Genomic DNA, 288,358 nt, shown 5'->3' on the forward strand with positions numbered 1-288,358 from the left:
TTTCAATCTTGTCATTTTGTGATCGATTTGTCATCGATCGTCGTCTTTCTCAATCATGTCAATTTGGATCAATTAGTCATTGTTCCTCATCAATCGGTGCATTTATCAATCAAATCACTTGTCAGCATTGGTCCTTTGTTAATCAGAATCATGATCGAATCGACATCAATTATCTTTTGTCAAGACCTAATTGTCATTCTTGCATTTCTAATTCATCTTCTAGGGTTTCATAATTTATTCATTTAATCTTGTTTGTCATTCTCCCTCTAGGTTAAATAATTTATTTATTTATCCTAAGTCTTCTTGTCACAATTAAATGTTTATTTAATTGGCTAACTAATTCCTCCCTCTTTGTGAATTAATTAATGAATGAAAAATTATTAATTAATTTACCTAATTTTCCAATTTCTCCTAATTCCTAATTTTCTAATTTTCATCAATTTCTAAATTCCTAATTTCTAAATCATCTAATTTCTCTTATTTCTCCTAATTTCATGGGAATGACATAGCAAATTTGTCATAATTTGTCATAATTGTCAATCAAGCAATTTTGACATAGCAATTTGTCATAATTATCAATCAATCAATCTTGCATAGAAAGTGTCAATTTGTCATAATTTGTCGTATTTGTCATTCTTGATTTGAAATTTCCTTTCAAATCTCTTCATGCTAATCTTGTCTTTTCTCCAATTTGTCTATAAATTGGATGAATTTCTTCAATCAAGGCCCCTGGTCGAATCAATCATGCTTCTAGTACCCTTATCTTGTCGTCTCGTCTTGCTTTCATATCATGCTTATGCACTAGTAGGTGAGATCCACAAACAAATCTATTTGAAGGAGAAGGAAGGACAATGGAGCCACATGAAGGAGACATCTGCATTTGGTTTGCTTAGATTTCATATTGAATGTCTTGTTTTCATGTTTTCATTTAATGTTTTTAGGATTGTTATCACTGCATTTGAGTTTTCGTGATTGAACTAGGCTAATGTTATATTTGCTTTGATGATTTCCACATTTCCTATCTACAGATATCAATGACAACATATGATTCTAATGAGTGTCAATTGCCAACAATCTCCCCCTTTGGCATTGATAGCAACACTCATGTGAAAAATGGATTCTATGTCGGTTCAACTAAAAAATGAATCATGCTCCCCCTGAGCTAATTGACCCTGTCAGCAATATACTTTGCCTATCCTCCCCTTAGGATTACATACATATTTTTCACATACATATACTCCCCCTTTAGCATCAATGCCAAAGACCGGTGAAAGAATTGAAAGAATAATTACAGATTACCAAAGCTTGAACAATCTCAAAATTTATGGGTAAGCCTTCTCTAGCAATTGTACATAGGTATCCCAGCCGATTTTCAATGTTTCGAATATGGATACAAGTCCACTCATTAAATGTGCTAGTGTTTCTTTCTCAGTAACTTCTATCAATGTGGGCTTTGCAAGCATATCCATACATTCCCTCTTATATACACCAAGTGAATCCAATCTTGGACTCACCAAACCTCTAAGACTCCTTGCTCTCTAAATGATCATGTCTCTTTCCTTTTCAAAAGAAAAAACTTGGTTCTCCAAAGTCAAAATTTATCCATCAATGGAAGTTGTAAGTGAAGTTAGTCCATCAGAAGAATTAGCAATATTAGCTATCTTTTCATGTTATTCCTTTAACCTCTGATCTAGATCAGCTGTAAGAATTTGTATATTACAACAGACCCTGTAGATGTTAGTACATTGTTTCAAAGAATTTTCAATGAGTGCAAGTTTATCTTTAACCTTCCTCTTCTCCATCTCAATAATCTAGTCAAAAGTTGCTTTCTTGGCCAGAGTAAATCTTTCAAGTGCTTTCTTGTCTAAAATCTGCTACAATGACTGAAAGTTTTTAGATGTGTGTTTTGTTAACACCTTAAGCTTGCCGGAAGGGCTTGCTTCATTTTCAATCATACAATCAGGAATCAATCTATGCAAAATTGTTATTGATTGATCTATTATTCTTTTGTCTGTAGATCCCTCCTTCATTAGCTCTATAGGACTCATCTCTGTAATTGATTTCTTCTCAACTTGAGAAGTGTCAATTGCCAAAGTTTTTGCAGGGGAATCAACTGTCAGTTCAATCTCCTTTTCCTTATCTTTGTTATCCTTTGTCGATGAATCTCTTTTCTCCTCCTCTAATGCACAGGTGGCTCCACCACTTCATGTGGTATCAATTACTATCAATGGAGTATTATCCACAATATTATCTATAACCTATACATTATCTATATTACCTTGCCCAGACTATACAAATGTAGTCTCTACTGGTTTAGTCTGTACACTCTCATCAGTTTTTGGTTTAACTGTCAGTTCACTCAAAATTTGAACTGAACTTTCCAAAATTCCTTTCCCTTTAGATTTGTCTAGAATGGTGGGAGTTGTTGCCTTAGAAAATTCTTCTTGAGAGGCGAGAAAATCAAGATCCTTTTGGAAGAATTTGGTCCAACCATCTCTGGTCTCATTTACTATCTCATTGACTCTACCCATCATTAGGCCTATTTGTCGGGTTTTGCTGCTAAAGACTGTTTTATTAGCAGCATCTATACATCTTTTCATTTCCTTATTATTTATAGAGCCACACATATTCAAAAGTTCAACTTCTTTGATCTGCATACCTACCAGTATGTCATGAGCCCAACACTTCTTTCCCAAACCCGATGGCTCATTCATGAAGTATAACATAAAGCAGACAATAAGATTGCCAAACCTAAAAGTTCCTTTCTTAACACCTTTAATCTTCCCAAGATTTATCATTAACTCACTTCTCAGCCATTCACACAAATCATACTTTTCATTATTCTTTATCATCTGATAAATAGCATGGATGCAAGAACTAGCAACAGAGTTTAATCGACTTGATTGAGTTACCTTGTAGTTGATGATCATGTTGGCAAATTTTACATCAGTGCCTTTGATGGTGCTGATCCTCATAGATCTTCCATCATGAGTTGTGTTGGTGAGCTTCTCAACCGCAATGGTGGAGATCTTCTTTCTTGGTTCCTGTCCAACTTTAGGTAAGTCGATGACCACTTGAATAGCTTCTTTGGTAATCATGTGGGGCCGGTCTAGCCAAATGAATTCATTATGGACCCTGCTCAGAACATATCTGATCACTTCATCCTTGAATTTTGGAATGTATAGGATTTTGGTTAACCCTAGATCTTCAATGATTTGATATTCCGGTTTGATAGTACTAAACCTACCTAGTATCATAGATTGATACATCCCCTTGATTTCCTTGATGCCTAAATCCTCCAAGGTGCAGTGAATATAGGCCCTAACATCTTCTACATAAACCATGCCATCGGGAACCCTTGAAAATGTGCCAATAGAGTCTTCCTTCATAGCAATTTGGGGAACTTCCTTGAAAACGGGCCTAAGCGTATCCTTGACCTCAACAACAATGGGATTTACAATAAAAATAGGAGCAGATGATGATCTGAATGTCATTTCAAAGAAATACCTGGATAATAGTCATTGGTTGAAGGGTTTTGATTACTTCTCAAATGACTGCTGGAAATTCTTTGGAATGCCTTTATTTGCTCTTGATTGCTTATGATTTGCTTTTGCTTCGCTCTAGTTTGATCGAGTGTTGGGTGAGTGAAAATGAGTCCATTTTCTCCTTTTATCAATGAGTAAACCTTAATTCATCACTATCATAAATGCTTAGTGATGTGCCCTACTAGATGTCGGTTTCACAGTTTTATGTCAGATAAACTTCCATTAATGATTAATACCACTCTCCAGATCTCTTCTAGATCTCCTTCTAGGGAATATGCAAGATTTTCAATGAATTTTCCAACCCCTAAGGCATATGCCTCAGTTACTAGTTGAATTTCCACTCGGTGCAGGAATGCCCTAGTCTACTAGTGTAGTTACAGGTGCAGTTACCAGTGTAGTTGCATCTCCTTTTGGTTCTTCAGATTTTCTAACCCATCTCTTGGTGTGATCTTGTTGTATTTCATCTATCTTTTTCTTTCCTTTCTCATTTTCTTTATCATTGTTAATCAGTCTTGCTTCTGCAGTACTTAGCAATATGACCTATTTTGTTGCATGCATAACATGTAACATTGTTCTTTCAAATTGCTTTGATATATCTGGTGTCATTCCTTCACCTACATTGATTATCCAAATGACCAAACTATCCACATGCATGACATTTGACATTCATTCTGCAATCTTCTGACTAATGGCCATATTTCTTGCAATTTGTGCATTGACCGGGAACTGAATTGTAGTTTTGATTTGCTCTATTTCTACATTGTCTAGCCATATGCCCAAATTTATTACAAACAAAACATCTACCATTGAATTTTTAAGTATTAGATTGCCTTATTGATTTCCTCTGGTTTGATGAGTTCTGCATACTGGTTGTCTGATCTTCATTTGTAGAACCGGAGTTTTCACCTTGTACAAATCCAAGTCCTCTAGAATCTTCACTATGTCTTTGTCTTTTCAATAAATCATCTAACTATGCAGCACTAATCCTGAATATTTCTTTATACTCACTTGCAGTAGTCAGATCATCTCTCAGAGTAGTTATTTATCTTTCAAGCTCTTGTTCATTATTCTGGGAGTGTACTAAATCAATTCTCAACAAATTATTCTCATGAGTCAATCTGCCACATTCATCAAAATTGTTCTTCAGAGATATAACAAGATTTTCTTGCTTCTTCTTTTTGTCCTCGATATCTTTTGATAACCTCATAGTAAGCTCTTGCATTTTATTCTTCATGAGCATGTTTTCTTGACTTAGCTTCTGACATTGTTCCTTAAGTGCATTTTTCTCTTCATCATCCTGGTTTTGAAAAAGTTTCTTTCTCTTAGCTTGAGTTGATGATAACCTTTCTTGCACAATAAGAATGAATTCATTAGCAGAATTCAATTCATCTTGCAGTTTCAAGTTCTTCATCCTTTCAGCATCATAGTCCTCAAGTGTCATCTCAAGTTTCTTCTCCATAGCCATGTTCAATGATTCTGGTTTTAGGATCTTCCTCAAGTTGTTAAACTTCCTCTGAGGTACCAAGCTCTGATACCAATTGTTGGAATACAATGAACCCAAGAACACTCAAAGGGGGTGGTGAATCAGTGTTCTGTCGATCACACAAGATTTTAACCTTTTATAACATACACATATAAACCGGTAAATGAAGAAACATATAACATGAACCAAATAAACCAGCCACATGAATGAACACCATAACACAAATAATTTATACGTGGAAAACCTCAAAGAGGAAAAACCACGATGGGATTTGTGACCCATAATATCAATTCTCTAGCCATATGAAAGATATTACATAGCATGGGAGCCTGAACATGCAGGAAGGCACACTGCTCAACACAAAAGAGTCTCACTGACTACAAGCTTCTGCTAAAATAAAACAGTACTGGTGAACTCACAAAATGCATCTGCAATGTGAAAAAGAGTTTTGGTTAAAACTTTGTTTTGTACCAGTTCATAAACCCTGAACTTTCTACCGGTATCTCCTCTTCCTCCAATAATTCTTTGCAAACTATCTACTGATCATAGTATGATATTACATTCATATACAAAAGATCTACATACATATCCTTCACATCACACAGTTATGCTACCATGGCATACACCTTGTCCTATATCAAAATGACCTAACAGACTGACTTATATACCCTTTACAAACAATATGCCTTATGTCAGCTTACAATACAAAAGATACCGGCATTGAGTATTCAAGGTCATCACTGACATTGACACCAACATCCAGCATTTCAGATCAGACTGATGTCGACTTCATTGAAATGCTAGATGTCGGTGTCAATGCCAGTGATGACCCTGAATACTCAATGTCGATATCTGTCGATGTATGCCTCCAAATGTTGGTATATGCTGGTATATGCCTTCAATAGAATCTTGTTGCCATCAATGACAACATATGATTCCAATGAGTGTCAATTGCCAACATACACTTGGGCTATTATTGTCCAACTATGGAACGAGATTCTTTTTAGGTAGCTAAAACATGCAAACAATGTGAGATCCATGGAAATTAAATTCATGCACCATCACAAGAACTTCTAGCTTTGGCAACATTATGACCTTTCTACCAATAGGGTCTTGATCTAGTAGGAAAGATATATCCTCCTTCATCCAATGGTCACAAATTCATCCTTGTAGCTATAGAATATTTCACAAAATGGATTGAGGCAGTACCTCTAACGAATATCACAGGAAAACAAATTATTGCATTTATCTTGAACAACATCATATGTCGCTATGGCATACCTATGACCGTTATCATTGATAATGGGCGATCATTCAAGAATCAGGATTTACAAGAGCTATGTGAGAAATTCAAGATCCAACATAGATTCTCCACACCCTACTATCCCCAAGGGAATGGGCAAGAAGAAGCATCAAACAAAACTATTCTAAAAATCCTCAAAAAGATAGTGAATGATGTTGGCAAAGATTGGCATGTTCAATTGAACCCTGCTCTATGGGCCTACAGTACCAGCATCTGCACACCAACAAGGGCCACACCTTTCTCTCTTGTCTATGGATCAAAAGTAATACTGCTAATAGAAGTACAAATACCTTCTCTATGAGTATCATTAAAATGACTTATCCCAAATGAAGAACAATGAGTATCTAGACTACAAGAGTTAGAATTTATCCATGAACAAAGACAAAATGCCTTTGATCATTTAAAGATGTATCAACAAAAAATGTGTCAAAGTTACAATCACAAGGTCAAACCAAGAGATTTTCAAGTTGGAGAACTAGTACTAAAGGAAAATCCACAAAACCAGTCAGATCGATAAAAGAAAAGGAAGTTTGAACCAAACTGGTTAGGTTTGTTTATGGTCACGATAGTATTTGGGTTGGGAGCATATCAGTTATCAACACAGGATGGGAATCAGCTCAAGGAACCCATCAATAACAGGCATCTGAAGAAGTTTTATGTCTAAAAAATAGAAAAATCCAAAAAATCTGAAAAAAGCAGAAAAATAAAAAACAGTGAAAATAATAAAATACAAAAACAGCGAAAACAAAGCAAAAAAAAATCAAATATGAGAAAAAGTGCAATAAAAATAGATGGTGAAAGCCTGGAAATATGCGATATCTGTCAACTAGCTCTTCCATCTATTAGGTGATGGATCCTTCTGCTTTCATTACATTTTCCATCAGCGTTGTTCATATTCATAATAAATCCTGTGTACATACATAGGCATTGTGGGTGATTTATCACCATGGTTTGGATCATTGGGTATATCATAATAAATTTGTTTCTAGGCTTGGGGTAAAATCCTGCACCTAGCTAGGGGCAAAATTTTCCCTCATTTAGAGCTTCATCCAATATGTAGAACAACAGTTAGCCAACGCTTATCGAGCAAAAACTGAGACACATCCAACATTGAACATGGGATCAAATTATCAACCATCACACTATTGCATGTCAGTCTAAGCATTGTTAGATAGTTCAGATAACCGAAAGACAACTAAGAGGGGGGGGGGGTGAATCAGTTGTCACAGATTACTGGAACCATTAGCATTTAAAACTTTAATACGGAAACCCAAAGTATTAATACCAAAATTCTTTTACCAAATACTAAAATAACAGTTAAACCAGTTAAGCATAAACAATAATCACAGAATAAATACCATCCACATGACACCAAGATTTGTATGTGGAAAACCTGGTAAAGGGAAAAACCACGGTGGGAAGCCTACCCATAGTCAGATAATACTTATGCAGTAAGTATGTGAATTACAACTAAGGGGCCTACACTTGTAGGAAGGCCAATAGCCTAGACCGCATTGCTCATCACAAAATGAGCCTCACTGACTACTTAGAAATCCATTCTACAATCTGGAGAAGTGTTGAACTGCAAAAGATAGCATCTCCTATGCCTGAGTATAGTTTTGGTTAATATCAATACCGAAGGACTAAATCCTCTTACATAAACCCAATTCGATCTCCAATGATTGACCAAATCCTCTGCCTAAATGATATTACATTATTCGCACATTACATATCCATTTTCCATTTTCATATATTGAGCTACAATGAGATCTTACATCTATATATACAAACCCTTGACCATAAAAAATTAGGATGGCCACCCGATAATAAACCAATTACATAATTACAAAACATGTTAGCCTTAGACCAAACAAATAATATCCAACACATAAGACATCCTAGAAACATATCGTGAGGTCCAATCCACACGCTTCATTAAACAAGTCCATAACCTAGACCAATCAGGACCAAGTATAGGTCCACACACTACAACAATGATCTCCATCCGCTAAGTATCGAACATGATCACCATCAGCATCCTGAAACTCCACTTGAAGCTGCACCAACACCACTTATGCATATCATCAAAGATCTTCATCAAAAGCTCTACAGATGAAACCCTCTCCGGAACCAAAAACCAAGCTTCTAAGCAAACAGGATAGCATCTGATCACCAGACCAAAACCAACTTACTGAATATGAGCATGAGTATCATGAACAAGCAAATTCCATAACCAAACTATATCATAGCCTACCGGATCATGTCGGATCCAAATCAACCAGAAACCACTCAACCTATCGAGACCAGAAGGGTGTCGGTAAAGCATCCAAACAACTAGTGTTGGAATCAATGACAAAACATCAATGCAACACATAATAAATTCCACCAAATGTCCAACAATATCCCCCTTTGGCATTGATGACAACACTATATGTGAAAAACATCTAAGTACCAAGAAATGCCAAACAAAATCTCCCCCAATGGAAGACAGCCAACAATCTCCCACATATAGTGTTGGTATATGATGAAGCGGTGATAATGTATGTTGTCATTGATGTCATTAAGTGCTCAAGCAAGTGAACTGGTATGAAGATCAGAAGTGGTTATGGTTAATCAGGATGGAGTGGACTGGTGTCGGGGTTCACTAAGTGTGACTACCTGTTGGTAGTCTCAGTTCAACTCTAGGGTTACCAGTGTGGCTTGTGCGGTGCAACCGATGATGTTTTGTGACCAGTTAGTTAAGGAATAAGGATAAGGATAGAGATACCATGTCAGTTGTCTGCACGTGAAGGATTTCTTTGTGGTTCTTATGTGTGAATATTGAATGCATTGAATGCCTACCTTAGGAATAAGTGATTTTCATAGCGGTGTGTGAAGAGCGCGTGATGGGTTATTGATTTTCAAATGCGGTGAATATTGGGAGATGCAGAATGTCTTGAGATCTATTTTAGATCATTTCATTCTATTTAATGTGTTTGGATGGTTAGGATTGGACCACTTGTAAGTGTAAACTTGAAATATTTAGGGTTTAGGGTTTGTGCTACCGACCTAGTTGTTTTCTATAAGGTCGAATGAGTTTTGTTATAGTATTTAGCTGGCAAAAGTTGTGTTTGTGTCCGCATGTTGGAGATTTGATACTTGCCAAACCAGAGTGAGGAATATGTAGAGTGTGATTGCAGAAGAGAGGAACTGAAAAGGATTTGCCTTAGCAAGAAGTGTTGTTATCAGATCGGTGTTTTACCTGTTGTCTTCTAACCATTTCAATTGAAGGTAAATCCCTTGATTGGGTAGCTTTAACATGCTTTGTTGTAAATCCTCTAGCCAGGTTGCTCAAGGTTATTGAGTTATTTAAATCCTCTAGCGAGGTAACTCTTAACAGGGTTTCAACATTTAACAGGGTATATAGCCGGGCGATCCCTAATAGGATTGGTTCCTAACAGGACCTTTATTGTAAAGTGTTTAACCTGACTAGGCTCCTAACAGAGAAAACTTCAAAAGAGTTCACAAATAGCTTGTGGGTATTCATTCCCACCGTAGTTTTTCCCATTCGGGTTTCCACATGAAAAATCTATGTGTTATGGGTTGTGAGTTTTTATGTGATGATTGTGTGATTCTGATTAGGTTAGATATGCATGCAGTGTTAAATGGTTGTGGTATTATTGATACAACTCATGCATGATTATATCGATGAAGTAGTCATCAAGATTGGAGATCTGTTGAATGATGTCTGAAGTACTTTTGTTTAATTGGTTTAGCTGTCTGAAGTATTTATGTTATATGGTATTGCTATGGTTAAGTACAGTGGTGAAGGCAACCGGTTAGCTGTGTTTTAATATGATAAAGTGTTGAAGCAATTTTTTGTGTGTGTACTAATTCACCCCCCCCTCTCAGTAGCGATTAGGACCTTAGTAGTTCATCATTATTCATCAATTGGTATCAGAGCTCATCCAGGTCCTTGGTGCTATAAGCTTAACCGATTGAGGAAAAAGAACATGTTGTAATGATGAAGAGGGAAGGTCCTAAGTTCAATAGGGATAACTTTAAAATATGGAAGGACAAGATGAAGATATATATCAAGAGTTTGGGTGCACAACACTGGAACTATGTTGAGAATGCTTATGTAATCTCCTATGGCATTCTAACCGATGATTAGAAAAGAGAGATACAAGAAAATGGGCAAGTCATGAAAGCCCTTATTAGAAGCTTGTCCGATGTAGAGTTCATTGATGTACAAGATAAGGACAATCCAAAAGAAGTATGGGACAAACTGGAATCCATTTATGGTGGTGATGAACATGTTAAGCAAGCTAAGGAAGAAAGCCTTAGAGGAAAGTTTGAAGATATGAGGATGGTTGAAGGAGAGACCATTCAGTAGTATGGCATAAGAATCAAGACAATGGTTGGAGAGATCAAGAGCACTGGTGGAACAATTGATGATGCCACTATTGTCAGTAAAGTTCTGAGATCACATTTACCGGTCTATGCAATCAGGGTTGTCGTTATTCAAGATCTAAAGTCTATCGATAAAACCAAGGTATCTTTAGACTCTATTATTGCAAAGTTGACTGCATATGAATTGAATGGCTATGATGGTAGTGTTCAGAAGACTGAGTCAACCTTTAGAGTGTCTGCTTCCTCCATACCAACCAGGAAAGGAAAAGAGGTCAGTACTAGTTATGAATCTAGGCCAAGAAGAGATATGGATGATGAGGAGATTCTTATGGAGTTTGAAGCTCTTCTTGCCAAGAGACTTCTGAAAGGCACCAGAAAATACAAAGGTGAGCTTCCTCTGAAGTATTTTTCCTGCAATAAGATAGGACATATAGCTGTCAATTGTCCTAATAATGACAATAAGGATAAACCAAAGAGGTTTAGGAAGTATAAAGGAATAGGTAGGATAAATTGTCTTGTTGCAGTGGATGAAGGTGTTACCAGTGAGGAATCTGAGGATGAAGAGAATGAGGACATAGTGTTTGTGGTTGTCAAGGAAGAGTTGTCTGACCAGAAAGCCCTTGTTTCACATATTGACAACTCTAACGAGTGGATCATTGATAGCAGGTGTTCTCACCACATGACCGATGACCGGAGAAAGTTTCTGTCTCTTGAAGAATATGATGGTGGTGTTGTCTGGTTTGGCAATGATGCACCTTGCATGGTGAAAGGAAAAGGATCCATCTCACTAAATGGAAAGAGTAGTGCGGATGATGTCTACTGGGTGGAAGGCCTTAAGCATAATATTTTGAGTGTTGCTCAACTGAACGACAAACGACTCATACTAGAATTCAAAGGTGGAGTCTGTAGAATAATTGGAAAGAGTGGTGAACTTATTGCCACCAGTAAGCATACCAGAGGAAACCTGTTTTAGCTAAATGCCAAGATTAGTCAGTGCCTGATGGTGAAATTTGATGACAGTTGGATATGGCATAGGAGACTTTGTCATATAAATTTTGACAATATTGTAAAGGCTAGTAAGATCAAGGCAGTAAGAGGATTGCCTTTGCTGAACAAACCAGAGAATGCCTTGTGCAGAGAATGCCAACTTGGGAAGACGTCTTCCTCAACATTCAAAGGTAAGTCTTTTTCTGCAGAGAACTTACTTGATCTAGTGCACACCGATCTATGTGGTCCGATGAAAACTAGAAGCATTCAAGGAGATCGGTACTTCATGATTCTTACCAATGATTGCTCAAGAATGATGTGGGTCACATTCTTGAAAGACAAATCTAAGGCATTTGGAAAGTTCAAAGCCTTTAGGGCATTGGTGGAGAAGGAGAGTGGTAGAAGGATAAAATGCCTAAGGACCGATCAAGGAGGTGAATTCACTTCTGATGAATTCAATAAGTACTGTGAGGAGAACGGGATTAAGAGGCAATTGTCTGCCCCAAGGACACCACAACAGAATGACATAGTAGAAAGAAACAATAGGACTGTGGTTGAAGTGGCTAGAACTATGTTGATCCAAGGAAATGTCACTCACACATTTTGGACAGAAGTGGTGAGCACTATAGTCTATACCATGAACCGGGTACTCATTAAGAAAGGTAAAGATAAAACCCCCTATGAGTACTAGAATGGGAGAACTCCCAATGTGAGTTATTCAAAGTATTTCGGAGTAAATGCTATATCAGGAGAGGTGAGCACGTGAGTAAGTTTGATGCTAAGTGTGATGAAGGAATATTTTTGGGATATTCCATTAAAAGCAAAGCTCTCAAGTGCTACAACAGGAGGACTCATAAGATTGTTCAGAGTATCAATGTCAGGGTTGATGAATCCCCTAAGAAGCCTAAGGAAACTGGCAGCAAGCAAATGGAAGATGAATTGGGTTTAGCCTTCTGGGAATCGGTTAAGAAAGAAACAAGTGACAAACACTGCAAACACCTTAGTGTTTCTGTACCAGTAGAAGTTTCAGCAGGTGAAGAAGAAGATGAAGCAGCTACGGTCATTCATAGGTATGTAAGACTACATCATTATCCAAAGAAAATAATAGGAGACAAAGATGCAAGAATACTTACAAGGAGAAAGGTGAAAGAAAATTCTTGCATGATTTTAGAATTTGAGCCTAAGACCGCTAGAGAGGCATTTACCGATGAAGACTGGATAAAGGCAATGGAAGAGGAGTTGGACCAGATAGAGAAGAATACAACATGGTCCTTGGTACCCATACCGGAACACAAGAATGTCATAGGTACCAAATGGATCTTCAGGAATAAGTTGAATGAAGAAGACACAGTGGTAAGGAACAAGGCAAGACTTGTATGCAAGGGATATGCTCAGGAAGAAGGAGAAGACTATGGAGAAACCTTTTCCCCGATGGATAAACTGGAAGATATCTAAATGCTACTTGCATTTGCAGCATTCAAGAGATTTAAGGTATACCAAATGGATGTGAAGTCTGCCTTCTTGAATGGAATCCTGGAGGAAGAAGTATATATAGAGCAACCAGATGGGTTTGCTTTGTCAGAAGATAGTGACATGGTGTGCATATTACACAAGGCCCTTTATGGATTAAAATAGGCACCAAGGGCATGGTATGAACAGTTACACTCTCATCTTGTGAAGATAGGATTTCAGAGAACAAGTGAGGACAACAACATCTACCTAAAATCTAAAGGTGGTCAGATTCTGATATGTGAAGTATTTGTAGATGATATAATCTTTGATGGAGATGATGATACGTGTCATGCATTTGCAGATGAGATGAAAAAGGAGTTTGAGATGTCTCTGATTGGAGAGATAAAGTTTTTCATTGGTCTACAAATTCAACAGATGAAAGAGGGTATCTTCATTACCCAGTCCAAGTATATCAAGGAGGTATTGAAGACCTTTGGCATGGAGGAGAGCAAACCAGTTGGAACACTGATGGTGATCGGCTACAAACTAACAAAGGAGGATGATATAGTGTTGGTGGATGAAAAGGAGTACCGGTCAATGATCAGTAAGTTGCACTATGTGGTGCATAGCAGACTGGATATTGCTCATGCAGTGGGCATAGTGCTCCATTTTTAGAAGAGCCCAAGAGAATCCCACTTGGTTGAGGTAAAGAGGATTCTTAGATACCTAAAAGGGATAGTTGATTATGGATTGTGGTATCCATACAATGGTGACTTTGATCTCAAAGTGTTTATCGATGTAGATTGGGTAGGTAATGTGGATGACCGGAAGAGCACAACCGGTAGAGCATTCTTCCTTGGTGGAAGACTAGTCTCGTGTACGAGCAAGAAGCAGAATTGTATTTCCTAGTCTATAGCTGAAGTGGAGTATGTGACAACATTTATGAACTACACTCAGGAAATCTAGATGAATCATGTACTAAATGGATTCAATGTGATTATATCTGAACTGGTGAGTATATTTTGTGATAATACCAGTGCAATAAATATTTCCAAAAATTTGGTATTGCATGCTAGGACCAAGAATATTGAGCTTAAGTATCATTTCTTAAGAGAAAAGGTTCAGAATAAGGAGGTTGTGTTAGAAAATGTTTCCAATAAGGAGCAGCTAGCAGACATATTCACTAAGCCCTTACCGAAGACTACATTTACCTATTTGAGAGGTGCATTAGGGGTTCTGCCCCTTCATAAAGTAAACTAAAGATGTGTGCTCCACATCAGTCAGGTACTACCGTGTCAAATATTATAGGATTGATGTGTTGAAAGATGCTACTTCATGGGGGGGCAACACAGTGGAGACCGAAAGCTTGTGCCTCCACTTTGGCATTGTTGTCAAAGGGGGAGAAGATATCTGATGGTGAAGATATATGATGGAGAAGATATCTGATGATGAAGATATATGGGGGAGAAGATATATGTTTGAAGGACAATATGCAAGTGTAAGAAGTGATTGAGCAAAGTGCACACTGACCAGTCTAGGTGGTGGTGGTGATATTTTAAGTCAAACCGGTGTATGTTATTGAGAATGGTGCAGATACTGAGCAATGATACACTGAGTATTGCCATCAATGCCAAAGGGGAAGATTGTTGGCATATGATGAAACGGTGATAATAAATGTTGTCATTGATGTCAATAAGTGCTAAAGCGGGTGAACCAGTATGAAGATTAGAATCAGTTATGGTCAATCGAGATGGAGTGGATCGGTGTCGAGGTTCACTAAGTGTGACTACCGGTTGGTAGTCTCAGTTCATCTCTAGGGTTACCAGTGTGGCTTGTGCAGTACAACCGATGATGTTTTATGACTAGTTAGTTAAGGAATAAGGATAAGGATAGAGATACCACATCATTTGTGTGCATGTGAAGGATTTATTTGTGGTTCTTGCATGTGAAGATTGAATGCATTGAATTCCTACCTCGGGAATGAGCGATTTTCTTAGCGGTGTGTGAAGAGTGTGTGATGGGTTATTGATTTTCAAATGCAGTGAAGATTGGACAATGTAGAATGTCTTGAGATTTGTTTTAGATCATTTCATTCTATGTAATGTGTTTTGATGGTTAGGATTGGACCACTTGTAAGTGTAAACTTGAAATATTTAAGGTTTAGGGTTTGTGCTATTGACCTAGTTGTTTTCTATTAGGTCGATGAGTTTTGTTATTGTAGTTGGTTGGCAAAAGTTGTGTTTATGTCTGCATATTGGAGATTTGAACTTGCCAAACCAGATTGAGGAATCTGCAGTGTGATTGCAAGAGAGAGGAACTGAAAAGGATTTGCCTTAGCAAGAAGTGTCATTATTAGATCGATGTTTTACCTGTTGTTTTCTAACCATTTCAACAAAAGGTAAATCCCTTGATCGGATAGCTTAAACGAGCTTTGTTGTAAATCCTCTAACTAGGTGGCTCAAGGTTATTGCGTTATTTAAATCCTCTAGCGAGGTAACTCTTAACAAGGTTTCAACCTTTAATAGGGTATATAGCCATCCCTTAACCGAGTGATCCCTAACAGGATCGGTTCCTAACATGACCTTCATTGTAAAGTCTTTAACCGGACTAGGCTCCTAATATAGCGGACTTCAAAAGAGTTCACAAAACTTGTGGGTATTCATTCCCGCCGTGGTTTTTCCCATTCGGGTTTCCACATAACAAATATGTGTGTTATGGGTTGTTAGTTTTTATGTGATGATTGTGTGATTCTAATTAAGTTAGATATGCATGCAGTGTTAAATGGTTGTGGTATTATTGGTACAACTCATGCATGATTATATCGGTGAAGTAGTCATCAAGATTTGAGATTTGTTGAATGATGTCTAAAGTACTTTTGTTTAACCGGTTTAGCTGTCTGAAGTATTTCTATTTAACCGGTATTGCTATGGTTAATTACAGTGGTGAAGGCAATCGGTTAGCTGTGTTTTAATATGATAAAGTATTGAAGCAAAAAAAAATTGTGTACTAATTCACCCCCCTATGCCCAAACTCATGAGCAAAAAAAATAGGGCCACTATTCATCAATACAGTATTCATCAATACAGTATTGAAATAAAGACCAAACTCCCCCTATGAATGATATATCTCTAAAGCTCTAAATTATATATGTATCTCTCCCACTATCAATATCTCTCTCCTTTGATCTCACTTTCTTTTTCTTTTTCACATCAATATCTCTCTCCCTTTTACATCAATGCTAGAAGTCTGACAAAAATATCAAAGCAAAAACTTAAACCACTGAATCACAAAGCTGACTACTCCCCCTGAGTAGTAGCATCCCCACATCAGTGCCAGAATGAATAGTATCTTTGATAATGCATACCAGACTGATGCCAAACTGCATCAATCAGTTCTCTACTACAGGGGAAGAAACTCCCAATCTTTCTCTTAGGTACTCAAACAATTCCTTGGGAAAAGGTTTAGTGAAAATATCTACAATATGCTCTTTAGTGCTCACATAAACCAATCTAACTTCATTTGCTTCCACCTTTTCCTTCAAAATGTTATACTTGATAGATATGTGCTTTGTCTTAGAATGAAATACTAGATTCTTTGACATATCAATAGCAGTAGAGTTATCATAGTGAATAACTACCGGTCCATTACAATCCACTTTTATATGCTTCAACATTTGCTTCATCCATAAAACCTGTGTACAGTTAGTAGCAACAACAACATACTCGGCTTCAACAGTAGATAAAGAAGTACATGACTATTTTTTGTCGATCCATGAAACCAAATTCTTTCCAAGAAAGAAAGCTCCACTAGAAGTACTTTTCCAGTCATCAACATCTCTAGCCCAATCAACATCAATTTCTCCTTTGATATGAACTTTGTTGATTGTAAAAACTGTTGTGCTAACTGATGGGGAGGGGTTCTCAAAGAGAGTCACACCTGGATCACTAGGTAGTTGAATGATGTTTTAGTGGGTTCCTATCACTCTTCACTTGTCCTTTAACAAGTCAAACACTGAAACTCTCTTGGAGTGCTCCCTATCAATTTGTGCTCTTTAGTTGCTTCAAGCATGACTGAGATTCACAAGGGTAAATCCAACCATCAAAAACTAACCAACTCTCCAACATGTACTTGCAAGGGTTTTAGGGGGTGTTTTATAGGTGTTACAATTCCAATCAAATGATTCTTCAACTAGTTTTTTACCATTTCCTCATTGCTCCCTCTTTCTCCTATTTTCTAGGCCTAGTAGCCCCAGAGCCCCAATTAGCCCTACCTTACCAATTTTTGGGAAATTACTCAAAAATATCTCAAAGGACCTTCCAACACCTTTGGTGATCCGAGTACCCTTTTGGACAAACTTTTGAATCCACTAGGGTGGACAATCTGATCAGTTCGTACTAGTACGAATCCCAAAAATGACACTCTTGGGGGGTTTTGAGTTAGCAGACTTCTTCAAAAGGTTTTAATTCTTTCTGCACCCTATCACACCTCCACCTCTTTAATGAGACTGTATCCTACATCACACTTCCATTCCAAATACTTGGCACATTCACAACTCTTCATCCCTGCAAGCAATTACAAAGTTTTCAATCATTTTCCTAACCAAGCTATGACTGAGATTGCCTATGAAATGATGGAAAGTTTCTTCCAAACAACTTCCAAGCCATTACAAAACATATTTATACTTTACAAGGGTTCCATAACTTGAATCCCAAGGGTCATTGATCAAAACGCAAAGGATTTCAAGTTGGAGCCATGACTGGGCTCTTAAACCCTTGCTCAGGCCAAGAGCAATACAAATTTGTAAACATACTTCAAAATTGCACTAAGGAAAGACACAAACACCTCCTGAGCAATAAAATATCATACACAAAACCACCATGAAATAATGGTAGCAAGGTCAATCCATTATATACGGACTGTTGCTCCAAGAATTGAGAAAATACAAGGTAAAGTCTGGAAATTGTCTTCCAATTCTATTCAAATGTGCTCAAAGATATTCCAACCTATGTACAATAATTCTTATATAATTTAATATGTCATTTTGGTCATAACCAACTCTTCATCAGTTTCCTAACCATCAATTTACTCAAAAATGCAAAGTTGCTCAAAAAGTTGCAAAAAGTTGTCAAGCAACAATGACAATTTTTGCTCAAATGTGCATTCTTACATTTTATGCATTTCTACTCAAACTAAACCTCCTAGGATGACTCCCTAACATAAAAATTACATGAAAAATTTCTAATGAGTATTTACAAGACGTTTTACGTCATAATGCAAATTTGTGCCATTTTAGGCTTACAAGGGCTCATAGGCCAAAATTTGAGAAAACAAACAACCTAGGTGACAATCATCCTTCAAATGACTATAAAACACACATGTGGACCTATGAATAGTCCATTATTCAAACACCTATTCCAAAAATGGACCATCACACTAAAATCTGGAAAGTGCATCAACAAAAATTTTTAAAAGCTAGGTGCACATGCACCATACTCCCCCAATGAGAAAGAAGTCAAGTGACTCCTTCAGGCAACAAAGAAATGATAATTAAAAGATTATAAAAGTCTACTTCAAGTACCCAATTAGCCTTAGATGCTATAAGTTTCTGCCATTTGATCAAATGCTCCATATAAACGGTGTGCCTTGTCTTCTTGAGAATCCTAGAATCCAATACTTTCTCAGCTTGTGGCATGGTTGCAGGTGGTAAGGGCGGGTTTGAAAGTGCTTGAGAGACCTTTGAGACTTTGCTACATTCCTCTTGAAGTGTTCCCTTATACTGCACCAAATCTGCAACATTAAATATAGGAGATAAAGCCATGTCTCCGGGTAGGTCTAGTTTGTAGGCATTGTTTCTATACTTGGCCAAGACCTTACAAGGTCCAATCCTCCTCATCTGAAGTTTACTAGGGACACCTTTCTGGAGCCTTTCTTTGTTCAAATGAACCATGACCAAGTTCCCAATAACAAATTGTATATCCTTTCTCTTTTCATCTACTTTATCTTTGATCTTTTGAGAGGTGTCTAGTAGGGTTGTCCTAACCTGCTCATGATAATCCTGCATGGATTGAGACATGTCCATAGCATGTCCACTCTTTTGTCCCATCTTCCCAACATTTTTGAGCTCCAAAACAGCTCTGGCATGAAGGCCATACACTATCTCAAAAGGGCTCTTACCGATTGATCTATTCACACTGTCATTGTAGGCAAACTTGACTTGATGGATGATCTGATCCCAAGCTTATCCATGCTCCTTTGTCAAGCACATATGAAGGTTTCTAAGTGTTCTATTAACCACCTCTTTTTGGCCATCCATTTGGGGATGGTAGGCTAAACTGAAAGACAAGTTAGTACCCAATCTTTGCCATAAAGTCTTCCAAAAATGACCAATAAACTTTGCATCTCTATTTGATACTATGTTGATAGTTAAGCCATAAATCCTAATGACTTCCTTGAAAAATAAGTGAGCAATATGACTAGCATCATGAGTCACCTTACATGGAATAAAATGGGTCATTTTGCTAAATCCATCTACCACAACATAGATGCTATCAAATCTTGATTTGGTCTTGGGCAAACCAACAACAAAATCCATACTTACACACTCCCATGGTCGGTTAGGGATAGGTAAAGGCTGATAAATACCAGCATTAAAAGAAGTACCCTTGGCTCTTTGGCAAACCACACATTGCTCCACATATTTTTTGATATCCATTTGCATCTTAGGCCAATAATAGAATCTTTGGACAAGTTCCAAGTCTAATTCAATCCAAAGTGTCCACTTAAGCAACCATTATGCTTCTCTTGCATCAAATTTTCTCTCATGGACCCTCTAGGTACACAAAGTTGTCCTCCTTTAAACAAAAGACCATCTTGTAAGGTAAAATATGCATATTCACCATGAAAATGATTTCTAAACTCTTGACAAACCTTGTAGATGGCAGCAAAGTCTTCATCTTCTTGGTATAAGCCCTTGAAACTATCTACTCCAATGCTCTTGATTTGCACTTCTTGAACTATTAGCAACCTTCTACTTAATGCATCAACAACTCTATTGCATTGTCCTTTCTTATGCTTAATGGTAAAAGTATATGACTGCAAATACTCTACCCATTTGATATGCCTATGATTCAACTTTTCTTGTGAATTGAGAAAGCTAAGAGCTTGATTATCAGTATAAACCACAAATTCTTTAGGCAGCAAATAATGCCTCCATTTCCTAATTGATTGAAAAAGTGCATATAACTCCAAATCATAAGAAGAATACCTTTTCTTGGCATCATTGAGCTTCTCACTGAAAAATGCAACCGGTCTATTGTCTTGACTTAAGACTACTCCCACTGCTATATTGCTTGCATCACATTCAATGGTGAAGAGCTTGTCAAAGCTTGGAATAACTAGTACCAGTTGAGTATCCACCTTTATCTTCAAGAGGTCAAATCCTCTTTGTGCTTCTTGTGTCCATTGAAACTTAGTCTTCACACCTCCTTTGATTGTGTCAAGCATAGGTGCACATATCTCACTAAACCCTTTGATGAACTTCCTATAAAATTGTGCCAAGCCATGAAAACTCCTCACTTCACTTGTTTTCCTAGGTGTGGGCCAAATGATTATGGCTTCCACCTTAGAGGTATCCATCTTCAAATCACCACTTGAGATTACAAAGCCAATATATATCAACTCTTATTTCATGAACTCACATTTCTCTAAATTGATGGTTAGTTGTTCATCACATAATTTCTTCAATACAATCTCTATATGCTTAAAATGTTCATCTTTAAACTTGCTAAAAATCAAGATGTCATCTAAATAAACAAAAACAAATTTACCAATATAATCCTTGAGTACTTCATTCATGAGTCCCATGAATATGCTAGGGGCATTTGTGAGTGCAAATGGCATAACAAGCCATTCATAAAGTCCTTATGTGGTCTTTAATGTTGTCTTCCATTCATCTCCCTCCTTGATTCTGATTTGGTGGTAACCACTCTTGAGGTCTATCTTGGTGAAGTATTCAACACCTCCTAAACAATCCATCAAATCTTTAATTCTTGGAATGGGAAATCTATATCTGATTATAATCTGATTGATGGCTCTAGAATTGGTTCAAAGTCTCCAATTACCTCTCTTCTTTGGGGCCAAAACAGTGGGAACTGTACATGGGTTGATGCTCTTCCTTATCAGACCATTGTCCAAGAGTTCTTATATTTGCTTAGCTACCTCTTTATTTTGCTTCGGTGTCATTTTATAAGCTACCTTATTAGGCAATGAGGCTTCGGGTATGAAGTCAATTTGCTGACTTATGGAACGTTGAGGAGGCAAGGTTGTTGGTGTTCCATCACTGATAATGTCCTTAAACTGATTTATAATATGTTGCACTTCATTGGGAATGCATACTTTCTTCTCCTTGTTTTCTTCTTTTGGTTTTACTACAAGTGCAAACCCCACTCCTTCTCCTTCCTTGAGAGTGTTGATGAACTCCTTCTCACCAACCAATAGCATATTGGGACCCTTTGATCTACCCTCTTCTTGGTCTCCTATGGACTGAATTTTATAGGTGATCCCATCTTTTTCAAAAGTATAGGTATTTTTTTCCCCATGGTGTATTGCTTTTTTGTCAAATTGCCAAGGCCTACCTAGGAGTAAGTGGCAAGCATCCATTGGCAAGATGTCACATGAGATTTCATCCTTGTAGCCTCCTATAGTGAACTCCACCCAATTTTGTTCATTCACTAGAACATGTTGCCCCTTGTTGAGCCAAGTAACCCTATAAGGATCACTATGTGGGATTCTTTGTAGGTTGAGCTTACTCGCTGCTTCTTTTGACACTATGTTATTAGTGGATCTTGAATCCACCACCACTCTACATACTTTACCCATAATCTTGCATTTTATCCTAAACAAGGATCTTCTTTGGCTAGGTTCCTCCTTAACCGATTCTTTAATCAAGACTCTTCTTATCATGAGATTCTCTCCAACTTCAGAATCTAAACTCACTTCTGATGCCTTCATGTTTGGTGCATCTTCTTGAACATAACTTACTCTCCTCTCACCTCCTTGGGATGAAGAAGACTTCTTAGGACATATATAGGCTAGGTGTCCAAGTTGCTGGCAATTGTAGCACTTCATTGTGGTGAAATAGGACCCTCTTCCTGATTCACTAGACCTTCCTCTACTAGAGGTTCTAGATCCCCTTCCTCTATAGCTGCTCTTGCTATTGGAATCCCCACTTTTCTCTATCAACTTGGATACCCCTTGGGATCTTTGGTCTACACTTCTTCCACCATAACTACCTCTATGATCTTTGCCATCTCTTCCCCTACCTCTACCTCTGTTGCTTTGCTCTTGTTTCTTTTTACTCTTCTCTTCCACCTTGAGTGCCAATTGATATCACTTATGAACAGTACTAGGACACAACAAACTCAACTCTTCTTGAATATTACATCTCAAGCCATTCAAGTACCTGGCTACCTTGATGCTTTCATCTTCCACCACCTTAGATCTCAAACACAACTTCTGAAATTCCTCAGTGTACCTGCTCACATCTAGTTCTCTTTGTCTCAAGTTTTGTCTCCTCTTGTGTAATTGAATTTCATAATCTTCAAGGATATAGGCTTATTTCACCTTGGATAGCATTCCTTTCCAAGTGGCTATTGGGTTCTTACGCAAAACTTCCACCAAGTCAAGGCTGCTCCTCTCAATCTAGATTTGGCTACCTTCACCTTTTGTTCCTCACTAATCCCATCATATTCAAAGTGATTCTCTAATCCTTCAATCCATTCCATGATTACTTTTGGTTCCATTTTTCCACAAAAAAGTGGTACTCCTTTTAGGGATTTTCCTCCTAAGGATTTGATGGCTCCAAGGAAAGGTTCTTCAGGTCGAATAGGATCTAGTTCAAGTGTGATATCCTCTTCTACTACTTCCTTACCCTTCCCTTCATTGATTTGGATTGTTACTTTCTTGGTCTTGTCTTCAACTACGTCTAGTTTGCTCTCCAACTGTTGCAGTCTTACCCTCAGGAGTCTATTCTCTTCTTCTTGATCTTCTACTGTCTTGGCTAACTTTGCACTGGTCACCATCCTGAGGCTATTTTCTCCTATTGACTTAGTCTCTGACATGAACTGGCTTCTTCCCAAATCTTAGCTTGCTCTAATACCACTTTGATGGGGAGGGGTTCTCAAAGAGAGTCACAACTGGCTCAATAGGTAGTTGAATGATGTTTTATTGGGATCCTATCACTCTTCACTTGTCCTTTAACAAGTCAAACACTCAAACTCTCTTGGAGTGTTCCCTATCAATTTGTGCTCTTTAGTTGCTTCAGGTGTGATTGAGATTCACAAGCGTAAATCCAACCATCAAACTAACCAACTCTCCAACATGTACTTGTAGGGGTTTTAGGGGGTATTTTATAGGTGTTACAATTCCAATCAAATGATTTTTCAATTGGATTTTCACCATTTCCTCATCGCTCCCTCTTTCTCCTATTTTCTAGGCCTAGTAGCCCTAGAGCCCCAATTAGCCCTACCTTACCGGTTTTTGGGAAATTACTCAAAAATCTCTTAAAGGACCTTCCAACACCTTTGGTGATCTGATTACCCTTATGGACAAACTTTTGAATCCACTAGGGCAGACAATCTGATAAGTCTGTACTGGTACGGATCCCAAAAATGGCACTTTTGAGGGGTTTTGAGTTAACAGACTTCTTCAAAAGTTTTTAATGCTTTTTGCACCCTATTACAACTAAACCTCTTCAATGAGACTCTTTCATGTATCACACTTCCATGCCAAACACTTGGCACATTCACAACGCTTCATCCCTGCAAGCAATTACAAAGTTTTCAATCATTTTCCTAACTGAGCTATGACTGAGCTTGCTTAGGAAATGATGGCAAGTTGCTTCCAAACAACTTCCAGGCCATTAAAAAACATATTTACACTTTACAAGGGTTCCATAACTTGAATCCCAAGGGTCATTGAGCAAAACTCAAGGGATTTCAAGTTGGAACCATGGTTAGGCTCTTAAACCCTTGCTCAGGCCGAGAGCAATACAAATTTGTAAACACACTTCAAAATTGCACTAAGGAAGGACACAAACACATCTTGAGCAATAAAATATCATACACAAAAACACCATGAAATAACAGTAGCAAGGTCAATCCATTATATACGGACTACTGCTCCAAAAATTGAGAAAATACAAGGTAAAGTCTGGAAATTGTCTTCCAATTCTATTCAAACATGCTCAAAGATATTCCAACCCATGTACAATCATTCTCAAAGAATTTTATATGTCATTTTGTTCATAACAAACTCTTCATCGGTTTCCTAACCACCGATTTACTCAGCAATGCAAAGTTGCAAAAAGTTGGCAAGCAACAATGACAACTTTTGCTCAAATGTGCATTCTTGCATTTTATGCCTTTCTACTCAAACTAAACCTCCTAAGATGATTCCCTAACATAAAAAATGACATGAACAAATGCCTAATGAGACTTTACAAGACATTTTACATCATAATGCAAATTTGTGCCATTTTAGGCTTACAAGGGCCCATAGGCCAAATTTTGAGAAAACAAACAACCTAGGTGACAATCATCCTTCAAATGACTATCAAACACACATGTGGACCTCTAAGTAGTCCATTATTCAAACACCTATTCCAAAAATGGACCATCACACTAAAATTTGGAAAATGCATCAACAAAAATGGTTAAAAGCTAGGTGCTCCTACACCACTTACTGCTTCTCTCCAGTAGATATGAGGTAGACTATCTTCCATCATCATTGTTCTAGCAGCATCCAAGATAGTTTTATTCTTCCTTTCCATAACTCCATTCTACTAAGGTGTTCGGGGGGCAGAAAATTGTCTTCTTATGCCATGCATCTCACAAAAGTTATTAAACTCACCAGATGTGAATTCTCCACCATGATCTGACCTCAAACATTTAATCTTCAATCATGTCTCTATTTCCATTTTAGCCTTAAAGATTTTAAACTTTTCAAATGCCTCAGATTTTTCCTTCATAAAAGTAACCCACATCATTCTAGAATAATCATCAATGATTAGCATGAAATATCTATCATCTTGAAAACTTTTAATTCTAACAGAGCCACACAAATCAGTTTGAGTAAGATCAAGAACATCATTAGATTTATCTTATATACTCCTAAAAGAGGTTCTGACTTGTTTACCCATTTCAAATTCTTTGCATACCAGATTATAGGGCTTCATAATCTTAGGTATATCCCTAGCTGCCTTAGTTGAACTGATCTTCACAACGCAATCAAAATTCACATGACACAACCTTTTATGCCATAGCCAACTCTCATCAATTTGTGTAATCAAACATGTCTTCTCACTGGAGTTCAAATGAAATATATTACCTTTTGTCTGTGTACCAGTTTCAATCTCCAAACCAAATCTGTTAATGATTTTGCATTTTCCATCCTTAAATTGTAATTGAAATCCCTTATCCACTAATTATCCTACACTCAAAAGATTATGCCTTAAACCTTCAACATAATATGGTTCTTACCATCTAATGATATGGTTCCTTTTGCTTTGATCATACATGCTTTGTCATCTCCAAATCTAACTAGACCACCATCAAATTCTTACAAAGATAGAAACTTCCCTTTATCTCCAGTCATATGATGTGAACAACCGTTGTCAATTACCCATGCATCCTTGTCTTCAATTTTAGCAGCAAGTGCTTTTTCTTCAAGTACATTCTCTTCTAGTGTCAGATCATCTTCCTTGATAGATAGGAACACCCATTCCTTCCCATTACTGGAACCACTAGCAGAATCTTTTGTCGGTTCATCATCAAAATCAGTAATGCCTTCCTCATCCGCTATGTAGCATGATTTGTCTTTGTTTTTCTTGTACTTATACTTGTTCTAATATCTAGGGTTAGGCTTAAAAGATCTGTTAACTCTTTATTCAAATCTTGAATTCCTTTTAGGACATCTAGATGCAAAATGACCAATCTTACTACATGCAAAACATTTAAAAGGTGCTTTTCCTTCATACTTACTTCCTATCGGTCCTTTAGGTACTCTTCTAGCAAATAGTGCTTCAAGTTGCTCAAAATCATCATCTTCTCTCTTCATATCTTCCAATTCCTTTGCATATAAATCTTTCCAATCTTGCTTACCGGTTGCAAATGTAGATGCATGAAAAACAGGTTCAGTCTTGACAGCTCCAGAAGGTCCAAATTCTTCAAGCTCAAAAGTAGATAGTTTCCCAACCAAAGTATCTCCATTCACAGATGTATTAGCCATTGTTCTCAACTCATTAATAGGAGTAGCCTTCATTTTGTAAGCCGGTGGTAGGGCTCTCAAAACTTTAGAAACAATTTCATCTTCGCTCAGAGTTCCACCACAACATTGAATTCCCATAACAATCTCATTTACCATTTCTATGAATGCAGTAATCCTTTCATCTTCTTCCATCTTCAGGTTTCCATATCTCACCTAGTAACCATCAAGTTCAATAATCTTCACTATAGGTTCACCTTCATTAAGATTCTCCAGCTTATCCCATATAGCATTTACAGATGATTTATCGATTAATCCCATTATTTGCTGATCAGAAAGTGCACACAAGAGGGCTTCTCTTGCTCTACAGTCATTCTCAAGCTCCTTATCCAAGTTTGTCAGGGGAGGATTTTCAGATGCCAGATTATGAGGTGTGACACCATTCCGTGTGATCTCCCAAATTTCCTTACCAAGACATCTCAGATGACTCTCCATCTGAATCTTCCATACTGTGTAATTTGTTCCATCAAGCCTAGGAATATCTCTCTGAAAGATAGCTCCAGATGAACTGGATGAACTTGAACTATTAGTCACCATAGGATCTTCCTCAAGCGGTTAAGCTTTCTGTAGAGAGGACCAAAGCTTTGATACCAATTGTTAGATAGTTCAAATAACCAGAAGACAACTAAGAGGGGGGGGGGTGTTAATTATTTGTCATAGATTACCGAAACCATTAGCATTTAAAAGTTTAATATCGAAACCCAAAACATTAATACTGAAATGCTTAAACCAAATACCGGAATAGCAGTTAAACTAGTTGAGCATAAACAATAATCACAGAATAAATACCATCCATGTGACACCAAGATTTGTACGTGGAAAACCTGGTAAAGGGAAAAACCATGGTGGGAAGCCTACCCATAGTCAAATAATACTTCTGCAGTAAGTATGTGAATTACAAGTGAGGGGCTTGCACTTGCAGGAAGTCCAATAACCTAGAGTGCATTGCTCATCACAAAAGGAGCCTCACTGACTACATAGAAATCCAAATTACAATCCCAAGAAGTGTTGAACTGCAAAAGTTAGAATCTCATATGCCTCAGTACAGTTCTAGTTAAGCTCAATACCAAAGGATGAAATCCTCTTACAAAAACCCAATTTGATCTCCAATGATCGACCAAATCCTCTGCCTGAATGATATTACATTATTCTCACATTACATATCCATTTTCCATTTCCATATATTGATCTACAATGAGATCTTACATCTATATATACAAACCCTCGACCATAAACAATCAGGTTGGCCACCAGACAAAAAACCAATTACATAATGACAAAAAATGTCAGCCTTAGACCAAACAAATAGTAACTAACACATAAGACATCCCAGAAGTGTATCGAGAGGTCCAATCCACACGCTTCATTAAACTAATCCATAAACTAGACCAACTGGGACCCAGTATAGGTCCATACGCTACAACAATGATCTCCATCCACCAAGTCTCAAACATGATCACCATCAGCATCCTGAAACTCCATCAAAAGCTGCACCAACACCACTTATGCATATCATCAAAGATCTTCATCAAAAGCTCTATCGATGAAACCCTCGTCGGAACCAGAAACCAGGCTTCTAAGCAAATAGGATAGCATCTGATCACCATATCAAAACCAACTTACTGAATATGAGCATGAGTATCATGAACAAGCCAATTCCATGACCAAACTATACCAGATCCAAATCAACCAAAAACCACTAAACCTACCGGGACCAGAAGGGTGCTAGTAAAGCATCCAAAAAGCTAGTGTTGGCATCAATGACAAAACATCAATGCAACATATAATCAATTCCACTAAATGGCTAGCACATCACACACATATCAATGGATGGTATCTTTTGACTAATGATTTTAACACTTTGGTTCAACTTATCTATCTTGATTTTCGCTATCATGATTTTTGAGTGACTCTAAGATGTCTTTGACTAGAGGAACAAGGAAGGAACATGATATTTTTCTTGTTTGTTGTCTGTAAATTAATCATTAATATGTGCAAATTTGTCTTAGGACATGATCATTGGAGTATCATCAAAGACATTTCCGATTTTCATATAGAAATGGTTAATACTGCCTGTTTTACGCAAGCAACACTTAGGTCATCTTGGTTCAGTTATACCTCGATGCTTGTACTAACTTGCAATATCATCATGGTTCAATTATACCATCGATGTTTGCACTCACTTCCCATATTTTAAAAAGCTTAATGATGACATAAATTAATAACCTAGTGATTGGTCCGATCGTAGCTTTGCATTTGCATTTGCATTTAGCTTGTATTTCATTCTTGTATATGATCACAAAAAGCTCATCTTATCCAAGGCCAAATCTCTCGCAAGAATTATCAATGTAGCATAATAGGTGTGTACACAATCAAAATGATGACTTGTCTCTCTCTAGATGTTGTCAACCCAACATGAATCTTATGCTCCTCCCTCAAATATACCAACATCAACACATCTAAATCTTCTTGCAATAGGATATCAAGAAAATGCCAGTTCTTTACCCAATAATTCTTATCGATTCTATCAATCCATCTCATCTGGTCCATTCTATCATGTCTTATACAAGATGTATCTTTCCTAGAACCGGACATTTTGATCAAGTCTTATACAGGATATATCGTTCCTAAAATCAGATGCTTTGATCATCTCTGTCTTATACAGGAGGTGTCATTCCTGAAATCAGACTTGATCTCAATCTAAAAAATCTTATCAATTCAATCAAACTCTATCAATCATCACATCAAGAACCACATCACAATGATCGAAGAACTCTCACTTTCATCAATCAACGTTGCAGAAATCAAATCATTTATAATTGGGAAAACAATTTTGGAAAGATCTGAACACTCCAAAGGTCAATTATCTCAATTGATCTCCCGAGGGGGCATCATCGTATCGCAATTTATCAATCAATGTCTGGGGCATCCTATCAAACCAATATCACGTCAACATCATCAAATTGAGATTATTCTTTAAATCAACATGTCATCACACCTTGCTTCAAAGAGGGCAAAATGTATACACCTAAAAGAGATTTGAAGATAATTAATTAAATAAGCAATTATTTAATTAATCCCCCTTACCAATTTAATTAAATTCACTAGCAATTTGATTGAATTTACCCATTCACCTGATTATTAATAAATCTAAGGATTTATTTAATGAGTTCATTTCAATAGCCCCCTTTGATTAATTAATCTAAATGAATTAATCCTCCCCCCATTTAATTCATTTCTTCTAATCCCCTAATTAACTAAAACAAATCAATTTATCAGTTGTTGAAAGTTAATTAGCCTTTTCCTATTATTTCAATTTTTAAATTCAAATTTCCCACATGCCTCCTAACTTCTAACCACCTAACCTAACCACCCCCTAACCTAACCCATTCCACCTAATCCTTGGTTTAACTAACCCTATCCTCTTGCACATTGTAACATCCTTATCCTAACCTCCTATGGGTTGGATATTCTCCCCTTGAGACATGTGGCACTTTTTCCACATGTCTCTTCCCTTGGACACTTGTCCTCTTGTGAGCAAGATTCCTTGACACTTGTCACCACGAAGATGACAAGTTTCCCTCCCTCCAACCTCTTCTCCAACCTCCTCCAATTTGACCCTTGATATCTTCAGATTCAATCTTGACCGTTGATTCCTGCCACCTCACCCCTGGCCTTGGAAATCCTATAAATATCCCCCATTTTGGAGCGCAATGGATCCCATCTCAAGCATTGTTATTATAGGAATATCATTTCTAGCATTCTAGTTTAGCATTGTTATCATTTATTGCATCTTAGATCTAGCTTAATTTGATCATCTTCTAGCATAATTGTTTAATCATATAGCATACTTAATCTCTCATCTAGCTTAATTGCATATATCATTTAGTATAATCATGCATATCATTAGCATAATTATCTTCTTGAAGAAATCTAGCTTAATCATGCATTCATCTAGCTTGCACATCATAACATTTTAAATCCTTCGTCTTGGTGTAGTCAAGTCACTGGGAGTGCTCATCTATATCTAATAGCAAATCAACACTCGCATCTCTTAGGAGGCAATAGGTCGCTTTGCCATGGTTTATCTTTCATTTGATTTCAATTTGCTAACCATGCTTGTAATGATCGATTGAGTGTTTGTGTTGCAGTTGCATTACTCTACTTCACACTCATGATAGGATTTGTTGAAGAAGAATTGAATTCTATGGGTAACTCAATTGACTTTATGAGCGACAAAGATGGTGAGCAAAGGAAAAAGGTAAATTCCTTGCAGTCTGAGCTATTATCTTTGCAAAGGCAGAAGGAAGATTATGTGAGTATTTTTTGGAAAGTTAAGGAGAATGTTGAAGCTAAACTGGAACTTTTCTTAGTATTCCTTGGTGATACAATTGAGTATGAGCAGGATCTGACTGCTCCAGACAATTTTTCTCATGCTATTGATGTGTTAATGGAATGCAAAAGTTTATCTGTTAGCATTAAATTAGCAGTTTATTCTTGGAAGGTTCTCCTTATGGAGCTTAAGAGAAATACAAGCAAATATTTCAGAAGAAAATCAGTTAAGAATCATTTTTGGTTGAAATACGATTTTGACATTCTTTTTGTTATCGAATGCATTTCTTTTTCTTTCTTTTTCATCAAAGGTAAATAGAGATATGAGTCATATGAGTTAGGGGGAGTTATATGTATGCGGATATGTTTTTTAGATTATTCTTTTTGAGATGTTTTGCCATCAATGACAAAGGGGGAGATTGTTAGAATTGTGTGAATGTTGTCATTGGTGTCAAATCTGATAATCCAGTTAGGACCAGATGTATGTGAGTTGAGCAACAGTGGAAGATAGGTATGTATGTGATATGAAGCAGTAAGGTATGCATGATCCACTGGAATTATTTTTGGAAGATCCTCCTCTTCAGAATCTTGTGTTTTGATTATGTTATGGTATTTGTTGTATTGTTGAATGATTATATTGCATCATGATTTATGTTTCAGAATCTTTGACATCTGTATCTTGAAGTTGGAAGTTGTTGTGCTTGGAATTTATGCTTATGTATTTGTATCTATGGGTTTGGTAGACTTGTTTTGTCCCAGTAATTGAGGTGTATAATTGAAGCGTGTAGAAGATTGATGAAGGTCGACCTTTTTTTTTTTTTTTGGTCGAGGCATATTTTGGACAACATGTTGATCTGAGCAATGCATTATTGTGTAAATTGTTTGTGCTTGGCCAACATATTATCTCAATGTATGTGATTATCGGTATATATATATATATATATATATATATATATATATATATATATATATAGAGAGAGAGAGAGAGAGAGAGAGAGAGAGAGAGAGAGAGAGAGAGAGTATGTGTGTTTGTGGTATTCAGTGGAGTACGAATGTAGAATAGTAGAGTATGCATGTGTGTTGTGTAGCAAAGTAAGAATTATGCGAGTGATAAGAGTTGTGGACAAAAGAGTAGATGTAGTAAGAGAGTAGTATACAATGTGAGCAATGAAATATGATATATGAGCGAAGGTGCGTATGAAGAAAAGTTAGAGTGTAGATAGTGTTGGAATGATCTTTTATCGGATTAGCTGCAAGCAATTAGATTAGCAGAGTGCAATCATAGTGTTGCAATAATCCCTTATCAGATATGTTGCAGGTAGTTGTGGATAGTTTTGGAGTGATCCCTTATCGGATCAGTTATAAGTTGTTGTGTTTTGTTATCTGAGCTTACCTTGGAACTGACTTCATGTATTTGGAGATGCAATATTCCTCAGTTCACTTATTTTCTATTGCAGTGAGCATTCTGACAGTGAGTCATTTTTGTAATCTAGCAGTGAACCATCTGGCAGTGAGCCACCCCATTTTGTAAACACCATATAACTAGTTATATTATCTTGAAAGTTAACCCTCTTTGTGGTTTTTCCCATTTGGGTTTTCCATGTATAAAAATCCAATGTTCAATTTGTGGTTGTGTTATTTGCTTATTATGCATTTGTTGATTCATGTTGATGATATTAATTGCTAAGGTTAATATATTAGTAAAAGTTTTTATAAGCGTGGGAATACTGATTCACCCCCCCTCTCAGTATTCTAGTCCATTCAACCATTCCACATAATCATAATTTAGAATTTGCATTATCTTAGGATCAAGTCCAAATATTTTATTAAGAATTCATTAAGATCAAAAGCCCCTCATATCAACTATCAATCAAACTAGGTGCCCTTACTCATCAGTCTAGTATAGGGTATCATCTATCAAAATTTCAACCTGGGTCAACAACAAACCTTAATACTTTTTAGAAGTGGAAACCATTTGGTCCTTCAGTTTTGCATCCCATTAGTTGCATATTCATCTTAGGAATCATTCTTCATTTAGAAAGAGTCTCGGAGCATGCATGAAAATGGTATTGCTAAGTGACGATTTCTTCACGTTCTTGCAACCTAATCTAGGACTAAATGACGATCAAGAGGAAATCATTGGCGATCTTAATAACCTTGCTTGTAGGCTAAGAAGGAACACCCCCCAATATATAGGAGTCACATTTATCATAGAGGAAAAAATACGAAAAACTCATCGCATTGAGGCCAAAGTTGAAAGAGAAATCATTCAACAAAGACTTGAGAGACTCGGGATACACCAATAACAACAACAACAACCTCTTCTAATCCTCAATAGAGTGTCAAGATAAGCTAAACATACTTAGTCCAGTCTCACTTGCATACATATTTGAATTCAACATTTAGATCCTTAGAGCATCATAACCCATGTTAGATCCTACATCTAAAGTCATCTTAGAAGTCCACATGCCCATCACCAGATCGCAAAAGGCTAAGAACAACATGGATCCAAATAGCTACCCTTTGTTTAAGCCAACTAGCACTATGAATTGGTCGAACTATGTACATGGATAACCCTGAGGATGGGCAATCGTACCAACAAACTTGAACAACATGCCCTTGATAGAGGAAATCCAACACAATCTAACAACAAAAGAGCATGAGGCTACGCAACAAAACCCACAAGTCCTCATGGTCCTCAATGCTCTCCTAAATCATGATCAAGATAGGCATCTCTCCTTGCTATTACAAAATGATGCCAAGTTACCCCTAAACTTTTATATGACAACAATACTACTAGTGGGAGTAACTTTAAACCAAAATGTGAGTCAAGTACCAAATTCATCTCAAACACAAGTTGTGTCCTCAAGATCTACTCAAGGAGAAACTCAGGGCACACACGCATAATCTACCCAAGCTACCATAGCTTTAAACTAGGGTACACAATCTAGCGTGGTATCCTCAAATGTGAACATCTCATCCCAAACACATGCCAATGTTACATCACAAATAACCTCAAGTGTCTCGACACAAGGTCAAACAAATACTCCCCAGATTTTGATTCCAACTAGTACATCTCAACCATCAGTGATGATCTATGTGGGATCAACTTACAACAACCAAAGTCTGAACCAAGATCCAAATAATCTAATTGGTACAACTCAACCAAATGTCAACACATAGTTTACCTATTTTACTACACGTTGTTGAACTCATAGCTCACAAATTCACAATCAATCAACATTCCAACAAGCTCCTTTGTACACCAACACCAACCCTTTTGTGGGAAACACATATAAACCAAATGTGCCCATGGCTCAAACAAATTTTCTCCTCTAACAAGTCTAAAATCTATAGAGGCAAATGACCAATATGAAATCAAGGACTGAGAAGAAAAGTTAGACCATGGAAGATCTTCATCTGTATACATTTGATTGGACATTATACATGCCACCTTTTCTCCCACATTTTGAGATGCCAAAGTTTAACAAGTACAGAGGAAAAGGTGATCCAAGAGATCACATTAGCAAATTTTTTATGGCTTGCACTGAGATAGCTGAAGAAGATACATATTTAATGTGCCTATTCCCCAAGAGTCTTGACAATCAGGCATTGGAGTGGTTTTCTCACTTACCACCAAAGATAAGATCATGGGTGAATTAGCTAAGCAATTCATCACAAAATTTTCCCACAACATAGACAACCCTATAAATTTAATGTATCTATGTCCCGCCAGATAAAGAGCAGGTGAAACTTTTGCTTCATTCTTACAACGTTGGAGATCCCTTGCTTGCAAATGTCCGTGTCACATCCTTGAAGTTGAACAAGTAGATATTTTCACAAAAAATATTATTCCTCAAGTCAAATACCCACTACAAATGTAGTGTCTCGGCACTTTCAAATAAACCATAGAGAAAAGTTTAAAAGTGTGAGAAATATTTGGTTGAACAGAGTATAAGGAAAGTGGCTCAACCAGTAATACAAAGAATGACAAGTCAAAATTATGGTTCAAAAACAAAAATGTGACAAGTGATGGGGTTGTAGATGCTCGCATAGTAAACAGAGCTCAACTTGTGGTTTCACTACAAGGATCAGTCAGTTCTTTTGTGCCAAATAGAAATCAGCCTCAAGACAACAATGCAACATCAACAAATGTAAATGTAGTGCAATCTAGTAATTCTAGACCTCCAAGGACTCATACAGCAAGAAGAAACTATACACCACTTGGAGAACCAATTGAGTCAGCACTCAAGAAATTGATACAAATAAATATAATAACTCTACTTGAGATCAGGCCATATGAACCAGGTCCTTTTAAGCCAACCTAGCAAAACAATAATGATTTTTGCGATTACCATCGCACCAAAGGCCATAAGACATCAAGTTGCTACAAACTCGAGAACTTTATTGAAGACTTCATAGATCAAGGAGATATCATTGCAGATAACAATAAGAGCTCTACAAATATAGATCATCAAATTTTGAAAGAACTGTGTGACAAGCATGTCAAAGGGAAAGCTTCAAGCTCAGGTTCATGGGACAATCAGGTTGATTACACTAAGGTAGCGTATGATTATGCAATCAACACTATCGACACATGTGATGAATTAGTGGCTACAGTTACTATTATCCCAAGGAGTTGGGACTATACAATCATTACTCATAAGTCAAAAGTCACACTACAAGGAGTCCCTTCTAATCCTCCTCAGCCAACAGGGAACTACAATGTTGTTGACCAATTGAAGAAAACTCTAGCACAAAGTACAAATGTCACTCTTTGAGTTACTCTACATCACTCTGAGTCATAGAGAAATTTTTAGACAAAGCACTTCTTGAATCCGTTGTCACTAGAGACATAGATGAGAACACCTTCCAAGCCATGGATGGAAATCTCGCTACTGCTCCTCATGTGGCCTTGACAGAGCAAGATGTCCTGCCAAACAAACCTTTGCATAATGAACCACTACATCTAGAAGTTTTTGTCCATAACAGAAATGTTAGAAGAGTGTTGATAGATGGCAAAGTCAATCTAAACATATGCACTCTTAATTTAATTAAAGCATTGGGTTACTCACATCTTCACATTGATCCAACAAAAGGGATAAACATTAAAGTCTATGATGATGAGGAACACCTATCAAAAGGTGTGGTTACTCTACCTGTGCAAGTAGGACGTGCCACTACTGATGTCATATTCCAAGTGTTGGATAGAGAGTTAGGATACAACATGCTATTGGGTCACCCATGGATACATACAATGTAGGCTATGCTGTCAATTTTTCATCAATGCGTTAAGTTTCCATATAATGGCATTGAGATCACCATACAAAGTGACCCAAACCCATTTTAGCATTGCAACTACCTAAGATAATTAGGTTCCTATCAATCAAGTAGATCCTCTTACATCACAAGTAGAATCCTTGGAAAATGCAGATACACAAACCTCTTCATCTTATACACCCACTACACCACCTTTACAAATCAAAGAAGAAGGATGTGGTGAGCATTCCTATTTGGGGACATTATCCGTGGGGCAATTATCTCTCTCTCTGAGATATTTTGGGAGACCTCTACCCAATCTAGCTATTCAAAACAAAGGAAAGGAAGTGATACAATATTCCTCTTCTTTCTCCTTTATTAGATGGGGAGACTTAAATGAAGAATCCCTAGACGAGGATGTAAACAAATGGTTGTACAGAGATGAGGAAGATAATCCCTCTATCAAACTCCCTTTAGATAAGTATGGAAACAACTTTGGAATGTTGCAAAGGCATGGTTGCGATGGTACAATAGGCCTGGGGGCACAAAGGCAAGGGATCATAGAACCAATATTACCTTAAAAAAACCCAAGAAAGCAAGGCCTAGGATATGGAAATGTGAAACAAATATCAATACCTAGGCAAAACACCCCGGTTATACTAAATATGCCTACTCCAACAACACTCCATAATACCAGCATAATCACTGATTTAGAATCCTATAGTCAAAACAACATGTCAATGATTGTGTTTCCACCATCTTCACATGAAAATGTGGTAACAAAAAATATTATAGCACTAGCTGGTGATTTAAGTATGGGACTTGCACTGTCATCTCACGCCAATGTGGTAATAGAAACTAGTCTAGCACCAACAAATGACTCGGATATCAGAAGACTAGAACCTCTCATCCAAGAGATGAATGTTATATCAATAACAAAAGAAGGGTCAAGAAGTTATGGAAACATTCCACTAGTCATAAACAATGTTGGAACTCCTCTTTCTCCAATTGAAAAAATATATAAATATGGGTCAGATGTAGAGACATATATCAAAAATAAAATAGACTCTGATGAATATGAATGGTTATGTCTTCATAGCAACAACACATATGCAGTAGATCGAGCTTATGATCATCACCCACTTGTGGATGATGGTATTACTTACAAAGGTAAGGAGGTAGATCCAAACTCATGGAGACATCATTTTGATACATGAGCATGCATGATATCAACAACACCTCATTTTGATGAAGGAAAGGACTTATGCCTCATGTATCAACATTTGATAGACTGGGTGCAATAAAAACAACCAAATCTAGATTGGTTCAAAAATGATGAACCCATATCAAAATTCCTTGGTGCACGAGAGGGATTACCATATGGAGACCATAAGGCTAGCTTTTCAATTGACCTAGATAGAACTACATATTTTGGAGAGGAAAGTTCATCCTCCACTCTTGAAGCCCCTGAAGAAGATGAAGACACACACAAAGGTATATTGGATAATCTCCCAATTGATCAAGAAAGGTCGGCATTGTTGGTAGAGAAGACAGAAGAAGTCAACATTGAGAATGCTGAAACTGTGCATAAAATCCACTTAGCAAAATATCTAAACCCAAAAGAAAGAGAAAATTTTATCCAGTTCTTGATTAATCAGTGGTTTCCAAATTATACATAAAATCCACTAATGGGTGGGAAATATTATATTTAGTAACTAATGGTACCAAATATAGACTACTAGAACCAAAATGACACATGTTGGAGAGTTGGGAGGGAACAAAAGCACATAAATAAATATCAGGGATCGATCATACACAAGGCATTTGGGATTGAGTAGCAGGTATGAGAAGATGGAGAAGTCTAAAAAATACAATGGTGAGATAGGCAAGTGATAAAAAATATGATAGTATAGAGAAGTTAAAAAAATTGATAGGTAGCAAGGAAGAGAAGAGTTGTGAGGAAATATATACTTAAGAAAGGAAAACACACGAACAACAAAAATAGGGAAGACACAAGTAAAAGCCTGGTAAGTACAAACTTATATTAACTACAAATAGGACATTGGATGAGGTAAGTCAACTCCTTAGCATATAATCCTATCATTTTATAATTAATTCTAATAATTTGTAGAGGCCAAAGCAACACTACAAGTCTCAAAGAGTGTAAGCAATGGTGTTTGGAATGAAATTTTGGTTAAGTGGGACTCCAAATTGGTCATCAAATTTCTTAAAGGAAACAAATATATGAATTGCTTATTGGATACTATTCTCTCAAGAGCTAAGGAGGTGGCCAAGTATTTTGAGAGAAAAACATTTTAGCACTTTTTGAGATCAAGGAATGCAGTTCCTAATTGGGTTGCTAATATAAAAGTTAGCCTTAGGGATTTAGAGGGGTCAATGGGATTGATTAGGTTTAAGGTTTCTTGCTCCAAAGGTCTTGGGCCTTATTAGGTAGGATTTACTTTTCACCTAATAATAGGCATGGCAGGTGATTGGTTGGTGGCAATACCAATTTTTTGGTGGGTAGATGACCTATTGTATTTTTACTTTTTATATATTTACTTTCCTCGATGTTTGCTTAGGGGATAAGCCCTTTTATACAAATCTTGACTCATTTTTAAAAACTATGAAAACTATCTTAAAAATATAATTTATATGTATGTCTACATATAAAATATGTACCCTCCTTTTGTTTGAGTGACACAATATGCAATTACATGGGTGAATTATTATACATCTACCTACAATGTTCCTATGATATGTGCAAACATATAATGGGAGCACATATGCATCATATATAAAATTTATTACATTTGTATTGAAATATGTTCTTATATACATTCGATTTGAATGACTATGCATCTTATGAATGTTCATTCCTTTTGTAAATTGATTACATTATATTCCTAAGTATTCACTTATGATTACTACTCTTGATGGTTATATATGAAGACCATCTTTTACTGATTGTGTTAAGGTACCATTTAAACCCTAGTTGTTGTGATATTTTTTAAAGCATTTTAAATTTTATCTCTTGAACCTTTTGTATTCATCATATGATAGAGTTCAATAGTAAGAAATATTGGCCATTATGCTTACTTGATAAAGTAGAAGTTAATTGGGCCAATATGCATGGGATGATTAATATTATTGGTGTAAATAATTATTCATCATGGATATTATTACACATTACTTAAGTTTACTTAGGATAATGCATTTCATAGTAGTTTGGGTATGAGACACTTGGGTGTTTGTGCCACATTGGGATAGTGTGTGTAGGAGAATTTCCACCTTTTATGGTGTTGATCTTGTTATTACTCTATCATATCCACTTATTGTGGAGTGATAATTCCACCTTCGGTGGGTGATCCACCTCATGTGGAATATTTTATTGTTTCTCCTACCTACCACACCTATTTCCTACCTACCCTTGTTTCTTATTGAGCCACATGTCATATTTGTGTGCTCACATATCCATATAGCCTTGCCTATATATGTAGGCTCATATTCATTGTATGAACAATCTTTTTTATCTATTGATGAGAATACAGTTTATTCTTGTCCTATATTTTATCTCTATTTTGTACTTTTCAATGAGCTCTTGGTCTTGGGAAAATCCCACATGGTATCAGAGCCATTAGAGCATCATTGATTCATCCTTGAGAGACATTATTGCGACATCAAGAGGCAGATCTAAGGAGCAACATCTTTTGGAGGCGTCCTAGACCAAATTTGACCTCGCCATTACGTCCGGGTGGCCGTTTCCATAAAATTCGACTATAATGTCGGCCTATTTTGGTGAGAGAAAATTTTTCGCCAATTTTGCTATATTTGTATGGATTTTGAATTTTTTTTAAAATAAAATAAAATTAAAATTCTTTTCCGGAATTTTTTTTTGAAAATTTCGGAAAAAATAATTTATTTATTTTTTGGAAAAAAAGGCAAAGTTTTTTTTGGGTTCGTAGACCCCCCTTCCTGTGACCTTCGTTCTCTATAGATTTATCTGCAGGTCATACCTGTCGTGTAGTTCAACACCGTCCCGCCCTTGGTGTTTGCTCCCAGTCTTCCGGCAGCCTCCGCTGCATCTTCCATTGGCTCCTCCTTCTGATAGCCGACCTCCACCGGTTCTTCCTATTGTTGTTGTTGTTGTGTGTTCCGCTCTGGCGACACTTCACGAGCCCCCTAGCGTGCTCTGCTCCGGCGGTGTTTGCACTAGCCATTGCTACCCCTTCATTGTCAGCATCGACATCGGGCTACCTCCTTCTAACACTGTGCGGTCCTCGACCTCCTGCCGCCGACGAGCCCCGTCCTGACGACTGCTCCATTGCCAGCACCTACATCCCAACTGTCGACCATCGAATCTCACTGGGCCTCCAGCCCGTCAACACCTATGTGGATCCCACCGCCACGCAAAGAACCTTCACCTTGTCAGAAGATAGATCTGACACATCTACCCACATCAACGATTTGCACAGTCAGTCGTACAATCTTTTGTGACCTCTACAGTCCAGTTATCATCGCCACATCATCCATCCATACTGTACGGACGTCACGTAGGCAAAGTTTTTGCAACAACTAGACAACTGTCAAATTTAGGCTCGCATTTTACTGACGTCATCATTTTTTTCAAAATTTGGTAGGCCCCTCTCATTGAGCTTTTTGATTTTGCAGTTCAACTTCAAATGGCCATATCTTGCTTTTTTATGCTCCTTTTTTAGTGCTTTTTTTTTTGAAATGGGATATAATTTCATGTACATTCTCGTGATGACATTATTTTCTGATTTTTATAGACATATTTTTCATAAATATTAGTTTTTGGTGATTGTACCTGTCTAATCCTCATTTCTTCAACTTCCAGGACTTTGTTTGGGCTCATATGAACTCCTTTTCAGGTGCCATTTTTTTTGAAAGTGCATAATTTTTTGTCTAATATCATAATATGCTATCGGTTTGCAGCAATTTTGGGTAGAAACTATACTTTCAGGATATGGTATTTTTTGGCCAATTTGGCACTTGTATTGCATAGATCTATCTTGCTGGTCTTTTGCTTTGTAGTTCTCAGCCTATTGGGGCAGTTGTAAAACAAAATCGTAAGTCCATATTGCCATTGTTTGCAAGTGGCCTATTATACACGCACTACATATAAAATGCCAAAATTATCATTTTGGGGGAGGGGTACCTTGATTGATTGAATTTGGGGGGGGGGGTGTCTCTTGTGATTTTTTGCTCTTGTGGTCTTTCCTTTTTGTTGCTATGGGTTCTCCTAAGTTTCCTCTCTTAACTCCTCATAATTATGCTACTTGGAAAATTGATGCATGGAGTAAACTTATGGAAAAGGGACTAACTCATTATATTGATGGAACTATTGTTGCTCCCACTAATCCTGTTGGTCACTTGGATTGGCTCACTCAAAATATCATGGCAATTGGTACCTTAAGAAAGTATTCATCAAAGGATCTCATTTTTCATATTGAGAAATGTACTCTAATCAAGGATGCTTGGCAAAAGTTTCAAGACTTGTATGATAAAGTTTATGAGATTAGGGGATATCAGATTGATAGTGATCTCACCATGTTACATCCCAAGAACTTTGATACTATACAAGATTATGTCACTAAGGACAAAGAGTTAAGGGCACAACTCAAGGATTGTGGCATTGATAAGAAGGATACTCAATTGATCATCAATTTGATGGGAAAGCTTCCACAAGAATATGCAACATTTGTCTCTAGTTTCCAAACCCATAGGATGACAATGGGTTCAAGCTACACAATGCCTACATTTGATACTTTCACTGAAATGTTGATGATAGAACAAACTAAGTTGATAAGCATGGACATTCTTAAGACTTCTAAGTCTCAAGCATTAGTGGCAAATCAAGGGAACAAAGGAAATCAAGGAAAGGACAAGTCCAACAAGAAGAAATGGCAATCAAAGCTTAAGGACAAAGCATCACCTTCTCCACAACAAGGAGATTCATCCTCTTCCAAGAGGGAAAGTTCACCAAAGAGGGAGAGACCTACTTGTGCCTATTGTAAAAATTTTGGTCATGAGGAGCATCGTTGCCATTCTAAGAAGATTGATGAGCTCACACACATCCTCAAAAAGAATAACATTGATTTGCCTAATGTCTACAAGAAGGATGATTCATCAACTTCCACTTTCACACATTCAAAAGGAAAAGGGCAAGCATTCATGGCTTCTACAAGTGGGAAGACTCACTCTTTTGGAACAAGAAAAGGGAAAGCTCTTTGTACTACTACAAGTCATGATTCAGGGAGATGGCTTCTAGATTTAGGGGCTTCTCATCATATGGCATCTTCATAGTCTATTTTCTCTACATTTGAGCCTTGCACCATGCTGCAAATTTTGATGGGAAATCATACATAAATGGATGTGATTGGGAAAGGATCTATTGCCATTGGTGATAACTCCTTCAATGATGTGTTGTGTGTACCCCATTTGACAAACAATCTCCTTTCTATCTATCAAATCACACATGGCGCAACTAAGAGAATTGTGGATTTCACACTTGAGTCAGTTTTCATTAGAAACTTGGAGACTAGAGCTATCATTGCGACTGGGGTGGTTGATCATGCATCTCGGTTATATTCCTTTTCAGATTTTGTTGATGATGATGATTTCATATATGATGATTCTTCACATGATGATCACACTTCTTGTGATGTTTCAGATTTTGAGAACTTTGGGTACTTGAACTTGGGGATTCTCACATGTGACCCCATGCTTGAGCCTTGTGTTTCATCTCCTCCTATTGATATCACATCACCCAGTGCACCTGATGATGCAGATAGTGTGACAGTTTTGCCTTCTTGTGATTCAGTGCAACAGGATATTTCATGTCTTCCAGCTTCAGATTCTTGGGATGATTACTTGACAGACATTGCAGGTTTGTTTATGGAGTCCTACATTGCAGATTTGGGAGACATCATTGATGATATTCATCTTCTCTTTGATGAAGATGATCCTTCTTCGATTGTTGCAAGGGAACACTTTGACCCTCTTGTTCATTCTCTACATGATCATTCTTTCGAGGTTGATATGATTGTGGATACTTATGTACAACAGTTGGAGGAGGTCTCTTTATTTTTAGAGGAGACATGTGAGTCTTTGGGACTTGTTCTACATCCATCTCCACTAGATCTTGGATTACCTTTTTCATTAGTGTGGAGCATTTTACCACCTTCAGAGGGGGTAACCTTCAACATCGACATGGGGACACTTGAGCAGTTTTCAGAGATTTCATTCATCATGAGTTTTTTTCATACTTCCCTTCATGATTGGGGAGAATTCATGGATACACCTTTGGTTTTGTTTCTTCCTAAGGGGAGGAATGTTGTTCGACGTTCTTGGAGCAGTTTCTTCATTCTTTCTCGAGCTTCTATCATTGGTGCAGATTCTACATTGAGGGGGGGCTTCCTAGCTTCTCTTCTTCTCTCATATGGGGGGGACTTTTTCCTCACATGGGGTTTTGTTCCTCACATACTTCTATGAGAGTTCTCTTGTATAACTTTCATCTCTCTTTTGGGGGAGGGTCTTTTCCCATTGAGTTTTTCTCTCTTTTCCCTGCTTTGTGAGAAATTTCATTGCATTGGTTTGCATGCATTTGCATTTGTACATGGGTACCTAACATGGCCTCATAGTCAAGACTCATCTTGTATTGCTTAGTTGCATTGTAGACTTGAGTGCATTCCCCTAAGTTGCACTTAAGGGGGGGTGTTGGTGTAAATAATTATTCATCATGGATATTATTACACCTTACTTAGGATAATGCATTTCATAGTAGTTAGGGTATGAGACACTTGGGTGTTTGTGCCACATTGGGATAGTGTGTGTAGGAGAATTTCCACCTTTTATGGTGTTGATCTTGTTATTACTCTATCATATCCACTTATTGTGGAGTGATAATTCCATCTTTGGTGGGTGATCCACCTCATGTGGAATATTTTATTGTTTCTCCTACCTATCACACCTATTTCCTACCTACCCTTGTTTCTTATTGAGCCACATGTCATGTTTGTGTGCTCATATATCCATATAGCCTTGCCTATATATGTAGGCTCATATTCATTGTATGAACAATCTTTTTTTATCTTTTGATGAGAATACAGTTTATTCTTGTCCTATGTTTTGTCTCTATTTTGTACTTTTCATTGAGCTCTTGATATTGGCAAAATATCACAAATATAATTACTATTATGTACCTATATGGATCCTTCATATCTCACATGTATTATGTTGTAAGTATGACTTATTATTATGATGCATTCCATCTTTATGTTGTATAATATTATGAAATGAGATAGCTTATTTAAATTGATAGCACACATATGTGATTATTTTAACACACGTGGCAATTTTGTTGATCATGATAATCTATCACATTGTGGTATAACAAATCTCTAACACTCCATGCTCCTAATGGTTAAGATATCAACATTTGGATATAGATAATCCAACCCACCAACAAGTATGAGAATCGATATCGGAAACCATACTTGAATGACATAAGAGATATATTATAAGCACTAAACAATATATTTGTATTTTTTCTTCATGTATAATCTATTTTTTCACACATTATGATTTTGATTATAAAAGGGTGTATCCAATTTGATATAATTATACCTGTATATCCAATATTAATGAGATAAGATATATACTTCATGGATTTGTTTATAGTCAACATGGAAATTCTACTACACTTCATCAACACAAATTTTTTTCTATGCATACTTAAACTACACCTTTACACATGTGGATAATCAACCAATTCACACAACCACAATGCAATTAAGAACATGGAACATGAACAATTGTTAGGAACTTGTATTTGAAGCTAATGTTTTCATACTCACACTATTATATGTTAGAAAACTTACAAGTAAAAAGTATAGAATCAAGTAATAAAAGAAAAACCACATGAAAAGTGCATACTCAAGTGATTACCTCATGGAAAATTGAATTAGGATATAACTCTAACAAATAATCTCTGCAACTCTCCTGCCTATTTCACGTTTGAATCTGTGTTCCTGGATGACCGCCCCCTCTAGGGAGGTCCCCCCTTCCCTACTGGACCCAACACCCAATTCTACAGTCAGGGTGCATGCTGTTGTGTCGGTTGCGGGGTCCCCATGGTTTGCGGACCATACGAAAGAAAATGCCAGTCTTCACACCCCTTCCACTTCACCAATTTTGACTGATACTGGCCTGAAAGGGGAAGAAACAAATATACCTCAACCCAGATTGGAAACTTCTTCCGGTCAGGCGGATGTGGATCTTGTGAAGGAGAATCCCAAGTCTAACTGGAAGAATGCCCTCCTTGGGTCAACAAAGTCAACCCCTGAAGATGTTGTGGCCAGTTTCTCCCAAACAGAAGACGGAATGAAGATCAAACTCCTGGACAACCTGATGGACATAATTACCTCTTCCCTTCACTTGGCAATAGTTGGTCGTTTCTTCTCCTTCCGACCATCTATTGACATGGTCAGGCGATGGGCAAAATCTTGTTGGAAGCTTAAAGGAAGCCTGGAGGTTTCAGCTATGCCAAGGGGACTCTTTCTATTCAAGTTCAACATTGAAGAGGATCTGATCTATGTTCTATCAAGTTCTTGGGTGTATGGAAAACATTTCCTAACCATGGCTAAATGGAAGCCTGGTTTTGACCCCTCTGCAGAACTAAACTGTATGGCTCCAGTCTGGGTTAGGCTTTCTGGACTCCCTCTGGAGTTCTGGGATGAACAAATCTTCCGCTAGATAGGAAACTCATTTGGCAGCTTTGTCACAGTGGACTTGGTCACTCTCAACAAATCCAAGTTGGTGTATGCTCATTTTTGTGTTAATGTTACTATTAACAAGGCTCTCCCAAACTTTATCTCCCTAAAATCAAAATGGGGAAAATGGTCTCAGGCTAATGTGTACGAAAATGGCACCTTGTTTTGCCAGAAATGTAATAATTAGGGGCATTCCTATACTGAATGTAAATCTCCCATGGTTGCGGAACCCAAGATCAAAAATAAAGCCATCTGGGTCGAGCCCATCAACCCTGGTGACCCATCATCCTCAGCCCCCCTTGAGCTGACTACTATGAATGAAATATCTGAGGATTACTTGTACACAGACAAGATACTAGAGATCCTAAAATCCCCAGCAGACCCAGTCAAAAACTCATGCAGTCCCTTGGAAGAAGGGGAGATCCCACATGTGATAGCCCTTAACGTGTCCCCCAACCCCCACCCTTCTGCTTCCCCCACCCCCTGTCCTTCACACCCCCAGCTCGGTTTTGGTCAAGCCTCTTATGACTGAAAGTATCTTGCCCACCTCTTCAACCCCCCTCACCCCTGCAACGGGGGATGGAGAGGCACACCCTGGAAACTCCCTGGCAACTCCACTAAAAGTGTCCCCCCCTGAGTTCTCCTTGGATGGATAATGAAGAATGGATAACCCAGAAGAAGAAAGTCAAGGCCAAGAAAGTTGATGTAAGGGGAATCAAAAATAAAGTTGGTAGACCCTCAGAAAGAGTCCTGAGACACAAGGTTATGGCAAGGGACATTGCAAAGGGCAAACAACTGACCCTGGATGGACTTAACAAAAGTAAGAAATGAAGTTCCTCTCTTGGAACACAAGGGGTCTGAACAGCCCCCAGAAGCAGTTCGCCATAAAACAACTCATTTCGGAGATAAAAATTGACATTTGCCTCCTTCAGGAAGTCAAGATGCCCTTTCAAACCTTTGCGGCGGTTGCTGGTAAACTTTGGCCCGGAGTGGACTATCTGTATGTTGATGCTTTGGGTGCTTCTCGGGGTATTGCTACCCTTTGGGATCCCATTAAAATGAAAGGTAAGCTTTTTGCTAGCTCCCAAAATTTCCTAGCGGTTTCTCTTCATTATGGAGAAAATATTGGTAAATGTTCAATATCTATGCTCCCAACTCAAGGTTGGGGAGATGGCTCCTATGGGAGGAAATTTCTAATATCATTGTGACTAACCAGAAGGATCTGTTTATGCTTGCGGGAGATTTCAATTCCCCCCTCTACCCCTCCGAGAAGTGTGGTGTCCTGGAGGATTTCTCTGACAACATGGGCGACCTAATCAGTTTTATTAATACTACTAGCCTTATGGATATTGACCTATAGGGTGCCCCCTTCACCTGGTCGAATAATAGGAAAGGTAAACATCTTATTCAAGTCAGACTGGACAAATTCTTGATTTCCACCAATTGGGACATTAGACATAGCTCTTACCTGAAAACCCTCCCAAGGACTGTGTCTGACCACAACCCCCTTCTTCTCCACTGGAAAGATAGACCCTACCAAGCCCCCCCCCCCTTTCATTATGAGATCATGTGGGCCTCCCATCCGAACTTCAGGGAGCTGGTTAGATGCTTGTGGACCACCCCGATCCAAGGGACTGCCATGTTCAGGATTATGAAGAAACTAAAGTTAATTAGCAGGGAAGTCAAAGGTTGGAATAGGACCACCTTTGGAGACATCTTCAGAAAAAAAAGGACCTGGTGTCCAGATTGAAACAACTTTAGAATATTATGGCTACCGGTAATCCCCCGGACCCCATTTTGAAGGAGGAGAAAGACTGTCGTAAGAGCTGGAAAGATACCTTCGCCAAGGAAGAAGTGTACTGGAAGCAAAGATCCGAGATCCAGTGGTTGAAAGAAGGGGACAAAAATTCTGCTTTCTTCCATAGATCAGCTTGTATCCACAGGAGGAGGAACTATATCAAAAGTATTAAGGATGAAACTAGTCAGGAGATCTCTGAAGACTCTCTGCTTGGACAGAATGTGGTGGACTTTTTCACTAGAATGTATACAGATATTAGTGGAAGTGATTATTCACTCCAGGACTGCCTTGTTAGTAAGCTGTCGATGGCCATCAATGAGGACGACAACTGACAACTCATGGCCCCCATCTCTACTGATGAAGTTCACTGGGCTGTCTTTGCTATGGGGGCCTATAAGACACTGGGCCTAGATGGTTTCCCCCTGGCTTTCTTCCAGGATTTTTGGAACATTGTTGGCTATGATGTCATCAAAGTTGTTCAAGATTTCTTCAAGACAAGGAGATTGCTGAAAAAGATCAACAACACTTTCATTGTCCTCATCCCCAAGACCACGACTCCCAGCTGCTTGAAGGAGTATCGACCCATAAGCCTCTGCAATACCATTTATAAGATACTCCAAGGTCCTTGTGAATAGGATTAAACCCTTCCTGGAAAAATTTATCAGCCCGTCCTAGAAAGGCTTCGTCCCGGGACACCAAATTTTGGATGTTGCCATTGCCACTCATGAGATAATCCACTCCATGGATAGGAGAAAATTACTAGGTATGGCTTTTAAACTTGATATATCTAAAGCTTATGATAAGGTTAATTGGGAGTTTCTTTTCAAAGTGCTTCTAAAACTGGGATTTAACCAAAAAATGGTGAGTATGATCCAGGAGTGTGTTAGTACAATCCAATTCTCAGTGTTGATTAATGGGACTCCTAGGGGAAGTTTCAAAGATGGAAAAGGTATCAGGCAGGGTGACCCTTTGTCCCCTTATCTGTTTATCATGATAGCTGAAGTCTTAAACATAAATGTGACCCATCTGGTCACCAATGGTAGGCTCCAAGGGTTCAAAGCAGCTTCCACGCTCCCCCCTCTAATATTCAATAGTTCATGGATGACACCTTCCTATGTGGTAGGTCTTTTGTCATGGAGGCCAAAGGGTGGAAAATCCTACTTGCAGACTACGCCAAGGCATCGGGACAATGCATCAACTACGAGAAGAGTAATCTCTACTTCTTCAACACTCCAAATGACCTCCAACTTAGAATTCTCTCCATCCTCGGATGCAAAGTGGCAACTCTCCCGAGTACCTACCTGGGTCTCCCCCTCACGGTCAAGGAAGTCACCCCCACCTTATGGAACTCGATCTTGGAAAGAATGCAGAAAAAAATTGTAGTATGGAAAGGGAAATTCCTCAGTAGTGCAGCGAAGCTCCAGCTTCTCGCAGCCTCCCTACAAGGAATTCTGGTGTACTTCCTTTCCATGTTTAAAATATCAGGGACCATGGGGGAAAAACTTGAGAAAATCCAAAAAACTTTTTTATGGACTAGCTTGGAAGAGAAAAAACGCCTTGCTTTGGTCAATTGGGATACCATATGTTTACCCAAATCTCTGGGAGGCTTGGGCATAAGAAAGATTAATACCCTCAATAAGACGCTAATTGCCAAGATTGGATGGACTCTAGATAAAGGTGAGGCGGACTGGTGCAACATTATCAAAGCTAAGTACCTGGACTGGGAGCATTTCTATTATAATTTGAATACAACCAACCTCCCCCAAGGTTCCAAGTTGTGGAACAACATCCTGAAGAGTAGATTGATGGTTAGAGAAGGTTTGAAGTGGAAACTAGGAGACAGTAGAAAGGTGAGATTCTGGGAAGACTTTTGGATGGAGGACGAGCCTTTGGTCAACACTCGCTTCCATCAAATCATGAACCACCTTAAAGGTATCCTGGGGGTTTATGTTGTAGATTATTTGGATCCCGGAAGTGGTTGATGGAAGGACATTGTGCTCATCTATAGCAATACACCTAACTTGGTCCCCCTTGCTCAGGACCTGCAACTCATTTTGTCGAAAACTAGATCCCCCCTGGTCCCAAATGAAGATGACTTCATCTGGAAAGAGACCCAATCGGGCTATTTATCGATCAAATCTGCGTACAATCAGCTCCTTAAGCACCCTATGGACACTGAATGCTGGAAGAAAGTCTGGAACCCTCAGCTAATCCCTAAAATCAATTTCTTCTGGTGGTCCCTCATGCATGGTAAAACCCTCACGCTTAATAACTTGAAAAAGAGGGGATTCCATCTCCCCAACAGATGCAGTTTGTGTAAAGCTAATGAGGAATCTATTGACAACCTTTTTGTTCTCTATCCCTTTGCGGCTCATATTTGGTCTATTACTCTTCAGAAATGCGATCTCTGTTGGGTCTTCCAGAAGAATATTAAAAATGTTGCTTTTGATTGGACCCCCCCTCCCGTAATCCCCTCATCATCCAACTTTGGAAACAAATACCGCCACACATCTACTGGGCCTTGTGGAAAGAAAGAAACAACTGAATTTTTGAAGACACTGAGACCCCCCAAACACTGTGGCTCACATTTGCTTTAAGATGATCTTAGAAAATTTAGAAGTTACAAAATGGAAAATCCCCCCTTATCCTCCCAATGAGGCTGACAATAGGATCGTTGTTTTCTAGAAGCTCCCCCTGGTTTTGATCGCTTCAACAACAGTACCAAGAACAAGAGACTGATGACTAGATGGTCAACCCCCAAGCTTCACTAGTTTAAACTGAATTTTGATGGTTCTGCTTAAAGCAATTGTCAGGCGGGAGGTGGAGTCATCCAGGACCACCTAGGGAACATGGTTGCAGCCTACGCTGGCAACCTAAGGAATAATTCGGTCACTCAAGCTGAAGGAATGGCCCTCCTTTAGGGTCTGAAAAGTGGCTAACTCCATAGGAATAAAACATCTGGAAATTGAAGGAGACTCTCAAATCATTATTGACTCTGTCAAAGGGAACGCTTTGATGGGGTGGAGAGTGGAACCCATTCTGAGAGATATTAGGTACCTTCTGGTCATGATGGAGGACTTCATTATCCGCCACATCTTCAAAGAAGGAAACAGAGTTGTCGACTCCATGGTGACTGACGAAAGGCTATAGAATGGCTTATGATGCTGGAGGGACCACAGTCTCCTGCCGGTCACCACTAAGGAAATCTTGGAAAAGGAAAAAGCCTTTACCCAAGAAGGGATTGTCCCATCCACTTAATGATGAAGGTAACCTTTTTTCAATTTTCAAATTGACTCGGGGATCCCGCCAATTTCTACCCTAGATGACCACGTATCAAAGGCAGGCTGAGTCACCACTACCATATGGGATGGATTTATGATGAAAGTACAGACATTAGGAATGATTACTCCCTAATTATTGTTAAGGTTCCCACAGATACTGAGAGGGGGGGGAGTGAATCAGTATCTGACTGGTAATAAGATTTTCTTAAAATAAAACATGCAGAACATAAAGTAACAGTGTACCGGTATGCAAGAATTAATGTAATAAATAGAATAAAAAACATCCACATGAAAAGAACACCATAACACAAGATGTTTAACGAGGAAACTCGGTGTGGGAAAAACCTCGGTGGGATTTGTGACCCACGATATTCACTTACTGGCCAATAAGGGAATATTACTTACAATAGGGGCCTGCACATGTAGGAAGGCCAACTGCCTAGAGCACACTGCTCAGAAAGAAGTCACATTGACTTACAATGAGGATTATGCTAATCCAATATTCTATACCGTTTTTATAATAGCATCTTCAATGCCAGATTCAGTACCGGTTCTTACTCTGTTCTTTACATATACCCTTGACCTATAATTCGCACATTAGGTTTGTTTCATAATTTTCTTTATACTCCCTTACCTATCCCTACAAATGTCTATAATGATCTCTTTTATATACAAGAGTCATTTTACAATTTGCCAAGTCGTCTTACAATAATAAACAAAATGTTATATATCAAAAATCTTGTCGGCCTTTGTGTCGGTATACATCTTTTCTTCTGTGCCGGTGTCGGTGTAGAGTGGTCTTGTTGATGTCAGTGCACTATCTTGCTTGAATAATGCTTTGTCGGTAGAATGTCTTGCCGATGCCATAGGATTGCAAGGTTGCCATCAATGACAAAACCTTCAATCACACACAATGTCTCATTGGAGTGTCCATATGCCAACAATCTCCCCCTTTGGCATTGATGGCAACACTCATGAGAAATTTCAAAAAGATGTCCAAAAATGTGTAGACCAAAAATTTACCAAAAAAAATGAGTGACTCCCCTTGAGCATATTATTGCTGTGTTTTGAATTTTATCATCCTACTACTCCCCCTTTGGCATCAATGACAAAGGTTGTCAAGATGTTAGTAGAGTTTGTAGTTATACCGGTCCATGACCTCAACCTTGTAGTTGGATAGTTATTATCTGAAAAAGATCGCCCAAAATTAAGTTTATACTATCCATAAACTTTTTGTTGTCTTTTATTGCTGTTTCAATTCTCTTCACAGTGCTGGTGAGATGCTGCAATTGCTTTGTCGGTGTTTTACTTCCCAGTGTTAATGCCTTTGAGATTTCCTTCCATAGAGATGCTAGATAATCCAATCTTGGACTCAGTTTAGATCTCAAGTATTTTGCCTTATTTATTATTGTCTCTTTCTCTTTCTCTCGTTTAAGTAATTCTGCCTCAAAATTTGCTAACTTACCTTCAAAAATAGATAATGAATCCAGTGAGTTGACAAAATTGTCTGCAAGCTTGTTTATCTCTTCCTGTATCTTGCCTATCTTCTTGTCTATATCTATAGTCAAGAAGTTTGTTTTGCATGTGTCTTTGTACAGGTTTTTGTACTCTTTTAACAAACTACACAGTTCCGGTAGAAGTGTGTCAAAATCTCTGTTACACTTCTTAATTTCTTCCTCAAAGAATTTCTATTTCTCCTTTTCTACAATGTCCTTTACAGATTCTACCTTTGTTTGCTCAATATTTTCATAAATGTATTTACATAGTGTATCCAACTATCCTAAAGAATCTTTATTATCTATATTACAATTAGGAGCTATTGTTTTCAAAAATGGTATTGAATCATCTATTGCTTTGTAAGCTTGTGAGCTATAGTCAGTTATTTTCTTGATGGATTCAAGTAATACCTCAGTCACATTTGTTGACTTTGATGGAGACCCAACAAACTAAGTACTAGTGGAAGTGACCATGCTTGTATTGACCTCTAGCAGGTCAGTTTGTGTCTGCATTTCCTTTAGCACTGGTTTTCCTGTTTCATTTCTTATCGGTGGCATCTATTTTGGAGCCTTTAGCTCTGTCGGTTTCTCTGTTTGTGCTTCAGATTCCATCTTTTTCCCTATATCCGCTGCCTGTTGCTCTGTATTTCCTGTTACCGGAGGCTCTTTGGCTATATCTGATTTTTCACTTGGGTCTTTATCAACTGTTATGTTGATCTTTTGGGTATCAACATTTACAGTGAATAGGACTTCAGAATTTGTATTGCTATCCTCTGCATCCATGCTTTCAGTTGCCGGTTGGTTTTCAGGGATTGTAATTTTTATAGGTGGAGGTAGGTTATCTTTAATCTTTATGCTTGGAGGTCCACCAACTTTCCCTTTCCCTTTGTCCTTCTGATATACCTTAATAGGCTTGGGATTCCTATATTCTTCTTGTTTTTCTTTTTCAACCAAAAATATGTCCCAACCATCTTCTGTTTCCTCTGAAACCTTTGTAACTCTACCTGCCATCAGTGAAATTTGCTGGTGTGCAGTGGAAAAAACTGTCCGGTTAGCCTGAGCTATCAGATCATCAATTTCTTTTAGGGAGTTTACCGGATATACTGCAAGTAGTTTTTCTATTTTTATTTTCTTGTCCAGTTCAATTACTCCTTGCCTTCTGGCCTCAAGTCTTTTGTATAAGTCATCAGGAATTTCATTTAAGACTTGCATCAAAAACTTTTTAAACATGTCCATGTGTAATATTACACTCTCCTCAACTTGCCCTTTCTCATTAGCCGATATGGTGTCATAAATTTTCCCTATGTTCTTCAGTTTTCCTTCCTTTGTGATCTCATTTAACAAAATGTCTAGAGGTGCCAAGTCGGTTTTTGCCTTTTTCTTTTTCTTAGGGGTCAGCTTCTTTTTAGGTGTGACCTTTCTGACTGGAGATCTCACAGCTTGTTGTTTCTGCCTTGTCCTTCTAGGTGAAGGAGTGGTTACCGGTGAGGGATCTCTTTTCCTAACAACTCTTTTAAAAGTTGCTAGCATATCTCCTTCTGAGGAAGTACCTACCGGTGATAGATGAGCTTCAGGTTGTGGGGCTGCCAACTCATCTTCAGTTATGCCGGTATTCTTTAATACATCTTTCTTAATGGCTTTTGCTTGTTTGGATCCTTTTCTCACAAAATCTTCTACCTTCTTCACTCTTTTCTTGGACTGAATTTGGCTTTCTATGGTTTCAGCACTACCAAATATTTCTTCTTTAGGTTCATTGGGGGCTTCCAGAAGTGCTTTGGCATAAGTTTCAACTATGTGGTCATCTGTTTCATAGCCCATTTCTGTTACCCAGATTGTCCTGGGGATGACTGCTTCCATCCATATTTCATCCTTTTCGATAACAAAACATATATCATCTTTGTATTTGTCTACAATCTTCTGTGATAACCTTGTCCTTTTCTTCATTTTTGTCTTTAGTACTTGGAAAAAGTCATGAATGATGTTTTCCTTATTCTTGCCCATGGTATTGAACAATTCTATCAGTTGCCTTCCTACCGGTATGTCATATCCGAAATCTTTATATCCTATACCGGGAACTTGTTTTGTTATATGAAGCATTAGACACACTAACAGATTCCCAGATCTGAAGGTTCCTTTCTTATCCTTCTTTATCTTTCCAAGGTTGTCTATCAGTTCATCCTTTAGCCATTCACAGATGTCAATTTTTGCATTGTTGGTTATTATGTCATAAACACTCTTGATGCATAAACTTGAAACTGAGTTGAGTCTATTGGCATGAGTGGCTTTGTAACCTAATATCATGCTTATGAATCTCACATTTGTATCCTTTACATCATTAACCCTTAAAGATCTTTTAGCAGATGTTGCACCTGTTAGGTCAATGACTAAATCATTTGAAACTTTCTTGTTTTTATCTGGTCTTTTACCGGTGGCTGGTAACCTTATGACAGCCTTTACCGCTTGCTTGGTGATCTTATGAATTGTATCTAACCAGAAAAATTCTCCATGAACTCTGCTTAATACAATCTTAATCACATCCTTAGGAAATTCAGGAATACTAAGGATTTCTGTGAATCCTAGGGTTTCAATGATTTTGTGTTCAGCTTTGATATTGCCAGTATCATCACATATCTCGGTTTTGTACATGGTTTTAATTTCCTCGTCTCCTAGTTCTTCAATATTATAGTGAATATACATTCTAGGGTCTTCAACATATGCAACACCTTTAGGGATTTGAGAGAATGCACCTAAGGTATCATCTTTCTTTGCTATTTTGGGGACCAACTGAAATACGGCCCTAGGTCTTTTAATTACTTCCACAATAGTAGGGTTCGCTATGTATTCAATTGCAGAGGTGGATGCCATGATAAATACCTTTTTCTGTCTTGGATGAATGATTGCTTGGAGTGTGTTTGCTTCTTGCTTGAAATGCCTTAGCTCGGAAATCTTCGTGCTCTCTGAAAGTTTGAAATCACGATGAAATGAAATGGAGCCAAAACCTTATTTTATAGAGTCTTTTTCACTGCCTACCACATTAATTGCTTGCCGGTAATGTATTCACTTACCTTTATTTTCCGGTAATGAGTGATTTTCAACTTCTTTTCTCTAACCGAGGGAATAATAGAACATGTGTCGTTAGATTGCCAAACCCTCAAGATAATTTTCTTCAATTAGATGAAGAGCTTCCTGCCGGTGGAGCACTACATTGTCCTATCGGTGGAGCATTTGTTGATTCTACCGGTGGAGGAGTATTCCCAATATTTAGATCAACTTTTCTAATCCATTGCTTTGAGAATTCTTGCTCAACCTCTTCAACCTTTTCTTTACCTTTCAAGCTAGTATTTTTGTTGTCTACCAGTGTGCCTTTACTTCTACAAAATTTAGCAATATGACCAATCTTGTTACATGCATAACAAGTTACATTATTTTTCTGAATAGCTTTCCCATAACCTATGCTGGTTTGTGTTCTGCATTGATTTGATAAATGTTCAAATCTTCCACAAACATAACATCATACATTCATTATGTAGTTTTCAAAGTTATGACCAACTTTTTTGCATTTGGAGCATTGACCGGTGGGAGGATTGATATTCTGATGATTCCTAGATCTACATTCGTTTGCCCTATGACCATATTTATTACAGTTAAAGCATTTTCCATTGAATTTATAAGTATTAAGAGGTCTTACCGGTTTGCTGTGATCCTGAGTATTTGCAGTACTGGAGCTTTCTCCAACTTCAAATCCAATTCTAGAAGTGTCACCTTTGGGTTTTTGATTCTTCAATAAGGTACCAAGTTCTTCTGAGCTTTTCTTGAATTTTTCTCTATGTTGATTTGCAGTTTCCAATTCCCTTTCCAAGATTTCTTTTTGTCTCATTAGTTCATTCGAGTCATTCTGAGTATGCATCAGACTATCTTCAACATGTCATTTTCATAGCTAAGTCTGGTGTTCTCATTTGCTGCATCACTTAGTCTTCTGGTCAATTCTTCTTCATTCTTCTTTCTGTCCTCAATCTCTTTGCAAAATCTCATAGTCATATCCTGCATTTCATTTTTTGTTGTCATGATCTCTTGTTTCAACTTGCTTATCATATCATTAAGTGATTCCTTTTCATCATTCTCATTTTGCAATTTTTCACAAAGTTCTCTTCTCTTATTTCTTGTAACAGTAAGATTTTCTTGAAGTGCTTGAATGATATCCTGAGCTGCTTTTAAATCAATTTTTCAACTTCTCTGCATCATAGTCAGTAAGAGCTCCTTCAAGTTGCTTCATCAAATTTTCCATTTTTACCAGTGTTAAGATCTTCCTCAAGCTGTTAGGCTTCTAAAAATAGAGGACCAAGCTCTGATACCAATTGTTAGGGTTCCCACAGATACTGAGAGGGGGGGGGGGGGGTGAATCAATATCTGACCGGTAATAAGATTTTCTTAAAATAAAACATGCAGAACATAAAGTAACAGTGTATCGGTATGCAAGAATTAATGTAATAAACAGAATAAAAAACATCCACATGAAAAGAACACCATAACACAAGATGTTTAATGAGGAAACCTGGTGTGGGAAAAACCTCGGTGGGATTTGTGACCCACAATATTCACTTACTGGCCAATAAGAGAATATTACTTACAATAGGGGCCTGCACATGCAGGAAGGCCAACTGCCTAGAGCACACTGCTCAGAAAGAAGTCACACTGACTTACAATGAGGATTATGCTAATCCAATATTCTGTACTACTTTATAATAGCATCTTCAATGCTAGATTCAGTACCGGTTCTTGCTTTGTTCTTTACATATACCCTTGACCTATAATTTGCACATTAGGTCTGTCTCATAATTTTCTTTATACTCCCTTACCTATCCCTACAAATGTCTATAATGATCTCTTTTATATACAAGAGTCATTTTACAATTTGCCAAGTCGGCTTACAATAATAAACAAAATATTACATATCAAAAATCCTGTCAGCCTCTGTGTCGATATACATCTTTTCTTCTGTGTCGGTGCCAGTGCCGGTGTAGAGTGGTCTTGTTGATGCCGGTGCACTGTCTTGCTTGAATAATGCTTTGCCGGTAGAATGTCTTGCCGGTGCCATAGGATTACAAGGTTGCCATCAATGACAAAACCTTCAATCACACACAATGTCTCATTGGAGTGTCCATATGCCAACAATTATTACCTGGACGAAGCCAACTGGTGACGATAAAGGCGGCGTTGGGGATCTGTCAACTCATATTGGCCCGAGTGAAGGCTTGCATGTTCCGAGTAGATCTATGGCTTTCGATATCTACTGGATCTTAAGGGATAATAATCACTCTGATTATTATGACCGTTTATTTCAAGTTTGACACAACTATCTTAACTATTTTGCCTTAAGTTTGCTTCGGCTCTGCATTGTGGCTGTTAGTCATTCTCAATCTGTTAAACTGGAGGATTCAAGAATTGGGGGGGGGACAGGCTCATACTATAACCCAATAAAGTGGATGAGTTCAAAGCTAAACCGACAACCTGGTTTGTGTGCACTGAAGGCAGTATTGACAAATTCATGGAAAGTATGAAGGGTAATGATGAAAGACTTTCCAAAAAATTCGTGACTTCCTGGGAGGACAAAAGGGTGACCATAGGGGGAATCTCTTTTGAAATCAATGAAGAGGTTATAGCTTAGGTGATGGGCCTTTCAATGGAGGGTAGAAAATGGAAAAAGCAGTCGCATTGCGGATTCTACTAGCCTTAACTAGTTCTTCCGCCATGGCGAGAACCCTATCAAGAGGGCTAGAGGATTCAATAGGGAGGAGCTCCCTCACCCGTGGGACAAGGTCTGCTACATCGTCATGAAGTATTTTACGCTGGAAGGCATGTATGGCATTTTTTACTACTACCATCTCCCGTTCCTGAACCACTTGAGGAACAAAGACCTCATTTCCATTCCGTTCTTTTTAATGCATTCAATGGATGCTAATATTAAAGATATAGCCGAAGCCAAGAAGAAAGGGAAAGACTTTCCCATCCTACATCAGGGCCTTATTCTCTGTTTGTATAACTTTCACCTCACCCTCTGCCCGCCCCACTCCACTTCTGTGCAGAATGTCGACCCCTTGACCCAACCTCCGACCATTAATGATTCAAGCCCTCGGTGCCCGAAATTTGGCTCCTCCAACAAGAAAACCAAGAACCACTCCCCAGAGGAAGTCAAAACCCCCAAAAGAGTCAAAATCCAAGAGATTGACTCTGATTTGGATATTACTGAAGAAGCCAACACCCCCTATCGCTCTAGCAGATTGGCCTCTAAACCCTCAGATAAATCCCTGAGAGACCCCTCCTCCTTGCACGACACAGGTAACTCCATTCCGACTGTTAAAATGCCCCTGGCCCAGCACAATCAAACCCCTCATTTTGTGAGCTCCACCCAGATTTCTGAAAGCCCTGCTTCCTCCAAGAGTTCAGAGCCAGCCAATTTCCCCTCCCTGACCTTCAGGATTAAAAAATATTGGTTGTTGAAGAGGCTAGCAGCGTGAAGGAAGAGGATTCCAACCTGGCTGAGCTTGAGAAAAAAATAGAGGCCCTCTTTGACAATGTGCAGGTGATCACCAACAGACTGGAGGCGATGGAGTCCAAGATGCACGATGTGTCCAAGTTTGCCCTGAACGTTATGAGATGCTCAGCTACTACGCTGTGCCTATTGCAGGAAAGCACGACCAAAGGGAAAGGCAAGGAGGACGACAACTACAAAGTCCTGTTCAAGTTCCTCACTAAGGAATGGGATAGAAAATTGCTCCCTAAGAAGAGCCAAGCAAAAAATAAATAACTTTTTGCATGTGGAGGAGTTTTTTGTCGATGTTATGTAGTTTTTGGTTGGATAAGTATAGTTTAGATTGTTGCTTATATTTTGTTGTTTAGGGCCCTACGTGGCTTATGAATTATACTCTGACTAGTAGTATTTTATCGTTGTTAAACTCTCGTAGTACGGTTTTTGTTTTTGATGGAGTTAAAAGGCTGTTTCTTTGCTGATTTTATACGGACAATGGTTCTGCCACTGTTCTCTTAATTGTACCTATGGGTTAGCCCCCTCATTTTTGGCTGCTTTTATTATCAAAAACAAATAATCTATTATCATCAATTTACTTCTAAGATCCCCTCCAAGAAGAAAGTCCAGACACCTTACAAAATTCAAATGTGTCTTCACTTCTCCAAGTAATTTTGTCTTACTTGTAACATAGTGTGCTGGAGTGATTTGGCTATTTATCTAATTATTTATTGATTAGACCCTTCAATTACTTTTTCACTTAAGCTAAACTGAGGTGTTTTTTGTTATTTAGAGTTTGCTTTTCTAACTTTAGTTCTAATTGTAGTTGAGCTTAATTTAGCTCCTACTTTGCATTGCTTTAGTTCTCCTAATTTTAGTATTAGGGTTTTGCACCTAGGGTTTCATTTATCCTTTTTGAGGATCCATTCATTCATTGTAATTGTATATCCATCAATTGTGTGTGCAGTAATACAAAATTTCTAGGTTGTTATTGAGCATAATATTTGTTTGATATCTTTTGTGTGATAGGTGTTTTGCTTGCAGATAAATTTTGGCTCTTGTGGTTGTATCATCAACTTATACACAATGAATTACTAAAATTATGAGTTCATTCCATTCTCAAGGATCATTATGAACACCTCAAGGCACCCTACCACTTATATAGAAGGTTGATGACATATATCACTAAAAAAATATAGTAATGGATTAAATAACTCCACAATGCCACCCATGAGATAATACATACCTAGTGGATGCATTTAGGCTTGAGGATTAACACATGAGTTGCCAAGAGATGTTGAAACATCTCCCATATGAAGAGACAAAAGAAGTAATTTAACCTATTTAGTGTGAGTCCACTCTATATATTTGTAATATGTGAGATACACATGTCTATTGTCTAAATCACATATAGTGTCTTGTACTATCATTTGGTTTTCCTTTCTAGAAAAAAATGCAAGATATTTTTGATCAATATGTTGTCCCATGACTTGTAGAGGTCACAAATTTCATTTATGGAATTAAAATGAGGTGACATTTCATGAGTATAAAATTAAAAAAATATCTATGCAAAATTTCCCAGGTTTAGGCATCTCTTATGTTATTTTATCCATAAAATAAACCATATTATATAATTTACACTTATATTTAAGAGTCACAAATGAAAAATATTTAAGAGTCACTTACAAAAGAAAAACAATTGGTTAAAACGTTGTGTGGTTTTCATAACACTACAATTGAAATTTTACACATTGAGATTGCTTTACCTAAGGACCCTTCTCCTTAATTATAAAGAAACAACATTGCATGTTGTAAATGTGACTAAGGAGGGCTTTCCATTATTTGTTGGAAGGATTTTATAGTCCATTACTATTGAGTGTTTAGATGCACAAAAAATTTACCACCTTCAGCTAAGAGCTAAGGATTATGAGGTATCCATTCCTCCAATTTCATCAAGGGGACATCACAATTTCTTCCCTTTTAAAATATTAAAGACCTTTGTACTTAAAAATATTTGCTCCTTGATAGTCTCTTTACGAATCACTTAACTTCACTATCAAACTAAAGTTTGTTTAACACAATTCATGGTGAAAGATAATTGTGCATTGTAAAGAAAAAAAGTTGGATATGTTCATAACATTTGGAGGACAATTCATTTAGAAAACCTTAGACTTACTACTTAAAAAATTCACACTTCCTAAATGCATTGATTTTGTAATGTTTTGTGCATGCCTATCAAGAGGGCTAACAAAACATAATGCCCTTTCTTTTACTTTCAACAATTCCTTTTATTGATGGCAAAGAAGAAGAACTAATATCAATTATATTTATGACTGAATTGATCCTCAAAGATTTATATAAATTATTTATTTTTGATTGTTTGCTAGCATGCTATCTAAATTGAATATTTAGAGATCCATATTCTTATTGACATAACAGATACATAATAAATTTCTAATACAAAATTATGTCTAAAATTTATATCAATATTTCGCATCACACTTTATAATATTTCTTTAAAATTGATTAAAAATCAAACACAATTTTCTAACACAATCTCATTCTACAATTACAATGAGATGTTAAATATGTATCTTTAAATGAATAAACTCCGTTAATTCTTCATACGCTAGAATTCGAATTTCCCCAAAAAAAAACATCATGACTAAAAATTTCGATTTCTTCTCCCAATGCTAGCGAAACAAAAAGTAACAGGAAAATTATTACAACAATACACGAAATCTTTTACAGCCCATTCCGATGATTTCCTTCGAATATTTTCATCCATATTTTTTGCGAGAAGACGAAAGCAGCACCAGAGCAGCTCCCATTCTCAGACACAGATCTGCTAATTGATCTCCAATCCGATCCGTTTTTCGTATTGTAGAACATAAAAACTATTTTTTCCGCCCAATCTTTTGACGCTCCAGTTTCAGTTCCTCGTTGATTTTGTACGGTCTTTTTCTTCTTCTTTCTGCAGATCAGTGGATGATATCGCTATTTTGGCGTCGATCCATTCAATTAAGGTGCTCGCTTATTTACAAAACGATTTCGACAGATCCGCAATAGACATGGATTACTGAGGGCTTCGCATTTGCTGCACAGCTTATTAAATCCAATTTCTGAGAGTTGAACATTTCGAATCGGAAATTTGAACTCATGAACGCCTTCACAATGGGGACCCGATTGAGGTAAGTAAAATAGGCCGCATCCCACTGAGTTTGTTTGTTTATGTTTGATGATTATTAATTTTATAATTTCGAGGATCCAATTGGTGACCTTAGACATGGAAGATCTGAATATGCAATGTTAAATGGAAAACAAAACCTGAAATTCCAAAAGACCCGAAGTCCAGAACTATAGTGTAAAAAATGACATGATCTAGGGTTTATTGTCGTTGCAAAGTGGACGAATTTGACGCGACATTGGGTTTATTAAAGCGGAAAACAGAACAAATAGAGAGCCGAGGGATTGTTTTTGGGAAAATGAAAGAGTTTGGGTTTTTCGTTAGATTTTTCTTTAGTTGAAAATTAAAGTATTTTATCAAGTCGAGGTAGGTTGAAGAGCTGGGCAACTTCTCGTTTTAGTGAAAAGGTCGACATAGTGAAGGCTCTACTTTAGTGAAAATTATAAGACCATGGCACGAGCTACTGTTCATTAGAGGAAATTATACTATAATTGCATTTTCTACTGTTCGTTTTACATTGCCAGGTTCTTTCCATTGTAGTCGACAGAGAATTCAAGTCAGTTCTGCTGTTGGCTTCATTTGCTGGTGGGTGAACTTCTGTGGAGTCACAAGGAGATAAATTATGAATTACAACTCTGCATATATCTTTAGATTTTACAGTATCTATATCAGAAGTTGAATTCGGCAAGAATCAATGTTGAAGATCTTGGTCTGGATTTTCAGTCAACTGTGGATTAAACATTTTCTATTTTAAAGATTTCAAGCTTCTGCAATCCATAATTTTTAAGAAAAAAATTTCCAGTTGTGACACAAATGGATTACAGGATTGATGCTTGTGACTACCCTGTATGGTCCATCATCAGGATGAATGACTTTTTTACATTCAATGGTTACTTTTTTAACTTTCTTTGGTCTTCCAGAGATTAATCATTTCGGAACTTGGCATAGTGTATCTGCAGTAAGTTGTGGATGAATTCATTACACTTCTGCAGATTTTGTGATTTATACCCATCTTTTCTTCTTACATTTTGTCCCTATGGCCGTGGCAGCTTTTTTACCATCATATGAAGAGAATATGTTTGGTCTAGTGTTTCAGCAGTAACTATTGCATGGACTCAATTTGCCATTTTTACTGTTGCAGATTTTCTTTACACCGTTGTATGAGCACGTAGGGAAATATTCCATATTGTATTTTGAGAGAGACGACTGGGATATATGGTAGTCATAACATGGTCTGCCATACTTTTGTGTGCATCTGTGCTATTCACGCCCTCCATTATAGGCAACAGAATGAAGCACCAGCAAGCAAAACTGTTTTTTCTTGAGAATCATAATTTTATAGAGCATGGCCATTTAATAAGTGCGTACTTGCCCTATTTTCACAAGAAGGATAATTTGCATAATGATTATAAACTAGGTTGCCGGTTCGAGTTCGGGCACCGGTTCAGGTTCGAAGAACCGGTATGGTAAAATTTTGAAAAGGGGTTTGGGTTCGTTAGTACAAAAAATGTAATATATATATATATGCAGCCTATAAGCATGAATTAAGATTAGCATGCCATATAGCATCATATAAACAACAAAACCAACATAAAGTTGTAATCATAGCATTATGATCATACCATAACAGCATCATACACATCAAGTTTAATATCAAAATGATAAAATATTCAAGTATCATTGTTTCAACTTTCAACAATTTAAAGTTTGATCATCAAATGGATTCTCTAATTCATCATCCTCATTCTCCTCCTCCTCATCGACATTGACATTAGATGAATCAATGCCAATGCCAATGCCAATGCGAGGTACACTTGCACTTGCGCTTTAAGTTTGCTCGCTATCTGAGTCATCAAATGCAACAAGCTGAGAAGTGAAAGCATCCAAATCAATATGCTCTGGCTCTATATCCCACATCTTCGTTTCCCCTTGCTTGTAGTCATGTTGCTTGTGTGAAATGAGCCGAGTTAATGTTTTAAAACTCACTTTTAGGGTTATAACTTATATTTTAATTTTTTATGTGGTGGAATTCACAAAAGGTTAAATTTTGCAAAAAAAAACAAACCATTTTTGGGCTGTCGGACCCCTGGGTTTGACCTGGGTCCTCTTGGGTTCGACCCGGTCCAAACTAGGCCTGTGAATCATGGACCCTGTCCAGACCTGACCAGGACCGTACCGGACCAGTACCAGGGGTCTAGGGGGCCAAACCCGGTAACCTAGATTATAAAATGTAAATTGAAGCTGCAGAGCTAGTTGATCCTGGTTAATATCATTAACATTTAGCCCTGCACTGGTTCCTATGTGCAAATTTGGAAAATTTATTTATAGGAAAAGTAAAATCAGCATTAATTAGTAAAAATCCATGTACACAATTAGCTAATTGAGTGTTCCACGGGGATGTGTCCATGGCTCTCAAATCCTCATCCTTGTCCCCAATGGCATTTTGGGTATGGTGGAATGGCAGGGGACATCTTCCGGCCATCCCCAAATGTCTTCAAATCTTTGAAACTGTAATGTCCCTTTCTAGAACATTTCTTATTTTTGCCGTAAAACAATATTTCTATTTTTAAAATGATAATTGCATTTATATTTATAAATATAACTTAAATCAAAATCATGAATTTTATTATCAGGTTTTTCACTCTGACATAATTCTGATAATAACCTTATCTTGATTTTCTGCTTTGTTTCTTCTTCCAATTTCTTGCTTTGCAGCTATTTTTCCTTAAATGTTTGGCCTTGATATCTAGACAAGTTAGGAGATTTCGTCCAATAACTTGATAGGATAAATTAAGGGTTTTTGGTTCTTAAATCTCTTAGCTTTCCTTTGAAGGGTTTGAGTTCTCTTTGGTTGTAATATTTTATTTGCAAGTTACATAATATTTTCTTCAATTGATTCATGTCTTCTTCTCATGGAATGATCACCTATATATATCTTATTTTTGGAAGAGTCACAACCTTTCTCACACTACTGTTAATTTTAATTTAATTCTTCTTTATTCTCCATCGCTAGTATGAAACTAGAGTCACTTTTTTCTCAAGTATTATTTCCATAGACTTATATGATAGTGGCGCCTCTTCAAGTGATTTCCTTATTTGTTAATCTAGGCATATTATCATTGTCTAATGCTGGGGAAGCAATCTTGGACACCAGCAGTCTTTGTCTTATTTGTGAAGTGTGATTCATTTTGTAATTCCAAGCCATAAAGCTGCTGCTTTCAAGCATTAGAGAATGGGATTTATTTCTACCGAGTCATCCAAACCATCCCAAAGCTACCACAAGGATTGCAATGTTGCCTCCTTGAATGCATTGATTATGATGCAGATGGGAATTGCCAAGTATAGGAGTATTAAATGGTATTTTGTTTGAAAACGGGTTATTACAGAAACGTGTTGCAGAAATAGCAAATGCTGTGGGGATGTTTATGTAATGTTCCCTTTGGGGATATTACTATATTTTGCCCTAAAACCACAAGTTCAATTAAAATAAGAAATGTAATGCAGTTAAGAGTATAAATTTACCAATTGAAATGTCTTTTTAACAAGATAAATCCTTGTTTAGGTCCTGCAATCATGTTAATCAATATTTGAATTGTAATCCACAAGGCCAACTATTTTCATAGGGGTTAGGAATCTAATAACATATAAATGCATATATAATCAATAGGATTAATAATCATCCAAAGCATATTCCTATAATAATCATATTAGGAAGTAGATAGAAACTTTGCAAACTGCAATCTCAAGGATAGTTATCCTTTTATTGCGAGAGCATGGGTGGAAAATGGTCCACTCCATCCCTCAGTCCACCTTGGAGGTGCTCCATTCTCCTCGATCAAGTCTAGGAGCACCAATCAGCCTCCCAGCCCACAAGGCTTAACCCCTGATGGAGACTACCTCCCTCTACCAAGCCCAGGAGTGCACATTTGCCTCCCGACCCATGAGGCTTAACCCCCTATGGATGGCATACTTGATGGTGGGTATGTCGGGTTTTTGCCTCTCGTGAACTTGAAAGGTTGATTGTAATGTCCCTTACTAGGACGCTACTTGTTTCCCAATAGTTACATACATCATTTAACATCATTATGTCTTAAATTAGGTTATTGAGATTAGAAGTATATATAATGCAATAAATAACTACTTAAATTTAGGGTTCACCCTCACTTCTTCCCTAACCCTACGAAATATGGTGGAATTACTGTGCTAGGGCGTTTTGAAACAGTCCACGAGCGGGCTCCCTCAAGATTTCTTAGGAACATATGTTTCTGCCATCTCAGGATTCTCCCTCAAGGCTTCAGAAATATATATCCTTACCCATCTTGGGATTTACCCATCTAGTGACTGAATTACTCCACCTTTCCCTACACAAACCTCTTATCCCAGCATAGGCATTAGCAGAAAAGCAAGGATTAGACTATGAGTATACTAACTTCTCATATATTATGAATATATATGAAATTAAGTTTGACTGTCACACATATTGCAGTCTATATTAATATTACTATTAAATTCTGCATAATAACATTATCAAGCTTCATATATTAAGCATATCCCCATGCATACACTATTAAGAACAAGGATGTTACTGCCTGTAACTTAATAACAGTTCTGATCTGATCTGATTGATGGTGATGTCACTAGAGGCTTTTGATTCCTTTCCTTTATATCTCTCAATGTGAGGGAGAGGTCACACCTCTTCATCATGTATGCCCTTTGGCAAGAGACACACCCTTTCACCATTAAGAGTGCAACTCTTCATTATTTCTGCCTTTTGAAAGGGACACAACCTTTCACAATCAGATCTGCACTTCTGATTCCCCAATTATCCCCCCTCAAATGAGGTTCTCTTCTCCCTTTTATATCTCATGTTTGAGGGAGTCACAACTTTTCATTTCATGTCTTTTGACCATTCATTAACTTAATTAAATTTTAGTTATATTTAATTATATTCTTTTATATTTTAATTTAATCTTTAATATTTTAATTTTATTATTATAAAAAATTATATTCTTTTATATTTTAATTTAATCTTTAATATTTTAATTTTATTATTATAAAAAATTATATTCTTTTATATTTTAATTTAATCTTTAATATTTTAATTTTATTATTATTAAAACCTATTTCAAAGTGGGGACATTACATTGATCAGCTTTCCTGTTTTGCAACCATTTCTACCCAATTCAAAATAGATTAACTATATGAATATGTCATCACATATTTATCAAATATAAATGCAACTAATTTTACTTAAATTGAAAAACAATACTCAATTTGGAAACAATGCAATTACTTACAATTATCCCTATATAATTTTAGCAAAGAATAAATATTGCATTCATAAATTCATACCACACTTCTGCACATAGATTCACTTATTCTAGGCTGATAACAATAAGTCAGATTTCTGCTCTTAATCTAGACTGGATTACTTATTTATTGCTTTCCTTGTTTCTCCTTTGATCGTTTCCTTTTGATCCTTCATGGATGCGTCATCAAATGAATTGTTCTCCTATTTGTATCTTTCAATGAAAGGAGTCACAACTCTTCACTCACAGTGGGTGCAACTCTTCATTCAGTGCTGTTTGTTAATTAATTGCTGGTAACTACTTACTTGGTCAGCCTTTTGCTAGTTATTACTATATTTAACCCTTGTCGGCCCTTTGTCACCTCGCTTGGGCTTATTTATAAGGTCTGCGATTTGTATTTGTAAAGGCATAACAAGGCTGCAACCTCTTTTAGATTGGTGGGGGCATGACAGTCCGCCCCTTCCCAAAATTGTTTGTCCTCAAGCAATGGCGGTTTTCATTTCTCAAACTGAATCATGAAGGTCCCAAACCAACCTTTGGAGATTCGTAATCTTTAGATCCTCCTAACCAATGGCACTCTAAAAGCTTTGATACCATGTAAGATTTGGCTATGAAGGTAGCCACCCAAGATCTAGAGGCCTAATGGAAAGCACAAGAACAAGAGAGAAATAAAATGACAAGAGTAAACTATATTCCGATCAATAATGCAATAGAATCCATCAATGGAATTGAATGAGAGTACAAAGGAGACCCCTTGGTTAAATAGGCCAAGGTGAGACATAGGATTGCATAAGACTATGGCATTTGTCTTAATATTATGACATGATACATAATGTGATAAATTATCACCCTCCTAAGGTGGAAAAGTGATAGTGTGATATGTCCACTAGAGATGGATCACCCACCTAAGGTGGAAAGTGATAACAAAATCCACTAATGGTGGAAATGTTCTATGTGATGCCTAAGTAAGCTCAAGGGAAAGCTGTAATTAGAACATAGGTAAAGAACTAACAAGGTAAAACACCTTAATTACACCAACAACTTGTAGCATCATAATGATCATTTATTATGGTTTCATTACTACTTAATAGCATTTGTAGGGTGCTGTAGCAAGCTTGGACCTCATAGTGAGATTTCTCGGAGAGATTCCTTCCTTAAGAAATAGTCTTTCTTGTAACCCTACTTTAAGGGTATTTCTATTTCAAGTTTATTGAACATTAGAGCACATTTACCAAACATACATCTTGTGTTGTGCATTTGGTATTTTTATATATCAGATTTTTTTAATTATAATTTCTTAAATTCTCCAACACGAAGCTTGTTGAAATTGTGGTGCTTAAAGCTTATAACATGTTATCATATAAATTTGACATGTATTAATATTTCTTCAAAAAAGTTTTTCTAGGCTCCAACGCATTTTTCTATTGAGTTAATTATATTGTTGTTAACTTGTTATATATATGGAAATCTATGTTCTTTGTTTGATGTTGTAAAGAGGGAAATCTTTTTTCATGATTTTTCACATTCCATTCAGTTAGTTAAAGTAGTTGATAATATCAAATTCCTTACCTCAATTTTTTGTGCAAATCCAACAGGGTTATGATGATTGTGTATGATCTTTGGATATCTGTTGATGTGATGGCTTTTATGATGCATGGCTTTTTCCTCTTATATAAAACTCAACTTTGTATTTATATGCTATCCTTTTCTCTTTCCGAAATTTTGTTATATTTATTTTGAGGTTGGTCCTTGGCCTATTCATTAAAATGGTTACATCCCACTCTAAAGTTTTAGAAACTATCAGCTTAAAAATATCGTACAAATCTCTATTCAGAAATCAATTAGCAAACCAAATTGCACTCATACATGTCAAAACGAGGTAACTGTCACTTCATAAGTTGCCGATTTATGCTTTTAGTATTGAGTTCGGAATGCTTGTAAGCATCGATTCCCCCAACACTGACAACAATAACATGTCAAATTTGCAAGTACTGAAGTGTGATATGGAGTACCACTAGGACATTACCAAATCTTTAGAAAAAGTAAAGATAATGATAATATTTTAAGTCTCAGCCTAGTCGACACATGAACTTGGTGTATGAGATCTTGTTTTTGGGAGCAATGGCGTTTTTTCGTTTCACCTTATGATTAGGTGAAGGAATTTATTGGGCCTCACAAATCCACCTCTGCGTGGAAAGTACACGGAATTAAACAAATGAGTTGATCAATGCCATTCTGAAAAGGAAAATCAAAAAGATGTGTGGAGCTATATTTGCTGAGGTTCCTTGTACCTCAGATTTGCAAGATAAATGTACTCTATTATTTGTTTCTTATTTTGTACTTAGATAAGAAATTATGAACATTTCTGTGTTTGGAAAGCATTTTTGAAATACAATGTGAAGCCGAGGAAACCTCTTTGAAGATGATTACATTAACCAGGAATCCTCTACGAACCAGAATGAGAGCCATTGTGTTGATGAATAGAGAAGGAATAAAATATTTTGGCTTAAGCAAGGCCTCTACAGTCTACAAAATTCATATCACAGGATCAAACATGTCAAAGCTGCTAAAACTGCATATTATCTTGAGAGCTGTCAATGGACATATCTCGTATATTGTTTCCACAACGTCCTCTACTGTTCAATAGGAAGGAATGGGAGTGCCATGATGTTCATGTAATCAGGAGTCAATTATAAGCATCTTCTAATGATAATCCATTTTGGGTTGCTTCAGTTTTGTCAAAATTTTCTAAAAATATATTATTTACTTTTGTTTGCAAGTTACTTTCCCTTTTTTTTCTGGCCAAATAAGTTGATTGAACTTGGTCTGTAACACGAAGTTGTATAGGTTATTTGCAGTGTTACATGGGTGTGTTCCCCCCAAAACCCTGTTGGAATAATATTTCTTTACTGTTAATGATTAGTAATGTAATTAGTTAGCTGGCATATTAGATGTCTACAGTTGTAGGTAGTTAGAAGTAGGTGACTTTATTAATATCTACAGTGTTTGGTAATTTCTATAAATTATAATCTTTTCTAAGTTAATAACTAAGAATTACCAGTTCTTTCCTGAACTGGTATCAGAGTAGGCAAATTTTTTCAAAAAAACTATCTAGGGTTTTCAGTGCCTGCTAGTTCAAGGGTTTTAACGCGATTCTTTTCGCATTTTTTTTTTCAAAACCCTCGTCGCGTTTTCTCTCCCCGCGAGTGTTTTCCGTTTCTGCACCCGCACGATTTCTGTCTATCGCAATCTGCATTTCGTGATTTTTTGCGCCCAAAACTTGTGTGCGATTTGTGTGTTTGTTGCGACCTCCCGCGCGATCTCGTGCAGTTTTCTTTGCGCGATTTTTAATTGCGTTGTGTTTTATTTCTTCCGGCGATCCTTATTCACGCGATTTTTCGCGCTTTTCTGTAGATCGTGGTGTGTTTATTCTATTTTTCACGATTTCGTGAGCATTTTTTCTTCCGTGGGTTTTCTCACATTTTGTGTCGTGATTCGCGATTTTTTGTTGACAAAATTTTGCGACCCTAGTTTCTATGACATTTTGTTTGATCTGCTCCTGCCGTGTTTTTTTTATTCTGGATTTTTGAAGAGGCTTTTTTTTTTCTGTAACAGACCTAGTCCGCAGCTAGGGTTTCTGGGCAGCGCCTAGGGTTTATATTGAACCCTCAGTTCTTTTTCTGAGCTTTAATGGCCGCCTAGGTTTTTGCAAACTCGCCTAGGGTTTTGACCCTCTATTTCAAGGCGATTTTGTTTTCGATTGCAGATTTTTGGTGGATTTTTTTGAAACCTCAATTGGGTTGCTGTCAGAATTTTTTGGGTCTTCCAAAAAATTTCTGCCTCGAAAATCGTGCTAGGGTTTTAGTTTCTGCCTTAGAATCTGACTTGTAATTTTTTTTAAACCCTTTGTTTTCATCTGCTGGTTTTCGTGCATTGAAATTCGTGCCTTCATCAGTTTGACCTTGGGGTACGTGGTGGCATCTTTGACAAACATTATGCTCGAAAGTAGCCAGAAATTCAACGGCTGTAACTACAACACCTGGAAGCAGCGCATGTTGACAATTTTTGAGTATCGATGTCTTGATGCAGTTGTTCTGGGCACGTCTTCATGTCCAACTACTGCTGGAAAAGATCAGGACAAATGAGATGAGCGCAACCGGGAAGTAGTCATGCTCATTAAACTTTTCGTCACCAATGAGCAGCTACCTCAGGTACCATATGGAAAAACTGCGAAGGAGATATGGGATCATTTGAAGAGTCTCCATGAAACCTCTGACAAGGGCATAGCATTCTTTTTGAAGAACATGCTCTTTTCGATTATGATGGACGAGAGGACACCTTTGCAGGATCATTTGACAAAGATCAAGGGCATCCGTGATTAACTCGAGGCGATTGGTCGCACAATGGAGGAAGAGGACATGGCCGTCATCACTTTGAAGAGTTTTCCAAAATCTTATGAACATTTCATTGAAACGCTAATATCACTTCCACTATGTCGATTTGAAGTTTCCCGATCTTTGTAACAAGCTTTTACAGCAAGATTGGTGGCGGCAACAGTTTGGAAGTAGTACCAGTTCCACCTCCACCGAGCAAGTGTTCTCTACCAAATCTTTTGCTAAGAACAAAGGGAAGGCTCAATCTTCTCAGCCGAAAGGCTCTAGTTCTTCTTAGGACAACAAGAAGAAGAAGAACGTTTAGTGCAATTATTGTCATATGTTTGGTCACATGAAGGCTAAGTGTTGAATTCGATTGGCTTCTGAACAAAAGAAGCAGGGTCTCAACAAAAGACAAATGTCGCAGAGCACTCTGAGCAGAAAGAATCTGCATTCTATTCTTTTATGGCCAAGAGAACAACAGATCCAGTACACTCTTTTGCCTGGTATATTGATTCGGGGGCTTTGTGACATTTTACTCATCGTCGGATTGGTTCACGAAATTTGAACCATTCTCGGATTTAGTAATCTTTGGAGGAGGAGAAGAGTACATAGTTGTTGGTAAGGGCACTGTCCAGATTCACTCAGGAGGTAGAAATTTAATTTTTCTTGATGTCTATTATGTTCTAGGTATGGAACATAATCTCCTCCCGGTCAGCTAGATCATGAGGCATTCTCCTCAATTATATGTTGTCTTCAATTCGTCCACCTGCAACATTGTTGATAGGGAACTTGTACTACAATCGCTATGGGACTTGAGGATCATGGTTTGTATAGACTTGCTGATTCCGACAATTCTTAGGAGCACGCTTTGGCTGCTAGGAGTACATCCATCAGAACACTTTGGCATCAACGTTATGGGCACTTAAATGTGCACTATCTCTCTCAATTATCTTGGGAGGGTTTGGTTGCTGGTCTACCTGAGATCCAACCTCAAAATCATGGAGTATGTGGAGCCTGTCAAGCTGGGAAGCAGCATCAGACACCATTCTTTGATGGCAATTCTTGGCGAGCCTCCAAGGTCCTTCAATTGGTTCACGTTGATGTATGTGGGCCAATGAACACTCCATCTGTTATTGGGTCCAGATACTTATATTTGTTAACGATTTCAGTTGGAAAATATGGGTGTATTTTCTGAAAAAAAAAATCAGATGCGTTCAGTACATTTCAGTAGTTTAAGGCCTTAGTTGAGAAAGAATTCTGTTCTCAGATTGTCTCTCTAAGGTCAGATAATGGGGGGAGTTTTGCTCCAAAGACTTCTCTACATTTTGTGCTACACATGGCATTAAGCTCCAACTCACCACACCATACACCGCTCAACAGAATGGTGTCGTTGAACATAGAAATCGCACCATTACTGAAATGGCTGGTTCTATGATAGAGCATATAAATGTTCCTAAGAAATATTGGGTTGAAGCAGTTTACAAGTCTACCTCCTGAATTGGTCACCTACACATGCCGTTATGAAGATGACTCTGGAAGAAGCCTGGTCAGGACGCAAGCCTAAAGTGGGCCATTTGAAAGTCTTTGGTTCTACCACTCATGTGCGGATTCCAAACGCCAAGCGTGCTATGCTGGATTTAAAGAGCCAAACACTTATGTTTACTGGTTACAATGACAACCACAAGGCCTACAGGTTGATTGATGTGGAGATAGATCGTCTCATTTTCAGTTGTGATGTTGTGGTTGATGAGACTACTGGTCCATTTATGCCTTCTACTACTCGTAGTCCTGTGACTCAGTCTGTGAAGACTTCTGATGTTGGTGTTCGTCTTCCTCTTGGTTCCCATGATGGGAGGGCTTCAGAGCATTTTGACTTTGAAGATGAGGAATCTACCGATCCAGCACCACCTATTTTTTCACAGGATTCACATCCAGAGGACTTTGTTCCAGAAACTCCAGTGGATGTTGTTTCTCCAATGCTAGATGTTGGTACTTCTACCCTCCAGCCTAAATGGTGGGCCAAGACAATAGGAGATCTTCATGATGATGAGCTTCTTGAGGATAGATCAGTTTGCCGAAAGAGAAAGCAGCAGAATACAATCAACTTTGCACTTATGGCCAACATCCACAACATCCATGAGCCCCAAACATATTCCGAGGCTAAAGGTATTCTTGAGTGGGAAAAAGGCTATGGAGGCAGAATACCATAGTCTTTTGAAGAATAACACTTGGGTTCTTTCTGATTTGCCTCCTAGGAAGAAACCTATGAGCTATAAATGGGTTTACAAAGTCAAATATCATGCAAATGGTACTTTGGATAAGTACAAGGCCAGATTGGTTGCTCGAGGGTTTACACAATGGGAGGGTATTGACTATGATGAGACTTTTGCTCCTACTGCCAAGATGAGCACAATTCGTCTTCTTCTCGCCATTGTAGCTCAGTTTGGATGGAACTTCACCAGATGGATGTTAAGAGTGCATTCCTCAACGGTGAGTTGCAAGAAGAAGTTTATATGACTCAACCTCCTGGCTTCAAGGTTCCTAGTAAGGAACATCAGGTTTGCAGATTGGTAAAAGCCCTCTATGGCCTGAAGCAAGCTCCTCGGGCTTGGTACTTCAAGATTGATCAGTATTTGGCTGAACACGGTTTTCAGCGCACTTCTTCTGACACTAATCTGTATGTCAAACTCTCCGGTGATGATATCCTTTTTCTTGTTGTCTATGTGGATGACTTGATCATTATTGGCAATTCAGCGCATTTGATTACAGCCATCAAACAAAACTTGTACCAAGCTTTTGACATGACAGATTTGGGGCTTCTCCATTATTGCTTAGGTGTTGAAGTGTGGCAGATTGATGACAGTATCTTTATTTCACAGTCCAAGTATGCCCGCAGTTTGCTTTAGAATAATATTTCTTTTTCATTAATGGTCAAAAATGTAATTAGTTAGTTGGCATATTAGATGTCTACAGTTGTAGGTAGTTAGAAGTAGGTGACTTTATTAATATCTACAGTGTTTTGTAATTTCTATAAACTGTAATCTTTTCTAAGTTAATAACTAAGAATTACCAGTTCTTTCTTGAACAAACCCTGGCATTTGTGGGATGGGAAATCCCATGGAGGAGACCAAAGATCCCTCTGCCGGCCCCAAGTGCTGCCTGGAAGGGGGGATGTCCCTGCGACATTCCTGCAGAGCAGGGGACATGCTGGGGATGTTCCCGCCTGCAGGGGATGCTGTGGGGATTCCTTGCTGGCCCCCAGATGGCCAGGGGATGTGGATAGCTGGGAGCCCCCCCCCCCCCCACACCAACAAGCTACTAAATCATTTTCAAAAAAAGCAAAGAAGTCTTTAATTAGAAATTAGATGATTTTGGGGGCCATTTTTCTCCCCCAATTGAGCAGATCTTTTCATCTCTCTTATATGTTACTTGTTTTTTTTGCCTCTTCTGATGTATTATCACTTCCTTGACACTCAAAACTTTTGTCACAAACATTGACATAAACTATGCTGTCTTCACCATTAATGACATTCATTCAGCACTATGTGCCCTTTAATAGCTACAGAGAGACATATGACAAATTTACAACAATTATAAATAGCAGCAATAGAATGATGATTCGACTTCAAATTGGTGTGACCTCTGATGATATCTTTTCAAAATAATATATTAATATTTAACTTCAAAATATGTTCAGCAAACTAATGAACTTTAGTTTACTTGGTGCAGAACTATATGGTAAGAGTACCTAAGTACCTTCGAAGCTGCCTATACATGATGTCAATAGATACTATTGTACAGTAATATATTTCAATTACTTTAATATTTCATATTTTAATTTGCAATTTCTTATACATTTTTTATAATTAATTTATCAAATACCACATTATATTTGCACTGCCTGAAGTCCCCAAAACCAGTCCTTTCCCCCCATCGTCCTGTTCTGGAACACCATAAAACATAGGTTGTCTGAGAGATTGGGGGAGTGGTTGGCCAACCAATTTATTCTAATAATCCTTTTACAGAAGCATAAATTGAAATTTTCTTTTTTTTTTGATATTTTAATTTTTAAGAAATTTTAACCTGTTTTACTGGATGACATTTTATATTTGCATGGCATTGCATTCAAAATTTGTATCTATCTAATGCTCCTTCTACAGGGACATGATTCGGGCCATCCGTGCCTGCAAAACTGCTGCTGAGGAGCGTGCTGTTGTCAGAAAGGAGTGTGCAGCGATACGCACTTCAATTAGTGAAAATGATCCAGATTATAGGCATCGTAATCTGGCAAAGCTCATGTTCATTCATATGCTTGGCTACCCCACACATTTTGGGCAAATGGAATGCCTGAAGTTGATTGCATCTGCAGGCTTTCCTGAGAAACGTATAGGATATCTTGGCCTCATGTTGCTTCTAGATGAAAGGCAGGAAGTACTTATGCTGGTTACAAATTCTCTCAAACAGTATCCTGCTACATAAAGAATGTCTTGAGAAGCTACTTTTATGCAAGCAATTTGTTCCTATATCATTCATCTTTTTATCAATTATTGTTCGGTGCATCTATTTTTGGAAGGTCTAAGGACCCTCTTATGTTTTTCAAACATAGCATAGCCCAAGATTGTAACATTCTTAAACGTACTTATTTGATAACTGAGTTTTCATCATGATTACTTTTGCAAATTTCTTGACATTTATTAGGGACTTGAATCATATGAACCAGTACATAGTTGGGCTTGCGCTTTGTGCACTTGGAAACATATGCTCAGCTGAAATGGCTCGTGACCTTGCCCCAGAAGTTGAGAAACTTCTTCAAAATAGCAATGCCAACATCCGCAAAAAGGTAATGTTGGGCTATAGTTGTGACTATAAGAGATGTTTTAACATTTGTTTGGTATCCATGTTTGTTGGTGCCGATTCTGTTGTGATGTTCAGTTAATAGATAAAGTAATACATGATTGCCTGATTGGTAATATATGTGATCATTTTAATGCCAGTTAACTTTAATGCCGCATTTTTGAAAATGATAAGAAATATATATTGTGCTAATGTGAATAATTATCTGGTCAATATTTGGATAACTTTTATTTTACTTTTCAAGCACTGACTTCAATAGTTGATAGATTCTAATACACTTTCATGGTTGAAAATTTATGAATTTGCTATAAGTTTTGCCTCTTGTGTTCATCAGGTTTATGATATTCATATGTAGTTGACACATTTACGATATTTTGTGATGCTGTCTTTGCTGTGTATGTGTTGTAGGCAGCTTTATGTTCTGTACGAATAATACGCAAAGTACCAGATCTTGCAGAGAATTTCATGAAACCTGCTAGTGCTTTGCTGAGTGAAAAACATCACGGAGTTCTAATTGCTGGCATTCAGCTTTGCACAGAGCTCTGCAAAGCAAGTACTGAGGCCCTTGATTATATAAGGAAGGTAAAATGAAGATTCATTGATTTTTATTTCTATGTTTGGAAATTGGTCGCTACAATTGACATGCCAGTTGTTTTCAGGACTTCTTTTGTTCCCTTTTCTATTTTCAGGCCAGCACTAGAGTTAGTTTTGGATGAAAACTTTTACCATGCAAATGTCTTTCATAAACAATTGAGTATCTATGACATCTAAGTTTCAGTTTTCATCCATTCTACAAACTTAAGTATATTCTTTATCCAAATATTGTTTACCGATTTTCAAACTGTCTTTGCAGTCTGATCAATTGTTATTGCATGTTTTTAGTCCTTAAGAATGCTAGTGCTTTCCATTGAATTGTCTTAATTCCCAATTCTGTTGTTTGGAAACTTAATTTATTAAGTGTTAAATCAACAAAATCGTCTGAAGTCATGAATTCTGAACTATAATTGGCTTTGGGTTCAAGCTGCACTAGCTAATGTTGCCTTGTCTAATTAAGTTTTCTGTTGTGTTTTATATCCAAATTATGGTTTATAGATTTTCTAAATTGTCTTTCAAATCTGGTTCATTGTTGTTGCACCGTTTTTAGTCCTTAAGAATGTTTAAGTTTTTATGTAAAAGTGTCTTAAGTCTCAATCCTGATGTTCAGAAGTTTTGTTTTGTTGTGTGTAAAATCGACCCAGTCATCAGAAGTCACAAATATCAAAAGTATTTGAAATTCATTCAGTCCATTTAGATGCTTAGTCCACAGAAGCCCTGTCTGGGAAAGAACTTCCGTTAACCACATGACATGTGGGCTGTGCCATCCAGCTGAATGTTCTTTTTAGTCAAAAATGAAACTGCCAAAAAATCACTGTTTATTTAATTTTTTGAAAAAGCACAAATGAAAAATTGTCTTAGGTTGTGTCGGATGAACAAGCAGCATTTCTTACACTCAAGACTTAAGATGTAAAGGGTAACTCCACTTGATCAAGATTTTTATACTTAACGAGAATTTAAGAGTAATTGACAACATTGAATCTATATTTATGTCTTTGGTCTGAACTTTACTTCTCTTTCTAGACAATATAATTTTTATGAAATTACAATAGATGTCTTTTTTGCCTATATTTTTATCAGTATTTTAGCATTTTTAGTTTGCTGCGATTTTTCCACGATTTTCCCATTTTAAACCCAAGTAATTGAAGGTGCTGAGGTCGCTATATTATCTGACCCCTCAATTTTGGAAGTTGTATGTTGGCTAAGATCAATGTTTGGCGTTTTGGCCAAAGAATTAGTTTCAATAGAGTTTTCCATGTCCCATGTGTGTTGATTATTTACCTTGAAGTAGCTAAAATTTCCAAAATATGATAAACCCAAGATTAATTAGAAGAATATGGTGAAATGGCATATATTAGCTGTCAAGCTTTCCCTCGTTAGATCCATTATAATGTTTAAATTTGCTATTGAGATACGCAAATACATTTAGGTATGTCAGATAAATTAATTTTTTTATAGCTTATCTGCCTGGAATGAGTTCATGCATGACAGTATGCTGGCTATTATGGATGGCGGCTAATGCTAAGTTTTATTTCTTGTAAAAAATGGGATCTTTTAGTTTGTGAAACTCTGCTGGAACAAAGAGATTTTGTTATTAGCCGGTGAATATAAACAGTCATTATCCATGTTTTTATATTATCATACATTTCTCAGTGAATCAGGAAGATAGTATTGTTTTAATATATGTAATGAAGTTTGTTCATTTTCACAAACTTATAATTGCAACAGTGAATTCACAAGTTCATACTCATGTTTGGAAATCTTTATGCATATGAAGACCCCTATAAATATGCCAGAGGTTATGGTTATTACCCTTTCATACCCTGCCAACTGCCGTTTACACGAATCCATGTAACATTGCTTATTACGATATGCATGAGAGTACAACAATGATGAATATAGCGACCTTTGGGCAAAATTTCTTCTGTAAGATCTATCAATGTGTAGCTAGCTAGATGCAATGTTTTTTTTGTGGTTAAGTCTGAAAATTTCCCAAGCATTGTGTGATTCTCTTGGTTTAAGGTTCTTATTTACTAGTTTAAAATTACAGATGTCTGTGTGATTAAGCCTAATCTAAGTAGAGGGTGGAAGATATGTTATACAGCAGTTTGTAAGTTACTGAGATTCGATTTCTTATTTTACTATTAAATTGCAGTACACAAAGGATTTAGTTCGTATTTTGAAGAATATGATCACAAGTGGATATGCACCTGAGTATGATGTTGGTGGAATTACGGATCCTTTTCTGCAAATAAGAGTACTTAGGCTCCTTCGTATTTTAGGAAAGGGGGATGCAGATTCAAGTGACATTATGAGTGACATTCTTGCTCAAGTAAGCACATATCTTGTTTATGCATTGTTTGTTTCATTCTAAAACAACTTGGGTCATGTAATCTTTACAGAATATCATACTTGCATGTAATGTTTTAAAATCCCATACTAATGTAAGAAATCAAGAAAATGATGCTTGGTTCAATGAAATACTTAACTGTCATTTCATTCCCAAAATAGACTTTGCTTTGGATTTTGATCTTTTTTGAACTTCCTGATTTTCTTAATTGAATCTTGGTGCTTCTTTGTTGGGAATATGGGTTAATTTTTACATAGTATGTATTGGCATCTCTTGGAGATAGTTCACCATGCTGTCAGAGTTAACACTTAATATGCTTACAATTTTTTTTTTGAATTGTAATCATGAACTAAATAAAATAGACTCTGTTTTGAATGTTCAAGTCATCATGCAAAAATCTACTCGATGTTTCTTCTAGGTGGCCACCAATACAGAGTCCAACAAGAATGCTGGGAATGCAATACTTTATGAGTGTGTACAAACTATAATGGCAATTGAAGCCATAGGTGGACTCCGTGTGCTTGCTATCAACATTCTTGGTCGTTTTTTGTCAAATCGAGACAACAACATCAGGTAAACAATTACAAAAGATTCGCGTTTTGGTTAAACTTTTTTATAATTTCTGTTGTTACATGAGCACTGATCAACATAAGAATAACTTGAGAATTTATTTTGAAAACAGATCCAAACATAGATTTATTTGTATTTATAGTTCCAATGTAATTATTTTTGTGGTGCAATTAATCACAGTTTTTTGTGTAGTTATGCAATTAATTTTTTGTTTCACTTAGTTTCATCAGAGTTCTGTATGACATCTAACTGTTCTGATAAATAACTGAGAGTATGACAGGGTTGCACAGTAAATGATTTTATGCTTTTAAGCATCCATCTGTCTGATTGCATCTGCCTATTCTTTCGTTGAGGTTTTAAAATTGACTGATTTCATAAATACAATTAAGTTTGCCATGTTTGGTAAATATAGTAACTGCCTAATTTCATTTCTTAAAGAAAATACAAACACTAATTATGAAAATTGTTGTGAAAAAAGAGAAAGCCATGCAGGGTGAAACAGAATGCATTTCATATTTACAATGGTCGCTGTGGGACTGCTTTGTGGAAACTCTGAAATTCAGCATAGTCAAGAGCTTGTCTAGTGTGTGATTACACATGGTTGATAAAATTCCCTGAACCAGAGAAACATGCTTGCTTGTGCTTAAAGGAGTTCCATTTGAGATTCAAAGCTTCTGCTAAGTGTTTGCGGGATCAATTCCCTCTGATTGAAGTTTCAAAAATGAGGCAATTAGACATATTGTATGATTATCTGCAGACTAGCATGCATGCCTGTTGTTATATACCTAATTAAACATGATTTATTATCAAGAATGGATATGGAGAGTTGCTCCCAATCACTTTATATGGAAAAAGCATGCCCCTTAACTTGTATCTATAACCTATCAAACATTTACACTATTCATATCTCATCGTATATTTGTATTTATGTGTTATGTATATTCAACTATTATGTATTCTTTAGGCTATTTTAAGTGAGTATCTATTGGTCCTCCACCTTTCATTAATCAATGTAAAAACTGTTGGAGTGCCTACAGAATCAGCTTCACTATGGAACAGAATAGCTAAAAGAGTCAAGCGCACAAGGTCTAGCATTAAAGACAACCAAAATAATTACGATATAAAACGTTGCATACTAGTCATCATAAAACATTGCATACTATTGTGCAAGTGCTATATGAATATTCCATGGTAGATATAAGTCTTCAACCCAATACAATTGACAACCGATTTAATAAAATATTTATTTTTTAGACGACTCCGTTATAATGTCAACGTTCACACCAAATAATAAATCTTCTACAGAACCTATGTTATTCTGAATAGAATATCTTTTATTTTCAGATAGATACAAAATACCTTATAACTGCAAATATCTTTTTACTGCAAATTTGTCTCCAGCGGAGACTTTACAAATTTGGCACAAATGTATATTCTGTCATGTATCCACCCCTCTTGAAGTACTAGGTTTTTGTCCAGCCCTTTGGTCGAACTCCTGAAGGTTTTTGTCTACAGAAATCATAAAACATTTATCAATTCCAAAAGCATGCTTTACTTCCTCCATCCAGCCTCTTTATAAAGAACTCCAAGATGCATCTAGAATATTAGGTCAACTTGGCCGACTTTAATATTAGTCATATTTGGAGAACTTTATATAATATAGTGATATTTAATAATATTTAATTGTTTTGTTATTATTTAATTGAATTAATTAATATTAAGTCATCATTTGAATATTTCATTTATTTTTTGACAACTTAGTAAAAATCAATTTATTAATTGTCAATTCAAAAATTGGAAACATTACAGTGCTCTCGGCCCAAACATTGCTTGTCCTCAAGCAATACTCTGCTGCACCATCAGGATCCCAAACCAGCCATATGAAGAACACTATATCACTCAGCTGCTCCACTCTGATGCAATCATCATTATTGAAACCTGTAACTCTGTCATGCGAAAGTATTCCTAGCATTATGCTTATCCACTCTCCTTCCAACAATGTCTCACCATAATCACAGCACTCCATACTCATGGTGTAGACTGAAATTTGATTTTCAACTTGCTGCATACTCATGAGTGTTTGTATACTCATCCATTCTACATACTCCAATCTGCCCACCATAGATGCATAATAGATCGGAAGCTCATCATAAAATGGCATACCTAAAAACTCTCTTGTATCAACATCATATCTACTCTTGGGAAAATCAACTGTTAAGGCTGTACCCTCATTCACTTTGTGATTATTCATTGCTGTGATAATCCTTGTCGCTGCTACCTGTGGTGCTTCATCCACCAATTCCTTGAGTATTATCTTCTTTCCATCCACCATAAACTCCAACTCCATCTGCTGGAAGTCCTGAATGTATCGTCCAAGATAATGCAACATTGCAACCATTGGATTCCTAATATGATATCAGAATCAACAATACCAATCATAAAGAAATCATCGATAATAGTGTAGTTATCTAATTCAATGTTCATTTGTGGTACTCTCTTGTTGCATTTCCTCTTAAACCCATCAACCATCATGCCTCAAAATCCTGAAAATTCTTCTAATGGCAATCCTCCTCTTCCTACTAAGTTATCACTCACAAAATTGTGAGTTGCACCAATATCCACTAAACATGTCACTTGCTATCCATTAACCACACCTATTACTCTAAATGACTGACACATAGAAGAACTTGAAAGTAAAGCTGTCACACCATGTGCTAAGGCTATGGTACCTTACTCCTCATTGACACTTTCTGAAGTATCGTCAATAGCATCATCAACATCAGGTGTAACTTTGATATAATGCAATTGACCCTTGCCACAACATCTATGACTGGGCACCCGTGGCTCCTTATAAGTGAAGCATAACTTAATCCTACGCAGCTCATTCCTGATCTCAAAATCCAGCTTCTTATTATCTTCCTTACTTGGCTTAGGTGGGACTTTGGACTCCTCTTGAGATAAATTCTTGTGCCTGGCACTAGTATCCTCATGATTGTGTTTTCCCTTGGAGGTAAAGTTGTTTTTAGTCATGAAATCCTCCAAATTAAGGGCTCTTGTGATGGCCTCTTGTAGTGTGATTGGATTGAAGGCCTTAAGTAACCCTTTTAGGGGTTCAACTAATCCCTCAATGAAGAGCACTATGAGTCTCTTTTCTGTCACATCAGGCACCATTACAGTGAGTCTTTGAAACTCTTCTACATATTCCTCCACCTTACTCTCTTGTTTCAATTGTGCTAGATGCTTGAAATGGATCTTTGGGTCTGTCCTATCAAATCTCTCGATCAATGTTTGACTGAATTCTTCTATAGTGGTGATAGAATCATGCCCTTGGGTTACTATACCGTGGTACCACCATTCATGAGCTACTCCCTCCAAATATAAGGTGGCTAATTTCATAGCTTCCTCTTTGGGCATGAGAATCAAGGAGAAGTACGTATCAAGTTTTTGTAGCCATGATCTTGCTAAAGTACTGCTTTACCCATCAAAATTGAGAATTGTGATCTTCCCCAAACATGCTGGATATCCTTTCTTTCTTCATACCCCTTCCTCCTATGCTCTTCAATTGGGAATTGTGATCTTCCCCAAACGATGCTGGACATCCTTTCTTTTATCATACCGCTTCCTCCTATGCCTCTTGTTTTCAGTCCACAATATTCAGTGAAAGTCATATCATTACGGGCTGCTTCACACAAGGCATTGTATTCAGCATGAAGTCGGTCCATCTCATTAACTGGATCAAGTTTACTTTCAACCATATCCTCTTTTGACAAGAACTTGGAATTGAAAGGCTCCTCCCCATTAGAGTTGGACCATTTCCTTCATAGTTTCGGACATGTTAATATGAAACTCCTTAGACCTCTTGAAGGCAGCCTTAGCAGCATCTTCGTCTCTGTCACCCATATCGGTACCTTTGTTCTTCTCTCTTTGTTGGTACCTTTGTTTCTTTTCGCTCATCAAGGACCTGTTGACGTGTATTTTTGTACACCATCAAACACAGAATAAAATACCCAAGGGTACCTTATCCTCTCTTGAGTAAAGCCTCTGAATGCTGAAGATATTGCAAAAAGGATCAATCAGGGTGACTTCAAGGTTCTTCGCTATAGGATCTCTACGTGTGGATAAGCACCAGTGGTCGTTGTGAATGCTGTTTCTTCAAGGGGTCTTACGCACTTTGAAAGCTGGTTTGCGTTACTCTTACTTGACTGTAGGAACAAGAATTTTCCTAATACTAACAAATTCTCAAAAAAGATCAAAAGATAGGGTTTTCAAGAGATGAATTCTAATCTAATCCTAAGAATGACTCAATGTAGGCTAGACTTGGTAAGATTCTACCAATTTCAGTATTGCCAAGGAATTACAACTCTATTGGAATTGATGTGATCTTCTAAGGTGATTAGTGATTTTCAAATCATCAAGAATTATAGATACTACCATAAAGATACATATCAATATTTCAATAACGATTGAAGGTTCAAGCAATCTCAATATCTCCAGTTGACCACGCAAGGCGTCCTTACAATCAGTAAGAAGCTAGTGGTTTGGAACGTGAATCTCACCAAAGATCAAGCACAACACTTAGTCCTTCAAACTTAAATACTATTTCGATTGAGAATGATTCAAGAAAGTAAACAACCATGAAGATAGCCACAAGAATTGCAATAAAACACCATAACTTCAATATTTTATTGATCTCAAAGCCAAAATAGACAACAATTGTTCGAAATTCTTTCTTCACTACTCAATCTTGCTACAAAATAACTTTCTTCTCTCCAAAGCTCTAACTATTATCTATCTCCTTAATATCTAATAACAAAATGAAAATGAGTGAGGGTATATATAGCATCCTCAATTACAATGAACGGCCCAGATCGAAAGAAGATCAATGGCTGAGATTCTGACACCTAAACCCTAATTAGGGTTTGTTACAAAAAGTTCCCTTTTTAGATGAACATTATTAAATGCATAGCCAAATATTTAATTGGCACAAAAATCGAGGAAACATAGACCAATGATAATTAAGATGCCACATCATCCTATAACAACCGTTCTTCTAGAACCTTGTTCCCTTTCCAATGCTCTTTCTTAGCATATGCAATGAATTTGGACACAATTCCTTCAATCTCAGCAATAGGAAACTCGGGAAGATTCTTCATTCGTTCCTCCAAGTGGATAACCTGATCAAAGGCAGTGAGAAGAGCTATTTCCCATCCAGGTTCGAGTTCTTTGATCTTCTCAATCAGGAGAATAGTAGTGAACATTAGATCCCGTTGCTCATCTGTGATGACATTCTCATCTTTGCAAAAGATGACCTTGACTCTCTCCTCCAACTCTTGGAAATCCACATCCGTCTCAACTTCGATCCTCCTGCCAAGAATGGTACACAACACTTCAAACACCTTATCCTGAATTGGATGGATGACACCTTCAACTTGATTGCATTTGGTGCTGATGTCTTCGAAAAGAACCTCTTTCATCTGGAGTAGAGTTGACCACTGAAGTAGGTTATGAGCTCCTCTATCCATATCTTTTCTTGTGCTAGGATCTTCCTTGGTGTTTGCCTGATTACTTGCAGAATAGGAATGATAACATCTCTAGTGTGAGCGAAAGCGGCTACAGTTATCATTAGATTGTGGACGATCTCAAGGACCTGGATAGCTCGGTGGATTGTCTTCATCATTCTTGTTGTAAATTCAACGGCTACCGTGTGGGATTTGTCAATCCAAGAGCTCATAAGCTAAACCAAGCTTTTGACTCTTTCTGCCTCGCCAACTGATTCAGGGGGAAGTGCTTGCACAGGAGATACTGCTGGATCCTGACGTCTTAAGGGCTGATTGAGATGACTAAAGTAGCCTCTTCAAGCATCGACCTCTCTCTCAAGCTTTCTATTATTTTCCATTTCTTCTTTAAGTTTGCCCTTAAGTGCTTCAAATGAATCGATTGCCTCATCCATTGCCTGTTCAGTAGTGAGTGGACCCAGCTCAAATGTTTCTACATCATACTCATCTGCAAGAATTTCACCTTCATACTTGTCCACTACTGGTGTAGCTATCTGCAATTTCCTGGATCCTATCTCATCTCTGATCACCTTGGACATCTTGGTGGCCGCCTTCTTCTCCGTTACCTCTTGAGAATTTCCTATAAGGCTCTCTAAGTCAATTACATCTTCTTCATCTTCAATCTCAATCACCCTTGTCAGTCTCTCTTTCAACCAATCTGGAATGGCAGATCTTGTCTCTCTAACTTGTATTTCTTTTGGTAATGGTTCAACTTCTTGGAGAGGAGATGTCGCTTCATCATCATTTCCCTGATCCTCTTGTAGCTCATCAATTTGTAGAGGTTGACTTGATGAATGTTGAGGTGCTTGTCCCTTCTCTGGTTTATCATTCTGTACCATGGATTCCATAGATTCATCAATCTCAGGTACCATCTTCTCTTGACCTTCCGCTTGACTTGCCTTCTTTCCATGTCGAGAAGATGTGCCTGATGAGCGATTTTGATTGGACTCTTGCTTCTTCTTGGAGGGTTCTGTTTTCTCAGGTCTTTCTTTCCTCTTTGCGCCTCTAGGATGAGAATTGTCTTCACTTACGCTCGCTCCTCCTTCTTCTGGTCTTTCCTCCAAAGTAAAAGTCATTGGTATGTTCTGCTCTCTTAACTTCTTTGTCATAGGATGACTGGAGATGTCTGCCACTATCTTGAGCTTGATCGGCTACTCTGTAAACTTTGCATTTCCTGATGAAATCTAAAGGTAATCTGGAATGCATATTTCTTTTCACTTCTAAATCACTTGAGAGATTCATCCAAAAGTCTTCTACCTGAAACTCATGTCCGTACTTCCTAGCAACTGTCTCCTCCATATAACCATAAGGATCAAAATTCTCCTGTGGGGCAAAGAAGGTGAATGAATACAAGGCTAATTCCTTCTCTGCATCCTCCGAAGCTTGAGTATTAGGACATACCTCAATTGAATTCCCCAATATGATAGGTATGAGAATTCCATTTCCATGCTTGAGTTTGGATACCCTTGCACAAGCTGCCAATTGTTTGGTTACCTCAAGTAGCACTATTCTATTTGTCGGATATCTCGGCAACATGTAGGGAGGTGAAGGACACCCCTGAACTCTGATATATGTAAACTTTTGAAACTGGATGAACCATGCACCATACCTCTTCACAAGCTCTTGGGCATCCAGAGATAGTTGATTGTGAATCCCGCCTTGCAATATCCTAGTGATGTTCATCGTGAAGGTATCATTGACTAACTTGTAGTCACTTCCAGGTGGATGATGCAAATGAACATAAGAGTAACAAACTCTCACTTCTTCGGGTCCTCTTCCGATCACTCCTCTGTGAGGTAGCCCTGCATACTCAAAACTCCTGATCAAGGCATATATGACATATGAGCTCATGTGGAACGACTTGGTAGGCCGTAGTCTTCTCAACTGCACATCTAGGCTATTGCTAATAATCCTGCCCCAATGAATCGTTCCTTCCCCTTGGACAATCACTTGAATGAAGTAGAACATCCATTTCTCGAAGTAGAAGGCTTGAGGAGCCCCTGTAATTCGATTGAGCAAAGTTATCAAATCTCTGTACTCCTCTTGGAAATCAATCTTATGTGGTGTATTAGGAATCTTGTTCAGGTGAGGACGACTTTTGAGCAACCAATTCTTGTTGATGAGATTCAGGCAAGTGTTGGGATTATCTTCATACATCGACCTGGCTCCTTCTAGGCTTTTGTAAATCATATCTTTATGCTTTGGAAGATGGAAAGCCTCACTTATAGCCTCCTCTGAAAGGTAAGCCAAAGTGTTTCCTTCCTTGGATACGATCGATCTTGATTGTGAGTCATAATGGCGGGCACACTCGATCATCAGCTCATGACAGTGGACTATTGGGGGGAAACCGGCCACCTTGATGATGCCACTTTCAATTATCTTCTTCGCAATAGGTGATGGCTTGCCAATGTAGGGGAACTCTCGAAATTTCTTCACACTGAAGTTTCCCAAGTTGTTATCTCCGATATTACTCCATTTGGACACGATCCTGGTCTCCAATTCTTCGTTCTTCTGATCTTCTTTCATGAGAGCCGGGCGACTAGTAGATGCTCCTGTCTTTGGAGTCGCCATCTTGACACCTACACAACATTTCACAATTAGTAATATATCTTGAAGCATAGAAATATAGAGTAGAAAGGAAGATTTAAGATTTTAATTAGGAAACTTCATGATAAATCTTGAGTTATCATTTCCTAATTAATTATGCCAAACTTGGATTTTCAAAACAAAAGTTCAAAATTCAAATCTTCAACAATGGTGTCAAGATGATTTCGCCATACCTCCTCTTGAATATTAGACTCTAAGAAATGATGCAAAAATAGATGAATTTCGCTAGGCAAAATGTAGATCAAAGTTCTCCCTTGAATAAAATGCACCTCCTTTAGCCTTCACAAGAATCAACTCCACTTCCTTCTAGCCTCCAACACTTGAAAGAAAATCGCTCCAAGCAAACCAGATTTCGCACCTTCAATTAGCCTTCCAAATTCGCACTTGAAGCAATGATTGAATGATTTGAATTGTGAAAAAACACCTCCAATATATAGAGCGCTCACCACTTTGCTCCCTTTAGGCCGACTTGGCAAAAAGAGGTTTAAAAATAAATAAAATTCCAAAAAAGGGGGGCCGACTTGGCAAAATAAATGAAAATAAGGCCTTAAGCGCTTAATATTTAATTTTAATTTAATAAAAATTAATTTTAAATGCCTCCAAGATAGAAGTTCAATTTTTTAAGGCTTAAAATTAATTTATTAAATGCCAAAATGTCTTTTATTTAATGCCAATTTAATTTTAATTTTTCAAATGCCTCAAAATTAGCAATTTTGGCAATCTAATGCAATTTGGAGAATATTAATTTTTTAAAACAAGGCTTAATGAGGTTTCATGAGGATTTCGCCTTGGACCCTCTCTGAGGGTCAGGAGCGACTTTTGATTTTTAGCCTTGAATATTCCACATTTCAGCTTGAAAATCTCCTGGAGGGTAAATTGATATCCCGTTAACGTGTTGCACTTCAAATTTGACATTTTTTATGAGGAAAAATAGGTGAAAATGCAAATTTCACTATGGGCCCTCTCTGAGGGTTAGGAGCGATTTTTCATTTTTTGCTCAAGTTTATCACTTTTCCACCTCCAAAATTTCTTCAAGACATTTCAACTAGGTCCTTTCACTGAATTGAAAACTTAGCTCAATCCAATTTTGGAGAAAAGGCGTGATTTTGAAGTTTCTCGCTGTGGGCCCTCTCTGAGGGTCCGTAGCGATTTTTGCAATTTAGGCTTGATTCTTCATCATTTTTCATTCAAACTTCATTCATCATTTGGCAATGCCTTCCCTTAATCCACTCCAACCAAATTCGCTTTGTTGTTGCAAGGTAAAATGAGGATTTTCAACAATATCGCTATGGGCCCTCTCTGAGGGTCCGGAGCGATTTTTCGCTGTGGGCCTTCACTGAGGGTCCGTAGCGATTTTTCATTTTTTGACCAAAATCATCAAGTTTTAAATGCAAAATAATATTCATCATGCCCTTGGAGGTCTCCTCACCTTATCCTAACCTTGCCTTAGCACCATTTTGAAGAAAACATACATTTTTTGAAAATCTCGCTGTGGGCCCTCTCTGAGGGTCTGTAGCAATTTTTTGGTTCTAGGCAAATTTCTTCATCTTTTAATCTTCAAATCTTCTCCAAGGCATGACACATCACGTTCTTCTCCTGTCCAAGCAAGATTTTATCTTAATTCTTCAAACCAAGGAGAGAAAACTAGAAAATCGCTATGGGCCCTCTCTGATGGTCCGGAGCGATTTTTGTAATTGCCTTCAAAATATTGATTCTCAACGATTTCTTTTCAATTCAAGGCTTTTCAAACATTGTTTCTAACCCATGCCTAACCTTAGCTTTCCTCAAACTTGGATGAAAACTTCCCATTTTAGGTTTCTTGCTGTGGGCCTTGAGTGAGGGTCTGTAGCGATTTCTCGCTGTGGGCCTTCAGTGAGGGTTCGTAGCGATTTTTCATTTTGGGTTGATTTCCTCTTGTGTTGATCCTCCAAATTATATTCAACGGATAGACCTTGCCTTCCTTCATCCCTTCCAATCATGAAATCATTTTGATCTTGCAAGAATAATGCATATTTGAAAATCTCGCTGTGGGCCCTCTCTGAGGGTCCGTAGCGATTTTTGCTACCTAGACCAAAATGCTTCACTTTTCGTCTAAAAATCACTTTGCCAAGGGAGATATCATCTTGTTCTTTGTTATGAATAAAAATTCATGTCCAAGAAAGGTCCAAAAATGTGCACACAAAGAAAATCGCTATGGGCCCTCTCCGAGGGTCCGTAGTGATTTTTCCTTTCCTGGGCAAAACTCCTTCAATTCATCATCTTTGATCAAGTCTGGATACTTCATTATGTTCATTCTATCCTTCGTCATGCTCTTGACCTCTCAAATCGACCAAATAAAGCTTGCAATGATCCTTATAAGATTTCTCGCTGTGGGCCCTCTCTGAGGGTCCGTAGCGATTTTTCTGTTTTCAACAAGGTCCTTCATCATTTCTAGCCAAAACTTCCTCAGGTGAGCGGAGAAAGTCATTTATTTTCCATTTATGATCAAAACTTGGTCTCTTTTCATTGCAAAATGAAGGAAATCAAAATCTTGCTGTGGGCCCTCTCTGAGGGTCCATAGCAATTTCTTCCTTAGCTTCCAAAATTCACCATCTTTCACGTCTTCAAACCTTCCAAAGCATTAAGTCGTGTTCAATCATCCTTCTAGGAGACCCTGCACAAAGTAATTTAGAAAAGTCAGTGACAAATATGTCTTAAACAACATTTTCGCCCTGGGCCCTCTCTGAGGGTCAGGAGCGATTTTACCCTCTTAGGCCAAACTGCTTCAAATTTAAGTCCCAAACTGCTTCACAAGGCAAAGTTAGGTCATTTTCAAGGTCAGGAACCAGTTAGCAAGCTCATCAAAAACAAGAAATTGCACTTGGGATAAATTTCGCCCTGGGCCCTTAGCAAGGGTCAGGAGCGATTTGTCTGCTTCAGGCATCATCTTGCTTCAAAAAATTTGATCAAAACTCACCTAGGCAAGAACACAATTTCACCTTAAAAAATGCTAACACTTAGTCAAAATTGGATTTTACCCTAAAAACCTTTATTAGACCTAACCTGAGACCTATTTGACTCTCCTGAAAGACCTACCTTATTTCAATCACCTCAATTCTTCGGGATGACGCTTAACAACTTTCAAAATTTGACTGGACTCAACTTGAATAACATCAAAAGGAAACCCTAAGGTGTAGCCCTAGCCTAGACAGACAACTCACTCACTCAAAACTCTAAAAGGAGAGAGAGGAACAAGCAAAACAAAAGCGAAAAAGAGGGGGTCCCCATTCCAGTGGGGCGATGTGTGAAATGGTCACAACAGGACCCCACAGGTTGGCAGGACTAAAGCTTTGATACCACTGAAAGATACTTATATTGATTTTTCCCTAGTCTTGCAACATGTTTCTCAAAGTTTTACATGCAATTTGCATTAGCAGTTTAGGAAGTAAAGATTGCCAATATCAACAAACCAAGATAAGAGAATAATCAAATCTGCAACCAAGATTTTATAAATAATCATAGTACCACATAAACAACTAAAATCCTGACCTTGTACAGTTGTCACCAGCTTTTGAATTAGTTCTCTGTTGAAAGTTTACAGTGATATATCCTTGGCATTGGAAGTCACCAAGCTAGGAAAACCTTTTTTAAGAGAAACAACAATATCTGAAAACATTCCTGTTTGGAGTCCAAACCTCATCAATAGTCTTGTTGCTGTAAGTGGGAATATGCGATGCACAAAAATCTTTTATAGTTGTGAGCCTGAGTGGTTCCAGTCAGTTCGTCACAGGTATCTCCACAGCTGACAAAAAACTTCTTTCTGATGCCTCTGAAGCTCCCCCCTGCAAATCTCTGTGTAGCCACAAATGACTCCTACGCTATGTTGATAAGTGTGTTGAAATGTTGATAAGTGTATTAACTTCAACAGGAGTCATATTTCTCCAGAAATAACATTGGTGAATTAAATCACCAAACCTTAGGTTAGCCGCATGGCATGAGAACTTAGCATGCCGGATAAGGAAAATACTTATATGTTTTCCAATATGGTAAAGTCAGCTCCAATACAATATTCACGGTTGAATAACAATAGCCCACGATCTAATACTTCCCTTTATCGAATCAGCTCAAATAATAAGATATAAACCTTTGAAAGCTTCAGGAGAATCAGCAAATATAAATCTTTTTCATCCTTGATTATACAAACATTCAAATGAACATTCACCTTATTATATCGGCTTATATTAAGCAAGCTATGATTATTGATTACACAATATAAAGCGCTGCTTATTATTCCACAAGTGATTCATGAATATTCCGCAGTAGATATAAATCTTCAACCCAATACAATCAACAACCAATTTAATAAAAATATTTCTTTTGAGATGACTCTGTTATAATGTCAAGATTCACACCAAATAATAAATCTTCCACTGAACCTATATTATTCTGAATAGAATATCCTTTATTCTTAGACAGATAAAAAATACCTTATACCGACTAATATCTTATTACTGCAAATTTGTCTTTTGCGAAGACTTTACAAATTTGGCACAGATGTAGACTCCGTTGTGAGTCCGCCCCTTTGGAAGAACTAGGTTTTCGTCCAACCCTTTTGTCAAACTCTTGAAGGTTTTTGTCCCAAGAAATAATAAAATGTTTATCAATTCCAAAAGTATGCTGTACTTCCTCCATCCAACCTCCTTATAAAGAACTCCAAGAAGCATCTAGAATATTAGGCCGACTTGGCCGACTTTAATATTAATCGTATTTGGAGAACTTTATTTAATAAAGTGAAATTTAATAGTATTTTATTATTTTGTTATATTTTAATTAAATTAACTAATATTAAGTCATCATTTGAATATTTCAATTATTTTTTGACAACTTAATAAAAATCAATTCAATTAATTGTTACTTTAAAAATTGGGCACATTACATACTAGTAGTTGTTAAGACTGCTGCATTGTCTTAAGGAATCACACCTTATCAACCTTTTAATAAATCACACTTTGTGTATTAATTATTGTTTCTTCTTTATGAATTGGTCTACCATTCTTCTTCTCATACATTACGATTGCTATCCTTGGTTTCCAGATTGCTGCTCATATTAATCTTGATTCTTGACTTTCTCTAGCATGCTTATGGATTGCTACATGCATAATCATCAATGACAACATTTCAACTTGTCCATGGCTGAATCAAACCATGGCAGGGATCATTATTGGCATTTTGATGCCATGGTGTGAAAATAATTAAATAAAAGTTTGGATCCTCTTGGTAGGATGGCTTGGATTCTCATGTTCTTTCACAAATATCCCCCAAAATCCAAAATTGCAAAAGATTGATTCAATCATGAACCTGGTGGTGTATATAACGTGTCCCTTAAAACCTGAATGCTACAATCTGTAGGTATGTTTGCCGTTGTGCCAAAAGATCGAGCTATCAATGCCCGCTACAAATGCTAGACTTACCCAGATCCACTGGAGCCGGTTAAGCCATGTCACGAACCCCGAAGGAGGTGCTGACCACCAAGTCAACAATCTCCCCCTCAACAACAACTGAGGGTTCAACACTGACTGAGGGTTCCGCACCGATGGAATGAAGGAGACCTCTCAGGATTTGAACCTGTGACCCAACGCTCTAATACCAATTGTAGGTATGCTTGTCGTTGCACCAAAAGCTCGAGCTATCAACACCCGCTACAAACGCTAGACTTACCCAAATCCATGGGAGGCGGTTAAGCCATGTCGCAAACCCCAAAGGAGGTGCTGACCACCAAGTCAACACAATCAGCATAACAACTCTATACAACACTATGGATCTTGTCTAGCAAACGTTAACCAAGTCATAAATACTACTAAGTTGGTTAATGGTTTGCAACCGCTATTGCCTAGGAATTCCATTTTCGGTACACATGTACCCTAATAATGTACATAGAAAAACAAACCATTTATTATCATATAGAAAAATAAAATCAATTTCCTAGGGTATTACCATGTTTAAAAGTTTAAGACCTAGGACATGAATTTCATGCTATATCTTAACAAAAACATGATCAAAGACCAATTTTGTACCAAATTCAAAACTTAATCCTCCATAACTATGCTAGTAGGTTTTGCAGGGTGACCCCCTAGGTCCTGGTCCAGTCTCCCTGAGTTCGGCTCACAGCTTGTGGGTTCGGCCCTAAAAACCTAGGGAAGAATTTTGACGTTTTTGAAGGGACCCATGAAGAATTTGACTGAAATGTTAATTTTTTTGACTTTTTAAAAGTGTTTTTATTTGTCAAAAAGGCAACTCTGACACCCCCCCCCCTGCCCTACCACTCCCCCCAACCTTAATTTGACCTCTTAAAACACCAAAAGGATAAAACCTATTTAATTTTTGCACAATAGAATGAAAAACAAAACTTCTTTGCTCCATTGCTGAACTTTGTTTTTTGCTTGCCATAAATTGAAAAGATAGGGAAGTGTAGAGAAATTTTGACAAGGGAATTATAGCATTTGTTGTGAATTCCATGTGAATTGATTTGACATGTTTTCAACCTTTCCTCTCAGTTGGTTTGGAGTGGTAATTCTGAAATGACTGGCATGTAGCAGACGTTTTCAAGTCTTTGTGGATTTAAAAATTAAAATGCAATAGTGAGATTAAAGAAGTCTTTCATTTGGATGAATTATTAGTGTCCATTTAGTGCTGAAAGCCTGAAACATAGTTGTCCTATTCACAAATTTATGTGATTATTTCTAATTATTTAATATTGATCCTTTGGTTTATATTATAGCCATTTAATTCTAAGTTTATAGTTCAAGTTGGGGTATGGGGTTTCAAAGGGGTATGCCAATATACCAAAAAACAATTGGGAGTTCGGTATGTTTTGACCATAGTTGAAAAATGTGGACTCAACAATGACTTGGCTGGCCCAAAATTTTCAAAAACTCGGGACTTGCCAAAGAACTTGAAATTTTTTTGGCAATAACTCGGCAAATTTATCCAACATTTGAAAACATAGGAATAATATATATATAAAAAATTAAATATGTTAATTAAAATTAATATGTATTAAAAATTTAATATACATATAATAAATTAATAAAAGTTAAGTATATTTATTTTTAAAAATAAGTAAAGTTAAATATAAATAAAATTGTATATAGTATATACCAAAGAAGCAATGATCGCCAAAAAATCGCGTCTAATCACGATTAATTGCGGATCGGCAGCTCACTAAAAATTGGTCAATGATTTTTTTGGGGGTTTTCAACGATTTTTAAAGCGAATAATCGCGAAATAAATTCTTAGTGGATCGGGAAAAAAAACGACACCAAAAAAATGACGGGAAACCCTAAAATGCAGTGAAAACACGCGAAATCTATTGTAAGAAAGGTCACGACGTCCTTATATAACTATTGGACGGGTCTTCACAACTTTAATCTTCACAAATTATCTATTGTTAGCCGTAGATTGTTAGCCAGTTTGAGCAGCGCTACCACTGCAGATTTCACGACATGGACCTGAATTACCAAGTATTAGACTTAATAGCATTTAGGTTTCTTTGGAGTTTGGATAGTTATTGCACAACATTTAAAAATTTGTGTCAAAATGGTATAACATTTGTATTTCTTTATTGGACAGATTATAAATAATAATGTTTGTAATTTTATATAAAACTTTTGTATATATTTATGATTTATTTTAACTATTGATAAATATTTACCAGTTTTGTACAATTTTTTAAATTTTTTGTAAAAACAATAAAGAATTTTATTAAAATTAGTTAATATTTGTATTTTATTTAAGTTGATTTGGTGAAACATTATTAAATCAAACCTATTTGGTCTAATATTTACAAATATACATAATTTTAATTTATTAATATAATTATTATAATATACATAATTTAATTTATAATATTTAATAAATGTTTAAAATACATTGTAATAGATTAATAGTTTAACATTTTATATTTTATAATTTAAATTATAATAAATATAGATGTTTAATAATATATGATTAATAATACATGATTATTATATATGTTTTGAATAGATTTTATTTATAGTATAATAACTAATAATTAATATTATATTGTTAATTCAAAATATATTAATATTATATAATATATAATATTTTAATTTATATTTATTATTCTTATTATATACATAATTTTAATTTATTAATATAATTATTATAATATACATAATTTAATTTATAATATTTAATAAATGTTTAAAATACATTGTAATAGATTAATAGTTTAACATTTTATATTTTATAATTTAAATTATAATAAATATAAATGTTTAATAATATATGGTTATTATATATGTTTTGAATAGATTTTATTTATAGTATAATAACTAATTATTAATATTATATTGTTAATTACCCGTTCATGGGTTCCCTAGGGTTAATCCAGCTAACGACCGTCTAGATAGAGAGACGATTAAATGGTCAAAACCAGAGAAGGGAGAAGGGGTGGGTGAAAATAAATTTTGACGGAGCTTCAAAAGGTAATCCAGGAATCTCAGGAGCGGGATGTGTGGCTTGTGATGAAGAAGGAAAGGTCTTGTGTAAAGGGACTAGAAGACTTCAAGACGACACGAATAACGATGCGGAAATCCAGGCAGCTTTATTTGCAGTTGATTTAGCAGCTAATTTGAAGGTGTTGAATTTACATTTAGAAGGTGATTCCCAAATTGTGGTCTAGGCTTTGGTTAAAGGACACACCCCGTGCTGGAAATTAGACAAGTATATAAAGACAATAAGTGAAAAAATCAAACTGCTTAAGAATTATTGCATCTCACACTTGAAAAGAGAGGGAAACACTCTTGCAGATGAGCTGTCAAATGAAGCGTGTGGCCTCGAGCCAGGGGAGGTGAGGTGGCGGAACGACAGAAACGAAATTGTTGAACGGAGTTAAGACGCACTGCCAAGTTGGTACGACATTAAATTCAAATCCCTTGTCAGAAGCTGGTTTTTTCCTACGCAAGTATGTGTTAATGAACATTTATTGCGATATGCTCTGAAATGGCGGCGATGGTGGAGAGATATGCATTCAATGCCAATTTTGTAATGCGCGCACGGATTATGAATAGACCTGGCAAGTTGATGAAACCAGTTTTGAATCTGGTTTTAGCAGAAACCTCTGCTTGTTTTTTCCTGCAAGCTTAGATATGGAAGCTAATTTCACCTTGGAGTCTTCCAAACTAATGCCGACATTTCGTGGTCCTGTTCCGCCAAAGAAACTTGAGAGGATGTTTCTCGCTAACGATTTGCTGCTTATAAAAGCGGTTCAGTTGGTTTTAGGTGAAGAGGTGGCTCTCATTGGTCATCGCTACAGATTCAGAGTGGACATCTATTCGTTGCTCTTGGCATGGGGGTTAGAGTTGGGACACACGGTGGATGAGGTGCGAAAGGTGATGCAGAGACTAATCCCAGGGGAATATCTGTTAAACCCGGAGACTTTGCTGGAGTGGGCGATGTTGGGATGGGGATTTGATCTTGCAAAAGGTATCCCAGAGGCAAATGAGGAAATGAAGGCGCACCACTCATGCATTCAGTTTCTTCGACGGCGTGAGGAAGTTAAATTGCGGTTTAAGGATGACGCGCAGAGAGGGTGGGAAGGGCTTTTAATCTTCGTCCAGATCATGGACATAGAAGATGTGATCAGACAGGAGGGTGGCGGGAGAGCGACAGAGACTGTGAGCCCTATGAGGAGAATAACAAGGAGACTATCCGTAGAACAAGCTAAACAGGCGGGAGATTATGCAGATGATGGAGGGGATGGCGGGGTGGTTTCTCCGAGCCAACGAGGTGCAGCGAGCAAGAAGGCAGGAGGAAGAAGGAGGCGACAACATGTCAAAAGTGGAGACTCTCGCCGTAATTGGACGACTGGTGAATCGAGTGCTTCCGTTGTAAGAGGCGTCAAGGAGGAACCATGAATAGCTCACTACATGCACGATACCCATAGGTGCCGATTATCTCTGTTTTTTATCAGTTAATTTCACAATTGAACTTTAATTTTCAGTTTGAAATGCCTATTTTTAATAGGCAAGATGTAATAAGTTTTTTCGTACTATTAAGTTTGGGGAGGGGATGTATGGGTGCTGGTTACTGGTTTTGAATTCCAATTTTTGGGAGGGTGGTGATGGCAGTCTTGTCTTGTTTTGGGAGAATTTTGATAATTCATTATCTTTGAAGCTGTAATACTTTAAGTCTAATTAAATAAAAATATATATTTTACCGATCAAAAAAAAAAATATTATATTGTTAATTCAAAATATATTAATATTATATAATATATAATATTTTAATTTATATTTATTATTTCTTATTATATACATAATTTTAATTTATTAATATAATTATTGTAATATACATAATTTAATTTATAATGTTTGATAAATGTTAAAATTAATAAATACACCTAGTAATGGATTAATAGTTTAACATTTTATATTTTATAATTTAAATTATAATAAATATAAATGTTTAATAATATATGATTATTATATATGTTCAAAATAGATTATATTTATAGTATAATAACTAATTATTGATATTATATTGTTAATTCAAATTAATATATATTAATAATATATAATATTTTAATTTATATTTATTATTTTTATTATATACATAATTTATTAAGTTATATTATAATTACACTTTTTTAATTCTTGTTTTAGGTTGTAAAAATGTATTTATTTATTATTTTTATCTGTTTTTTTGTACCAATGTATACAAACTTAGTTTTATTTGCTTATAATATCTTTATACTATGAAAATGCCCTTAAATACCAAAAAAAAGTAGTTTTTGATTGTTTTTCTTCAATTTTTTTACATTTTTTGTAGATCTGATTTTTTCCGATTTTTTCCCCATTTAAAAAAAAAAATCTTATACTTTTGGTTTGCCGATTAATTCCCCAAACAATTAATGCTTCTTTGGACTTGTTGTGACCATTTCACACATCGCCCCATTAGAATGAGGACCCCCTCTTTTTGCTTTAGGTTTTGCTTTCTCTTTGCTTGTTTTTCTCTTTGCTTTTTAGGGTTTTGAGTGAGTGAGTGGTTTGCCTGGGCTGGTTAGATTAGGGCTAATCTTGGAAGCTCGTTTTAGGGTTTCTTTCAAGCTAAGTCTAGTCTTGTTTTGGGGAGTTGTTAGCCGTCTGCCTGAAACCTCAGGTTTACCAGAATGAAGCAGGCCTTTCAGGAGAGTCAAGTTGGTTAGATCAGGGGACAGGGTGAATTGGTCTCATGTCAGGTTAGGTCTAGTTTGAAGGTTTTCTTGTCAGAGTCATGTTTGTTTCCCGGTCTGAGTCAGTTGAGCAGAGTCAGTAATCAAAGGACGGTCGAAATGGTACATAATGATAAACAAGAGAAAGGGCAGACACCTCAGCATTCATCAAGTCAATCTCCCCAAGTTGGTGCTAATGAGCAACATGAAGAAAAGAATGATGATAAAGCAACATCTCCTTTCCGGGAAGATAGACCTCTATCTAAGGAAATACAAGTGAGGGAAACAAGATCTGCCATTCCTGATTGGCTGAAAGAGAGATTGACAAGGGTAGTTGTGGTTGAAGAAGAAGAAGATGTGTTTGACTTGGAAAGCCTTATAGGAAATTCTCATGAAGTAATAGAGAAGAAGAAGGCCACAAAGATGTCTAAGGTAATTAGAGATGAGACAGGATCCAGAAAAGTGCAGATAGCTACACCAGTGGTGGACAAATATGAGGATGAGATTCTAGCAGAAGAATATGACTTAGAAACATTTGAGCTTGGTCCACTTACCTCCGAGCAAGCAATGGAAGAAGCAACTGATTCATTTGAAGCACTTAAAGACAAACTTAAAGAAGAAATGGAAAAGAATAAGAAGCTTGAGAGAGAGGTCAGTGCTTGGAGGAACTATTTTAGTCATCTTAATCAGCCCTTGAGACGTCAGGATCCAATAGTATCTCCTTTACATGCACTCCCTCTTGAATCAGTAGGTGAGGAAGAAAGGGTGAAGAACTTGGTTCAACTTATGAGTTCTGGGATTGATGAATCTCACAAGGTAGCCGTTGAATTTGCAACAAGAATGATGAAGACAGTTCATCGAGCTATCCGGGTCCTTGAGATTATCCATAATCTAATGATAACTGTAGCTGCATTCACTCACACTAGAGATGTTATCATCCCAGCCTTACAAGTGATAAGAGAAACACCAAGACGGATTCTGACGCAGGAAAAGATAATGGATGGAGGAACCCATAGCCTCCTACAGTGGTCAGCTCTGCTCCAGATGAAGGAAGTCCTTTTTGAAGACGTTAACACCAGATGCAGCCGAGTGGAAGGCATCATTCATCCAATTCAAGATAAGGTGTTTGAGGTGTTGTGTACCATCCTTGACAGGCGAATCGAGATCGAGACTGATGTGGACATCCAAGAGTTGGAGGATAGAATCAAGGTCATCTTTTGCAAGAAGGAGAACATCATCACAGAAAAGCAACGAGATCAAATGTATACTACTATGTTCCTGATTGAGAAGACCAAAGAACTGGAACCTAGATGGGAGACGACTCTTCTCACCGCTTTTGATCAAGTACTCCACTTGGAAGAACGAATGAAGAATCTTCTTGAGATTCCCATTGCTGAGATTGAGGGAATTGTGTCCAGATTCATTGAATATGCTAAGAAAGAGCATAGGAAAGGGAACAAAATTCTAGATGAAAAGTTGTTATAGGATGATGTGGCAACTAAATTCCTATTGGTCTCTGTCTCCTCGGTATTTGTGCCAATTTTTTATTGGCTATGGATTAGTAATGTTTATCTAAATGGGGACTTTTTTGTAACAAACCCTAATTAGGGTTTAGGTGTCAGAATCTCAGCCATTGATCTTCTTTCGATCTGGGCCGTTCATTGTATTTGAGGATGCTATATAAGCCCTCACTCATTTCATTTAAGGGGTTAGAGAAAAGAGAGAGAGCTTAGAGAGAAAAAAGTTAGAAAGTTAGAGAGAAATTAGTCATTGTTTGTAGCAAGATTGAGTAGTGAAGAAAGAATTTTGAACAATTGTTGTCCATTTGGCTACGAGATCAATAAAATATTGAAGTTATGGTGTTTTATTGCAATACTTGTGGCTATCTTCATGATTGTTTATCTTCTTGAATCACTCTCAGTTGAAATAGCATTTAAATTTTAAGTTTGAAGGACGAATTGTTGTGCTTGATCTTGATAAGATTCACATTCCAAACCACTAGCTTCTTACTGATTGTGAGGACGCCTTGTGTGGTCAACTTGAAACTTTAAGATTGATTAAGAATTCAATCATTATTGGAAGTATTGATATGTATCTCCTTGATAGTATCTATATCCTTGATGATTTGAAAGTTATTGAATCCCCTTAGAAGATCGCATCAATTCCAGTAGAGTTGTAATTTCTTGGCGATACTGAAATTGGTAGAATCTTATCAAGTCTAGTCTTCATTGAGTCATTCTTAGGATTAGTTCAAGTATTCCTTCCTTGAAACCCTTATCTTTTGACATTTTTTGAAATCTGTTAGTGTTAGGAAAATCCTGTTCCTTCGTTTGGAAAGAAAGTAACACGGACAAGCTTTCTCTGAAAGTACGTAAGGCCCCTTGAAGAAACAGCATACACAACGACCACTGGTGCTTATCCACACGTAGAGATCCTACAAAAAAGAACCTTGAAGTCATCCCGATTGATCCTTTTCGCGACATCTTCAGCATTCGGAGACTTTAATCAAGAGAGGATAAGATACCTCTGGGTATTTTATTCTGTGTTTGGTCGTGTACAAAATACACATCAACAGGACTATATACAATAATAATTATATTGTTTTTTTTAAAGAAAATTGCTACCTTTTGGGTAGCGTCCATTTCCATTAAACCACAAAAAAGATACATGAGAGTTAGCAGAGAGTGAAGACTAGGATACGTATGGCCTCTATGACCTCGTTGGCTCTCTCAATCTACCTTGGGGTAAACAAATCCCCATTTACATTGATCATATGTACATAAGTCTCCATGTTGTTCCTACATAGACAATCACGTAAACTGCAATAGTGTCAAACATATCCCCATTCTTGAGGATCTCCTTGATGCTGTAGGCATCTGTGACATATCCAATAAAGGCCTTGGTTGGTAGGTCTCGAGGGCCTTGACTGCAAGTTCAGTCAACTCTGCACATACCATTCGATGAACAACCCTCTCCTTTATGTTGTGATCCCTAGTCATCCTGGCGATAGTATACACAAACTTCTCCAAAAGCTTTGCATTGTGAGAATGGGGTATAATTATATTGTTATGTTAATAAATAATAATAAATATATTATAAATGATAATAAATTATAAATTTATAGTTTCATATGGTTTCAACATTATTTAAAATCCTAAATCCAATAACTAAAAATAAACAAGAATACATTTAAAATACAAAGAAAATAAATAAATAAAAGATCGAAATAGCTTTCAAACTTATATTTTTTCTTAACAAAATTTTTAAGAACATTCGATGGTGGAAATCGGCGACTCAGTTTTTTATCTGTTGTGTCTGACCCATCCCGCCACGTTTAATTCGCATCTTGGCCGCGTCCAACCTGCGATGAAATGGCTTCTATTTGCAGTCAACCGCAACAAAAGGTAGTGAAAAAACTAAAAAGAAAGGAAATGAATCTGTTAGGGTTTTTATTGTTTCCTTTTCAATTGAAAATGTGAGAAAAACACTTCGAACTGGCTATTTTAACCAATCTTTACTGCGATTTTTGGTGATTTTTACCAGTTAAAATCGCAGCGAGTAAACAATAGACTCGTTCGTGAGTTTTGGGGCGAGTGACTCGTGGCCATGTCTGGCTTGCGAGTACTCGTGCTTCGTGCAATTATCCTGTGAGTTTTTCAACTATGGTTTTGACCATTTGAACTAAAACTTTAATATACATCATGACAGTTGAGTTTTGACTATTAATAGGGTGGTGTATTTTGCTATTAGCATAGTGGTGTATTTTGAACTTAACTATTGCTGCATATATGTATACATTTTTAATTTTATATTTTTTGTATTAATGATCCAAAAACCCCAAAACAAATTTTGACTGAACCCGTGAACCCAAACCTGAGCTTGAACCGGGATTGGCAACTTAGTTCCAATGGTCATTTCCTCTCAAGCTCCACTAGAAAATCTGATTTCAAGAAAATACTCTCCTGGACATTTTTGTATTTATTTAGACATTGTTGGGAAAGTCTTAGTTAGAATGTGTTGGACTATATCATTTAATTTAGGCTTGAACCTTAATAGTGATTTTGGTTATAAATTATTACTCCTGGCTTAAAATTTCTAGCATTTGTTGAATATTTTTGAAGATTCTATTGGTCATACGTTTACAGTCTACTTAATAGTTGAGAAAGAAGGTGGAATTTGCATTTAATGTTTACAGTTTATGATAGTTCCAGCTTAAACATTCTTTGGATATGCTGTATGTTATTTAGTTATTTGAAATTTTCATTTAGCATAGTTATTCTTCAAATGATTAGGTAGCTCATCCACTTGATAAACAGATTCTGTTTAAAATTTTGTGTAGCATGAGTTTGTGATTTTGCTATTTATTCATCAAGCATATGATGTTCTAAAAATATCAGCAATTTATTAATTCTTCTTTTTAGCAACTTTTATCTGGATAACAAAGGGCAGAAACATGTTACAATCTCTGTTGATTCTTTTCAATCAATAGCAACTAACAGTTTGACATGGTTTTTATTTTACGTTCAGATATGTTGCCCTTAATATGCTCATGAAGTCAGTTTCTGTGGATTTTCAAGCAGTACAAAGGCATCGAGCTACCATACTAGAATGTGTTAAGGTGATTGGTTATAACTTTTAACCAATGCATTTTCTTATTTCATTTTCAATTTTTATGAATGGAGCCTATTGTATTTATCGCTGGCATGATATATCCCAAGCAAGATACGATTTACATACAATACGTTCAGGAAGCTAGCTTGTTTTCCTTACCTTCCAAAGTAATCTCCTTTTAAGGGGTCTTAGTGAATCTACACTGCAAGAATCATAATTCGTTGCACGTTTACCCTGTTATTGGGCGGGGCAGAGAATAAGGAAATAGTTTGCTTCTGGTCTTGTTTTAGTGACATTTTATCTTTTTTTTTTAATGTTTGAACTTTGAAGTAGTTAGCACCATTGTTGAAGAAATTATGGAACTCATGGGTACTCACTTAATTACTTCATCTCTCAGTTTTTGACTAAAACTTGCTGGCATCTCATAAAAAAATAATTAAAAATTCAGAAAAAAATAATGCCCCCTTTTAAATTAATTTAATAATCTAATGAATGTTGCAGCAAGGGATATCATGTGGAATTAATTTCTCTTTTCAAACCTTTGAAATTAACTTATCCAAGTAAAATTGAAATTTAATCTTGCAAACAACATGAATCAGGTAGACTGGCTAACAGGAAAGACTTTGAAATTCACCCAAACTTCAAGAAACTTCTTGAAAATGATATTAAATGATTATTTCAGATTTATTTCAAGAAAAATACATTGATTTGCTGTCAAAAACAACACATTACATCTGCTGCAAATCTGATACAAAATTTGGAAGCAAAAATGAAAGCAAACTCATTGCAAACTTCATCAAACTTCAAGCCAACTTAATTAATGACTAAATATCATGAAAATATACAAAATAACATCAATTCCACAGCCTCAAGGCTTCCACAAATTTCTGCAACACTCAGCACACTCAGAAACACTTTGCAGCTTCAAACCCTTGCCTGCAACCTGCAACACAAAATACTGAAAAATGTCGACACTGCCAAATCTTTCAGCACAATAATAATCTCTAAATGAGATTATTCTATGGTATTCCTTTACTCTCATCCTCAAAGCATTTGGTAATCCTCCGACTCCCATCCTTAGATCACCTGGAAACTTTGGAACTCCCGTTCTATAGTCTCCTTCTCCACAGGTTTATCAGCCATTGAAGAAACAAGCAAAAGCTTAACAAAATCTAAAATCTGAATAATGAAACTTGGAGCCAAAATCGAGCATATCTGCAACCAATTTCAAAACTCAAATTTGACGCCAAAATCCAACTCCCAAGGAAAGGAAACTTTCGTTTTGTCTAGTGTTACCATACTTCCAGAACTTCCAAAGAAACTTGCCATTTCTCAAAACTGCCATAAAAACCATTAATTTCCAGAAAGATAAGTCAAGTGAAGTTTCCCAAATCCTGACGCCAAAAAGAGGGAAAGTATTTAAATTTAGATATATTTTTTATTTGAATAATCACTCAAATCTCAACCACATCACCAAATTTAATTTAATTTTCAAGTCTGTCAACTGCTCCTGATTTGCTATTTTGGGACCGTAGACATACAATTTTTAGTCAATTGTTATTTTTAGAAGATTTTGAAAAAGGGACATGAAAAAAAACTCACACCTGTGATTAAAATTTTTGCCTGCAGCTCCATAAGTGCTTTCTGCTTTAAACCATTGTCATTTTGCATCACTTTTAACTGTTTTTTTAGCAATGGTGTTGGAGAAGTGGTAAATGAGTTTGCAGCCGTTACGGAACAACAAATTGGTTCATATCAGCTCTTATTTGGCTCTTTCTCAGCAGCATTTCAAAGTTATGTAATTGCAACACATTTCTAGTTTTCATTTTTGTGTCTTCATTCTAAATGTTTTGTGCTAGGCTGCCAGGGTTTTTGATTTGTTTTATTTTTTTATGTTAGGCGTAGTAACTAATAAAAAAAATTACTAGGGTTTGTTCAATTTTGTTTTCAGCAACATTTCAAAGCTATGTAATTGTAACACATTTCTAGTTTTCATTTTTGTGTCTTCATTCTAAATTTTTTATGCTAGGCTGGCAGGGTTTTTGATTTGTTTTATTTTTTATTTATTGTTAGGGTTAGTACCTATTTAAAAAAAAATTACTAGGGTTTTGTTTAATCTTGTTTTTGATTTTGTTGGGGTTAATTTCCATTTTCCAAAAGAAAATGCCATCTGAAGTAAGATAGGTGACGACAAGCCTAGGAACTCTGATTGGAAACATGGGACAGCAGTTGTAGAGCTAGAAACTGTAATTTGCATCTATTGCGAGATGCAGGCTTGCAAAACTCGGCGAGCAATTCAAAAAATCGCGAGTAATCGCGATCCATAATGCCGCGCGAGTTAATCGCGGAAATACTCGGGCCGATTTTTTTATATACTCGCCGCGATTTTTTTGGCAAATAATCGCCGTTAATGGCCAAAACCCGCTCGAAACGCGGCACAAAATGCGAGAAAAACGCGACTTAAGTCGCAGGCAAAAAAAAAACCGAAGTCTTTATTCCATTTCGCGGCTCGCACGACTCCGGAAGGCAAAAAATGCCACGCGATTTGCATAGGGTTTGCATTTGCACGCACGACCAGGTATCTTTTTGTATTGTTTTATTTCGAATACACAGTCATTTTGACTGTGTAATACACAGTCATTTGAAATGACTGTGTATTACACAGTCAAAATGACTGTATTGTTTGCATTTGCACGCACGACCAGGTATCTTTTTGTATTGTTTTATTTCGAATACACAGTCATTTTGATTGTGTAATACACAGTCATTTGAAATGACTGTATTGTTTGCATTTGCACGCACGACCAGGTATCTTTTTGTATTGTTTTATTTCGAATGACTAAGACTGTGTAATACACAGTCATTTGAAAATGACTGTGTATTACACAGTCTTAGTCATTTCAAATGACTGTGTATTACACAGTCACAGTCATTTCAAATGACTGTGTAATACACAATCATTAGTAATTACAATTTACAGTCATTTCAAATGACTGTGTATTACACAGTCATCAGTCATTTGAAATGACTGTGTAATACACAGTCATTTGAAAATGACTGTGTAATACACAGTCATTTGAAAATGACTGTGTATTACACAGTCACAGTCATTTCAAAATGACTGTGTAATACACAGTCATTTCAAAATGACTGTGTATTACACAGTCACAGTCATTTCAAATGACTGTGTAATACATAGTCATTTCAAATTTTCAAATGACTGTGTATTACACAGTCATCATTACACAATCACAGTCATTTCAATTTTCAAATGACTGTGTAATACACAGTCATTTCAAATTTTCAAATGACTGTGTATTACACAGTCATCATTACACAGTCACAGTCATTTCAAATGACTATGTATTACACAGTCACAGTCATTTCAATTTTCAAATGACTGTGTAATACACAGTCATTTCAAATTTTCAAATGACTGTGTATTACACAGTCATCATTACACAGTCACAGTCATTTCAAATGACTGTGTATTACACAGTCATCATTACACAGTCACAGTCATTTCAAATGACTGTGTAATACACATTCATTTTCAAATGACTGTGTATTACACAGTCATCAGTCATTTGAAATGACTGTGTAATACACAGTCATTACAGTCATTTCAAATGAGAAATGACTGTGTATTACACAGTCATTTTCAAATGACTGTGTAATACACAGTCATTACAGTCATTTGAAAATGACTATGTATTACACAGTCATTTCAAAATTTCAAATGACTGATGACTGTGTAATACACAGTCATTTTCAAATGACTGATGATTGTGTAATACAGAGTCATTTTCAAATTTTGAAATGACTGTGTAATACATAGTCATTTTCAAATGACTGATGACTGTGTAATACATTAATCATTAATGTACATTGTAATTAATGACTGTGTATTACACAGTCAATTGTGAAATACTCATAGTCATTTGAAATGACTGTCAACTGTGTAATGTCAATGTGTATTAAAGTATTTCATTTAAATTTAAATTTGAAGTTAAAAACTTAAAAAAATACACAACCAATTAAAAATTTTAATTTTAGAGAGTCATCTATTAATAGATGACTGTAAATAAAATACAGTTATACAGTCATTGTAATTTTTGGATGTTTGTGATTTTTTTTGGTAACAATGTTATTTATCTCTAAATGTTGCCTCTCTTTTGCTAGGTTCTTTTCCACATCTTTTTGAAAGAAAATGGATTCAGCTTCTACAGTTAAAGTTGGTGGCAAAAAGAGAGACCCTTGTTGGAAACATGGGAGACCAGGTCCAAAACGAGGAGATGTTTTTTGCAACCATTGCAAAAAAATTGTAAAAGGTGGCATTAATAGGTTCAAATATCACCTTGCAAAAATTCAATTCCGAGATACCACAAGCTGTATGGAATGTACTGAAGAGGCTACGAGAGATGCAATAGCAACGCTTGAAGCATATGATCAAAGGAAGGCAACAAAAAAGAGAACAGCAGAGGCAATGGCAGCCCCAAGGGCAGATTTGAGTTCCATGAGGTCACATACAGATGTGGGGACATCTGGTTCTTCCCTTGGGCCACGGATACGAGCAAAGGGAACTTTGGACAGCAACATGGAAAACTTCTTTATTCCACGTAACACTCCTGGTGCACAACCTGGATTGCTTGGCATTGCATGGAATAAAGAGGCTCACCAACAAGCCAAGGTGGCGTGTGCTAGATTTTTTATCTACAACGATGTTCCGTTCAATGCTATTTCTAGTCCATCTTGGGACCAATTGGTCACCGCGTTGACTGTGGTAGGTAAGGGGTTCAAATCCCCAAGCCGTTACGAGGTAAGTGGACCGTTATTGCAGGATGAGGTCCAAAACACTCATGCATTAGTGGAAGAGCAAAGGACTATTTGGGAAAAGAATGGCTGCACCATTCTTTCTGATGGATGGACAGATGGTAGGAACAGGACACTCATCAACTTTCTAGTTGCTTCAGGAGGACAGTTAGTATTTTTAAAATCAATTGATGCCTCCAATGAAGTGAAGAATGCGGAGACCTTGTGCAACATGTTGGATGAAGTGGTGATGGATGTGGGAGTGCAGAATGTCATCCAAGTTGTGACTGATAATGCAGCTGCATATGTGGCAGCCGGCAAACTTCTAATGGCTAGACATCCGACATTATTTTGGAGCCCTTGTGCTGCCCATTGTCTTGACTTGCTCCTTGAGGACATAGGGAAACTAAGTTGGGTAAAGAAAGTGGTTGAAGATGGAAGGAATATCACCAAATACATCTACAATCACACATGGGTCCTGAATCTTATGAGAGAGCACACTGAAGGTAAGGATCTTGTGCGGTCGGGGGTCACATGCTTTGCTACCAATTTCCTCACCTTGCAGAGCATACTTGCTACATTGCCCAACCTGAAGCGGATGTTCGTGAGTGAAAGATGGTTGGGGAGTCCTTATGCTACAAAGCCTGAAGCAGAGAAGGTTGTGATTGCCATTTTTGATACTAATTTTGCCAAGATAGTGGAGGAGATCATCAATGTAAGTTTTGAAACTTTAATTGATGATTTATTATTTAATTTTCTAATATTTCAATCTGCTGATTTTGTTAGATTTTTTATATCTAGGTGTCGGAACCGTTGGTGAGGGTGCTACGAATGGTGGATGGGGATCATAACTCCATGGGGTATCTATATGAGGCCATGGATAAGGCCAAAGAGGTGATTCAACACTTGTATGGGTCAAACAAGACCAAGTATGAACCCATATGGCGCATAATTGATCGAAGGTGGAACCATCAACTCCACCAACATATTCATGCTGCTGCCTACTTCTTGAATCCCAAGTTTTTTTACTCTCCGAGTTTCAGAGCAGATGCAGAGGTTAGAATTGGCCTTGACACATGCATTCGGAGATTAGTTGATGATGAGATCCTTCGAGACCTGATACTTGATGAGTTGCAGAGTTATAAGAAGGCCTTAGGAGAATTGTTTTCTTCACCTGATTGCAAACGTAGGAGAGCCACCTTACGGCCAGGTAAAAAAAAACATATGTTTAATTTTTACCATTTATTTCTCTCTTTAAGATTATTGAAATCTTTACAAGTTATAAATCACATTTTGTATCCTTGCAGATTTGTGGTGGGAAGATTATGGTGCCACAACGCCTAATCTTCAAAAGCTTGCCATCCGCATATTATCACAGCCTTGTAGTGCTTCTGGTTGTGAGCGCAACTGGAGTGTTTTTGAGAACATCCACACAAAAAAGCGCAATAGGTTGACTCAACAACGCTTGAATGATCTTGTCTATGTGCGGTACAACATTCGATTACATGAGAAGAAGGTGCTAGGGCAAGATTCACATGAAGCACTTGACTTGGATGACATTGATCCATATGCAGCAGAATGGGTTGCTTCTCCTGATGATGTTGATAATGATTTGGATCCATTCCTTACTAATGAGCAGCTGAGTGAGTTGGAGAGGGCAGGAGAGGAATGGGATGCGGAAGTGGCAGCACGTGAGGAGGAGCAGGAGGTTGATCATGCAGCAGAGGCACCTGTTAGTGTTGAGGATGTTGCCACTACTTCAGCACCACCCATCCAACGGCCACAATCTCTTTTGAGCTTTAGTCGTAGACGCAATTTATGATTTCTTATTTTCATTGATACCAAACTTTGAACTTGATATGTAATCAGAATTTCAGAGGTTCTTGTTTTGTGGTCTATGACTCTATAACTCTATGAGACTATCACTATGATACGTTGATATGTATTGAACTCTTATACATATGTTGCACTTGGTTTTTGGTTTATGCTATGATACTTGCATTTGTTGCTATGTATTACCAAAAAAATTTGATTTATATATCATGGAAATCATATATGTTATACAAATTTGGTGTAAATGTGTGTTTTTGAATTATATATAAAAAAAAAATGTATTTTCAAATGTTCGATAAAGTTGCCGAGTTTTGCCGAGTTTTGGTGAGTCCCGAGTTTTTAAAATTTTTTGGCCTTGCCGAGTTATTGCAAAATCCGAGTTTTTCATCTATGGCGAGATGGATATGAGAGGACTCATAAATTGCCTTAAATATCACCTTGCATGGATCACTTCCTAAGATGTCGTGCCATGTACACAAGTGGTTTAAGAGGTTAAGTGTGAAGTGAAAGCTTGGCTTGCATCTTATGATTAGAAGAATGTAGAGAAAAAGTGGACAATAGAAGCATTGATAACTATTAGTGTTAGTTATTAGGGTTAGGGGGAGATATAGGGGCCTTTGCTTCTTCCATTGGGCCAAAGAAATGGAGATTAGGCATTGCAGGCAGTTGTAGTTTCAATTTTTTGCTTATCACAATACTCTTGGAGTGCAATCTTGCGTGGGATAGGGAATTGCAGCATGAGGCCAAGTTCACATGTATCAAATTTCGATACAACATTCTATTTGATGTTGTGATTAGTCCGTATTGGGAGCAATTTGTCACCACATTGACCATGACAGTTACAGGTTTAAGACGTTGAGTTGTTATGAGTTAAATGGGCCACTATTGTAGGATGCAGTCAACAAAACAAATATTCTAGTAGATGAACAAAAGTAATTTGATAAAATAAGGGCTGCAAATTTTATTCGACTAGTGGATAGATGGTAGGAATCACACCTTAATCAACTTCCTCATTGGTTTAGTAGGATAGTGTTCTTGAAGCTGGCTGATGTTTTCATTCAAGTAAAAACTAACGAGACTGTGTGCAACTTGTTGGATGAGACAGTAATGGAGGTGGGGGTTGAGAATGTTGTACAAGTAGTGATGGAAAATACAATTATTTCTATGTTAGCTTGTCACATACTAGAGGAGAGACACCCTACATTGTTTTTCAGTCCTTGTTTTGTCCATTACATTGATGGGTGAAGCTTTGTTCGGTGAAGAATGTGGTCGATGATGAGAGGAATATCAGAAAATGCATCTTACTAACACAAATGGTTTTGGAATCTCATGTAGGTGCACATCGATATCTTTCATCACCTTGTAGAGTATTATAACCACAGATTGCCTAACCTTACGCGCATGTTTATGAGCAAAAGGTGGTTGTAGAGTGCTTATTGTAGGAATCCTGAAGTGGAGAGGGTTGTGGAGACCATTCTTTTGTGATATATTTTCCAAGAATGTAGAGGAGACCCTCAAGGTAAGTTTTCAATCATGTTTTTTTGTTTTTTTAATAGATTTAATAATGTTACATTTTGCTGATTTCCAATATTTAATTTATTAATTTTAATTTTTTTGGAATTTTTTCGATTTCATTTTTAAGCACTCTCTTGTTTTAGGTGTTAGAATTTTTTTTAGGGTTTTACACATGGTGGATGGAGATTAAATCCCTATAGAGTATTGTTGTGACCTTTTCACACATCGTCCCATTGCTAACGGGGACCCCCTCTTTGTTGGCTTTCTGCATTGTTAGGTTAGGGTTTTGGCTGCTTAGTGGGCAATTTTGCGTTTCCCGTGCCTGAGTCTCAGAGTTTTGATCATGCCTATTGCCGTCTAGGGTTTTTGAAGTTACAGGATCAAGTTGTAAAACGTTGATATTTTAATGATCCTAAGTTTTGTCCAAGTGTAGATCTATTGAACGTTAACGTATTTTTAAACACGTGCATTAGTGATTTTAAAGTGCCAAGGTATTCACAGACCTTTTGGAGTTGTTTGTCACTCCTAAGGTATTATTTAAATTGATTTCGCACTTTATTCCAATATTTTCCTAGCGTTTCGCTCATATTTTTGGAAAATTTGCCTAAGTCCAGTCTAAATTTAATGTTTCTAAGTGATTTTGAGTGGTTAAAATGATAAAATCCTAAGGGAAATCCTTATTCCAAGGGTTAAAGGGTCAAATTCCATGCTAGAGGTGCTTTTCCCCTCACATTCTAGACTACCCAACCCATTCCCCCACTCAAAATCCACACTACACATGGGTTTCCCCTAAAATTCATACTGGCTACTATTTTCCCCCATTGTTTATCCATATACCCATATCGATTTTCCCCTGGAAGTGCCAAAATTTGGCTAAGTGTCAGGGTTTATCCAAACTGCCATCGATTTTCCACCAGGAGTGCGGACTGGAGAGTGGACTGTAGTGCAGACAACGTTGAGGATGATTCCATGCCTGGGTCGATTTTCCACCAGGATTTTTTGAGAACATTAAGTGAGGATTTTTGTCCGGATTTTCATCTAGAGAGGGATCGATTTTCCACTGGGAATATTATGAAGAGTTTTGAGTCCGGATTTTCATCCAGACTGAGGTCGAAATTCCACCAGGGAGGTTTTTTCCAAGTTAAGTGAGTTTGGAGTGTGGAATTTTCAATCCAGACTGCCATCGAATTTCCCCTGGGGGTGATTTTTTGCAAGTAGTGTATTTTTGTCCAAGCTCATATCGATTTTCCCTTGGGAGGTTTTTGTGTGCAATTTTGATGAATTTATGCATGGATTTTGTCCAAGCTAGGGTCGAATTTCCCTTATGGGGCAAATTTTGACACTGATTTTTAAAGAGATTTTTTCAATCCCAACCCAAGTCGATTTTCCCTTGGAGGCTTATTTTGGATTTAATTTGCAATATTTTAATAAATAAGCCCCATTTTTAATTGCTTTTAAATGATTATTAATGATTATTTAAAATTTAAAAGCAAAATTTAATAACTTGCAATAATCATTTAATATTTGAACCTTCTAGAAGCAAGTTAGGTTTTCACCAAGCAAGTATTTATACAAGTGTTTTATCCCACATTGCTTGTGTGGTGAAAGTGAGAGGTGAAAGCAAGTATAAGAGAGGAGACTTAGCATTATTTTATTATTATTTCTGCCAGGTGTCTCCATGAAAACGATTTTTCTCCAAGTTGGGTGATTTTTAGCAAGGCGTTTTTGGTGAAGTGTGGGATTGAAGATTTATTTTCCTCCATTTTTTCCAGCTTGTTGATCTATTCCTCTTGGCTGCCATTAAAGACTAGTTTCAAAATTTCGATTTTTGCTAAATTTGGCGATTTTTCCAAATTAGGCATTTTTTGGTGAAAGTTGGCAATTTTATGTTTGGAGACTTGGGCGATATTTTCCTCCATCATTTGCTTGCTGTCCAGACCTCCATTGCTGCAGATCAAGGCTGCCATTAATAACATTTTTCAGAATTTCACATTGGCACCATAGCTGGAAAAATTCGATTTTTGCTAAGGAAGGCAATTTTTTGTGTTTGGGGTATCCAATCCCAACTTGGGTGATTTTCCAGATTTCTGCCATCCTTGCCACTGCAGATCTAGGCTGCCATTGACAACATTTTCAGATTTTCAGTTTGACGCCATAGTTGGGAAAATATCGATTTTGCTTTGGGAGTGATTTGATGCCACATTTTGGTGGTTTTCATTCATGTTTGGTGGCTGCCATCATTTCCAGCTTGCTGATTCGCTTCAGATTTGAGGTTTGAAAACTCCATTGTTAGGCAGTTGTCTTCAGAAATTTTCATTTCCAGCCACCTAACCATTTTGGCGATTTTGCTTGGAGATGATTCCTTAGCCTTTTTTCATCATTTTCAGGGATTTTTAACCACTTTTCAAGGTGCTGATTGTTGACCTCCATTGTTGACTATGGAAGGTGTCTTCCAACATTCATTATGTGAAAACACAACCTTTCACACCTTTCGTTAGTCATCATTTATTAGGTGCGATGTCAAAGTCGGGATATAAGGAAAGGAAAGAACTATTGAAGATGATGGAGACTGGATTTTATCTAGAACTTAAGATTTCATCCAGATGGAAGGAAATCACTGATACAAACATACATTTCCTAGACTTCAACGAGATGCAGCATCGGATGTTCGGAGACAAAGATCAAGTTCCTTCCCCAGCATATGCGAATATTATGAAGAGTGGCATTTTCCATGCCGGTGGATTTCCACAGTCCATACAGTGCAATGAGCTTATCTTGGAATGTGCACGATGTTACGATCCACTTAGAAGAATGATTAAGACTCCTAAGGGCATTGTCATCGCCTACCTTGCTGAGGATGCTATTGCAGAGGTATTCAGAATTCCACGCGAAATAGACATGAAAGATGTGACCAAGGAGGATTATGCAGAAAGATACATGAAGAAGATGGGTGTATGCAAGAATTTAATTAACAAAGAGTGGATGATTGAGCCTAGGTCTCATCATTCCAAGGCTCCCAAGACACTCATGTGCATAGATTTTAAGGAGGAATATAGTGATTTGATATTCCTACTCAACAGAGTGGTGGGGATGCCGCAGGGAACAATATTTGATGGATGGATGTTCTACTTCATCCAGGATTGTCTTAGAGGAACGTAGTGAATTGGTCCAAGATTATAAGTGACAATCTGGATTTTCAGTTGAGGAATGTACAACGGTTCAAGTCATTCGCCATGACTTCTTACCTGGTGTACCTGCTTGCACGGTTTGTTTATACAGAGGATTAATATGCAAAGGTGAAGTCGGGAATGGGCAAGGACAATTCAAGAGTCATGAATGCTACCCCCAGCTAAGCATGCATAGAATTGAAGACTATATTTGAGTGAATGATGCACTCACTATGTACATCACACAGATGTTGCAAGGTGGAATCCATAGAAGATTGTCCAAGGAGGCAACAGAGTTAATAGAAAAGTATGGATCGTGGTATATACAGTTTCCCACTTTCACATACCTCAGGATTCATGGGTTTCAATCTGAACCCTACAGACTTCCTAGGTATCCAACCGACAAAATGATATTGTTGGAAGTGGTAAGACAACTTCTAGAGTTCGATGTTATCCAGAGAGAGAAACACAGGACAGACATGACATTCCCTATTTCAGTTGGGAAGACTTCAGAGGTTTGCAAGTCCGCCATAACTGCTAGCACTTCGAGTGAGGAGCTTGCATTCTATCTATTTGCTACATACAAGAAAAGAGAAAGATTTGATCCAGACAAGAAGGTCGGAAGGATCAGGGGAGAGAAGTTCAGTCACAAAATTGACATAGAAGATTATTGTGCTAACCTGATGGACGAGCAAGCAGTAAAGAGAAGAATGTGGTCCAGAATGTCAATGGATTTCATGAGGAAGTGTGGACTTTTCCTCATTCCTGATCAGGTATTAGATGATAGAGATCATACACATCCACAGTATGAGAGTGAAATGAAGAAGGCAATCCTATTGCCAAATTGGTCAGAGTCAGAAGAGATCGACCTGAATACATTGATGAGAGAGGTCTTGAATTTCTCCCACCTATGGGTGGATGTACAGATCAATAAGTTAGTTGACATGGGTGTTCCCTTCACTTATGAAAGGATGTCTGATCAGTGATGTCAGGATTCATGCAGATGAGGAGAGTCAAGCTCCCAAGAGAAGGAAGAACACGGCAGGAGAAGTCAAGGCCAAAGGGAAGAAGATTGAGGAGGTGAAGAAGAAACAGAAAACTATCATTCCTCCACTTATCATTCCTTCACCCCCTCCCAGTGTCTCATCAATCGAAGTGATTGAAGTAACAAAACAGAATAAGGAGACTCAACAGTGTTCAAACACAGTGATACTACCAGAGAATATTCAGGAGTTCCATGCCACAGCGACATCTGCACCTCCTGATGAGAATAATGATCAGCCGGATTCCCCTACTGTCCTTTTGGAAGTTAGCTTGGGAAATGAAGTATATGATTGGACCAGGAATAATCTTGATGATAATGATGATGTTATCTCGGCATTGAAAGGACTTGATCGAGAAATATGTCTCGATGATGGTATGGAGATGGCCGCTATTCCTGAATGGCTGATGAGAAGTATGGAAAAAAGTAAACAAATGATAGAGGTGCAGCCTATTGATGATATTGATGACTACCTAGCTAGGAGTGCTAAGGAAAAGGAGCCCAAGAGAGCGGAGATTTTGTCGCACATAGCTAGAGATGAGACAGGAATGCGGATTGCGCAGATTGCTATTCCTATTGTAGGCATGACAACGAACATTGCTACTCCTATGGATTTCTAGATCACTAAAGTCGCCCTTGGTCGTACATCCAGAAAGCAGGAATTCCAGGAGATTGGTGAAAACCTCCAGGCAATCGATGCGAGGTTAGGCAGAGCGATTGCAGAGAAAGAAAGGTACATAGAAGAGAATATCAGACTTAGAGAGTCTATTGCAGGGACAAGGCGTGAAAATCCCACCCTTATTTCCCCTATTGCAGTTGACCATGGAATACATTCACATTGCGAGGTAGCGAGAGGTACACACTTGGAGGTGGAAAAGTGGATTGAGAGCACAAGAAAGCAGGCAGATGATTTCCTTACTCAGTTTGTCCATGCATATGATAGGACAACAGGGCTTGTGTTCAAAATCCAGTAATTGGAGGGAGTTTGGGAAGAATTCCGGCCTATCCAAGAGATGACTATTCCACACCTCCAGGCTTTGAAGAAGATTCCTGATTCCACCTTGGTCAGCGAGAACATCGTGCACAGTGGAGACAGATACGATTTCCATGGCTGGTATTGTTCACTAGCCGTGAAGAAATCAACTTATGAGAACGCCCAGTTGAGTTGTATGGAGATGGAAGGATTAATTTAGGGCATTCAGATGAAGATCTTTGCCTCGATTGAGGAATTATTGGGTGTTGATGTTAGTGATGCTAGTGGTTTACACTTAGCCGAATTAAGAGACAAGATGAAATTTATGTATTTTTGCCAGTTGGACTCTTTGAAGAAGAGTCAGATAGATGACTTGGTCTCTTTGTTGATTCATGTTCATAGTTTGCAGAAGCTCATGCCAGAATGGGAGAACACTTTGAATGCTTGCTCGGACTCGCTGGACGTGATTGATTTACAATAGGATACCTTGCCTAACATTTCCATGGAGGAGTTGGATTCAGTATTGGCTAGATTCTTGGAGTATGCTAGGAGAGAGAGAAATGCAGGGAGGAATCATCTAGAAGATTCCCTATTTGATGACTAGGTATCTTTTCATAGGGCCATATGTTGGTGGCACCATTTTTGATGTAACCCTAATTAGGGAAATTCTAGGGTTTTGTTGGCATGATCTCGACCGTTGATCTTAGATCAATCTGGGCCATCCATTTTGTAAGAGACTCTATATATGCCTCCTTGTCTCTCATTTGTAAGGGAGAGTTTTTGTAGAACTGTTGGTATATGCTTACAGCTATTTGAATCCTAATCATTGTTCAATTGTTGGTGATTTTGCTCTTCAAGTGTTGTATTTGCATTCATGATTCTCAGTTACTCCAAGTTAGATTAGAATTTATTTTCATGTATGTTAGATTGAGTGGAAGATTTGTTGAATTTATTTGTGTGGAATCTTTAGTCCTGTTGTAATGTATTCACACATCGCCCCATTGCAAATGGGGACCCCTGCTTTTTGCTTTTTGGGGTTTGCTTTCTAGGTGTTTAGGTTTTGTCTATTAGCCTTTGCATTTTGAGTGTTGCCAGGGGATCGTTGGATTACAGGCTTTGCTTGAGCCAGGGTGAGTCCATAGGGCCCCAGAATTAGGGTTTCTTTGAGAGTCTTCCTTAGGGCCTGGTTTTGCTCTTGTTGTTAATTGTGTCTTGCTTGGTGAGCGAGTATCATTCGTGGAGGTCCGAGCTAGGTCAAGTTGGTGAGTGATGAAGTCTGGAATTTCCTGATCTTGAAATTTGGCTAAATCTGGAAAGTCCTGATCTTGAAATTTGGCTAAGTCTGGAATGTCCTGATCCTGAAATTTGACTAAGTTTGGAAAACTGAAGAATCCTCCAAAAACTAGATTTTGCAATATAACTCCTGGAGGTCTAAAACCACTTTCAAACATCTTGAAAGTATATATGGAATATAACTTAAAGTATAAGTGACCATTTCTTATACTTAAATGTTATATTCCATAAAATTATCCTGACGGAGAGTCTAAAAATGTCAAATTTCGCTCGACCCTTCTAGAGGGTCTAGAGCGAAATTCTCCATATGACATTCTAGTTTGACCCAAACTTAGAACCAACTCGTTCCCAGGCATTTTTTAGGGCAAAACACTTGTTTGGATGGAGAAATGAGAAAATGAAGTCAGGATTTTGGCCAAGATTAGGAATTTCGCTCCCGACCCTTCCAAAGGGTCCAGAGCGAAAATCCTTATACACCTCTATTTATCTCTTGTCAAGACCAAGTTCATAGTTTCTAAGGCATGCTTGGAGGTGTTTTTTGAATGTTCTAGCCTTGTAAAGATTGAAAGATGAGGAATTCTAGCCTAAAACATGAATTTCGCTCCTGACCCTTCCAAAGGGTCCAGAGCGAAAATCTTCTTAAAGCTCATTTTTTCCCCTAAGATTGACTAAATTTTGACTTGTAGGGTATCTTGGAAGGAAGATTGGACGTCCTTGTTGATTTGGAAGCATGAGTAAATGGAGAATTTTGGTTAAGAAAGGATTTTCGCTCCTGACCCTTCTAGAGAGTCCAGGGCGAAATTCCCAAAAGACTCTTATTTTGCAATGAAGAAGGTCAAGTTTTTGACATGAATGGAAGAAGAATAGCTTGTTTTTGCCTCCTGAAGAAGTTTCAACTTTGAAGAATGAAGGATTTTGCTTAAAACCTAATTTTTGCTCCTGACCCTTCCAAAGGGTCTAGAGCGAAAATCTCTATGAGGGATATTTCTTGCCTTGTTTGGTCAAATTGAGGAGTCTAAGGCATCATGAAATGAAGAATGAGCATATTCAAACCCCCAGGCATTGAAGCCAAGAGGGAAATTCGCTCTTGACCCTTCCAAAGGGTCCAGAGCGAAATTTCCAAATTCTCCCTTTTTCTTGCAAATTTAAGACAAGATTTTGCTATTCATGACTTGGATGGGAGTAAGACATGATATTCTATCACTTGGAAATGATTTGAAGATGAAGGGATGAACGAATTGCCCTAAAACCAAAAAATCGCTCCTGACCCTTCTAGAGGGTCCAGGGCGAAATTCACATTTTCACCTAATTCCTGCATGAAAAATGATATAAATTCGGAATGCAAGACTTGGAGTAGGCCAAAGCACACATGAACTCACCTTCCAAGAGATTTTGGAGTCAAGAAATGAGAAATTTAGGACCAAATTGAAAAAAATCGCTCCTAACCCTTCCAAAGGGTCCAGGGCGAAATCATCAAGAAGCTTCATTAAGCCTCAATCAAACCTCCATATTTCTAAAGTTTCACCAAATTTACCAAATTCAAGACATTTGGGAGGTTGAATTAAATTCACATGAATTAAAGCATTTGCAACTTAATTAATTAATTTTTAGGCCTTAAAATAATTGAAAAATCCACCTTGGAGGCATTAAAATTAATTTTAAAATTTAAAAAATAAAAGGTGAGCGCTCAAAATCATTATTATGCCTTTATAGGCAAGTCGGCCACCTTTTCAAGGAATTTTTATTTATTTTTACCCCTTATTTGCCAAGTTGGCCTTGAAGGGATTAGGGTGAGTGCCCTATATAAAGGGGGAGTGTTGCTTCAAATTTCAAATCATTCATTCATTCCTTCTAGGTACGATTTTGAGGAGCAAATTGAGTAGCGAAATCTAGCAGATTGGAGGAGAATTTTTGCTAAGTGTTGGAGGCTAAAGAAGGTGAAGCTCTTTTAAAGGCTAATGGAGGCATAATTCATCCAAAGGAAGACTATAATTTAACCCTTGTCCAGCAAAATCCGGTCTTCTTTCATCATTTTCCAAGGTTTTATAGTTAGGCTTTCAAAGGAGAAGGTATGAAGAATCATTTTGAAGTTCTTATTCAAGATTTATTTTGATTTCATTGCCATTAATTTGAAAAACTAGAATTCTGGATTTATCATGTCATTTTCAAATTAATATCTTAAATCATTCTCTTTTAAGGTCTTAGATCCTATGCTATAAGATATTATACTCAAAGACTAACTTTAATCCTTTGTGTAGGCATCAAATGGCGACCCCGAAGCTAGAGGATCAACTACTTGGTAGACTCTCATCAAAGAAGATCAAGCCAGGACAAGGACGACCTCCTCCAGTCCAGCATCAACAAGGATGACCTTCTCTAGTCCAGCATCATTAAGGATGACCTCCTCCAATCCAGTTTCATTAAGGATGACCTTCTCCATCTATCTTCTAGTCCAGCATTTGAAGGAAAGCATCACCAAATTGAGCATCAACCAAGTGTTAGACAAGGCGGCATCCTAGTCATCACTCCTCTAGTGGGGTTGGTCCACCTCAGCATGTCTAGATTCAATGTACCTGACTCATGGGAGATGGCACAAACTTCGATGTACCTACCTTGGCTATCCATTGGTCGAATATTCCAGAGAAGACATGTGTCCAAATAATACAATTATTTCATTGGTTAGAAGTAAGTTTGTTGTAACAAACCCTAATTAGGGTTTCATTGTAAAATCTTGGCCATTGATCTCAAATCGATCCAAGCCATTGAATGGTATTGAGGGCACTATAGAAGCCCTGACTCTTCATTTGTAAAGGGGAATAGAAAGCTAATAGTTAGTGAATAGGAGTCAACAATAGTTAGTTAGTAGTTAGAAGGTGAATAGTTTGCTAATAGTGGATAGTCAGTTGATAGAATAGCACTTAGAATAGAATAGAGAGAGAAGGCAAAGATCGTTGCCAAGATGTTGTAAAAGACTTGTAAAACTTCATTGAAGAAATGGTGAAATCTATGGGTCAATTCAACAATTTGCATGGTCTCTATACTTCTCAAATTTGATTTCATTTTATTAGATGAGTGGAAGAAATGTGTTTGATTGATGGTGAAATTCGTATATCCATACTACTAGCAGTTTGTTGATTGCAGACTTGCCTTGTGTAGTCATCTGGAATCATTCAGCTTAAGCTCAACTTCAATTGTCGCTTCTTCATTGATATGCATCAGCCTGATGGTGTCTATGCTTGTAGTGATGATCTGAACATCATAAAGCTTTCCTCCAAAGATCGCACTAACCTTGTGGAGATGGTCCTGGGATGTCAAAACAAGACTTAGTTAGAATTTCATCAAAAATCAATCATTGCTCCTACATTTCTTAGTATCAGAATTAGATCCTTTCCTCACCCTCGTCCTTTTTCCTTTCTTCAAAATCTAAGCCAGTGAAATCCTGTGATTCCAGCAAATCAGACGTTTAGGTCGTCAAGTGTAAGTCCCCTTGTGATTCCAACAAAATCACATCATACCACAAAGAGCTTATCCACACGTAGAGATCCTACATAACAGAACCTTGGAGTTACTCCGACTGATCCTTCAGCGAGATCTTCAATAGTTGGGAACTTTGTTCGAGAAAGGATAAGATACTTCGGTATTTTATTCTGTGTTCGCATGTGCATAAAAAACACATCAACAAGTCCATACCACTAGCCTCTTGCAGCTGGTAAGTGCGCCTTGTGTGGTCAACTGGAATTTGAGTAAGCTTAACTTCAGCTATTACACGTCCCTTGACAAGCATCAACTTGGATGGTGTCAACGTTTGATGGTGATAGCCTGAAAATCTTTAAGTATACCTTAGATGATTGCACTAAGCTTGTGTCAATATCTGATTGTGAGACCTTGCCTGGTTTGATTCCACTAGATCCATGCATCATTTCCTACATTCCTAGTTTTAGAATAAGCTTCCTAAACCCTATCTCTTTTGCCCATTTTTTAGTAAGAAGTAAATCCAGAGCCATATTGATAAATCTTAAGTTGTCAGCACACCTATTCCGCATCATTCATGATAATCCAAACATTTGCGTAAGCCCCCAAGTGAAACACAACAATTCACATCAACCACTGAACTTACCCACTCGTCAAGACCTGACATGTAGAAACCTTGGAATCATTTTAGTTGATCTCATTCTTAGCATCTGAGGTGATTTTGTTCAAGAGGTTAAATTATCTTGGTAATTTATTCTGTATTGTTATGTGCATAAAAAACACATCAACAAGTATCTATATGAGGCCATGGATAGGCCCAAAGAGGCAATTTAACTTGTATGGGTCCAATAGAAACAAATATGAACCCATTGCACACCTTAATGATAGGAGGTGGAATCTAGAACTCCACCAACATTCATGGTGCTGGTTACTATTTGAGGCCGAACTTTTTCTTCTTCTCTTTATTCATAGTAGATGAGGAGGTTAGGGATGGCCTCAACATGTGTATGAAGAGGATGGCCATCGATGAGAACCTTAGAGACAACATACTTGGTGATCTACAAATTTATAAGGGGGCAGAGGGGAGGTTGTTTTCTTCACCTCTTTGCATTAAAAAGAGAGCCATTTTATAACCAATAAAAAGCATGTGTTTAATTTTACTAATTCTTACAAAGTTATAAATTTTGTTCTTGTAGATTTTTGTTGAGCAGATTTTGGTGCAACAACACATAATCTTCAAAATCTCACTATTTACATTTATCCTTGCCTTGTAGTGCTTCTGGTTGTCAGCATTGAGCGTAATTGTAGTTTTTTTGAGGCCCTTCACCTAAAGAAACACAATAGTTCACTCAAAAGTACTTTAATGGCCTTGTCTTTGTGTAGTACAAGCTTTGGTTGCATATAAAAAGGTAGAGGGGTAGGAGGCACATCATGCGTTTGACCTCGATGATGTCAATTCATATTCATATTGGGTTCTAGAAGATGTGGATACTTTGTTGATTATTCATTGATGATGATCTGGCTATTTTAGGGAGGGAGCCAACAGAATGGGAAGCAGATGTGGCAGCATTTGATAGGGTAGAAGGTGAGGTTGTGAGTCATCAATGGGGGTTTGTCTCTCCCACCACATGATCTTGTGGCCAATTCTTTTGTTGAGGCTTCTTATGAGGATGATGCAACTATACAATCTCGTTTGAGGACATGTACAAAGCGCTGGCACACTTCTACGAGCTTTACTTGTAGAGGAAATTTATAATTTGTAATTTTTTAATTTATATTAAAACCTGAACATGATATATTTTAAACTCATTTTTAGTCCATGATATGTATTGAACTCTAATTTTGACCTATATTTAAAAAATTAAATGAGTAATATGTACTCTAAATTCAGTAATATGCATGTTATTCAATTATGGCTAGCACTAGTCACCTAGAGACATGGGATATTGTTATGGGGTTAGGGATAGGGTTGCTTTTAAAAATAGAGTATAAGAGTACATGTACAATGGTATGGCTGTATTACAATTATATACAGTCAGTAGGAGATGTTCATGTGGGTATGAGTACGGAGATGGTTTCTGGTACCTAAATCCAAGTTTTAGAATTTTCTTTGTAAAGAACACTACTTAAAAATTTGCTGAGTTTGAGTTTTTCATTGTTTCAACTATATGGTTAGAACAATAGTCACCTAGAGACATGGCATATGTTTATGGGGTTAGGGATAGGGTTGCTTTTTAAAAAGAGAGTATAGGAGTAAATGTACAAGGATATCGCTATATTGCAATCATATATTGCCACTAGGAGATGTGTTGATGTGTTTTTTATGTCTACGTCGAACACAGAATAAAGTTGCCTAACGGTCACTTCACTCTCTCTTGATCAAAGTGCGATTGCATGCTAATATTGCAAGAAGTTCAAACAATCGACTCCAAGGTTCCTTTATGCTACGGACGTGACTTAGTTGGCTGGTGTGATTGCTGGTAATCCAAGGGACCTTACGTTTTCATCGTTCTTTCACTTTTGTGTTGTGGCTGGAACTCCATCATCCAATATGGCAATTCTGCAATGCTTTTGCTTCGAATGGACTAAAATGAACTGAAAGTAAAGGGGAAAGGGTTAGAAGGATCTAAATCTACTCCTAAGGGCAGTGATAACAATGAATAGTGCTCTAGTGGACAAATTCCAAATAACCAAACTCTGCTTTGCCAAGATCAACTACAACTCCACAAGAACCGGTACAATCTTCTGAGGATGTTGAAGAATTTTCAAATCGAGAAAGTACATTTGAATACCCAAAAACGATGCAATCCAAACGACCATCTACAATCGAACTTAGCACAAATTTAGGGGGTTCAGGCTAACTTTACACTGCAACTTACAATCAGCAAGATGCAAAAAGTATGAACCATGGAAATTCATCAAACACCATTACATTATCCATTGAAATCAAAGCACTATACTACTTCTACTCTAAGTGAGGAAGGTGAAACCATGCAAGCTTTGAAAAAATAACTTAAGTGGACACCATCAGAGAACAATGCTTCAATGTTATTATCTCAAAACTTATCGCAACAATTTCATACAAAACTCCCTCCCTTTTACAAATGAGGGGGGTCGCCCCTTTATATAGGCCTTAGGCCATGATAACATGCAAAACCCTAATTAGGGTTTGCTCGAAACATTCTCCACTCAAGGTGCAACAAAGTGGGAATCGGTAATTAATAACCCATCATGCCCATATACAATTAATTACAATCCTGCCAGAAATGGCGCCCATAAAGCATTAATCAACCATTACATTCAAAAAGTGCCCACTATGCAATGAATGTGCCCTCATGCAAAAATTGCCCATGATGCCATAAATGCACCATCATCTCCTGAACGTGACGGCCGCATGCAGAAGGAATCTGCCATAATGCCATAAATGTGATGACTGCATGCAAAGAGATGCTTCATTAATTCAGCATCTGTTGACTCGGTTGCCACTTGGTGGAAAAAACCCTGGAGAGAGAAAAACTTCAAGAGGGAGAATCTCTGAAGCTGGAAGTATTTTCTTGAAGTTTTTGAACTTGCCTTGCTTTGGAAAAGATTTTCAATGAATTTTCAACATCTCCTATTTTTTAGGAATTTTGCACAAATTAGGGTTTCAAGTCCATGAGGAAGAGAATTCTCCTACGAATCCAAATCTGTAAAACTTTTGAAATTTGGATGTGATTTGATGCCCGCAATTGGATTTTTCAAATTTTTCCCTAGGGGGAAATTTCTTGTTTAGTTCATCCCTGATTCCTTCCTTGCCTTGGAAATTTTATCTTCAATTCATCCTTGGATGTGATTTCTTGTTGTGGAGGAATTCTCCTTTGGAAAGAAATTTGTTCCTTACCCTGAGGAAGGAAATTCTTCAAACCTTAGCCAATTTTCATGATTTCCAAGAACTATGTCCTGAAGGAAGAAATTTCAAACACTTAGTCAATTTTTCACCTTTCCTGGAATTTCTTCTTGGGTGCAATTCTTCCCCGATGAAGGAATTTATCTCTTTGTGCATTGTCCATGAGAAGATCATTTTAGCGCACTCCTGTGTTCCTAGGTGGCATTTTACACTTGGTGGGGAATTCTTTCAATTCCATGGATTCCTTGCATCCCTCTATCTGGCGCTCCTTCTCTCACTTGGGTGCTAAAATGCCTTGGTCAAGGACTCTTGCAATTTCCCTGTTTCTCCATGCACTCTTCATTCTGGCACCCTCGACAAGGCTGGGGTGGAAATTCCTCTTGAGGAAGGAATTCATTGTTTTGTGAATTGTCCATGTCTTCTTTTCAACATCCCCATTTTTTAGGGATCCTCCTAAAATTTAGGAGCTAGGTCCATTGGATGGAGAATTCTGCCACGATTCCGAATCTATAACAATTTCCTCATTTCGGCGAGATTTGGTGTCAAAAAATAGCAAATTCAAAAATTTGCTCGAGGGGAATTTTATTTTCTATTCCTCCTTCACCCCTTGGATTCCATGCCTTAGGCAAAATTTCAACTTTTTAGCTTGGGCATTGAATTCACTGTGCCTTGGAATTTTCACTTTTTTACACCTTCCGTGGAATGCCCATTTTGGCGCGCAGTCACTCCCTTGGGCGGAATTTTCACTGGAGGAAGGATTCATGGAATTGTCCTTCTCTCCTTGGGCATGCCACTTTGGCGCCTTCCCTCATGTCTGGGCGCAAATCATACTTGGCCAACGATTTTTTTCATTTGTCCATCCATCCTTGCCTTCTCCATTTTGGCACCCAAGTCCACATTTGGGCGGATTTTCTCATTGGCCAAGGATTCATGAAATTTTTCTGCTTATCCTTGCCTCCATTTTGGCGCCCAAGTCCACATCTTGAGCGGATTTTCTCATGGGCCAAGGATTCATGAAATTTGTCCGCTTATCCTTGCCTCCATTTTGGCGCCTAAGTCCACATTTGGGTGGATTTCCTCATGGGCCAAGGATTCATGAAATTTGTTCGCTTATCATTGCCTCCTCCATTTTGGCGCCCAAGTCCACATCTGGGTGGATTTTCTCATGGGCCAAGGATTCATGAAATTTGTCTGCTTATCCTTGCCTCCTTCATTTTGGCGCCCAAGTCCACATTTGGGTGGATTTTCCCATGGGCCAAGGATTCATGAAATTTTTCTAGTTCAACTTTTTAGACTTAGGATAATTTGACCCTTTTGCAATTTTGGAATTACTTTTTGAACCTTGGTGAATTTCTGAGCTTTCCATTTTAGGCATAGGCTTCCAGCACTTGACCAATTTCTGGCTTTCTCTGTCTGCGGTCTAATTCTCTGGAATTAGAAATATTTGCAAACGTCTGATCCTTGTCGCCTTGTTTGATTGACCCTGCCAGTACCGACTTTCCAAAAATAGAAACCTTCAAAGTGTCAACGTTAAACCCCTAGACAGGGTGCAAGAATGACTTACTATTAATAGAAACTAACTAAAAATAGAAATTACTAAAAATAGTAAGTTTGATTTTTGGCAAAATGACGACATTCTAGGACATGGAAAAATCCCTAAAAAATAGGGACTTTCTAAAAATAGAAAGTTGCTCCGTTTGGGCTCAAATTTTACTGGGAGGTTCTTTGAAGGGTTCTAATTCTAGTTGTATGTTCAGTTTCTTCAAAACCCTAACAAAAACCCCTAAAATCTAGGACAAAAGGCAAAAAGCCCTAAAATTCACAAAACGAGTCCTAGACTTAGCCGAATTCACTCAAACGAAAAGCAGATTTCATCAATATGACCCCCAAACACTTGCAAAGCAAAGAGATTGACGAGACTGCTGCAAAAAGACCAAAAAAACAAAGCCAAAAGACCGGAAGGGCCTAAAAAGTAGGGGGTCCCCATTTGCAATGGGGCGATGTGTGAAAACGTCACAACAAGATGTTCATGTGGGTATGCGTACGGTGATAGTTTCTGTTATCTGAATCCAAGTTTTAGAATTTCCCTTGTAAAGATATTGGAGATGTTGTTGATCTAAATCTGTTCTTTTTGTTATGGTTAATAATTTTGTTCTGGCATTTGAATCCCGTAAATTTAGTTAGTCCAGATCTGCCAGTTCAATGGCCCAGTAAGGCCATAATGCCCTCAAGCACAGCTGCCCAGTGTGGAATTGATCCAGGGTGTTGATTTAACGTAACCATTGCACCATGCCCTTAACGGTAAGAGATTACGCATTTTTATGATTGAGGATTATTGATGTTTTATCACTTGATATCCATGTTGTGGGTTGACAATTAATGACACTATACCATTTGGTCCCTATTGTGATGAGTTTTTAAAAATATTTACACTTTTGCATGATCAAATTATCAGAGTGGATTACTGTAGGATATGATGTTGTATTAATGAAGTATTTGCACTATATATTGTTTTGGCATTAGAAAGTAGCATGCAAACAAAATAAATGCATGAAATTTATGTCATTGATTTTCAAATGCCATGCAAGTTTTTATTTCTTAGTTAATTAGTGTAAGTTCTTCGTTCGACATATGCAAGAAATCATATGTATCTGTTAAATACTGTCTGTTAGAATTTACTTATCATTCTCATCTTCTTGAGACTCTTTTCAATTATCATAAGGGTTTGATCAAATGTTAATATCTGTTGGAAATTCATGAAGTTGTATGTTTTGTTTTGTACAGGACTCTGATACTTCAATCAGAAAAAGAGCTCTGGAGCTTATATTTGTTCTTGTCAATGACACTAATGTAAAACCGTTGACAAAAGAACTACTTGAGTACTTGGAAGTAAGCGATCCAGAATTCAAAGGTGATCTTACTGCCAAGATCTGCTCCATTGTTGAAAAGTAAGCCGGTTAACCTTTGTATAGAACCACATTTATTTTCCTTATTAATTTTGGAACTCTTAAAGAGATTTTATTTTCTTCCTATTTGTGAGGAGATTGAAAGTGTTATTTTGTTTAAACTTTACATCTATGACAATGTACTACGCTGTCAGAAATTTCTATTGTCCTTTCTCCTGTACCTTCTCAAATCTATTTTAGTCTGGAATCCTCAAGTAAGATTTTCCATTTTCTGTTTTCATCCCATTCAAATCCAATACGAATCTAGGTTATTTGCTCAAGTATAGGTTTATGCCTTGTTATTCTGCACATTGGCTGCTGTCCAGCAGCTAATATTTCTTCTATAGTGTGTTTGCCATTGCCCCTTGGTAATTTTCTTGTCATTTCATGGAGACTGGTTGTTGTCAGTCTTCTAAACATATCTAGGCTGTGGATGAATACATTGAAGCTTCTCTTCAAGACCAAGTGGTTCTTAGGGTATATTTTTCCAAAATATATTATATTGATCTCAAAGAACAGCTCTATCACCTCCATGCATTGCAATATTTCCACCCATGACAATCACTGCCTTAATTTGATGAAACTAAGTTCTTTAAAAATGAGGATATTTATGTTACCTGTAGAGGAATTAAGGACTTATTCAATGGCTCATAAGAGACAAAGGGTTTGAAGGAATGGGATAAAGAAAGATCAGCTAGCAATATCTGCTCACAACCTTCTTGTTTATAGTTTTGAATTCAGTGTTTTGGCATTCCTTTATATACCATGGCAAGAGCATTCTCCACCAGGCAACAGTGCATCAGACAAGGGTTTTTTCACTGTAAATCTAGCAAACAGAAATTTTTGTTTAACATATTAAGGTAGCTGTTTGTTGGAAGCTTGGTTTAATTTTCTTTTCTGCATGGTTATTTTGCAGGTTTGCCCCAACTAAACTGTGGTATATTGACCAGATGATCAAAGTTCTTGTTGAGGTTTGTATTACTGACAGTTCTAATAATTTCTTTCTTTGCTTCTTTCTCTGATGTGTGTAAGTGAATTCTTTAGTCTTTTGTATCAGAAGGAAAATAAAGCTCCAAGATGTAAGTTTTTTTTTTCACCTAATGATTCCATCTGGGGAAAATTTGAAATTTAGCTTGTCTGATGTGGTTAGTCTATAATAAATATTTACCATGCCCACTCAGTTTAGGTCATTCTCTTGTGGAATTATCAGATGATTTAGATCTTGTATAAGATTTGTTAGGTCCCAAAACTGCTTGTCCACAGTTCTAGAACGTGCTTGAAACACCTTTAGGGTCAGGGCTGTCTTTGGTGACATAGATGTTTGTATAGATTGAGGATGAGTAATGGATGATGAAGGGTACTCCCTTTACAAAACCAAACACAAAACAATAATAGAGAAATAAACAAAAAATGCAAGAAAGAAACACGTGCCTTATATTATCTCAAGGAAATGAATTACAACATTCAGAAAATAACATGCTTCAGCCACATAGGCTTTCTTATTACATAAATCTGCAACATAGAGCCACAATCTCCACTACTAGAACTGTGTTCTGTAACCCTCATTCACCCCTTTAGTTTGCACCAATAACCTCCTTAGAATGCTCTGGAAAGTGTAACTTTTCTTCTTTTTGGCGCCCAACAGTACATCAGTTCATTTTCTTGCCCAGATGGGGATTTTCATTGAAACTTGAGTTTTGGTGGCACAACTTCCGGAAACAATAAATTTTGACTTGGGTATCTGATTTGCTATCATAATATATTGTTAGAAAGCCTGTGAAGAGATCTACAATGCCAAATGAAGATCTATTTGTTTGGATTTCAAACCTTTATGGGGCTTCTAAGGCCCTCAATTTCAAATATTCATAGCATAACATTGTTAAAGCATTTGTCATAGACATTGTAGAAGCTTAATACATAACATTAGACTTGAATTGAGGTTTCACAAGCATTGACAAACAAATTAACAAAATTCAAATGCTTTCATTGTTAATGTGCATACATATTATAAAAGAATTATAACAAAATGTCCATAGGCTCCAAGTTTCAACTATAAAATGACAAAGACAGAAAATATATGGCTGTCCCTAATCTGCAGATGCAATTGGTAGGTCTGTATCAAAATCAGAGCTCAAGTTTGAGCCACTGGTAGTATAAGGGGCTGGCTCCATGGAACTGTTGACGTGTGTTTTGTACACAATCATACACAGAATAAAATACCTAAAGGCATCTTATCCTCTCTTGAGAAAATAGTCTCTAACTGCTGAAGATTCGCATAAAGGATCAGTTAGGTAGACTCCAAGGTTCTTTGATGTAGGGTCTCTACGTGTGGACAAGCTCCAGTGGTATGATGTGATTTGCTGGAATCACAAGGGGACTTACATTGAACTTCCGATCTGCTTTGCTGGACACAGGCTCTTACTAACTTAGATTTGAAAAAATGGAAAAAGGATAAGGGCGAAGAGAGGATCTAATCCTAATACTAAGAATGTAGGAGCAATGATTTGATTTTTGACAAAACTCTAACTAGATCTTGTTTTGACATCAATGGAACATCTACACAAGACTAGTGCAATCTTCTAGGGAAGCTTTATGATGTTCAAATCATCACCATAGGCATAGATACCATCCAAGTTGATGCATATCAATGAAGAGGCGACAATTTGAAATTGAGCTTAGGCTGAATGATCCAGTTGACTACGCAAGGCAAGTCTGCAATCAACAAACTGCTAGTAGTATGGATGTACGAATTCCACCATCAATCAATCACATTTCCTCCATTCATCTAATTATCTACCATCTAAGATTGAAGACTTCAACAAGAAACCATGCAAATTGCAAGAAAACGACATATTTCACCATTACTTCAATGAAAATGGAGTTTGTTTACAATCAATGGCAACAATTTCTTGCCTTGTCCTCCTATTCTACTCTAATTGCTATTCTATCAACTATATTCTAACTCTTCCAACTATTTACAACTCTCTCTAATCATCTAAAATTCATTCTTACAAAATGAAATGCCTGGGCTTATGTAGTGCCCACAATACAATTTGATGGCTTAGATCAATTCAAGATCAATGGCCAAGATTTTACAATGAAAAACCCTAATTAGGGTTTGTTACAACCATTACATAACATTTAATGTTTGACCAATGATAAAATTGTATTGCTTGGACACATGTCCCTTTTAGAAAAATTGACCAATGGATAACCAGGGTAGGTACATCGGAGTTTGTGCCACCTTCCATGAGTTAAGTACATTGAATCTGGTCATGCTGAGGTGGAACACACTGACTGGAGAAATGATGACTAGGACGCCACCTCATTTGACACTTGTAACTTGGTAGATATTCATCTTGATGTTGTTGAGAAACTTGCTTTAATTAATTCATCTGGATCTATTTTGCTTCTTCAACGAGCCCTTGTTCTAACTCCTTGCGTCCTTGATGTGCAGGAAGATGATGTACCTCGCCTTGGAACGCTGGATTGAAAGAGGTCGCCCATGTCCTGGCTAAGACCGTCCCGGCGAAGACCGTCCTGGCGAAGACCGTCCTGGATCCGGCTTGATTTTCCTTGAAGAGACCTCCATTTGATGCCTACACAACATTTCAAAATTAGTAACATGATTTTGCAATACATAACATAAATTAGAGAGCAAATTTTAGGAAACTTAATGATAAGTCCTTTATTAATCATTTCCTAAAAAAGACTGAGCTAAGGAAAAACAAAATTTCAAAATTAAGGCAATGACAATCAAAATTCGAAATTAAAACAAGAGATCTTGCCATACCTTACTTGAGAGCTTAACTCTAAAATGCAAAATGAATAAAATTCGCCTAGGCGAAATTGAGGTATAAATAGTCTTCAATGTTATCTCCTCAAAAGATCAATTTCACCACCTTTGGATTTCAACGTGATCTTCAAGTCTTGCCTCTTTGACAACTCGCTCAAATGGATCTTCAAGTTCGCCTTAACAAATCCTCCTAGTCTCGCACCTTTGACGTGGTCTTCAATCCTTGACAAATTCGCTCCAACGAAGTCTCCAAGATATCGCACCACCTTTATTAGTAAACTCCAAATCGCACTTCTCCCTTGTCTTCCTTAATTCGCATGTAGAAGGATAAAATGATGATGTGAAAATGAAATCTTCCACTCCCCATATATAGCGCTTGGATTGCATTTATCCCTTAGGCCGACTTGAGGATATAAAACAATTTTTTAAATGATTTTTAAATGATTTAGCAAGGCCGACCTCCCTTTGTAGCGCTTCAAATTCGATTTTTATTAATTAATTAATTAATTATTAATGCCTTACGTTTTTAATTTGCAAATTTCGATTTTTAATAAAGGCAAAATAATTAATAAAAGATCAACGCCACATTAAATGCCAAATTAAATAGGATTTTCAATTTTTTATCGAACTTAGCATTTAAGGAAAATTTGAATTGCTTATTTGGCGCCAAAACTATGAAAATGAGAGGGACGTACCTCATCGCCCTGGTCCCTTGGAGAGGGACAGGAGCGATCCATGATTTTGTCTTGATTTTTGCATTTTTCACGTTCAACTCCATCTCCACGTTCAACATTAATCATCATGATGAGCTCTTCGAATTTGATTGCCTTGCATGCGTTCATGAGTGTCTTTGGATGTTCATCGCCCTGGTCCTTGTCCAAAGGACAGGAGCGATCTTCAAATTTCCACGTTCAATATGCATCCTTTTATCTTCGATCTTCATTGTGATGTCCTCCAAACGTCGTCCCTTGCCTCGCTTAACCTCACCTTGCTTTGATCTTGAAGGAATATGAGTGCTCTTGATAGGATCGCCCTGGTCCTTGTCCAAAGGACAGGAGCGATGTGAGCTTTTTACCTTGATTAGCAATGTTTGGACGTTCAAAACTCTTGTATGTTATCTTCAAACGATGCCTTAGACCTTGCATTACCTTATGAAATCTTGTTCTTACGTAAATCTTGCACAAAATGACCAATGCATCTAACATCGCCCTGGTCCCTTGGAGAGGGACAGGAGCGATCTATGTCCTAGGATGCGAATTTCATCATTGTGACGACCTTTTAATGTTTGTGCTTGCTAAAGACGCCTTGAAATGTCCCTCGCCACCTTGTCTTGACTTGGATCGACTTTGAACTTGCATAGGAAGTAACATCACCATTGTATCGCCCTGGTCCCTTGGAGAGGGACAGGAGCGATCCTCCTTTTGTGGCCTTCCTTTTACTTTGTCACCTTCCAAATTTATATTCAATGGATTTGTCATGCTCCACTCCATTCATCCATGCCTTGACGTCATTTGTAACTTTGCAAGAAAAGCAATTATATCAAAAATCGCTCTGGTCCCTTCCTGAGGGACAGGAGCGAACTAGACATTTAGGACCTTTGTGGACGTCCAAAAAATCTTCATTTTGTATTCAATGCGTCCATCTCATGTTCTTCCTTGCTTTTGAACGTACACTTGTCTTGACATTTGCCTGGATTCTGTCTAATGAAGGAAATCGCTCTGGTCCCTGGGAGAGGGACGAGAGCTACAAGGTACCTCGCCCTGGTCCCTTGGAGAGGGACAGGAGCGATTTTGCTCTTGTGGGCCTCATTTCACTTCATCACCTTCGAAAATTATATTCAACGGATTCGCAATGCCTCCTTTCATTCATCTATGCCTTGAGATCGGTTGAAATTTGGCGAGAAAATCATCTACAACAAAAATCGCTCTGGTCCCTTCCTGAGGGACAGGAGCGAACTTAAGCATTTTGGTCCTTTGTTGACGTTTGATAATCTTCAATTTGTCTTCAACGGGTTCGATTGACCTCCTTTCTTGCCTTCGAACATAAAATTTGCTTGATCTTTGCCTAGATCGTACCTTATAAAGAATTTCGCTCTGGTCCTTCACCATGCCTTTGATGTCTCGATTCGTCCAAACAAGGTTAGGAATGGCCTAACTAAGCATTTTCGCCTTGGTCCCTTGGAGAGGGACAGGAGCGCATTTCGCTCTGGACCCTTGGAGAAGGACACGAGCGAAATTTGACTTTTCGCACTCTCGATCAGGACAATTTTAATGGAATATAACATTTAAGTATAAGTGACATTTCCTTCTATGTTTCTTCTTTCTTATACTTTAAGTTATATTCCATATATACTTTCAGGATGTTTGAGAGTGGTTTCAGACCTCCAGGAGTTATATTGCAAAATCTAGTTTTTGGAGGTTTTTTCAGTTTCCAGACTTAGTCAAATTCAGGATCAGGGCATTCCAGACTTAGCCAAATTTCAGGATCAGGACTTCACTCAAGCCGGACTTGCTATCCTATGTGATCCCCTGGGCGACGCTTCAAGTTATATTCATTTGATAAAATGCACCTCTTTGGACCTTTTCACATCGTCAAGACGTTAAAATCTTGCAAGGACAAAGCAAAATTGGATTTGTAGCTCCGGTCCTTCACTGAGGGACAGGAGCGATTTTTCCCCTGGAGGCATTTCTGTGTTCATGAAAATCTTCAATTTATATTCAATGGAAAGATCTCGCCTTTCTCCATCACTTCCAATTTGTAATTCATCTTGACCTTGCAAGAATAGTAAGATATTTGAAAACGAGCTCCCGTCCTTCACTGAGGGACAGGAGCGATTTTGCTCCTACAGGCCAAAATATCATGATTTTACACATTTTATCACTTCACAAGGCGAAAACAAATCATTTGAAATGCCTAGGATCAAAATTCAAAAAAGTCAAAATTTGGTCAAAAATATTCAATTGGACAAAAATTCACATTTCATCTTCAACACTTAGACAAATTTAAGCTCTGCCTCAACATTCCAATTGAAAATTAGACCATTCTGGCGAATTCATTTCATTCAAAATTTGCATTCTAGAAAAGGAAACTCAAAAGCCCTCAAAAACGACTGGATTTTGGTCCGAAAAGACGGTAATTAGAACCCTAAGGCTTGACCCTAAATCCAGACAACTAACAAACTAACAAAACCCTAAAAAAGCAAAGCGAAAACGAGCAAAACGAGCAAAAAAAAACATGGGTCCCCATTTGCAATGGGGCGATGTGTGAAAACGTCACAACAGGAACCCCCAGTCCCTGAAACATTTTGGGGTTGGGGATAGTGTTACCAAGGCAAGGTACAGATCCCCGTGGAACACAGGTCATAGAGTAATATACAACCATTAAGAGATCAAACAAAAAGTTGCAACGAACGTATGATATAATGAAAACATATCTACTTAATAATTCTTCATCAAACTCATAAACAATCATATGCAACAAAGAGAAGACCAATACAAATACCAACTTGCATGTTTTAAAGTGCTATAACATTTATCTAGTCTTTGTTACAATCACACTAGCAAATGTGGTGAAGAAAAAATCTCCAACCATGTAGAACCTATCATACCCAAGTTGGACAATGAGGAGAGAGAGACCAAGTTGGGTAAGTGCATGCGTAGGGGTGCTGATAGGCAAAAAATTGACTTGTTGACGAGTCCAACACAAGGAACGGAGCCAACTTGAAAGGAGTGGATGATTTAGAGAGAGGCAAACACTCTATGGAGGTGTAACATGTTGATATTCAAATTAGAGGGTATCTACAACTGTTAATTTTAGCAATCAGATTAACAATAAATAACAGAAAATCAGAATGCAATGAAGAACAAACACATAACACACAGATACCCTTGGAAAACCTCCCTCTTGGAGGAAAAACCCAGCATCAAATTTCAGATCTTATTATGCAATAATCAGAAGTATCTTTGCAATGTGCTTCAACACATTTAAAGCAATCAGCAAACTATGCATAGTAGTATAATGTCTTCAACCTAGGGCAAACATGCAATAATGAACTTATCTTTAAGGATCTGATGTTCGCTGTCACAAGAAGGGTTGCTGTCTTTGAGATGAAGTTCGCTGCACCTAGGGTGAAGTTCGCTCCGCCTTCAAGGATAATTTGCAGCCTTCAAAGACGTTTCACTGTCACTAAAGAATGTTTCGCTAAACCTTTAAAGAATTACATAAGCTTTCAACCGCTACACACGCTGGACCGCAGCCCAGGATTACAAAACAATCCTTACAACACAAATCTAAGATCTGCAGATCTTCTGTTCGACGAATAAGCCTGGACAGTAACAATCTGCACTATTCAACACTGATCTGGACCTTAGTCCCTTTGGACTTCGATCCCCCTGAACCAGAATCTCTCTGGAAACTACATCTTTGTTTGATCTCTTCTTCCTCCGACCTCTGTTCTCTACAATGAATCTCAAAACTTTCCCTTTATACCATCCGTAAGCAATAACAACTCGATCAATTCGGCCAAAGACCAATTGGTTCACGCGGTCTTGAGAGAACATCAGACAAGGCCCAAAACATCGCTCAACGATCTGCAATTTATGGAAACCACCTGCAACCCGATTCATCTTCGCTCCATACGCTGCAAAACCAACCGGTAAGAACACACCAATATCGGAATCGATGTCTCACTGGGATCAAATCCAAATGCCGGTTTGAACTACTCTGGTGCTCCTGCATCAGTTAGGGGCAATCAATCCCCTAATATTCCAAATGTTAAAATCTACGTTTCTCACCAAGGGAAGGTTTCTTTTGCTTAGATCTAAGTATGTATTTGTTAAAGCTACCCTATAGTCAATGTGTTTTGTATGGAGGAGGATATTCGCTGATCATAGATGTATTCGCTGTATGTGTTCCCTGAATGTGTTCGCCGTGTGTATGATGATTATACAATGATTGATGCCTTGTATATATAGTAGACTTAGCCTTTTAATTCTCCCAAGTCGGCTTGCATGAAGAACATATTTAAGTACAATTCAATGCTTTAAGGTTGGCTCCAAAACTGAAATAGCCCTCACGTTACAAGTGATCTTAATATAGGTCAGCCCCAACACGTTTTAATACAAGTTACATTCAATAGAGGTCTTGTCCTATCCACAAGTTACATTATATATAGGTCTTGCCCAATATTCATAGCAAGATAGAATTACAAGTTACATGTAATCCGAACTTAGCTATTATTTCAACACTCCCTCTTAGCTAGAGAGGATTCAGTCAGCTATAGTGTAATCATGCATCATGGACTACTTTATGAGATTCAACTTACATTGCCCGTAGAGGATGAATGTAACCCGCAAGAAAACAATCAAAACTTTCCATCTTGCATCTTGCATTGCCCGTAGAGGATGGATCCACCTTGCATTGCCCGTAGAGGGTGGAAGAGGTCTTTCACCTCAACCTTCTCCCAGAGAAGGATATACTGTCATAGCTGGATCCTCCACAATTCCAAGGCTATCTATGAAGTATTCAAACTTCACACGAGCAAGGGGCTTGGTGAGAATGTTTGCAACCTGCTCGTTAGTGCTGTTATATTTCAGCTGTAAGGCACCTCTTTGTACCATATCACGAACATAGTGATAGTGAGTTTCCACATGTTTTGCTCTGTCATGAAACACAAGATTAGCAGACATTTTAATACAACTTTGATTATCACAATGAATAACTGTGGGTTCCCAAGGTTGTCCAAACAACCCAGAAAGAAGCTTCTGAAGCCACATTGCTTCTCTTGAAGCAACACTTAATGCAATATACTCAGCTTCTGCAGTACTCAAGGCTACTGAGGATTGTTTTCTGCTGGCCTAGGAAATCACAACATAACCGAAACTAAAATAGATACCTGAAGTGCTCTTCCTATTTGTAACACTTCCTGCTCAATCAGAATCTGAGTAACCTTCCAAGGTAATGATAGTGTTGATTGGATACTTCAACCCATAGCCAACAGTTCCACGTAAGTATCTCAAAATATGTTTGGCTGCAACAAGGTGAACTTGCTTTGGCTTGTTCATAAACTGGTTGAGTGCACTCACTACATAACAAATGTCTGGTCTAGTGTTCACCAGGTACATCAAGGATCCAATCAATTGCTTGTACTCAGAAGGATCTGCAAAATTAGAGTTAGCTGCAGATAAACTCAATTTCTTCAAGTTAGTTTCCATAGGAGTAGACATAGGTTTGCAATCCAACTTTCCAAATCTAATCAAAATATCAACAGTATATTTTCCTTGACTTAGAATGATTTCATTAGGTCTTCGCCACACTTCTAACCTTAGAAAGTAATGCATTAGACCTAGATCCTTCATTTCAAATTCAGTAGCTAATTCTTTCTTACATCTAATGATGAGACTATCTTCACCAGTTAGAAATAAATCATCTACATATAAAACCAAAATTAACATTTCATTACCAAATACTTTAAAGTAAAGGTTAGGACTAGCATCATTCTTGCAGAATCCTAGACTTACTAAATACTTATCAATTCTTTCATGCCAAGCTCGAGGGGCTTGCTTGAGGTCATAAAGAGCTTTATTTAATCTGCACACGAGATTCTTTGCTATGAATCTCATAACCTTTTGATTGCTCAACATAAACTTCTTCCTCAATGACACCATTAAGGAAGGCTGTCTTTACATCCATCTGATACAACTTCCACCCTTTAGCTGCAACAATAGCTATAATAGTTCTAATAAAAGTATATCTAACAACAGGAGCAAATGTTTCCTCATAATCTATACCTTCCTTTTGAGAAAAACCATGAGCAACAAATCTAGCTTTATATTTCTCAATACTACCATCATCAGCATGTTTAATTTTAAACAACCATTTACAAGAAACAACAAACTTACCTTTAGGTCTAGGCGCAATATTCCAAACATCATTCTTGATAATGGATTGATACTCTTCGTCCATAGCTTGTTTCCATGTTTGCTTGTTCACAGCTTCTTCTATGCTTGATGGTTCAGTCTCAATTGTATTGCACATCATTGCAACATAGTTTGAGAATATCTGAGGTCTTCGACTCTCTCTAAATGATCTGTGGGGAGCTGCAAACTTTTCTACTTCTTGAATTGTGCTCGTAACCCAAAGTGGTCTTTTCTTGCTAACTGCAATATCTCTAGGTCCATTAGTTGGATCCAAGGGCTAAGAAGGATCACTACAATCAATGTGTTGAGGATGCTTAGTAGTCTCCCTCTGAATCTTAGGGGACTCTCTCTGAATCTCAGGGTTAGTATCAATATCCATATTTTGATTATCAACAATTTCCTTATCATTGTTAGCAAGATAACCTATAGATTTCTTAAAAGTAGTATTCTCTTCAAAAGTAACATCTCTACTTACCTCAATATACCTTTCTCTTGGAATGTAGATGCAGAAAGCTTTGGAGGTCTCACTGTTCTAGCTTAAGTATGCCTTTCTTCCCGGATTGTTCTAGCTTAGTTCTCTTTTCCTTTGGAACATGAACATAGACATGACTTCCAAAAATCCTTAGGTGACTGATGTTTGGTTTGACTCTAGTGAAGGCTTCTTCAGGAGTCATGTTCTTCAATACTTGATGATGACATCTATTTTGAATATATACTGCAATTTTGGAAGCCTCGGCCCATAAGAAGGTTTGAAGATCCTGATCATGAATCATGGGTTTAGCAACTTCAACAATGGACCTATTCTTCCTTTCAGCTACTCCATTTTGCTGAGGATTGTAGGGAACATAGAATTCCCTCTTAATTCTTGTCTCACACAAAAAACTTGAAAGCTACTTGAGATGTATTCACCTCCATTTTCAGATTTTAACACTTAAATTCTTTTACCGGACATATTCAGCTAAGGCTTTTAATTCTTTGAACCTACCTAGTACTTCATCAGATTCTTTTGTTTTCAGAAAATAAATCCAAGTCTTTCTAGAAAAATCATCCATGAATGTAACATAATATAGAAATCCGCTGGGAGAAGGAACAGTCATAGGTCCACATTGTTGTTTTGTAACTAGTTTGGAAAATATTTATAATGGATTTGAATTGCCAAAGGCAACATTCGAATCCATTAGGATTAAATAGGGTTGGGCCCTATCTCAATCTAATATGTAAAACAAATAGGGCTGGGCCCTACTTCCCTTATATTCCTAACATATAATGTTCAAAACACATGGACCTATTTACCAAACGTGTGGACCCATCCTCATTATGTGGCGTGTGAATTAAAGTGAGTTTAGGCACCAAAATGTATTGGGCTGACCCTATATGCATTCCCTCTACCTTGTATAAATACAGATTCATTTTGGAAGGAAACAATCCAAGCAAGTTCACAAAATCCCTCTGCTCCAAAAGTCCGATTCAGATCTACTCTAGGTGCGAAATCTCCAATTGTGCAAATTATCCTTGAAGGTCTGCAAACTCAGTTAGGAGTCAGCGAATTGTCATTGTATGGTGCGAATTACATCTGCTGGGTGAAATCCATCTGCTGTGTATCTATTGTATGAAGACAGTGAACATCATTGATGGGCAGCACAACATATCATCATAGAAGCACCGTGAACCATCATCGAAGGAAAGCGAATTCATTGTCTTGTGATTTCCTTGCATCCGAAGGACTGAGATAAGTCGGTTTCTATCTATTGTCATCTGCTGCTATTGTGCCTTAGCTGGGTCAGACTTGTAACCATAATTTCTGTCCATTATAATCAGATTTGAAGATCTCTTGTTGCTGGGTTTTTCCTCCAAGGGGGAGGTTTTCCCAGGGTAGTTTTGTGTTGTGTGCATCTCTATTTATGTGCTTTATTTCTGTTACTGTACATTATCTACTTCTGCACCTATATGTTAAGGGATTGCAAATCTGATTACTAAAATCTAACAACATAAGTCAAAATGGACAAGTGCTAATTTTTCCTTGACTCTACTTTCACTTTTATGAAATGGTCTTTTAGTGTTCTTACCTAATGCACAACCTTTGCAAGTATCATCATGAAAATGATTAAGTTTAGGCATACCTTTAACTATCTTTTCAAGTGAAGGAAGTGCCTGGAAGTGAAGGTGACCAATCCTTCTGTGCCATAGCTCGCTAGATTTGGGAGCCTCATGAATGAGTGCTTGAACAGGGTGAGCGGAAAGCTTATACAAACTATCATATCTATTTCCAATAACACGAGCAAATTTAGAACTAGATTTCTTAGGCCATGCAAGTACTCTACCCTCAGAAAATGCTACTTGATAACCTTTATCTTCTAGGGCAAAAATGGAGATTAAATTTCTTTTAATTCCAGGAACAAATAAAATATCACTAAGATGCAAGGAGATACCAGATTCTAAATTTAAAGAAGTATTACCAAAACCTCTTACCAAATACTGAGCATCATCACCAATTACCACATGAAGGTTGGACTCTTTCTCCATTAAGTGTGAGAGGTGCTCCTGGTACCCCGTGATATGCCTGGATGCACCACTGTCTATCAACCAAGTGTTGCTGTCAGTTAGCACATTGTTGGATAAGGCAAAAATGAAGAGGAAGTCTTCGTTATCCAGGTTTGCTTCTCCTTGCTTGGGCAGATTCTGACATTCCTTAGCATAGTGTCCAAACTTATCACATCTGAAGCAACAAACATGTGAAAGATCCATTGACTTCTTCTTTGAATCATGAGCAGCAGGAGGTCTGAAATCTCTATTTCTTTTGAAGTTGTTCTTCTTCCAATGATCACCCTTCCTTTTGACACATTGAGATGCAAGCATGTGATGGTCACCTCCATTAGTGCCCTTGAGCATTCCTCTTGCAGCTAAGCGTGATTCTTCTTGAATGCAATTAGATCGGAGGTGATCAAATGTGGGAAATTTAGATCTTCCGCTTATGCTTTGAATGAATGGATCCCAAGAATCAGGAAGTCCATTCAGTGCAATCATGACAATGTCCTTGTCCACAACTTCATTTCCAATGGAGCTGAGTTGATCCTTCAATTCTGAATTTTCATGAAGAAAGACATTACTGAATCTCCCTTACCCATCTTGACTTGAAGTAGTTGCTGCCTTAGGGTAAGTGCCCGACTGATGCTGTTGATCTCATACATTCCCTCTAAGTGTTTGAACATCTCGCTGGCTGAAGGTAGCTTGGAGATGATTGGGACAAGATGATCCTTTACAAAATCAATTAGGAACTTCTTGGCCTTAAGAGCATTCTTCTTGAACTGCTTTAACTCTTTTGGATTTGAGGGCTCAGGCAGATCCTTATCTTCTACAAACTGCAGTAGATCAATCTCCTCAAGGGCAAGGAGAACACGAACCTTCCAAGAGGTAAAATTAAGAGCCCCATCAAGTCTGTCTTCTACTTTCAGACTTGTCACCATCTTGAAACTAAAACAACAAACTGAAAGTGAAAGCTTACTGTTAATCTGATTACTTAGAATGAACCTAAAGCTTTGATACCATGTTAATTTTAGCAATCAGATTAACAATAAATAACAGAAAATCAGAATGCAATGAAGAACAAACACATAACACACAGATACCCTGAGAAAACCTCCCTCTTGGAGGAAAAACCCAACATCAAATTTTAGATCTTATTATGCAATAATCAGAAGTATCTTTACAATGTGCGTCAACACTTTTAAGGCAGTCAACAAACTATGCACAATAGTATAATGTCTTCAACCTAGGGCAAACATGGAATGATGAACTTATCTTTAAGGATCTGATGTTCGCTGTCACAAGAAGGGTTGCTGTCTCTGAGATGAAGTTCGCTACACCTAGGGTGAAGTTCACTCCGCCTTCAAGGATAATTTGCAGCCTTCAAAGATGTTTCACTGTCACTAAAGAATGTTTCGCTAAACCCTGTTGACGGAGGAGGATATTCGCTGATCATAGATGTATTCGTTGTATGTGTTCACTAAATGAGTTCGCTGTGTGTATGATGATTATACAATGATTGATGCCTTGTATATATAGTAGACTTAGCCTTTTAATTCTCCCAAGTCGGTTTGCATAAAGAACATATTTAATTACAATTCAATGCTTTAAGGTTGGCGCCAAAACTGAAATAGCCCTCACGTTACAAGCGATCTTAATATAGGTCAGCCCCAACATGTTTTAATACAAGTTACATTCAATACAGGTCTTGCCCTATCCACAAGTTACTTTATATATAGGTCTTGCCCAATATTCATAGCAAGATAGAATTACAAGTTACATGTAATCCGAACTTAGCTATTATTTCAACAACAACAACTCAATCACCACAATCATTCAATTAGAATTCCAATGAAAATTCAAAAAAACAAGAAAGGGTTTTGATAGAAGATATATAAAAGAAGAGATGTAGCAAAAATAAAAAGGCAAGGGGAAATATTTTTTTGGCGATTGCCTTTGTAGCAAGTTTTGCTAGACTCTTTGTTTCACCTAACTATGCCTCTTGGCCTCATGTAAAGTCATTTGAAAATCATAATGAATATGGAATCTATTGTCTTGTGCTAAATATTGTCTCCATTAAATATTTCCTTCACTTATATTATAATTATTAGCCTTTGTTTGAGTAATTTGATACTTTGATGATTTGAGTCTCATACATTGGGCTAAAGCTCTATAGGTATGTATATTGGCGCATTGCCTTACTACTAGATTTTATTTCAATGTTTCCTCTCTTTTAATCCCTTAAATAAATTAAAATTTCACTTATTGCATATCAAACAAAGAACTAATTTCTCAATCCTGGAGGTTATCTCATTGGTCACATCCCACACCATGAGATTGCCCATGTTTATATAGGTTTGCATGAAAGTCTAAATTTGATTATCAACACAACACACAAAGAGATGAAGTTGATGGTAGGCATGCAAGGAGAATTGGCTCAGATGGGGGTGGACTCAAAGGAGGATTGAGCATAAAAGGAAGGTGCAAAATCTTGAGGGAGGGATCCAATAGGTTGAATGGCAGCTGTGATGTGAGGTTAGAGAAAGCCACACAAACAGATCCAATGTGGACATTATGAGAGGGGTGCATGCTGTTGAAGATTTGTTGGCATAGGGTGTGGGTTGTGATCTAGGAGTGGCAAGACCTAACACAAGGAAACAACTGGTACCATGTGGTTAGGGTTGATGTGTTTTTTATGCACAATGTAACACAAAATGAAATACTAAGTATTTTATCCTCTCTTAAATAAAATCCTCACGAGTGGTAAACTATGTGATCAAATGGGATGACTCTAAGGTTCCGAATGTCATGTCTTGACATGCTCTTGGATAGAATCAGTTGTTTGATGTGATATTGCTGGAATCACAAGGAGGATTTACGTTGAATCTTGAATGTCTTTGGAACGTGGAAATTAACTTGATTAAAAAAAGTGGAAAAAGGATGAGGGTTGAGAAAGCTAATCTAATCCTAGGAATGCAAGAGCAATGAACAATCTCTGGTGAAACTCAACCAGACTTTGCTTTGCCATTCAAAGCAACATTTTCGCAAAGTTTAGTGCAATCTCCTAAGGTAAGCATTCGATGTTCAAATCACTACCACGAGCACAAACACCATCAAGACAATGCATATCAATGAAGAAGTAGCAATTGAAGTTAAGCTTGGCTAAGATGGATCCAGTTGACTACGTGTTGGTGTGTGTTTTACGCACATATGAACACATAATAAAATACCAAAGTATTTTACCCTCTCTTGAACAAAATCACTTCAGATGCTAAATATCTGATCAACTAAGACGATTCCAAGGTTTCTACGGTCAGTTATTGATATGTGGGTAACTCAATGGCTTGATATGATATGATGTTCTCACTTGGGGACTTACACAATTGTTTGGATCGACAAATCTTATCATGGATTTGGAATAGGTTATGCCAATGACTTAGGCTTTTGCAATATAGCTCTTGATCTAATCTAACAAAGATTTTTTTAAAAATGACAAAAGGAATAGGGTTTAGGAATTTCTATTCTAAAACCTAGAATGCAGGAGGCAATGAACAATTCAATGGAATCCTACTAGGCAAGGTCTCGCCAGCAATGAACAACTCGACACAAGCTTAGTGCAATCATTAAAGACAAATTTCATAGATGTTCAAATTATCACCATCAAACATAGAAACCATCAAGGCAATGCTTACCAATGGATGTGCAATAATTGAAGTAAAGTTCAATTTTAAATTTCAGTTGATCACGCAAGGCAAACTTACAATTAGCAAGAAGCTAGTGGTATGGATTAAATGGATTCCACACAAATGCATTCAATAACTCTTTCATTCAATCTTAAGAAACTTGAAACAAATTCTAATCTAACTCGGAGGCAATGAGAACCACAAAATGCATACAACACTTAAACACAATCACCAAACTTAAATGATTGTATTCAAATCTGCAACATATAGGTGACAATTCTAAAAAAAAATCTCTCTTACAAATGAGAGGCAATGGGCGTTATATAAAGTCTCAAAAGAACTGAATGGCCAAGATCATGCCAACACAACTCTAAATTTGCCCTAATTAGGGTTTACATAAAAAAGGAATCACCAACATATGATCCAATGGAATGATGTCTAGTCATTAAATAGGGAATCTCTTAGAAGATTCCGGTCTGCATTCCTCTCTCTAGCAACATATTCCAAGAATCTGGTCAAAATTGAATCTAGCTCCTCCATGGTGATGTTGGGCACAACCTCCTATTGCACATCCATTACATCCAATGCATCTGAACAAGCATCCAAAACACTCTCCCAATCTGGCATAAGCTTTTGCGAACTGTGGATGTGGATCAACAGTGAAACCAAATCATCAATTTGATTCTTCTTTAGAGATTCCATCTGGCTGAAGTACATGAACTTTATCTTTTCTCTCAACTCTTCTAAGTGTAGACCGCTGGAAGCATTGACATCTACCCCTAACAATTCTTCAATGGATGAAAGGATATTGGATTGAATCTCATGGATCGATCCTTCCATCTCTGCACAATCTTTCCTTGCATGCTCATAAGTAGACTTCTGCATGGCCAATGAACAATACCATCCCTTAAAAGTTATAAATATCTCCCTCGTGCACAACTCCCTCATGGATCAATGTGGGCATCGAAATTCTCTTCAACACCTTGAGGTGGGGAATGGTCTTCTCCTGTATTGACTGGAACTCATCCCAAACTCCTTCCAAACATTGTATCTTGAATGTGAGCATTGACGATCTGTCAAATGCCTGGACAAACTGAGTTAGGAAATCATCCGCCTACTTTGTCACATCTTGAATCCACTTCCTAAATTCTGTATGTGTATTCCTTGCTACCTCATGATCAAAGTGAAATCCACAATCAATTGCAATAGGCGAGACAAAAGTGGGGTCTTCATTCCTATGGGAACTCATACTTGCAATGTATTCCTTAAGTCTATGTTTTCATTATTTCTTTTCAATCTCCCTATCCAATTGCGTCTTGATTGCCTGGACCGTATCATTGAGTTACTGGAACTATTGCTTCTTTGTAGTTCATCGAAGGGCAATCGAAGTAATTTGATAATCCATGGGAGTGGCTACATCTTCTCCAAGTAAGTAGTTAGAATCTAAGTTCCAGCAACAACCAAACCTTCAAGCATTCAAGTATTCAATGTAAGTCACCTTGGATTACCAACAATCACACCAACCAATTGAGCTTATGCATGAGTCAAGACTTGACAGTAGAAACTGTGAGATTTTGCCAAGATCAAAAGCTCAATGAAAAGTACAAAATAGAGAGACAAAATATAGGACAAGAATAAATTGTATTCTCATCAATAGTTGTTCATACAATGAATATGAGCATGCTTATATAGGCAAGGCTATATGGATATGTGAGCACACAAACATGACATATCACTCAATAAGAAACAAGGGTAGGTACGAAATAGGTGTGGTAGGTAGGAGAAACAATAAAATATTCTACATGAGGTGGATCACCCACCGAAGATGGAATTATCACTCCACAATAAGTGGATATGATAAAGTAACAACAGAATCACAAAAGGTGGAAATTCTCCTACACAAACTATCCTAATGTGGCACAAACAACCAAGTGTCTCATACCCAAAATACTATGAAATGCATTTACTAAGTAAACTTAAGTAAGGTGTAATAATATCCAACATGAATAATTAATTACACCAACACCCCCCCTTAAGTGCAAGTCTACGATGCAACTAAGAAATGCAAGATGGGTCTCGGCTACGAGGCCATGTTAGGTACCCATGTACAATGCAAATGCAAAGCAAACCAATGCAATGAAATCTCTCACAAAGCGGGGAAAGAGAGAAAAACCCAATGGGAAAAAACCCTCCCCCAAAAGAGAGATGAAAACTATACAAGACTCTCATAGAAGTATGTGAGGAACAAAACTTCACGTGAGGAAAAAGTCCCCCCCATATGAGAGAAGAAGAAGAGCTAGGTAGGCCCCCCTCAACGTAGAATCTGCACCAATGATAAAAGCTCGAGAATGAATGAAGAAACTGCTCCATGAACGTCGAACAACATTCCTCCCCTTAGGAAGAAACAAAACCAAATGTGTATCCATGAAGTCTCCCCAATCATGAAGGGAAGATGTAGGAAAAAACTCATGATGAATGAAGTCTCTGAAAACTACTCAAGTGTCCCCATGTCGATGCTGAAAGATACCCCCTCCAAAGGTGGTGAATTGCTCCACACTGCCGAAAAAGGCACTCAAAGATCTAGTGGAGATGAATGTAGAACAATATCCAAAGACTCACATGTCGCCTCTAAGGATAAAGAGACCTCTTCCAACTGGTGTACATAAGTATCCACAATCATGTCAACCTCGATAGAATGATCATGTAGAGAATGAACAAGAGGGTTTGAGTGTGCCCTCACAACAATCGAAGAAGGATCATCTTCATCAAAGAGAAGATGAATATCATCAATGATGTCTCCCAAATCTGCAATGTAGAACTCCATAAACAAACCTGCAATGTCTGTCAAGTAGTCATCCCATGAAACTGAAGCTGGAAGACAAGATATATCCTGCTGCACTGAATCACAAGAAGACAAAACTGTCGCACTAGCCGCATCATCAGGTGCAATAGGTGATGTGATATCAATAGGAGGAGATGAAACACAAGGCTCAAGAACGGGGTCACATGTGAGAATACCCAAGTTCAAGTACCCAAAGTTTTCCTCAAAATCTGAACCATCACAAGAAGTGTGATCATCATGTGTAGAATCATCATATGTGAAATCATCGTCATCAACAAAATCTGAAAAGGAATATAACTGAGATGCATGATCCACCACCCCAATCACAGTGATAGCTATAGTCTCCAAGTCTCTAATGAAACCGACTCAGGTGTGAACTCCACAATTCTCTTAGTTGCCCCATGTGTGATTTGATAGATGGAAAGGAGATTGTTTGTCAAGTGGGGTACACACAACACATCATTGAAGGAGTTATCCCCAATGGCCATAGATCCTTTCCCAATCACATCCATGTATGTATGATTGCCCATCAAAATTTGCGGCATGGTGCAAGGCTCAAATGAAGAGAACATAGACTGCGAAGATACCATATGATGAGAAGCCCCTGAATCTAGAAGCCATCTCCGTGAATCATGACTTGTAGTAGCACAAAGAGCTTGTCTTTTTCTTGTCCCAAAAGAGTGAGTCTTCCCACTTGTAGAAGCCATGAATGCTTGCCCTTTCCCTTTTGATTGTGAGGAAGTAGAAGCTGATGAATCATCCTTCTTGTAGGCATTAGGCAAATCAATGTTGTGCTTTTTGAGGATATGTGTGAGCCCATCAATCTTCTTAGAATGGCAACGACGCTCCTCATGACCAAACTTTTTACAATAGGGACAAATAAGTCTCTCCCTCTTTTGTGAATAGTCCCTCTTGGAAGAGGATGGATCTCCTTGTTGTGGAGAAGGTGATGCTTTGTCCTTAGGCTTTGATTGCCATTTCTTCTTGTTTGAGTTGTTCTTTCCATGGTTTCCTTTGTTCCCTTGATTTGCCACTAATGCTTGAGACTTAGAAGTCTTAAGAATGCCCATGCATATCAACTTAGTTTGTTCCATCATCAACATTTTGGCGAAAGCATCAAATGTAGGCATTATGTAGCTTGAACCCATTGTCATCCTATGGGTTTGGAAATTAGAAACAAATGCTGCATATTCTTGTGGAAGTTTGCCTATCAAATTGAAGATCAATTGAGTATCCTTCTTATCAATGCCACAATCCTTGAGTTGTGCCCTCAACTCTTTTGCCTTAGTGACATAATCTTGTATAGTATCAAAGTTTTTGGGATCTTACATGGTGAGATCACTATCAATTTGATATCCCCTAATCTCATCAACTTGACCATACAAGTCTTGAAACTTTTGCCAAGCATCCTTGATTAGAGTACATTTCTCAATATGAAAAATGAGATCCTTTGATACATACTTTCTTAAGGTACCGATTGCCATGATATTTTTAGTGAGCCAATCCAAGTGACCAACAAGATCAGCCTTAGGATCAGCGGGAGCAACAATAGTTCCATCAATATAATGAGTTAGTCCTTTTTCCATAAGTTTACTCCATGCATCAATTTTCCAAGTAGCATAATTATGAGGAGTTAAGAGAGGAAACTTAGGAAAACCCATAGCAGCAAAAAGGAAAGAACACGAGCACAAAAGCACAAGAGACACCCCCCCAAATTCAATCAATCAAAGTACCCCCCCCAAAATGATGATTTTGACACTTTATATGTAGTGCGTGCACAATAGGCCACTTGCAAACAATGGCAAGGTGGACTTCTGATTTTGTTTTACAACTGCCCCAATAGGCTAAGAACTACAATGCAAAAGCCCAGCAAGATAGATCTATGCAGTACAAGTGCCAAATTGGCCAAAAAAGACCATATGCTGAAAATACAATTTCTACCCAAAATCGCTACAAACTAATAGCATATTATGAAAGTAGATGAAAAATTATGCACTTTAAAAAAAAAAGGCCCCTGAAAAGGAGTTCATATGAGCCCAAACGGAGTCCCAGAAGTTGCAGAAATGGGGATTGGATAGGAACAGTCACCAAAAACTGAGATATCTGAAAAATCTGTCCATCAAAATAAGAAAATAATGCCACCATGTGAAAGTACATGAAAAATTAGCCCATTTAAAAAAAATTGCACCCAAAAAGGAGCAAAAATGAGCACGATATGACCTTCGAAAGTTGAACTGCAAAATCGAAAAGCTCAATGGGATGGGGTTGATAAATTTTCAAAAAAATGATGACGTTAGCACACTGCGGGGTTAAATTTGACGGCTGTATGACCGTCGCGGAAAAATTCACTCTCCTACTGATTGTGCATTTGTACGGTAGGGACTGCTGATGTGTCAGAATATGGTTGCCTGAAAAAGATGACGTGGTAGTACGATCAATGATGTGGCTGTACGATCAATGATGTGGCTGTGATGACGTGTTAGACATACTGCTGAGTTAGCGGGCTGACGGGGCAATTGACTCGGCTACTGAGTGGACAGTCTGCATGGCTCATTGAGGTAGCGGCGTCGTCAGCTGGGCTGAGTGGCAGTGGGGCCGGCGGGAAGGAGGCCGGCTGGTGGGCAGGGCCAGTCACCGGCAGGTCGCCGACTGGGGAGGGATGCAGCGTCGCAGTGGAAGGTCGAGCAAGCGGTGGTCGGTGGGCTCCGGGGTTGATTGGGTGCCGGAGGGAAAACTGGAAAATGAAGACCGGTGACGAGATCGGGGGGGAGTCAGGGCCTAGAGAAGCTCGGGTCGCTGGAGGAAGATGCTAGCAGAGATCGCGGGCGGTGAGCCTGAGCCTTGTAGAAAGGAGTACGGTCAGTGACGGTTTGTGACAGCCCTGCAGAAAAAAAGACTGGGGTACGTGTCGGGGTGGGGTGAAATAAACCCCCCCCGTAATAATATATATTTTTTGATTTTTTGATTTTTTAAAAACTTTTTCAATAAGATTTCTGCGAAATGAAAAATTTGTAGAAAATAATTTTTTTTTTTTTTTTAAATTTCGAAAATCCACACCGTAGCCCAGATTGGGCAAAGATTTTCCTCCAAGCCCCAAATTTGACTTTCACCCAATATGGGCGAATTTATAGTCAAAATTCATGGAAACGACCACTTGGACGTGATGGTGAGGTCGGATCTGGTCTAGGATGCCTCCAAAAGATGCTGCTCCTCAAATTTGTCTCTTGACGTCGTAATAATGCCTCTCAAAGACGAATCAATGACACTCTAATGGCTCTTATACCATGTGAGATTTTGCCAAGATCAAGAGCTCAATGAAAAGTACAAAATAGAGACAAAATATAGGACAAGAATAAACTGAATTCTCATCAATAGATAAATGATCAATAGTTGTTCATACAATGAATATGAGCCTGCTTATATAGGCAAGGCTATATGGATATGTGAGAACACAAACATGACATGTGGCTCAATAAGAAACAAGGGTAGTGTTGACGTGTATTTTGTACACTGCCTAACACAGAATAAAATACCCAAGGGTACCTTATCCTCTCTTGAATAAAGCCTCTGATTGCTGAAGATATCGCGAAAAAGGATCAATCAGGATGACTCCAAGGTTCTTGTATGTAGGGTCTTGTTGTGACCATTTCACACATCGCCCCATCGCAAATGGGGACCCCCTCTTTTTGCTTGTTTTTGTTCGTTTTCGCTTTCGTTTTTAGGGTTTAGTTAGTTAGTTAATTGTCTGGATTTAGGGCCAAGCCTTAGGGTTTTAAATTTTGCCTTTTCAAGCCAAAATCCAGTCGCTTTTGAGAGCTTTTTGAGCTTCTTTCCTAGAAGCAAATTTTTGAATGCAATGAATTCGCCAAAATGGTCTAATTTTCAATTGGAATGTTCATGCAGAGCTTAAACTTGTCTAAAGGATGACCGTCAATGTGAATTTTTGTCTGATTGAATATTTTGACCAAATTTTGACTTTTTTGAAGTTTGATCCTGGGCATTGGAATTGATTTGTTTTCGCCTCGTGAAGTGTTAAAATGTGAAAAATCTTGTTATTTTGGCCCGTAGGAGCAAAATCGCTCCTGTCCCTCAGTGAAGGACGGGAGCTCAATTTCAAATATCTCATTGTCCTTGCAGAGCCCAGACAAATTTTACGTTTGAAGTGATGAAGAACGACGAGATCTTTTCATTGAATATAAATTGAAGATTTTCATGAGCACAGAAAGGTCTCCAGAAGGAAAATCGCTCCTGTCCCTCAGTGAAGGACCGGAGCTACAATTCAAATTTCGCCATGCCCATGCAAGATTTTGATAGCTCAGCAACTGGAGGACGTCCGAAGGAAGATACTTTGCCAAATGAATATAATTTGAGATGCAAAAAATGGAGAAAATGACCTATATTGACTAAATCGCTCCTGTCCCTCTCCAAGGGACCAGGGCGAGGTACCTAGTAGCTCTCGTCCCTCTCCCAGGGACCAGAGCGATTCCCTCCATTTTGCAAAAACCAGACAAGGGTCAAGACAAGTTTACGTTCAAAAACGAAGGAGAACATGGGATGAACGCATTGAATATAAATTGAAGATTTTTGGACGTCCATAACAGTGCTAAATGCCTAGTTCGCTCCTGTCCCTCAGGAAGGGACCAGAGCGATTTTTGATATAATTGCTCTTCTTGCAAAGTTATAAATGATGTCAAGGCATGAACGAATGGAGGGAAGAAGGACGAGTCCGTTGAATATAAACTTAGAGCATGGCAAAGTAAGATGAAAGCCACAGGGGAAAAATCGCTCCTGTCCCTCTCCAAGGGACCAGGGCGATACAAGGGTGAAGATACGTCCCTCTCAAGTTCAAGGTCGTCCCTCCAAGGTTCAAGACCGATCCAAGCCAGGACAAAAGGTGGCGAGGACATTTCAAGGCATTTCCACCAGGCGCAAACGTTACAAAGGTCATCACATGGAAGGATTTGTACTCTAAAGACCTAGATCGCTCCTGTCCTTTGGTAAGGGACCAGAGCGATATCTACGTAATGGCGTAGATTTCAAAAGGCGAACAAAGTTTCGAGCAACCAAGAAGGTCGAAAGGACGTCATTTCACGCAATGAAGTTGATTGCAAGTTGGTACAAACAAGAACAAGCATATAATGATGAACTTCGCTCCTGTCCCTCAGGAAGGGACCAGGGCGATGTTAGATGCATTGCCCATTTTATGCAAAATTTACGTAAGGACAAAACATTGCAATGTTCTGGAGGGTCCATGGTATGACAACAAGGTGATAAACAAGAGAGTTGAACGTCCAAACATCGCCAAATGGTGTAAAGGCCCCACATCGCTCCTGTCCTTTGGACAAGGACCAGGGCGATCCTATCAAAAGCGCTCATATTCCTCCAAAATCGAAACAAGGCGAGGTTAAGCAAGACAAAGGAAGGCGTTTGGAAAACATCACAATGAAGGATCGAAGGTCAAAATGCATGTTGAACGTGAAAAAATCAAGATCGCTCCTGTCCTTTGGACAAGGACCAAGGCGATGCTATTAAAACACTCCCGTCCCTTCAAAGATCAAAGCGAAGCAAGGTTAGGTAAGGTGAAGGACGACGTTTGAAGGACATTACCATGAAGATCGAAGTACAAAGTTGACAAGGCCAAGGAAAACATGTGGATCGCTCCTGTCCCTCTTCAAGGGACAAGGGCGATGATCCTTATAACATCGAAAGTACCTTGCAAAAGCAAGTGGAAATAAGCGCAAAGGACACAAGCAATGATATTTCGAAGGTCAAAGGACGCAAGGTGAATGCGAGATGGACATGAAAACAAGAAGATCGCTCCAGTCCTTTGGACAAGGACCAGGGCGATATGCACTTAAAGGACACCCATATGCGCACACAAGGCGATCAAATTCGAAGGACCATCAAGGTGATCGATTTTTAACGTGGAGATGAAGGAGTTGGACGTAAGAAATGCAAGAATCATGCCAAAGATAGTGAATCGCTCCTGTCCCTCTCCAAGGGACCAGAGCAATGAGGTACGTCCCTTTGTTTTCCAATTTTTGGCGCCAAACAAACAAATTTAAATTTCCTTAAATGCTAAATCGATTAAAAAATTGAAAATCCATTTTTATTTAGCATTTAATATGGCGTTATCTTTTATTAATTATATTTTGCCTTTATTAAAAATCGAAATTCTCATTTAAAAAAACGCAAGGCATTAATAATTAATTATTTAATTAATATAAAAATCGGTTTGAAGCGCCCAATTAGGCAAGTCGGCCTTGTTATTTTATTGCAAATCATTTAAAAAATGGTTTTATTTGTCAAAGTCGGCCTAAGAGGTGAAAGGGTATGAGCGCTATTTATAAGGGGAGTGAAACGTTCATTTTTACATAATCATTTTTACCTTCCTTCATGCGAATCAAGAAGAGGCGAATATAGTGCGAAGTGTGTTCAAAGGTGGTGCGATTTCAAACCAAAGGTGGCGCTAGTATCATCTTGTGTGGAGTGCGAATTGCGTTGAAGGCCAAAGGTGGTGCGAATTTCATTCATCCAAGGGTGGCGCGTAGTTATCAAAAGGTGGTGCGAATTTGAAGACCACACCAAGGGCGAACTTGGAGATCATTTAAGACCACGTCTAAGGCATTACTTGAAGATCACGTTCTCTCCAGAGGTGGCGAAGTCAATTTTGAGGGGATCATATTGAAGATTATCTTATACCTCAAATTTTGACTAGGCAAATTTTGTTTTTGCATTCTAGAGTTAGCTCTCTATCGAGGTATGGCGATTTAATTATTATTGTTTTATTCATTCATCGTCATATTTCAAATTTTGAAATTTTGATTCTTTAGATCTCTTAGCTCAATCGTTGTATTTTAGGAAATGATAACTCTAGGGACTTATCATGAGGTTTCCTAAAATCTATCTCTCTTATTTACGTTATTTATTGCAAAATCTATTTCTTATAGTGAAATGTTGTGTAGGTATGGCGACCCCAAAGGCGGGAGCATCCACCAGTCGCTCGGCCCTCATGAAAGAAGATCAGAAGACCGAAGAAGTGGAGACCAAGATCGTGTCCAAGTGGAGCAACATTGGAGATACAAACTTGGGGAACTTTAACACGAAGAAGTTCCGAGAGGTCCCTTACATCGGCAAGCCATCACCTGTCGCCCGGAGAATAATAGAAAGTGGCATCATTAAGGCGGCCGGTTTTCCTCCAGCCATTCAGTGTCACGAGTTGATGATCGAGTGTGCCCGTCATTACAATCCACAGTCCAGGACCATTGTGTCCAATGAGGGAAATATTTTGGCGTACCTTTCAGAGGAGGCCATCAGTGAAGCCTTCCATCTTCCAGAGCACAGGGACATGATATACAAGAGCATTGAAGGAGCCAGATCAGTGTACGATGATGATCCAGATGCTTGTCTAAGCATAATCAACAAGAACTGGCTACTCAAGAGTCGTCCCCGTCTGAGCAAAGTACCGAACACACCGCACAGGATTGATTTCCAAGAGGAGTATAGAGATTTGATCACCATGCTCAACAGAGTCACAGGAGCACCTCATGCCTTCTATTTTGAGAAATGGATGTTTTATTTCATCCAGGTGATTGTTCAAGGGAAGGGTACAATACATTGGGCTAGGATAATTAGCCATTGCTTAGACGTACAGTTGAGAAGACTCAGGGCCACTAAGTCCTTCCACATGAGTTCATATGTCATCTATGCCTTAATCAGGAGCGTTGAGTACGCAGGACTACCTCACAGAGGAGTGATTGGAAGAGGACCCGGTGAGGTCAGAGTTTGTGAATCCTATACCTACTTGCATCATCCACCAGGGAAGAACTACAAGTTAATCAATGATACTTTCACGATGAATATCACCAGGACGTTGCAAGGAGGGATTCACAACAGATTATCTCAGGATGCCCAGGAGTTAATCAAGAGGTACGGTGCTTGGTTCATTCAGTTTCCTAAGTTCACTTACATTAGAGTGTATGGATGTCCTTTACCTCCATACATGTTGCCAAGATACCCGACAGACAGGATTGTGTTACTTGAAGTAACAAGGCAGTTGGCAGCATATGTGAAGGCATTCAGACACAGACATCAGAATGGAGTTCAGATACCTATTATTTTGGGTAATTCGGTTGAGGTATGTCCCAGTGTCTCAGCCATGGATGATGCAGAGAGGGAATTAGCCTTGTATCCTTTTTCATCTTTTGCTTGGAGGAATAGTTTTGATCCTCATGGACATTTAGAGGAGACAGTCGGTAGAAGATTTAGACATGAGTACCAGATTGAAGATTTTATGATGAATCTCCTAGATGATCTCGAAGTGAAACGTAAGATACATTCTAGATTGCCTCTGGATTTCATCAGGAAATGTAAGATTTACAGAGTAGCCGACCAAGCTCAGGACAACGGCAGGCACATCCAATCTTCATATGATAGAGAAAGCAAGACAATAAGTTTGAATTGGAATGAGCCCGAGGCCGTGGATTTAGATGGATTGATGGCACCAGTCTTGTCTTGTACTCGCAGATGGGTAGATGTTCAGCACCAGAAGTTGAGAGAACAAGGCATAGCCATGTCTTTTACTTTGGAAGAGAAACCAGCCGAAGGTGGAGCCAGCGTTAGTGAAGGCAATCCTAATCCTAGGAATTCAGGTGAAGGTAACCTTCGATGTGCCAGTGAGGGCAATCTCCATTCGAGAGGTTCAAAGAGAAAGGAAAGATCAGAAAAGAAAGAACCTTCCAAGAAAAAGCAAGGTGCCAACAAAGATCAGACACCAGGTATTTCTTCCAGGCCAGAAGATAAAACAGTTCGAGTGGAAGAATCCATGGAATCGATGGTACAGAATGACAGGCAGGAGGAAGAACAGGCACAGCATGTTTCATCCGATGGATCTCTCCAAGACTATGATTTAGAAGAAGATAATGAAGTAACATCTCCTCCCAGACAAGAAGAAGTAGTACACAAAGAAATTCAAGTTCAAGAGACAAGATCAAATATCCCAGATTGGTTGAAGGAAAGATTGACTAAGGTGATCGTAATTGAGGACGAAGACAGTGCAATCGATCTAGAGAGCCTTGTTGGACGTTCACATATGACAACAGAGAAGAAGAAGGCTACAAAGATGTCCAAGATGATTCGAGATGAGACTGGATCTAGAAAACTGCAGGTAGCTACACCGGCAGCAGACAAATATGAGGGTGAGATCCTAGCGGAGGACTATCATATACAGACTATTGAGTTAGGACCATCCACAGCAGAGCAGACTTTAGATGATGCCACCGACACATTTGAGGCATTGAAGGACAAGTTCAGAGAAGAAGTAGAAAAGAATAGAAAGCTTGAGAAAGAGGTCGGTGCATGGAGAACATATTTCAGTCACATCAATGAACCTTTGGGACGTCAGGATCCAGTTAGATCACCATTGCAGGCATTGCCCCTTCAATCAATCAATGAAGCGGAAAGATTCAGGAATATGGTCCAGCGTACATGTAATTGGATGGATAGATCTCACACGGTGGCCATTGAGTTTATTACAAGGATGTCGAAGATCACCCACCAGGCTATCCAAGTCCTTGAGATAATCCACAGACTGATGGCAACAGTAGCTGCATTTGCCCACACCAAGGACGTTGTCATTCCTGTCTTGAAAGTTATAAGACATACATCCAGAAGAATTTTAGCACAAGAGAAGATCTTGGAAGGCGATTCTCACAGTTTGTTTCAGTGGTCAACCTTACTCCATATAAAGAGTGTTCTCTTTGAGGACATCAGTGTTAGATGTGGTCAAGTTGAGGAGGTGATCAATCCGATCCAGGACAGAGTATTTGAGGTACTTCGTACCATTCTTGGCAGAAGGATCGAGGTCGAGACAGATGTGGATTTACAAGAATTTGAAGATAGAATCAAGATCATCTTTCGCAAGGACGCAGATGTTACAGATGAGCAGTATGATCAGATGTATGCCACCATGCTCCTAATTGATAGAACTAAGGAACTTGAACCTACCTGGGACACAGCTCTTCTAGATGCATTTGATCAGGTTATCCACTTAGAAGAGAGTATCAAGAATCTTCCCGAGATTCCAAGCACAGAAATCGAAGGAATTGTGACAAAATTCATTGCATATGCTAAGAAAGAGAATTGGAAGGGGAATAAGATTCTAGATGAAAGGTTGTTACAGATGACATGACATCTTAATTCTCATTGGCTGATACCTCCTAGATTTTTTGTGCCAAATTTAATATTTGGCTATGTATTTAATGTTGTTCAGTAAAAAGGAGGTCATTTGTAACAAACCCTAATTAGGGTTTAGGTGTCATGATCTTGTCCATTGATTTACTTTCAATCTGGACCTTTCATTGTAACTGGGGATGCTATTTATACCCCCATTTTTCATTTCATTTGTATCAGAATAGTCAATAGAGAAATAGAGAATAGAGTTGTAAGCAATTTTTATGTTGTAGCAAGATTGAGTCTTGAAGAGAGAAGTTCAAGCAATTGTTGTATATGATGACTTGGAAATCAATAAAATATTGAAGTTATGGTGTTTTGTTGCAAGTTTCTTGAGTTATCTTCATGGTTGTTGGATGTACTTGAATCACGCTCAATCAAAGTAGTTTGTTTGAAAGACTAAGTGTGAGATTTGATATTTGGTAGGATTCGCAATCCAAACCACTAGCTTCTTGCTGATTGTAGGAACGCCTTGCGTGGTCGACTGGAAAACATTTTGAGTCCTTAACCTTCAAGCATTTTCGCATCTAGGATATGTACCTTCGTAGTAGTGTCCTTGACCTTTGATGCATTGAACACCATTATTACCTTAGAAGATCGCACTAATTTCAGTTGAGTTGTTATCTTATGGCAAAATTGAAATTGGTTGAGTCTTGCCAAATCTCATTCATGCTAAGTCGTTCATAGGGTTAGACTAGATTAGACCTCTCAAACCCTGTCCTTTTTCCTTTTTTTTGAAAGTTCCTTTTAGATTAGTAAAACCTTCGAACTATTGAATCCGTAAGAAGCCTTGAAGGAAACAGCAAATCACATCATACCACTAAAAAGCTTGTCCACACGTGGAGACCCCACTAAAAGAACCTTGGAGTCCACCTAACTGATCCTTTTTTGCAGATCTTCAGCAGTTAGAGACTATTTTCTCAAGAGAGGATAAGATGCCTAATGGTATTTTATTCTGTGTATGATTGTGTACAAAATACACGTCAACAGAATTGGCGCTAGAAGGAGGGCTTGATCGCGATCAATGTTTAACAGCCAGACTTCAAATTCTATCAATTTATGTTTGCGGGAGTGATCTTTAAGACTTTTTTCACCCTCCTCCCGCGCTCGTCAACAGAATTGGCGCTAGAAGGAGGGCTCTTTAGTTTCAAAGTTCGAAGTCCGAAAATTTTGAAAAGAGAAAAATATTGCAAACATGATCATGAAGTGCGATGGTGTTGCCAGATGAAGGACGGAATCAAGTGGTGCAACCCAATTTGCAAGTAGGCAATACCCAAGAAGACATCATTTCCCAATTGAATCAAGTAGCTTGGAACGCAAGGAGAAGCCAAGTCGAATATAACAGAGTCAGAATCATCTTAGAGCAAGAGGAAGATATAGCCGAAGAACATCAAAGGGTCATAGCTAGGAATCTTCGCAATCAAAGGAACGTACAATAATCCTTGCAAGACTTCACGCTGGATCGCATTGGTTCATTCTCGCCCGAGAAACATCAAAGGTTGTTGAGGTCCACACCAGGCATCAAAGATCTAAGTGAACTTCAGTTTACTTCCAAAGCAAAGCGAGCTAAGAGAGAGGACACCCCCAAAGAGTTCGAACTAAGATTGGAAGGATCTCCTGAGTCATCACAAGTTCTTCAAGAACAAGTCCAAGCGGCGATCCAATTTAGTATCCAAGCAATTTCACAAACAAAGAGCCAAGCTAGTTCATCAAGTTCAGTTTCAAGAAATACAATGGCTCATCGTGCTCCACCACCACCTCCTCCTCCTCATGTACTCAATGGTGCGACATGGCTAGTCAACAATCCATCACCGTTGGAATTTGCAGTTTATCATGATATGCCGAAGAATCCAGAACACTTTTGTTCCAAGTTCAATGTTAGTGATTTCCATCGCACAGCAGAAGATCACATCAAGATGTTCGAGGACCTTCTTCGTAACAGACAAATTGAATATGGAGATGTGGCATGTAGGCTTTTTCCCTACTCATTGGGAGAAGAGGCATACTTTTGGTTTATTCATTTACCTACAGGGTCCATCAGGACTTGGGACGCGATGAAAGACGCATTCATTGCTAAATTTGGCATCCCAACTACACCAGCAGAGTTATATAGACAGTTCGTTGAGGTTCGAAGGAGAGAGCATGAACCTATTACTTCCTTCAACGACAGATTTCACCGAGCATACACAATGCTACGTCCTCCTTATCTTATTGCAGATCCAAGGGAAATTTACTATGGAGCCTTAGATCATCTCACGGCCATGTTCGTAAGGACACATCCAACTCCGAATGATCTAAATGCGGCCTATACTAGAGCCATTGAAGTGAGTAAGCACATGGGACAAAACATCACTGGACCACTACTACACATGGGATCCGTCGCAGCACCTAACCAGATGCAGGCAGTTGGCACGGCTTTGGCCAACCAAACTCCAGTCATGAATCCAATTCCGCAAGCGACATATCCCAACGTACAGCCGGCGAATCAGTTGGTCCTCCACCCAGGAGCTCCAATTTCTCAAGCCCCACCCGCTCAACCTGTGTACCTGCAAAATGCTACAAATTCGTCAAGGACACAAGAAGAGAAAGATGAAATGAAAGAGCTGATTGAGCAAGTCAAGAAGTTATCAACTGAGGTCACCCATTTGAGGAACCAGAATAATCAACTCCAGAGCATGCAGAGGGCCAACCACGGCCAACACGCGAACAACCAGAATTTCCAAGGCAATAATAATCAAGGATTCAGAAACAATTATCAAGGAAATAACAATCAAGGTTTCCAAAGAAGACCATGGAACACGGCTCCAAACAATGGAAATGTGGTGACGCCTTTGGACAATCCACCAAATGCGCAAAGTCAAGAGAACCCCTCTTCGGGCAAAGTGTTTTTAGCCGAAGCAGCCTTGTCTAGTTGGTGCAGACTCCACAACACGAACCAACATTCCGAGTTGCAGTGTCCTGAGTTTAAAATTGCGGCCGATATTTTCCAACAAGAGATGCGCACCACCAATCCACCTGAAAATCCTCCCACCACAGGGTACGAAATTGTTCCAACCACGCAGTATGGTCAAGCCATGATCGTTGAAACCTGCAGATATTCACAAGAAGAAATTAGTCCAGTACAAAATGAGAGATTTCCTCCAGAATCGGCCAATGGACCAATGGTGCCACCAGGATCTCAGTTTCCGCCAGCATCTGCAAACGGACCTGTAGAGGATTCAGAATACTATTTCCCACCATTGAACGACAGTGTTTTAGTAGAAGGAATCAAGGAAGTATTCCACCAATCGTCAGGAGGTGCAAACCAAAGAGTTTATCACAGGAATCAGAGAAATCCCGAACCATTGACAACATCGATTCCTCCAAACAATTTTTCAACTCCACCAGATCCCCAAGCCAGCAACGTCCCTGAATATCCACAAAACACTCAAGAATACAGACAAAGAAGAAATATTTCACCTCCTGCGGGAAATGAAACGAAAAGATTGGCCGCCTTGGTGTTAGATGAACTCAAGAAAGTCAAGGTAAGTTTACCGCTCTACGAGTTGCTCAAAGTGTCTGAAATTAAAGAGGCAGTGATCAATAGTTTGAATGAACCTAGTGCAACGAGGTCAAATGTTCAAGCCAATATCAATGTGACTCAAGAGGAAGCCGATTTTCAAGAACAACCCGAGCAAAATGAGTGCATGGTCCAAACTATAACCTTCCCAGCTAAAAAGGAAGATATGTTGGAAGGAAAAGTATTACTCAAAAGAGGCGAAACCAAGAAAACTCAGCCTACAGTCAAAGAGAACCTCACCACTAACTTGGTTCTGCCCGAGAAAGAAGTTACAATCAAGAAAGATGTGGTTAAAAAAGGAAAATCTGCAAACCAGGCCAGTCACTCAAAAGAGGAGAGCCCAGCAAAGGAAGATCACTCAAAGATCAATCAAATTAAACATCAAGAACCAAGTGAAGAAAATTCAGTGCCTTCTCAAGGAAAGGACGAACCGGCCCCGTTCCTACTATCAGTCAGAATATTTGGAAAATTATTACACAATTGCCTTTATGATTCCGGAGCCTCAAGCAATGTCATGCCTTTAGCCGTTTGTCAAAGACTTGGAATAACTCCTGCACCTACCAAGAGAAAAGTCACTCAGCTTGACAAGACAGAAGTTCCAGTCATGGGAGAATTGAACAATATTCACATGCAATTGGCCGCAGACCCAAGAGTCCAGAATTTTATAGATATATCAGTAGTGGATATTCCAGATTCATATGGAATGCTCCTGAGTCGAGATTGGTCCCGAAAATTGAATGGATGTGTATCGACCGATTTCGCACACATGTGGCTACCATGGAGAGGAGTCCCGAACCAGATTAAAATTGATAGCACCCCAAGGTTGAGATTGATGATAACTGAATATGGAGAGGACAATGAAGTTCTATTTTTAGAGTCCGACCTAGGAACATATAAACCAAAAGTAGAGGAGATCTTAATGATACAAGATATACAAGATAAAAATACCCAACAAGAGGTCATGGAGTCAACCGAGATCGTCATTGAAAGCGATCAAGGATCCGACCAAGAAGACGAAGGGATGTTTGAAAACTTCAGAAGGTTCGTACAAAGAAACATCCAGCAAAGTGTACAACTTGGCAATATAGCATCCGTCCGAGATCTGCTTCTTCCGAATTGGTGTAGAATCCACAATGCCGTCCACTCAGAATTATCTTGTGCTTTATGCCAGACCGCACTGGAACAAGTATACAAAAGGGTCCCACAGACACCAACTATAGAAGAAATTCAGGATTCAGAGAATGAAAGCTTTACAGACACCGAAAGTTCTGTGGAAGACGAAGTCTCGTCCAATACATCAAATGAAAATCATGAAAGTCCAGAAACAGACAATCAAGAAAATCAAATATGGACCCTAAGGTTCGACGGATCTAAGTCCAAACAAGGATCCGGAGCTGGATATGAATTAATTAGTCCTAAGGGAGAAACATACCTTGCCGCTCACAGATTGCAGTTCCCTTGCACCAACAACGTAGCAGAGTATGAATCTTTAGTTCATGGATTACTGTTAGCCATCCAAAAAGGGGCAAAGATACTGCAAGTATACGGAGACTCAGAAATCGCAATAAGACAAATCAGGAAGCAATATGTCTGCCATGACAAAAGGCTAACTAAGTATAGAAATCGAGTCTGGGATCTAATTGAAAGTTTCGATGCTTTCAATATCAATTCAATTTATAGACATCAGAATCAAGTGGCCAATTCACTTGCACAGGCCGCGAGCTCATTGATTCCATTAGCAATGGAAGGATTAAAGAAGTTTACCATCGAGTTGATATCAGTTCCTTCAGTCCCAGATAACATCACCAATTTCCAGGTTTTCGAAGACGACAAGCACATTCTAGACTTCCTAACCAGCACGGACATCTTCTTAACGCAGATCATAGATGAAGACGAAGTGGGTGAAGCCGAGTTCGATGCCGAAGGAGTCCTGAACTTAAAAACAAACACTATTCCGAAAGGAATGGTCGAATTAGAAAGGATTTTTGATCCTGACAAGTTGAAAGAAAAGAAGAATCACAGTGTAGAAGGCAATATGTGCGACGCGATCAATCTAGGTGACGAGACACAAGTTAAAAATGTTTTCATTGGAAAGTCTTGCACAGCACTTGAAAAGGATGGAATCCTAAAGAACATGAGGGACTTCCCAGATGTCATTGCATGGAGCTATGAAGATCTCAAGACCTACGACACTGCGATTATCACTCACACAATCCCGTTGAAACCAGGAAGCAAGCCATTCAGGCAAAGACAAAGACCCGTCAATCCTTTGTTAGAACCGCTGATATACCAAGAAGTGAAGAAGTTACTCACTGCTAAAATCATCTTCCCAGTAAGACATTCGACGTGGGTCGCCAACCTGGTACCTGTTAGAAAGAAAAATGGAGAGATCAGATTGTGTGTTGATTTTAGAAATCTCAACAGAGCATCAGAGAAAGATAACTATCCGCTTCCATCATTAGATGAAGTACTGCAGATCGTCAATGGATCACAAATGATGTCCTTCCTAGACGGATATTCAGGATACAATCAAGTCCTAGTCGAACCTGAAGATCGAATAAAGACTGCTTTCACCACCAAATGGGGAACATTTGCCTATAAGAGAATGTCTTTTGGACTCATAAACGCCGGAGCTACATTCCAGAGAGCTATGGATATCGCTTTCAGAGATTTAATTGGTAAAAGCATTATTATATATATGGATGATATCACAGTTTTCTCTAGACAGAGAGAAGATCATGTGGAAGATTTGAGAAGAGTTTTCCAAAGATGTAGAAGATACGGTGTCTCCCTTAATCCGAAGAAATGCATATTTGGAGTCACAGAAGGAAAGCTTTTAGGACATGTAATTTCAGAGAAAGGAATATCTATTGATCCTGAAAGGGTGAAGGCCATATCTACTATCAATTTGCCAGCAAGTAAGAAAGAGCTCAAATCATTTTTTGGCAAAATCAACTTCGTCCGAAAATTCATTACCGGATTTGCCGAGATTGTCAGGCCATTGAATGAAATGTTAAAGAAAGATGCAAAGGTCGAGTGGACTCCACAAGCCAGAAGAGCGTTTGAAGAAATAAAGACCGCAATTATGGAGGCGCCAGTCTTGATTAGTCCTGATTATCTCAAACCATTTTATTTATATTCCTTCGCCTCCGAATACACTTGTGCCGCCATTCTCACCCAAAGAAGTGAAGAGAGGGATGAAAATCCCATTGCTTTCATGAGCACCCCGTTGAAAGATGCAGAATTGAGATATCCAAACATTGAGAAGCAAGCATACGCATTAGTAAAGGCAGTAAAGAAGTTCAGACATTACCTCCTGAGAGCCAAGATTTATGCAATAGTACCTGATGCGGCAGTCAAGACTCTTCTCATGCAAAATGAATTAGGAGAGAGAAGAGGAAAGTGGGTCGCCATTATCCAAGAATTTGATATTGAGATACAGCCCATGAAACTTGTCCGAGGACAAGCTTTGGCACAGACATTAGCGATAGATGGGCCAGGATTAGTCCAACAAATTTATGAATTAGAAGATGTCACACCTGATGAATGGTACAAAGACATTGTGACATATTTGCTTAATCACAGATGTCCTGTTCATATGACACCTACACGAAAGAGAGCATTAAGGTTAAAGTGTCAACATTACGTGCTTCAAGGATCTGTTCTATACCGGAAAAATTATGAAGGAGTATACCTGAGGTGTGTTGGCAAAGACGAAGCAAAGCAGATAATTGAACATTTCCATTCCAAGTTTGGAACCGGACATGGAGCCAACCTCGCCACAGCTCACCAGATCCTAAGAGCAGGATATTACTGGCCTACGCTTTTTAAAGATACGTTCAATCACATTAAGACTTGCCACACATGTCAAGTCGCAGCTATAAGAGAGAGAAATCCTGCCATGCCACTGAATCCCGTGATTGAAGCCAGACCATTTGCGAAATGGGGAATGGACTTTATTGGTGTCATCAACCCCGCATCCTCAGCACAACACAAGTACATCATTACAGCTACTGATTATTGTACCAGATGGTCAGAGGCACAGGCACTTAAGGTTTGTTCTACTGAAGTTGTAATCAAGTTTCTAGAAGAGAACATAATCACAAGGTTTGGATGTCCCTATGCGTTGGTTTGCGACAATGGATCGGCATTCACATCATTGAGATTCTCAAATTGGGCTTTTGAGTACGGGATAACCCTCAAGTTTTCATCAAATTATTATCCTCAGGGTAATGGATTAGCAGAATCTACAAACAAAAATTTGCTCAGTGTTATCAAGAAATTATTAGAGAGAAGCCCCAGAGAATGGCACACCCAGTTGAGATTTGCTTTATGGGCAGACAGAATCAGAACAAAGAACGCATTAGGCATTTCGCCTTATTTTCTAGTCTATGGTCAGGACCCAGTCTTCCCCATGCAACTCAGGATTCCAACCTTGAGATTCATTCAGGAGTACATAGAAGACACTGATGCAGTGCAGGCCAGGTTGACACAGTTGATGAACCTAGAAGAGAAAAGAGATCAAGCACTGGATAACTTTGCTAAACACCAAGGAGTGGTGAAGAGATGGTTTGATCGACAAGCAAGAGTCAAGGCGTTCCGAATTTCGGATCTCGTCCTGTATTGGGACAAAGCCCATGAGAAAAGAGGAGAACATGATAAGTTTGATAAGCTTTGGAAAGGTCCTTATCAAATTTCAGAGATATTGGGAGAAAATGCATTTAGGTTGCAGACTTTAACTGGAGAGGACATTCCGTTGCCTGTCAATGGGAGATATCTCAAACACTATTTCCAATCCTAAAATGCCGAGGCCTTCCCTTGTACATAGCTAGTTTAGTTTGCTTTCGTCGTTTTCCGTTTGTTTGTTTTTCTCGCGTTGGTTTGCCTTTTTTTTGTTTTTTCTTAGTTTAGGTGCTTTTGCTTTTAGGTTAGTTGTTTTGTCCTGAGGGGTATCCATTTGACATTGGGTGATTTTGTTATATTACGCTCTGACTTCCTGCTAGATTGTTGGATGCATTTGGAAAATCATGAGGTCTTTTGGAATTACTGAGGGAGTTTCTTTTAATGAAGCTTTGAGTCAGGACATATTTGCATTGAAGTAGATTAGCTTATTGAACTCACGTATTATTGTCCTCCAGTTATTATAGTTCACACACTTATAATCTCCGAGTCATTATGGTTTACAGGCGAAGCTGTGATCAGTGAAAAATCTAAAGTCTAGCTTCAGCGCCACCGCAATCCTCAAACCCTAGTGAGTTTCGTTACTCACAAGCCAAAGAATTGACAGAACTGAAAAGCAGTATCAAAAGAAAAGTTGAAAAGATGAGAAAAAATCAAAAGAAAAGAAATGAGCTAAAAGGAAATATCAAATTGGCTAAAGGGAATATGCGAGTAACTCCATCGGGGCTATAGACGCCTGACTGGCAATGGAGCAATGTTCGTGAGCTTGCGGCGATAACCTCGTCGGGACTATGGACGTCTGACTGGCAGCGAGGCTCTATCCAGGATGCTTTTGGAGTTTAGACGAACCATGTAGCTTATCACAGGGGAACCTGAAGATCATGATTGTCTTGTCGAGGGGAATTAACGCATTTGCACACACATGGGTAACTGTGGACTTGATACTTTGTCTCAATATGATGGTCTCTTCTTGTAAGTGTTTCTTAACTCCTGGTTTTGTTGAGGGAGGTTTTCTGAGTCTTCTTTTAGAAGGATTGATTCCCAAATGTTTTGCAACATTTCTCAGTGGTGTCGCCAGATGTTGTGACCATTTCACACATCGCCCCATCGCAAATGGGGACCCCCTCTTTTTGCTTGTTTTTGTTCGTTTTCGCTTTCGTTTTTAGGGTTTAGTTAGTTAGTTAATTGTCTGGATTTAGGGCCAAGCCTTAGGGTTTTAAATTTTGCCTTTTCAAGCCAAAATCCAGTCGCTTTTGAGAGCTTTTTGAGCTTCTTTCCTAGAAGCAAATTTTTGAATGCAATGAATTCGCCAAAATGGTCTAATTTTCAATTGGAATGTTCATGCAGAGCTTAAACTTGTCTAAAGGATGACCGTCAATGTGAATTTTTGTCTGATTGAATATTTTGACCAAATTTTGACTTTTTTGAAGTTTGATCCTGGGCATTGGAATTGATTTGTTTTCGCCTCGTGAAGTGTTAAAATGTGAAAAATCTTGTTATTTTGGCCTGTAGGAGCAAAATCGCTCCTGTCCCTCAGTGAAGGACGGGAGCTCAATTTCAAATATCTCATTGTCCTTGCAGAGCCCAGACAAATTTTACGTTTGAAGTGATGAAGAACGACGAGATCTTTTCATTGAATATAAATTGAAGATTTTCATGAGCACAGAAAGGTCTCCAGAAGGAAAATCGCTCCTGTCCCTCAGTGAAGGACCGGAGCTACAATTCAAATTTCGCCATGCCCATGCAAGATTTTGATAGCTCAGCAACTGGAGGACGTCCGAAGGAAGATACTTTGCCAAATGAATATAATTTGAGATGCAAAAAATGGAGAAAATGACCTATATTGACTAAATCGCTCCTGTCCCTCTCCAAGGGACCAGGGCGAGGTACCTAGTAGCTCTCGTCCCTCTCCCAGGGACCAGAGCGATTCCCTCCATTTTGCAAAAACCAGACAAGGGTCAAGACAAGTTTACGTTCAAAAACGAAGGAGAACATGGGATGAACGCATTGAATATAAATTGAAGATTTTTGGACGTCCATAACAGTGCTAAATGCCTAGTTCGCTCCTGTCCCTCAGGAAGGGACCAGAGCGATTTTTGATATAATTGCTCTTCTTGCAAAGTTATAAATGATGTCAAGGCATGAACGAATGGAGGGAAGAAGGACGAGTCCGTTGAATATAAACTTAGAGCATGGCAAAGTAAGATGAAAGCCACAGGGGAAAAATCGCTCCTGTCCCTCTCCAAGGGACCAGGGCGATACAAGGGTGAAGATACGTCCCTCTCAAGTTCAAGGTCGTCCCTCCAAGGTTCAAGACCGATCCAAGCCAGGACAAAAGGTGGCGAGGACATTTCAAGGCATTTCCACCAGGCGCAAACGTTACAAAGGTCATCACATGGAAGGATTTGTACTCTAAAGACCTAGATCGCTCCTGTCCTTTGGTAAGGGACCAGAGCGATATCTACGTAATGGCGTAGATTTCAAAAGGCGAACAAAGTTTCGAGCAACCAAGAAGGTCGAAAGGACGTCATTTCACGCAATGAAGTTGATTGCAAGTTGGTACAAACAAGAACAAGCATATAATGATGAACTTCGCTCCTGTCCCTCAGGAAGGGACCAGGGCGATGTTAGATGCATTGCCCATTTTATGCAAAATTTACGTAAGGACAAAACATTGCAATGTTCTGGAGGGTCCATGGTATGACAACAAGGTGATAAACAAGAGAGTTGAACGTCCAAACATCGCCAAATGGTGTAAAGGCCCCACATCGCTCCTGTCCTTTGGACAAGGACCAGGGCGATCCTATCAAAAGCGCTCATATTCCTCCAAAATCGAAACAAGGCGAGGTTAAGCAAGACAAAGGAAGGCGTTTGGAAAACATCACAATGAAGGATCGAAGGTCAAAATGCATGTTGAACGTGAAAAAATCAAGATCGCTCCTGTCCTTTGGACAAGGACCAAGGCGATGCTATTAAAACACTCCCGTCCCTTCAAAGATCAAAGCGAAGCAAGGTTAGGTAAGGTGAAGGACGACGTTTGAAGGACATTACCATGAAGATCGAAGTACAAAGTTGACAAGGCCAAGGAAAACATGTGGATCGCTCCTGTCCCTCTTCAAGGGACAAGGGCGATGATCCTTATAACATCGAAAGTACCTTGCAAAAGCAAGTGGAAATAAGCGCAAAGGACACAAGCAATGATATTTCGAAGGTCAAAGGACGCAAGGTGAATGCGAGATGGACATGAAAACAAGAAGATCGCTCCAGTCCTTTGGACAAGGACCAGGGCGATATGCACTTAAAGGACACCCATATGCGCACACAAGGCGATCAAATTCGAAGGACCATCAAGGTGATCGATTTTTAACGTGGAGATGAAGGAGTTGGACGTAAGAAATGCAAGAATCATGCCAAAGATAGTGAATCGCTCCTGTCCCTCTCCAAGGGACCAGAGCAATGAGGTACGTCCCTTTGTTTTCCAATTTTGGCGCCAAACAAACAAATTTAAATTTCCTTAAATGCTAAATCGATTAAAAAATTGAAAATCCATTTTTATTTAGCATTTAATATGGCGTTATCTTTTATTAATTATATTTTGCCTTTATTAAAAATCGAAATTCTCATTTAAAAAAACGCAAGGCATTAATAATTAATTATTTAATTAATATAAAAATCGGTTTGAAGCGCCCAATTAGGCAAGTCGGCCTTGTTATTTTATTGCAAATCATTTAAAAAATGGTTTTATTTGTCAAAGTCGGCCTAAGAGGTGAAAGGGTATGAGCGCTATTTATAAGGGGAGTGAAACGTTCATTTTTACATAATCATTTTTACCTTCCTTCATGCGAATCAAGAAGAGGCGAATATAGTGCGAAGTGTGTTCAAAGGTGGTGCGATTTCAAACCAAAGGTGGCGCTAGTATCATCTTGTGTGGAGTGCGAATTGCGTTGAAGGCCAAAGGTGGTGCGAATTTCATTCATCCAAGGGTGGCGCGTAGTTATCAAAAGGTGGTGCGAATTTGAAGACCACACCAAGGGCGAACTTGGAGATCCATCTAAGACCACACCGAGGGCGAATTTGGAGATCATTTAAGACCACGTCTAAGGCATTACTTGAAGATCACGTTCTCTCCAGAGGTGGCGAAGTCAATTTTGAGGGGATCATATTGAAGATTATCTTATACCTCAAATTTTGACTAGGCAAATTTTGTTTTTGCATTCTAGAGTTAGCTCTCTATCGAGGTATGGCGATTTAATTATTATTGTTTTATTCATTCATCGTCATATTTCAAATTTTGAAATTTTGATTCTTTAGATCTCTTAGCTCAATCGTTGTATTTTAGGAAATGATAACTCTAGGGACTTATCATGAGGTTTCCTAAAATCTATCTCTCTTATTTACGTTATTTATTGCAAAATCTATTTCTTATAGTGAAATGTTGTGTAGGTATGGCGACCCCAAAGGCGGGAGCATCCACCAGTCGCTCGGCCCTCATGAAAGAAGATCAGAAGACCGAAGAAGTGGAGACCAAGATCGTGTCCAAGTGGAGCAACATTGGAGATACAAACTTGGGGAACTTTAACACGAAGAAGTTCCGAGAGGTCCCTTACATCGGCAAGCCATCACCTGTCGCCCGGAGAATAATAGAAAGTGGCATCATTAAGGCGGCCGGTTTTCCTCCAGCCATTCAGTGTCACGAGTTGATGATCGAGTGTGCCCGTCATTACAATCCACAGTCCAGGACCATTGTGTCCAATGAGGGAAATATTTTGGCGTACCTTTCAGAGGAGGCCATCAGTGAAGCCTTCCATCTTCCAGAGCACAGGGACATGATATACAAGAGCATTGAAGGAGCCAGATCAGTGTACGATGATGATCCAGATGCTTGTCTAAGCATAATCAACAAGAACTGGCTACTCAAGAGTCGTCCCCGTCTGAGCAAAGTACCGAACACACCGCACAGGATTGATTTCCAAGAGGAGTATAGAGATTTGATCACCATGCTCAACAGAGTCACAGGAGCACCTCATGCCTTCTATTTTGAGAAATGGATGTTTTATTTCATCCAGGTGATTGTTCAAGGGAAGGGTACAATACATTGGGCTAGGATAATTAGCCATTGCTTAGACGTACAGTTGAGAAGACTCAGGGCCACTAAGTCCTTCCACATGAGTTCATATGTCATCTATGCCTTAATCAGGAGCGTTGAGTACGCAGGACTACCTCACAGAGGAGTGATTGGAAGAGGACCCGGTGAGGTCAGAGTTTGTGAATCCTATACCTACTTGCATCATCCACCAGGGAAGAACTACAAGTTAATCAATGATACTTTCACGATGAATATCACCAGGACGTTGCAAGGAGGGATTCACAACAGATTATCTCAGGATGCCCAGGAGTTAATCAAGAGGTACGGTGCTTGGTTCATTCAGTTTCCTAAGTTCACTTACATTAGAGTGTATGGATGTCCTTTACCTCCATACATGTTGCCAAGATACCCGACAGACAGGATTGTGTTACTTGAAGTAACAAGGCAGTTGGCAGCATATGTGAAGGCATTCAGACACAGACATCAGAATGGAGTTCAGATACCTATTATTTTGGGTAATTCGGTTGAGGTATGTCCCAGTGTCTCAGCCATGGATGATGCAGAGAGGGAATTAGCCTTGTATCCTTTTTCATCTTTTGCTTGGAGGAATAGTTTTGATCCTCATGGACATTTAGAGGAGACAGTCGGTAGAAGATTTAGACATGAGTACCAGATTGAAGATTTTATGATGAATCTCCTAGATGATCTCGAAGTGAAACGTAAGATACATTCTAGATTGCCTCTGGATTTCATCAGGAAATGTAAGATTTACAGAGTAGCCGACCAAGCTCAGGACAACGGCAGGCACATCCAATCTTCATATGATAGAGAAAGCAAGACAATAAGTTTGAATTGGAATGAGCCCGAGGCCGTGGATTTAGATGGATTGATGGCACCAGTCTTGTCTTGTACTCGCAGATGGGTAGATGTTCAGCACCAGAAGTTGAGAGAACAAGGCATAGCCATGTCTTTTACTTTGGAAGAGAAACCAGCCGAAGGTGGAGCCAGCGTTAGTGAAGGCAATCCTAATCCTAGGAATTCAGGTGAAGGTAACCTTCGATGTGCCAGTGAGGGCAATCTCCATTCGAGAGGTTCAAAGAGAAAGGAAAGATCAGAAAAGAAAGAACCTTCCAAGAAAAAGCAAGGTGCCAACAAAGATCAGACACCAGGTATTTCTTCCAGGCCAGAAGATAAAACAGTTCGAGTGGAAGAATCCATGGAATCGATGGTACAGAATGACAGGCAGGAGGAAGAACAGGCACAGCATGTTTCATCCGATGGATCTCTCCAAGACTATGATTTAGAAGAAGATAATGAAGTAACATCTCCTCCCAGACAAGAAGAAGTAGTACACAAAGAAATTCAAGTTCAAGAGACAAGATCAAATATCCCAGATTGGTTGAAGGAAAGATTGACTAAGGTGATCGTAATTGAGGACGAAGACAGTGCAATCGATCTAGAGAGCCTTGTTGGACGTTCACATATGACAACAGAGAAGAAGAAGGCTACAAAGATGTCCAAGATGATTCGAGATGAGACTGGATCTAGAAAACTGCAGGTAGCTACACCGGCAGCAGACAAATATGAGGGTGAGATCCTAGCGGAGGACTATCATATACAGACTATTGAGTTAGGACCATCCACAGCAGAGCAGACTTTAGATGATGCCACCGACACATTTGAGGCATTGAAGGACAAGTTCAGAGAAGAAGTAGAAAAGAATAGAAAGCTTGAGAAAGAGGTCGGTGCATGGAGAACATATTTCAGTCACATCAATGAACCTTTGGGACGTCAGGATCCAGTTAGATCACCATTGCAGGCATTGCCCCTTCAATCAATCAATGAAGCGGAAAGATTCAGGAATATGGTCCAGCGTACATGTAATTGGATGGATAGATCTCACACGGTGGCCATTGAGTTTATTACAAGGATGTCGAAGATCACCCACCAGGCTATCCAAGTCCTTGAGATAATCCACAGACTGATGGCAACAGTAGCTGCATTTGCCCACACCAAGGACGTTGTCATTCCTGTCTTGAAAGTTATAAGACATACATCCAGAAGAATTTTAGCACAAGAGAAGATCTTGGAAGGCGATTCTCACAGTTTGTTTCAGTGGTCAACCTTACTCCATATAAAGAGTGTTCTCTTTGAGGACATCAGTGTTAGATGTGGTCAAGTTGAGGAGGTGATCAATCCGATCCAGGACAGAGTATTTGAGGTACTTCGTACCATTCTTGGCAGAAGGATCGAGGTCGAGACAGATGTGGATTTACAAGAATTTGAAGATAGAATCAAGATCATCTTTCGCAAGGACGCAGATGTTACAGATGAGCAGTATGATCAGATGTATGCCACCATGCTCCTAATTGATAGAACTAAGGAACTTGAACCTACCTGGGACACAGCTCTTCTAGATGCATTTGATCAGGTTATCCACTTAGAAGAGAGTATCAAGAATCTTCCCGAGATTCCAAGCACAGAAATCGAAGGAATTGTGACAAAATTCATTGCATATGCTAAGAAAGAGAATTGGAAGGGGAATAAGATTCTAGATGAAAGGTTGTTACAGATGACATGACATCTTAATTCTCATTGGCTGATACCTCCTAGATTTTTTGTGCCAAATTTAATATTTGGCTATGTATTTAATGTTGTTCAGTAAAAAGGAGGTCATTTGTAACAAACCCTAATTAGGGTTTAGGTGTCATGATCTTGTCCATTGATTTACTTTCAATCTGGACCTTTCATTGTAACTGGGGATGCTATTTATACCCCCATTTTTCATTTCATTTGTATCAGAATAGTCAATAGAGAAATAGAGAATAGAGTTGTAAGCAATTTTTATGTTGTAGCAAGATTGAGTCTTGAAGAGAGAAGTTCAAGCAATTGTTGTATATGATGACTTGGAAATCAATAAAATATTGAAGTTATGGTGTTTTGTTGCAAGTTTCTTGAGTTATCTTCATGGTTGTTGGATGTACTTGAATCACGCTCAATCAAAGTAGTTTGTTTGAAAGACTAAGTGTGAGATTTGATATTTGGTAGGATTCGCAATCCAAACCACTAGCTTCTTGCTGATTGTAGGAACGCCTTGCGTGGTCGACTGGAAAACATTTTGAGTCCTTAACCTTCAAGCATTTTCGCATCTAGGATATGTACCTTCGTAGTAGTGTCCTTGACCTTTGATGCATTGAACACCATTATTACCTTAGAAGATCGCACTAATTTCAGTTGAGTTGTTATCTTATGGCAAAATTGAAATTGGTTGAGTCTTGCCAAATCTCATTCATGCTAAGTCGTTCATAGGGTTAGACTAGATTAGACCTCTCAAACCCTGTCCTTTTTCCTTTTTTTTGAAAGTTCCTTTTAGATTAGTAAAACCTTCGAACTATTGAATCCGTAAGAAGCCTTGAAGGAAACAGCAAATCACATCATACCACTAAAAAGCTTGTCCACACGTGGAGACCCCACTAAAAGAACCTTGGAGTCCACCTAACTGATCCTTTTTTGCAGATCTTCAGCAGTTAGAGACTATTTTCTCAAGAGAGGATAAGATGCCTAATGGTATTTTATTCTGTGTATGATTGTGTACAAAATACACGTCAACAGGTCTCTACGTGTGGATAAGCTCTTTGTGGTATGATGTGATTTGCTGGAATCACAAGGGGACTTACATTTGATGATTGAACTTTTGATTTGCTTTGAATATTGCTGGACACAGGATTTTACTAACTTTGACTTGAAAAAAGGAAAAAAGATGAGGGCGAAGAGAGGATCTAATCCTAATACTAAGAATGTAGGAGCAATGATTGATCTTTGATGAAACTCTAACTAGGTCTTGTTTTGACATCGCAGGACCATCTCCACAAGGCTAGTGCGATCTTCGAAGGGAAGCTTTATGATGTTCAAATCATCACTGCAGGCATAGACACCATCAGGTTGATGCATATCAATGAAGAAGCGACAATTGAAGTTAAGCTTAAGCTGAATAATTCCAGTTGACTACGCAAGGCAAGTCTGCAATCAACAAACTGCTAGTAGTATGGATATACGAATTTCACCATCAATCAAGCACATTTCTTCCACTCATCTAATAACATGAAATCAAATATGAGAAGTATAAAGACCATGCAAATTGTCGAATCGACCCATAAATTTCACCATTTCTTCAATGAAGTTACAAGTCTTTTACAACAACATCTTGGCAACAATCTTTGCCTTCTCTCTCTACTCTACTCTAATTGCTATTCTATCAACTATATTCTAACTCTTCCAACTAACCTATTCTCTCTAATTCCTAATTATTTTCTGATTAGCCTTTACAAATGAAATGCCAGGGCTTATATAGTGCCCACAATACAATTCGATGGCTTAGATCAATTCGAGATCAATGGCCAAGATTCAACAATGAAAACCCTAATTAGGGTTTGTTACAACCATTACATAACATTTAACGCTTGACCAATGATAAAATTGTATTGCTTGGACACATGTCCTCTCTAGAAAAATCGACCAATGGATAGCCGGGGTAGGTACATCGGAGTTTGTGCCACCTTCCATGAGTTAGGTACATTGAATCTGGAAATGCTGAGGTGGACCACACTGACTGGAGAAGTGATGACAACCCTTGTTCTGACTTCTTGCGTCCTTGATTTGCAGGATGATGATGTACCTCGCCTTGAAACGCTGGACTGGAGGAGGCCGCCCTTGTCGCTGCTTGATCGTCCTTGAGGAGACCATCCTTGATCCGGCAGATCCTTTGAGCTTGGAGTCGCCATCTTGATACCTACACAACATTTCAAAATTAGTAATATATTTTGCAACGTGGAAATATAGACTAGAAAGAGGATTTAAGTTTTAATTTAGGAAACCTCATGATAAATCTTTGAATTATCATTTCCTAAATTTACTAAGCCACTTGAGATTGAAAATTCAAAATTCAAAATTGAGACTAGGAGAATCTCGCCATACCTCCACTTGGGAATTAACTCTAAGAAAAGATGCAAAATTAAGCAAGTTGGCTAGGCAAAATGTGGATCAAAGTCTTCAAAATGTGCTTCTTCTATCAACCTCACCACTTCTAGCCTTTAACTGGCACTCCTTCTTGGACCAGATTTCGCACTCCTTTATTGCTCCTTCAAAATCACACTTGGACAAATGATTGAAAGATGGATTAACATGCTCAACACACCCCTCTTATATAGACGCTCATCTTGATAATTGCCCCTAGGCCGACTTGGAAAATAGGCCCAAAAAACAAATAAAATTTAATAAAAGAGGGGGCCGACCTTGCAAAATAATACCCCAAGCGCTCCCTTTTTTAAAAATTTAATTTAATAATAATTAAATAAATGCCTTTATAATTAAAAACTTCGATTTTTTAAAGGCTTTAAATTAATTATTGAAAGTCCACGCGCTATTTTTTAAATACCAATTTAATTAAATCTTTCACATTTTTATCGAATTTGGCATTTTAATGCAATTCAAAAAATATTGTCGCCTAAGCATGGGAGGACTAAGGGACATCAACAACATCGCTCTGGTCCCTGGGTGAGGGACAGGAGCGCCTATACCTTTTGGACCTCACACTTCTTGTTTTACGTTTGAAACTTCATCCTTTACGTCCAAAATGGGATTCTCGCTCGGCATTTTGAGTTTAACCTATTCTATCTTTGGAATGGATGCCTTTTAAACCATTTTCGCCCTGGTCCCTTGGTGAGGGATAGGAGTGATTTCATCTTTTGTCCTTGGACCTTGTCTTTCAAATCGCCACTTCCAGTTTGGAGGCAAACAATGATCTTCGTTCGTCCTTTAACGCATGTTCAACTCCATTTTGCAAGGCAAACTTCGACCTTCTTAAGACTTTCGCCCTGGTCCTCCAGTGAAGGACAAGAGCGATTTTTACATTTTGGCCTAAGATTGTTGACTCTTTGGGTTATTTCTTTGTTCACCATCTTTCAAAAGACATTTCTCACTTTGCATCTCTTTGTCTTGGCATGATTTTGGAAGGAAATGATTGATTTGAAGAATATCGCCTTGGTCCTTGAGTGAAGGACAGGAGCGCCATTTAGTTGATTGTGCAAATTCTTGATCTCCTCGTCCTTGAATTACCTTTAAGGCACAAAACATGCTTTCTCCATTTTATCTTAAGTCGTGAAAATGAGAAATGGTATTTCAATCGTTAGGCACTTAGGCGTTTTGAAGATTTCGCTCTAGTCCCTTGGAGAGGGACAGGAGCGAACCTTTGTTCCTTGTGCTCATCCTTGTTTATATCAACTTGCAATTGCCTTCACAATATAAAACGATGTCCTTTGGTCCTTCTTGAACACTTGAAATGTGATCAACATCCAAAACTTAAGCCTTTATAGAGATTTCGCTCTGGTCCCTGACTGAGGGACAGGAGCGAATTTGAGCATATAGTGTAAATCCTTCATCATATTGACTTGCAATTGTCTTCAAGGCGCAAAATGATGTTCTTTACTCCCTTTCGAACACTTGAAATGTGAGCGGCAACCTAAATTTGGACACATTTGAATATTTCGCTCTGGTCCCTTGGAGAGGGATAGGAGCGAACTTGGGCATTTAGTGCAAATCCTTCATCCTCGGCGGTCTTTGCAACTTCATTCTTCGTCGAGACACCTCAAACGTCATTGCCACTTCGTACTTTTGACTTGGAGTGATTTAAACTTGGGAGGAAGGCAACACAACCAATATTTCGCCCTGGTCCCTGGCTGAGGGACAGGAGCGAACTTTCACTTGTAGGCTCAATCATGCTTTGCTAACTTTTAAAACCATCTTCAATGGATCCGCCATGCTCCCCTTCACTCATCCTTGACATGTAATTTGCTTCATCTTGGCGAGAGATTTGTCTAAGGAAGAAATCGCTCTGGTCCCTGGGAGAGGGACAGGAGCGCCTAGGACAATATGGGCTTCACTTGGCGTTTTTGCAATCTTCAAATTATCTTCAACGGACTCGTTACGCCTCCTTTGCTTGCCTCAAACTTAACACTTACTCGATCTTCGCCCAAAACTTGTCTTATAAGGAAAATCGCTCTGGTCCCTGAGAGAGGGACGGGAGCTATCACTTAAATTCGCCCTGGTCCCTGGCAGAGGGACAGGAGCGATTTTGCTTCTAGGGTCAATTTTCCTCATGATTGCGCTTTCAAGTTATATTCAACTGATAAAATATATCTCCTTTGATCTTCTCAATTCGCGAAATCGTTCAAATCTTTCAAGGACAAGGCAATTTTGAATTTCAAGCTCCGGTCCTTCAGTGAGGGACAGGAGCGATTTTTGTCCTCCAGGCCCAAATGCTTCACTTTTCACCATGAAATGTCTTTGCTAGGGAAGATATCATCCTGCTTCATGCTATGAATAAAAGTTAATGTCCAAACAAGGTCTAAAATTGTGCATATAAAGAAAATCGCTCTGGTCCTTCAGTGAGGGACAGGAGCGATTTGACCTTCTAGGCAAAAACTTCATCATTTCATTGCTTTTGATCAAGTCTGGATGCTCCATCATGCTCATTTTGCCCTTCACCATGCCTCTGATGTCTCAATTCGTCCAAACAAGGTCAGGAATGGCTCAAATAAGTATTATCGCCCTGGTCCCTTGGTGAGGGACAGGAGCGCTTCGCCTTGGTCCTCCTGGGAGGGACAGGAGCGAAGTTCGCTCTGGATCCTCAGTGAAGGACAGGAGCGAAATTTGACTTTCCGAACTCTCTATCAGGACAATTTAAATGGAATATAACATTTAAGTATAAGAAAGAAGAAACATAGAAGGAAAATTCTTTCTTATACTTTAAGTTATATTCCATATATACTTTCAGGATGTTTGAGAGTGGTTTCAGACCTCCAGGAGTTACATTCCAAAATCTAGCTTTTTGAGGTTTTTCAGTTTCCAGACTTAGTCAAATTTCAGGATCAGGACATTCCAGACTTAGCCAAATTTCAGGATCAGGACGTTCAGACTTAGCCAAATTTTCAGGACATTCCAGACTTAGCCAAATTTCAGGATCAAGACATCACTCAAGCCGGACTTGCTTATCCATGTGATCACCTGGGCGACACTCAAAATGCAAAGGCTAACTAACAAAACCCTAAAAGACCTAGAAAACAAACCCTAAAAAGCAAAAAACATGGGTCCCCATTTGCAATGGGGCGATGTGTGAAAACGTCACAACAGGTAGGTAGGAAATAGGTGTGGTAGGTAGGAGAAACAAGAAAATATTCCACATGAGGTGGATCACCCACTGAAGGTGGAATTATCACTCCATAATAAGTGGATATGATAAAGTAACGACAAGATCACAAAAGGTGGAAATTCTCCTACACACTAGCCCTATGTGGCACAAACACCCAAGTGTCTCATACCCAAACTACTATGAAATGCATTTCCTAAGTAAACTTAAGTAAGGTGTAATAACATCCAACATGAATAATTAATTACACCAACAGAAACCTTGGAGTTGTCTCATTTGATTGCGAAGTATAGCATTTGAGAGACTTTGTTCGAGAGAGGATAAGATACCTTGGTATTTTATTCTATGTTTGATTGCGCATAAAAAACACATCAACATGTACATTTATGGCCTACCTCTAAGTAATTTGCCCCTAACTCCTTATAGATAAGCCCTTCTCATACCTTTTTTCTTATGGGGAATTACTTATTTGAAGTCAAGGTACATGCTTTGTGCAAATGATCTTGCACCTATTTACCTTAGTATTGACGAGTAGAAAATTGTTTTATATATCAACTGTACAGTAATATTTGGGCTATATCATGAATTGTTTAATGTGTTTCCCTGGCTAGAAAGTTTCCAATTCTATAATGATTTTCTTATATTCTCCCACTTGCTAGCATGCTGTTCGATGCCCTTCCCATCCTCATACCATGCCTTACTTTCCATCCAAATCAGCATGGTTGCCACCCTAACAGCCATGTGCTGATTGGATCATGCTTATTCTTGGATAGACTAATCAAGACATTGACAAAGTTGTGCAAATCTAATTAGTTGTTCCTTATGCGCGCCAACAAGGTAGTAGGATTTTTTGAAAGCATGAACAAAACTGTACATGAAAATTTCTCCCGATTCTGTCATGAACAAGGAAATTTTTTTCAATAGGGCAAATGTATCTCTTCTTTTGTAGAGATCATGCTTACTTTAAATCATCAGTCTACTTAATTAATCTAATTAACTTAACAGTCAACATCTTTCTTTCATTCCAAGATTGGATATCGAAGTTTACCTAATAGGTGCTTTCATAGAGATTGGAAATACTGCAAAAGTTGTGCCAAGTAATCAATCATATTGGCCTCTTCATGTTGTAAATGTTCTTCAATATCATCTCCTTGTCACTGCAAGGTATCTTCTATCATCTTCTTGTACCATTTGGGGTTTAGTATCTCAGTCCTTGATCTACTTATCTGGTAGAGAACAAAGATAGACCAAATGTTTACTAGAAGAGCTATAGTTTGCCTTTTGTCAGTTGAAATCCTAGGTTGTCATTTTCTGTTAGAATTCTGTTATTAGATTCAAAGGTTGGGCTGGCATTGTTAGTGTTTGCTGAGAGTTAGGCTCTGCCGTTTTGACCATGAGTGCCATGAACCATGATAAAGCCAACATTGTATATCACATGATGTTTGGTGAATCTATTGTTGGACACAATGGATCACTGAGAGGGGTGTGAATCAGTGATTTAAACACTTATTCTTTAATCAGAGCTATACCGGTTCAATATGAAATACACAAGATGCAAACCGGTTACCAAAGCAATGCAGGCAATGTGTATGGGAGAAATAACTAAAGAATTAATACTTCACACACATGAAGATGCAACACATAACACTAGATGTACGAGGAAAACCCAATATGGGAAAAACTTCAGTGAGAATAGTTGCTGGAGATCTTCTGCTCCAATCTAGCCTCACAATGAAAAAGATTTGATTACAAATTTTAGGGCACGAACCCAAGGAGCACCAACCCTTGATTTATGAGCACCAACTCAAAGGAGCACCAACCCCTGCACAATTTATAGGCTACAACCTAAAGGAGCTACAACCCCTGCACTAAGCACCTACTCAGTGAAAACAATATTAAAACTCAGATATACAAATGAGATCCTTGCTGCAAATGAAGTTTTGCAACCCTTCAAAGCTTTGCACTGTCGGTTTCTATCTTACCGGTTTTTGTCGACTCAACACATACTGCAAATTAGCCTTTCTGCTGGTTCTAACTCTCCTCAATCTTCTCTCCCTCTGTTTTGCTGAATTCAAATCACACTTGGTCACTCTTTGTCAGGTACTGCTTCTTTTAGTTTGTCACCTTTGCATTCTATGCTCACTTTTCCGGTTTGTTCCTTACACTGGTTTACCCTTCTTCTCCTTATCGGTACAATCTTCACTCACAAACACTTCAAGTGTTTATCTCTTCGGCTTTCATACAATGATTTCACTCTTTTCTTCACTCTTTAGCAACAACACTATTTGTCTTAGGTCACCATATTTAAACTGAAGCTTTCCCGCCAAAAAACAATTCAAACAGAGAGTGGCTAGGGTTTCCTTCTACCGACCAAATCTGCATTCAATCTGATCCGATCCGCCTTGGATCACACACTTGCATTGGAGGAATAATCCATCACGCGTTTTCAATCTGTCCATAATATGTTTACCAGAAATAACAAACTCGACCATGATTTTCGGCCTTGAAATCTGTCGACTCATTTATGATCCAGCTATTTCCTTCTCGAGGTCCTCTTGCAATCTGATTTCTTTGCTTCGATCTAGGCGCCAACAACTCCCTGATCTTTCTCCGTCGTTCATTCTTCCTCGAGCCACATTGATCTGTTATCGACCCGTGATTTGTGGTTGTTTCATTTAATGTCGCCTAACTACTCCAACAAACATGTCGATAGAAACTTCACCGACATCTGCATGCTTGCCACCTCAACTCCATGTGGCATCACTTCGGCATACACTTAGCTCACCGACACAAGGTCGGTTTAAATTTGATCATTCATCAAACTCATACCGGCACAAGCCCTTACCGGTGAGACCTTCTCCTTTTTGCTAACCGGTAGTGTACACTACACCGGTAGCACAACTTCACCTCCTTTGGTTTGTGATCGCTTTGTCACTCTGCCTCTTTATCACAACCTTTATCACAAGCAAACAACTATTCTTTATACTGGTTACAATTGGTCATGCCAACACACAACTTCATATCACTTCTTACCGGTGATGTCACTAACAATCTCAATACCTACTTGTCTTCCACCATACCGGTTGACAAGCCTTCATGTTAATCTTCCTTATGCCGGTTCAATTTTCTTCATACCAAGTTGACATACCCCACCGGTAGCTTGCAATACCGGTTGACATCAATGACAACTCAATGCCAACACCTATAGGATGGCACATTTTGATCAAACATATATTCTTCTGATCAAAAAGCCTTTTCAAATGTAACTTTCTGTTTCCCTCTACATACACCTAACCTGTCTATAAACCAATATATGGCACAGGCATGTTTCCCTGGACATAGTCAGTTATGTACTAGGCTCCAGATCATGGTAAGATTGTAACAGAAGATTTGATCATAAACATAGCTTTAAGTGGTTTTTTAGGTAATCCATTAAATTTTTTACGGTGTGCTATTAGTATTAGTATTAGATGAAATGTGCTGTAATAAATTGGTTGTCTTGCACATCAGATTCTGATGGGCACCGATATTGATAAGAAAATGTTTTCAATCTTTGAATAATAGTTTCTGATCCATGACAGCAGAAAGCTCATCCACTGCTAAGCTTATATTCTTCTCCATTTAAAGAAATGCTGCTACTTATGCTCATTTATATTTAGTATTTGATCTTCTTAAAATGCATGAGAGGGGTTTTAAACAATTTATTTTCTGTTATTCCATTTTCATGCTTTCAGGCTGGGAGTTATGTCACAGATGATGTATGCCATACTCTTATTGTTGCAATAAGCAATGCAATGGACCTTCAAGGATATACTGTGAGGTCACTTTATCGAGCGTTGCAGCATCAGAATGAACATGTGAGAGATTCCAGTCATTCTTCCTTCTAAAGTAATATTAATGATTGACCTTGTGTTTCATCAAAATTGCCTCTTTATGGTGTAGATGGAAAAAAGTGATTGTGTACATTAGTTTTGAAGTTATCTAATTGTGATTTTTTCAGACATTTTGATAAAACTTATATTTGTCATTTTCTGTTCTGTATCAATGCTGCTAATTAATATTTTCAGATATCATTAGATTTTATTGTTAGACTGTAGTTGAGTTGTCTTTTAATTGAATTTGTTCCTAAATCAAGCCTTACAGGTAGTAAGTTCTAGCTTTCCAGAATATTGCTCGCATAAATTTAGATTTGACTTCCTTTGCAGTTGAGGTGTGTTATTAGGTGAATACTTTTTTAGTTCAAGCTTTAAATATAGCAAGGACTCTATTTTCCTGCATCCTTTTAATGATTATTAGTTAATGTCTTCATGTACATGTCCTTTTGGTCAACTTAAATGACGAGAACATCTTCCATTCATGTTTCCTTTTTTAGTCTTCCTCAGCTTATTTTTTAAAATCTTATCTTTTATGGTTGTTTGAACAACAAATTTATAAGCTAAGACTCTCTCATGTGAGAATCTGTGATGTAAGGACATCTGTTTCTTGATGGGAACAATTGCTCGGATAGAGTAGCCTTTTAAACCATATATATGAGAATTCAGAAAAAGCAATTGAATTATCAAAGGCATGGATAAATAGAATCCTCAAATGAGAAGCATTCTGGACATGCATTTCTTTATGAAGTCTCTATTAGGAAATACACACGGATTGCTAAACAGATTCAAAGGGTGAGGGTTGTTTTATGCCTATTTTGATGGGCTTATAGAAAATTGTTGCCACTAAACCTGTCAATTTTTGAACAATAAGATGGAAATGGTTTCAATTTAAGTTACAGTTATAATAAAACAACCATGTGACAATTAGGCTTAAGTCATCTGGACCTTTCATAGGGCATCATAATTGTTATTAACATGTCGTTTGCTTGCAGGATGGACAACAACTAGAATGCAATCCTGGTAGGTAATTGAAGCTTTGTAGAATTCTAGTGACCAAGGACCCACTGACGTATGCTACAAGAGTTTAATGTATACTTCCAAAAAGTCTTCGATTCTTTTTCATCAATAATATTAAACTAATAACAGTCCAAAATTGAATCAACTGGAAGCAAATATTGGGAATTGAAAAAATTGAATCCTCACACCCAAAATTGAAAGCACCGAAACCAAGAATCCATTGAACTAGTTTGTCAATCTTTGAATGAGACTTCATTGAAAACTTGGAGGGTTTTTCGTCCTCAAAGCTTTAAAATTTCAGAGGGTTTTTGTCTTCGGGAAGAGATGAAGAATGCATGTTCATTTTTGCAAAAAGAAATTATTTCAGAAAGCATGTAGACACTTGGATTTATAAAACTTTATTTTGAAGAAATAAAAAAATAATTATTTCTTCTGGGCTTAATTTCCCATGAGTTATATAATTATAATTTAGCTGTCCTTTTCATCACCTTTTGTACCATGAGCCTAGTGACACTTAAATTAATCACTTGTAAAACCTTTCTAAATAATTAAATAGAAGTTGTGATTTAATTTTTTACTTTTCAACAACTTAAATATTTAATTATTTAATTAATTTTCTTGTTTTATATCCCACTAGCCTAGTGGAAAATTATGGAATTAGGCTATAAGGGCCATCTGCACACTTATGCTCGAGAAGGGGACATGACAAAGCATATAGCTGATTTTTAATAAATTGTAAGATTGCCAAGTCTAGTTGGGTTTCAACCTTCACATTTGATAAGGTAATGATTATAATTCAGGATTGAGATTATGAAGCATCCTAATAATCTTAATAGGGATAATGCATAATATTTAATAATACTAAATTCTAATTAGTGGTTATTATGTCTTGATCTTTTCATCTAATGGTATAGTGGTTTATTTAAATTTTATAAACTGTAAGATCACCAAGACTAGTTGGGTCTCACCTTTACAAACTGATGTCAATTTGTAATCTTTCATTTTACAATGGGATGGTGTGTTTCTAACTATTTTATCTTAGAAAATAATTATTCCAATTTAAAAAATCTCGGAACATTTGACAAGGTCATGATTCCAATTCTCAATTGGGATCATGAAACATCCTAATAATTTTAGTAGGCATGATGGACAATAATTAATGGGATGTGGAATATAATTGATTGGACATTTATCCACACATTAATTATTGGTTATTATGTATTGATCTCTTCATCTAATAGAATAGTGGTTAATCAATATAAGGGTCTCTTATGTGTAAAATCAATAATTTATTTTGATGATGGACTGCAAATTGTGGTCTGAAACGTTGATTTCTATGAGTCTATTGTAGATTTTCTGGAATGTGTCTCTCTTTACATTTTGTACTAATAAAGCTTGAAGTCTTTAATTCCCAATTGTTGTTAGATAATGAAGCAGGTTATTAGTGTAGTTGTGCAACGGTGCATCCAGACAATGAGACAACTCCAGAGCATGGGAGATGCTAATTGGAGCTACAAGTGGTAGTGAAGTAGCAGTCACTAGAGATTTAGGACTCATTTCTACAACAAACAAGAAAGATTCCTGCATAGGTGGGACTTTGGTTATCTCTTCACACACATGAAAAATACATTAAGTAAATACTAGATCACATTATGAACATGTGCCAATGATACATATCCTTGGCTCAATCTTGAGTCCTTGACAAAGAAAGAATGAATTATATTAATGTCTACAAATGACCAAAGTAGGTCAATGGGACCGTAAAATACAACAGGTAACAATAGAAATGTTGAAAATTAAACTCTAACGTCTAAAAGAAACAATATGTTACCATATAAAAGCTAGAAACACTAGAACAAAATATTCTAAGTAATTGTGCTAGAGGGATGGGAGCTATTGGGGATGAATCCAAAATGATAAACCTGCAGTGCCACACATAAAGAACCAAACATGTCCGACCAAAGTGCTAGAAATGGTACTGGGTAAGCCCCCTAAATCTTTGTTCATGCAATTTATCTACCTCAGATTTCATAGCAGATAGGATACCCTAAAATAGAGTGCTCTTTTGTTTTCGTCCTTGGAGATAGTAAAGGTGACAAATCTATCAGCTTGTGGAATAGGCTGGCTAGTCTCAATCCATAACTGGTGAGAGCATGCTCTAAACAGATTAGTATCCTTCTCAAGAGGTGAGGCTTGTCTTTCTATTCCTGATAAGCCATTTTGCGTTTTTCAGGTTATGCACTTCGATTGGCATGGAATCAATGTTTAATTAATAAAGTATAAGGATTGCTCTTGCTGACAAATTGTTAATGTCTCAGTGCACTGGATTGCACTATCACAGAGCCTGGATTCTTTTCCAGGTTGACCTTGTTGTATCCCAATCACTGTACAGACATTCCAGTCTGTATTCAATCACAGATATAATTCTCTAAGCAAAACATAAATGATATCATTATATCTGGTTCTTAATTTTGTATGTTCATTTGCATTTGGGGGATAACTGTAATTTTTGGTTTAGAATGAAAACATTCATATCTTGAAAAAAAATTCTCATTTTTTAACATGAATAGAGCTTCACATCCAATAAAGGCTAAAACAGTGTAAAATGTATTTCATTTTATATTTAATTGAAGCTACATAAAAAAAATATAGAAACTCATTGTTGGCAACCTATGTTCCACTGAGATATGTCCCCTGGGAAAATCTGGCTTTTACTGTCTGTGGGATATTTCAGGGATGCACTGATTGCTAGGAAACAACCCCTATCATAAAAATGCAAAATGGCAGGTGCGTTTCCCCAACCTCTTGGGGCTGGCTGGCCATGGTCTATGGACAAGCACTGGTAAAGACAGAGAATTATATAAAAAAGAAAAAAAATTCTCGTGAGGGTTTTTATATGCCACTCATAACACTCATAACGCAGCCATGGATCCTGGCTACATCAAGGGTATTGGTGCCAAGAGTTATTCAATAGTTTTAGGTGTGATAAATGGTCTCAGCTTTCTCTTGACATTCTTCATGCCTGAAATGAAGGGAAGATTGCTCAAAGAACTTTCCAGCGATAATGAGGAACAGCAAATGGATGTCAAATCATCAGCTTGACCACTGCATTTATACCACCTTTATGTTTTTCCAACCATGCATTTGAACGTGAAAGAATTTTAAGATGTTAAGGCCGCACCCATGGCAAAATGTTGTTTCACCTGTGTCTAATTTGAGGGGAAAAGTATTTTTTTAATCATTCTTTTGTAGTTAATTTTTGTATCAACACTCATGTTAATTCTCTATTTAGCTCTAATGATATGTAATATGGTTCTATAATGTATATGATGAATGGCTTAACATATATCACCATTTTATTTTTAACATTGCTATTCATTGTAATATAACAATTTTTTTTTTCCTCCATGTGATAAGAAAATTTGTTTTTACCTTGTTAAATCTGCTTGGCTTGATTTAACATGCATGGAAACTTTTTGAAGTATTAAATCCTGACAAACATTCGGTTACATTTGCATCAGGAAAGTCTTGTTCGTGTTACCATTTGGTGTATTGGTGAGTATGGTGAAATGCTGGTAAACCATGCTGGTGAACTAGATGGGGAGGAACCTTTGACAGTAAGTACATCTGTGTGTGCCTGTGCTATTGGACTCTTAGCTTATACATGCATAATGGGAATTATCAACATGTAAGTTGACAAATAGCGTGCCACATCTGATGTTTGAAAGTTGACACATAAAAACATGGTTGCATATATTCATTCATGCATGGAAATTGATTGCAAGCAACTGTGAGTTGTGGATTCAGATTCTACTGACCAAACAGGTTCATTTTCTTCCTAATTCCCAATTTATGGCCCATTCCAATTGTTAGTTTTATTTTAATGAAAACTATGTTTGAAAATGTAGACATTTTATCTGCATCCAATTGGGAGTTCAAATTAATTCTGGATCATTAAATTTGGATAGTTGTATTAGCTTGTAAGGATTAACCAATTGAGACATTGGCTAACCTGTCTTTCTATCCATCTTTGACATCTATTCAGACTTGAAAAATAGGATATCATTTCAGGACATGTTTTTTATCAACTTCTTATAGCCTTACAGAGGGAGATTTGGGCTAAGTGTTTTAAAACAAATTTAATAAAAGGATGGAATACAAGGTTAATGTTATTTCATGTTCTGCTGCACCTGATACCAGTTTTTGACTTATGAATGTGTTGTTGAATTCCACTTTCATAGATGACGAGCAGGACTTTTGGCAAGAGCTGCTAGGTGTACCACATTACAGCACTATAAATTCAGTGTAGCAAGAGTAAAATGCTATGCTATGGATTTATTAATAAATAATAATTATTATCAAAGGTAGCAAAGTGTGGTTATCATGCCGTGTTTTGGAGTTGTCAGAAAGAAAGAAAAAGAGGTTTTAATAATGTCTGCGAGTGACCAAAGCAAGCCAGATGGATAGAAAAGTACAATATACTGAGAAGCAACAAATGCAGTGTGCCTAAAAACATTCCACATAAAAGAAAAAGAGTTGATCAAGAAAGAGCTTGCTATGATACCATTCTTAAGTTTTGGGTTTAGACAATACTAATAGTCAAAGATATGAGCAGGATTAACAAGGCCCTCTGATGCAGGAACATCTGGGTCTACAAGCAATCCTGCATCACCAAAAATAATTGTTGGTTTGTTTTCACCTTTCAACTTTTCTTTTAGGTGTGTTTTCTTTTGTAGCTTCAATCAACTAGCCTCCTAAAGGTTGCTGCATGAAGATTTCAGGGTTATTACTTGTTTCAAACTAGTAGCTTTGCAATCAAATGTTTAAAAATTGCTTCAGGATTTTCATGGGATTAAATTTAAGTTGCTATAGGATGGTTTGGTTTCAAATTACTTTAGGTAGACTATGTATTTCTAGTTATAGAAGGCCTATGTTTTAAGTATTTAGGTATTGATAACGGGCTCCAGCAAATATAGGGGATGCTTTAAATATAAATACAAAGCAGTATGTTATACTGATATGATAAAATTTCTATTATCGCTTCATGCAATATAATCGTTTATATTGGATTTTTATCTTGAAGCTATTCATAAACCGTAATTGGAGCTGACACTGTGATTATTATTAGCAATATCTAGAGACTATTTTCCTGTGACCTGTGGCTGGAAATTTCTTTTCCTCTTAGCAACAATTTTTTGAAGGTATACTGATTGGCAACAAATTTTCTTTCTTGGATTGATGGCAGTTAAATCTATGTTCCTATATGATTTGATGTCTTGTTTGTTGAAGTAATATTTGGCATCGAGTTGGCGTTTCATCTTTCCTTGATTGTTCTTCATTTCTGAATGATAGTTACTTTTTGGCTTTTGTTTTATTCTAGCAAGTTAAGATCAGATGATTTTCCTGTTCACATGGCCTTCAACTTGTTTGAGTTTCTTGGAACATGTGACCAATAATTTGATCATTCCTAAGTCACAAGGTGTTCAGTTATTGTTGCCTTGGCCAATATTTATTTTTCATCATGGCAATTGATGTGGGTTTCACAGGAGTCATTTCAGTGATTTCACAGTATGGCATGTTCATTTCATTGGCCACTAGACTTCCCTGTGGCTAATATCAATTATCCTTCTTAGGAACAACACCATTGAAGAAAACTGTGTGGCTGTTCATCTTTTAGAAGCTGTCAGGAGCTGTATACTCTCTTGGACACGGACAAGACTTCTCACAGCCTTCCTCTTCTCATTACAAACTAAGTTGCCTGTTCGGGTTCGGGTTCAAGAACTGGGTTCGCCGGTTCAGCAAAATTTTTACAGCATGAATTAATATTAGAATATCACATAGCATCATATAAACAACAAAACCGCCATAAACTTGTAATCATCGCATCATGATCATACTATCATAGCATCATAACTTCAATTTCTATATCAAAATAATAATATCGAGTTCCTGTTTCATTGTTTCAACTTTCAACAATTGGAACTTTAACTTTTAAGTTTTAATCATCGAATGGATTCTCTAAATCATCATCATCATCATCATCATTTACATTAGATGAACCACGAGCAATGCCAATGCCAGTTACACTTGCACTAATAGTGTTCTCGCTTTCTAAGTCATCAAATGCAACAAGCTAAGAAGTGGAAGCATCCAAGTTAGTATGCTCTGGTTCTATATCCCACATCTTTGTCTCCCCTTGCTTGTAGTCTTGTTGCTTGTGTGGAAGGAGATGAAATTTGGAATGCACATATAGTAAGTTCTCAAAGAGTGTTGAAGATATTATAGCTACGGTTGGATTCCTCTGACCAACCTAGCTAATCCAAATGTCTAATTGGCCTGTCGGCCTTAGACATTTGTGTGTAATCAACTTACTTGTTCCTGTTCGTATTATTATGTTCAGATCATATAGACTACCTGCGATTATTGATTGATTATATGACATAATTGCTATCACGTGCATATCCATTATCGTATTGCATCACATTTTGTTATGAACGGTTTTACATAACTGATTCCATCTATTAGTGTATTGGTTAATATCGTTTATGATTGTTTGTTATTAATTATACAAAACCGATTATATCTGTATCGGTTTGGTTATTATCCCGATTACATTTGTGAATCGGTTTGTCTTCAATAGCCATCAGTCTCTTAGTAAAGAGTCACGACCTCTTAGGAAGACTTCGAGTTTCATATATAAGTATGATATATCTCCTTTGGAAGGTAACTAGAAAGAGATATCAACAAGTCGATAATATACTGTATACGTGAATATATACATATAGATCGTGGGAAGTCAAATACTGCAGTCTGTATATATATATATATAGTTCATGACTATGTACAGACAGCAGAAACAATAACAATATCAGATTGAATGTGATAAATTGGAATCACTCAGCATACGGTAGATTTAGCATATCATCTGCAGATCAATATAACAGCATACAAGTAGATTGTTTCAGATAGTTCTTCATACTCAGCAGTAGATCAAATATATATAAATCAGACTGGAGTCTATTTATATTCTATTGTGATCAAAACTAAACTCTAAAATACCCGTCTATTATAAACCTGATCTAAATTTAACAAAGAGGAATGATATTATTGGTTGTTTTTGTGATTTGTGATTGTGAAATGAATGATACTGGTCAGATTTAGTGTTTGTAGGCCTTTAAAAAGCTTTTTATTTAAATGTTGAAAAATGTAGACTGGGCTTTTGGTGTGGCTGGGAGTGCTTGGGCACATCATTGAACATCTAGGGTATGTCCTTGCTTTCCCAGGTACCTTGTGGGCATGTCTCACTCCCACTCTGTCCCATGGCAAGTTTGACTCCTTCCGTTTTTGATAATGCAGATCATGAAGGTTAAAAATAGAATCTGACCTTTTCATAATATGCATTTTTTTTGTTTATGGCTGGGTTGGGCATCTGGGTTCACTCTGGACGAACTGGCACACCGTTCGGTGCACCCTGGACGGACCTACAAGCGGACTGAACCAGGACCAGTACCAGGTTCGAACTGGACCAGGATCCAGCCTTCCAAGGGGAGAACCTGGTATCTTAGAATACAACTCCCAATTCTCATTTGGGGTTTTAAAACATTTTCTAACTCTGTTAATCAGAGTTCTACTCCACTTAAATTTCCTCTATTTTTTTTTAATCTGTTCTGTTCAATGAATCAGCCTATGGAGGAGTTCGGAGTTACCTAACACATTTTATTTTTCCAATAAAATAAGAGCCTTATTTTTTCCTCTACTCCTTTTAATGAATCAGATACGTATTTTTGTTATTAAATATATTGGATTGAAATAGAAAAGTAAGATTTTTTTTCCAACCAATATCTCCCCTTGCTTGTAGTCTGAGTTTGGGCCAAAACTCAACTTGCCAAGCCTGCACTGTCTGAGTCTTGTAACTATGGTTGTGTTGACGTGTATTTTATACACAATCATACACAGAATAAAATACCTAAAGGCATCTTATCCTCTCTTGAGAAAATAGTCTCTAACTGCTGAAGATTCGCGTAAAGGATCAGTTAGGTAGACTCCAAGGTTCTTTTAGTGGGGTCTCCACGTGTGGACAAGCTCCAGTGGTATGATGTGATTTGCTGGGATCACAAGGGGACTTACATGTGATGATTGAACTTCCGATCTGCTTTGCTGGACACAGGCTCTTACTAACTTAGATTTGAAAAAATGAAAAAGGATAAGGGCGAAGAGAGGATCTAATCCTAATACTAAGAATGTAGGAGCAATGACTTGATTTTTTGATGAAACTCTAACTAGATCTTGTTTTGACATCAATGGAACATCTACACAAGACTAGTGCGATCTTCTAAGGGAGCTTTATGATGTTCAAATCATCACCGCAGGCATAGATACCATCCAAGTTGATGCATATCAATGAAGAGGCAACAAATTGAAATTGAGCTTAGGCTGAATGATTCCAGTTGACTACGCAAGGCAAGTCTACAATCAACAAACTGCTAGTAGTATGGATATACGAATTCCACCATCAATCAATCACATTTCCTCCATTCATCTAATCATCTACCATCTAAGATTGAAGACTCAACAAGAAACCATGCAAATTGCAAGAAACAACACACTTCACCATTACTTCAATGAAAATGGAGTTTGTTTACAATCAATGGCAACAATTTCTTGCCTTGTCCTCCTATTCTACTCTAATTGCTATTCTATTTCTATCTTCTAACTATTCCAACTATCTTCTAACTCTCTAGCTATTGCTAATTAGCCTTTACAAATGAAATGCCTGGGCTTATATAGTGCCCACAATACAATTTGATGGCTTAGATCAATTCAAGATCAATGGCCAAGATTTTACAATGAAAACCCTAATTAGGGTTTGTTACAACCATTACATAACATTTAATGCTTGACCAATGATAAAATTGTATTGCTTGGACACATGTCCCTTCTAGAAAAATCGACCAATGGATAGTCGGGGTAGGTACATCGGAGTTTGTGCCACCTTCCATGAGTTAAGTACATTGAATCTGGACATGCTGAGGTGGACCACACTGACTGGAGGAGCGATGACTAGGATGCCACCTCATCTGACACTTGTAGCTTGCTAGATATTCAATTTGGATGTCGTTGAGAGGCTATCTTTAATTAACTCTTGTCCTAACTCCTTTTGTCCTTGATTTGCAAGATGATGATGTACTTCGCCTCGGAACGCTGGATTGAGAGAGGTCGCCCCTGTCCTGGCTTGATCGTCCCGGCGAAGACCGTCCTTGATCCGGCTTGATTTTCCTTGATGAGATCTCCATTTGATGCCTACACAACATTTCAAAATTAGTACCATGATTTTGCAACAAATAGCATAGATTAAATTAATTTTTAGGAAACTTCATAATAAATCCTTGAGTTATTATTTCCTAAAAAAAAACAATTGGGCTAATACAATTCAAAATTCAAAATTCAAGCTTAAGGCAATGACGATCAAAATTCGAAATTAAAACAAGAGATCTTGCCATACCTCACTTAAGAGCTTAACTCTAAAATGCAAAATGAGGAAAATCGCCTAGGCAAAATTTGAAATTAGATGACTTTGACGTGATCTTCAATGTCCTTGGCAAGTTTGCCTAACTTGAAACTCGAACTCCTTTGATAATGCTTGTACCTTCTCCTTGAAATTCGCTCCTCCCCTTGAATGATCTTGGCGCCTTCCTTTGCTTGAAATGACTCTAACACACAACTCGCACTTCTCCTTCCAAGATTGCATGTAAGATGGTGAAATGATAATGTGAAAATAATGATTTTCACTTCTCCTTTATAAGCGCTCTCACCACAATTACCATATAGGCCGACTTTGAAAAAATTAAGCAATTAAAACGATTTTTACATCAATAACAAGGCCGACCTCATAACCTTAGCGCTCCTTTTGTTTTTTTATTAATTAATAATTAATTATTAAATGCCTTTATTATTTAAATTAATAAATTTCGATTTTTATAAAGGCAAAAATAATTAATAAATATCAAGCGCAAATTTTAAATGCCATTTTTAATTAAATTTGCAATCCATCGATTTTAGCATTTAAAATAAATTTAAAGAAATGTGTTTGAGCGCCAAACTTTTGAAAATGAAATAATACGTACCTCATCGCCCTGGTCCTTGACTGAGGGACAGGAGCGATCCATGATTTAGTCGTGATTTTTGCATTTTTTACGTTCAACTCCTGGATCTTCACGTTCAATATCGATCATTTTAATGGGTCCTCCGAATTAGATCATCTTGCATGCGTTCATGGGTGCCTTTTGGATGTTTATCGCCCTAGTCCCTTGGAGAGGGATAGGAGCGATGTGAGTCTTTTAGCCTGACTAGCAACGTTTGGACGTTCAAAACTCTTGCATATTATCTTCAAAGAACGCCTTGGACCTTGTATAACCTTGTGAAGTCTTAACTTAGTTTGAACTTGAAGCAAAATAAAGAGTCCAAAGCAAATCGCCCTGGTCCCTTGGAGAGGGACAGGAGCGATATGGTCCATATGTTCAACTTGGTGATTATTTTACGTTTGAAATCTTCGTATACCATCTTCAAAAGGCACCATGGACCTTCTAAGACCCTACAAAATCTTGTTCTTACGTAAAACTTGCATGAAGTGGCCAATATATCCAACATCGCCCTGGTCCCTTCCTGAGGGACAGGAGCGATCTAGGTCTTAGAGTGCAAATCTCTCCATTATAACGACCTTCGAGTGCCTGTGCTTGATGAAGACGCCGTGAAATGTCCTTTGCCACCTTGTCTTGACTTGGATCGGCTTCAAACTTGAGTGAAAAGCAATATATTCACTATATCGCCCTGGTCCCTTGGAGAGGGACAGGAGCGATCCTCCTTTTGTGGCTCTTATTTCACTTTGTCAGGTTCTAAATTTATATTCAACGGACTCGTCATACTCCACTCCATTCGTCCATGCCTTAACATTGCTTGTAACCTAGCCAGAAAATCATTTATACCAAAAATCGCTCTGGTCCCTTCCTGAGGGACAGGAGCGAATTTGACCCTCTAGGCAAAAACTTCATCATTTCATTGTTTTTGATCAAGTCTGGATGCTCTATCATGCTCATTTCGTCCTTCACCATGCCTTTGATGTCTCGATTCGTCCAAACAAGGTCAGGAATGGCTCAACTAAGCATTTTCGCTCTGGACCCTTGGTGAGGGACACGAGCGATTCGCCTTGGTCCCTTGGAGAGGGACAGGAGCGCTTTTCGCTTTGGACCCTTGGAGAAGGACACGAGCGAAATTTGACTTTTCGCACTCTCTATCAGGATAATTTTTATGGAATATAACATTTAAGTATAAGAAAGACTTATACTTTAAGTTATATTCCATATATACTTTCAGGATGTTTGAGAGTGGTTTCAGACCTCCAGGAGTTATATTGCAAAATCTAGTTTTTGGAGGTTTTTTTTTTTAGTTTCCAGACTTAGTCAAATTTCAGGATCAGGACATTCCAGACTTAGCCAAATTTCAGGATCAAGACCTCACTCAAGCCGGACTTGCTATCCATGTGATCCCCTGGGCGACGTTCAAAATGCAAAGGCCAACTAACAAAACCCTAGAAGACCAAAAACAAACCCTAAAAAGCAAAAAAAACATGGGTCCCCATTTGCAATGGGGCGATGTGTGAAAACGTCACAACAGGTTGGGAGGGTACTTGATGTACATCCTAAGTGTGCTTAATGCTGATGGCATGTGTACTCCATAGAGTAAGTCACATGTTCGAATCTAGAGAGTGGTAGGGCATTGTTGAGCAATAAATAGGGTAAATGCAGTGTATATGATTTATGGTCTGAGTGTGCTTGATGGTGAAGGCATGTATACTTCATAGAGGAAGTTACATGTTTGAATCTAGAGAGTGGTAGGATTATAGATATACACCTCGTTGAGCAAGAAATAAGGTCAGTGTAAAACCAAAACCCAGAAGTTGGGTCTCATACAGAAATTTGATGTCTTGGTTGGGAGTAACCTAAAAGCAACCTTCTTTCTTTTACTGCTATTATACTAGTTGTCAATACAAAATCTGACCATTTACACAAATAATTCTTGTGCATATGTTCCAATTATGGCTAGCTTATTAAGACTTGTTCTTCCATTAGGTTTGCGTTTTCACCATTGGGGAGGACTACTAGTGTATTATTGACTTATATATATCCCTTAATGGTGGTGTCCTCCACTTTGATGAATTTGCTATTCAAATATCTGTATGGTTATTGTTCAAAATTCTAGTAACATGGCAAGGCATGTCTTTTTTTGGATGCAGAGTTTCCAACTTAATGAAGGAAATGCTATTTTCCTAGACGAATTTGTCATTAGCCTTGTCACAAGTAACTTTATAATTTCTTCAACCAAATAGCAATGATAGACATCTCCCAGGAATTTGCCACAAATCATATAAATTGTATAAACTCTGATCGATATTTTAATTGTATTGCAGTCAGCACATTGGAACTAGTCTAGCTAGTAATCACCTTAACAGATAACACCATAACAGATAACACCATCATTGTAGCTTCTTGATTTTCAAATTGATCATCACCTTATTGCATATACATTGTTTTACTTTTAACTGCTTGGAGGATATGTAAAGCCATATGGTATGGCTGAGAATCTAAATGTTTTTCTCAATTTGCAATTTCTTATTCTTAAACCTATTTCTTGCTCATTTATTAAGTGAACAAAAGGGGTTCTTGGATCTTGGAAAACTATATATTTCTATATCCATGAACAACCTTTATAATAAATAATATTTTTTGCATACTGCAACATGCTACACAGATTTCAATTTGATGATAAGTGGTCTTGTATCCATCTTAACACTCTCCTGGATTGTTATGATTTTATAACCATGGTTTTGAACATAGCATAAAATTTCTCAATGAGAATTTTGGTGTCCATGTAAACTCTAGTCCCTCTATGAACATAGTCGTAGCATCTATGGAAAGATGCATCATCTTTTTGAGTGCAATCTGTTAATAAAAAACTACCCACATTGAAATACTTGAGAATGCAGTTTATAATGAAATGGATGCTGGGCACTATGAGGATGAAAAGGCCGCTAGGAAATAAGAGGATCCTCGGTTCAAGGAGAATATCCCAGCAATTCAGACCACCCTATTAAATCTGCTGCGTTACATATGCAGGGTTTCTAGTAGACTTCACTTCTTTTTCTTGCCGGTAGGCGAGTATCCTATTTCTCTGCCAAATTGCACACAATTCAATCTTATGGCTATTGGCACCCATAGTTTATTTCCAAGGTGAAGGAATGGTGTGGTTTTTGGCCCTCCAAGGTCATGAATAACAGACACAGGTTGATGTGGCAGTTGGATTTGTGTACAGGTCATCTTGGATCTTGTAAGAAACACACTGCCGGGAATTATTTGTTTATAGCTCTACTGGATATTGTCACTAATAGAGTTGTTTTGCTGTTTTGGCATAAAGGTATTGGGGCAATTTATAAGGGTTTTGTTTTCATGGTTTTTATGTTTATAATTTAGTAAGTTCACGAACTGAATGTAGTTTTCATTGGGAGGCTTTTATAGTATTGCCTATTTACTTGCTCTGTATAACATACATTATATTACCTTTAATTTTAGGCTTTCTAACATCACTTATTTGAAATTATGGACTCATGGCCAGAAGTATTGGACTTCTTGCTGTATTTTTTTTCAAGTTTTGAAGATGAAAGAGTAAAAGTTCACAATTTTCTATTAAATAATGAATTATCAATTGTGAAAAGCATTTCTTAGGTCTGATTGTCAATGTTACATGCCCTCACAATTCAATCTTATGGCTATTGGCACCCATAGTTTATTTCCAAGGTGAAGGAATGGTGTGGTTTTTGGCCCTCCAAGGTCATGAATAACAGACACAGGTTGATGTGGCAGTTGGATTTGTGTACAGGTCATCTTGGATCTTGTAAGAAACACACTGCCGGGAATTATTTGTTTATAGCTCTACTGGATATTGTCACTAATAGAGTTGTTTTGCTGTTTTGGCATAAAGGTATTGGGGCAATTTATAAGGGTTTTGTTTTCATGGTTTTTATGTTTATAATTTAGTAAGTTCACGAACTGAATGTAGTTTTCATTGGGAGGCTTTTATAGTATTGCCTATTTACTTGCTCTGTATAACATACATTATATTACCTTTAATTTTAGGCTTTCTAACATCACTTATTTGAAATTATGGACTCATGGCCAGAAGTATTGGACTTCTTGCTGTATTTTTTTTCAAGTTTTGAAGATGAAAGAGTAAAAGTTCACAATTTTCTATTAAATAATGAATTATCAATTGTGAAAAGCATTTCTTAGGTCTGATTGTCAATGTTACATGCCCTCACAATTCAGTCAGTGAGCCTCGGCATTTGGCAGGAATTTCATCCCAAGATTTTCCAGTCATGTTTATAAGCCCTTACTGGGAGATGTTCAGCATTATTACATTAATGAGATAAGTTTATGTTGTCCTTTTGATTATTTAACATGTACTCTATATATATTAGCATTCATGAATGACTAACTGAGCCTCCCCATTGAGCTGTATAGCCACAGAGAGGGTTTCTTTACCCAACTTTAGTTGTGATTTTATTTGTAGGGCACATGATTTATAAAATCTGATTGGCTGTTGAGGGGAAGGGATGTAGACAATATTTTTTGTGATTGTATGTCTTCCTAATTTAACTTATGATAATTTTTGGTAGCTTGTATTGTGCTGGGCCCATGGATGCCTCTTTTATGTGAAGGTTTGATGTTTAGGGTTCTTCACCCCTCATTAAAGTGTAGAACTGTAATTTCAAATCTGATCTCATGTTGTTATTGCCCACCTGCATCTAATGTTTCAAACTATTTATAGGGCTGAGTTATTTAAGAAATAATCCTGCATTGTTTGACAAAAATCTTGACAGGTAACAGAATCAGATGCGGTGGATGTTATAGAGGCAGTTTTGAAAGGATCATCAACAGACATGACTACCCGAGCAATGACCTTAACATCCTTGTTGAAGTTATCATCTCGTTTCCCACCTTGCTCAGAGTGAGTAATTATTTTTAGTACCCTCATTTGATGTCTCGTGTTGATAGAATTTTAAAAGATTGAGTCAATTTCAATTAACTTATTGTATGGACAAAACAACATAAATGAGTGAACGATAACAAAAAATAAAATTAAAATGACATATCATTCATGGTGATATTCAATTTTTTGTTTAAGTTTTATTCATCGTTAAGAATGGTTTCGATGATATCTGATATTGCTTCATGATTTGTAATCTTCTTTATCACTAATCCAAATGTTGACGATAACATCTGAGTTTATTTTAAATGGATTCTTTCCTTTGAGATTTTTGTTTTTTTGTGAGGTTGCAGAGCTTACTTTCTTCACTTACACAGTCTGACAGTAATTGTATTTGAGGATTCTTTGTGGGAAATTATTTGTGAGATACCGATATATGCACCTGTGGATTAGCTTCTGTAGTTTTTTTTTTGTTGTATATTCCATTTCTCTTGGGAAGCATTTACTTCGAAGGAGCCATGGTCTGTTCTTGAGTATACAGGTGTGGATATTGCCACATGTTTTCAACGTCCATTTGGGTGTATGCCTTTCTCCAAACATGCATTAACATTCAAATTTTTTGAATTATTATGTATGTATTTCATGAAGATGATTATATAATGATTTGAATGAAATAAATCAGTATCAAAACATTTCCAAATAAGCCTTGAAATTTAATACTACATGGTTAAAGGAACTAAACCTGAATCTATGCATATTAATATATGTACGCATGTATATGTGTTCTTGCATACACATGGAGTGAAGGAAACCCAAAGGTGTTAAGCAATTACTTCACTATACCTGAATAAAAAATACTTCGTGCCAGTGTTACTGTTTGGTACCTTCCTTTCTGTCCTCTAGGTCCATCAATGTGGTCTCTCCAAATATAGATATCAGTCAAGCTCTGGCTTATTTATTTGATGTTTAATTAGATGAAATTCAAGAAAGTCATCTAATTCAACAGCTCAATAGTTAATAAAATCTTCTTGTGAGATTTCTTAGCTTGGTTCTCCACTGCTGCCTTATATTTTATCGACTCCACCTTTTAGTGTTCCCATTTTGCCCATTTTTATCTTGAGCATTTCCTATAGGTCGAAGATGGTTGTCTTTGCTGTCCTCACTATCTCCAATATCATTGGTCACTTGGCTTGAGGTTTCCCCAGTCCAAAGGAGGGCGTGTTTTCATCAACTACCAATTGAGATAGATAACCATGTTCCTTGTCTCGATCAGATCTATTGTCTTTGTTTCCTCTAAGAGGTTGGGATTGAACAACATTTTATTTTCAAATGCCTCATTTATGATGAGATTTGAGGGAGTTATTATTGCTTCTATTGAGAATCAAGTAACAATCTCTCTAATACACTACTATACTTTTCTTTTGGATGTTAGGACTTAGGAGTGATCTTAGAGGGAGTACCACTCCTAGCCCTTAGCATTCCTTGATGGGATTATGATATCTTGTATTGCCCCTTCATAGTGATCAATGATGGCACTAGTGATTTCACCATTCCTAGTCTAGACAGTGTTATTTGATGTTCTTTAGTTTTCCTTTGCAATTGCTCTTTGCTCTTCATGATTCTTGTATCCTTTTCTTAGCTACTTGTACCTATTTTTTGACCGCTTGTTTTTGTGGTCACATGTTGTTTTGTATCTTTTATCTTTGTTCTTCCCTTGTGGGACTTTTAACTTTGTATTTTATAGTGTTGCTCTTTGAGCCCCATTGAGCTAATTTTAGTCATCCATGGACAATTTCTGTCTTTCTTTCTTTTGGTTTCCCTCTAAATAGTCAATAAATGATTCTTCTTGTTTCCCTTTAGAAGAGGACATACCACATACTTCTTTGTTTCATTCAATAATGTTGTATTTTTGTTTCCCTCTGAATAACCAATGCTCCATTATGCCTTTCTACCTCAATCATGTTGATATTGGCCGTTTGCTGTAGAGATTTAGTGTCTTCATGGTCTCTAGGTTCACACCATTTGCATAGTAATCATGTTGGGCTTTCGTTTTTATATCTGTTTCTTGCAAATTGTCTCCATTCATCACATTTTCAACATTTTACAATGGACATCCTTTAGAATCATATTGTATTCGAATTTGGCCTCCCCATCTTTGGTTTTGGTACTTGCTTGGAGATGTATTATTATTATTTTGCAGCTTTGATGGAGTGTTGGGTGGAGTAGACTACTCTCCTTGTGTGAAGAGCACTTGCTTGGACCTACTCAGGTTGTATGGGGCACTCTTTGATTAAATGACCCATGACAAATATCACAGAGCATTTTTCTGGGACCTTCTCACCTTTACCTTTTGTGTACCAAATTTATTTGCTTTCTTTACCGATTTCCTTATTTTTTCCATTAGTTCCTTCATCATTCGCATCATATCCTTTCTCAATCTTTTGTATTGTTCCAGATTTATCGTTGCTGCAATTATCTAAACTCTCGTCTTCCTCTATTTTTCTCTTACCACTAGAGGAGATTTTGTCTTCACTCTCTCTGTCCATTGCTTGATTATAGGTTTTCTGTATAGGACGAGGGTGGTACTACCTTCACTTTTTTCCTTAATGAAGGAAGCTGGTTCTTTTTAAATTTTACTACGAGTTCCTTGATCCTATAATTATCAGCTCTGACATTTCTTTGTGTTATGATTTTTTGCTACATTTTCATTATTGTCGTGGAGTAGCTTGAACTCCTTAAAAAGATTTATTCAAACCTTATTAGGTAGTTGTGGAAGTTGGTTCAATCTTTGTGTATCGATCAATGGCTATACCCTTAAGGTGGATGAAAAGGATTGTATCTAGTACAACATATCATCTTGGCTAGTTGTTGCCCAAATTGTTTCATAGGTTTTGCAATACCTCACTAGATCTTTTGATTTGGTACTTGTGAATTTGGGCAATTTTTGCCACTCAATACTAGGGCTTGATTGCGAAGTCGCCATCTTTTTCTTATGATGCAACCGTAGTGCTTGGAACTTGCTCACCAGAGAGTTTTGACTCAAGTGTTATGGTGCTTCTCTTGTACTCTCAGCCATGTGAGAATCCTCAACTGTTGAGACATGGACCAGCTAGGACTCAAATCTAGGACCTTCCATACGCTGCTGGAGTGCTCTACCACTGAGCTACTGGCCCCTCTTGGACCAGTCCATTGTCGGTCCGGGTGTGGCTTATTTCCATCACCAACACCCCCCCTTAAGCCACACCTCTCGTGTGCTTGGGGCTCCTAGCCTGGACCTGGCTCTGATACCATGTTGAGACATGGACCAGCTAGGACTCGAACCTAGGACCTTCCATACGCTGCTGGAGTGCTCTACCACTGATCTACTGGCCCCTCTTGGACCAGTCCATTGTCGGTCCGGGTGTGGCTTATTTCCAACACCAACATCAACCCATTCTAATTTAGTGTTCCACACACTTGTATTGCCTTCAGGTTCTTTTCTATACACCCTTGGCCTAAGAGTTTTTGGCTCGGTCCCTTAATTACCAATTCTTCTTAAATCAACAACTCTTTGATGCCTCAAAGGTTACTCATACGATTTTGTTAATGAATCATTAGATCCTATCTCTCACTCTTCCTCATTTGAGGGTGGTTCTAGTGACTTTTAACACTTGGTCGGATAGATAAACCATGTTTCATTTTGTAGTGGTAGGTGTCTTGCTATCTCTTCCCACTCTGCTCTTGTATGCTTCTTTGTAATGGAATGTTTTTTATTTTTCAATATGAATTTGACTGTCTTGCACTTTGACTTCAGCTACTTTCTTGGGATAGACCTCAACTTGAACTTGTATGGTTGGGGTTTTTTCATCTATTTCTCATTGTCTTCTTTGTTCTATTTACTCCAATCTTAAAGATCTCTTGACTCCGTTGTGGTCTCTTCTTGCCTTTATTGGGGTATGATGACTTCATCTGGTAGTGGTAGGTGCGTTGCTATCTCCTCTAACTCTTTTTTACCTGTTAGCAAGAAATTTGGGCAACATAGACCGAATTTCTGAGCTCCAAGTACTTTCTGAATGTTGTAGTTTATACCCCGGACTCAGTCATACAAAGGGAACAGGGATTATATTTTAACAGAAGACTAACTATTTAACAGAGCATAAAGAATACCACATAACATTTTGTATATAGAACTCCAATATATTTGTATTAATTATATCAATTCAATATATTTACACATCCTTATATCTCCATATGCATCATACATTTTCCTCTACACTCTTCTATATTTATCTATCTTTATATCATACATTCTTGTCATATGCATTCATATATATATATATATATATATATATATTCTCCCATTGTCATTTACATCTTTCTCTATTCTTATATCTTGAGGATGGGACATGACCCATCTATCCTATCCCTATCCTAGATGGTATCTTTTGAATCTCACCCTCCGTGAACTTGTCCTCAAGTCAATGTTGCAGTGTTGGAAGAATATCCTTATATATTTCTTTCGAACTGCAAAAATTATTGTCCCACCGAGTTTTGGCTAATTGAAGTTGTTGAATCTGTATTTGGATTTGCAAAAGCAATATTTTTGCCTCCAGAAGTGTGGTGGGTATTTGAATTTTCTGTGCAAGCTGTTGAGCTTCTTGAAGGATGTTTACTCCCTGTGGTGAATATGCTTTAACTTCACGGAATAAACAGAGAATTCAATTATGCACAGAACATAAATAAAATGACAGTAACATAGGCAGAATGATATAACTTTATTGCTCAGTAATGGATAGTACAATCACATCAGAAAAATCTGTTCATCATAACTCCTGTTCCCAAATACATTGCCAGAATATATACCACTTGGTCAATTGGCGGAGTTGCCAACTGCCGGAACTCCCAACTACCTACGGGAACTAATTGCCCATTACATGCCAAATTAACATAACCATGTTTTATTTAGTGACAACATAATTGCCGTCTACAAAGGACTCTAGAAATGTGGGCCAACCTCAGGCTTACCACTTCCTAAGTTGATGAAAGTGGTGTCAGGTTTTATCTCTTTGATCTTGTAGTTGTTGAAACTGCCCTTATAATGCTTCCATTTCCACCTGGGATTGGCCATCCAAATCTTGTAGGGTGCCATAGGCCATGGCTCTTTGAAGGATTTGAATTTCCAACTGATCCATTTGTGCCTTAATTGGGGCTGTCACATTCAGCCATTGTAGACAAAATTGATATGGACTATTTAAGTCCCATTTATTATTCTTCATGGTACTGATCTATGACTCCAAGGCAGAGTGTGCAGTAGCACATTCTTTTTTTTCTGCGTCCATCCTTACTTTGTGTAACTCTGCAGTAAGCTATTGTCTAATTGTTTTCTTCTGTAGTGTTGCATCCTTAACTACCCCATCAATCAAAGTTCTTAACTGTACCGCTTGTTTGTTCTTTTATATGACCTAGTGAGGGTCCTGCAACAGAACCAATGTTAGCCAGAAATCTAGGGAACACAGTATGAAGCTCTGAGCCCCAAGTACTTTCTGAGTGTTGTAGTTTATACCCCGAGCTCTCATACGAAGGGAATAGGGATTAGATCCGGATAGAAGACTATCTATTTAACAGATCATAAATAATACCACATAACATATCATATATAGATCTCCAATGTGTTTTTATTAATTATATCAATTCAATATATTTACACATCCTTATATCTCCTTATACATCATATATCTTCCTCTATACTCTTCTATATTTAACTATCTTTATATCATACATTCTTGTCACATACATTCATACATATCTCGTATATAATCCTTGTCTATCATTTAAATCTTCTTCTATTCTTATATCTAGAGGATGGGCATGACCCATCTATCTTAGCTCTATCCTAGTTGGTATCTTTTGAACCTCATGCTCCGTGGACTCCTTGTGGCAAGATGCAGTAGGATTTGCTTGACTATATTTAAACTGTTCTACTTTCCTGCTAACACTACCCTTGTATGCCTCTCTGTAAAGGAAAGGTTTTTTGTCGTTTTGAACTGTTAACTTCTTCTTAGGGTGGGCTCCAACTTTGTCTTCAAATGAGAAACAATGTAGGACAGTGAAGGAGGCAATGGAGTTTGTAGATAGTAATCCTTGAAAAGGGGTCATGGATGAGATGACAACACTTAAAAAAAAAATAACACACTAAACTTGGTGAAGCTTCCTAAGGATAGGAAACTTGTTGGCTGCAAATGGGTTTTCAAGAAGTGCAGTTTACAGGGTAGGGTTGAGAAGTACAAAGCAAGGTTAGTGGCTGATAGGGAATTGATTTTGGTGAGATCTTCTCTCATGTTGCAAATAGGGCATCCATTAAATTCTTGTTATTTGTTGTTGTGTATGACCTTGAGGTAGAACAAATGGTTGTGACTTTTTTTTTGCATTGGGATTTAGAGATGGGTAAGAGAAATTTGGCTTGCATGTTGAAAAAGTCTCTTTATGCTCTGAAACAGTCCCCAAAGATGTGGTATTTGAAGTTTGACACTTATTTCATGAAGTTGGGGTATGCTAGAGCAAAGTCCGATTATTTATATTTTGTTCAATGTTCTGTGAGGACGTGTCATTGGAGCTTTTCTCTTGTTCCTTGAGAGGGGGTGTTGCTTTGGGGGATGGGGATATCTGGGGACCTGTCTCCAAAGGTTTTCTTGTTTCCAAAGAGGGTGGTTTTTTCAAGGATGGGGATGAAACATTGCCAATCTGTCCCCTTTTTTCCTGAAGATTTGGGGGCATCTTGACGTTTCATGCAGGTTGACACTTTTTAAACATGAGAAAAACAACCTGCTTTTTTAATATCAAAGAAGTCTAAAATCACCACAATAAGAGTATTGCACAATGATTCCCACAACAACAATTTCTTAATGATCTTGGTTCTTCACATGCTTTCTACAACAACAGTTACTGTTCTTTTTTGGGCAACTGGATATGAATTTCTACACCCACATCAGCAATATGATATTATGCTTTGCCTTTCATACAATGACAACCACAATAACTTAGCTACTGTGCTACTGCTGGACCTTGGGATGCTGCAAAAATACAGCAGAATTATCCTTCTATTTGGTCAGGTGGATTTCAGCAACAACAGTCTAATATGATGCTTCTTTCCATCTCATTAAATGGGCATGAGCATTACAGGATTGTTGCTGGGCCTTCATTTGCTGAAATAAGGCTCTTGATTCCTCTGCTATATCAGCTTTGCGATGTTCTGCTGTCAGATTTGAATTTTAAAACAGTTTCACTTTTTTTTCCTTGTGAAGTGTAACATATTGCAATACAAGCTTTTAAAGAATTTGGTGAGGATTTACCATCAACAGCTATTAGTATCATCACATGGAAGGATAGAATAAGTAGATCCAGATCGTCTACAGAAATATTCACCAGTTAAAAACGTCATCTAATAGAAACAGCAAATAATGGTGCATGCAAAACTATTTTCTAGTTGGTACTTGAATTTTCAGCTCACTTATAATGAACATCAATTTTCAGCTGCTATGATCATTGATATTCAAATGTTATACTTAGATTTATGATTTAACAATGGGCAATGTTTAATTAATATAGCCTCTAACTTATTGGTATCATTGATCAATTATTGTACCATGTTCACAATTCTATATTTTCTATTTAATTTTGTACATTTTAGCTTTTGCATAAATTATGGTACATATATGCATACATGTATACAGTCGTACCTTTTCCATCCCCAAAGTTTTGGAAAAAATTGCTCTCCCTGCCTCTTAGTCCTAGAAACTTGCAGAAACATTAGTTTACTTCAAACATGATGGTGGTTATTTTATTGTTATCTGTTTATTTGTCAATATGTTCTTCAATAACAGTAAGGATATGATCAGGGCTATGAAATCTTAGCTTTCAGTATGGATTTGGGGGAGGCTAAGATCATCTTGGGGATGGAGATCAAGAGAGAGTGAATGAAAAACTCTCGATTATCCAAAAGAAGTTTTTTAACTCAATGTTGTAGTGGTAGAGGATTTAGGATTGCAAATTAGTTAGAGTTCTCATTCCTGTGGGAACTAAGCTCTCTGACAATCAGTGCCCTTTGACACTAGGCCAAATAGAGGACATGAGCCACATCTTCTATGTGAATGCAGTAGTAGCCTAATGAATGCTATCATTTGCATGAGACTAGACTTTATCCAAGCAATGGGAGTCTTGAACCTTTTTATGGCTGATCTAGCAAAAGGAGCATTTAACTGTAAGCAAGAGGGTCTTCAAGTATCTGAGAGACACATTAGAGTGTTTGATTTGCTACTAGGGAGGACAAACTTCGGGTAGGATTTTGGATATCTAGGCATTTATTGGTTCTCATTGACCAAGAGATGTGGATAGTAGATCACTAGTGGATGCGCATTTACCTTGGTGGTGCAATTAGTTAGATTCACAAATGGTAAGCCATGATTGCTCTTTCAACTATAGAGGTAGAGGATATGGCAACAACTCATTGCTGTAAGGAGGCAATTTGGCTTCAGAGATTCTGATCAGACGTCGGGTTGAAGTTGGATACAGTGGAAATCAAGTGTGATAGTCATAATGCCATTAACTTGGCAGAGAACCCAACTTTTCACAATGTCATTCTGTTTGTCACATGGTAGAGGATACAAGGGTGGTGGTAGAGAAGGTGGACACATCAGTCAATGTTGCTGATGCATTAATGAAACTTGTGAGCATAGAGCGGTTTAGATGGTGTAACCGTAGGATATTTATGGGGATCTTTTCTCTTTGTAGCTAGTGTATTTTGGTTAGGTTTGACCCCTTATACAATGTATACAATAAGTGGGAGAATGTTGGGAAGGTGTTTTACAGCTTGCATACAAATATTTGATATTGTGTAAAGTTGTGGTCCATGTCAAAATGGGGGATCCCTTCTTTTTAACCTAAAACTGACATACTTGTTTGTGTCCTTGTGCACAGATTTCTTTGTCCCCTTATAACTATGGAACTGTGCATTGCTAGCAGCTTGCAAAGCTGGGAGCTGTCATTTTTTAAATTTGGCTGATATTCTTATGTATTTCTGTAGACACCTGGAGGTTCTCAGCTGTTACAATTATTGTTTCTATGGATGTTATTCTTAATTGGTTGGGTTTGTGAGGTATTGGCTAGCTGATATGTCAGATGGAATATGGGTACTTAAGCCCTTACAATTGTTATTTGTTATTTCGCTGATTCATTTGTTTTAAATTTTAAATAATTATTGGATGGGCACTGCTTGCTTTTGATACCATAGAAAATAAGTTGCTGTGCTCGAGCAATAATTATTAGCAGTCACTTATCTTTAATTTGCATATAATAATGAGATAATGATTTACTGAGTTTTTATGATGGACTTCTCATGATCATCTTTTTCAAATTGAAGCTATTTCTCAATGGTAATGAAAATGATATCAATTGGTGGGCATTGATGCAGCGTTATGTAAAGCCATGAGAGAAGTCTCTGCATTTCTATATTGATATCTATCTCACATGAGAGAGACTACACACAATTTCTGACTTGTTTTATTTCTCCTTCTGAAGGCGGATCAAAGGTTTGATAATTCAACATAAGGGAAACTTTGCTCTCGAGTTGCAACAGAGATCCATTGAATTCAGCTCAATTCTTCACAAGCATGAAAATATTAAGTATGTTGTCAACTTCTTGTTCTATATATATTTTTATCCTTCGTTTTCTTGTTAAAAAATTTCAGTACCAATGGCATTGCATATTTTAATCACTGAAGATAGAAACCATTACGGCACAGGTCTGCTTTGGTGGAACGAATGCCAGTTTTGGATGAATCAGCATATGCTGGAAAGAAAGCTGACACTGCAGGTGCAGTTCTTACTACAGAGAGTAGTGCTAAAGTTTTATCTCCAGGAACTCCTACAAACCTTGCAAATGGAGTAAGCAAGCCACCAACAAATGCTCTTATGGACTTGCTTGATTTAAGTGTGGAAGATACTCCATCTCCAACTGTGTCTTCTGGTGACATTCTTCAAGATCTATTAGGAATTGGTTCTTCTCCAGCTCCAGCATTACCTGGTACCTTCACATTTTTACATTTGCTTTGTGTGGATATGAAAAGACTTGTAATTTCCTTTTGGCCAAATATGTCTGATTCTTTATTACCTATCAAAGTGTATTTGCTTGTTTGGAAGATTGTTTGGATGTGATACCCTTTGAATTTGCAAACTATGTGACATGTTGGCATATCTATCTGGTGAGATTTTGTCGTTAATAATCTTTATCTCTGATACTCAAAGACATTGAAGGCTCAACCATGCACTTGCTAATATTTTCTGGTTTTGTAAATGATTAATATCATTTCGAGTTACAGCACAAATAACCTATACTTCCGTCCTTAATCGATCCTTCTGAATAAACATTTTTTGGGGAATATGTTTTAGATACCCTGTTATAGAATCCATTGTGTGTTGTGGTTACTTTTCCTGAACTAAAATGTCTCTGTTTCTGTTAGCTTTTTACAGATTTATCATTGTTAGTGAATGAGATATATTAGTTAATTTTTATCCTGTTCCTGTCACAGTTTTTCTTAGAAGTTGTACCCCTTGGCTTGTTGTCTAACCTATTTTACAAGTATGAGGAGTCATTTTCCCTCTTCAATAGTTATATCTTCAATACTTAGCAATTATTTAGATTAATAAATTTTTCTCTGTTTTTATATTCCAGTTCTGTACATTGTATTATTATCTTAAGTGGGAAAGTTTGTTTTCGATTTGTAGGTTTAGGCAATGCTTCAGTTGGAAATGCAGATGTTCTTTTGGATCTCCTGTCTATTGGGACACCTCCTGCTCCTGTGCAATCAACTTCTACAGCATCGACCTTGGCATCATCCACTCAAGCACAAGCAGCACCAGTTACTATTGTAGACCCATTATCACAATTGGCATCTTTAGCATCTTCTGTTTCTCCATCACACGAGCAAAGAGTGACATCATCTGTTAGTGACAACAGATCCACAGGTTTAGCAGTAAATGGAATTCATGGAGTTACAAAGACATCTTTGCCACCTTCTTCTACAGTTGATTTATTAGGAGATTTAAGTCCTGTGGCAGCTCCAGCAGTATCTGGTATGGATGAAAGTTGTAAACCTTCAAATATTTATACTTTTCATAATGATATTTGTATGGCTGTTGTATAGTTTATTACTGAAATTCATTAAGATAACATTTTTTAATTTATAGTTTTAATATAATGAATTTCTGCAGGAGACAGTGTTCCAACATATCCATCAATAGTGGCATTCCAGAGCAAATCCTTGAAGGTCACTTTTGATTTTACAAAGCAGCAGGGCAAACCCCAACTTACATTAGTGCAAGCCAGTTTCACAAATTTGACCTCCAATACATTTACAGATTTCATTTTCCAGGCAGCTGTGCCAAAGGCAAGACTCACTGTATTTGTTCTGAAATTTAGTCCTTATTCTGGTTGCTTTTTGATAAAGATTGATATTGGAAATTAATAAATTATCCAATTCAACAAGAAACTTCTAGATGCCAGCTTTCATCTCATAATAATCTATGATTAATTTTTGAATTTTATATAACATTTCAGTTATTCTGTTGGAGGTGGCAGTAGCTACACAGATGGTCAAACTTATAGTTTGTAAATAACTGTCTGGACAGGAGTCCACAATGAAATAATATCGTTAACAGCTTGTGTCATAGTCAGTAGGTTGGCTGCTGGGACATTATCTGTCGTTGGGATCTTATCAACTTGGTTTGCTTTTGCTTTAGCCTTCTTGAGATCCCTCCTTTGTAATCCATTTAAAGGCAACATACTGTTCTGAATTTTCTCCTTTAATACCTGGGTTCCTACTGCAGGGCCAAAAGTCTGTTGAGAAATGTGTCACATCGACTGTTTCTGCTCTATATTTTGCTTTTGTCATGTCATATTAGGATATTTCATGTTTTTGAGTTTGGGTGTAAACCTACACACTGCTGTGGGAAAGAATATTTCAAATATATTTCATGTTTTTGCTTTTTTAAATCTTGGAATCCTGTTGTGATGGTGCTAACTTTAGGTATTACATTTGATATCTTTAACATTTAAAGGCATCATCCTGTTCTGAATTTTCTCTTCTTTATTACCTGGGTTCCTACTGCAGGGCCAAAAGTCTGTTGAGAAATGTGTCATGTTGACTATTTCTGTTCTATATTTTACTTTTGTCGTGTCATATAGGATATTTCATGTTTTTGAGTTTGGGTGTAAACCTATACTTCTGTTTGGTAGAATATTTTAAATATATTTCATGTTTTTGCTTTGTATATTTTGGAATCCTGTTGCAATGGTGGTAATTTTAGGCATCGTTTTTGATTTCACTTAAACAATATAGTTTAATTTAAAATATAGAGTTATTTCTTTGTATAATTTATCACCTCCACAAGATAGTGATATTAGTTGATTGCTAGTAGCATCAATGGGTAATAAGCTATCATTTTCGATGCAACACCATTTTGGCTTTTTCAAAAGTTCACCAAAATAGACATCAGTACGTATCTTATTTACTTCTTTATTTTTCACAGTTTATGCAACTCCATTTGGATCCAGCAAGTAGCAACATCCTTTCACCTGGTGTTAATGGAAAAATCGTGCAAGGTCTGAGTGTCAATAACAGTCAGCATGGCCAGGTAACAAAGAAAGTGCATATTAACATGCACAGATTGGCTTGTAAGCTAAATCATTATATTGTCTAGATTCAGTTTTCAGCTGGAATTATTCTTTTGTAAATTGTTGGTTGCTGTTATTGATTAGTTCAATGTCACTTCTTAAAGTAGTATTTAGGGACTAGAGTACGATGTATAAAGATTTGTGTCAAAAGTGTTTAGCTTGAATTTCAATAATGTTGTTTTGTGTAAACTTCAAATTCAGGGATGTTAAAGTCTCATGTATTTCTTTCACTGCTATAACAGAAATCTCTTGCAATGAGAGTACGGATCGCCTACAAAGTGAGTGGCCAAGATGTTGTTGAACAAGGGCAGGTCAACAATTTTCCTGCAGGTTTATAGTAACTATATTTTTGTGTTCTGGGATTTTTTGAGTTAACTGTTGTTTATGTTGATTTGGAGGCAAACTGGTGAAAGTGGCGACATTTAGTTGATCACTGCTTTCCGGAGCATATAGCAAATATTCTTTGTACATTAGAGTTAGGTATGAAGATGTCAGTTGGAAGATCCAATTCAACTAATGGATTGAAAGGTTTATTTAATGTTTTTGAAATAATATCCAGCAGATTGCTTTTTAGGCTGGGAAAAGGTTTCTCAAATGTCTTGGTGCACATCATAAACTCAATACTAGATGTTGTAAACTAGAGCAGTTTTCTTGAAGCATTTAAGCTTTAGAGGATTACTGGCATCTTCAAGACAATTGCCCACTGTATTAATTTTGTTATAGATCTACAGAGGACTCTTGGAATTTTTCAGTTTTTGCCATACAAAGCATCGGCAAATCTCCTATAATTTGTGCCTTTCAAAGTTCATTTTAAAGTACAAATGTTGTGCAGAAATAACTCCACGATTGTCAGAATATTATCGATTCCCTTGTATCAGTTCTTGGTATATGTAAAAAGTTAAAAATACATAAAGCATTTTTTTCAGTCAAACAGGAAATTTGAATTTTCTTGTGCATGGCATCTTAACAGTTGTCAAATGTATAAAATTTACGTATGTTGACTTATAATGGATTTTAAACAATAATCAATTAAATGCTTTGGACTTAAATATAAGATTATTCATGAAGATGGAAGAAGAAGAAGACGACAATTTTAACGTCCATGAGGCTAAGGATAGCCTATGGGACAGCCTGTCCAATCAAAACCGACTTCTGCAGATCAGTTCTTTGCCTATGCAAGTTGATGAAAAGATAGATTAGGTTGCTGATTTAATTAAAATAAAGCACATGGCACTTGTGCCCCTCTTGTAACTAGAAAGCTGATGCACGCGAATTAATAAATTAGAATTGATGTTCCTGCCTATATAACTACCATTACCCTTCAGTTGCATATGTTTGCTACACAAGCATGGGTAATATCATCTTGAAAATTGTCAATTATGAGACTTTTAATATCATCTTTAGGTAGCTCTCTGACTTATCGTCTGATTGAAGTTTTATAGTTTTAGAATGGAAGAACCTGTATCATCAGTATTCTTGCCTAACAATGAATGTAGTTTGAAGTTATATTCAAATTATTAAATTATTAGATGTCTGCTAAATTGCTAATTTGTGTGCTTTTATCACATTCAACTTGATCAATGGACATGTCACGTTCAACTATCAGAACTAAAACGGACTTCTATTTCAAGAACGTCTGCACAATATATGACCAAATCTTAGCCGTAAAAATTCTGTATGTATTATTTGGCATATGATTCATTTACATTAGATATAAATTCCTTTGCATCGTAATGAGGGGCATGACCTTTTCGTAAATATAGACCTGAGTTCGTAAACTGTAAATACATTATATTGCCATGTTCTAGCATTTTGCAATAGGGGTTTCACTTAGTAAATTATGATATAGCATCTATGTTTGAAAGCTATTAAAGAATGTTTAGTCACAAATCATTTGGTTAGAAAACTTCACATAGTAAAAAAATCGAAGAAGAAAGGTATAAACATCAAGACAAATGAACTACAAAACGATTATAGTAGCTACTTTTAATATCAAAATTGTTAGCAACACAATATCAATAACTTCAAATTTTTAAACCTAGTATTAATGACCTTTTTAAAGTGTCATTAAATTGGTTCTTTTGTAAGTGTATATGTATGATTTTCCGTCATTTGATTATGTAGAAAATGGTTTAATCAGACTTTATGATTTTCTTAACAATACCGCAACCACTAAATAATAGACCATTTTCTCATATATCTACAAATTTGTTCAAATATGATTTTCCGTCATTTGATTATGTAGAAAATGGTTTAATCAGACTTTATGATATTCTTAACAATACCGCAACCACTAAATAATAGACCATTTTCTCATATATCTACAAATTTGTCCAATATCTCTTTAGCTACATATTTATGTAAAACCAACGCAATATAAATTAGTGATATTAAATAGGGCTTATGGACTATGCTAGTTGGTCTTAGTTTTTTCTTTGAAACATTCTCACATAAAGTTCCATATCATTTTTTAAGGCTCGTAAAAGTTACAATTCTATTGAATTGATGTTTTGTTGTCCTTGGTTTAATCATAGGTTTGTCCTCTTATCTAGTTTGAGTGATCCCTAGGCCTTCGTGTTGTGTTATCCCTTAGAATTATTGGTTGTAATAAAAAAACTTTGAAATAAAAAATCAAAAATAGAATGAAATTGTTCACAAGATTTGATTTAAAGTTTTAATCAAACCTTTAAATCCTAATGTTTCTAGGAAAGTTTTAATATAAAGATTTCATGTAATATATTTGTAATGTATTAAAAAAAAATTTGCACTCATATAAACTTTTAACTTTGGTTTGAAGAACTTTGAAAGCACGTGTTTAGAAACTCTATTGGAATTTTGAACTTGATCATTCTTCAACTTTGAGATCAGTTGTACTTTAAGGTGTTCATATTTAAAGAGGTGAAAACTTTGCTGTCTTAAAGGTAATTTTTTTAATTGGTAGAACATGACTTGTTATTAATTTGATGAAACTTGAAGGCTTTATTAGGGTATTGAGTTCAAAAATTGTTTTTCCTTTGAATAATATTTAGCATTTTCATTTTTTATGTTCATTTATGAGATAGTGAATCTACTACAAATTTTTTCAAAGGTTTTCTTCTATCGTTACAAGGTTCTTGCATTAATTTACAAAAAAAACCATCAAAGAGAATTCATATGAAATTTATGAAGCTTTCTAGATATTTTATTTTACCAAGTTAATCTTTAATGGGTGAAAGAATCTTTACATAAGGTTCATAAGTAAAGTTAATTCATGAAGGATTTTACTACCCAATTATGTGTAAGCTTGTGTTGGAAAGGGAGATTGAAATTAATAGTATATAATTGCATGCTTTTGAAAATATGACCACGGGGAATATGTCCATGCTTGTAAAATATAATAGTACATAAAATGTAGAGGGGTTACTTGTGCTTACAAACACATAATTGCAAGGGTATGTATGATTTTAATAGACATTAAAGTTTGGTACAAGAAGGAAAAACATATGAATGTCTAATGTGTTTGAATTCAAAGATAAATAAAGCTACAAGTGTAGGAGCGATAAGGGCTTGTTTTGTTTTAGAAAATTTTATGAGAAGGAAAGCTTATTTGGGAGAATTTATATTGAATTATGATTTCTTAACATTTAAGAGGCTTTGTAAACACTTGTGTGGGTAAAAATGCATTGCCAAATTATCTTCATATACATTGTATATCTAAGGGATGTGTCAGAGTATGTTTTTGTCCATGAATATATTCATAATTTTCTTAAGGAAGGGGATTGACACAGAATGTTTGGTTCTCTTTAATCCTTGCTCATTATGTAAGGCCTCTCCATGGACTCCTTAGAATAAACACTAATTTTTTATCCAAATTGAGATGACCACAATATAAGATTACTATTGAGTGATTTATTCAACCCCACAAACCCATCAATCACATGCAAGAAAGACACTTGTCACAAATTGAGATCGTTTTCTCAACAACTTGATAATTGTATTGATGCAAAAAATAGTATGAATTAAAATGAAAGATGAATCCCTATATAAAAGACAATGCGACCTTAGATCTAAACCTTAGAGGAAGATTAAATTAGCTACTTCCAAGTGTCCACATCATATGAAATGAGACAACATGATCTATTATTAGTCCAATCTAACAAAAGAAGTATTCCCAAATTTAGCTTAAGTAAAAAAAGTAATTAGGGACCTAATTACAAAATTATTTAGGTGGTATCCTAATTACTCTAACACCACCCCTTAAGTTCGACTTAGGGAGAAGTTAAAAAAGCTCAAGATGAATGAGGAGGCACAATGCAAGTCTCAAGGACCAAGGTGGATGATAGAAACTTACTAGGTTCAAGTTAAAAAGCCTATTCTCATATATTTTATCCCATCTAGATACATGAGTGTGAGGACTAGTCAATTGGATTACAAGCTCAATGAGAGAAATAATAGAGAACTCATATAATTGAGATGCATGATCAATACGACCAACTACAATAAGGTCTACACTATGTAGGTCTCTGATGATAACTAAATTTGGGGTGAGCTCTATTATGTTACTTGTCCCATTGTGAGTAATCTGGTGGATAGAAAGGAGGTTGGAAGATAATAAAGGGACATAAATGAAATAATTAAATGTGCCATCAACATTTCTAGGCCCTCTCCTAGTAACATATAAGTATTATTACCCATCAAAATGTGTGGTAAAGTACAATGGTCAAAAGAAGAGAACATACCCATGGATGATGACATATGATGAGAGGATCCTAAATCAAGAAGTCAGTTGTTGCACTGAAGATGTGTCAATGCAAAGAGAGCATGGCCTTTCATCTTATCTTCATCATGTCCCATAAAAGCGAACCTAGAATTTGCAGGTATTGAAGTGGTAGAAGAGGATGAATTAGATGGTGGTTGAATATTATTCTTTTGTAGAAGATTCTTTTGCTTATGTATTTGCTTTGTGTGATAATGAAGCTCATTATGCCCTATCTTGGTGCAATATACCATCTTTGGCTTGTTCTTCTTAGATGAATACCTCTTTGAAGAGAAAGAAGAATCTAATGAATCTTATGAATCTTATGCATGAGACTCTATAGATGGATGATTTTATTGGGAACCTTTGTTCTTTTGTTTCTTCTAAGTTTTCTTGTAGATGAATATGCAACCAAAGCCTTAAGATTTGGAACCAAAAAGTGAATCTAGCTAAGTCAACTTGGCTTGTTCCTAAGTCAAGTATTCACAAAACATCCCACAAGAAGGAATATTGAAGGTAGCATCCAAAGCATCTATAGTCGAATAAAATGTAGAAGGAAAGACTTGGTATGGACCTTGAAAGTTAAACAAAATCAGAGCGATGCACTCTTTGCCAGCCTTATCCTTGCCACAATGCAGTAAAAGTGATTTGATAGATTTGAATTTCTCCAAATAATCCTCAATGGAGGATAAGGAATTAGAGACCTAAGATGTCAAATATGATTCAAGCTAAAGTGAATAAAACTCATTAATACCACCAAAAAGGTCCTAAAATTTGAGTCATATAGCTTGAGGAGTGTCACGAGAATCAAGATAAAATAGGAGACTATTTGAAACATGCAGTGCAATCAAATTGACAATTGTATCCATCTAGTTCCTATGTTGTAATCTATCAAACACCGAGGTAATATCTAGTTATGTTCATCTAAACGAAACCATAAACCCTAAAACAAACCAATCTAGTCATAATTATGTGGCATAAGAAACTTAATGGAATAACCCTCCATCAGTTTTATATTTTAGAATATGTATGGGCGAGGGAAGTATGAGGATCTAAAAGATGAAGTTCTACTCCCCCCTCATAGTAAGAAATTTTTTTGCAAATTTCAAAATTGGGAAGCAAAAAAAGAAAAAAATAACTTCAAATGAGTTCTTTATGTATGTAGTTAAAATATGAAAAAACAAGTTGTAGATCTAGGTAAAGCACTGAACTATCTTTCTAACGCCTACTTGTTAGCAAAAAATAGATACTAGATATGTAAGATATGACCTTAGAAGTGCAAACAAGAAGATTTAACTTCAATGACCTGTAGAAAACATTGAGAGTAGAATCTAGAAAATAATAGTAGCGAAAAATAGATCAAGCTCAAAACCAACTTTTGACAATATCTCATTCACCCATTTGATTTTGTCTGAAAAAAATATGGCCAATTTATCAAAAGTGGTCAAAAAGGCCAAAGAGGGTCAAGAGGGGGCCAAGAATTGGTGACAGTGAAATTGATGTCAACAAAATATGCCTGAAATATTCTCATCAAAAAATAGATTGATTCACTAAAAGATTCCCTAGTCAACAAAATATACTTTTGAGGTATTGGAGTTGGAATATTCTCAAAATTCTAGAAGATTTTTTTATTGATTTGCTGCTAACATCACAACTAGGTATGCATGTGTACATTGTTGTACCATGCCTATACCCTATGTAGAAAATTTGTATGCCTAGTTTTTTTAAATAATTGCAAATATTGTTTTAAAATAAATTGTGCCTATGCTAAAAAATTTGTTGTTGCGTAAAGGCAAATAAGGATACCATACATCAAATAGATATTTTATGCATGACCAACGAGTTTTTTACAAATGCAAGGTCAAACCCTAAAAAAATGCCGCAATATTCTTAGAATCTAATTTTGACATTTTAACAAGCAATTTTGGGCTCTTTTGTCATAGCAAGCATGATGGTGCAATCCATTTCACCCCAAGATGCTCCAATTTTTTGTTGACCTTGTACTTTCCTTAAGTCTTGTACCCTATGAAAAAAGACCAAAAAGTAGCTGCTCGATTTTTGATGAAACAACATCCAATCTAAAGGTTTTGAGTTGCTCTAAATATGACGACAATGTTTGTTTGAGCCCAAAGTGCACAATTTTTTTCTCAAAGCTGGATCTCACAATATTCAAATAGGGACCTGGAGATGTGGAGCACTAATACCAAGTTGGAGTTATTGATTCAACCCCATGACCAAGAATCAACTACAAGAAAATCACTTGTCACAAATGAAGATCAAGCAAGATAGATTTTCTCAACAACATGAGAATTGTATTGATACATAAAAGTTTATGATTAGAATTAAAGATGAATCCTTATAGAAAGGATAATTCAACCCTATATTTAAATTCTAGAGGAAGATTAAATTAGCTAGTGCCAAGTGTCCACATCATATGTAATGAGACAACAAGAGCTATTATTAACCTGCTCTAATAAAAGAAAAATAACTCCTATGTCTAACTTAAGTGAATAAAGTAATAAGGGATCTAATTAGATAATTAATTAGGTGATATCCTAATTACTATAAAAATTACAGCACCATCCTAAACTATTCCAAGAGACAATACATTCATTTAAAAACCCAAACTGAAAAGTTCCCAAGTTCGTTTTACCACATCTTCCATTAAACAAAAGATAATTACAAGATGCAAGTGTGTTCAACTCCAATGCCGAGACACGTAACTAAGATAATAATATACCATTAACCATACTACATTACATTACATCTCCATAAGAGAGGCCCAATAGTAAACATTACATATATAAATCCGTACTCAAATGCCTTTCATAACCAACTATTACAATAAAGAAGTAGATGAAACATAACGTAAACCTAGGTCTCAAATGATCCAATCTTCAATTTCCACCCACAATTCTCCAATCCCCAACTGTGGTTTCCACACCACCCAACCTTGTGAGTTCAAAACATCCACTCCCATGATGCTAGGAGATGGTCACATGGACCACACGCACACACACATCTAACACATTGGGATAAGGCTTACACACATGCTTTACATAAAACATACACTTTCATATTGGTCATGTAAGATATATGCAAGAAACATCAAGGGATAATTACAAATTCCTCATTGGGCATGAACACTAATGGCATAAAACCAAACACTCTCATTAGGCATAATCACCAATAGTATAAAACCAAACAGTCTCATTGGGCACAATCGCCAATGGAGGAAATAAAGAAATCACTCTTGGGCATGATCACCGATGGAATAATCCAAACACACACATTGGGTAATTTCGCAAATGGGGAAAAATATCAAAGCAACTTAATCTTAAAGGACTAGATCCTAGAGAGGGGGTAGAGAGTGGCATCACAAAACTCACTAGTATGGTTAAGTGGAATTGAATACACCTCTCACAAGAGGAGATTACTCAATCATACGATTCTATCACTCGTCAATTAGCGATACCTTCCATAGACATCCTCAACCTTTATGAGCACTGGAGTGATGAAAGAGGCATCTATTATCTTGATTCATTTTACTCTAATGTTTCATTAATATTCACTTAATTACAATACTTCCCAATGAGATATCCTAGTGACCCTTTAGTGCCCTAGCAAACATTGGAAGCCGCTTTCATACTTTTCTCCAACACCTACATCCTGGGTTCATCACATTTTATAGATATTGGAATATGGCACACAAAACATTGCATTGAAAAATAACATAAAATTGGCTCGAAAACTTGAAAACATGGTCTCAACATGATCCTTACAAAAAATTATTAGGGAGACGTCTTTTCCCCCAAGCCTAAACATTCATAAACACTTTATTAAATTTAATTTTTTCTAAAATAAATTTACATATAAAACCAACAATTTCTCAATTCCACCATTAAAATAGCTTCAAAACACACATTTTTAAAAACCTCAAAAATTGAGAAACAAAAGTTACCCTTTGGTGCCAAACATGCACAACAACCATTCTATGCTACCAAAATTGAATTTCGAGCAATTCCCCCAAAAATGAGCATTATAAGGATGTCATTTTGGAAAATTTCACAAAAAATTATGAAACAAGTAATCTACACATTGATTTCAAACTTAAAATTGATTTAAACGTATTTACTACTTCCCTACTGTTATTCAATTCATTTATAGATGAAAACAAGATGAAATGGATGAGAAATGAGGAAATTATCTCAATTTCAACAATCCAAACAAACCCTCGCTCCCACTCTAGTCTATCGCTCATCCCAGGTAGTGGTGCTTCAATTTTTTCTCCCACCCTTGATCCACAGGTTGGTCCTATCATGCTCCTCACTGGTTCACACTTTGGCAATGATGTTTGCCTAGATGTGGTGGGTGGTGACCCTATTCCTCTTACATTAACCTAGACTTCTTTGGGTGAAATCCCTCCTACCCCCTATTGCCTCCTCTGGCTTCACAGGTGGGTATTTTGTTGTGTTGGATCGTGTGGTTGTCGTTCTTCCCTCTCGCTATCTTAGGTCTTATTTCTTGTTGTTCCTATCACTAGGAATGCTATTTTGTTTCTTTTTGGGGTTGAGGTAAGTTTTTCTAGTCAGGTGGTTGCTACTTGAGTTCCTAGTGCTCAGAGTTTTGCTTGGATCATCGGGTCAACTGTTGCTCCTCCTCCTTAGAGAATAACTTGTCCTCTTCCTTATGTTAGACCCTCTCTAGTGGTGGTTTGTGGATAGTAAGTGGTGGAGAATGAATATTTCTACCTTTTTAGAGATCTAGTTCATAGATTTTCTGGTCTCTTCTACCAGATCTTCGTAGCTGGGTTTTGGATTCTTGATATCCATTTGTAGTTGGTAACATTAATATTTGGGTAAAAGCACAAAACAGTGTCATGCTTCAGGCCAACTTATCAGCACAAGTGAATTCAAGTAATTCTAACTAAAAATATATTTTAGTCAAACATATGGTCTATATAGATTCATTATAGCTAAGTTATAGATGGGCCACAACTTTTCCAATTGGAAATGTCTACTAAATCTATATTTTATACCACTTTGGGTCTAATTACCACAAAAAAAACAAAAAAAACTCGATATTTTAACAACTCCTACTCTTATAAATAATTTTTTTTTTGAAATGTAAAAATACCCTTTTGTAGATCTATAAGTGAATTTTTCAAAATATATCTTTTATTATTTTAGTTTGTTTTTTATATGTTATATTTTATTTTTATTGAAAGTAGGTCATCAACACTAAATATAAGGTTGATTATCTTGTCAAGGAAAAATACTAAAATTTGGATAAATAGTTGAGAAAAGAGGTGGTGGGAATCGGAAAAAGTTATATTTCAACACACAACTTTTCCAATTTATTGAAAAATATATATTTATAAAAAGTAAAAAATATATCCATGCACTAAAGTTTCAAGTAATCGATATACACAAAAAAATTGAAGAAAAAAGCGTAAAATTTACTAAATAAAGTGTGGCGTCTTGTGTAATTTCAATTTCAAAATTTTATCAGCAACTAAATTATAGTGTTCACTTTATAAAGAACTACATTCAAATAATTTTTTAAATTTTTGTTAAAATTACAAACATAAAATAGACAAAAGAATATGAATTTTATTAGTTAATATCAATTCAAAATTCAAAACATATATTTCATTTTCTATTGATTTAATTTAAAAAGTTGAATTAACATTGACCATTTCCTTTATAAAAGTGTGACACAACTTTGTACTTTTACCCCTTTACCCTTATGCTAAGGGCTTTTTCATGGCTTCCTTTGCTTCTTTGGAGGATAAAAACTTGGTCTTGGGTCAATTATGAGCTTGGAGAGAGCACTCTCACTCTATTAAGCCATGGATTAAAACCTTCAAGCCCCTTATCAAACCACTTAATGTGCATGCAGTGTGGGTGCCTCTTCACAATCTTCCCCTTCAATAATGGGAGGTGTCTTGTTGTGATGCCATTTCTAACTCTATTGGTCAATTCTTGAAGGTGGTGAGTCCACATCCTACTTGGAGCATTCCACTTTCACTCATCTTTTGGTGGATGTCAATCTCTCTATGCCTCTTCATGGGGATATGGTTTTGATAGTTGTGTATATTCCTTGGTCTCATCCATTGGATTATGAGGGCACCCCTTTCCAATGTCTTTGTTGCTTTTCTATTGGCCACTTGGGTTCAGATTATTCTTGAGGGTGTTATAAGGGTCCTTCTACTTGGTGGAAGATTGCTATTGGTCGCTACCTGACTATTGAGGATCTTATTTCCTGATCAGATGTTTCCTCTGAAGGCTCTGATGAGTACCCTTCTTCTAGTGTGGTCTTGTGATCTCTTGAGGTCCCTACAAAGGTTCCTCCTATTGTGTTCTCTCTTCATATTTCTCTACAGGCTTCAACTCTTGTCCTATCTTCTTTGGTGGATGTCATTCGCCTTAGTTCATGCATCTAAAATTGTAGAGAACCAACAAATTAAAGAATTAAAATAAACATTCAAAACACCGAAAGATGACATATCAAGGAACTAGATCTTAAATATGTAGGTGATCCAAATACACTAAGTAGAGAAACCACATAAGTCATAAAGAGAATGTTGAAGTTGAACCACCACTTAAACATTCACAAAAAGAAGCACAAGTATGAAGACAACCTATCCATCCATTGAAACATGTTTGTAAAATAATTTCAAGGTCTATACTTCAAGGCTATAAATGGGATGGTCACTACACTGTATTCTTATACTACATGTCATAGCATCAGGGTGAAAATAGATTATTATCACTACTCTTTTTTAACATATTTAGGTGTGAACTGTCATGATATAGAACAACATAAATCATGTCCTTGAAGAATACTCTTCATCGACAAAAGGCACAACTTTATATTTTTGGTATCATCAATCATCCCAAATCTATGCCTCATGGATTTAGAGTCTATTATCCCAAATTTAGTGGAATTAATTTTGAATAAGTGAATAAGAAACTTCAAATATTTAGTGATTTACGAGACGATTATGAAATTGAAAACAAGGATGTTGTACTAAAAGTCTTCATCTAGTTACTAATAAAACATGCACGATATTGCTTCTCTAATTTACCATGTTTTTCCACTTTCTCTTGGGAATATTTCATAGTTAAGTACAACAATCAATTTGGTGAAAGAGTTGATCTTAGTTATTTGATTAATGAACTCATTAATAATAATAAAAAAAGGTGAGGAAGAATTTGGTCTGTCTGATGAAATAGCTCTGATTACAGGCAGACAACTTAGTGGGGGGGGGGGGGGGGGTGAATCAGTTGTCTCAAAAACTTACACAATTTAAAATTATCCTTAGACCAAATAACTAACCATGAAAGCATAAATCAACAACACAACATGAACAAACATAACACCAAGATTTTTGAATTGGAAAACCCGGTCAAGAAAAAAATCACAGTGGGAACCTACCCATAGTATGATGATACTCTATTAGAAGTATTGGAAATATTACAATAGGGAATGCACATGCATTCAGGCACACTACCTAGAGCTCATTACTAAAAAAAAAGAAAGGGCTACAACCTAGGGAAGATTCACTGTCTTACAAACAGATTCATATCACATCTAAAAGATCATGAACAGAAGAATAAGCTCTCCTAATGCCTGGTTATAGTTCTGGTTAAGCACATAATCAACTACTTCTCACACGTTTGTTTTTCTTTGAAAGATGTATACATTCAGAGCACATACATTTCTGATTCTCATCCATACACACTCACACACTCAATTACAAATATATTGCATTTATTTATACATGACATCAACCTTGTGAAGATCATCAAGGTCGGCTCAACACTCACCACCTAATTACAAAATATAACCTCACATGCTACAATATCACATGAGGACCAAGCAATGCCAACTAAGACATATCACAAACCCATATCACACACCTCGAATGCGAAACATCTCCAAGAATTATGCATCAAACATCTGCAACATGCTACAAGCATCTAGTCGACCAAAACAATGAAGAACACTAACACGTCAGAGAAAATCACCAATCACGCGCACAACAATCAATGCGGACCACCAACACAAAAGGAACATGATCTAGAAACATCCACAAGCATCATGAATTACCGCCACAATATTTGCAACAATACAAATTACTAGAATCACATCACCATTATACTGAAATTCAAGGACACTAATTGCAATGACTGTTAGCCTGGAAAAATAACTTGAGGAGCTCCAAACCACGAACCACTTGAATTGAAGACACGCATCAACATCCCAAACACTTCTCCAAATCCACAGATCAAAATATTTTAATGCAGAGCAATGCAGATCAAAATATTGACACTCTGTCACCATTGAACAACTAAAAAACCAACCACAACACAAATATCTATAACTCACTCAAATCTTCATGCGGACCCCTGAAAATTGCACTGAATCATCTATACACAATCCTCTACAAACCCTTTAATCTGCCCACATTGATCATCATCATGCTGACCAAACCAACTAACTGAACTTCACTGCATCATTGTCACAGATAGAGAAATATGTTGACATCAATGACAACACATCTCTCAGATATCACTAAAGAACATATTTACAACATACTACTAGCAATATCCAACAATCTCCCCCTTTGACATTGATGGCAATATATGATGTGAAAAAAAATTAATGACAAAGAAATCAACAACGCCCTCATATTACTCTCTCCCCCTTGGATTAGTACACAATTTTTGACATGAATCTCTCCCCCTTTGGCATTGATGGCAACATATGATGTGAAAAACAATCAATGAAAAATAAATCAACAACTCTCTCATATTACTCCCCCCCCCTTACATTACTACACATTTTTTCACATGAATTTGTCCCTCCTTGACATCAATGACAAAGATACATATTTGTGCCACAAAACTCAAAACTGATTCACTGACTCCTCCTCCTGAGTAGCAGCCTCCACTCATGAATCTGGATCACAAGATATGTTTATGAAATGCACCGGACTGATGCATACCAATGCACCTTAGCTCTGACTAGGAGGGGCAATCACCCCTAACTTCCCTCTAAGATACTTAAATGTATCTTCAGGCAAAGGCTTCATGAAAATGTCTGCAATTTGTTCCTTTGGAGGCACATACTCCAATCTGACTTCCTTCTCATTTACCTTATCTCTCAAAAAGTGAAACTTGATTGATATACACTTAGTCTTGGAATGCAACACCATATTCTTAGAAGTGTTAATTGCACTTTAATTGTCACAGTAGATAGTGTAGACACGCAAAATTTGTCATCTTAAGCCCAAGTGGATCCACTTTATTTTTCATGTATTATCCACTATTAATATTTATCATTTATCATCATTTATTCATTATTAATATTATCATTAATATTATTCTTATTTTATCATTTATCCATCATTAATTAATTAATATGATATATATCATCAATATCGATATTAATATTTATCCATTTAATAATGTTAATATTCTTTCATTTACCATTCATTAATATTATTATCATTTATCATCTATTATTTTATTTAATATATCAATCTTCGTAAACATGTACATAAGCATCTACATGACTCATTTATGCTTCCTCCTCTACCCATTTGCATCCACCTTATGCATGTGGGATTTAAAATTTCAAGCCTTATTATTTATCCCACATTCACCCTACAACTTGGATCCACCTTGAGGATATTTATAAAAACCCATCCCCTCTCTCATTTGAGGCTATCTAGAAAATCTCTCTCAATCTAGCAATCTAGCAATTAATTCAATTTTTGCATTCTTCTCTTGCATTTTGATTTTCTTAGCTTTCTTTGCATTCATCATTTTAAATCTCCATTTTCTCATAGCTTTTTATAAGTTCTTCTGAGAGCAATAATATTAAATGTGAAATCTTGAGCAATATGAGAGAAATGGAGTTAGCTTGGTTTGCATGCATGTGTATGAGCTTCATTTTGATTAGTTGTTTGAATGTTTGCATGTTTGTGTGTTTTACATGAAACTCCATTGTTGGATGTTGGAAGATTGAATCTTGTATTCAATCCATTTCCTCCATCTACAGATAGAAATAGGCTCATCATACACTACCTTGATATCTTTCAACATCCGCTTCATCCACACAAATTGAGTACAATTGTTAGCAACAACAATGTATTATGCCTCTACAGTAGATAGAGAGATTGAATTTTGCTTTTTTCTCAACCAAGAAAGAAACCTCTTTCCCAAGAAAAATGTACCACCACTAGTACTCTTCCGGTCATCAACATCTCCTGCCCAATCAGTATTAGTAAAAGCACTCAAAGTAAAATCATCATATTTAGGATACCATAAACCAAAATCAACAGTTCCTTTCAAATATCTGAAAATTATTTTAACAACTATAACATGAGATTCCTTAGGATCAACTTGAAATCTAGCAACAAAACAAACATCATTCATGATATTTGGTCTAGTCTGAGTCAAATAAAGTAATCCACCAATCATAGATCTGTATCTAGTTTGATTAGCTTAGGGGGAATCATCATCCTTAGTCAACTTACATCCGGTCACCATAGGAGTCCCAACTGGCTTTGTATCCTCCAAACCAAAATTCTTCAACAGCTCTTTCACATACTTGGACTAAGATATAAAGATCCCGTTTTCTGACTGTGTATTTTGCAATCCCATAAATAGTTTCATCTCTCCAATCTTAGACATCTCAAATTCATTCTACATCTCATTAGCAAGCTCTTTACACAAAGTATCATTTCCTCCAAAAATAATATCATCAACTTCAACAATCAGAATGTTATCATGATCAATCTTGAAGTACAAATTACTATCAACAGTACCTTTGTTAAATCCTAGCTTTAGCAGATACTTATCCAATTTGGCATACCATTCTCTTGGTGCTTTCTTCAATCCATACAATGCTTTCTTCAACCGACAAACCATATCTCCTTGATCAGTCAACTGAAATCCATCTGGTTTCTCTATGTACACCTCTTCTTTGAATTATCCATTTAGGAATATTGACTTGACATCCATTTGATAGACTTTGAAATCCTTGTAAGTAGCATAAGAAAGAAATAATCTAACAACTTCAATCCTTGCCACCGAAGCAAAAGTCTCTTCAAAATCAATTCCTTCCATTTGATAGTATCCTTTGTAAACAAATCTTGCTTTGTTGCTAACAACTTCACCTTGCTCATTCAATTTGTTTTGAAAGACCCATTTAGTTCCAATTACATTTTTATTCTTAGGTCCGAGAACAAGAATCCATGTATTGTTCTTTTCAATATGATTCAATTCTTCTTCCATTGCTTTTACCCAATGTTCATCTTTACATGCTTCATTCACATCCTTAGGTTCAACCTTAGAAATCAAACAATACTCAACTTGATCTTTTGCAATTCTTCTTCTAGTTTGAACACCTTTATTTCTATCTCATATTATTTGATTTTCGGAATGATTCAATCTTACATTCCTAGGAGTCTTAGGATTCTCTTTATTTTTAGACTCTTGAGTTCTTTCTTCTGCGCTTGCACTATTTCCTTCACCTTGATTCACTGGATTCACCATAACAATCTAAACTTGATTCTGGGTCTACGGTTGCTTCCCTTTATTTGCCTTGTCATTCTGATCATTTGAATCATATCTAGAAGATCTGATCTGTCTCTCATTGCTTTCATCAACCCTGACATTTTTACTCTCAACTATCTTTCTTAGCCTCTTGTTAGAACACCGACAGGCCTTTCTTTTAGTAGAATAACCAAGAAATATTCCTTCATCACATCTAGCATCAAACTTTCCCAAATATTCATCCCTTTTGATATAACATTTACTTCCAAAATTTTTGGAATATTTAACAATAGGAGAACGACCAAACTATAATTCATAAGGAATCTTACCGGTATCACCTTTGATATGCACCCGATTAATAGTGTAAACAACAGTACTCATAGCTTCTCTCCAATAAACATGAAAAACATTTACTTGCAACATCATTGTCCTAGCAGCTTCTTGAATGTCTCTATTCTTCCTTTCCACAACTCTATTTTATTGTGGGGTTCTTGTTGTAGACAACTATCTTCTTATCTCACGCTCTTCACAATATGCATTAAACTCACAGAAATGAATTCACCACCTCTGTTAGATCTTAGACACTTCATATTCAAACCTATCTCAGTCTCAACCATAGCCTTGAAAATCTTGAATTTCTCTAAAGCTTCAAACTTCTCCCTCAAGAAAGTAACCCACATCATCCTTGAATAATCATCAATCAACAACATGAAATATTTGTCTCCTTGCAATCTTCTAACTCTAGAAGTTCCACACAATCGGCATGCAGAAGATTTAATAATCCATTTGAAAAATATTCTTACCCTTGAAAGATATTCTAGTTTGTTTCCCTAACTGACATTCTTTGCACATAGGGTTAGTAGGTTTCATAAACTTAGGAAGATCTCTTACAACCTGAGTATAACTTATCTTAACAATGTTATCAAAATTCACATGACACATCCTTCTATGCCACAACCAACTTTCATCAACTTGAGAAATCAAACATCTTTTACTAGAGCTATTCAAGTGAAAGATATTACCTTTAGTCTTTGTACCTGATGCAATCTCAATTCTAGAGCTACCCAAGATTCTACACTTTCCATTCTTGAACTGAAGATCATATCCCTTGTCAACCATTTGTCCAACACTCAAAATATTATGCTTTAGGCCTTCTACATACAAGACATCATCAATATTGTGCATACTATCAAGAGAAATACAACCTCCACCTTAGATTATACCATCTTTGTCATCACCAAACTTTACAATCCACCTTCATACTTTTCCAAGCTCACAAACTTACTCTTATCATCTATCATATGATGAGAGGATCTGTTGTCAATCACCCATTCATCTTTCTCTTCAACCTGTGCAACCAAAGCTCTTTCCACATTCATGCAGCTAGAAGAATCAATAGGTATTGGATCATCTTCCTTGATAGCAATAAACACCCATTCATTATCACTTGTATTTCCTTTATCTTATTCATCATTTGACACAACTTCATCAACAACATAATAACTTCTTTTCTGAAATTTAGGATTGAAACTTTTCTTAGGAACTATTTTTGGACACCTTGAGGCAAAATTACCTATCTTATTGCATGAAAAATATTTAAGAGGTAAATTTCCTTCATACTTACTGGCTCCCTTGGGTAATATTCTAGCAATCAATGCTTCAAGCTCCTCAAGATCTCCCTCTTCTTCTTCCATTTCCTTCATCTTTTTCTCATATCTTGACATCCTCCTTCAAGAACTTTCTCCTGGATCATATCTCTGCTTATCCTTTCCGAAAATAGTGGCTTTGAATGCAAATTATACCTTAGGAAGGGAGTCACCAAACTCACTTAATTCAAAGGCTGATAGCTTACCGATCAACATGTCTCTAGTTACATTAGTCACAGTCCAGATCTCCTCAATATCAACAACTTTGTGTTTATAGGATGCAGGTAAGAATTTGAGCACTTCAACAACAATATTTGATTCTTCCAACTTTCCACCGACACATTTGATATTGCGCACTAGTTCATTCACCTTCTACATAAAAGAAGTAATGTTCTCATCTTTACCCATCCTCAACATCTCATATTTTATTTTTAGGCTCTCCAACTTAGCAATCTTCACATAATTGTCTCCTTCATATAGGGTTTCCAACTTCTTCCGGATCTCATGAGAAGTTTACAATTCCATAACATTTGTCATTTTAGAGTCTTGCAAGATACTCAACAATGCTTCCTTAGACCTACTATTGCATTCAAATTCCTTTATCTCATCTGGAGTTGAAGGTCCATTTGCAGGAACAATATACTTGTTCTTTGTAATAGTCCAGTATGATTTGCCAATGCATCTCAGATGGCACTCCATGCAACTCTTCCAAAGAGAGTAGTTAGTACCATCAAATCTTGAACTATCCTTCTTGTAAGAGGCCATCCCAGATCACCTCAAGCGGTCAAGCTTCTCCAAAGGAATCCGCTCTAATACGAATTGATGAAATAGTTCCGATTTCGGGAAGACAACTGAGAGGAGGAGTGAATCAGTTGTCTCAAAAACTTACACAAATTAAACTTATCCTTATATTTGATAATTAACCATTAAAGCATAAATCAACAACACAACATGAACACACATAAAACCAATATTTTTGATGTGGAAAACCCGGTCAAGGGAAAAACCATGGTGGGAACTTACCCAAAGTATGATGATACTTTGTTAGAAGTATTGGAAATAACACAATGGGGAATGCACATGCATTTAGGCACACTGCCTAGAACTCACTGCTCAAAAACAAGAAAGGGCTACAACCCAGGGAAGACTTACTGTCTTACAAATAGATTTAGATCACATTTGAAAGATCATGAATTGAAGAATAACATCTCCTAATGCCTGGTTACACTATCAGTTAAGCACATAATCAACTACTTCTCACACTTTTTCTCTACCTTCGAAAGGTGTATATATTCAACACACATACATTTCTGATTCTCATCCATACACACTCACACACTCAATTACAAAGACATTGCATTTATTTATAAATGATATCAACCTTGCAAAGATCATCAAGGTCGACACCACCTAATTACAATAATATAACCTCACACACTACAATATCACATGTAGACCAAGCAATGTCGGCTAAAACATAGCACATACCCATATAACATGCCTCAAATGAGAAACACCTCCAAGAATTATGAATCAAACATCCACAACACTCTACAAGCATATATTTGGTCAGCCAAAACAATGAATAACACTAACACACCAGAGAAAATAACCAATCACACACACAATGATCAATGCGGACCACCAACATACAAGGTGCGTGATCCAAAAACATCCACAAACATCATGAATTACCATCGCAACATCTGCAACAATACAAATTATTAGAATCACATGACCATTATATCAAATTTCAAGAACACTAACTTTAATGACTGTCAACCTGGAAAATTAACTTGTGAAACTGCAAACCATAAAGCACTTGAATTAAAGACACACACCAACGTCCCAAACACTTCTCCAAATCTGCAAATCAAAATATTTCAATGCGGAGCAATGCAAATCAAAATAATGACACTCCATCATCACTGAAGAATTGAAAAACCAACTACAACACAAATATCCATAACTCACTCAAATCTTCATGAGGACCCTTGAAAATTGCACTAAATAATCTATACACAATCCTCTACAAACCCTTTAATCTGCAAACACTGATCATCATCATGCTGACCAAACCAACTAACTGAACTTCACTGCATCGCTGCCACAGACAGAGAAATATGTTGACATCAATGACAACACATCTCTCAAATATCATTAAAGAACATATTTGTAGCATACTACCAACAATATCCAACAATATCCCCAAACATCCAATACTCTCTTCAACCCAAGGTTTGCGAAAACTATAAGGGACATTCTATAAAGTGTTAAGACCAAATTATTTGATGTGCTTGGTTTAAATTTGGGTATATTTAGTGGAAAAATAAGTTTCTTTTTGAGAGATTGAAATCATACAACATTTCAAAAAGCATATATCATGACAACAAATATAAGCTTTTTGCTATGAGTTCTCACGTTGCTTCTACAAACGGCTCTCCTCCTAGTGTAAATTTGAATACCTTTGCTACTATAGTTAGATCCTGCCTTCCCTTACCTATGGGTGGTTCTGCCATTGGTGTGGTAGGGTTTGTTACCTTTTCCCATCTTGGTGCATCATTTTCACCCATTGGGTCTGGTCATCCAGACCTGTCTGTTGGCGATGCCTCAATGGTGGATGGATCTAGTCCCCCTTGCGCGGATGCCCCTGTCGATGATGCCCTCCCTATGGGTGTTGTTGCTACTATGGCTTATGGTGGTGTTATGGGTAACACTACTTTGGAGGATGTCCCTATTGTGGGCGCTAGGGTTTTGCCTAAACCTTCTCTTGCTAGGAAACACAACTTTGCTCATGCAGCTAGATTTTCTCCCCAACCCTCTAAGGAGGTTCGACCTCTTCCTTGTGCAAATTCCTCCCTTGTGGTGGTTTGTGGGTAGGATGTTGGGGACAACTTTGGGTTCTAACAATGTTGTGCTCTAGTGTGCAGATTCTCTGGGTTTTGGCCCTTGCTGCCAGATCTCTATCATTGGGTGAGTGACTCTTGGAAGCCTTTGGTTACTCACAGTATTGAGATCTTTCCTTGTGCTAAAGGATTTTTCTTTTTTGCCTTTGTTTCTTTAGCTAATCATGATTTAGTTTTGGACAAGTTGTGGGCTTGAGGAGCTCACCCTCTCTTTGTTAAGCCCTGAACAACTTTTTTCAACCCTCTTACCAAACCAATTAATGTGTGTCCAGTTTGGGTTTGCCTTCCAAATCTTCCCCTCCATTTTTGGGAGCTTTCTTGCTATGAGGCCATTGGTAACTCTATTGGACGCTTCTTGAAGGTTGATGATGCCACGTCCTTGATGGGCCACTCTACCTTTTCTCGAATCTTAGTTGACATTGACATCTCTTCACCTCTCCCAAGAGATGTGGTTCTTATGGTAGGGGATAGGCTTCCCCTTTCACTATCGAAAATGCTTCTCCACAAGTCATTTGGCTTTAGATTGCTCCACTTCATGTCATAAGGGTGCTACTACTTGGTGGAAAGATGCTACGGTTGACCACTTGATAATCCATGCTTATAATTCTTACTCAATTTGCTACTTGCATGATGATGAGATCCTCTCCCGAGATGACGTGCCTCTTACTATTGATGCTATATTTGCCACTCCTGTCCATGAGGATTTGTGATGCGGGAGAATCCTTGGTTATTGGCAATCTTACATCAACAAAAATTATTTTCTTTTTAGTTTGTTCAAGTTTTGCAGTTCAACATTTCATTATGTGTTTCTTTGCATTTTATCACTGGATCTTGCGGAGATAGAATTTGGTTGTGGACATGTTCATTTTCCTTATCCTTAGTCCATGGGCCATTTGGATCTTTCCTTGGTAAGTTTTTTCTATCGGAATCCGAGACAGTTTTCTGGTTTAGAACACCGGAACTGCTTGGACCTATTTTTCTACTAGCGAATCTTGTAGATCATTTCCATAGCTTCCAAAGCTTTAGTTCATTGTTTCCAACGCTCCTTGGCATGTGGCCGACCTTCCCTTAGGTATGCACTTCATCCTATGGATTTTCCAGATAGATCTCTTTGGGGGAGGCTGACCTTATTGTTTTACACGTTTCATCTTGCTCATCGACAATTGTTTAACCTTGAGCCCATGCAGATCACCTTGGATCATATAAATCAATGTAATTAAGCATTTAGAGTCAAGTAGTTAGAACATAGAATAATAATCCTGAGGATAGGAGGTCCAGAGCTAGCTCTCATTCTTGCTTGAGCTTAATGTTGAATAGCACACATGTTTTGTATTCAGGCTTATGAGCTGAATCTTGGAACCCGCATGTTGCCAATAATTTGTAACTGATTTTCATGATATAGTTTGTTTCTGCATTTCCTCCATCACTTTAAGTTGTTTTTGTTGTGTAACTAGTCTTGCTTTACAGTCCGAACAATTATCTTTGAGGACCCTCCCGCCATGACTGCACCAAGTGGTATCAGAGTGAGATTTCATTTTAGACATTGTGTTGTCTTACAATATTTTGTTGTAGGGTGGCAGATTACAGATTCAGCCTAGAGCTGCAGAGGACTTGTGTGAAGATGGCATGAAGAGGAAATAGAAATGGTGGAGTGCGTGGAAATGTAGACCTTGTTGTGATGGAAATGTTGAGAGGAATTGCAGCCCAATTAGAAGTTGTTGAAATGGCCTAGAGAATAGGTCGACATGTTGAAGATGTAAGCAATGATGAAGAAGAAGAAGTAGCTGGAGAACAAGGGGCAAATCCACTGGCGAATGATCTAGATGAAGAAAGGTTTATAAGAGCATTATCTAGAGTGGATACCATACCACATTTTACCCAACCAGATTATGATGGCAAGTTGGATTCAGATAAATTGTTGGGATTGGATCATGGAAATGGAAAATTATTTTGATTTGAAATTACCATGGAAGATAGAAAGGTGAGATATGCTTGCACTAAGTTGAAAAGTCATGCATCTCTTTGGCGAGAACATTTGTAGGTAGATAGACATAAAAGAGGTAAACAAAAGATCAAATCTTGGGAGTGGATGGTTAGAAAGTTGAAATCAAAGTTCAAGCCAACTGATTATCAAGTGAATCTATTCCAGAAGTTATAGAACCTGAAGCAGAAGGAATCTAGTGTGAAGGAGTATACTAAAACATTCTACAAGTTGAATATGAGATCCAAACATACTGATGATGAGATTGAACAAGTTGCTAGATATTTGAATGGGTTGTAGATGCGTATACAAGATGAACTCAGTTTAATCAAGTTGCAAAGTGTTGAGGAAGCTTATCAATATGCCCTCGAAGCAGAAGATAAGTTGAACAAAAGACATGAATAGAAGAAAAGAGGTAGAGGTGGAAGGTTTTACGAAGGAAGATTTCAAGGAGGAAGAGACTATTCCAGAGGAAGAGGACCCTGTACAAATAATAACAAAGACAAGGAGGGTAGAAAAGATGGTAGTTCATATTGAAAGGATGACCAAAATTTTACTGGAGAAGAGAACTTGATGGATTCCAGAATGAGAGTTATGACAAAGATGACATAAGACATGATAAAAGAGTATTTAGAGGAACCTTCTTTGAATGTAGAGGAGAAAGGCATCATGCTTTTGAATGTAAGAAGCAAGAGAGAAGTGAGAGAGAAACATTGGTGGAAGAAGACCATAACATATCAACTAATAAACTAAAAGATGGAGAATTTTTGGTGATGAGGAGAGCATTGTGTCATACTGAAGATGATGAGGAGCCCTTGTAGAGGAGGAATTTGTTCAAGACCAAAGTAAGATATCCGTTAAGTGTTGTAAAGTTATAATTGATAGTGGTGGCTTAGATAATCTTGTTCAGAGGAGATGGTGAATAAGATGAATTTGGAAATGTTTAAGCACCCTAAGCCTTATCAGATAGCATGGATTCAGGATGATCATAAGACACTAGTAAGTGAACAATGTTTGGTGAAATTGAAGAGATCTTATCATGATGAAGTTTTGTGTGATATCATGCCTATGGATATTTGTTATATCTTGTTGGGTAGACCTTGGTTGTATGATAGACAAGCAATACATGCTGGAAGGAAGAACATATACACTATTATCACAAATGGGATGAAGTAGACCTTGTTGCCCTTGGATGAACCTTTAAATATTGAAGTTTGTACTAATTCTAGAATTTTTTTGGTGGATGGAAGGAAATTCTTGGTTGGGATGAGACATGAGAATGTATGTGTTGGTTCCCAATTCAATAGATTCTAAGTACCAAAGGAATGGCCACTAACTCATCAGTAAACTAAGAATAGGATTTGGCCAACGAATGTGATTCAATCATGAGACTGAGATCTCCTGCACTTCTGGCTCTGCGAGACCAAGTTGGGTCAACCTATGTAATGTCCAAACAACTTTAAGATTCCTACACAATTGACATTACAAACTACAACAAATCATCCCAATGAATATATACTAAGGGAGATGAATAAACTCCTAGTTTTGGCTACAACCTTAGTCTATAAACATCTATGCACTCATTGAGGTTGGGTTTCTACAATAATCCTACTCCTAATGCAGAAAGTAAAAGAGATTTTAATAAAGAAATGATTTAGAAAATTGAAAAACAAGAACCACGACCAGTGCCTTATTAGGGCAGCAGAGTCAACCCACAACAAATAGATATTAAACCCAAATAGTGCAACACATAACCAATCATTCCCAAGAATTAATGCATTGCATTAGCACCCTCTGTTAGAGCTTCACCGTAGCCATACTTGAAAACCCCACATGTACATAACATCACTTCTTATTTTATCATAAGCAATTTAATCTTTTCCTAGAAGAGAAGCTGAAGATAAAACAACACTAGAACTTGCTGAGACAAAATAAAAGGACCCTTGATCTTTTATTTCATAAAATGACAATAGTACATATAAGAGACAACTCCAGAAACTCATGAAACTTGATAGCACATTGGTTATAAACTATTTGAAAGAAAAATATTACATGTTGTAAGAGAAAAACTCAAACTAAACTAAGCCTAGATTGTGCATGGAAGTCTTGCTTCCAACACTTACAAAAATTTACATTCATAATGGTTTTAACTGAGAAGAAAAGAGATCATATACATTCAAGAGAAGAAGACCTAAAGAAAACCCTAAAAACATCTTTGAAAAATCACATGTCTTCATCTTTGAATCTTGAAATTTGCTCTCTTCTTTCCAAATTTGCCTTAATATGCACCTACACCTTGTTGGAAATTCCAAAAATAAGAAAAAAGTGCCTTCCTAGGCACTTGTCAATTCAATTTACGTTTAACTAAATATTTTCTTTTATGGTTCTCTGTATGTCCTGAATTTAGCCCACTTTTTATCATAGACCAAAAATTGAAAAAATTCCCTCTTTGTGGTAGCCTCGTTCTGCCATTTTCTACATATTTGCCTTCTTGTAAAAAAACACATTGGTTAAAAATCACCTTTTCCTTGATGTTCAATTTCACATTCATGTTTCACTCTGGTAAAATAATATCACCATGTCTCTCCATGAGTGAAAACATTTTAACCCTTGAGTGAAAATAATTTCCCAAATGTATCTATTTGCAACTGATTTTCTTTTTACCTCTCAACACCCATTTGGAAATGTATTTCTTTTGAGTGAAATAACCTTTTGCAAGATATTACTTCAGTGGTAAAATGATCCCTCACATAGTACTTTATCTTTGATGAGAAATTAATTAATTTGTATCTGTGCAATGCCTCACCCTTTTAACCTTTATGTGGAACATTTCACTGAACCCATATTCTCACATTTTTTACTTCTCAACATTTCTTTTGAAAACATATTTCATTTTGGGTAAAAATAACTAAATATGTTCATGCATTACATATTTTCCTTCTTGGTGAATTAACCCCCCAACTGAATTTATTTAGGACCAATTATCCTATATCTTCAGCTGAAAATGTTTCCATTGAGTGAAATTTTTTCACTCTCTTACCCATTTGTTTAGACTTTATGCGGCAACAATTTTACCTTTGGCTGAAAATATTTCTTTTCTTTGCTGCACATATATACTATAATTTTTCCTTAATGTTTTTGCAATCTCTATTAAAATTGCACTCCTATTGTAGGTAGGCAACCATTTAGAAACATTAACCTCTAATGAAGATCTCCAGGTCATTCAAACCCTTCCCAAACAATTCATAATCGAGGAGTGTTTTCAACATTACTGGGCCGTTTTTTGAAATATTGGTACGTTTTTGGGCTTGCCGTCACTCTAAAGTCACTCACAACAACACTAAAATTACCCCCCAAGTATAAGAAAGTGTTTGGGAACCATTTAGAAGCTATAATACTCTGTTTGTAATTGAAAAATGGCTTCAAAATTTTGCATAAAACCAAAAAATGTGAATAAAAACCACCCCAACATTGATTCTAATCAAAACTGCAATTTTAAGCTCTCAATCCACTATCCACATTCACTATCTGGCATTAGCAATGCTTGATAAATTGTCATGCGACTGTGCAGGTTGTGATTAACAGATTTGGGTCGTTTTTAGCTTAATGGTACTCTAGGAACACTTAGAACAATTCCCAAATGCTTGCTATGGCAAGACAAATGGCTTGGGCACTCATTGTCCAAGACAAAGACCATCATTTGTAGCCTGTATACAAACCCAAAATTCTACCAAAAATGATTGGATGTGAGAAACCAACAAATTTAATATTTTTCTCACACAACAAAATTGGGGCTTACCCCGCTCTCCCGCATCACACTTGGCTTTGCACTAAAAGCCACACGGGGTGGAGAGAATAATACTCTCTCCCTTCCTCATTGTCCTGTGACTTATCTTGCTCCTCCTTAAAAGTCCTGTAGGGTGGAGAAAGGCATTGACTCCCTTCCTTTCCCGCTACCCCTTGGGCTACCTTTAGCCTTCCTCCTTGCTTTGCGGAATAGGGAATGCGACAACATTATAAGACTTTAAATTAATCTCCTTTTTCCTCCTCTTGGTGGGTTCCATCACACTGCCATGCACATAAATCTTTTTCAAGATGACTAATACAAGCCTCAAATTTCCTCTTCAAAGATTTACGTTCCACATTAAATATTTTGTTCTTTTTTACTCCTTGTGCATTTTTTAAGGTTGTTGGTGGAGGAATATTTCACGAGGGCCCTTTAAATTATTATTTTCTCAAACTCTCCATGGGCCCCATAAAAAATTCAAATCAATAAATTGATATACATAATTTCAAATGTGAATTTTCCCCTCCTTCATCAAATATGGTATAGATATTATTATTTAAACCAAAATAATTTATATATGAAATTTTTATTTTATTGGGATTTGATTTGTCTCTCTAGGCTTCATCATTAGGTGGGCCTGACTAAAAAAAATTCGTTTCTGATCAACTAGCCTGTTGAGCATGACCTAATTCACTAATTGGAAATGCTTGGGATGCGAGAAATTGAACGAGCAACCATCAAACTGATGTTTTTTGCAACTTTGAACATTTTATCAAAACACTCGAGTAGCCTCTAGAACTGGCTTCAAAAAATGACCCAAACAACTGATTAGGGCCTGAGAGCTGACACAATGATAGACTGTAATATGAAGAATCTAGAGCATTAGACAAATTTTCATTACAACATCTGAGGTAAAAGATATTAACTGTCAAATTTGCCTACTTAGAAAAATGGGAAAGTGTTGCTTCTGAACCCTGAAAAAGTCTGTTTGGAATGGGTCTTCAAAACATAGAAAATGATGAGTTGGAGGGTTACAAACTAAGAATGTGGTAGATAATTTTACTGAGAATCATGGGGTACAATCATCTTGAAGTGTAGGTCAATCAAGTGTGAAAGCTACAAATTGTTGCTCAACACTGTCCAGTTTGCAAAACTGAACTTTTAGCAAACATAATCAACCTTGAAAACTAAGCAGATGGATTCATGGGGCTAAGCCTCTTGGCATGGGGCTTCAAAAAATAGCAGAGAAACATGGGAAACTCTCTATTTGGCATGAAAATCAGTTGGAACAAATATATAATTGCTCAAACAGGGCCACTCAGAAAAGTGAAAACATGTGCAAACTATAGACCTAACCTCAGGACCTCCAAATTGGAATTCACAAACGCATCAAAATTAATCTAAGGAATCTATAAATAGGTACATGGAATTTCTATAAGGTGCATAACAAGCTCCCAAAAATATTTTGCATGACATTTCTCTGGTGCAAAAATATGAGCTCACAAACTGAGCTACTTAGGCCTATTCTACAAGGCGATTCTTAATGCAGTCTACAAAATTTCGAGCCTGGGTCTTGAAAATTGGACAAATTTTTTGAAGTCCCAACAGTATGTTTTTCTTTAGTTCCTAAGAAAACTGACAATCCGGAGCATGAAGAAGAACGACCACAGGATATAAAGGAGTTGTTGACAGAATATGGAGACATCATGTCAGACAATGTACCTGATGGATTACCCCTGTGTGAAGTATCAGTCATTGCATGGAACTGATTCCCAGAGCTATTTTTCCTAATAAAGCAGCACACCAGATGACATTGATAGAGATTGAGGAGCTGAATAGACAAGTGTAGGATTTGTTGAGAAAATATTAAATTAGAGAAAGTTTGAGTCCTTGTGCAGTTCAAACAGTGTTAGCACCTAACAAGAATGAAGAATGGAGGATGTGTACCAACTCTAGAGCAATAAGCAAGATCATAGTGAAGTACACATTTCCTTCATCTAGAATGGATGATATAATGGATTGTTTGAGTGGAGCCAAATACTACACAAAGATAGACTTGAAGGGTAGATACCATCATATCAAAATCAAAGAAGGAGATGAGTGAAAAACAACATTTAAGACAAATGAAGGATTGTATGAATGGTTGGTGATACCTTTTGGATTTACTAATGCACCAAGTAATTTCACGAGGTTGATGAATGATGTATTAAATAAATTCCTGGGTAAGTTTGTGATTGTATATTTGGATGACATTTTGATTTTTAATAAGAGCAAGGAAGAACATATGTTACATTTGAGACAAGTTTTGCAGAGGTTGAGAGAAGAGAAGTTGTTGATAAACATTAAGAAGTGCAGTTTCATGAAGGAAGAGTTAGTCTATTTGGGATTTGTGATATTTGCAGATGGATTGAAGATGGATCCTGAGAAGGTAATTGTAATTGTTGAATGGCCTACACCAAAAAGTATTGGAGAGGTAAGATCATTTCATGGATTGGCTAGTTTCTACCAGAGGTTTATCAAAAATTTTAGTTCAATTTATAACCCTATGATAGAAGAAATGAGATGAGATAAAAAAGATTTCAAGTGGACAATTGGAGCAAATAGGAGGTTTGAATTGTTGAAGCAGAAGGTGACTGAGCAGCCAGTGTTAGCTTTATCGAATTTCAGTTAAGTATTTCAAGTAGATTTTGATGCAAGTGGGAATGCAATTGGAGCAGTGTTAAGTCAGGAAGGAAGACAAATAGATTATTTCAGTGGGAAGTTAAATGATGCAAGGAGGAGATGTTCTGTGTATGATCAAGAATTCTATGCCATAGTTCAAGCATTGAAGAAGTGGAGACATTATTTGTTTCCTAAGGAGTTTGTGTTGTATACTGATCATCAAGGTTTTTAGTATTTCAGCAATTAGAGTAAGTTGAATTGAAGACATATGAGATGGGTGGAATTCTTGCAGAGTTAATACTTTTTTTTTAAGCATAGGAGTGGAAAGTGATGCAGAGCCAAGCAGCAAACTAGGTGATAACCTTCTCTCACCCACAACTACTATGTCCAAACCAAGTTTTTTGTTTGTTCAAGGTGTCAAACAACACACCTACCAAGTTATCAACTCACACAACAATTTGTGTGACCGGTTCATTTGCCTTATCCTTAGTCCGCGGGACATTTGGATCTTTTCTTGATAAGTTATCGCTTCTAGAATCTAAGACAGTTTTCTGGCTTAGAACACCGGGACTGTTAGGACCTATTTTGCTACTGGTGAATCTTGCAGATCATTTCCGTAGCTTGCAGAGCTTCAGTTTATTGTTTCCAATGCTCCTTGGCATGTGGCTAACCTTCCCTTAGGTATGCACTTTATACTATGGATTTTTTGGATGGATCTCTTTGGTGGAGGCCGACCTTGTTGTTTTACATGGTTCATCTTGTTCATCGACAATTGTCTCACCTTGGGCCGACATAGGTCACCCTTGATCATATAAATGAATGTAATTAAGCATTTATAATCAAGTATTTAGAACATAGAAGAATAATCCTAAGGTTAGGAGGTCTGGAGTTGGCCTTCATTCTTGCTTGAGCTGAATGTTGCATAACATGCATGTTTTATATTCAGGCCCGTGAGTTGAATCTTGGAGCCCACATGTTGTTGGTAGTTTGTAACTGATTTTTATGATATAATATACTTTGTTTCTACATTGCCTCATCAATTTGAGTTGTTTCTGCTGTGTAACTCTTGCTACATGGTCTAGGCTAATTCGCAACCTCATTCTACTCTTTCCCCTGATGATGTCCCTCTACAATAGTTTGGCATTGTTTTGCTGCAACTTGCGGTGGTCCTTCAGCAACACTTTATTACTACTGAATGTAACTCTGTGGGGTCCTCTCTTCTTGATGTCTCTCTTGATGGTCCTAATGAGATAATTGCCTAGACTGTGGTTTGTTAAGTAAGTTAAGTAGCAAAACAATTTCCTACACTAACCTTGAGAGAAGTGTAATGCAAAAACTTTTACATATCATTACAACAGCTATAGAAACTTAACAAAAATAAACATAATATCATGCATACCACAACACAATGATTTAAGTGGGGAAAACCCTTTCGAGAGAAAAACCCCACACTCCAAAAGTAGCTCAATATATTATTCAATAATCAATAACATATTACAATATACTTGCAGAGAAAGCTCTTCACAAAAGTACCACTAATAAGAGACTCGTAGATAACTCAATAGCCATAAGAATCTTACAACCTATATCTCACACACCTCATACATAGAAGATACAATACAGGAGACCATCAAAAGGTATTACAAAACCATGGGCTAAAACCACCCAATAAAGTAGAGCCAACCTTATCTCCATTATGGATGCCCCATGATGTGTCAAAACACACATCAACAAGTGTTCCTCCCTTTTACAGCTCATTTCTGTGTTTGATGCAATTTATATTTCCTGTTTCCTATTTCAAGAGTCCAAACTTTCAGAGGCCATAACTTGTAAACCATGTGTTTGATTGACAAACCATTTGAAGCATCGAAAAGCTTGCGAAGTGGTCTATTACCTTGTAAACTACTACATAGTTTACACCCACTTTTCAGGGATTTTTGGAGGGTCTAAGGTCATCAAAATTAAATTTAAATCTTTCATCGCACCCTCCAAAAATGGAAACTTTAATATCTCAAAACTAGCTATGATCTTGTGATGAAAATTTATCAGCATGCTTATCTAGCCAATCCAAAGCTTTGGGGATAATTTCACACCATTTTGTTCTTAAACAAAAAATTACTATGAATAGTAACCTAATGTAAACGCAAGATTGAGACACCATTTTCCCAATAGGTTTGTCACAAGCGGAAGGGGAAGTCATCCCCCCTCCCCCAAAATCCTTGTCAAGGCTTGGGTGTCTCTTCCTCTCCTTCAGTGGGGTATTGGTTGTTTGTTGTTTTACAGGCTTCTATTCACTTGTCTGACCTTGTTTTTTATACTCTTTGACTATGTTAAGGGTTAGCGCCTTGGTTAGCACCACTTTTCTAATGAAAAACAAATATTGATATCAATGATAATAAAATATTTTAAATTATGAAAGGTGTTATATATGTGGGTACTAACAATATTGAATCACTCCATTTGGATACATAGTCTACTAAAGGGAACCAAGATGGTGATTATGAAAAAATAATTTGTAGATAATGTTAAATCACTATTGAGGTATTTTAACTAAAGGGGGCTTCGTGGAGAATGTGAGAAGGATGAAGTATTAATTAAAGATAATGGCTAGCACTTGTACTAAAATGAGGTGCAATGGTTACGTTGATAGTAAGATATATGTTAAATAATATATTGGTGGGTACGAATCAAAGAAAAACTAATAATAATTTATAGTATGTCATAGTAATTATAAATCAACAGATGAGATTCTCCTCATAAGTCCCCTAGAATCCTTCATTATACACTATAGTTTTTAAAAAATATAAGGAAACTATTAACTTATGAAATATATTACAAGAAATATATTTGATCTTGATCAATGATATATTTTTTTTATTAGAGTTAGGGACATAGTTATATATAGATTTAGGGCTAGGGTTAGGGTTAAAGTTAAAATTAATGTTAGAGTAAGGGTTTTATCAAGATTAAGTTTAGGGTTATGGTTAGGAATTAAATAAAGGTTAGCATTAGGTTTAAGGTTAGAATAAGGTTTGAGTGTTGGGGATAGGGTTAGCATTAGGTTCAAGATTATGATCATTGTTAGGATTGCAAATAGAACTATAACCTTAATTACATCCTAACCCTAATATAACACACAACAAGTCTAACCATAACACTATAGGTAACCCTAATAATAATTGAATCGTAGCCCTAACACTATCTCTAACCCTAAATAAAATATTAAGAATGCAATTTTCAATACTAATTGAACCCTAATGCTAACCCTAGCCATAATTCAATGGTAATCCTAACCCTAGCCATAATTCAATCATAATTCTAACCCTAATCTTTATCCTAGAATGGCAATTTTGTACTTGAACCCTAACACTAAATCTAACCCTAATTAATCCCTAATACTAACCCTAACCCTAACCTAAGCTTTATCTTAGAAGGAAAACCTTAATTTTAACTAACCCTTAACCCTAACCTTAAGCTAACCTTAACCCTAACCCTAACTACAATTAAAAGATGGTATATTTTATTTAATTTCTATATATAATTTAATATTTACATTAGATTGGGGATTAGAAAAAAGAGTAGAATAACATGCATTTTCAAAATTTAAAATAGTTGTACATTGTTTATTATTCATTTTAAACAAAAAAATGTTAAGACATTTTTATAATAATTTTAAAATTTTATATTTTTATTGTAATAATCAATTTAAATTTAAATAACATTAACTCTAACCCTAATTGAGTGCTAATACTAACCCTATCCCTTACCTAAACTTTATCGTAAAATGAAAACCTTAAATTTAACAAACTCCTAATCTTAATCTTAATCCAACCTTAACTACAACTCTAACTACAATTAAAAGATGGTATATATTATTTAATATTTAAATTTAATTGAGGATTGTAATTCAATTAATAAAAGATAGTAATCTATATATTGAAATAAAATAGTTTTATAAATTTTCTAGTCAATTTTTATTGCAAAGTAATTTTTAAATCATTTAAATTTTCAAAAAGTTTAAAATTTTAAATCATTTTTTAAATTTTTTATAATATTATTAAGTGTAACATATAAACATAAAGTATCTAAGATGACAACAAATAATATAATAGAATAAAAATTATCTTACGAAAATAATAATTAAAACAAAATTAAGAATAGAGACAAATTTTGTTACAATAGAATTACAATCATTATTAATATTTTCTTTTTTAGAATTACAAATATTATTAATATTTATTACATAAACTAAATTTCGTAAAGTTTATATTAAGAAGATAGTAATATAAAGTACTAATATTACTATATGAAAGAATTAATAACCAATTTGATGCTCAAGAACTAGTCTGATGCTCGTCTGGGTTTTGATAGGTGGGTATATGAAAAAATTAATAAAATGGAAAAAATATCTAATCAACAGGAAGAGCAGGGACAAAATGGTGAAAGTAACCAGGAGCAGTGGAAAAAGGTTATGGATGAAAAAGTGGAGAAGCTGGAAGTTTAGATCAACAAGCTGGAGGAAGGAAAGATAACCATGAAGAACTTCTTGATTATGATTCTAGATATCCTCAACTCTATGAACATGAATATGGAGGAAATTGCCAAATACCTTGATGGCTCCAGCACTTCCAAACTTGTTGTGGACCTTGATGTTGATGATGATGCTATTGAGGCTGGGAATGTGGATAGTGCTCTTGGAGGTGCGACTAAAAGGACTAGGGCGAGTATGAAAAAAGTTGCCTTGGCCTCTTCCAAGGAATTCCCAATTCTTAGGGATAATATCAAAGAAATGCAAGGGATTAGTGGAAAATTGGCTAATGCCCTTAAAAACATTAAGTAATTTGTTTGTTTTCTATTTTGGCTGGTTGTTGCTGGTTATGTTGGGCTTTTGTGCTGGCTTTTGCCCAGTACTTTGCTGATTTTTTTGCAGTCTGTCCTGTCTTGTTTCTTAATGCTCTTATCTTTTAAGGTTCTTATGTAAAGGGTTTCAGGGTCCCTTCAAAACCTATTTTTCTCGTAATCAAAAAAATATATAAAGTATTATTTATAAAAAATAAAATAGTAAAGCAAGTCAAATATTGTAAAGATGAAAATAAAAATTATGCAATGGAAAAAAATATATTTTAAAAAATTGAAATAATTGTACATTGTTTATTATTTGTGTTAAACAAAATAATGTTTAAACATTTTTAAATAATTTTTAAAACTAAAAAATATTATTTTTTATATTTGTATTATAATTGTGTGCACAAATACATGGCAGTCAATTAACAATACTGCAAATGACACACCAATGAAACATTATATAATAGGATTTAATTGTTCAACAAATTAAACAAAACAATCCTTCAAAAGAGTTACATTGTTTCTCTATCTCTAAGGATTCCTTAAGTCATGATTTTGCTCTTAGATCATTGAGCACTTGACTTTCAAAATGACAACCCAAAGAATGAGTGCTATGATAAAATGATCTATATGCTATGCAATTAAGATCTATGAGATAATACCAATGCTTGGTATAATTGATCTATGGTAATGGAAATACTATGCTATTGATAATGAGATTAATACTATGCTATTAATAATGACATTATGATCTAAAATGGTTCTAAAATGCTTGTGTGTGAGAGAGACAAAATCTAGATCTAGAGATTGGGACTTGGTGCCTTTTACAATGAAGGAATGAGTCCTATTTATAGAAGAAATAGGCAAATGAAGGTTTGTGATTCAATCGATTGAAGATGGGTTAGGATTGCTTGAGGGAGGGGTGATCGTCAATCCATGTGCTCCTCTTTAAGCCAATCACATGTTGACAAGTGTCAACATGAGAAGGCTTGAGAGGAGAGGGACATTTAAGCATTACATGCCTGAAGAGAACTGATGGTTACCATGGGTGGTTGGTTAAGGTTAGGTTAATTAATAAAGATTTTATCCAAGGGGTAAAGGAATGTGCAAGGGTTAGAGGGTTACCTTAGTCAAAGCATTAAATTCTTGAAGAGACTCGAGGGTTAACTTGGATGGTAAGGTTAAGGGATAAGTCTCTAACCAAGGATTAAATATGGGTTAAAGTTGGATCAAATCCTTTAAGGCTTCAAGAGACTTTGAGGGTTACCTCGTGGAAGAGAAAAAGGCTTTTAATGCTTTGTAAGAGCCTTAAATGTTTTTGAGAAGTGACTCTTCCCCAATCCTTTAGTTTTGGAATGTGCAAACACTTAGAAGGGGAATAGGTTAATGATAGGTTCTTAGACATGATTAGGAGAAGGGTTAGTGTGCAACTTGTATTTTCTAGAAAGTGCAAGTGGGTGAGGGTTTTAGGATTTCAAATAAATATTTATTTATTTAAATGTGAGGGGTGAGCTTTTAGGGATTTAAATAAATATTAATTTATTTAAATGCAAGAGGGGGATTTAATTAAACAAATATGATTTATTTATTTAATTAAAAGTTAGAATTTGGTTAAGTGAATTAAATTAAATAAGTTGAATAATTTATTTAATTAATAGAAGAAGGGGGTCGGGGTGAATTAATTAAATATTAATTTAATTAATAGTTGAGAAGGAGAAAGGATTAATTAAATGTGAATTTAATTAATAGTTGGATGAATGATAATTAAACAAATATAAAATTTACTTAATTGGGTGGCTAGAAACATGTGTCTACATTTTGCCCCTCTTTGAAGCGATGTGTGGCAACACATTGATTCAAAGAAAAATTCGTTTGATGATGCTGATAAAATTTTCAATTTGCCATAGACGCTGATTGTCAGATATTGATGCAAGTATGCCCCTTTGGGAGATCAATTGAGAAAAATTTTGATTTTTTATTTTTATTTTTTGAATTTTTTTGAATTTTTTAGGAATTTTAGAATTTTTCAAAATTTTCACGAAATTGATCTCCCCATATAAGATCATGATAATTTAAAAAATAAATAAATAATGTGAGCACACCAGACATGCATGCCCCACACATCCACCCATGTAACATACCTGTCTTACATCACCACTAGGTATATAAGCCCTTGAGGCTCACTTTCCAGCTCATTTGAATATTTGTCACTTGGTGAATAGAGCATTGGAGAGAAAAGGAGAGCTTGGAGAAAATGGCACTACCCTACCAAAATCACCGATTTGAGAAAGTTCATCGATTCAACTAGCGAGTGGAGTACGAACCTCTAGTAAGTGAATTCTTAACTGCTTGTAATTTTAAAATTTTGATTTTTGATCGTTTTTTTGTTTTTTTTCAAAATTTATTCACAGTTTTTGCGTTTTGCCCTATTTTTTTAATTTTTTAGCACATTCGATTGTTCTTTTAGTGCCTTTGATTTTTATTATAGCACTTTCAATTTTTTCCATAGTGCATTTAATTGATGTTTTGGCGCTTTTAACTGTTGATTTAGCACATTTGATTTAGGGTTATTATTTTTTAGGATAGGCATGATGTAGTGCATTTGATATGTTTTCGTGCATATGATTATTTTTGTGGTGCATTTGATTTAAGCCTTACCACTTTTAAAATATGTTCTGGTGCATTTAAGATAAAATGTTGATTTTTTAATTTTATAACTTTTGAGTGACTAAAATGCCAATTTCTTGATTATTTTGATTAGATGATTGATAGAGTTTGATTGACCTCATGATTAATGAGGGTTAATGATATAAACTTGAAATTTAATGATCTGATAGCTTAGATTGATTGTGTGACCTCATGATTGATGAGTGCCAATGATGCAAACTCACAATTTGATGATTATGTGACTTCATGGTGAATGAACATCACTTGATAGATTACTCAAATAGATTAATTAAAATCTCAAGTGAGCATATGCAGGTTTGGTTGGAGGGTTCCTATGTACTCACAATAGATCACATGGACTCATAGTGGGATGGGGCCGGATTATAGAGAGGATGGCAACACAGGGAACCTATTATGTGTGGGGTATATGCATGTTAGCCCACTTGTAACATGATTTTCACTAGGTTGTGTATGACAAAGTGGCATTTTATCAGTTGGGGTCACTTTGCTCTAGATTTGGGCCTGGGAGCACATAGTTGTAACTCGATTGATTGCAAATAGAGTACGAGCACCTGGACAAACTTACCTTTATGCATGCATTCGTGAAGTTTTCCAATCGATACTTGGGAAACTAGACTACTAGAGATGAGCACTGGATGATTTAGACTGAGTTGTATAGAGGCATGGTAGTAGGATGCTATGATTGTGAGGCATGGCAACATGATGCTACAAAGGTACCTATTATGATCTAGATTCAATACCTAATTAGCTGGATGTCATATATTATTAAGAGATTTATCCCAACTGGTGTGTTGAGGCAGTTTGGTTGGACCCAAGGGGTGCCTTAGGATTTTGCCTTGTATGCCTGTACGCACAAGGACATGGCAAATTGGGGAACATCACTTGATTTTGACACTGCCAGAGAAGAGTTTTATGCCCTCTCACATTCCCATTGGAACATGTGTTTATATATTATAGATGGGGGTATGTGTTGGTATTTTGGTATGGTTTTGTCATTGATGTCAACACCGACTATCACTTATCAACTCTGGCACTTTGAAGAATAAAAAATGTTCATTGGCAAGCAAGTGACTTATGCACAGTCACCAGTATCTGGTACACCGGCAGGATATGATGTTCACCGGCACTTGGAATGACATGAAAAACATCTGGTTATGTCAAAGACATCATTTGGATACTTTGTCTTGGAGATTTGTTCATTGGCATATTCGTATTTGCATATTTGCTGTTACCGACAAATAGGTCCAGGTTATACACTAGCAGGCTTATCTATTCCAAATCAGCATGACACGTTATGGAGATGTTTTATTATTGTTGTAAATGCATCAAGCTGAAATGTTGAATTAGTTATTGCATCGGATATTGTTTTATTTGTAAATTGATTTTATTGTAATATCCTTTAGAGCCGACCTACTAAAATTGGTCTTAGGTTATGATATAAATGTAAGATCTTATTTGTAAGATCAACTATGAAATGCGAAGGAAGATATAATTCAATATATGCAAGAATAAGCAGAGCTTTACACACAGACATCATTTGAAGGTGAAACAAGGTTTTTGTGAAGACAATCAGAACTACACCGGTTCTAAATCCAACATAGTAAGATGCTATTTTGAGCAGTACATCCTTATTGGATTTAACCATCCAATTGTAGTCAGTGTGACTCCTATTTGTGTTTGAGCAGTGAGCTCTAGGCGCTTGGCCTTTCTGCATGTGCAGACCCCATCTGTATACACATACTATCTGCAGTAGTATCATTTGATTGTGGGTAAGGTTTCCCACCATGGTTTTTCCCCTTACAGGGTTTCCACGTACAAAGATTGGTGTTTTGTGTTGTGGATGTTATTGTCTTTCTATTTCATGCATTAATCTTTACCGGTACTATAATTAACTGATAAAATTATCTACCGACATAAAAGTTTGGTTTACCGGTATTAAGCTTTAAAGTTGGTTAAGTTGTTTTGGTTTGAATTTATTTGATAACTGATTCACCCCCCCCCCCCTCTTAGTTATCTCTAGGACCTAACAATTGGTATCAGAGCCTAGTCCTCTTTTTGTAGAAGTTTAACAACTTGAGCAGATCCAATGTCTACTAACTATTTCAGGAAGGACAGTCCTAAACTTGATGGAACCAACTATGGCATATGGAAGATTAGAATGGAGACACATTTGAATTGCATTGGAAAGGACATCTAGGAAGTTACAAAGAATGGATATACTACTCCTACTCTCGATCAACCTAATCCACCTACCTTAGGAAAAGATGAGGAAAATGATTGCAAAGCTAAAGAAGCACTTTTGAGCGCATTATCAGATCAGCAAATCATGGGATTATCAGATAAATCAACTGCTAAAGCTATTTGGGATCACTTGGAAACATTGAATGAAGGAGACTCCATAGTCAAAATTGCAAAACTTGAAAGCTTTCGAGTCAGGTATGAAAATCTGAAAATGGATGAAGATGAAAGGATTTTTGCTTTTATGGAAAGAGTAAATGAAATTGTTTTGGGTATTAAATGTTGTGGAGGAACCTTAAGTGAAGATGAAATTATTTCAAAAGTTTTAAGAGGATTGCCACCAGCATATAAAATGAAGGTTACTTCTATAAATGAGTTAAGAACAATGCCTAATACATGAGTAACTAGGGATACATTGATTGGAAAACTTTCAGCTTTTGAAATTGAGGAATTTGGTCCTGTTGCTACTATAAAGACAGATTTAGCTTTTAAGGCATCAACATCATCTACACCATCATTTGAAAAGTCTGATTGGAAAGCCTTTTATGTAAGAGAACTTGAGGAAAGTAGGAGAGAAAATGAAGAACTTGAAGAACTTGAAGCACTATTTGCAAGGAAAATGCCTAAAGGTCCAGTTGGAAGTAAGTATGAAGGTAAAGCACCCTTTAAATGCTTTAACTGTAATAAGATTGGTCATATGGCTTCTAGATGCCCTGATAGACATGCTAGACTAAGAGAAGAAGCTAGGAGAACATACAAGCCTAACCTTGAATATCAGAGATACAGATTTAAGAAGAATAAAGATAAATCTTGTTATCTTGTTGATGAAGGAGTCACTGATGATTCTGATGAAGATCCGACAGAAAATGGATGGGTTTTTGTTTCTATAATAGAATATCAACTGGCACCTACTGTTCAACCGGTAGAATAGGCCTTGGTAGCTAAAATTGAAGTTAAGGATGAATGGATCATTGATTCAGGATGCTCACATCACCTGACTGGTGATAAAGATAAATTCTTGAACTTTCAGGAATATAATGGAGGTCTAGTAAGATTTGGAGATGACAAAGCTTGTTTGATCAAAGGTAAAGGTACAATATCTCTTGATGGTAAGCACAATACTGACAATGATTACTATGTAGAAGGTTTGAAGCATAATCTTTTGAGTGTTGGTCAATTAGTTGAGAAAGGATTTTAGTTACAATTCAAGAATGGAAAATGCAAAATTATGAACAAAACTAGTTTGGAAATTACAATCGATAATCAAACTAGAGGTAATATCTTTCATTTGAATAACGGTGAAAAGACATGCTTGATTTCACATATTGATGAAAGTTGGCTATGGCATAAGAGACTCTGTTGTCTTCAAAATCTGATTCACTTCAACATCCTTAAAATAATGTGCTAACTCTCTGTGCAGAGATATTAAAGAGAAGGAAACTCTTAGGACAACATATGACAAAGTTTGATTTAACCTTCTACACTTCAGACATACTTTGAGTCCAGGTGGGTATACCTTTGTGCACTGTTAAAAGATAAATCCATGACAAACCAGTCCAGAAAACCAGTGGATCTAATCACCTTAAAACTTATTGAAACAAAGGAATGAAAATTGTACTCATATTCAGTATTTGACCTACAAACATGTAATAAACAACCTCAATCTATACCAGTGCCTTATCCAAGGTCACATAGTCATCTAAGTTCAAACAATACTCTCATAGTCAAATATCTATACATATCCCATTAGTTTGGCTTTTGTAGATCCCTATATATGCCTGACACATATAAGAATTTATGCATACCAAAGTAAACTATTCTCATCAAGATTCAAAATATCTCACAAGGAATTTACTAGTAGAAGTGATCCCCGCATATTTAATTTCCCTCCTGAAGAGAAAAGCTAACAAACACATCTACTAAAAGTTGCCTTACAACCCCTATTCAAATGAAATAACCCTGGCTTATTTAGAATGAAACAGTAAACACTTGCAAACACATTTGAAGACAACACAAAGATTTTACTCGAAACCAATGGTTTGTATATTGATATTTTCTTCAAAAAAGTATTACAAGAAACCTTTGAATATTCTCCATTAAAACTTGGAAAAGCTTAGATAAATTTCTGCAGCATTTTCTTACAATTCTTTTGCAATCATTTTCTACTAGTCCTGGTATCCATTTATAACAATATGGATGCACATAGCTTCAGACTTTCCTAGGAGAATTTGTTACAATCATTTCTTCTCTAGAAGAAGTTACAAAATCTTTTACAAATACGGTTACAAGTCCTTTTCAACCTCCGCAGCTTCTTCTACTTGTTGTTTGGTTGCAACCTCTTCTAACTTTTCAGGAGCACCTTCTAACTGCTCTACATCCTAGATGGCATATTTTCTTTTCCATTCATTGTATATATCATCAACCAGCCATGCGAAATTAATCACTTTTGCTTTAGCCTTGGTTAACCTTTTCCATGAATTCCTCATCTTGTTAACCTCTGAATTGAGAAAACCATAATGAGATTTGATTCTCTCTATCTCCTGAATTGTTACAACAAAAAAGGAAGCATCATCTAAGTCAACAATTCCTTTTATTCTGGCTGACAATTTGGTTTCTAATTCCTTAAGCCACACTTGTTTGTCCTTCAATTGATTTGGGCTGACAAAAACTTCTGGAATCAATTCAAAAACTTGATCAGTGTACTCCTTTTTGTACAAGTTGATCTTCCTTTTAGCATTGTCTATCCCTTCTGCTAATTTTATTAGATCCTTTGTGGTGTCACAAGTGGATTTGATGATAGGATCAGCCCCTTCTTCATCATAAGATACACAAATAAGCTCCAAATCCTGCTCTCTAGGCTTCCACTTGTCAAAAATAGGCATCAAAATGGCCTTATCTCCATTAAGCTCATTCCACATATCTAAAATCTTGCTTAAGTTGTTATACAATAGTGAGGCCCCCATGGTGTCTGCAAAACTTGAAAGTGTAGCCCTTACTCTTTCTTCATACTTCTTTGTATACAAGGCCTGAGCCTATTTTAAATTCTCCAATTCTTGGGGACTGATCTCAATCATTTGAGAACTGGAAGGTGCTAGAGATGGTGGGAACTCAATAATGGGGCTGGTAGGTGGAGGTCTTGGAGGAGAAGAGGAGATCATTAGCGTTGAAGACTCACCTTGATGGTATTGTCCTGTCAACTGGCTTTGCAACTTAGCAATGATGCTATCTTTACCCCTTACCTCTTCCTTAGCACTATTGTAAGCCTTCAAAATTGTCTCCAACTTGACTTGGAGGTATGCTTTTTCCTTAGCTTCCCTTTTTGCTACTGCAACACTAAACTTTGCAGTTTCTAGCACAGTGCTAGCAACTTCCACCACCCCTATGTTTTGCACTCTTTTTACTATCATTCCACCAAGGTAACTTGACCCTGGGGTGTCCTTATTTCTCCTATTTTCATCTCTTTTGAGGGACCACATGACCAATGTAGCATTGTCTTTGGTAAAAGTGCCTCCGTCCATGGGTTTGGTTTCTTTTCTCACTGCCTCCAATACCAAGGCATCTGCTATGTCCCACTCAGGGAGAATGAGTACTCCAGCTTGTGCCACCATATCTATTCCTTGCCTAGGAGTGATGGTCTTAAACTCATCTATCATTTCTTGCTTTATTTCCTCCTCAACCATAGTTGGATCTTTATGAGGCTGCTCACCTTTTCTCTTTTCACACCTTGCATTGTATTTATCAATGTTTTGCTTCCACAGAAATTGCATGAATGATCCTGATGTAACAAAGTTGTTATCAGCCAAGAAGTCATCATTGGCCTACTTGATCTCAGGATCCCACTCTTGGCCCTTGAACTCATTGGTAGTGATGTTCATCTCAACAACAAGGGGCTCTTCTGGCATTCCCTCTTCTACTTCATCATATGTGCAAGCTATTTCTCCCAGACTACCTAACTATATCAGTTGGTCAGCTACTGCCTATTCATCTCCTATATGAATAGGGGATTGAGATGGAATATACAAAGGTGTATCAACTTGTATTTCTTTTCCCACTTTCTACTTCTTTGGGCTATCTTGGATGTCAATGACATCTTGTATCTTCCTCTTTCCTTTAGAGGTAGAGGGCTCCCCTGTTGTAGGCATTAACACACTGCAAGTAGACTTCTTGTGCAACATGTAGTCACCAGGAGGGATTGCTCGAGTGGATGCAGATCTACTTAGAACCATTCTTGCCTTTTCAGGGTTGTTTTTAATTACAACCTCTCTCTTTTCTTTCAAAGTCTGCATTATATCCTCAAAACAAAGAATAAGGAACTTTATTTTTTCCTCAAAAGGGTGAAAGCTAGACAATTGGACATAGCTGGCATCAAATTGATGTACAAAGTCTAAGGCCTTTTATAAGCCACCCACTTTTCCTTCCTCAACTCTTTCTCATCTAGATCAAACTCATTTCTAATGAGGTCTTCAGGAAACTAGAATTGATGGTGTCTACCTCTGCATGCTACCCTTTTTCTAAACATGCCATTGAAAAAATCTTTAGGATCAACACACCTGGATACTGCAGTTGACAAATGATAAGGTTGAAGAAAATATTCAAAATAGTTCCAACCTCCCTTGGTTATTACAAATTGGTGGGCAATAGTAATTGTAGGGAAAATAGTCCCTTTACCCCTGCTAATGATTTGAAATTGATAGGTTCTAGAAAATTGGTGAACTCATTAACCCCAAAATCACTTATGAATTCCTCATTATTTACTTCAATGAGGGCTTTCCCATTTATATCCCTAATGCTCCTTGTGACTAGATCATAATTATGTGCAATCTGAGTTAGTAGATCCATGTCCATAAATACTCCTGAAACTACCAATTTTCCCACATCTAACTCCTAGATGCTGTTCATTGGGGCTAGGGAATTTCTCATGCCGAATCCAACTTTGAACAACCCCAACCCAGACAACCCAACCCATGGGTCTCTCAACTAGTTACCCTTATTATATAACCCCTCTCCTATTTTCAAGTGAGGAGCTCTTGACACTATTGTTCAAGAAAATTATCAGAAATGGCCCTTTCCTGGTAATTAACTTTTCTTGAGAATTCCCTCTTAGGTGCCATCTTTAAAATATGCAAGCAATTTAACTATTACCCCCAACTGGTTCTGTGACAAAACAAGACCTCAATTAAAACACACAGCTAAGAAATTGCCGAACAAGAGTACAAGAAAACCTATTTTTAGCTTGAAGGAATCCACTCTGCAACTGAATGAATTTGCTTTGCATTTGAAGAAAATGGCTCTGCAACTGCTTTCTCTGCAACAATTGTTTAGAATGACATTCTCACTCAATTGATATGAGATCATATATGGTACTCAGGCTCTTAATTGTGACATTGATACCGCATGCTTTGGCCGTCCCTTCATAATTGAATTCATGAGAGAATTCAAAATTTTTGCCCCAACAGGTCACAACATGCCTGCACATTTTTCCCTTTCGCTCTTTCGCTGTTTCGTAGAGCATAACCTTCGAGCAATTTTGTCAAATGAAATCATGCCAACCCATCCGATCAAAAGAGACTTGATCGATCTTTACACTGACTTAACAACTTTGCCTTAGCACTGGGCCCCACCTCCTGTTCGCCTTTTCGTGGGCTTTATCCTCTGAGCACTTTTCTTTCATGAAGATACGCTAGGCATTGGATGGAACTTTAACTGCTCAGTATTTAACTCTTACCGGGACCAACAACTTCTTCATTAACCGCACCACTATCTTGATGGCTAATGGTCTTTCGCTATTTTGCATAGCTTAAACCGCTTTCAACTTTGGACCATGAAACAACATGAAGCGTTGGATCAAATCAGAGATGACCATCCTTTAAGTGAGACCTTTATGCTTGCTTCACTTACACCACTCTTTCATTGGTTACCGAATACCATGTGGCAGTCAACCATTAGCTTTGGAAAACTCTTCGAGTTTAGTTCAACATCAGCCACGTGTCTTTTCCTTATAACCACCGGTTACACCTTGGTGGGCCCTCAATTTCTTTTGAAACCACATGTCAATTGACACATCACCATCTAACATTACACCTGGATGAACCTTCTCTTCCTTTCATTATTTGGTGAAGCTTATCCTTCGGTTGGTTTGCAACCACAAAACAATGTGAGACCTTGGATCAAAACGGAGTTGATCCCCTTTTAACTTCATGCTTTATTTGTCTTCGGGGCCTAAAAACCTTTTTTCTATTTGATTGGTTTTAAAACACGAGCATTTTACCTTCGTGAATATATGCAGACTGTTAGATCATATTTGACTTTTTTGATGCTTAACAACTTAACTGAATCTGATAGACGTGGGCCCTCTGACTTAGCTCCATCCACCTGGCATCTAGTTGTTCCTGAACTGACATGTTCACCTTTTATTCATTGAGAGGACACATCTGATTCCACCTTATCCTTGACACCTGTATCTGCCAGGTCATTTCTTATCCTGCGGCATGACTCACGTCTGGGACCCACCCTTTAATCCTTAGATCTGACTTGTTGACTATTTTGACCTTCTGCCACATGCCATCATCTTACTCGCCATCTTGACCAATTGGATTGCCTACTTGGAGTGCCATGTCATTTCGCTACTTTGCGAAAGCTAACTATCGAGCATCTTTCTCATGCGAAGCTATGCTAACTGTCAGATCAAATGAGACTTGTGCATCTATTATGGTCTTATTAAAACTCCCTTTTCATAGGCCGAAAAACCTTTTTGTTGTTTTGCTCGGCATAATGCATGAGCAACTTTGAGCCACAAAACAGTGTGAACCGTTGGATCAGATTGGAGTTGATCACCTTTTAGTCGCTTGAAAAGTCTTTGCTGCAGGGTCCCGCCAAGCCTTTTTGCCATTTCGCAAAAGGTATTTCACTTGCATGTTTTAGCTGTGAATCAACGCCAGCTGTTAGATCTTGAACAAGATGGAGCCCTTTTAAACTGGACCAACTGCACTCCATTGAACACACTTTTCCCTTTCACCATTTCGTTAGTCTTAAAACATGCGCAACTCTGCCTATTGAAATATCAAAAACCATAGATCCATCTGAGAGCTACATGCAACTTACTGGGGCCGACAACATTAGGAAGAAAAGACATTAGGCATAAACTTTTATGATTAATTCAACAACCACCTAGGCAAATGACAAGGGGGGACACCTCAAACGACCCCAAGACCCATTACTTAAGTGGATAAAGTAATGAAGGAATAGAAACTAGAGGGTTTTTTTATCAAACATTGGATGATTTAAAATTAAAACCACAAACCCTTAAGACCTAACACAGACTTGAAGTAGTTGATAGTGTGTTTGACTCAAAATTTCAAAAAACTACCCAATTATGGGAAAAGAGAACCCATTTCTTAAATAGTAATAACAACGGCTTTGACTGGGGATGGTTGATCGCAAGGTGAACACAAGAAAACTCAGAAACTCTGGAGAAACAGACCAAAACACAGACTGAAACAAAAATATAGGAAGGAAACAAAATATATACAAACAAAGGACCTACTATGCATGGACATCGAGAGAAATAATGTTTCAGGAATTGTCCATCCATTGGAAATTTCTGCACTTCATCATTCATATTTTTCACAAAATAAGAATCCTTTCCATTTAGATCACATACCACAAAAGTGCCAATCCATAATGATTCAAATTTTTTATGCTTCCCTTTGTCCCGTCCTCTTGCATTCCACTGAAGAACAATATCATCAATTTGAAACTTCCTTAATGATGTCCTTTTATCAAAAAGGTATTTGGACTGCAATTGAATTTTCTGATTTCTTTTATGAGCTAGAGTTTTGAGCTCTTCCACCTCTGCAATTTGGATCATTCTGTTTTCCATATGTTCAGATAGCTCCATGTCCTCATCTTGCAAGAATTTATAAATTGGAAGAAGATTATTCACTGGCAATATGACTTGTGTACCATAAACCAGTTCAAAAGGTAACATTCCAATGGCCTTCTTGACTGTTATTCTATCTGCCCACAAAGCTAATTTCAATTTCTAGTCCCAAGATCTCTTATTTTCTTTCAGGATTTTCTTGATGTTCAAAAGACTTTTATTGTTGGATTCTGCTTGTCCATTTCCCTGAGGGTGATAGGGTGAAGAGTAAGACATGAGTATTCCATGACTGGTACAAAATCCAACAAACTCTTTCGACCTAAAAATCATGGCATTGTCCATCACCAATTTTGCAGGTATTCCAAATCTAGTTATTACATTATCCATGAGGAAATCAATGACAACCTTGTAGATCTTCTTGTAGGAATAGCTTCAATCCATTTAGTAAAATAGTCAGTAGCTACTATGATCTATCTATGACCTCTTCCTGATCTCAATAATTTCTCCAATAAAATCAATACCCCACTCGACAAAAGGGGCTTCCACTGTGACTGGATTTAGGGGTAAAGCTCCTTCATACTTCAACTTGGATGAAAACTTTTGACATGGGTCACATTTCTGGACATGTGCATGAGCATCTTTGAATAAGGTAGGCCAATAATATTGAGCCTGTATTATCTTACCAGTAGTTGTCTTAGCAGAGTAATGACCCCACACACTCCATCATGCATTTCAGTCAATATTCATTTATCCTGGAATTCATCCAAGCACATTAGCAATTCTCCATCTCTTTTTCTCTAGAACAGATCACCTTGAATGCCTTTCAATACTAGTGATTGAAGTATCTTTGACTTCAACATTATGTATTTCAACATTTAGAAGATTAGACTCAGTCATGAGCTTAGCCAGACCTAAACCTCTCACCAATTTGGTGATCTTTATTTTGAAGTCAAATTCTTGGATTCTATTAATCCATCTACATCTTTTCCCTGTAACTTCAGACTGGGATAGAATATCCTTAACTGCAGCATGTGGGACATAAGCAATGATATTTGCATTTACCAGATATGGCCTAAAAGCCTTGACAACTTTAACCAAAGCATAAGCTTGTCTCTCCATGGTTTCATATTTTAATTCTGTTGCTTGCAAAGACTTGCTGTAGAAAGCTATGGGATGCTTATATCCCTCATTATCCTTTTGTAACAATACTGCAACTACTGTATGATATGAAGCAAAAGAGAACAGAGAAAAGGGTTTACTGTAATCAGGATACTTTAACATTGGTGCTTCCTGAATGGCCTTCTTAATTTTAGCAAAAGCCTCTGAGGCTTCTTGATCCCAGCAAAATTTGGTATCCTTCTTGAGCAACTTGATAATGGGCTTCACTATCTTTGCAAAGTTGGCAATGAATCTCCTAACAAAATTCACTTTGCCTAGAAAGGATTGAATACCTTTTACATTCTTCAGTTTAGACACCTTGTTGATTGCTTCAATTCTTTTAGGATCTATTCTTACCCCTTCCTTGGAAACAATGTGCCCCAACAATTTTCCTTCAGTGACCCCAAAATGACATTTCTTGGGATTTAATGACACACCAAATTCCAAGGCTTTATTGAACACCTTTTCCAAATGTCCACAGTGATCATCGGCCCTTTTGGAGAAATAGGTTAGATAATCTTGATAAAACACCATGATGATATTAATGAATTCTTTGAAGGCTACATCCATGGCTCTCTGAAATGTAGCTCCAGCGTTTTTCAGTCCAAATGGCATTCTCACATAGACATATGTCCCCCATGGAGTAGTGAAAGTAGTTTTAAACTATTCAGATTCCCTCACTAACACTTGATTGTATCCTGAAAAACCATTCATCATGGACAAGAGATCACAACCTGTTACTCTCTGCAGCATGGCTTCCATATTTGAGGAAGAGTAGTTGTCCTTTAAAGAAGCAATATTTAAATTTTTGAAATCCACACACAATCTAATTTTCCCATTTTTCTTTCTTACTGGGACCAAATTGGAGACTCATGAAGAATGTCTTATAGGTTTGATAATCCCCCCTTCTCTTAATTTAGTCAACTCTTGCTGCATCTTATTTTCCAACAGGGGATTAATAGGTCTCTGTTTCTATTTGAAAGGCTTAGCATCTGGAAGTAGAGGAACTTCATGCTGAAAAAGATCTTGTCTATACACCTTTAGGTCTTCATAAGACCAAGCAAAAATATGTTTATATTTCTTTAACAAATTAATAAGATTAGCCCTGACATGAGGGGGTAATTTCTTCCCAATGTATACTAACTTAGGGGATAATTCAGTCCCCAGGTTTACCTTCTCTAATTCTTCCAACTTGGTGGTAGACTGCTGATGTAAATGACTATCATTGTAACTGAACATGCTTTCCAGCTCTACCAACCCTTTAGGTATTTCATTGGTTTCCAACTAGACCAAGTCATTTCCAAACACTGTTTCCCTATTGTCAACCACCTCCACCAGTGCATTGCAATCAATCTTCTGTCCATCATAGTCATCAACACATTGGATGAACCTAAGAATATCTTCATCATCAACAAAAACTTGCCAATTATACACATTATTAGGGATGGTAGGCCTAGATTTTATCTCGACAGTGGAGATGTCGGTTAGTGTTGCATCATCATTTTTCAAGGCAACATTAGCTAGGAAATCTGCCATAATATTCTTTTATCGCTCTATCCAATTAATAGAAAATGCACTAAAATGCTCAATAACATCCCAAACTGCATGTTTATATCTCTTTAATCTATCATTTTTGGATGCATATTTGGACCTTACCTGAGAGACAACCAATTCTGAATCCCCTAACATAGTCAACAGCTGGATTCCATGCTTTTTTGCAACCTCAAGCCCCAACAATAGAGCTTCATACTCTGCAGTATTATTTGTGCACTGGAAAGCCAATAAGAAAGAATACTTGAAAGCTATACTTGATGGGGATACAAAAAGAACCCTTGCCCTAGATCCTTCCTTGGAGCAAGCTCCATCAAAATACATCTACCATAAACCATACTGTTGTGCTTCTAATTTGACCACAATGGGGTCAGTATTCTTCAACTGGGGTAAAATTGGTTGAAGTCTAAAATTATCAAGATCTACATCAATCATACAATTGAGCACATTAGGGTCTACATTTTCAATTACCCTAGGAGCACGTGGCTCTCTGTACAACTTGACCTGATTTCCATTGATTGGAATGGTGGCATAAGATAAATCTAGTTGAACATTTCCTCCTACTACTGCTGCCCATTGCCTAGATAGTAACATACCATAATGGGGCTTGGTATCAGTAACAATAATATCCATTTTATAAGTTGCCTCTGGGAATGCTGCTATTTTTACTTCAGCATCTTTCATTGTACCTATCACAGGTACTTCCCTGTTATCCATAGCATAGCATTTTCCATATACAGTGGTTACTGACAATCCTAATTCTTTCATAACACCATAAGGCATTACATTTGTAGCAACTCTTGAATATCATGCAATTTTTTTATCAACCGATTGTTTACTAACAAAGTAACAAAGAGAGGATCTACCTATGAAGGCTCTTGAGTAATGGCGGTTCCAACATAAACCTCTAGGGTTTGGAGTTCCTGATCCTTTCCATCTTTAGCTGAATCGGTGGGTAGGGCTGTGTCACTGTTAGGTATACTAGAAAATAAAGACAAAGCTGCATCCCTATGTTCTTTAATCTTTAGTAATTATACTAATGGGACAATGACCTTCATTTGAGTAAGAGCTTGAGCCATGTTGAATGTAGAACTATTTCTTATTTCAGTATTAGCTCTAACTCTTTCTATCTTGAGCTGACTTGCCTTTTTTATTGTGGCAGCTCCTTGTATATCACTGGTATCCATATTCTTGAGTACATCTTTAACCTGTTCCTTCTTTTCTTGACCAATTTTAGGAATCGTAGTAGCACTACTTGCTGCCCCCTTTTGAATAACCTCTTTTATGAACATGGAACCAAGTTCACCCTGATCAGTGTCCTTCTTGGTGCTCCTTAAGTTATAATTATGTTTTGCTTTGGCAATGGCAGCTTTGGTGAGGCTTTTAACTTCTTCCTCACTAGGCCTTCTAAGATGAACTTCTTCATCCTTGATTGTTACCACATTCAATGTAGGATGCCAACCCAGAGTTAGTTGTCCTTGAACAAACCTTTGATTGTCTAGCACATCATTGTATTCACTTTGTATAGATTCCTCATCACTTTCTATAGTAGTCTCAAACATGTTAATGTCAAGCTCAGCTTCTTGTCTCATGGATTCTTCAAGAGCCTGAGCCACTGCACACTGATGAGGAGAATGTGGTCCATCACAAGCAATACACCAAGGAGTATTTTCTATATTATGGACATTTTTCCCTTTTAAGGGATTAGGAGTGTCGTAGTTTTGGACAATTTTAGGCTTCTCATTCTGGGGTTTGCCATCTTTCTAGTTGGTATTATAAGGCATGTCATGCAATCTAGGGCACCTATCTTGCCAGTTATAATGAGGCTTGTCATTTTTGTTTACCTTGGTAGTCAGATCCTTCATTGCGATAACCAACTTCTCTATCTTGTCTTCCTCCTTAGCAACTTTATTAGGTTGCTGTTTTGTTTCCTACCATAATCTACCATCTGTCCTTCTTCCTAACTTCCCGGATGCCTTTCTATTACTTTCTACATTAATGGCAATTCTAAAAGCATCTCTCAAGCTATGTGGATTCTTATCCCTCAGGATGTAGGCCATCTTAGAATCAAATGCATTGTAATAGGTATTTAAACACATGTTATCATCTAACCTCATCACCTGATATAATCTATGCATGGCTTTTTGGAATCTAGCATTAAAATTAGTGACCATTTCATTGTCATATTTTCTGATGTTATTAAAATCATTGAGCATAAAGCTCACATTTGTTTTATCACCATATTGCTCTTGAAAACAATTCTTAAAATCCTCCCATGACCCTATGCTATTAACTAGAAGACCTCTATACCAATCTCTTGCATCATCAACCAGGGACTGAACAAATAGTTTTATGATGACATCTTCATCCACTATCTCATAATCATTTATGAGGTCCCCAAAAGATTTTAGATGTTCCTCAGCACTAATTGCATTGTTTCCAACAAATTTATGGAGTTTGTCCTTAACTCAGTGGGAACATGGTTGGGATATCTTGGGATCCCATCAAAGAACAATTGTCTATATTGTTCTAAATTGATTGGTCTCCTTTGAAAAGGGGGAGCAACATTATTATTTCCCATGTTCAATCTAACTTTTGGAATTAATGAATGAGATACTTGGCCATGTTGACTGTTCACAGGGGTTTGACTGACTGATGCAGTATTAGTAGGCACATTAGGTTGAATCTTAACCGGGGGAAGGGAAATTTGTTGAGGATCAGACTTATTAAGATCTTCTGATGGAAATGTGATAGTGGAAGCTTTTAAGTAACTAATTTTTCTTTTCACTTCCTGATTTGCTGCTTCCAATTCAACTTTCTCTAACTCCATTTGTAAATCCTCCTTTTCTTTCCTCATTCTTTCCATTTCACTCTCATGTGCTGACAACTTATGAGAAATCTCCTTTGTAATTTTAGATCCAATTCCATCATCTACCCATTTCTATTTTCCTTTATCCACATTAGTCTTAGGAAGTTGAGAATCACTAAATACTTCCCTGTTTGGTTGGACTACTGACCTATATGCTTGCTTGGCTTTGGGGATCATAATTTCTCTTATCACAAGGCCTTCCTCATCACTCTTTTCTTTTTCCTTAGCTAGCACTTCAAGATTAGCTATTTGTCTAAGAAGCCTATCTCTCTCCATCAGTTTAGCTTTGACTTCCTTCTCCTTATTTGCTTCCTTTTGGGCTCTTAGGGAGATTAAATGGTGAACCCTCCTATTCAAATCTTCAATCTCATGGGACACTTTATCTTCATTAGGGAAATTTTCCTCAGAATCAGATATATTTACTTGATCTATGTCAATCAAACTAATGTTTCCATCAATTGTTCTAGGCACAGAGTGTCTAATTGCATTTGAACTGGTCCTATCTTTTGCAAAGACACTAAAATGGGATAAATCTTGATTTAAAGCATGTGCATTATCAATATTTCCAAACAATCCAGAATGGAAACCTAATATATCATGTTCAGAATCTCTAGAAGAAGAATTAGACTTTGCATAAACAGGTCGATCAGGCATCTTACCGGTATTATTATTCTTTTGTACCCAAGCAACATTTGATGGTTCATGAAGCATTGATCTCTCCTGACCTCTTCGTGACTACTCTAGCAAACCTTCTTGCAAATTTTCATGAGGATGCTTCTTCATGAATGATATGGTGTTTTTGCCTCCTTGCATTACGCTTGTTTTCCTTTTAGAATGATTTGTAATTCACAAGGACTAGTTCCAAGATAACAGAGTCGCCACCCACAAGACTATGGGAATTATGAAAGAAAGCTTAGAATACAATGCAACAATTCTACAAACACAATGATTTTGTTTACAAACTTAGATGCAAATCTGCGTCTGGATCCTTAACGTGACTCTCCCTAGTAGATTCACCACTTTTGTTGTCTTCAAAATTTGATTCACTTCAACGTCCTTAAAATAATGTGCTAACTCTATGTGTAGAGATATTAAAGAGAAGGAAACTCTTAGGACAACATATGACAAGGTTTGATTTAACCTTCTACACTTCGGACCTACTTTGAGTCCAGGCGAGTATACCTTTGGGAACTAAATTCACAATTTTGAAAGATAAATCCATGACAAACCAGTCCAGAAAACCAGTGGATCTAATCACCTTAATACTTACTTAAACAAAGGAATGAAAATTGTACTCATATTCAGTATTTGACCTAAAAACATGTAATAAACAACCTCGATCTATACCAGTGCCTTATCCAAGGTCACATAGTCATCTAAGTTCAAACAATACTCTCACAGTCAAATATCTATACATATCCCATTTGTTTGGCTTCTGTAGATCCCTATATATGCCTGACACATATAAGAATTTATGCATACCAAAGTAAACTATGCTCATCAAGATTCAAAATATCTCACAAGGAATTTACTGGTAGAAGTGATCCCCTCATATTTAATTTCCCTCCTGAAGAGAAAAGCTAACAAACACATCTACTAAAAGTTGCCTTACAACCCCTATTCAAATGAAATAACCCTGGGTTATTTAGAATGAAATAGTAAACACTTGCAAACACATTTGAAGACAACACAAAGATTTTACTCGAAACCAATGGTTTGTATATTGATATTTTCTTCAAAAAAGTATTACAAGAAACCTTTGAATATTCTCCATTAAAACTTGGAAAAGCTCAGATAAATTTCTGCAGCATTTTCTTACAATTCTTTTGCGATCATTTTCTACTAGTCCTGGTATCCATTTATAACAATATGGATGTACATAGCTTCATACTTTCCTAGGAGAATTTGTTACAATCATTTCTTCTCTAGAAGAAGTTACAAAATCTTTTACAAATACGGTTACAAGTCCTTTTCGACCTCCGTAGCTTCTTCTACTTGTTTTCCGGTTGCAACCTCTTCTAACTTTTCAAGAGTGCCTTCTAACTGCTCTACATCCTAGATGGCATATTTTCTTGTCCATTCGTTGTATACATCATCAACCGGCCATGCAAAATTAATCACTTTTGCTTTAGCCTTGGTTAACCTTTTCCATGAATTCCTCATCTTGTTAACCTTTGAATTGAGAAAACTGCAATGAGATTTGATTCTCTCTATCTCCTGAATTGTTACAACAAAAAAGGAAGCATCATCTAAGTCAACAATTCCTTTTATTCTGGTTGACAATTTGGCTTCTAATTCCTTAAGCCACACTTGTTTGTCGTTTAATTGATTTGGGCTGACAAAAACTTTTGGAATCAATTCAAAAACCTGATCAGTGTACTCCTTTTTGTACAAGTTGATCTTCCTGTCAACATTGTCTATCCCTTCTGCTAATTTTATTAGATCCTTTGTGGTGTCACAAGTGGATTTGATGATAGGATTAGCCCTTGCTTCATCATAAGATACACAAATAAGCTCCAAATCTTGCTCTCTAGGCTTCCACTTGTCAAAAATAGGCATCAAAATGGCCTTATCTCCATTAAGCTCATTCCACATATCTAAAATCTTGCTTAAGTTGCTATACAATAGTGAGGCCCCCATGGTGTCTGCAAAACTTGAAATTGTAGCCCTTACTCTTTCTTCATACTTTTTTGCATACAAGGCCTAAGCCTATTTTAAATTCTCCAATTCTTGGGGACTGATCTCAATCATTTGAGAACTGGAAGGTGCTAGAGATGGTGGGAACTCAATAATGGGGTTGGTAGGTGGAGGTCTTGCAGGAGAAGAGGAGATCATCAGCGTTGAAAACTCACCTCGATGGTACTATCCTGTCAACTAGCTTTGCAGCTTAGCAATGATGCTATCTTTACCCCTTACCTCTTCCTTAGCACTATTGTAAGCCTTCAAAATTGTCTCCAACTTGACTTGGAGGTATGCTTTTTCCTTAGCTTCCCTTTTTGCTACTGCAACACTAAACTTTGCAGTTTCTAGCATAGTGCTAGTAGCTTACACCATCCTTGTGTTTTGCACTCTTTTTAATATCATTCCACCAAGGTAACTTGACCCTGGGGTGTCCTTATTTCTCTTTTTTTCATCTCTTTTGAGGGACCACATGACCAATGCAGCATTGTCTTTGCTAAAGTGACTCCCTCCATGGGTTTTGTGTCTTTTCTCACTGCCTCCAATACCAAGGCATCTGCTATGTCCCACTCAGGGAGAATGAGTACTCCAGCTTGTGCCACCATATCTCTTGCTTGCTTAGGAGTGATGGTCTTAAACCCATCTATCATTTCTTGCTTTATTTCCTCCTGAACCATAGTTGGATCTTTATGAGGCTGCTCACCTTTTCTCTTTTCACACCTTGCATTGTATTTATCAATGTTTTGCTTCCACAGAAATTGCATGAATGCTCCTGATGTAACAAATTTGTTATCAACCAAGAAGTCATCACTGGCCTGCTTGATCTCAGGATCCCACTCCTGGCCCTTGAACTCATTGGTAGTGATGTTCATCTCAGCAGTAAGGGGCTCTTCTGGCATTCCCTCTTTTACTTCATCAGATGTGTAAGGTATTTCTCCCAGACTACCTAACTGTATCAGTTGCTCAGCTGCTACCTGTTCATTTCCTATATGAATAGGGGATTGAGATGGAGAATACAAAGGTGTATCAGCTTGTATTTCTTTTCCCACTTTCTGCTTCTTTGGGCTATCTTGGATGTTAATGACATCTTGTATCTTCCTCTTTTCTTTAGAGGTAGAGGGCTCCCCTTTTGTAGGCATTAACACACTGTAAGTAGACTTCTTGTGCAACATTTAGTCACCAGGAGGGATTGCTCGAGTGGATGCAGACTACTTAGAACCATTCGTGTCTTTTCAGGGTTGTTTTTAATTACAACCTCTCTCTTTTCTTTCAAAGTCTGCATTATATCCCCGAAACAAATAATTAGGAACTTTATTTTTTCCTCAAAAGGGTGAAAGCTAGACAATGGGTCATAGCTGGCATCAAATTGATGTACAAAGTCTAAGGCCTTTTTATAAGCCACCCACTTTTCCTTCCTCAACCCCTGCTCATCTAGATCAAACTCATTTCTAATGAGGTCTTCAGGAAATTGGAATTGATGGGGTCTACCTCTGCATACTGCCCTTTTTCTAAACATGCCATTGAAGAAATCTTAAGGATCAGCACAACTAGATACTACAGTTGACAAATGATAAGGTTGAAGAAAATCTTCAAAACAGTTCCAACCTCCCTTGGTTATTACAAATTGGTGGGCTATAGTAATTGTAGGGAAAATAGTCCCTTTACCCCTGCCTGTTAGCTCTGCCTCTTGCAGACTACCAATTTGTCTGAGGACTTCTACAATTCACACTTTGAGAGGGACCTGATACGGCAATAAAAATGGAGTGCCTCTGAAACCAGATACTTTGAAAACTATGGAGAAAGGGTATAAGTAAATATCACCCCAATTATGGACAATTGTCATATTTTTTGCAAATTCTTTTGGTCTAATAAATTCCAAAAGAACCTTGGGGACTCTTGGGTTTTCTGAATAGAGGAGAGTTCTAATCTTTGATGCAAAACATTTATCAAATCTTAAGAAACTAGCATCATTTTTGTCCCATGACAGCACTGTACTCCATAATTGCACTGGCATCTTTTCTCCATCTTTCTCTTTTACAAGATCCATTCCATTTGCAAAATAATCACCAGCTTTGAATAAAAATAGATACATGAGGAGGGAATACTATCCAAAAGGCCTATCCACTTTCCCATTCTTTATTCATATCAATCCTTCATGGATAGCATCAGTAATAAAGGAAGCATAATCAAAGATTACTGCAAGAGAAGGATTCAAAATCTAAGCAATCATTAGCATGTAATGAGTAGGCATATTTGCCTCAGCATCCTCTCCTAAAATCTGGCAAAGTGACGAATACAACCCCTGAGCCTTTAGGGTGAACAGATTCAATTAGAAAGGCTCTTTAGTGTTGGGTCCTACAACTGTTAACCCACCTATCTTAACAAAGAATTCTTTAAGAGGCCCATTTCTAAGCTGGTTCCTCTACGCATTGTATACTTGAGCTAATGATTTGAAATTGATAGGTTCTAGAAAATTGGTGAACTCATTAAGCCCAAAATCACTTCTGAATTCCTCATTATTTACTTCAATGAGGGCTTTCCCATTTATATCCCTAATGCTCCTTGTGACTAGATCATAATTATGTGCAATCTGAGTTAGGAGATCCATGTCCATAAATACTCCTGGAACTACCAATTTTCCCACATCTAACTCCTAGATACTATTCATTGGGGCTGGGGAATTTCTCATGCCGAATCCAACTTTGAACAACCCCAACCCAGACAACCCAACCCGTGGGTCTCTTAACCAGTTACCCTTATCATATAACCCCTCTCCTATTTTCAAACGAGGAGCTCTTGGCACTAGTTCTTTCACCTTTGATGCCAGATTAGTTGACAATGTCAACTATTCAAGAAAATAATCACAAATGGCCCTTTCTTGGTAATTAACTTTTCCTAAGAATTCCCTCTTTGGTGCCATCTTTAAATTATGGAAGCAATTTAACTATTACCCCCAACTGGTTCTGTGACAAAACAAGACCTCAATTAAAACACACAACTAAGAAATTGCCGAACAAGAGTACAAGAAAACCTATTTTTAGCTTGAAGGAATCCGCTCTGCAACTGAATTAATTTGCTCTACATTTGAAGAAAATATCTCTACAATCACTTTCTCTGCAACAATTCTTTAGAATGACATTCTCACTCAATTGATATGAGATCATATATGGTACTCAGGCTCTTAACTGCGACATTGATATCGCATGCTTTGACCGTCCCTTCAGAATTGAATTCATGAGAGAATTCAAAATTTTTGCTCCAACAGGTCAGAACATGCCTGCACATTTTTCCTTTTCGCTCTTTCACTGTTTCACAGAGCATAACCTTCGAGCAATTTCGTCAAATGAAATCATGCCAACCGCCTGATCAAAAGAGACTTGATCGGTCTTTACATTGACTTAACAACTTTGCCTTAGCACCGGGCCCCACCTCCTTTTTGCCATTTCATGGGCTTTATCCTCCGAGCACTTTTCTTTCGCGAAGCTGCGCCAGGCGTTGGATGGAACTTTAACTGCTCAACATTTAACTCTTACCGAGACTGTCAACTTCTTTATTAACCACACCACTATCTTAATGGCTTATGGTCTTTTGCTATTTTGCATAGCTTAAACCACTTTCAACTTTGGACCACAAAACAAAGCAAAGCATTGGATCAAATCAAAGATGATCATCCTTTAAGTGATACCTTTATGCTTGCTTCACTTATGCCACTATTTCATTGGTTACCGAATACCATGTGGCAGTCAACCTATAGCTTTGGAAAACTCTTTGAGTTTAGTTCAACGTCAACCACGTGTCTTTCCCTTATAACCGCCGGTTACACCTTGGCGGGCCCTCAATTTCTTTTGAAACCATGTGTCAATCGACACGTCACCATGTAACATTACACCTGGACAAACCTTCTCTTGCTTTCATTATTTTGCAAAGCATATCCTTTTGTTGGTTCGCAACCATGAAACAACGCGAGCCCTTGGATCAAAACGGAGTTTATCCCCTTTTAACTTCATGCTTTATTTGTCTTCAGGGCCTAAAAACCTTTTCGCTATTTCGCTGGTTTTAAAACACGAGCATTTTACCTTTACGAATATACGTGGACCGTTAGATCATATTTGAATTGCTCGATGCTTAACAACTTAATTGAATCCGACAGACGTGGGCCCTCTGACTCAACTCCATCCACCTGGCATCTAGTCATTCCTGAACTAACATGTTCACCTTTTATTCACTGAGAGGACACATCTAATTCCACCTCATCCTTGACACCTGTATCTGCCAGGTCATTTCTTATCCCGTGACATGACTCACCTCTGGGACCCACCCTTTAATCCTTAGATCTGACTTGCTGACTATTTTGACCTTCTGTCATGTGCCATCATCTTACTCACCATGTCGACCAATTAGACTACCTACTTGGAGTGCCATGTCATTTCGCTACTTCGTGAAAGCTAACTGTCGAGCATCTTTCTCATGCGAAGCTGCGCTAACTGTCAGATCAAATGAGACTTGCGCATCTGTTATGCTCTTATTAAAACTCCCTTTTCATAGGCCGAAAAACCTTCTCACTATTTCATTGGGCATAACACGTGAGCAACTTTGAGCCATGAAACAACGCGAACCGTCAGATCAGATTGGAGTTGAACACCTTTTAGTCACTTGAAAAGTCTTTGCTGCAAGGTCCTGCCAAGCCTTTTTGCCATTTCACGAAAGGTGTTTCACTTTCATGTTTCAGTTGTGAATCAACGCTAGCCATTAGATCTTGAACAAGATGGAGCCCTTTTAAACCGGACCAACTACGCTCCATTGAACACACTTTTCCCTTTTGCCATTTCGCGAGTCTTAAAACACACGCAACTCCGCCTAACAAAATAGTGAAAACCATAGATCCATTTGAGAGTTGTGTGCAACTTACTGGGCCCGACAACATTAGGAAGAAAAGACATAAGGCATAAATTTTTACAATTAATTCAACAAATGCTTAGGCAAATGACAAGGGGGGACACCTCAAACGACCCCAAGACCCATTACTTAAGTGGATAAAGTAATGAAGGAATAGAAACTAGAGGGTTTTTGATCAAACATTGGACGATTTAAAATTAAAACCCTAAACCTTTAAGACCTAACATAGACTTGAAACAGTTGATAGTGTGTCTCAAAATTTTAAAAACCTAGCCAATTATGGGAAAAGAAAACCCATTTCTTAAACAGTAATAACAGACTCTGTCATGTAAATTTTGATTGCATGATAAAAATTAGTACTACTAAGGCAGTTAGAGATTTACCTAAGATTGTCAAACCTCACAATCTGGTATGTAAGGAATGTCAATTTGGAAAACAAGTTAAAGCATCTTTTACAAGTATTCCAAAAAAATCAAATAATGCTCTTGACTTAATTCACACCGATTTATGTGGTCCAACTAGAACTAAAAGCTTACAAGGTGATAGATATTTCATGCTAGTCATTGATGACTACTCTAGAATGTGTCAGATTACTTTTCTCAAAGAAAAATCAGAAGCACTTGGGAAGTTCAAACTATTCAAAGCAATGGTAGAGAATGAAACCGGTAAGAAAATCAAATGTTTGAGATCAGATCAAGGAGGAGAATTTACATCTAACGAATTTAATGCATTTTTTGAAGTGAATGGAATCAGATGATAGTTATCAGCACCCCGGATACCACAACAAAATGGGGTTGTAGAAAGGAAAAACAAAACTATCTTGGATGCAGCTAGAAGTATGTTATCTGAAGAAAATCTACCACATGTATATTGGAGAGAGGCAGTAAGCACAACGGTCTACACATTCAACATAGTTCACATCAAAGGAGAAACCGGTAAGACCCCTCATGAACTATGGTTTGGTATTACTCCTACTCTTAAATATTTCAGAATATTTGGAAGTAAATGCTATATTAGAAGAGATGAGTATATTGGCAAATTTGATCGTAGAAGTGATGAAGGAATATTTATTGGTTATTCATCTAAGAGCAAGGCATATAGATGTTTTAACAAGAGATTGCAGAAAATTGTTGAGAGTACAAATGTGAAGATTGATGAACAATTTAGAGGTACTTCAAGGTATATAGACTCTGAACTGACAACAAAAATACTGGAAAATGAACCTATAGTGAATCAACTAGTACAAAATGAAGATCTGGTTACATCAGTATCATTTGAAAAATTCCACTGTAACTGAGGAACAACAACAAACAAAGACACCTCGATATGTAAGATTGAATCACTCTGAAGATCAGATAATTGGAAACAAGTATAGAGGAGTTATGACAAGAGGAAGACCGACAAATGAAGAGGTATGTCTTATTTCTCAAATTGAACCATTATTAGTTAATGAGGAATGTGAAGATAAACACTGGATTAAAGCTATGGAAGAGGAACTAGAACAAATTGAGAAAAATAACACATGGACATTAGTTCCTTGACCTAAAGACAAAAATGTGATTGGAACAAAATGGGTATTCAGAAATTAACTTAATGAAGATGGTAAGGTAATCAGAAATAAAGCAAGACTAGTGTGTAAGGGATATTCTCAGAAAGAAGGAATTGATTATAATGAAACCTTTGCACCAGTAGCTAGAATTGAGGCAGTCAGATTATTCTTGGCTTTTGCAGCACACAAGAACTACAAAGTATATCAAATGGATATTAAATGTGCATTTCTGAATGGAGATATTGAAGAAGAAGTTTACATTGAACAACCTGATGGGTTTTCTCTGATAGATAACAAAGATATGGTTTGCAGGTTAAGAAAAGCTTTGTATGGGTTGAAGCAAACTCCAAGAGCTTGGTATGCAAGATTGGATAAGTATCTTTTGAAGATTGGTTTTTCTAAAGGTAATGCTAACAACAACTTATACTATAAAGTGACTAATGATGACATCTTGGTTATAGAAGTTTTTGTTGATGATATAATCTTTGGAGGAGAAGATGGATTATGTAAAGACTTCTCTATTGAAATGCAGCAAGAATTTGAAATGTCTATGATTGGAGAAATAAAATTCTTTTTATGATTGTAGATTTTACAAACTGATAAAGGCATATTCTTGAGTCAATCCAAGTACTTAAAGGAGTTACTAAAGAAATTTGGGATGGAAAACTCTAAACCGGTAAGCATGCCTATGACTACAAATGACAAATTATCACTAAGGGATGAATCTACACCTGTTAATCCAACTAGGTACATATCTATGATAGGAGGCCTACTGCATTTAACACAAACAAGACCTGATATTATGAATGCAGTATGTATTGTTTCAAGATTTCAAAGTAATCCTAAAGAAAATCATGAATCAGCAGTAAAAAAGATTTTTCGGTACTTACAAGGCACTACAAATCTTGGTTTATGGTAGCCTAGAGATGAAAACTTTGAATTATGTGCATACATAGATGCAAATTGGGAAGGAGATGTGGATGATAGAAAAAGAACCACCATCGGAGCATTTTTTCTTGGTAGAAGATTAATTTCTTGGTTGAATAAGAAACAAAGTTGTACATCTTTATCAACAACAGAATTAGAATATGTTGCAGCAACAACTAATTGTACACATGTATTATGGCTTAAGAAAATGTTGAAGGACATAAAGGTAAAATGCAAGGAACCCATAACTATCTATTGTGGTAACATTGCAGCAATTGATATATCTAAGAATCCGGTATTACATTCTAAAACCAAACATGTTTCTATCAAACTAAATTATCTGAAAGAGAATGTTGAAGCAAAAGAAGTAAAACTGGTTTATGTGAATACTAAAGAGCAGATTGCAGATATTTTCACTAAACCTCTGCCTAAGGAGACCTTTGAATATCTCAGAGACCAGCTTGGGGTCATACCCCCACCGGTAGAGACTTAGACAGTTGATGTTAGTCATCAACTGATAGAATAAATAGAGAAATCTTTTCCTTCGGTTTTGATGAGAAAGCTACTTCTTAGGGGGAGTAGTTGGTATACTGAATTGGTTGGTATTTTGTATTTGAATCTAGTTTTTATTGGCTTTGGCATTTGATGTAAAAGGGGGAGAGATATCTATGGAAAAACACTTTATCTTTTGGGGAGAGATTATTCATTTGGGGAGAGATTTTTATTTTGAGAGAAACTGATTACTCTTTGTATCTGTATTTTGATTTCTCGTTATGATCTCTTTTTGGGAGATTGTTGGTTTTTGGTATTTGGCATTTCTATTTTGGCACTTTGATGGTTTTCCCATCTTTTGTTGCCATCAATTCCAAAGGGGGAGATTGTTGGTATTTTGGTATGGTTTTGTCATTGATGTCAACACCTACTATCACTTATCACCTCTGGCACTTTGAAGAATCGGAAATGTTCACCAACAAGCAAGTGACTTATGCACAGTCATCAGTATATAGTACACTGATAGGATATGATGTTCACCGACACTTGGAATGGTATGAAAAACACCTAGTTATGTCAAAGACATCATTTGGATACTTTGTCTTGGAGATTTGTTCATTGGCATATTCGTATTTGCATATTTGTTGTTACCAGCAAATAGGTCTAGGTTATACACTGGCAGGCTTATCTATTCAAGATCAACATGACACGCTATGGAGATGTTTTATTATTGTTGTAAATGCATCAAGTCGACAGGTTGAATCAGTTATTGCATTGGATATTGTTTTATTTGTAAATTAATTTTATTGTAATATCCTTTAGAGTCGACCTACTAAAATTGGTCTTAGGTTATGTTATAAATGTAAGATCTTATTTGTAAGATCAAGTGTGAAATGTGAAGGAAGATATAATTTGGTATATGCGAGAATAAACAAATCTTTACATGCAGACATCATTTGAAGGTGAAGGAAGGTTTTTGTGAAGACAATCAGAACTACACCGCTACTAAATCCGGCTTAGTAAGATGCTATTTTAAGCATTACATCCTTATTGGATTTAACCATCCAATTGTAGTCAGTGTGACTCCTATTTGTGTTTGAGCAGCGAGCTCTAGGCGCTTGGCCTTTCTACATGTGCAGACCCCATCTGTATACACATACTATCTGCAGTAGTATCATCTGATTGTGGGTAAGGTTTCCCACTGTGGTTTTTCCCCTTACAGGGTTTCCACGTACAAATATTGGTATTGTGTGTTGTGGATGTTATTGTCTTTCTATTTCATGCATTAATCTTTATCGGTACTATAATTAACTGATAAAACTATCTACTGGCATAAAAGTTTAGTTTATCAGTATTAAGCTTTAAAGTTGGTTAAGTTGTTTTGGTTTGAATTTATTTGACAACTGATTCACCCCCCCTCTTAGTTGTCTCTGGGACCTAACAGTATGACACCTCAATTTTCATAGTTCATGATCAAGCACCCATTTCCTAGGTTAACAAGGCTTGGAGAGTTGATACCTCCTCTAGAGGTGGTTGATGATGATGAGGACTGATTGCAACATTAGAGACAAAGAACATAATCAACAAGTGGCCGAGGTTGGGGGAGATGTGGAGGTGAGATGAGGAGAGGTCGGGAGAGGATATGTTGGGAGGCGACAAGGTGGTGGTGGGATAGGTGGGGACGGTGATGATGATTCAAAGGAGATAGAGGAGGAGGAGGAGAAACCTTTGATCATGAGGAGGAGAAACCTTTGATCAGGAGGAGGTGATCAAATATGCCTTTTGTGTTAACTCCACTACAGGGTTCCCTAACACAGATTCAAATTTCAATGCCACCTCATCATTAGGTGGCATAGATAGCTTATCTTCAGAGCATGGTGTAGGGAATACAAGGGCAGTTAGCAAAGGCCCAAAGACAGATCACCTCTCTTACAACAGAGGAAGATGTGGCTATTGAGAGATATGGACATGCAGAGGCCTTGGCTGACAAATTAGAGGCAACTTTTACAAGGACCATCATGGGTGATACTATAAGAGAGATCCTTTAGTGCGGTAGCAAGATTGAGTACTATTAGAGGTTATATTATGAGGACATTCCTATTGATTAACATGCCCCTAGTTACACAGACTTTGGGCACTAGGCCAAGACATATTCGGTCACAAACCAAGAGTAGAGGTGTCATTGGGCCACTCCACAGAGATCCCCCAACTAGAGATCTAGGTACAGGACCATCAAGTGGTGTTGCAGTAGGAAGGTCAACGAAGCCTACAACCTCTAGGGATAGCACTGCATAGATCTTATTTGCTCTATTTTTTGTTGATTTATACATGCTCCTGATGACAATACCCCTCATATGTATTCATTTTTAACTTGAGATGTACCCCTCATATGTATTTGACATCTTTGTACACTTGGAATTTGATTTTTGATTTATGATATGATATGCAACACATGATTGGATGCATGCTATGTGGTTTATGCTTTATACGATGTATGTTTATATGCCTTAGTTGGATGATGGATGCATGTGATTTCTATATGTTGAATGATGTAATGATGATGTAATATATGTGCATATGATTTTCTTTGTCATGCTTATATGATGATTATGTATTGAAATGTATGTATCATGATGATGTTTATTTATGCTTATGTTCATGTGGTCATGTTATATGTATGATAATGTGTTGATGATGCAAGATGATTACTTCTATATGAAATTGCAAATTATGGATGATGTTGTGGATGCAATGATGTCATGAATGGTTGTAGCTCCTATGTCAGGACATGTATAAGATTTCGATGGATTTGACATTTCTAGCACTTTCTAGCAAATTGATAGGATTATTTTTCCATGTTTGGCTAATAGTATCCCATTCTTCAAATTTTATTGGCTAGAGTAGGACTGCTTCAATGAGTACCAAAAATACTTTCATGAACTTCTCACAAGGTGGTTTCAGATTCATCACTTTCAAGACACCTAAGGAGAGTACCATCAAGACCCCGTTGGTAAAGTGTATCAGCTATTAGGGTGTAACGGGCTGCTTGACAGATAAAGTTTTTTTTTTGGTTCTAGGATAGATCAGGTGGAAGGGTATTATCCTTTAGATAGGTATAGATCTTCCCATAGGTTGAAGATTCAGAACCAACTAGGTGGCATATAACTTGGGAATTGGGACTGTCATAGGTAGGGGAAAACACTTGCTCCGTCAGGAACTCATAATGATTTTGCTTATCCGATATTTGTATAAGAGAGGTGATGGTCGCCATAACATCTGCAACATTGTTGTCCAATCTTGGAATTTGTTCAAATTTGATCTCAACAAAATATTTCTTAAAATCATACACCATTATTTTGTATGGCATCAAGTTGTCTTCATTTGTTTGATAATCATATTCATTGATTTGATTAATGACCAATTGGGAGTTCCATAGACTTGTAATTATGCGATCTTCCACTCCACTATTGCTTTGATGCCAGTGACCAGTGCTTCATATTCAACTATATTATTTGTACATGGGAACATCAACCTATAAGATCTAGGGATTGTGTATCCTTGAGGAGTGACAAATAGGATTCCAAAACCCGATCCATGTTGGGTGTAGGATCCATCAAAGTATAGTACCCCATAAGTGTGTTGTAACTACTAAGACATCTGTATTCGAGAATTCAATATACATCTGATGATTATCTTGCAATGGTGCTTCAGCTAACTGATCTACTATTACTTTGCCTTTGATGTCTCTCCTATCCATATATTGAATGTCAAACTCACTAAATATTATTACCCACTTTGCTAGTCTTCTTGTTAGAGCGACCTTGTTGAGTAGATATTTTAATGGATCTATCATTGCTATAAGATTGATCAAGTGTGGGTTAACATATATAGTGTTGCAACTTTTGAGATGCATACACTATATCCAAACATGCCTTTTCAATGAATGTGTAGTTAAGTTCATAACCACTCAATGTTTTTCTTATGTAGTAAGCAACTTTTTATTTGCCTGTTGAATCTTCATGTGCTAGCAAAGCTCCCAAGGATACCCCAGTTGATGAGATGTATAAAAGAAGTGGTTTTTCTATTACTGGCTGCACCAATATAGGTGCATTCATTAGATATTGTTTTAACTAATCAAAGGCTTCTTCACATTTTTCGTCCCAATCTGAAAGGAACATTTTTGAGTAACAAATGAGTGAAAGGTAGACATTTGTTGGCTAGTTATGCGATGAATCTTTTGATGGATTGTAGCCTTCCTTGTAGTGATCTTAATTGGTTGATGTTTCTAGGAGGTGGCATCTCCATGATTGTTGACACTTTTGCTAGATCTACCTCAAACCTTTTTCTGACACTATGTACCCTAGGAGTTTGCCTGATGTTACTCTGAATAAAACTTCTTTGGATTTAGACATACATTGAATTTTTCTAATTGTTGAAAGATTTTAACCAAAATATCTAAATGTCCTTCCTTGGTGAATGATTTGTCTAACAAGTCATCTACATAGTCCTCTATGAATGTGTGCATCATGTCATGAAAAATTATGGTCATGGCATGTTGATAGGTTACTCCTACATTCTTCAATTCAAAAGCCATGACATTCCAACAATAGGTACCCCACAGGAATATAAGAGCTATTTTTTATTGGTCCTCAGGTGCTATTTTGATCTGATTGTAACTTGAGAAACCATCCATGAGTGATAACATGGTGTGTCCCACTGTTAAGTCCACAATTGTGTCTATACTGGGTAAAGGAAAGTCATCCTTTGGATGAGCTTTATTAAGGTCTCTGAAATCCATGCATATCCAAATGCTTTTGTCTAGTTTTGATACAAGCATAATGTTGGAAATCCATTCTGCATAGTCAATCGATCAGATGAATCCTACATCTAGTAGTTTTTTTTAATTTGGCTTTGACTAGAAGTGATATATGTGGATATTTCTCAGCTCTTGCTTTACTGGCTTAGTTTTGGGAGCTATGGATAGGTAGTGCATGATAAATTTGGGGTCTATTCCTGTCATATCAACATATTACGAAACAAAATTGATTTGCTTTTCTTCAAAGAAATTTGTGAAGTTTGGTCTCTCCTAATCTGTTAATGATTTGGCTAAGTGTATGGTCTTTGCTGCTTCTTCAGTGTTAATGTTCATTGATTGTGTAGGTTCAATCAATATTGATGATCTTTCCTAATAATGCTCAAGAAGAGTGTCAGGTCTTTCATCCATTAGTGCCTTAGATAGGGTTTCACTATTGGATACACCCTTTATTTTTACTTTTTTATGATCTAGCACTGCCAATGTATGGTTTTCACCATTAGATCAATTTTTTGCTTGATTTGTTTTGCAACTAAAAGACTTGGCCCTCCCCTGGTTGAAAGTTTCATTATGAGATCTACTAGTGGAACATGTTTCTGGATTCACTGAACAGAGGTAATGGACAATTAGCATCATCATTCTAGAAGATAGGTATATTAAGTGGTTACATTTTTTCCCAGTTGATAAGTTCAAGATGTGCTAATGGTAAAGAAGCATGTGTTGGGTTAAGGTCTATGACAGTAAGTGTCATGATGGAAATATTTTTAAGGTTTGAGATAGAAAGGTCGAGGTCTATGATGTTACTCTCCTCGGGATTGTCTATCTCATTTTGAGTCTTATCATGTTCATTAGAGTCATTGATATGTTGTGGTCCAAATTCAAATGGTCTAGACCCTGAGATTTTTCCTTCATAGAGTATGGGTGCATATTATTGTATCAAATCAATCTCTTTATCTTCACAAAACCATTCCAAAGGTGAAAGTGAATCCCACTCCCATTCATTTGAGTCTATTTCAAAACTATCTTGCAATCTATAGATTTGTTCATAGAGATTTTGGGTAGCTTCCTCTCTCTTGATAGCAAGTTCTTGTTTTTTCTCATATTCCTCTTCTTTTTGTTTACAGACTACTTCTTCCTCTTGTTGTTTTTCTGTTGCTTCTTCATTTTGTCATTTGTGAGCTACTTCTTCTTCTTGTGTGCTAATTGGAATATCTTGTCCAAAACCTAGTCCCAATTTGTCTTAGCATTTTGAGAAGGAAGTTGTATAGGTTCTAGAATGCCTTCTTTTATTTTGTCGATAGGACCATTTCCATCATATCCCATGTTTTGCATGATTTTGAACCCTTTACCATATTGTTCTGTTTGTACTCTGATATTTAAAGCTAATTCTTTGGTTTCTTCTTCATCCTTGTATAGCCAATTTAGGATGTCTTTATCATCAGATTCATCCACTAGAGTTTCTTCTTTGACAAATATACCATCAAAGAGCTTGATGGGCTGTGAAGATTATTGTTTAGATTTTGATGGTTGTCCATGGGATCTTGGAGAAACTGGTAGTTTTGATAGACATAAAGAATGTTCAAAAGAATATTCTCCCATACCTTTATCTTTCAGCTAAAACCTTTTCTCAAAATATATTGATAAAGAATTTAGTGTGTTTCACTACTTGATGAAGTAGAAGTGAAAGCTTCCCTATTGTGTGGTACAAAGACATCTTGAACTACCTTGAGATTATTGCAGTACTGGAAGGGATTAGAATTTGCCGAGATGGAGATTTTTTGTCCATTGAAGGGCAATTTCACACATTGGTGGTAGGTAGATGAAACTTCTCACATTTCATGGATCCAAGGTCGACCCAAGAGTATGTTATAGGACGATTCCATGTCCAAGACTTGGCAGATTGTATCTTTCTGAATTGGTCCCACTTAAATGGGCAATATCACTAATCCTTGCAAAGATCTCTCTTCATCATCATAATCTTTTATAGTTATATTTTTCTTAGGATCTATAGAAATTTCTAAGAAACCCAATGCACGGATTAGCTTTAAAGTATAGATATTTAAACCAACTCCTCCATCTATTAATACACATTTGACCCAATGCTTATAGATTAAAACATTGATATTGAGGGGACTATTATGCGGATGACTCAAGGAGACATCATCGTTCTCAAAAAATGATAGATTGTGAGGTGTAGTTAAATTCCCCACCATGGCTTGGAATCGATCGACATCCAAATTTTTTGGTACCATGGTGTCCACTAGAACTCTTTCTAAAATATCCTTATGCACATGTGAGATTTTAAGAAGTTCTAGTGTGGATATTTGTGCTAGTTTCTTTTTCAATTGATCTAATAGGTTGTATTGATTTGAAGGGATAACAAATGTTTTAGAAGTGTTTTCTTTCAATACAAACTTAGATTTCCCTCGCACAGTCACATTTACTAGTCTATGTTCTTGTTTGTTCTTGATTTTGATGACATTGATTGGGTTGTCAGATGTTGAAATGTGATTGATGACATTGTCATAAATGTAATTCACTTTGCCCCCTTTGTTGTTTGATGAAGAGGGTTCTCCATTTTCATAATTAGGAAGAGGATCTTTGAATGCTCCATGATCATCATTTATTTTATGTCCTTCCATAGTTATGTCACTGTTGACCCTTTTTTTGTCAACTTAGCTATATATCCAATCTGATAAATTCAATGCTTTTCTGCATAACTTATGTGTTAATGCATACTTGGATAAACTGTGTGTTATGTGCATTTTTATTGGTAACTCCAGGAAGGAGTCTTTCCATCTATTTAGGCTCCAAAAGTATATTTTTGAGTTGACCATCTCGAGCGGTCAACTCACTTAAGGCTACTAGCTAGAGGGTTCCTTATCATTCGTAGGCTGGTTCCCCTTTATTTCCTCTTACTAGCCAATGGCGATTTCCTCTCACATTAAGGGCCTTTGCTACCCCACAATATTTTCTAAGTTCATCAGATGATGCCATAGGATAGCAGGATGGTGGATCTGACCTATGGTATCATCCACCACACACAAGCAAATGATAAAGATGAAGTTGCACATGTGATAGTAGGGGAACAGTGAGGAAGTCTCTTCTCTGCTACGAAGGATGGGGAACAAAAAGGACCCTGCGAGGTAAACAAGGCTAAGGGCGGATTTCTTCCTTGCCATAGCGCGTGCCATTCCAAGGGGTCATGACAACCTTGTGGGATAGGGATGAAGTAAATGGTATGCTTTCCTGCCATCTGGTAGGAAATTTCAGGATGCTCAAGGGCTTTTCAATATAAAGAGGAAGTGATGTGGTTTGGCTCTCCCTGCCATCTCGTATGGTAAAATCAATGCCCAAATGATGCGCATGGGATAAGGAAAAGAAAAGTGTGGGGGTTTCCCCCGCCATCCTATGCTGAATAAGAATCCACGGAGATGGCTGCATGGGGTGACCAAATCCTAGGAGGATTGCTACCCCTGCCATCCCACATGGTAAGAGGATCACTCAACGATCACGTAGCAGAAGAAAGCATGGGCCTTGGGTGCCATGTCAGTCATTGTTGACCGTCAAATCTTCATTAAGGCCTGATCAAACGACCATGTTTTAAACCCAAGTTGAGCCTTTTGAAGGCTACATGGTCAAATCTCACGAGTTAATTTTTCACATGATCTGGAGAATTCAAGGGGCAAAATTCAAACTTGTAGGGGTCGTTGGCATGCAAACCCTTGTGCAAGGTAGCTTTTGACTGAAGCAGACAAGGCCCATATTCTATTTAGTGGGTGATCAAATCTAACCAAGATTGATTTACCCACTCCAGAGGACTCTGTCATTACTCTAGAAGTGACCCTAAGGGTGATATCCAGACACCACCTGCGGCTATTTATTGTAGATAGAAGAATTATGGGTCTGAAGGCCTTTTCAGATGCCATCCAATGCAAATTTCTCCTAATTTTTCAAGAAATGATTGTCCCTCCCATGTGTTTGTAGGAATTTTCCAAAGCTTTTCCTCCACCGCCCATGCTCATTCAATGCAAAATGTAGACTTCTTTGGCCTGTAGATGCCACAATGAAGCCTTGTTCATAGAGCCTTCCCCTTATTTGTGAATTTTTCTTTTCCCCATGTTGTGGAGGACATTCTTAGAGGCTTTAATAAATGTAGATCAGATTAGTCAATATGATCTTCTCCTCCTCTTTGCTATTTTGTAACCTAACCCTAGGAGGGTTAGGGTTTCCAGCTAGGTTCAATTTTGAGTTATGCCTGAGCTTAAAAGATAATTTTGTAGCCCTACTTCAGGGTCCTTGTTTCATCTCTCTTACAGAATTTCATGTTTTTTTGTAACTGTAAATGTTGTCTTGCTTTTGCATCAATAAAATCATTTTCTTGCATATTTTCAATTTAGATAATCTATGTAGTGGATTTTACCTCTTTGTTTAAATGCATCTCTTTCTATTTTCTTTAGTTTATCTGACTGTGTCGACCCCTTTGTGGATGATTGACTGTAAACTAGCTTCAAGTCCTCTTATCATCCTATAGAATTCCATCCTTCACTTATTCTTAATCTAAGCTAATTCAGATAGAAAATTGTGCATACATGAGGTGGTTTTATTGATGTCTTGTGCAATTATAGGAAGAGAGGATCCAATTTTCAATCTAGGTGTGAACCTCATTTCCCTTCTTTCAAGCGTCCCCTCTTTCTCCCTTTTCCATGTCAGACCAGTAGAATAGATATTTTAGTGTTGGGTTAGTCCAAAACTTGCACTCGGATTGGAAAGGAAGTCAACCTTCTCTGGAGACTCAACCTCACTTCTGCAAGTCCCACACTTGGAGGTTGATTCAATGTTGCACAAGGTTGATGACCAATATTTCTCATCAAGCGGGTGAACTTTTGTGACATAAGTCATCTCTATCTATCAAGTCTTGAAATAAATGTTTTAATATTTGGCAATCATTAGTTCTAAGACCTTTGCGTCTCTGAAACTAATAATTATATGCATCATTTCACCATCCTAGTTTAACTTTTGGTTTGAGATCTCATATATCTGGTAACTTTATGAGTTTGTTTGCCAGGAACTATTTGAATGCCGAGTCAGGTGACTGCCCCAAAGGTGTAAATTTTCTTTGATATGGTGCAAGTGTTGGTTTAAATCTGTTGTTATCTTGATTGTTTGAGGGTGTGGTACCTGATAAGTTTAATATTGGTTTCTTTGGTTTTATGTTATCTGCGTCAACTACACCATCATTAACAATGTTTTTGTTTCTTATCCAGAATTTGGATTTGTCATTGTTATTGTTATTGGAAAATTTTGTGCCTTCTTTAGATAATTTCAATACTCCTCTTTTAACCAAGGCTTCCTCAATCTTGAGACCATTTTCAATCAGTTTTTCAAAACTTGGTGGACATTGCAGCTGGACTCTGTAAGTCATTTCACTATTTAGATTGTCAATAAAGATATCCATCTTCTCCTTCTCAGGTATCGGACAAGAATACCTAGCAAATAATCTTCTCCACCTTTGTAAGAATGTAAGGAATGATTAACCATTTTTTTGTTTCATGTTACATAAATCAAGCATAGTTATTTCATGTTGGATGTCGCATGAATATTGAGATACAAATTTTTTTACTAGCTCTTTGAATGTTTTAATACTTTGTGTAAGTTTTGATAACCATTCCATGGATTGTCCACCCAAACTTCTTGGAAACAACCTCATTAAATAGGTCTCATTGTGTGAAAATTCCAAACTCATGGTGCAAAATTCCCTTGCATGGTCTTGTGGGTCTTTTTTTCCATTGTATTTGTTGTATTTTGGAATTTCACAATTTGGTGGATATGGTATCATGTTCAAATTTTGATCAAATGCATAGGGGCAAATGTCTTCCAATGAATATCTCCTCGTTGTTCCCCTTTGCATGTCTTGCATTTGTTGTTGAAGAGCCTAAATTTGTTAGGCCAAAGGGATTATTATCATTAGATATTACCTTAGCTTCTACTTTCTTAGAATTCTCTTTTAGTTTGTTTATATCAAAATCAGCAAGTAGCATATCACCTTGACTTGCCAACATTAGAAAGTATTTTTATCAGTCAGTTTCTAGAACCTTTTCCATAAATACATGGAATTTGGGATCTTGTTGAGCCTCTTGAATTAGTTCATCAGTTTTCTCCTCTATTTCGGTATCTTGATACTTGTAAAAAGGATTTTTCTCTCTTTCTCCCATGGTAGGTGGAGTTTCTACCTCCTTTCCTTTAAGTTTCAGTTTATGAGATCTTGTCAAAATGGGCATGCAAGTGATCTGATTGCGACTGTTTTGAAAGGTTTGATTAAATGAGAATTGATGAAAAGTTACCCTAGACAAGGAATGACTTAATAGGCGATTTCTTGTTCAGGTAGATTGGACAAGGAGATTTGACTACTTCTATTGAGAGATTGGGACAAGGAAAATCTTTGTTGAAAGGTGCAAGATCTCAAAGTTTCTTTGTCAAACTCATTTCCATGACTATGTAGATAATCATGAAAATGTTGTAGGAATGTACGATGTTTTAACAAGAGTTTGTGGTTTGTGTAGAGAAATATTCTCTTCTTTAAGATTTCTTTTTGACTAGATTTCCTTTTTCTCAATCGATGGTAAATGATCATAGAAGTGATTGAAACTGTGACTATTTTGAAAGGTTCAATTTTAAATATTATTTTTGATAGATTCAAGTTACAAAGTCAAAATAGGAGATTTGATGTTTTCATATTGATGAGACTTATGTGTCAAAATATTAATGATGTTTCATAATAGTGAAACTAAATTGATTTGATTGGCTTAAGTAGAGAAACAAAGTATGTGTTTCGAGTGATGTGAAAGGTATAATTGAGTCACTTGTTGGAATCGGGTATGTTTTTCTTAGGAAAGTTTTATGTGACAATATGAAGTGAAAGAAGACTGGAAAGGGTATCCAAATCAAGTTTTGAAATTTGCATAAAATATCAAGAAGTATCCTCTGTCTCAAATGCGCTAGAAGATTTGTTGAAAGCGCTATCAAAAATATCAAATGTGCTAGAAAATAGTAAGAAGCACCAGATAAATGGTCAAATGCGCTAAGACAGTGATCAAATGCACCAGAACGTATGTCAAATGCACTAGTTAAATGGTCCAATGCGCTAAGATAGTGATCAAATGCGCTAGAACATGTCAAATGTGCTTGTTAAATGATCCAATGCGCCA

At 37.2% G+C, this 288,358-nt stretch overlaps 1 protein-coding gene across 1 annotated transcript; it reads left to right on the forward strand.

The window, feature by feature from the left end:
• Window positions 1-61,605: 61,605 nt before the first annotated feature.
• Window positions 61,606-214,031, forward strand: LOC131066239 (AP-1 complex subunit gamma-2). The gene is made up of 18 exons (XM_058000947.2): window positions 61,606-62,156; window positions 75,998-76,300; window positions 76,536-76,677; window positions 77,100-77,273; window positions 79,441-79,617; window positions 80,054-80,208; window positions 104,107-104,197; window positions 128,967-129,130; window positions 130,044-130,098; window positions 184,381-184,503; window positions 189,060-189,155; window positions 200,468-200,595; window positions 210,127-210,231; window positions 210,351-210,631; window positions 211,333-211,680; window positions 211,819-211,994; window positions 213,136-213,240; window positions 213,523-214,031. Exons 1-18 carry the CDS (start codon window positions 62,125-62,127, stop codon window positions 213,616-213,618), a joined length of 2,751 nt encoding a protein of 916 aa, XP_057856930.2. The 5' UTR covers window positions 61,606-62,124; the 3' UTR covers window positions 213,619-214,031.
• The last annotated feature ends 74,327 nt before the right edge of the window (window positions 214,032-288,358 follow it).

The sequence above is a fragment of the Cryptomeria japonica genome, chromosome 5 (genome assembly GCF_030272615.1).
Source record: "Cryptomeria japonica chromosome 5, Sugi_1.0, whole genome shotgun sequence".
NCBI classification, from domain to species: Eukaryota; Viridiplantae; Streptophyta; class Pinopsida; order Cupressales; family Cupressaceae; genus Cryptomeria; species Cryptomeria japonica.

What these genes read in the sequence shown, in the direction of transcription:
- LOC131066239 (XM_058000947.2), top strand. Translation starts at nt 62,125, where the DNA reads ATGAACGCCTTCACAATGGGGACCCGATTGAG. An exon ending in CCCTTGATTATATAAGGAAG is followed by an intron (nt 77,274 to 79,440) that starts GTAAAATGAAGA and finishes ATTAAATTGCAG; the next exon opens with TACACAAAGGATTTAGTTCG. An exon ending in TGCAGCATCAGAATGAACAT is followed by an intron (nt 184,504 to 189,059) that starts GTGAGAGATTCC and finishes CATTTGCATCAG; the next exon opens with GAAAGTCTTGTTCGTGTTAC.